General features: G+C 40.9%; 2 protein-coding genes and 2 long non-coding RNA genes across 12 annotated transcripts; 2 read left to right on the plus strand and 2 right to left on the minus strand.

Moving 5' to 3' along the window:
- Nucleotides 1–38,000: 38,000 nt before the first annotated feature.
- Nucleotides 38,001–38,961, minus strand: LOC134207906 (uncharacterized). Its single transcript, XR_009978444.1, has 2 exons — nucleotides 38,824–38,961; nucleotides 38,001–38,754 (listed from the first exon to the last, which is right to left on the minus strand). It is a non-coding gene; the product is annotated as an uncharacterized LOC134207906 (long non-coding RNA).
- LOC134207904 (paternally-expressed gene 3 protein) lies at nucleotides 38,677–203,306 on the plus strand. 5 transcript variants are annotated; one of them, XM_062683948.1, is made up of 6 exons: nucleotides 38,677–38,809; nucleotides 151,576–151,889; nucleotides 177,751–177,935; nucleotides 178,002–178,149; nucleotides 178,397–178,633; nucleotides 201,890–203,306. In XM_062683948.1, the coding sequence occupies exons 2-6, from the start codon at nucleotides 151,583–151,585 to the stop codon at nucleotides 203,002–203,004; spliced, it is 1,992 nt and encodes a 663-aa protein (XP_062539932.1). In that variant the 5' UTR covers nucleotides 38,677–38,809; nucleotides 151,576–151,582; the 3' UTR covers nucleotides 203,005–203,306. The 5 variants fall into 5 exon arrangements, with proteins under 5 accessions (XP_062539932.1, XP_062539933.1, XP_062539934.1 ...); XM_062683949.1 differs by having other exon boundaries at nucleotides 38,799–38,938; XM_062683950.1 differs by lacking the exon at nucleotides 38,677–38,809 and adding an exon at nucleotides 82,479–83,397.
- On the minus strand, nucleotides 185,121–185,851 carry LOC134217708 (uncharacterized). The gene is made up of 3 exons (XR_009981136.1): nucleotides 185,780–185,851; nucleotides 185,410–185,715; nucleotides 185,121–185,351 (listed from the first exon to the last, which is right to left on the minus strand). It is a non-coding gene; the product is annotated as an uncharacterized LOC134217708 (long non-coding RNA).
- Nucleotides 203,307–231,854: 28,548 nt separating the features above from the next.
- On the plus strand, nucleotides 231,855–252,053 carry LOC134207907 (paired box protein Pax-6-like). Of its 5 annotated transcripts, none has more exons than XM_062683952.1 (7): nucleotides 231,887–231,927; nucleotides 249,446–249,465; nucleotides 249,594–249,759; nucleotides 249,807–250,005; nucleotides 250,060–250,219; nucleotides 250,272–250,615; nucleotides 250,673–252,053. In XM_062683952.1, exons 1-7 carry the CDS (start codon nucleotides 231,908–231,910, stop codon nucleotides 251,393–251,395), a joined length of 1,632 nt encoding a protein of 543 aa, XP_062539936.1. In that variant the 5' UTR covers nucleotides 231,887–231,907; the 3' UTR covers nucleotides 251,396–252,053. The 5 variants fall into 5 exon arrangements, with proteins under 5 accessions (XP_062539941.1, XP_062539936.1, XP_062539937.1 ...); XM_062683953.1 differs by having other exon boundaries at nucleotides 250,275–250,615; XM_062683955.1 differs by having other exon boundaries at nucleotides 249,825–250,005.
- The last annotated feature ends 18,213 nt before the right edge of the window (nucleotides 252,054–270,266 follow it).

Here is a 270,266-nt window from a genome sequence, read left to right on the forward strand (position 1 = left end):
TCGATGGTAAAGACCGAAGCATTCCGAGTAGAAACACGTTGAATAGGTAATACAAGTTACCTTGACACTGGGGAAATGCATGACCATGGAATGACCGTTCACCAGCTCGGTTTGGGTTCCCTGGGATATACATGCTACTTGAATCCATTTTGAATAGGGTTGTGCCTTGTGCAGGATTCTGATTTTTCAGAAACCGGATGAGGGCTGCAAGATTGATAGAATTTACGATCGACATGATCCTTCGGGCACTACTGACGCATAAGGTGCTCCACAGAATTAGGGACACAACAAATCTCAAATGTAGGAGGCTCAAGTGCGACCGGTACGCAGTCGGGAGATAACTTGTTGATCCTTACGACCGAGGCAGAGAGGCAGTATTGTTGGCTCTTCAAAGACTATCCAAATCCACGTTGACAACTTTATTTTACTTACTTATGGGTCCCATACACCCCCAGTGGTGCAAAGGGCCGACTTGAAAGATCTCCATCCTGAGGGATGTCCAGCTATTGCTTTAACACTTTAACCTGTTGCCAGGCTAGCTTAAGGTCGACTTATTTTTCTATTCCTTCTATTTCTTTATTGAGGCTGTACCGCCATGAGCCTTTGGGTCTGACTCTGCTGCGATGACCAGCTGGATTCCAGTCTAGGGTTTGTTTACAGGATTTGTTTCCGCCCCTACGATCTCGAATTTCTGTTGCTATCGACCTCTGGTGGCAACGACGATGGAGATCGTTATTTCAGATCCAGTTGTGAGGCTATGCCAGACATGAATTGACGACTTTAATAGTTCATATTTTCATGTCAGTCAAAGGAACGGAAGTGGTGAAACGCCGGCTTTGATAGCCGACTCCAGCTGGTAGATCCACAAAAATATTGCCAGGCACTTCGCATCGCCCTGGAGTCCAGGCAAGAGCTGTCGGCTGGTGTGAGTTCGCAAAAATGCTCAGGACCCAGGAATGCTTGGATTGCAGCGATGGCGCTGGTAGAGTCATTGATGACGAGGACCGGTCGGTGCGACGAACTGCAGAGAAAATACTGCTTTGCTTTGGGAGGTTATGAGAAATGGGTAAATTGGTTCCCAATATCTCGGGACGCAGATTGCTCCGTATACGTGTGTTCGAATGCCACTCCGTGCTAATGGGGCATATGCAGATGTAGATGGGAGGAGGTCCGAAGTAGATTGGACCTAATGATGGGCAAGGTAGGTGAGCTGTAGTTCATACAGCAGGCTAGCGCCACTTTCGCTAGTTCCATATGTGGAGTAGCAAGGCCCTGTTGTTCACCCTGTAGGGACGGAAGAACATCTGTACCAAGTTGACCCTTGCACAGCAGTTGACCCTCACGGACCGAAAATTGAGCAGGAACGTCAGACCCCATTTGATCGATATCTCAAGAACATTGACGGTCTTCCAGTTGGAAATAAGTTGGACACCTAGACGCTGATAGCTGTCAGCTGGTACCTCCTTTGACATATGCGATCGCGAATACATTAGCTCGCTGTTATGGTGAACCCTACAGATGTAGCGCTGCGTTAGCTTTAACGCAGCTTGGGTCCGGTCGTCGGCGTAGATGAAGACGTTGATCTTTAGACCGGGATGACGGAAGAGTCCTTGCATGGTGACAAAAATAGTGTAACCGCCAAGACTGACCCTTGGAGAGCACAAGCGCTTACAAAGTGTTGTTGAACGCCTTCAAGATGTCCAGGGAGACTAGGTCAGCATGCTTACCTTGCTCGAAAGTATCCTGGAGAACGTTCCCTAGCTCAACGAAGTATGAACCTGTCCCACACCCTATAGGATTTCTTTTGAGCCCGGAATCACAAAGTTCGGTTTCGGAGGAAAATCCCAGCAAATTCCAGACTGCTGGTCTAGAGCCAAAAGCAGTCTTTGGGGTGGGTGCTCAAGACCTCTTGTGGGGTCCTGGTCTCAGGGCGTACGAACGTAGGAGAGTTTTCGGATCACGGCAACCTAATTTACGAAAATTACTCAATGTCGCTTTATTGGGCTACTCCACTTCATACCCTGGCTCTTCTTGACTTCCCGCCAATTGTCAACGGGTCGGATCGACGTCGTGGCGATCGTCGAATGAAGCCGCCGGGGAGGTGGAACTTCTGGAACTTGCGATAACTTGGACGGTTCCGGAGGTATTCCACCGGAGCCAGCAGGTGGGTCGATGCGGGAGGCTTGGATGGGGTAGCGTCACGGCGATTCCCGAATGTGGCGGAGGGTGATAGCCACGTGATCTTCACTTTTTCGGCGGTTTTTCTGAGAAACCACAAAGAAGTCGGCTTGGGTGGAGTCACGTTAACTGGACTCCAAATGGGGGGCGGTAAGGCATCCCGTAGAATGTTGATTCCCAATGCAATTAGAGGAGGGCGGGACCAACTGCGACAACGTCTTATTGCAAAAAGAATGGCGGTCGAGTGGTTGGTTAACGGGGTCGAAATCCGCGTGATTCAGCAGGAGGACGCCAGCAACGGACGTGGTGATCTCGAAGGGTGACAAACATCGGGCTACAACCAAGGACTGTCCAAAGCGAGCGGCGTTTTTGGAAATCTGCACCCTTCCGGCCGAGGGCAACCCACCGCTCTAAACTTCGGAGCAACTAGTTCCGATTTTTACCCAACTGGCAACGCTACTATGCGAGTGCAAAACACGCTTCGACCAGATCTTCATTGAAAATGGCTGCTAGGGTGGGTCTGGTCAATTGAAACGCTTGCTCACCTAAGACCCAAGTAGCACACGCAACATCTAACAAAAAGCAGCTTGTTTCTATTCGGTTTCATTAAAGGCATTGGTAAAACATCGAAGCACGAAAAAGTTGCATCAAGATGTCAAAAACATTCGAGTTGTGATCAATGTTTCATTAATATTGCAATGCAGTACGTGTTTGACATTTGGAAACAAACAATCAAAGAATACTGCACTTTATGTTGCAAACACGAAACAAAATCATCAAGTTGCATATTTTTTACCATGTAACTCCAATGCGTCTTTCAAAATTTATTTGTTTGTTTAAATTAAGTTGCAGAAAAGTTGAGTGTGTCTTCATGTTTTATTTATCATCGTTCAACGTTTTGCCAACTCACAATTTTTTTCCGTTGATGGTGCAATCAAGTAACAGAAAACCCTAGTACAAAACTTCATAATCGTATGTTTTTTATGGTGAGTCAATATGCAGTCCCTTCGAAGTGTTGAATGGTCCTGCGGTAGAGTGGAGGACTATCAATCGCAAGATCCATAAATCGAATCCAGTTTTATATTTTTATTTTATTTTTTCCGCTGTAGTATGTTGCAACATTATTGCAATTTTACTGCAATCGAAAGATGTTTCCGTAGGCTCCACCTCTTGCGCTTTTTAGATTGCAAGAGAGTTATATTTGATGGCGAATATGCAAAGATTGTTTCTTTCCGAATAGTTGCAACACAGTGAAATGTTCAGTAGTGAAACAAGTTGTGCTGCTTGGGGAGCAAAATCATTGAGCTGGCTGGTTTCCTCGACGCGAGAGAGATCGACGTGGCCTTCATCACGGAAACGCACCTAAAGCCCGATGTTAGTGTACATATTCCGGAGATAGTATAGTGAGACTGGATCAGTCCAACTCGTTAGGGTAGAAGTCACCACTTCCATCGGAATAATCAAGCCAAGGACATCGATGGTACATCGGTCGCCCTTAGGAGGGACATTGCCAAGCTTACTCGGCGTCAAGATCAGTACATCATTGCCGGTGACCTGTACGCGAACCATCAAGCCTGGGGCAACAGTCACGGCAATCGGAACAGTGCCATCTGAAGCAACGACAACAACGCTTACTTGAATTCACGATCCTGAGCCCGGATCGACTAATCGGCTGAGTCGGTCCGAAGTCGACGCAACGTTAGAACTGTACAATGTACATAACCAACATGGACGATCACATCTCACAATCGATCGTGTACCTGGAGCTCAGCTCGGATCACTACCCGGTGGTGGCCGAAATCGGTTCGTCGATCAACCGTCACCAACTCTCCAGAAGAAACTACCATCGAGTGAACTGGCAGCGGTTCCAGCAGTGCATTGACAACACCACCGACTACGAGGTGCGTCTTGAGACGCCAGAAAGTATCGACCGCCAGCTGTGCGCCATTGAAGAGGAAATCTCGGTGGCCCGATAGCAGCATGTTCCAACGGCTCATCAAGTAAGTAACACTCTAACCATTGACACCCTCATCAAAGATCTCATTCGTCTTAGCATCATGGTTCGCAGACAGTACCAACGTACTGGGCTGCCTGCACTCAAAATCTGTTGCAATCGCTGGACAAAAGTAATACATGCCAGAATGGTGGGCCTCAGAAATAGTGATTTTTCCAATATGAACTGAGCTTTCCCTGTGCTAAGCCGTTCTGGAAGTTGACCAATATTCTAAAATCCAAGCCTCGATCCATTCCACATTTGATACCTACGTGGCCGGCTCAGAGAGTGACAGACGAGAAGAACGGTGCTAGAAGCCGGATGTTGAAGTCGGGAACTCGATCGAATAGAGATCGGTACAAGGAAGCAAGAGCAGCCTTAAAACGAACCCACCACAGGAAGAAGAAAGAGTATGAAGAACAAGTGATTAGCGAGGCGCAGGAAATAATGGAGCAGAATGATATGCGGAAGTTTTATGAGACTGTCAATGCATGCAATGGCGTGCGGAGAAAGACAGCGACATCTTCCGCCATGTGCAACGGCCAAAAAGGGAATTTGCTGACAGATAGAACCGAAGTGGCTGCCAGGTGGAAGCAACACTTCGAGACATTGTTGAATAGTGGAAGTGATGGTGTATCGGCGAACAGATTAAATATTAGCGACGACGGACAAGCTGTGGAGTCGCCTACACTAGATGAGGTTAAAAAAGTTGTTGAAGAGCTAAAAAACAATAAAGCTGCGGGGAAGGACCAGCTTCCGGCTGAACTTCTCAAACATGGCAGTGAGCAACTTTATGAAGTTCTGCACCTTATTATGTTGAAAATATTGGAAGACGAGGAAATGCCTGTTAGCTGGTTGGGCGGCCTCATTCGCCCTCTCTTTAAGAAAGGGCACAGACTGGAGTGCACCAAGTACCGAGGAATAACCCTCCTTAATTCGGCGTATGAAATTATGTCCAGTATTCTGTTCAACAGATTGAGACCGCTTGAAGAGTCCTCCGTCGGCAAATACCAAGTAGGTTTTCGTGAGGGCCGATCAACAACGGATCAAATGTTTACCCTGAGACAAATCCTTGATAAATTCCGGGAGTACAACTTGCAGACACATCATCTGTTTATTGATTTCAAGGCGGCGTACGATTTAGTGAAACGGAATGATTTTTTTTTATTCTTTTTTTTTTAACTAATTTTATTTGCTAATTATCTAATACATGCATTTATCTCTTAGACTAGGTGTTCCGTGTTTTCTTAACACTATCATCCTTATTTGCTATGTTATATTTTTAGTTATTATTAATACATTTCAATTGCCTCTGGCAGTTAGAAATTTCCTCTGGTTGAATTGAACCATGTAGGAATTACAATGTTTTTAACTTAAACTATACTAATGGTACAAGGAGTTAATCGTTGCAATAGAAGATTGCAACGATTTTTGTCTAAAATTGGAAATTATTTTGTTGGACATTTGTTGCAATGTCTCAATATTAGAAATTCTATGAAGTTCATTGGTACTATACCACGGAGGCAACTTCAGAATCATTTTCAGAATTTTATTTTGAATCCTCTGAAGTGCTTTCTTTCTGGTATTGCAGCAACTAGTCCATATTGGTACAGCATACAACATGGCAGGTCTAAAAATTTGTTTGTAAATCAAAAGTTTGTTCTTAAGACAAAGTTTTGATTTTCTGTTTATAAGTGGATATAGACACTTAATATATTTGTTACATTTGGCTTGAAGGCCTTCAATGTGATTTTTAAAAGTTAATTTTTGATCTAGCAGAAGTCCTAAATATTAGACCAATTAATTGGAACCCCATTCATAGTGACAATATGTCTGCTAGAAGGTTTCAAATAAGAAGCTCTCGGCTTATGTGGGAAAATTATAAGCTGAGTTTTGGAAGCATTCGGGGAAATTTTCCATTTTTGCAAGTAAGTGGAGAAAATATCCAAACTTTTTTGCAATCTACTACAAATGACACGAAGGCTTCGCCCTTTGGCTGAAAGGCCCGTGTCATCTGCAAACAAAGATTTTTGACATTTTTGGTAAATCAGGTAAGTCAGAAGTAAAAATGTTATACAATATGGGCCCCAGTATGCTGCCTTGGGGAACACCAGCTCTTACAGGTAATCTATCAGATTTAGAATTCTGACAGTTTACCTGCAGTGAGCGATCTGATAAATAATTTTGGATCAGTTTAATAATGTACAGAGGAAAATTAAAATTCATCAATTTTACAATCAAACCTTCATGCCAAACACTGTCAAATGCTTTCTCTATATCAAGAAGAGCAACTCCAGTCGAATATCCTTCAGATTTGTTGAGTTGAATTAAATTCGTAACTCTCAATAACTGATGGGTGGTTGAATGCCCATGGCGAAAACCAAATTGCTCATCAGCAAAAAAAGAATTGTCATTAATATGAACCATCATTCTATTTAAAACAATCTTTTCAAACAGTTTGCTTATTGAAGAAAGCAAAATGATTAGGCGATAACTAGAAGCCTCAGCTGGATTTTGTCCGGCTTCAAAATTGGAACAACTTTGGCGTTTTTCCATTTATCTGGAAAGTATGCCAATTGGAAACATTTGTTAAATAAATTAACCAAAAAGGATAAAGAGCTCTCAGGAAGTTTTTTGATAAGTATGTAGAAAATACCATCATCACCCGGGGCTTTCATATTTTTAAATTTTCTAGTAATAGATCTCACTTCATTCAAATTAGTTCCCAACGAAAGGTCAAAAACATTATCTTGGTTGAGAATGTCTTCGAAGCTTCGTGTAACCTGATCCTCAATTGGACTAGTGAGACCTAGACTAAAATTATGGGCACTCTCGAACTGCTGAGCAAGTTTTTGAGCCTTTTCGCCATTTGTTAATAAAATTTTATTTCCCTCTTTAAGCGCTGGAATTGGCTTTTGAGGTTTTTTAAGAATTTTTGTTAATTTCCAAAAGGGTTTCGAACTGGGATTCAACTTCGAGACATTATTCTCAAAGTTGGTATTTCTCAGAATAGCGAAACGTTTTTTAATTTCATTTTGCAAATCTCGCCAAATAACTTTCAACGCGGGATCGCGAGTTCTTTGGTATTGCCTTCTTCTCACATTTTTAAGACGGATCAATAGCTGAAGATCGTCGTCAATAATAATGGAGTTGAATTTAACTTCACATTTCGGAATTGCAATGCCTCTGGCTTCGACAATTAAATTTGTCAAAGATACGAGAGCATTATCAATATCACTTTTGGTATCGAGAGGAATATCAACATCAAAATTCCTATCGATATACGTTTTATATAAATCCCAATCAGCTCTATGATAATTAAAAGTAGAGCTGATTGGATTATGAATTGCTTCTTGTGAGATTTCAAACGTCACAGGAAGGTGATCAGAGTCAAAGTCAGCATGAGTTACCAATTGGCCACACAGCTGACTTGAATCCGTTAAAACCAAATCAATTGTCGAAGGATTTCGAGTGGATGAAAAACAAGTTGGGCCATTGGGATATTGAATAGTATAATATCCCGCAGAACAATCTTCAAATAAAATGTTGCCGTTGGAATTGCTTTGAGCATTATTCCATGAACGGTGTTTGGCATTGAAGTCACCAATTACGAAGAATTTTGATTTGTTGCGAGTCAGAATTTGAAGATCAGCTTTCAACAAATTCTTTTGCTGCCCATTGCATTGAAAAGGCAAATAGGCTGCAATGAAGGAAAATTGACCAAAATTTGTTTCAACAGAAACTCCCAAGGTTTCAAAAACTTTGGTTTCAAACGAAGAGAATAATTTATGTTTGAAACGTCTATTAATGACAATGGCGACCCCACCACAGGCGCTGTCAAGACGATCATTTCTGTAGATAAAATAATTTGGATCTCTTTTAATGGAGAGTCCTGGTTTTAAATAAGTTTCTGTTATAATGGCAATATGCACATTATGAACTGTTAGGAAGTTGAATAATTCATCTTCCTTACCCTTTAGAGAGCGGGCATTCCAATTTAGAACTTTCACACAATTATTTAGATCCATTGAAACGGAGTCCGATAACAATTTTTTGTGTGTACTTTATACCAACCTGAACAGCTTCAGGAATGGTATTTGCTTTGAACATTGCATCAATCATGTGATGCAATTGTTCAGTTAAAAAATCAAAATCGGAAAAAGACATGCTACCTGAATCGGCAACATGACCGTTATTTTCCGTTGGGACATGGGTATAAACCTCATTTTGAGAAGAGAAATTTTGTCTACCAGCAGCGATGTTTGCATACGTAGGTACATTGGAAAAATTGGAATTTACTGAAGTGCTTGCTACCCGTTGACGAGCGGCAAAATTTGTTTGTGAATTGTGGTGGGTATGAATTGCTCGACCGGTAACTGGTATCGAAATTTGAGCGTTTGAAAAATTTCTACCCGTCGAATCTGGGATCCGATTGAAATTTACCGTCATCAATTTTGCACGGGAATTCAAAACTTTTTTGCGTGAAGGGCATTCCCAGAAATTGGATTTATGATTGCCCCCACAATTTGCACATTTAAATTTATTGGAATCTTCTCTCACAGGACATGCGTCCTTGGCGTGAGAGGTTCCACCACAAATCATGCATTTCGCATCCATGTGACAATGTTTGGTTCCATGACCCCACTTTTGGCACTTATGGCACTGGGTGGGGTTTTGGAAATTTCCCCCAGGCCTGCGGAAATGTTCCCGTGTAACACGGACATGGGACATAATACAGGCCTTTTCCTCGCTTTTCATTTGATTTAGTTCACTTTTGTTAAAATGAACTAAATAAAATTCTTGAGAAATGCCCTCTGGGAAGTAACAGAGTGGGATTTCTTTTTCATCTTAATTACTTGGACTGGTGAAAATCCAAGTAATTGAGAAATTTCTATTTTAATCTCATCCAGTGATTTATCATCACTGGGGAGACCTTTCAAGACGACTTTGAACAATCGCTCAGTTTTGTCGTCGTATGTGAAGAATTTATGGCGCTTCTCAGTTAAATACTGAAGAAGACGTTTGCGATCGTCAAAGGATCCCGGCAAAACGCGGCAGTCACCCTTCCTAGCAATCTGAAATGAAATCTTGATCCCCTGAAGGTTACTCAAAATCTCATTCCGGAAGCCAGAAAACTCGGCGACAGATACCACAATTGGCGGAATCCTTTGCTTTTTCGCATGAATCGAATCACCTGGGCTAGAGGTAGATTCGATTTGCTCAATATCATCATTAATCAAATCGAACTGATTGCTCAGTTCGATTGGAGAAGAATTATTTCCGATATTAGAGTTAGAAGGAATATCTGAATTCTCCAGCTTCCTTCTATTTTTCCGCGCTTTGGAAGTACGGTCTTGAAACCTTCTTTCTTAGAAGGAAGTGGAGAATTCAGAGACTCCCCCTTCTTCTTGTTTTCATTAATGCTCATTGCTGAGCGTGGAGACGTGACCTTCTAAGAGGTTTTTTCCCAGAACGGTGTCCCTGCAGGATTACCACCGCTTGCCGGAATTTTACTTCCGCAAACGGGTCCAACGTAAAACGAAGGCACGGGTCCTTGCAAAGATCGTAACGGGATCAGTGGGTACAAATAGCGCTAAGAAGCACCGTTGAAATTAAAATAGCTTCGGGTAGTATTAAAAACTTCCTTCCGCAAAGAGAGAAAGAACCGCACAGCACGAAAGCACTATGTGGTCTGAAACGGAATGAATTATGGCAGATTATGCTTGAACATGGTTTTCCGGCGAAACTGGTACGGCTCGAAGGAGCGATTAGGAGAGCTGGTGTGCAAAGAAGCATATGTTTCTGGGATTAGCGGAAGATGGATTACCCTACCAAACTGAATTGGCAACGTATTTTGAAGCTCTTTATTTTTCGCTTTTTCACGTTTTATTTCAACTCTTAAATACCAACTGTTACCGGAAAACTCGGAAGTGTTACTTACCTAACGGGATACGACAGAAGATCAACCATTTCCTTCATGGATTGGAGTGCAAAAGTGATTTTAATTCGCATTCTTCACACCTCGATTCAACTTGAAATTAAAGGTTAGTACCGCAGCAGATCAGTTTGAGGTGGTGTAGTATTGAGTGATATCAACACAAACTTGGCGGTGGTGTTACATACGATCAGCTGGTACCTTTATTTTTCGGTTTGTTTTGCCTTCTGTCTTTACACGTTCCTCTGGTGCGGTGCTGTTAATTGGATAGAGTAGCGTGTCTTGGTGCGCTCGGTGGTCTCGAAAACCGAGACACTATAATCGACGTGCAGGCTCTGGTTTGATTACAGCTTCAGTAAGGGCAAATTAGTTCATTATCTCACATCTTAGGGTGGTGCTGGTCAGCCGAATAGAGTACTGTGTCTGGGCATGATTCTGGTTCGGCAAAGGCTTTAGTGAAAGTGGACTAAGAAGGCAGTTCGATAAGATTTATTTTGGGAAAATACTGATATCGTTCATACACTGCCTCACGTGTTGCTATTTATTCTTTACAAAACTGCAATAAACGGTTTCTGTAGAAGGGAAATCCACATTTTTAGTGGGTCCTGCGCTGTGTTGGATTCAATTTTGAATCATGGATGCATGTAAGGCTTGTACTAGGAACTTTGGAAGATCTGATAGAAGTGTCCTGTGCAGTGGGTCGTGCGGAAGAGTTTTCCATCCCGGTTGTGTGGGTTTGAACGTAACAAACTTCAAAGCGTGGGCAGCCAATGTTGGTTTGCTCTGGTTTTGCGAGAACTGCAAGGTCAACTTCAACCCAAGTATCATGGACAGAGAAGCAATCATCATCAAAACTATGCGTGATCTACTGTTACGTGTCGATTCAATGGATCTAAGGATTGGCCAATTCGGAGAAAATTTGAAGACGCTGAACAACTTACTATCCATCTCCTCTTCTATTCGACGCGACTCCAGTTTTTCATCGAGGCTGCAACAATTTGCTGCTACCGGGACAACAAATCACGACCCAACAGAATTCTACAATAGTATTGATAGATTCAATCTGGACATTTCACTTCGTTCGAATGCTGCTAACAATACTATGGCTGAAGTTGAAACGGAACTTGATGCTACCTTGAATAGTGATGACCTTAACATTGATCGTGAAGTAAACTCTGCTCAACGCCGTGTTCGATGTCCCACATCTACCTCTGCTATAAACGAATCGTGCCCAAGTAACATCGTCCCAAGGCCCCACTCTTCAGTCGAAATGGCCTCCGTCACCGCTACTCCCGTCATCGCCACCGCCGTTAATTCCGTCATCGCCACCACCGCCACCAACGCCATTACTACTGCCGCCTCCGTCGCTCCCGCCTCCACGGTTTTCACCCATGCTGCTTCCATCTCGGACACCGCCACCACTTCATATGTCTCTACTGCATCGAACTCCTACGCCGCTGTTGCTTCCGGAACTAAGAATCCAACTAGTTCTGCCACAATCAATGGTCCTATGAGCAACTCTATTGACACAATGCAAGGGACGTCTTCAGACAAAAATTGTGCCCCAAGTAACTACATGAGTATGCCTTCAACGTCAACAGCTTGTCCTTCATCCAACAACGTCCACCAGGAAAATTGTCGATTGAAAGTGGTAAGCAGAAGCCGCCCTCGCACACGGGAAACCATGAATCTTGAAACTATGAAATCTTTTTACATCACTCCGTTTCACGTTGAACAATCAGAGGAGGACATTGTCGATTACCTACGTGATACAATTAATATTGATAACTCCTCAGTCAAATGTGTTAAGTTAGTTCCGCGATTCAGGAATTTGAATGAACTTTCTTTTATTTCGTTCAAACTGTCAGTTTCTGAAGAACTAGTACCTGTAGTAAGTGACCCCTTTTACTGGCCTGAAGGCGTTGAAATTCGTGAGTTTCAAGCAAAAAACGAGAATTCCTCCAACCATGTAGTTATGATATGATGATCCCTACTAATGTCAATACCATTGTACCAACCAATCCAAATTCTTTGCCAAAATCAGTTTCCACATCTGTTCTACAATTCCAGGAATCCATCTATGATTCAAATATCAAACTTCATTACTTTGAATATGATAGACTTAAATCCTTCCTACAAAAACACTCCAGGAATTTTATCAAAATTGGGATGCATAATGCCCGTAGTCTAATTGGAAACATCGAAAACTATCGGTCATTGTTAACCATGTCTACATTAGATGTTTTTGCAATTTCTGAAACGTGGCTCAAATCTTCCAACACCAATAAGTTTGTTGAGATTGCGGGATACACTATAGTTAGATCTGATCGACGTAATAAGAAAAAACCCAGATTAATCCACCTAGCGGTGATGGTGCCTTTCTCGACCTTCGTAAAATGTGTGTGCTTGAAAATAGATGAGCTAGTAGCTAGGAGTAAAAAAGACAAATTTCTTTGTCCGTTCAATGAAAATCAGATTATTTATGGCAAAGATATTGTAGATCCAGTTGAAAACCGAAAATCATATTTTGTCCCATTCCCGGATGTCGCGACTGCATCGCGAGTGGTGCCCGACTATGGCACAGTTGCGCACTACTCGCGATGCAGTTGCAACATCCGGAAATGCGAGAAATGCGATTGTCGCGAAACCTCGGTTCGGTTTTCAGCTTGATCTACAATATGCTAATAAGAATTTCGACATTTTGTTTCCTTTTCCAATCTTTTGACGTACATACCCCTGTTTTATTTTACCCAGTCATATATTTTAAGGATATCACTTTTGGATGTAAATTGAACTGAAGCTCCGACTACACAAAAGAAAACGAAAATGTCATTCCCATCAAGCGAGCGGAGGGCAATATTTGTTATGATATAAATCTCATGACCGTCTTTCTACCAAACTCCCGTATGAAGAGGAAGGGAAGTGTATCAGTGTGGAAGCATCCGATAGTTCGTTTTCGGAAAGAAATTATAGCCTTTCGGTACAACTTTGTTGCACAAGAAAGGCAAAAAGTATTTTGGCCATAATTTCAAAGGTAATAGTCCAATCTGGCCAACTTTCTAAATAGAACAGGATTCCGCATCTAATGCAATTTGTTGTGAGTAAATCGGTTGAGGGTAAGTCCATTAAAAGTCAGCTAGACTTTTTTACTCGCTTTTTTATAACACATAGTATATTTTGGCCATAATTTCTGTGTCCATGGTCCAAATTTTCAATAGAAAACAATACGATAGGATTCCGCGTCGAATGAAACTTGTTGGAATTATAGATAGTGGAATATATAGATGAGTGAAGATAAATCCTCTGTCTCCAAACGAACTGTCAAACGTGTCTCCAAACGAGCATGACGTCACGATTTCAATGGAATCGTTAAGGGCTGTGACGTCATATGTGCGTGTGCACGGGCAGAAAAATCGACTCAGCCATGCTTTCGCTCATCTATCTATTCTACTATCTATAGTTGGAATTAAATCGGTTGAGGATAAGTTCCAAAAAAGTGAGCTAAACTAAGTGAGCACTTTTGGTGCGCGCACACACACACACAGAGACATCATCGCAGTTCATCGAGCTTATACGTATATAACACTATGAGTCTCCAGGCCTTCTGTAAAAGTTTGGTTTTGGAGCGAACATACAGCCTTTTCGTAGAAAAAGGCAAAAATGGTGTTTCAGCCATAATTTCCGATCCCATAGTCCGATCTAGCCAACTTTCAATAGAAAACAATGGGACAAGATTCTGCGTCGAATGCAATCTGTTGCGAGCGTCAATAGATGAAGTCTAAGTGCTAAAAAAGTGAGCTAGACTTTTTCGAACTCTTTTCCGCAATAAATAGTAATTTGACCATAACATCTAAGCCCATAGTCCGATCTGGCCAATTTTCAATAAGAAAATATGAGACATTCTGCGTCGAATGCAACTTGTTGCAAGCAAATCGGTTGAGGATAAGTGCCCGAAAAATGAGTGACATTTTTTACGCGATTTTTTCGTATGAATTTGTATTTTGGCCATAACTTTCGATCCCATAGTCCGATCTGGCCAATTTCAAATAGAAAACAATGGGATAGGATTCTGCGTCGAATGCAACTTGTTGCGAGCAAATCGGTTGAGGATAAGTGCCCGAAAAATGAGTGACATTTTTTACGCGATTTTTTCGTATGAATTTGTATTTTGGCCATAACTTTCGATCCCATAGTCCGATCTGGCCAATTTCAAATAGGAAACAATGGGACAGGATTCTGCGTCGAATGCAACTTGTTGCGAGCAAATCGGTTGAGGGTAAGTGCCCGCAAAATGAGTGACATTTTTTTAGTAGTTTTGCGCACACACACACACACACACACACACACACACACACACACACACACACACACACACACACAGACATCACCTCAATTCGTCGAACTGAGTCGATTGGTATATAACACTATGGGTCTCCGGGCCTTCTATAAAAAGTTTGTTTTTGGAGCGATCATATAGCCTTTACCGTATACTTAGTATACGAGAAAGGCAAAAAGAGGTGGTGGTGTGGCCTTCTATTTAAAGAAAAATTTGAAGTATTCGGTCATCTTCAAATCTGAAAATGAAAGTGAGATTGACTATCTTTTCGTTAAATTGAAACACATGAACCTGGTGTGTGGTGTCATATACAAGCCCCCTGATATAAATGTATCAAGTTTAAATCGTATTTTCGCTATTATTTCAGAACTATCATCTACTGAGCCCAATATTCTACTAATGGGTGATTTCAACATTAACTTGATAGCCCAGAATTCGAATAAATGCACGAAATTCATTGAAAACCTGAATTCACTGTCTTTCAAGTTAATTGGTACTTCCCCCACATGCCACAGGTCTGGGTCATCTTCTGTCATCGATTTGTTTACTGGAAATTGCACGAAAAGCATTAATAATGTTTATCAATCTTCTCTTGGTGGGATAAGTGATCACGATTTTCTTTGTGTCGATTATAAGTACAAACATTCGAAGGCACTCCAGAAGTTTACTGGGCTCGTGATTACCATAAAATTGATAAAAACACATTTATATCTGACCTGCATGATTGTACTTTTGATCGTATTTTTTTTACTGTGCAAATGTAAACGATAAGCTTCGCTGTTTTAACGAACTTTTCTTCGAAACTCTCAATCGTCATGCCCCTTTAAAGAAGAAAACGGTGAGAGATGCTAATAATCCATGGATTACTACTCATATTGAACGTATTTTCAAAAACCGATGTGATGCGTATGAATGTTGGAAAAGAGACAGAAATGATTGTAGGAAATGGAACAATTTTACTAAACTCCGTAATCTAGCTAACCGTGAAGTGAAACGAACGAAAAGGGAATATTTTTCTTCACAACTTAACATCGATTTTTCGGCTAAACAATTATGGAAGAATATAAAGCGACTTGGTATTAAACAAACTAGCAGCAATATGGGCGGCGGTGATATAACCGCCGAAACGTTGAATAATTATTTTGGGTCACATTGTACTCCTTCTACTTTTCATGAAAACGAAAATGCCGTTGAGCAACATCAAATTTTCTTTTGAATGTTTGACTAATAACGATGTTTTTGCGGAATTCGTTTCTGCAGATTGCGAAGCAGTCGGCAATGACTCAATTCCACTACACATTTTGAAGTTATCTTTATGTGTAACTCTACCGTACATAACCGATATTTTTAACTGTTGTATTACTACTTCTGTGTTCCCCGTAGATTGGAAAATAGCAAGGATTATACCAATAGGTAAAATTGAAAATCCTGCTACCGATAATGACTATCGTCCGATAAGCATACTATGCGCTCTCTCGAAAGTGTTTGAATCCATTATCTCAAAACAGTTAAATCTTTATCTTACCCGTAATAACTTATTGTGCCCTCTGCAATCAGGCTACCGTAAAACATGTAGTACTATCACTGCATTAACGAAAATTGAAAATGATATTAGAGAAGCTCTAGACAGTAAAATGATTACGGTCATGGTTCTTTTGGATTTCAGTAAAGCTTTCGACTCAATTAATCACCGTCTACTATGCAAAAATTACAAGAAAATTTCAAGTTAGATTCATTCTCCGTGAACCTGATAAGGTCTTACCTATCAAACCGATACCAATATGTTGATTTTAATAACACTCAATCCGACAGAATTCCCGTATCAAGTGGTGTGCCTCAAGGGTCTATTCTCGGCCCACTACTTTTCTCTATGTACATTAATGACCTTCCACTTGCAATATCATTCTGTCAATTTCATTTGTATGCTGATGATTGCCAGTTATACATATCTGGCTCGCCAGAACGTATCACTGAGCTTGTAAATCTGATTAACATTGACATCCGTAGCATATTTGAATGGTGTGGTTCTAACGGTTTGGTTTTAAATTCAAAGAAAACCCAATGTATTATTTTCCGTACAAAGCGCACCTATCTACCTGAGACTCCTTTAGTAACAGTTGGAAATGATTCCATTGATTACGCTAATGTTGTAAAAATTTAGGACTTCTGATGGATTATAATTTGAATTGGAATCGTCAAGTCAATTCTATATGTAGCAAAGTTTATGGAACTCTACATTCACTTGTTATGTTAAGACACTGTACTCCACAACATATTCGTGCAAAATTGGCCAAATCTCTCTTAATACCATTGTTAGACTATGGTGATGTTCTTTTTGGTCTAGTTTATAGAGGAAATGAAAAAAAAAAGCTCAATCTAGTATTCAACGCAGTTACCAGGTATGTGTACAACTTAAGGAAATTTGACCATTTATCGGTTTATAGAAATGCCCTATTGGGATGTAGTTATTCTGATCATCTAATTTCAAGAATTTGCATTCAAACACATAATATACTGAACCGACCGCCAGCTTACCTTAATATTTTTTTCAATTTTACTCGATCATCACGAACCAATTTGCTAATTGTACCAAGATATCGCTCAAATTATTTGAAGGAATCATTTCGTTTCCGTGCAATCAAATATTGGAATTGTTTACCGGCAAATTGTAGGAGTGAAAGGAATTCAAACACTTTTAAGGACAGAATCAAGATTCATTTTAATCGGAGCTGAAGGGTACAATGGTATTGATCAAACGACTATTAAGCGTAGCATAGTTAGTCATAATAACATATGCATTGAAAATCATTAGGTGATTATATATGTAGTTATGAATCATTGTAAAATAAATAATATAATTATTGAAGATATCGATATTATCGGGATTGATCGCTGTTCCGTGGAAGAGGCGTTTGTACCTTTTAAGAGGGAGAAAGCAAAACGAAGTACATGGTCGCTGGCAATCAACGTGGGTTCATTAGTGGTGGTGGTAGCGAAATGGTGCTGGATGGTGAAAAAATGTGAAGTGGTTGAAGAAATTGTGTATCTTGGAACATTATTGACGTGCGATAACTATGTTACCCGAGAGGTAAAAAGGCGGTAAACAGGAGAACGGTATCTGGCGACGTTGCATGAATCACGAGTTGTACCAGGTGAATGAAGGGCTGGATATCATCAAGTTTATACTACACGGCAGACTACGGTGGGCTGGACACGCTGTTCGTATGCCGGAAAAATGTCAAACGAAGATAATATTTAGTAAATAACCCGGTAGAGGCCGCAAGCTTTGTGGTAGGCCGCGTACACGATGGCTTTTTGCAGTTGAAGAGGACCTGAGGGCGATCAATGTTCTGGGCGACTGGAAGCGATTGGCCCAGGATCGAGTCCAGTGGAGAAGGATACTCTAACCGGCGTAGGCTTATCGAAGAGCTGTAGCCCATCAAGTATCAATAGTAGTACAACTTTGTACAACAGTACGACTTTCTAATTTGAAAGTTTAAAAAATTCATTTCACAAAATTTATCACAAAAGGGCTACCCTAATGTCAACTTAAACCAAAAACAGATCTTTTTTTGTAGATCATTTCTTCTGAGGTCATCAAAACTCTAGTGGTGATCGTTTTCGAGTTATAGAATTATGTCGTGAATTCGGCCGTTTTTTTCTCGATTAACTTCAACGATGTCTTAGAATCTGTTATTTTCGTAATGTGTAGCCGAAGTTTTCAAACTTATTTTCAAAAATTTGATGAACTATTAATTTGAAAATATAATGATAGGTATGTAAATGTAAATTCCTACATACAATGTACTGAATTGATTTATTCGAAAATAAAACTTTTAATTTAAATGTAAATCCACTGGAATTCATTCACGAAATTTGTATGTATAATTGAGTACGATGACCTAATATTGCTCCACTGTAATCCACATCAAAATACAAATGCTGGAAACAACGATGCGCGCAAAGATCCAAACCCGATGATCGTTTGATGGGGTGAACGAACGGCTCCACCCGATCAGCACCCACTGAGCTACAAAAGCCTCATCCCAAGGGAGGAGCAGCGGCTCGCTTAGCTCAAGTGTACGTTTTAGTATCGCGTGTGATTAGTGTAACAGTCCATGGACTATATTAATTACTAATTAATAATAAATTCTCGGCTTTCATTTCATTTAAAACGACATATTTCTTCCACGCCCGACGATCCACATTTTAATAGCTTTAATAGCCAGTAGAGACTGAAAGCCGAAAACTTATTAGTAAAATTCAGTCGAGAGCCAATTAAGTGATATTGATTACCAAGGTGATATAACCACATCGGTAAGTGGCACCACCCACGTGGTGCACGCCTCCCAAAAGGTGGAACGGGACTGTGCATCACCAAACAATCCCCAAAAGTCCGTAATTGCCCTTTCGCTCACGGTGAAGCTTGATTTTAATATCCTTTATAGAACCGTTCTAAAATATCCGATCATGCTGAAAGCTAATCAAAATGAAGCAAGGAATCCAATTTGATTCGTTCAACAAAGGGATTCATATTTCCCAGCTAGCAACATGCATAATAACTGTGCAAAAATTTGATTTTTTGGTTATTTAAACAACATCCACCATTACGCATTTCTGTCAAAGTACCCTCTAAGACAAGCGAAGGGCTACATGTACTCTAGGTGGAGAACCGCTGGTCTAACATACTGGGGTCAGGGGTTCACACCTTTCAAAGGTTTTTTCCCCAACGAGTTATATTTTTGTTCAATAAATAACATATTAAGTAATATTTTTGTTAAAACTAGAACAGTTTTTGTTACAATTATTGTTATTTTAACTACTAATGGTACATCCCAAGTAACATTTCAAGTTTTATTTCACTCTTGGAATGGTTTTCAAGATCAAATTATAAGAACTAACAATAAAACTCATAACTACACGACAACTTCCTGATGACCACTATAAGAATAAAATATGGCCAAGTGGCCCTCTCTAGATAACCACTATAAACCTCTTATAAGAGTACTTTAAAAACCCATGTTTGAACCACCCGCAAAAAAGGGAATTTGGCTGCGGCAGCTGTCAAAAATTTTGCTTTAAAAAGGGAAAAAATATGCGGAAAATAATAACAAAATGACTGATGATGAAATTCATGATAAGGATGTCAACAAAATAATATTTATCAGGTTTGTTTTTCAATATATTTTCTATGAAATAAGCTGCGCTTTCGATTTTATGGTGAAAGCTAGGTAAAAAATAAGATTGTATACCACGCGCCGGCAAAATAATGTAGTTTAGTGCTTTAAATTGAAAATACCTAAAACATCAACATCGTAAATATCCTTCTATAATCTGTTAATGTTTCACCCAATTCCAATCATTTAGCAAGAAAAGTATTCTACGCGATGAAAATATCATTTATTTATGGATTTCAGCGATAAATTTCACCGACTTGAAAATACTTCTCCTTTTCCAATATGGCCATCATGCATTCCGAGCAGAAAAATGTTGCTCTTATTTTACACCGTTATAAACTCTTTGCAATGCAAATATTCTTATTGGGGTTATTCATTTGACCACATTATGACTAAAAATTGTGGCTTTGATCGAGCTTTGAAAATATGGCTTATTAAGCTCTTCAGCACAACCGTAGAGTTGCTCATAAGATCAATCGGAATTTGACGTTTGAAGCTTTTCCAGCAGATTTATGAGTGGTTATAGTGATAGTAATAAGAGCGCCAATAAAACTGAGAAACTAGCCATGGCGGTTGCTGTCATAAAACCACTATAAGAGTTAAATAAATCCAACCAGCATGGAAATTGTTACTTGGGATGCTTTATAATAACCGCAGTTATAAAAAAAAACTGCTGTAACTGAATAAGAAGGTCTGATATAAATCTGTTAACAATTAATTGCATATTATTCGGCAACTCGGCCATACGAAAACCTTTTTTTTGTTAAATATCTTGGCTGCGGTTGAGGGTTCGAGTCCCTCCAAGACACGTGGATTCTTTTTCGCGAATTTCATATCAATTTGTCCATTTCGAAACATGTGCTGTGCATATGCACAGCCAAGATATTTAACAAAAAATGGTTCAACTTGAGATCGCCGGGTTTGTGCGGCAATCAGATGTAGATGTATCGTCTATGGAAACAGTTTACAAAACAGCAATGGACAGATCACTGTTTGTAAAGTTTGTCACACTGTAATGTTCACAACATTACCGGATAGTGAATTATTGTTAATTATTATTGTTATCTTGTGGAATACGAAAAGCAGAGCGCGTGATCCGCGAAAGATTTCCGCCCAATTTAGGAATGTTTACTGGTGTGCGAGAGGTATATCTGGATGTTCAGAAGGAAGTTCCATCGTCGCTGAAAATACTTAATTGGACCGGCAGAATCTATCATCAGGAGCTTCGAAATAAATGGAAAGGAAAGAGCAGAGAGGGACAAAACAGAACATATTCCGGAGTAGTGATCGGATTTGAACCTACAGCACCGGAGCAATCGTCAGTGGAACTAGTAGAAAATGAGGTAATCGAAGAGGATGCAGTCGTGTTAGACACTGAGTCGACGGCAACAAAACTAACGGAAACTGTGTCCATCCCCGAATCTTTGATCGAACGAGAGAAGTTGGCGGGAACAATGAGTTTCAAAAATAAAACTGATCGGATCTGGTTTGTAAAGAAAGGAGTAATAGGATACACGGACTGTGTAAGCGCATTGAGGAAGGAGGAAGAGAAAAAAACAATTAAGATTAGCGAGTCAGCGACGAGATCAAACTACGGTAGGATCCACAGACCGTTCGCCACCGAAGAAAACCCCCTCCCCTCACGGCACATCCGAAACAACTTCAGAATAAAATTGAGTTGTTCATTTATATAAAACAATTGTTTTTATATAAAACAACTGAGCCTGTTAAATAAACGCAATGACTAAACAAAATAATGCAAGAAAACCAATAATTTTTTACTGGGCTCTCAGCAATTTGCTGAACCTTTACCGGGATTCGCACAGCCAAGGCCCAGCAAACGTGTTTATTGCCGAGTTTTCTGTCAAAATTGCTGAAAATTAGTAAATAATTTGCCGAAAACCAGCTAACAAACGTTATTTTTCAGTTTTTATTTTGCTGGGCAAACGGCTGTGTGGATTTTGCCGAGCTGCAGAAATAAAAACTGAGTGTGTAGATCTTGTATTTAAATAATAGATTTCAATACGATGCACATAAAAGTACGCAGTGTAAAAGCGTGGCCAAAACAATGTCAATCATTTTGTCGTGTGTAAATGCATTCAATAACCAGCCAAACGTACTGATTTTGTTTTTGGGCTCTTTGTTTTGATCTAGTAGTGAAGTATGACCTCTGGCGGCGTTAGTTATTGTTATTTGATGGAGCACCACTTGGCGTGAGAACGCTGTCTTTGACAACTACAGCGTGCTTGCGACGAGTGGTGCCCACCTGTGACTCCGCCAATGAGTATGATTTTTATGTTTATCTTCATTCTTTAATTATTATTTATTAAATTTTCCGGAAATCGCTACGAAATGGAAATCGTACGTACTTTGGACTCCGCAAGACGCTCCGATCGAATAGAGTTCGCCGCCGTACCAAACTGACAATCTACAAAACGCTCATTAGACCGGTAGTCCTCTACGGACACGAGACCTGGACGATGCTCGTGGAGGACCAAGACCAACGCGCACTTGGAGTTTTCGAAAGGAAAGTGCTGCGTACCATCTATGGTGGGTATAGAATTTATATTTCCCCCTTTCCGATTTATAGAAAATTCTTTATTTAAATAATCTATACGCCGGCCTTCTCTCTTGCGTCCGCATCGCCACACGTCCTCCTTCCAACTCCCCTACCTCTTTCCCTTGTTCTCTCCTCCCCAGCACGCTGCATCGTTTCTTTCACTCTCTCCTTTCTTTCAGTTTCCGAAGGGATAGGACCCTACATCCCACCTATCATTTCTAATTAATGTGGTATATAGTCTTTGAACCTCTTTGGCTCCAACCGTCTTCGTTTAAGTGGCACTTCTTGATTACCGACGTTCGGTGTTGTATCGGTTTTCGAGTCACATCCACGTAGCCTTTCCAAAGGTACGTAGTCTTGTTGCGCGTCCACCGTCATATCTTTTTGCACCTTTTCTGCTTCGCGTGTATTGCTTCCGTATTCAGTTTCAACTTTTTTTAGATGCGACACATTGCGGTTCAACTCTTTTCCAGAGACAGTTGATTTTATGACATATTCCGACCCCGTTTTGCTCAATACTTCATACACTTCTGGAGAAAATGCTGAGCACAGCTTATGTTCTTTCTTCATACGCTTCACATAAACCTGGTCTCCAATAGATATAGAACTGTCATGAGCATTATGCCTGTTGTCCGCGTACTCCTTTCCTTTTGCTTCGTACGTTTTACCACGATCTCTCATTTCTTCATCATCAGCAGTGAACTGATGAATCATTAGTAGCTTGCTTCGAATTCGACGCCCAAACATTAGTTCCGAGGTAGACCTTCCTGTGACAAAGTGGTTTGTCGCATGATAGGCTAATAGAAATTTCCTCAATTCCATGCGCCAATCCTTTCCTAGTTCATTAGCTATACGTAATCGTTTTAGGATAGACCTATTCTGGCGTTCAACCTCACCATTGGCTTGAGGCCAATACGGTGTAGTGTTGACAAGCTCTACACCTAATTCCTGACAAAAACCTTTAAATTCTACACAATCTGCGCTTAACTGTGGTCCGTTGTCCGCCCTAATTGACCTGGGGATTCCAAAACGCCCGAAAATAGTTGCGAGTTCTCCGATTGTATCCTTCGCCGTGATTGTTCCCATTTCAGCAACCTCTATAAAGCGACTATAGTAGTCAACAACTACAAGCAAGTGTTGACCATCTGGCAACGGCCCTAAGAAGTCTATCGCTATTTGCTCCCACGGACCAGCTGGCAACTTCTTTCTCCACATTGGTTCCGGTGTATCCGGAGCGGCTACCAACGTGCAACCTCTACACTTCTTGACTAATAACTCGATATCTCTATCTATTTTAGGCCACCATACTGCTGACCGCAAGGATGATTTCATCATGTGAATACCTAAGTGTCCCTCATGTGCGATTTGCAAAACCTGATTACGAAGCGACTCAGGCATTACAATACGATCCGTTCTCATCAAGACATTACCCACTTCGCACAACTCATTCGCAAAGAGGCGATAATCTATCGGAAGCTCATGATGTTTTACATTCTGAAGGCATAACATAACAGTTTGGATGGTGTGATCAAGCTTCGTTGCTTCCATGAGCTCTTCCCAACTAATGGCTGCCACATTTGCTGAACACATTGCTATTTCTCTGATCATAAGTTCTTCAAGTCGATCGAATGCAAAAGGTTGTAATGTGCCTAATATGGATAGTACATCCGCGACGTTTTGTTCACCAGGAATGTGAGTAATCTTATAATCAAAACCTTGTAAACGGAGCACCCATCTTTCGGTCCGAGCACATGGTCGAGAGCGTTGAGTGAAAAGGTACAATAGAGCCTTACAGTCCGTCAATAACTCGAACTCGATTCCATACAAGTAAATATACAATTTTTCAACGCTCCAAACCAGAGAAAGAGCCTCCTTTTCCATCTGGCAATAACCGTTTTTCCGTGTCCGTCAGTGATTTGGAAGCGTAATTGATTACACGATGTTCACCTTGTTTGTTTACTTGGATCAACATTGCCCCCAGAACTGTAAGGCTTGCGTCAGCCATTACGAGCGTTCTGTCTCCGATTTTGAAAAATCCCGATGATGAGGATTTAGACCTATCTGATTTAATTTGGTCAAATGCCAAGTCATGTTCAGTTGCCCACTTGAAAATAGAACCTTTTTTCGTTAAATCTCGTAGTGGTTTATCGACCGTGGCAAGATTCATCAGAAACCGGTTCAAATAGTTTGCGAGTCCCAGAAAACTTCGAACTTCATTGGAATTCAGTGGTTTACGGAAGGATAATAGTGCTTCGATTTTGCTCGCTGTTAGAGTAATGCCTTGTTTGGTTATATTATGTCCAAGGAACTCCAGCTCGGTAACCCCTATTACACACTTTTTTCGATTAAGCTGAATATTGTGTTTCTCCACTCTGGATACAACCTAGGTGGAAAAGAAAAACATAACAGTGTTTAATTTTCAACGCAAAGCGTATTTATTGCCCTTGGTAATCTAGTTCAACATCTGATGAGCTTATTTAATCAAAGTAATATTATCAAACAAAAACAAAAAAAATCACTTATGCATTTATATAGATATTTCTCATACCTTTGTCAGCCGATCATCGTGTTCTTCCTTATCTCGGCCCTCTATATAAATGTCGTCTATGTACCACCATGCTCCTTCGCAACCCGCCAGAATTGCATCCATTGTCTTCTGGAAAACTTCGGGCGCTGTGACCAGCCCGAATGGCATTCTTTTGAATCTCAAGATTCCGCGATTTGTAATGAACGACATGATATTGCGGGATTCCTCGTCCAGCTCAAGTTGCAGAAATGAATCCTTAATATCTAGCTTGCTTCTAATCATGTTCTGGACGACAGTCCGAGTTCTGCCCCGGTCGAGTATAGACGCTTACTGGCAATTAATTAAACCAACTACCGCGATCGCGAAAGTATCATATTACCCCCGACCGAGACCGTGAAAGTGTTGAATCACCAATTACTAGTGCCGTCGACCGAAGCGTAAACAACATACATAGGGCTCTGAACTTGAATAAACCCTGCGCCACCGGCGACACCAACTTGCCGGAAGAGTGCAGCCACTTTCCCCGACTGGGGAAACCTCTGGGGAAACCCCAGAGAAATGATAATGGTGATGGAAAGGATGGAAGAGGATAAAATTTCCACGGAGTGTCCCCGATACTTGTGGAAAAACAATCCAAAGTTACTGTGGAAGCGGAACCAGCGCAAAGAAAACGAAGGATGGAAAAATTCTAGTGACGGTGAGGAACGAACACCAGGCAAAAACCTGGCTAAAATTGAAAAATTGTGTGACGAAATTACCGTCAAAGTGTACGAGCACAAAACTTTAAATTCGAGCAAAGTAGTGATAGTCTGCCGAGACTTGAAGGAAGTGAGTGACGACGAGCTTCTGGAAAACCTATCCTCCCAAAGAGTTACGGAAGTCAAACAGTTGATGAAAATGCGCGACAATGTTAAAACTCCGATGGGAGTTTTCGTTCTTACGCTTAAAGGAAAAACACCCCCCAAAGAAGTTAAAATTGGATACACTGTGCTGGAAACAAGACCATGGTATCCAAATCCGATGCGTTGCTTTATGTGCCTAAAGTTTGGCCACATTGGAAGAAACTGTTCAAGTGAGAAAAAGTGCGGGAAATGTGGAAATAACTATCATGAAGAATGTGAAAACCGAGAAAAGTGTATAAATTGTGGAAACGAGCACGGAGCGTTCTTTAATAGATGCCCCGTCTTAAAAAGAGAAAAGGAAATAATAAAAATCAAAGTGGATAAAAACTTGTCTTTCTGGGAAGCCAGAAAAATGATAGAAGATCAAAGCTCGAATACTTACGCCGACCAAGTGAAACAACTAAACGAAGAAAAGAAAACCCTTGAAGAAAAGATCAGAGCTGACATCAAAAATCAGTTCGAAGTGAAGCTGAAGGAATACAAAGAAGAAATCAAAAAGTCACAAATGAAAACGAGAAAAAGATGGAATCCATGGAGGAAAAATACAAAGCACTGAACCACAAATTTGAACATCTGGTATCAGTCTACAAAGAGGAGAAAACAAGAAGAAAAGCAGCCGAGAACGAACTTGAAAGTCTGAAAAAAGACAACAGTAAACTACACACAACATTAAATTTGTAAGCAACCTGCCACAGCCGACAGACGCACCCAACTAAGCATACAAGAAGTCAAGAGCAGCAGCCAAGTTCCCATCAAAGGACAAAAGGAAATCAAATGAACGCAGTCACCGAAGAAGTAGGATATATTTCCAAAGACCCAGAAAATAACTCAGATGACGGAAACGAGAAAATGAAATCCTAGAAAATAATAGCAAAACCAAAAAGCATTACAAAATAGCACAAACAACACAAGACCACTCAAGTACAATCAGCAGTGAACACCATATAATTTCATGGAATGTAAGAGGCTTAAGAGGAAGAAGGCCTGACCTCAACATCCTTGCAAGCACTTACAATACATTACCGTGGTGCATCGAAACTCGTACATTTAAGCACTTCAGTATATGTATAAGTCTCTAGAAAATACAAATTGAAGGCAAATCAAACGTTCGTCATTGATCTAACTGCGCGAGGGCCGCTATTTTTTGTGTGCTCCACTGTATTGCGTTGAAAGTAATGAAAAATATGATAAAATTACGAATAAAATCCACACCTCCTGATTCGAAATCCGTCCACCGTGGACGGACTTCGAATCATAGGATCATAATCCGTACAGCTATTTTCTAACAAAATATTTAAATTAAAGCAGACCATTTCATCGACTAACACTGTAAATAGCGCAATACGCACCTTGGGAACCGATCCTTTGTTATTTATGCTGCTGATTTTATTCTATTAATTGCGTTTTGCAATTTAAACACACTCACTTTTGGTACAATTGTGTCCAACACGCGAACAAAATGGCACCTGAAACTTCGCGTTTGCGGGGTGCCGATTTGTTTTTTAATTATGTTATTTTAATTTCAGAGCCTACTTTCCATTTCAATGGCCAGAAAGCTTTCTGTCAAGCATAAGATCAAGATAAAATAAATGATTCATACATTAATTCCCTCAAATCCCCTTTATTTTAATGATATCTCACGAAGTGGACGGATTTTGGTGCTGTACGGATTTCGGTCCCCCACGGTAGCTATTTGCCTTCAAGAAACTATGTGCCAAAATGACAACCAATCAGAAATCAGAGGATATTCAATATACCATCGTCCAAGAACAAATGGAGCAAGAGCAGCAGGCGGTGTAATAATCGCAGTAAAAAACGACATCGATAGTCAAATCATAGATATTGATACAGATCCAGAAGCAATTGCAGTTAACATCGGAGCACCACTGAACGCAAACTTACTAAACGTATACCTCCCTCCGGGGGAACAGATCACAAAAGAGGATATTATGGCTTTAATAGAACAAATTCCTGAACCTTTCATCCTGGTAGGTGACATAAATGCCCATCATCCCTTATGAGGATCGGAAAATATCAGCACTAGAGGTACAACAATAGAATCAATAATAAACGAAAAGAACCTGGTAGTTCTGAACAACGGTGAGAAAACCTACATAAACAGCGGCACAGGAATCGGATCTTGCATCGACATTTGCCTCTGCTCTAATCAACTAGCGGGAATATTGGAACTTACCGTCTGTGAGGATTCACACGGAAGTGATCATATTCCACTAATTATGTCGACACCGTCAAAATCGCCAGCAAGTGATCGTATTCCAAGATGGAAAATATTAGATGCGGATTGGGAAAAATTCCAAAATAACATTAACATTGAGACGAAAAATGATGTCATCCATCAAGTAGAAGAAATAACTAAACAAATAATAATAGCAGCAAAACAATCAATTCCAAAAACTAAACCAACAACTGCTGGAAAACGTGTGCCATGGTGGAGCAAAGAAGTAGCCACAGCTGTAAAAACTAGAAGAAAAGCTCTACGTAAACTTAAAAATAACAAGAACAAACCTCCAAGCCCGCAACTAATATACGAATATCAAGACGCCAATGACAGAGCACAAAAAATCATCACAGAAGCAAAAACTAGCTCTTGGAAAGAATTCGTCAGCAAATTCAACGTTCATACTCCGGCCAAAGAGATGTGGAGCAATTTTAGGAAAATTCAGGGAAAATACCAATCATCAGCTATCAGAGAAATCAACTTTAACGGCCAACGCATGAACACAAACATTGAAATAGCAAACAGCCTAGCTGACCACTTTGGAAAAATATCAAGCGATAAAGAGTACAATCAAAACTTTTTACCATTGAAGAACAGGATCGAGCAAACACCTCTCGAAATAAGAAATGAGGATACAGCAGAGTACAACGCACCATTCTCCGAGCTAGCAGAGGCAATGGAAGGATTAAAAGGGTCATCTCCTGGTCCAGACAACATACACTATGCCATGATCACTCATTTGCCAGTAGAATATAAGAACCTCTTGCTGAAAACATACAACTGGTTGTGGAATGAATCCATGTATCCAGTTAGTTGGACCAAATCATTCGTAGTACCTATTTACAAAGGAAAAGGCGAAAGAAACAACCCTTAGAAGAAAAAAATCTAATCAATCAACACCAGTATGCCTTTAGGAAAGGTAGATCTACTACCGATTATCTGGGCCATTTTGACAACATCGTGAGAGAAGCAATGCATAAAAAACGGCTAACACAAGCAGTTTTTCTGGATATTAAAAAAGCCTACGACACAACCTGGCGCAGATTAGTTCTGAATAGAATAAGCGAATGGAAAATAGGAGGAAACCTCATCAAATATCTTCAACAAATGCTGATGAAAAGGAGCTTCAAAGTTTAGGTAAACGGCACATACTCCCGCGACACGCTAATGGAAAATGGTTTGTGTCAAGGATCAGTTTTAAGCGTGACCCTGTTTTTGATAGCTATAGACACCATATGCTCAGACCTACCAACAAACGTCCAAGTCTTACTTTATGCAGATGACGTAGCTTTGATCTCCAGCGACATTAACCAGAAGAAAATAGCTAAAAACCTGCAACTTGCTTTGAAAAAAATTGAAGCTTGGGAAACCCACACTGGATTCAAGATCTCAGCCGAAAAATGTGCAACCGTAGTATTCAAAAAAGCGAGATCAAAAAAACAAGCCAACGTAAACCTTAAAATTAACAACGACATAATACCGTACAAGCTCAGTTATAAATGTCTTGGAGTAACATTAGACCAACACCTAACATTCAAAATACACATCGAAGAAATAAAGGCAGCATGCCAGCAAAGAATACAGTTTTTACGTTGCTCAACCACCAAACAATGGGGTGCAGACCGGCAAACTTTATCAAAAATATACAAATCAGCTGTACTAGAGAAAATGCTGTACGGCGCGCCAATCATCTCCTCAACCTGTGAATCTACAATGAAGCAGCTAGAAAGCATACACAACCAAGGACTACGAATAATAACAGGAGCTTTTCAAACCAGCCCAATAGAAAGCCTACAAGCCGAATCGGGTATACCAAGCCTTAGAAGTTTATTCAGTCAAAGACTCGCTATCTTCGCAACAAAGCAAACAAACAATGAACAAGCTTCAACAAATAGTGAAACAGACGAAGAGAATAACAACAGCTTAAAAGAATTGTGGGCCCAAGGCCCAGCATCAGAGCCAAACAATATCAGAACAAGAAGCAAGAATATTATCGAAAATATTGGAATTCCTCTACCACCAAGCAAATCTCTAAATATACCAAAAACTCCGCCATGGATAAGAAAAGACATTCTAATAGACAAAACAATGATGTCCGCTAGTAGAAACGGGAAAAACCCAAATGAACTTAAAAAACTGTTTGCTGAAAGAATCCACACCAACTATAAGTTCTGCAAGCTGATATACACGGACGGATCAAAAAACGACTCTAAAACGGGATACAGCATAGTAACCGACGAAGGAATCATACGCAAGCGAACCCATAGTCTACTCAGTATTTATCAGGCGGGTGCTAAGCTGTCAAATTTTTGTTGCCACCAATCGAGCGAATGCCGACGGCACTAACACCAAGCCGTAGTCTATGAAAAATAAACACTGCAGTGAGTGAGAATGTTCTGAAACGCACAAAGTTTGGATAATGCAAGAAACAACTGTTTCTGCTCACCTTAGAGTTCCTTCTACCAACATAATTATTTATCTGCATATTTCGCGAAAAGAATAAAGTGATAACACTACATATTTACGGGTTTGGTGTATTTTTGTTCGTTGCGATCTTTAATTTAATATGTGCTTTCGACACCACTCTCTCTTGTAAAAACGGTAAACAATACAAATTTTTACAAATACCACCACAATTTATAATAGTATATGAGCATTTTGACATTGGAGTATAAATTTATGCGCCAAAAAAGAGGGTACTGTCATACTTGCCAAACTCTATATGAAAAAAAATCCGTTGTCCCCCCTCTGGTATTTATAGTGTGGAGAGCCTTGCAATAATAGAGGCCCTAAACTGGATTTCAAACCAGGAAAGAGTAGGCGCATATATTATTTGCACCGATTCTTTAAGTGTTGTCACATCACTAGAAAAGAAGAAAATCAGAACCAGCTTGAAAGACGAGATAGTTCATCTGTACACCAACATAGAGAAGAAAGGTACATCGGTAACATTCATGTGGGTACCTAGTCACATAGGCATCCCAGGAAATGAGAAAGCGGACAAAGAAGCAAAGAGTGCGCTAGAGATGAGCACAATTACGCGGAAAACAGTTGATAACCGCGAAATAAAAACCATCATTAAAAATAGTATGACTAAAGAATGGGAATCCGAATGGAATTCAACACCCCGCAACAAACTTAGAGAGATAAAAAACACTACCAAACCATTCAAAGAGGAGCTAACAGGAAATCGCAAAGAAGATGTCATACTCAGCAGACTACGAATAGGCCACACCCGGCTAACACATGCATACTTACTGGAAAAGGAAGACCCACCAAAGTGCGTAAAATGTAACCACCCACTCACCATTAAACACATTATCGTTCAGTGCCCTGGATACGACGACGCAAGAAAGAAAATCGGACTCCAACCTAACATGAGGGAAGCATTAGCCGACGACAACAGTCAAGCAAAAAGAGTACTGGAGTTCTTTAAAGAAATATCGCTGATCGACGCGATTTGACCCCAAAGTGAAACCTTAAAGAAGAAGATGGAAACACCTTGATGAAGATGAAATCGCTGCAATAACTCTCAAGGAGAAAACGAAAGATGTCATACAACGTAGTAATTTAAGCAGTGTCAATAAACTCTGTAAACTCTTGACAGACTCGAATAAAATTTTAAAGAGTCTCTAAAAAAAAAAAAAAAAAAAAAAAAATTAATCATGTTCTCACCAACGCGGGCGAGGAAATCGTCAATAAGCGGCATTGGATGTCTTTCTCGCTGAACCGCTTCATTTACTCTGCGCAAGTCCAGGCAAATTCTTGGCTCACCATTGGATTTTCCCACTACCATGAGGGGCAATACCCACGTTGTCGGTCCAGATCGTCAATCTTCTTGTGAACTGCTGCCTCCAGTGCAACCGGCAGGCGTCTAACCGGTTGAAATACGGGTTTTGCTTCGCTGTTCATATGGATGTGTATTTGGACTCCTTTGATTTTCGAAAGTGGCTTTGGATTCGATAATACCTGATCCACGTTCATCCCGATCTTTAGCACGCCTAGCTTCTTAGCTGTATAGTCTCCTAGAAGACAATGCTGACCTCCATCGACCACGAAAAATTCGGCTTCGGTAACCTTTAACCACCTATAGCGATGTCTGCCACGAAGGTTCCCAATATGGTCAAAGGATTATCGTTTGCGTATCCTTTGAGGATTCTCAGGCTTCCTTTTTCTGATCGCTTCACGCCCATCGATTTCAATTTTTCCCAGGTTATTTTTGAAACTAAATTAGCTTCTGCCCCGGAATCAATCAGCATGTTGAGTTCCACACCACCCAGTAAACACTTGATCATGTTAGAGTCACACCCTGCATAGAATGCATAATATGTTTTCTTCTCTTGACTTGGTGTTTCCGCTTGGATATGATCAATGGCTTTATCACATTTTAGCGCCACCACATCTTCAACAAGTCGGATTTTCTTTGTAGACAACTTTCCCGAATTTTCCGGCATGAAAGTTCAGCAGCCAATTTCCGGTGACGCGTCCCTGATTCCAGGGACACTAGCAGTACGCAATTCGCTTCCTTGATTCCATTATCCGGAGGAGGATTAATTTGGTGAGATTGTTCCAATGTGTTTACTGTACTATCAGTTTATAAAACTAAATACACGCCGGATATATCAATCCGGAAGTTTATGTATCCATTCTCCAACTGCAAAGCCGTAGCGTAGAGCCCAGCGCCCTTGGCGAAACCATCGTTGTGCGCCTTTCTCTTACTAAGGGAAAAAAGCGCAAATTTTACATTCAGGGACTGAATGGTCGGAGTTCAGACAAATCACACCAAGTGCCAATGGAAAAATAACCATTTTCTTGTACAAATTTTCGTGTAGCAAATCCAATTGATCACAAATCTTTATTCTTCTACCCTATAGTTGAGGATATCCAACATAATACGTACGAATGAATTGATATCAATTACTTTCAGTTTTCATTCTACGAACAAAATATCGAAAATGTTATCAGAACAAATAATACAGGTATTTTGGAATTGGTGAACTATTTATCGGAAGGATATAGAGACTATAACATAATAATTTAACTTGATTAGGAAATACATAAGGGGAAGGGGAGTGTAATAAACTTTCTTTTCTTTCTCGTTTCAGAGAGCGAGCATTGGCGCTTAAACCTAGGCTAATTAGCCAGGGCAAGTTTAATAGCTTTGCCCCATCCCAGGGAAATCATCAATGGAGTGACATAAATTTCTTAGCATGGTCACTTCCAATTAGAGTTTCCATCCCGGGACATCCCGGGACAAAAAATCCCGGGATTTAGGAAAATTCGGGATTTCCCGATTCCCGGGATATTATTTTTGAAATCCCGAAAATCCCGGGATACCCGGAACAAAAATATTGTTTCATTTCTGGTTCGCAAAAACAGTGTAATTTTTCTTCTTACAAAAGTTATTTATTTTGAACGTGAAGCCCAACTTAGGTGATAAACTTATATCATATTTTTATACCTCCCATCAGACATGATTTTGTTTCCAAGTTCGTTTATTTGGTAGGATCAGGCATGTATACGGAGCCAAGGTTCTTTGTGATGCACAATCGATATCATTTTATTATTAAATTAGAAAGAGAGGAACAGACATGAAAGTATCGGGGATTAAAAGAACACCTTCACAAAAAATATTAGATTCCCCTATACCACTCAATGGAGGGCTTTTGACTGATACTTTTTTCAGCAGCTACAGCTCTCTATTAATTAAACGACAAGTATCTACAGTACAAGATCAGCTACATCTATTTGGCGCCTGCTTCCTACCCATCTCCCGTCTACAGCGAGCTGATATTCGCCTTGCTAATCTCCTCGTGCCGCCCAACATTGAGTCAGTCTTCCTGAGCTTCTTGCTTTCAAAACAATTTTTGATCCAATTCATGTCCTTCCAATCGACGTTCGTACAACAAACTTTCCAGCACATGCGCAAGTACAAGTCTGACCCCGATGCTCTGCCTAATTTTTTGGTTCTTGCTGCTGACCAAAGCTTCGCTTGGACTCCTACTGACCAACCAGCAAGCTACCGAAAGTTCGAACCTCCCACTAAATTCTGTACCCATGACTTTCGCAGCCAATGCATGATGGCCTTCCTTAGCCGTGTGGTAAAACGCGCGGCTGCAAAGCAAGACCATGCTGAGGGTGGCTTGTCTAGGCAATTTTCGGATTGGAAATTGTCTCGACTTCCCTGGGCATAAAAGTATCATCGTGTTAGCCTCATGAATGCAAAAAAAATGGTAACTTGGCTTAGAAACCTCGCAGTTAATAACTGTGGAAGTCCATGAACACTAAGCTGCAAGGCGACTCTATCACAGTGATGGGATGTAATGCCAATAAGAAGAAGAAGCATGATCCCAGTATCCCACGAGACTTATACGGCCGATCCATGGCACCCGGAATGCGATTACGTTTCTGTAGATAATCCATCGACACTATGTCAGGGGCCCTCCTTAGCCGTGCGGTAAGACGCGCGGCTACAAAGCAAGACCATGCTGAGGGTGGGTGGGTTCGATTCCCGGTGCCGGTCTAGGCAATTTTCGGATTGGAAATTGTCTCGACTTCCCTGGGCATAAAAGTATCATCGTGCTAGCCTCATGATATACGAATGCAAAAATGGTAACCTGGCTAAGAAACCTCGCAATTAAAAACTGTGGAAGTGCTAAATGAACACTAAGCTGCAAGTCGTTAATTTAACGCCAACTTCGATAACGATAACGGTTGTACGATGATGTTTCGTTGACGATGAAGTGAGTTGATTTAACGTTATCGTTATCGAGTACTCGTTGATATATCATTTTGTACTCTGTATTATCTGGCCTTTCTAAAATACGAACTTTACCCCTGCACATTGAATAAAATCATTTTCAGATAAAAAATTTAGTTTTCTAAGGGAACATCGAAAAATCCCGGGATCCCGGGATTTCCCGGGATATACGAACAAGTTCATCCCGAATCCCGGGACAACGAAAATGGCCGGGAAATGGAAACTCTACTTCCAATCTTATTATATCATTTGCTTATGATGATATTCCTAAACTATATCCCTACCCACCATCCAACTCCTTGACATCTATGAGGGCGTCGGTGAGTCGCTGGCCTCTCGTTAAGTAGATGTCATATCAACATTTCCTTCCCTTCCCTAGTAACGGAGAAGATGGGCGTGGCCAGCAATGGTAGCTTTCATGCTTTATCATTTTAGACCCCCAATTGGATTGCTATTAATTCCCAAATAGTAATCCATAAGCAGTTGGGGTAAGAAAGTTAAAGAATATACATGACAGCTATCAGTATGCAATCTACGAAATACTCCGTTACAACGCAACGCAACGCAACTTTCCCGAATTTTCCGGCAGTTTTGTTCTTCGAAGCCTGCACTGTGATTCTAAATGGCCGATCTTTTTACATGATTTACAAGTTCGACCTCTTGCTGGACATTTCGCATCAGTAGAGATGTGGCTGGTGAGACCGCATTTGAAGCAAGTCAATGCGTCGTTTTTCCCTGATGAACGAAAATCCCGAGCAAAGTTTCTCTTTGGTACCTGATATCTTGTCGTGCCATATTCGGTACGCCCGTTCACCCATAACGGCCTCATTCGACTTCGCTGAAAAATCCTTAACTTGCTGTTCAACGCTTTCCAATAGTCTGCCAAGCTCTTCGATCTCCTCCACTGATCGATCCTTTTGTAGGATTTGCTTGCGTAGCTCATCCGATCGGCAACCTTCAGCAATGGCATCAATCAACATAATATCCAAAACAACCTTTCTACACTTCGTTGGATGCTTCTCAAGTCCACATTCGTCTATTTGCTGCCGTACTCTCAACACAAACTCCGCAAATCTTTCGGCTTGGCCCTGTTTTATCTGTCTCAGTTTATGACGTTCTAGCACGTCTTGTCGAATTGGTTGAAAGTATCGATCGAAAGCTTGAATTGCCACATCGTAGAATTGTTTCTCTGGAGTAACATAGGGAAACTTCTCGCTGTCCGGTAATGTTTTGAAGAGAGCCTGCAACTGTGGTCCACCGAAATGAAGCAGTTTTGAACGCTTTTTCTTCTGCTCGAATATCTCCTCTGACTCGAAATAGCATTCGCGTGCTCTTTTCCAGATTTCCCATTCTTTATGTAGCCTGCTTCTTTCGACCTCATCTCATCGAAACTGCGGAATCGCTCAAGTGATAAGTGATAAAAACTCGCCAGCGATTAAGAATCGTTTGAAAATTGTATCTTGATTTGAAGCATTTACCGTTACATTTTGAACTCTTTTTCCTTACTACCATGAAACCATAACGCCAAATAGAAGATATAACGGGATAGTTGACAATTTGCTGATATTAGTAAAGATTAATCTTTGAATGAAAATTCTGTGTTTTTTATCGCTTGAGGACAAAATTTGAGAAGTTGTAGCCGGCGACAGCTCGCCTACTGTTTTCATGTGAAAAGTTTTCCCATGAAAATTGCATTCATTATCGTTTGATGATGATTCAGCACAACACTGGGTACCTATATTGATTTTCATCTTAAAAATCATAAAAAAATCCAGAAAAACACGATAAAACGTGAACATTTTTCATGGACAATTGCGATAAAACTAGCATGTAAATTATGGTGAAGTTTTGACAGTCAGCATTGCTTACAAGTAATCAATACTGTATCAAAAATTCCATGACAAATAAGTATTACTATTTCAGAGTACAAAAACGAAAAACAATATGGAAATATATAAAAAATGTTGTTCACTTTTGACTCGGATTTGGGCTGAAATACTTCTCCGTGCGATGGTTACATCACTGTGGTTGTATTAAAATCTTCCGAAATTGTATATGCCATTTTTTTACGTTTTCTGTAAGATTCTTATGCAAAACTGTATTAAAATCTATGACATGAATGCCAGAGGACTGGTGAAGTGTCGGAAATAAATAAATAAATAAATAAATAAATAAATGTATTAAAATCTACCATTCGCTGGTTGAGTGAGCCACTTCAAATGGCCGATAAGAAATCACTGTCATAAGACGAGATTAGCACAATTCCACCACTTCGCATTGCTTTTATAAATACTTATTTCGACCTCAACTGTAAGGTCGTCTTCAGTGTCTCGTACTTGACTCGACTTGGAGTATTTGAAGTCGAGTCAAGTACGAGACACTTATGACAGTGAAAACATTCCACTAAAAAAGAGCTAAATAACTTTCTCGATATTAGTATTGTAGTAACTAAATTATTACATTTGTTTTCTACAGATATGCTGATATTTCAACCTTGGCTGTAATGTAGAGCCATTCGTTAATATGGCCAGTAATAGTAATATCAAGTCTATTTATCGGCTTCGAACTCTACCACATTCAATCCGATAAGGAATCGCGAGCATCGAATCGAATCTCGACGAGGAGCCACCACCACCATCGAGCACGCAGAAGCATTTGCTCGAGTCCAGCCGCTACGGACTACCATCCCTGTTGAAATTTTTCGCTCGCTTCTGCGACGCCATCACCGTCAATGCGTCGCTGAATCTTTCGTTCGTTTTTATTGTCCTATACCATACCTTCCGAGATTCTTTCGCTGCTCCTTTTTCATCGACATCGCACTCTGCGACCCATCCAGCCACCCACCCACCGACCCTCCAACGAGAACGCCTCACCCACCACCCTACCATTCCGACCAATAGCGCATCGCTGCTGCCGGCGTGTTATGGGACAGAATTCAAAAAATATAGGAAAAATATTATTTTGCCTACACATATTTATCTTGCAAAATCTGAAAACAATTAACAGCAGAAGAAAAAATCTTTGAACCCAAGAAATTACATGAGATTTTTATAAAAATATGCCATAGGACAAATTGCAAAAAAAAATTAAACTTAGAGTTAGTTCTGCAACCCTTGGATGATGCAAAACCATCGATGCTGATTTGAAGTAAAAATCGTATTTCTTTCCATAATATAATTTGAACAAAAACACCTGAGCACATGTCGTCATTGACGAAAATGCACATGCCTAATGTGGTAAAGACTTAAGCTTTTGATTGTTTCTTCAAAACTTTGGGCATTGCAAAAAATGCTTCAAGATTGTTCTTCAAAGATCGTAAGACTACTACGCGACTAAATTTTAGAATATATCAAAGTAGATTATTCTCTGGGGTTGGTAGATTTTGATAATTGGAAGATAATTGTAATCAAAGTTGATATTTCATGCAATGTCCAACCACATTGTGGTAATTTTGATATACATTAATTCTGATTAAGATTCGGCATAAATTATTTGATGTTCAAACGACAATTTGATTTTATTGAATTTAGTTTCTTTCGCTCGGAACTTTTTTCATGTCAAATCTTTTGCCAGTTTTCACGGACTCTGAAGATAAGATTAATGAAACTTTTTTGTAAATTAAAATATTCTCCTGCCCCAGCGTGTGCATGCCGCTAGCTGAGAGATTTCCTCCAGTTGTCATTTTCGCGTTTGCGGGGATGTTTTCGCACGGCTTGTTTGCCCGTCCTCGCTTCAAGCCGAAGCAGCTCGCGCTATAGGTAGAAGCGTCGACCGCGAGAGAAAGAGTGCAGTGCAGCAGCAGCAGCAGCAGTTAGTTCTATTAAACAACATACACACGCCGCCGTCGTCGTCGCTGCTACACGCTGCCTTCTCCTGCCGTGGCTGCCTTCTGTTGCTCTTGCCACTGCTGTTGTCTGCCAAGCGAACCGCGAGCGAGCAGCAGCGGTCATAGTGTGTGAGGACAACGACGGACGACGGCTCGCGAAAATCGATCAACTAACTTTAGAAGAAAAATCGGCCGTGCGTTTCGCATTCTCGGGGAGTAGTTTCTGGAGTGGATCCTCCTGTGCTGTCCCGTGGACAGAGGACTTGATATTCGAACCGGAGTGTTCGGTGATTTGTGGTGACCAGTGGCGAGTGTTGTGTGCTGAAAGAGGATACCGAAGGAGCCGGAGCATTACATTTCGGGCGAGAACCTACAAGTATTTAGAATTACAATTTATGTTTTTGTGAAACTAGCTGTAGTTTATGCGCGGTGAGGACCCGCAGCAAGCGCACGACGGTGGAAATACAGGCATTCCGGATTACGGACGTCGGCGATGATTCGCAGAGTGAGTTAATTCTTCGCCGAAAAACAGCAATTGCACGTGTGTGATATTTGGTATCTGAATTTTGGGTTTGACGGAATTGGCTCATCCTTTGCCGAGGGTCATCCGATCCAGTCGGTCAACGGGTGTGTCCATTTCGTCGCCGTCTTTATTCTTGGAAACAGGCAACGGCGATGATGCAAGAAAAAACAATAGCAAAAGTCATAAATCACTACTTGTTCGGGGGGGCCTCTCAAAGAGAGCTAACTTCACTTGTACTAGTTGCTGAACTTTTTTTTTGTGAAAAATCTACTTGACGTGAAGCGGTGGAGGACCTTTCGCTGTGTCCAGTGCGATGGTCAGTTTCCAAATGAAGAAGAAGGTCTTCAAGGCCTATGTCATCTACGGCGACATCTCCTCCCTTCTCGGACTCGGATTCGTTCGTAATCCCTCCGTAATAAGCAAAGAAGGACATGCATGCATATGTACGAAGCTGGACAACCGGGGACCGTCGTCGTCGTCTTGTTGATGTTGATGGGGTTACCCCCGGTCCCTCCCAGCCATCGTCGACGGTTCTCGCCAGCCAGCGCAGTCTTCGTCTTCCAAAATTATTCGCACTATCGTTTCGGACCAGGCCAAAGCGTGCATCTTAATACATATGATGTGTGCTCGAGTGTGTACAGAACGTGTTTTCGTGTAGGTGTGCATGCGTCCAAGAACGGGACCAACAACAGCAGCAACAACTTCAAAGCAAACACAGAGTCATCGGGCCGTGTGTGGAAATGGAGATGATGATGCGATGGTCAGTTCGTATATGCAAGCGCATTTCGTACACAAATAACGGCGCACATGTGTGCATGCAAATAGATCACAGCATGCCGTGGAAGTTGTCTTATTGGACTTGCACCGCAGTAGGCCAGAATGGGAAGGAAGATTCGCACGAAGACGATGAGGACGACGACGACGGTGGAGTTCGTTTTGTGCTGCGTCCCGAGAACGTGAACAAATTATGCGCGTACAATACATTTATTGCTTTTCTATTAACGGATAATGCTTTTATGCATAATAACGAACATCAATAAACATTCTTCTAAAATATTAAGAAAAAAGAGCAGCAAATTTTAGCTTGGATTAACCTAGCTTGACTTCAACTTAGCTATCAAATTTGCTGTGTTTGGCAATTCTGAAGTTAATAGATGGCTGCATTGTAGAAAACGCTGAAATTTAATCGTTAGAATATATGGAAAGCACAGACAAACAGACGTAATACTAGAGAAATCACCATCGATCATGACTTCAACGATCAATTTGAACTTGATTGATTGCGCGTTTCACAACTAGAGGCGCTAACGTCGTAATCCTTCGAGTTTGACATTTCACTCCAGCGCCTTCTGGTGACAATGTCATACGAAACATTGTTTCGTGTAACATGCTCGCTAGATGGTGGTATAGAAGTTGGACGATGGATTTTTGAGATAAATGTTCAAGCTGTTACGTCTGTTTGTCTGTGTGGAAAGTATTGAGGCGATATTTTTATATGTTTTGTCTGTGTTCATGCACTTCTTCTAAATTTCCGGTCCCTAGCTTAGGCTAATTCGCCGATTGGCTGGCTGATCCACTGCTCCACTGCCACGTTGTCTCGATCTCTCGAATCCTGACTCCCCCGGTGAAGGAAACTTCCGCACTGATGGACGCTTTCGCGCATTGTGCCAACTTTGTCTTCGGGTTGCAGAGGTGGTCCGGCAGTTCCGCCGCACTGGCGGTGCCCTACATACTCGAAGCGCTTTATTCTTCATTTTTCAGCAAGTTGGCTGATCGAGTGCCAAAGTCGGTCCGACGATTACGGTTGGATGAAGACTGCGCTGGATTTCCCCACGAACCGACGTTTATTGGCTGATTCCTTTTCCATCTCCGTTGAAGTTCTGACTGCATTTGCGTCACGACTCTGCTTACCGCATTCCACGTATCTTTATCGTGACACATTCGCTCTGCGATGTTGCCGCCCTTATGGGAGCTATTCCTCTACCAGCTTCAGGAAACCTCGGGCAATCAAACACCACGTGCTCCGGCATCTCTTCAACGTTCTTATATTCAGGGAAAACCATAAATTAGTGTTTCCGAACTGATGTAAATACTTCCGGAAGCATCCGTGGTCCTCTAGGAACTGCGTCAGGTAAAAAAATAATTTGCCATGCTTTCTGTTCATCCTCGTCGACATATTCGGAATGAGCCGCTGAGTCCACCTTCCTTTCTCCGTACTGGCCCACTCCTGTTGCCATCTCGCAATCGAACGGATCATCACCTTCTTCCTTACGTTTATGGTGTCTCTTCGCCGATAACTCTCGATATCTTCCTCCAGGGTGATACAGATGGGTAGCATCTCAGCAATAACGCATACTGCCTCTGACGATATCGAACATACTTTTCATCTTTTCTCGGTTCCGCTTGGTTTGCAAAGGGCCTCTCTTAGCCGCTTGGTAAGATGCGCGGTTACAAAGCAAGACCATGCTGAGGGTGGCTAGGTTTGATTCCCGGTGCCGGTCTAGAAATTTTTCGGTTTGGAAATTGTCTCGACTTCTCTGGACATAAAAGTATCATCGTGATAACCTCATGATATACGTAACTTGGCTTAGAAACCTCGCGGTTAATAACTGTGGAAGTGCTTAATGAACAGCTGCTTTGAAAAGCTGCGAGGCGGCAAAGTCCCATACAGCAGTATCGATGACGAGACACTAGCCAGCAGACACCTCGAACTGCTTCTGGGACCGCCAACGTTTGGCATGATCCTCGTTATCGTGTTCATTGCCTTCGCCGACTTTTCGTAGGCGTTGTCGACATGGCTGTTGAAGGTCAACCGGTCATCAATCATCACTCCCAGATGCTTCAGTGATCGCTTTGATACAATCTCGTGCCCTTCTATGACGTTATTTAGTCCGCTGGATCGCTTTGCAGTTGCTGACTAATAGGAAACCGCCTCCACTTCTTCGAGTGTCTTGCCCATCACTGTCAATGACATGTCGTCCGGAAAACCCACGATTTTTACTTTCCTGGGCAGCCGCAGTGTCAGGACTTCATCATACATCCCGTTCCAGAGGGTTGGGTCGAGTATGGAGCCCTGAGGAATATCCGCTGTAACACGCATCGACTTTTGCCCTTCGTTCGTGTCGTACGTACACCAGGACTCTGCTCTTGAAGTAGCTCTTTAGAATGTGGCAAAGATATATAATCGGGAACCGCAACAGCAATGGCTTCAAAGCTGGCATGGCCGAACGCGTTCTTTACGTCTATCGTAACCACTGCGCAGTATCGATCTCCTATTCGCTTCTGTCTGGATGCTTTCTCAGCACTCTCAAACGCTGTTCGGATTGCATCCATTGTCGATACTCTTTAATATGTCGAGTAAAGTACGAGATACTGAAGACGGCATTACTGTTGAGGTTGAAATACGTATCTGCCAAAGGTACAATCAAGTGGTGGAACAAGTAGGCAAAACTGCATGTTTGACAGTTCACGCTCACTCTTCATACACTTCGTCAGCTTTTTGAGGATGATACTCTCTAGAAGTTTCCCAACTGTGTCTATCAGGCATATAGGCCTATATGAAGCCGGATTCTCCGGCGGCTTCCCTGGTTTTGGCAGCAGTGCCAGCCTCTGTGTCTCTGGATAATTGCCGACCCTCAGAAATTGCTTCTTCTTGGCCACCACGTAGTCGGATTCTGTTTCGGGAAAAGACCCTCCACAATTTCCTTCACCATAACGAGGCATATTTCAGCTAGCGTCGACGGGCCTTTGATCTTCGCCATTACAACGCGGTACGCGTCACCCCTTTTAGTAGCAATCTGACTTGCTAATCTTGATTGCCCGTTTCAATGCGGTTTTAGCCTCACCTTGCGCTTCTCTCTCTCTCTCTGGTTCCGTCCTCGCTCTCTGTGCCCGCCTCTTGGATCTGAGACAAGCAGCTCGTATCGCACTGAGCCCTGAGACTCTCGTTCCACCAGTAGGCTGGACGCCGATTGCTCCTTGGCTCCAGTTTTCGCGACATTGCGGCATCACAAGCCGTTACCATCCTTCTTATCAGTTCGGCCGCATCAACGTTCTCGAAACTGTTGTCCGGTCGAAGTACCTCAACAAAGAGGTCCTTGTCGAATGCTCTCGTCTTCCACTTCTGCTCAACGGACTCTCTTCACCGTGTTGTCCCAATACAATAGCGAATCGCTTGGTGATCGCTATGGGTGAACTCTTCGCTAACTGAAGGACTACAGAACGTGATATCGATGATAGACTCCCTCCTGTCTCTCCAAAATGTGCTATCGAAACCTTCATTTCACAATCGTACATCTAGCTTCGCCAGAGCTTCCTGCAAAATGTAACTTCTCGTATTGGTGGGGATTCTCATCGATTAGTTTTCGGCGAAAAATGACAAAAACAAAACTTTGCTGGACTGTCCGGACGTTTCGGTCGATTTATTGGAATTCGACCATTTTCTGAGGACAAATCATATAGTCTGAGTCTGTTAGAAAATAAGTGACTGGAAGATTTGTCCGCAGAAGATGGTCGAAGGCCAGTAAATCGACCGAAACGTCCGGACAGTCTGGCAAAGTTTTGTTTTGTCATTTTTCGCCGAAAACTAATCGATGAGAATCCCCACCAGCAATTTCGCGGCGATTGATCCATTATAAACAACTTCTCGTATTGGTTACTCTGCTGCTCCACTCCACAGCCCAGGCATTGAAATCACCTCCCATTACTACCGGCCTTAGTCCGATCAGGCTGTCGGTTAACCGCTCTTGCATCTGGATGAACTGCTCCACTGTCCACCTTGGAGGCGCATAGCAATTGCACGAATCCTTCACATAAACGCTGAGCGATTTTAATCCATTGAAAAAGGACCAATGAAGGTACCGAAACGTCGGATCAGAATTAATATAGCGTTTTAGCTGGTCATCAGACTGCATAGCCGATAAACACTTCAACTTCTCATAAACTCTCTACCACTTCTTGGATAGGAAATCTTCCCATAACTTGTATCATAGCCATTCCCGTTCTCTCAGCCACCCATTTTCCGTTATCATGGGGATCTCGACACGGCTCTGCAATTATATCTACGTCACACATCGTCTCTGTGATTAACTGTCATAACAGTTGCTGTGCGGTTTGGCAGTGATTCAGATTAATCTGAATTATCTCCATTACTGCTGGCCTGTGAACGCCCTCTTGTATGTAGGATATTTGTAGCCACCCGTTTGATGGTCATTTTCAACCTCTGGTGTCCTGTCCTTCACAAAATGACCTGTTTACTCGCATTTCCAACACATGTTGGATCTGTCCGGACCTTTACAAGCTCCTGCCTGGTGTCCGAAGCCCAAACATTTGAAGCATCCATCCGCAGATTTGCTCACTTTCAATGGGCGGAGGCTTTTCTTTCTTGCACTACTCAATTTGTTTTACCTCTTTTCGCTTCAACTGTCTAATTATTTTTTCATTCTGGCCTACTACGGTGCTTCATCCGTCTGCCGTTTCGAGGGCGACAACGTCATCTGGCGTATGCCTCTTGAGTTCGCCTGGCCTCCCGTCCTCCGATGAGGTTCTGGCTATTTTGAAAGTTACCGAGACTTATGTGTGCTTATGTACTCCCCACCCCAGCCAGTTTCTTTTTCCCTTGCTTATTAGAGTATGACGGAACTATGCCGATATGGCCCTGTTCCGACGGAGCTAAGACAGCAGGAGCCTTAGTCAGCACTAATGTGCGCTCCGCTACATCGAACCTCAGCGCTAAATCCTTCGGATATTCCTCATGAATACCTACAGAAATTGTTTAAGGGATACCTTCGGAAACTTCTTTAGAAATTTGATCAGGACATGTTTCAATTTGTTCAGGACAATTCCTTCGGAAGTTCTTCTTGTAAAACCATATAAAATTTCTCCCGTAATTCCTGCAGGAACTATTCCGGAAATTTCGTTGGAAGAATTGCTCCAAGAATTTATTAAAGAACTAAAGATTAGCTCAATACTAAATGAATTTTCGAAAAAGTTTCTAAAGGTGTGAGATATAGACCACCCTATTGATTTGCACTCTAACTGACTGTCAGTACTTATGTTAAACCCTGCTACAAATAGATAGCATTTGGAGACCAATCATCGGCTTTCTCATGACTACTCTCCACACACTTCGTACGCATAAGCCCTCATTGCGGAGACTCGGTCTCTTTCCACGTTGGACCATCGTCGTGACCAGACGCAGACAAAAGTAAGCAGTGCTACTCGCTGCACCGGCTGATTCTTTATCGAGATTCGGGCGCTAAGACGCCACAAAAGCAAAATTTCAAAGGAATTTCCAGATAGAATTTTTGAAAGAACTCTTAAAATAATTTCCAAATGATTCCTAAAAGAATTTCTGAATTAATTTCAAATGTGTTTCCCGAAAAATTTTTTAAAGAAATATCCGAAGATCTCAAGGAATTTCTAATTAAATTTCCGGAGGAATGTCTGAAGGAATTCCCAAAACAAAAATCGAAAGAATTCCTGAATGAAATTCTGAAGAAATTTCGTAAGAGCTCCAAGAATGTCTTCCTAGAGTTTTCGAAGGGATTTCTTAAGGAATATTGGCTGAGTACATTGAAATAAAACCTGAAGCAATTGAAAAAAAATTAAAAGAATTCTCTTACCAATTTTCGTAGACCGTTTCCAAAAGAAAACATAAATAAATATCCGATGGAATTCTCCTAAGGGAATTTCGGAAAGGTTTTCCTAATGCAATTTCCGTAGGTATTTCCGAAGAATTTTCCGTAGGAATTCCGACAAAATTGCCAAAGCAATTACTGATGGAATCTTTGAAGGAATTCGTTAAGGAATTTTCTAAGAAATCTCGGAAGGAATTTACGAACAAATTCTCAAGACGCAAGTAAGTATTCCTCAAAGATTTCTAAGGTTTTCCCGTAATGTGTATCAGGTATTAGGATATCTAGAACTCGCACATCTTCAATGCATTTTTTTTTTGATATCGAAATTTTATTTTGATATCGACTCGATACTAAAAATATTTTCTCGGTCACTCTGATGGTTCTTTGGAATAATTTTCCAAGGAACTTCTATTCCACATCTCGAATATGCTTCAGTCAATGGTTCTTTCATAAGCGACTCATAGAGGAATGGATGTATTATAGACCAATTATTATTTTGGAGTTCGGATCATTCGATTTATCCAATTAACCAACTTATGAATGATGCATGATATAATATCCCAGTAGGTCCATTGGGTTGATAAGACTTCAATTATTATTTATACAAGCTACTACAGACTTTTTAGGTTATACAAAACGTCCTGGAAGTCGTAATGTTTGAAATTCTTAGAAATTTTCAGCAGTTTTTTTTTTGACGTAAACTACGTCTAAGGGGAAGACTCGGATACAGGGTGACAAATGAAAATTTCAAAATTCGAGACCGTCACGAAATCATGTAAGATTTTGAACTTTAATAGCGCCTTTATCTTCCGATGGATTTCTGAGATTTATATATCAATCGACTCGTAAATTCTTTACCAATTTGTCAATTATATTGAAACTTTGGGTTATGAACGTTAAAATAGGGTATCGGATCATTTTGGCAGCACCCTCTTTTCTTGTCCGCAAGAGTCTCGTTTCGGCCGTCGCCGTTCAGTGCGGTTGGCTTTTGGACTCTGCTTTTTGTGCGGTGTTTCGCACAAAAAGTAGAACAATGGAGCCGGACCAGTGACCGCGGTCGAAACAAATCTCGCTTAACTTTTCAAAAGGACCTAAGTAACATTTTTTTCATGAATTAATTTGAATAGTGCAATCAACAGAACAACATGAAAGCTTTTGATTGCAGTACTCAAATTAATTCATGAAAAAAATGTTACTTAGGTCCTTTTGAAAAGTTAAGCGAGAAATGTAACAAAAATGCGTAATGTAGTAAATGGTGTATAAAAGGTGATACAGATAGGGGCATGTTTGTGCAGGCATGAGACGATCAATTGTTATCAATGCCAATGCCCTTGCTAGTAATGCAATTGACGCTTTGATGTTGCATGAAGAAGAAGAAGCAGAAAGATGAAGTTTTTAAAACTCTTCCCAAAAATTCTAGTAGAAATTTAATTTAAAACGTAAGAGGTACGGGGTTGGACTTTTCTTCTACTGTATGATAAATACAATATTACTATTAAAAATTTTATTTTGTGATACTACACTTAATACACAGTATAAGAAAAGTTCAACCCCGTACAAACATGCTTATGTTAAAAAACGACTTGGGAAAAATGTTGAGCATTTTTTGCAAACTGAAAACTAATAAGGCCGTTACACAGATTTATTAAAAATTATGATCTCCGCAAAGTCGAGGGGGGGGGGTAATCTTTTTCTTCTTCTTCTACTGAATCGAGCGGCGTGAAATTTTGAATGCAGAGGTTTTTGGGGCCGGTGAAGGTTCTTAAGATGGTTCTAGACCCCTCTCCTCTTTGAAACCTGGCTCCTATACAAATGAAACACCAATTTCATCATAACTCGAGATCAAGCAAATGGAACCAAATCTGGCGTGGGGAGGTTTTGGAAGATAAGATATGTTTCTGTGATGGTTTGCAACGCTTCCCCCTTCTGGAAAGAGGGGCTCTCATACAAATGAACTAAAAATTTCTGCATAACTCGAGAACTAATCAGAGAATAAATCAATTTTAGGCGAAACAAAGTTCGTCAGGTCTGCTAGTAAAAAATAAATATTAAAATGGAAAAAAAATTAAAAAAACTCCTCGGATTTGTTAAAGAATGCTTTGAAAGTTTTGTTGCCCCTTAAATTGTTATTATTGAGCAAAACAATCCGAAGGGGGGGACATATTTAAAAAAAAATATTTATATCGGCCTAATAATATTTTGTCCAATTAAATGCACACCTGAATCAGAAGGATTTAACTTTGATTCAGGAAGTGTGAATGCACAGATATTTTTATAATACGTTGGTGCAATCATGCGGTATTTACTGTATACGACAAAAGCTTCGGAACGCATACGTTCTTGAAACAGGCTATATGAGTTACAATAGAGCTATCACCTTCTTGCTCCCTGATTCAAAAGTCTTGCAATAATATTAATAAAATGGTTGTACGAATATTTTATCCATAGTGACACTCAGTGTTGATAGAATCATACTCAAATCTGAATCATCGGGGTTTCATGCACGAGCTAACTCGCCTGCGATTCTGTAGGGGGAGCATCGCGCTTGAGTTTCTCGGCCAGAATCGCATCGCTTCGCTCACTCACCGAAAAATGATTTCGTTCTAAAAAGCGTCAAAACGCAATCGAGGCGTATGTTTTGTTTATATAGGCTAGGTGTACCAGTTGTGGCTATAGCACCAGTTGTCGCACTAGTGCTTTATATGCCAAATGACCAATCAAATCACCGCAAACCAAGTTCATATCGATAAAGCATATTCATATGACACGATAACACCTTTGATTTCCTCCAAAACAAGCAAAGCATAATTGTAAACATTGATTTTGCTTAATTTTTAACGTCCTTTGCACCAGTTGTGGCACTAGTGGTCCCAATTTGGCCAGTACCATAAGAAAACAATGGGATTTGCCAAATAAGGAACCAAAATTAAGAATAGTGCCACAACTGGTGCATGCGTTCCTATTATGGATTAATCAATTTTGAGAATAATAACAGATTTTATTGTGGTTTTCACAGCTGTTGTAAGGAGCAGGATGTAAAACCTTTCGCTTGATATATAAAGTCCACCCACATGCCTTTTACTTATTTTTAAAAAAATAGTTGTTCTTATGTATGGCGACAATTGGTACGCCGACCCTATGCAATTATTAGCCATAGTCTAAGACGAAAAACAGTTAATTCAATTCGTTGAATGAACACCTAAATATCATGGAATATGCAACTTGCGACTCGAATCATGAGCAAATTTACTACTCGCGCGCACAACCAAATTAATTGGGTTTTGGTACATAATTGACATTTTATGGTTTCTAGTGATGCACGAAAAACAAGATATGCCTATGATTGGAATGTTTCTGAATAATAAATGTTGCAAACGGAAAAGAGGATGGCTCCCTAGGGCTTCTTCTATTGAAATATTTCATCAAATGCTTCAAAACCCAAGTGTAGGCAATTCGGATCGAAGAAAGGCATCATTACCACAGGGTGTTCAATAAGTTCGAATACAAATGTTTGATCATTGTGTTTGTAAGCCCAATATACATATTCTGTATTAGTATTGGTGTCAGCGTTAGCGGTATATATACGCTATCGGATGTGTGTGGTGTTGACATTCTGTCACTTGTTGTTTGTTGTTTACGCTCGTTGAAAATGGATTGGGGCATCGTAAATAGCCGTTTTTGAAGGTCAAAATCATTGCGGTGTACTACAAAACTGAGGTTTTGGGGACGATTGATACCCCCAGTGTCCCGGTGATAATACGGAGATCAGCCCTACGTGTTCCAGTAGGACGATAACCCTTTATACACGGAAAATGCAATTTAAGCCTTATATGGGGACAATTTCATCGACTTTGTGGACAAAACTTTGCGACCTCCCAGCTTCCCGGATTTGAACGCTCTTAACTTTCTTGTTTGATCCTTTATTATGTTAATGCTTTACGAATACAAGGCCAGTAACTTGAACCAGTTCAAGACGTAATTCTCAAAATCTGGAACGAAATGCCCATGCAGACCGTGCGTGCCGCTTGCGATGGGTTTTAGAAACGTTTGAAGCTCGTGACACTGAAGACGACCACATAGTTGTGGTCGAAATACGTATCTGCAAAGATATCGAAAATAATTGGTGGAATTAAACGGAGAGTACTTATTTCGTCTTAGACGGTTGAATACATTCCACTAAAAGAACTTTATATTATTATTACATTCCACTAAAAGAACGTAGTTAGAACCCATTAACGGATCAACGGGATATTTTTTTAGGTTTTATATAACTAGAATAAAGACTATTTGAGCAAAAGTAAAATTTTCAGCGACTACAAAAAATTGCTCGATTATCCGGAGGGTTCGATTATCCAGAGTGAAATTTTTTCCAACACTCCGGTTAATCGAGTCCGGCCTGTATTATATGTTACACTGAATTATTTTTTACAAAATCGTGTATTTTCGAGAATTCGTGTAAAAATAAAAAAGCTTTTTTTAAGTTACGAAACAATTATGTACAGGATCTTCTGTCGATTATGATGCTATGTATGATCTACTGCTCCAGTTATCCAATAAATTCACCGAATAAAGTGTTAAGGTCTACTTGCATTACCGAAGAATATGCGGACTGTTTTGAATATGGTACATGCCCTTTGTGGATTATAGAATAGAATGTGTTCACAACCGAAGTTCTTAATCATCCAAGAAATCCCTGAAATAAGGCCTTAGGGTTTACACGCGTATCCAAAGACCATTCGGATCGTTTTGAAAATGGAACATGCCCTTTGTTGGATTATAGAATCCAAGAAATCCTTGGAGTTGGTAGGTAGTCAGACCCCATTCGATTTTGGCAACGAAGCCATTCGATTTTGACAAAAAAACATTCGAATTTATTAAAACATTTTTTTTTTATATTTTTGGTGTTGTTTATAAACCGCGGTATATATGTAAACACAACTGATTATACTCCAAATCCGACGTAAGACAGTTCATAAATAAATCGCGTAAAAAATTACAGAAAAACGTTTAGATTTTAAAATCCGCGAGAAAAAGGGTCACAATGTGTTTAGTATCACAGTACGTGAAGAAATGTGAAGTATCATGAGAAACCAAAAATCATTTGATTTTTGCAACAAAATTGTTCCGATCGTGTTGCCAAAATCGAATGAGCTCTGTATATCCTTCAATGTTTCAAATCTATATTATTATTATTATTATTATTTTTATATAGTTTTCCTGTGTTTAAATTGTAGGGTGTTGTTATGTTCATTGGTTGATTTGATGTTCATTGCTTGAGACTCATTTGCCATTGGGAGATATTGATAGCTAGTTTTCGTTACTCGAGACTGAATCGAGATTAAATATTACAAAAAAACAATAAGAAGAATAAGGTTTTTTGAACTGTTAGTTATAATATAGTGGATGTTGAATATTGCAGTAGATCTGAATCGAAAGATTAACTTTCAAAACCAATAACAGTGAGACAACGAACAGAAGATAACATTCTAAAGCGGAATGTGACAGGTAGGAGATAAAGGAAAATAATTATTTTGGTTGTTCTCCTCGAACCCAGCGAGTTTCTGTTATCTCAGATCTAGCTGATGAAGCTTCAGATTACTTCATAAATTAACAAAATTTCCAAAAGAATAAGTAGTGCGTTTGTAGAAGTTTTAAAAAAATATTCAATTTGATATACGAGAAAAACTCAGGTTAAGATTATGACAAGGAACATAATTAGTGAACAAATTATTTTCTAAAATTGTCGGTCGGATTTGAGACCTTACACCAGGGATTTTTCAGATCACCGTACACTACGGTGGCTCAAAAACACTTTTTCATTTTTTTTTGATGGGCCGCCGTATTATTCGGTTCTATTTGATGCCCTGATGCTCTGGACAAAATTTCAGCCAAATCGGTCAACGTTTGGGCGGTGCCAAACTCGTTGGAAGTTAATGTATGCAGAAAAAAATGTATGCAGAAACATCCAAAAACAGTGATTTGCAGTTGGACGTCACAATTTACGATCAAGAACCGTGATACTCATTCAGTTCTTGCAGAATTAAATACAGAATGTTATGCTGAAAACCGCGAGAAGATAAGAGTTTTTAGGCAAAGGTATTGTCATTGTACTGGAGTGTTGTAGGGGTGAATTTATTTCTTTTCAAAGGTAAAAGAAACGAAATTTGCTCAAACCCCACTTCAGAGGAATGCTAATAAGTTAGCCAGGCAAACTCTAATCTTCTCGCATAACAATCTGTACTGAGTTCTTCAAGATCTGAATGAGTATCATAGTTCTTCATCGAAAGTTGTGCCGTCCAACTGCAAATCACTGTTTTTGGATGTTTCTGCATACAGTTTTTCTGCATACATAAACTTCCAAGGAGTTTAGCACCGCCCAAAAGTTGACCGATTTGGCTGAAATTTTGTCCAGAGCATGAAGGCATCAAATAGAACTGAATAAGAGGGCGGCCCATCAAAAATATTGAAAAAAGTTTTTCCCATACTAATTTGAGCACCAATTTGGATTCCGCAGAGGCAAGGGAACGAACGACTGTCTTGCGTTGCTTACTACAGAAATCCAACTGGCCTATTCTCAAAAAGAACAAATGGGTTCAGTTTTCTTGGACATTAAGGGGGGTTTTTACTCAGTTTGCGTTGACGTCCTTTCAGACAAACTCCACGAGTGTGGGCTTTCACCAATACTAAATAACTATTTGTACAACTTGTTGTCTGAGAAACATATGAGAAACTCAACAACTTCAAGAATTAGTTACATGGGTCTCCCCCAGGGCTCATGTTTAAGTCCCCTGCTTTACAATTTTTATGTTAGAGGCATCGATGGATGTCTTGTGGGAAATTGCTCGTTAAAACAGCTTGCGGATGACGCTGTTGTCTCCTTTACAGGAACAGGGGCGGGCGATCTGCAAGGACCATTGCAAGATACTCTGGACAATTTGTCTACTTGGGCTTTGAAGGTGGGTATCGAATTCTCTCCGGAGAAAACTGAGCTGATTGTCTTTTCTAGGAAGCATACGCCAGCAAAATTAAAGCTTCATCTTAGGGGTAAGAAAATCTCTCAAGGCATTTCACATAAATACTTAGGGGTCTGGCTCTAATCGAAAGGCACCTGGGGAATACACATTAGACATCTGTATCAGAAATGCCAACAAAGAATCAACATGGTGGGGAGCCCACCCGGAAGATCTGATAAAGCTATATCGTACAACGATCTTGTCGGTTATCGAATACGGTAGTTTTTGTTTTCAAGCCGCCGCGAAAATTTATATATTGAAGCTCGAACGCATTCAATATCGTTGCCTCCGCATCGCGCTAGGCTGTATGAACTCGACTCATACAATGAGTTTGGAGGTATTCGCGGGAGTACTTCCTTTATCAGATCGCATCGCGGAAATATCGTTCAGATTGAGGGGTGTGAGGTTTTAAATCCATTGGTAATTGAGAATTTTGAGAAGCTAATCGAACGAAACTTCCAATCAAAATTTATGACACTGTACTACTGGTACATGAGCCTGGAGATTGGCCCTTCTTCGAATGTTTCCAATCGTGGTTGCTTCTTAGACTCCTCCAGTTCTTCTGTAGTTTTTGATCTGGCCATGACCATAGTCTCAGCTCAATAGAGGCTATACGTTCAATGAAGCCGGTACAGCACTCACCGTATTTCCTGAGCGAAATATGATCCATATTGAGTGCTCTATCGAATCGCTATTACACTATCACTTTGGTATGGGTTCCTTCACATTGCTCGATCCCGGTGGTGCCAAGGTGGGCGCTATGGAAGGTGATATATACGAGCGTCAAATCGCCTTTAACGATTTTTTTTTCAATTTCTCGTCAACAGGCCTTGCTCAGTTGGCAACGAAAATGGGATGAAGGAGATTTGGGTAGGGGGTTACATTCCATTCTCCCGCAGGTTTCGAAAAGACCTTGGTTCAAGGGGTTGGACCTTAGCCGAGACTTTATTAAGGTAATGTGTCGGCTAATGTCCAACCACTACTCAATAAACGCGCATTCCTATCGAGTAGGGCTCGCAGACAGCAATCGATGCGGTTGTGGGGCAGGCTATCAGGACATCAATTACATTGTCTGGAACTGTCCCGAATACGATATTGCCAGGTCCGATTTATATGTATCCCTCCGGGCCCGAGGGAAACCAGAAAATGAGGACATTAGAGATGTGTTGGAAAAGCTTGATCTTGACTACATGGCCCTTGTTCACAATTTTTTGAAGCGCATCAACGTCATTGTTTGATTCCCTCTTCACCCATTCGTAGGGCCATGTCCACCTTGTATTCTCCTACTCCGCTCGGTAGAAACGTTTTGCTTGTATCATTGCAGTTTGTCCCTGTTCTACACCACACCAATCATTATTGGAAGACTGCATCAACGCTACCTACGGACACCAATATGATCCCAAGCACCTATCCCATCCAATTTTTGACGTAGGACTTACGTCTCTCTTTACTATACTGGGTGTCATTTAAATTTTTGGAAATCGAAAGCGTTACGCTGGAAGGGAAGATTTCAAACGTTACTAGCGCCTTTATCTTTCAATGGATTTTTAAGATTTATATATCAATCGACTCGGACACTTTCCAGCAATTTGCCAATTTCATTGATACTTAATATTTTTTACGATAAGCTATTGAAAATTTCAATTCTTGTCAAGGCCAATAAAAATTTCATATATCATCAATCTTGTGCATTCCTAACACGGACATCAGAATGCACTGCCATGTGCCTTCGGGTCCACCGCAGGAATTTTATTTGTGTATAAAAGAAACTGTGCCTCCCGTGTGCGAATCATTTCAGTTTGTGACAACAGCGCGTACCGACGTGTTTTTTGCTCGCGCATTTTTTCTCGTTCGTTTGCTGTGCTTACGTACACAGCATGCAGTCGCCGGTGGGTTTGCGAGTATGCATGAAAGAAAAGGACCCATTTTTTGTCGTTCTATGTTTGATGATGGTCGGATGCAGTGGTGTCGGTTGCGATCGATGCAATCGCCCATCGCATCGCTTGGAGCTCACGGTTAAAGGCCGATTATGGCTGAGGCTGCGATGGCAGCGGTGGTGGCTGAAGAAAAATAAAATTAGCCCAGAGTGATTTGGTCTGTTCATCCAGGGAAAAGTCATTAGTTTCATAATCCACTGACTATTGACTGACCATATGTTAAGTTGTGGTTGGTACTAAACCACACGTACATTCAAACGGGGTTATACTATAACACTTCTGATTCCCCAGCAAAAAATTCAACTGCACTGATAACATTGATTAAAAATAATTCATTCCTTCGCAGAAGACATTGGCATTTAAATGATGCATACTCAGCAATGGTGCTGATATCCATTTGAGATTAAAAAATTTCGCCGTATTTACATGTAAATGTTTTAAAAAAGTCCGCAAAAAATAATTTCCAGCAGAATATTTTATTTACCATTATTTTATATTTTGGTTTTATTTTTCTGAAAAAATATATCATTAAACTTGACCCGGAGTTTGAAGCCACAACATCAAATAATTTTTCGTTGACGTATCATATCTTTTTTTAGTAAGAATACACTGGATTCTGTTTTTACACGATTTACATTTTCTCAATTTTCCACTCATCCTAAATGTTTAACGTATATCAATTATCATGTGATTTTTCTTTGATTTATTCAGGATTTTTTGAAACATGTTGCGAAGAGTTTGGTGGCAAATTTAAGTCACACGTAGAGGTGTGCGCCGGTCCGATATTCGTCGGCGGCGGCGTTTGTCAGAATTTTAGTCGGCGGCGGCGGCGTTTTCGGCGTCACGCCGAAAGCCATTTTAGCCGGCGGCGGCGGCGGCGTGAATCGGCGTGGCGATTTTTTCATTACGTTTCCAAATTTTTTTTTTTTTGCTTTTTTTTCGGGATATTATTAAGACATTAAAGGAAGGATCTTTTGAATTTCGCATGAAAAATCTAATGATCTTCTCCAGAAAATTCTTTAAGGTTTTCAAAAATTTGAAAATTATTTTTTATTTATTAAATTGTTCCTAATTTGTACAGGAAAATTTTCTGAAATTCATGGAAAGTTTCTGTTGAGTATTCTTCGAAATTTGCAAAAAATCTTCATAATGGCAGGAGAGTGTGGCTGGTAGAATAATTGTTTTCAGGTTGACTATCTCAGTCTTGAATAATTAGGACGGCTAGTTTGGCATGGCCAACGATAAAACAGTAAATTCTTAAGAATTTTCGCGAGTGGCTCTAAGGAGTTTTCAAAGAAAATTTTCTGGAATTTTCACGAGAAATTCTTCGTAAGTAAACTCTTAAGAATTTCCACGGAGGATTGTTCAAAATGTAAATTTCAATAAAGAAAAATCTTTGGATTTCAACGGAATTTTTTTCGAAATTATTGCATTTCTACTGAACATTCTTTGTACATTAGACGTTCGATAACCAAAAGTCATTTAACTGCAATTCAATAGTTACATCAGTTTGCAGTTATCGGACAGCTGAATTTCAAAACGATGTCAAAGATCTGCATTGCGCTGCACAATCAGGAGCACTTTTATTGCGTCGGACATCGCCTGACAATTGTTTGACGACAAGAATGCGTCGCGGTTATCGAACGGCATTCGCTAACTGAAAAGAAGACATGTAGCAGTTATTGAACTACTAGTGTATTGTCCCAAAGAAATTCTTGGGAAATTCCATTGGCCGAAAGCGACATACGGCCGAACTGGTAAATTGGCCGAAAAAGTTGTTTGCCGTAACCAGGTCGTTTGGCCGAATATGTCATCAGCCCGAAAATGCCGTTTGGCCGAAATGGACGTTTGACAGAATGGGTCATTTGGCCAAAAATATCGTTTGGGCCTACAGGTTATACGGCCAAATGTCAATAAGCGTCTGTTCAAATATAACGTAACGCAATAGGGGGTGGGGGGTTGTTTAATTTTTGTTACAATTTATTATGCAAATTATGGGGGGTGTCCTTCGGAATATAGTTACGCGTAACAAATCAATTGCATAGAGAAAAAAATAAGAATATTAAAAAATGTTTGTTTTCTTTAAAATAGCATAAAATATACTAATGCATAATAATTTATTGTAACGTATTTTAAATCCTACCAAAAATCTTTTTTTTTTCAATAAACTGCTTGTTACCGCGTTACGCATAGGGGTGGGGGTAGTTCTGGAAATTGTTAGAGATTGTTACGAGGGGGTGGCGTTACGTAATATTTGAACAGACCCACTGAACGGGTAATTTGCAGTTGTTGAACACCCATCATACTTAACAGAGAGCAATGAAACGTTGGACAAAATTTAAAAATTAATTTAGTAATTTAGTCAAAAATATCTATAGAATTGGCCTAATGACATTTACGTTGAAAAGGTCTTTTTATCAAACGACCTTTGAACGAAATTGCGTAACCTTTACTTTTCAAGTCGATACTGGCCTTTAAGTAAAAAGTCAGCTACCCAAATCCCATAAAACCGAATTGAACGTTTATCCAAAACTGTTATCTAGTCGAAAATGGTTTGACCAAAAATGTAGTATGATCGATAGCGACATACAGCCGAAATGTTAATTTGGTCGAAAAAATCGTTTAACCGAATTAATCATTTAACCGAAAATGCTGTTTGGTAGGAATGGTCATTTGGACCGAAAATGTCTTTTCTGCAAAACAACCCTTCCGGCCAAATGGAATTTTCTGTCAAATGACCTCTTCGGCAGATCATCTTTTTGGGAAAATGATCAATTGAGCCAAACGACACTTTTCAAAGAAGTAAGTAGGTAAGTTAGTAAGTAAGATTGTAGAAAGGGCATTCTTGGGCCAAACGGCACTGGCCGTTCTGGCACTTTTGGTCAAATGATCCATATTTGGTCAAACGACTTTTTCAGTCGAACGTCATTTTCAGCTAAATGACCTGTTAGAGCAAATAACTTTTTACAAGTCCGGCCACATTTTCTTTTTGCTTTCAGCCAAACTACATTTTCGGTCAAACCAGTTTTGACCTGATAACAGTTTCCGTTAAACGTTTAGTTTTGCTAAATGTTACTTGGCTAGATGTCTTTTGGCCTGAGGGCCAGTATCGACTCAAAAATAGAGAGGCTACGGAATTTTGTTAAATGGTCAATTGACAAAAAGTCTATTTAACCAAACGAGTGACCATTTTTGATCATATTACCCGTTCAGTCCGAGGTCCAGTGTCATTGATATTTGGCCGTATGACCCGTTGGACCGATTTACATTTTCGGCGAAATGGACCATTCTGACAAAAAACTACTTCAGCTAAACGGCATTTTTGATCAACGATCGTTTCAGCCAGATGACCTACTAGCAAACGGCTTTTTCGGCCAAGTTACCAGTTCAGCCGTCTGTCGCTTTCGGTCAATGGAATATCCCAAGAATTTCTTATCGAAAATAGAAAGAATTTTCTGAAGAAATAAAAAAAATCTTCAAAAATTTCGAGGATTTTTCCATTTTTTTAATTTGCTTATGCCAAACTAGCCGTCTAGTGATGAACTTCAAAAAATCACTCTTATTAAGGATTAAAAAACTAGCTGTCTTAAATAATCTAGATTGACAAAGTCAACGTTAAAGCGTACCTTTCACAAGTCACATTTTTCTGCGTAAATTTCGAAGAATACTCAACAGAAATTCAAAGGAACTTTCAGCGGTTATTCCGAATATTTTCCTGTAGAAATTTGGAACAATGTCTCGTGAAAATTCTGAAGAGATTCTCATGTAAATTCCAATCAGTTTTCCTTGGTAATTCCTATAAGGGCTTCTTTTGGTAATTCTAAAGAGTTCTCGAAACTTGATAGTAGTTCTTGTTAAAAATCTGAAAAAAAAATCCAAATGAATATTCTGGAAAAGTTTAAAAAAATTCTAAGAAAGTTCATTAATTTTTTTAAGCGAAGCACAAAAGATTCTCCCGGTAATGTTTTAAAAATATCCAAAATGACCAATTCAGCCGAACGACACTTTCCACCGAATGTCCATTTCGACCAAAGAGCATATTCGGCAATTACGCTATTCGGCCAACCGATTTTTCAGCCAAAAGAACTATTCGACCAAATGACATTCTCGGCCAAATAACATATTTTGATTTTGACATCAAATTGATTCAAGATTTGTTTACAAATATTCCTGGAGATTACTAAATTGAATGATATGACATCAAACTGTGTACTTATTTTGTTATCGGAAATCAATATCAAAATTAGTGTTTGATTTGTTCTCATCGACAGCAGGAATAGTATTTTACTTGATTTACAGTACAATTTTTCTGCTATAAGTTTGTTATTTTAACCGTTAAAACGATCAAAAAGATATCAAATTAAGTACACATAATCGATGATTTCACAACATTTAAACAAGTTATTGATTTGCTCTCAAGCTTTGCTCGGGTAGACTTCTACCAAATAGTCTTTTCGTTTGAACAACATATTCGGCCAGACAATTTTCAGCCTTGTGGCTTTCAGCCAAATGGATTTCTGCCGAACGACTCTTTCAAAAATTTAATTTCTATGAGATTTTTTAAAAATTTCGACGGGAAATCCTTCGCAATTTTTCACACGAAGTTTTGCTTAGTTTTTACGGAGAGCTTTTCGAAATTTGAACAAGAAATTGTATGGAATTTTCATGGAAGTCATTGGTATCTTCACGAAACATGCTTAGTTTCAACGTGATGTTGTAAAGATCTATCAGGAAATTATACGGAATTTCCACTGAAAATTTTGTGGACTTCTTGAAATTTGAATCGGCGTGAAAATTATAGATCAGCGGCGTGACAAATTTTAATCGGCGGCGCGCCGATGCAAAAATGCCGGCGGCGGCGGCGTGCCAAAAACTGTCGGCGGCGGCGGCGTGGCGCGGCGGCGCACACCTCTAGTCACACGATCAAAAATACGAGCGAAAAAAAATCGTGTAAAAACAAAATCCTGTGTACTTTTTTTTAATCTTTAATTTCGAGATTTTTTACTATTTTACAAGTTCATCAAGTAGTAGCAGTCCTTGACTTGATTCTTATTTTGATTCTTTCAGTAGTAAGCGCGCATGTTAGCAATGAAAAGCAACGGAATTGGTGCTGTATTTCTTTGTAGCACATTTTGCCCAAGTCTGAAAATTTTAAAAATATAATTTTTAAACATTAAATACTATCATCAATAAGAAATCTATAAATGCCCTTCATTGGCTAGAGTAAATATGAGCTGAATAGACGGAAACAAAGCAATTCTAATTATGTATGGGAAGATCCATTAATTACGTAACGCAAAAAATGGTCATTTTCAAAATCTCCCTCCCCCTATGTCACACTTTTTGTATGAATCATCCGAAATCATCCGATTATCACACTTCGGACAGCCTCCTCCCCCTATAAGAGTTACGTAATTTATGGATGCTCCATATTTAATAATTAGTTTTATTTCCAGAAGTTTTGAAAATAAACAAATTGCTAATAATTCTACACAGCATGGAAGTTGTCATTTCCAATATTAATACCTATAATCAAGTTCCATAGATTCAAAAGATAAATATAAATACGTTACGTTTATACAAGTCCTACGTCTTTTCGCGGTTATGTTTAAAACATTACCCAATGCTCGTTATTTTTTATATGTACTCCTTAACCTCGACCAAGCCGCGAGTTTTTCGGCTCCCCAACACTAACATACGAATATAAGAAGCAAGCGATGAAATTGTAATAAAATTTCAATTGACTTTCGGCTCCGTTATGCCTTCGAGCGCTTGAGCCTTCAAATAAACGCTAATTAAATAAAAAAAAATTGAGCTCCCTACACACTTAAAATAAATCACCGAATTCGGTAAAATTTTACCGAAATCTCAACAGCTGAACTGTTCTGAATTACGAATACTGTGAAATGAGTTAAGTGTGTACCGTACACATATCATACTATGAATGGATTATATTCTATGTAACACAAGTGGCATGTTTTACATCTGAACCAAACCGATAGTTTTATGGTTACGCTATAGATCTTCGAGCCTGACTCCAGGGATTCCATGCATGAGCTCCTTAGCCGTGCGGTAAGACGCGTGGCTACAAAGCAAGCCCATGCTGAGGGTGGCTGGGTTCGATTCCCGGTGCCGGTCTAGGCAATTTTCGGATTGGAAATTGTCTCGACTTCCCTGGGCATAAAAGTATCATCGTGTTAGCCTCATGATATACAAATGCAAAAATGGTAACCTGGCTTAGAAACCTCGCAGTTAATAACTGTGGAAGTGCTTAATGAACACTAAGCTCCGAGGCGGCTCTGTTCCAGTGTGGGGATGTAATGCCAATAAGAAGATGCATGACCATGTCTATATGTCATGAACGCATTTTAATCTAGGTACCACAAACGGCATGTCCCACAATAAAAACTGGTCAATAGATCTCTAGTTACGCCTGTAGACCTTCAAGAGTACCTTCAGAGGTTTCTGGGATAATCATGCCCATATATCGTGAATGCATTTTTTTATGGGCTACAAAGGGTCTGTTCCATATTTGTAACAGGTTACTAGGTCTCCGTTTTCACGTGTAGACTTCAAGGCCTGACTTCAGGGATGACCATATCCATATATAATTAACGAATTTTATTCTGTGCACGGAGGACATGTTCCACATTTGAACCTGACCGATAGATCTATATTTATTTCTGTTTATTCTGTTTACCACAAACGACATGTACCATATTAAAAACAAGTCAGTTGATCTTTGGTTACGCATATGGATCTTAAGGTCGGACGTCAAGGATTTCTTGGATGACTATATCCATAAGTCATGAATGCATTCTATTCTGTGTACCATGAAGGGCATGTTCCACATTTGAAAATGATCAATAGATATCTTGTTGTACATGTAGACTAGACTGGCCCAGGAAACAAAAAGTTGTCTAATTCCACGGGGCACCCCCCAGGATTGTGTCTTTGGGTGAGAAAATCAATCTCTGAAAATTTCAGCTCAATCGCTTGTTGCATAAGCTGGCGCATTTGATTTGAAGTTTGTATGGGGAGTTCAGCCAAAATGTATAGGAAAATACACCTCCGTCACTCATTCGATCTGGAAATTGGTTCTGATTGCTCGATTGACCTCAGAATTGCAAAAACGGCAGTTGGTATGCTACAGACCAATTTCACAGAACATTGTATGATGATTAAATAAACTTTTATATGGGTTTCGGCTGATGCGATTCGATCAAAAAACCCAAAAATACACAAATCAGCTCCTAATAATTCAGCCGAAAATTATATAAAAGTTCATTTAATCATCATGCAATGTTCTGTGAAATTGTTCTGTAGCATACCAACTGCCGTTTTTGAAATTTTGAGGTCAATCGAGCAATCAGAACCAATTTCCAGATCGAATGAGTGACGGAGGTGTATTTTCCTATACATTTTGGCTGTAATCCCCATACAAACTTCAAATCAAATGCGCCAGCTTATGCAACAAGCGATTGAGCTGAAATTTTCAGAGATTGATTTTCTCACCCAAAGACACAATTCTGGGGGGTGCCCCGTGGAATTCGACAACATTTTTTTCTCCCCATAGTAATCTGGGCCAGTCTAATGTAGACCCACGGCATACAAAAAACAAGGCAGGCTCATTACCTATGAAAACATTCATTTTCGAAGTAAACATGTGACGTCATCGCTATCCTTGGCAAACGCGTTTCCGCAGTGAAAGTTTAAATTACAAATCCGGTAAAAATGGTAAAGTGTGCAGTACCTGAGTGCCGTAATTACGAAGGCAATAAACGGTGTTCAAAGCCGTTGAAATTCTTCTGGTTTCCCAGTGATGAGAATCAGAAATCTGCTTGGCTTATAGCGTGTGGAAGAACGTCGAACGAAGCACGACATATGAAAATCTGCTCCGAACATTTCAGTAATCAGGCCTACAGATTACAGCATGAAGTCGAAGGAGATGTCGAGAACTTCGACATTGAAACATACGATCAATCAATGCATGAGGCATATTTAACGGACTGCGCCGAACTGGAAGAGGATGCCCTAGAGTACATAGCGGGATACATAATCAAAAAGCTCAAACTGCAAATTCCACCGCCCGACAGTTCTATGTTTACTTGGGTAGACCAGCTTTCGGAGGGAGGTTTGACTAAACCTAATTGGGATTTCACAAAGAAAATTATGTTACTCGAAAACATATTTAAAAAGACACATGGCGAAAAGTTCAATGTTGATATTAAGGCCATTGAATCTTGCATTAATGCATCTAAAACCGTTGATTTGACTCTCGAAGCCAAAAAATTGTTTTTCAGAACACGGGTGTACATCCGGATTAAAAATTTGAAAACAAACCACCTGAACGATCTTAAAGCCAAACGAAGAAAAATCAAGAAGATCATAAATTAATCCAGATTTGAATTATTCTTCTATGTTATCACTGAAATTTTCATCAATTGAAATAATTTTTCCTTAAAATACATTGTGTCAAATATATTATTAATACAGGATTAATCATTTCTTGTTCTTATTTCCCAAAAAACTCGTTGTTTCGCGGTTCATCATAAAAATTCTCTACGTGGATATGACCAAAAGCAAACTTGAGTTTGAACCACAAGTGGCCATGGAACGAGTGTCTTATTGATATGGCCTACAAGTTTATTGGTCAAGTTTCAGGCTTTCTTTCGAATTTAATCAACCAACTCCAATTTACAATTAACTGTTTAAAAAAAATGTGGAATTGATTTACATGAAGCTATGCGAATGAGACGTCGTTGTCTCAAAAGGCCAAATTACGCGCTATAGAATCATACGATTATTAAAACTTGCCGGTATCGTTACATAATTTTCACTCTATTAATTCACTTCTGCTCGCTCTCTGAGGAAATAAACCTTTCAAAATGCTTGTATGAAGTGTAGGTAAGTTATTTATTATAACTCAAAAACTACACTTGCATTTGAAATACACTCTTGAACGTCTGAATAAATCGAAGATAGCGATGACGTCACCAATCAACTGTCATTTTCCTAACGATATCACCTTCTAAATATTGTACACCGTGATGTAGACCTTAAAGCCATGAAATCAGGCTTTCTTGGATGTTCATGTTCATATGTCATGAACATCTTTTATTCTGTGTATCATGAAAGGAATGATCTCAATAGATCTCTCGTTACGCGTGTACAGTACACCTTAATACCTGACTTCAGGGAATTCTTGGATGACCCATATGTCATGAACGCATTCTATTATGTGTATCACAAAGAGCATGTCCCATATTTGAAACTGGTCAATAGATCTCTGCTTACGCAAGTAGTCCTCGAGGCCTGACTTCAGAGAATTCTTGGGTAACCTCATTCACACATCATGAACGCAATCTATTCTATGTACCAAAAAGGGCATGTTCCATATTTGAAACTGGTCAATAGATCTCTGAATACGTGTGCAGACCTTAAGGCCTGACTTAAGGGATTTCTTGGATGACCATGAATATATGGCATGAACGATTTCTATTCTTTGCACCTCTCTTTTTTACAGTCTGATAAGGCGCCAAAAAGTTTATAATATACTTTTTGAAAATCGCGTAACTTTGTGGAAATCGTGCAAATTAAAATCGTGTAAATTATAATTGTGTAAAAACAGAATTCAGTATTATCATTTTCTCAATTTTCATTTCATTTTGACCTAAAAATGATCGTAAATCAACTTATTTTACATGAAGCATTTGATTCATCTAAGACGCTTAATTGTTGAGAGATAGTAATATCTATGAACCAGCAAAACAAAAAAGTGTTTTGTCGTGGCATTACGTCTAGGTGTCCTACTGTCTTGTATGTATCGAATCCTATGTATTTATGGCGGCTCGATTTTGCCGACCCCATCCGAAAACAGTATAGTTGAAAATTGTTCAATTTGTCATAACTCTTATCGGTCGGGTCATATGTCTCTACATACAGCGCAAAGTGCATCGACGCATTGTCTTCATTTGTGTATGCACTCGGACGAGGCCAAAAGTTCTCCAAACGAGAGGGAAAGGCGGCAGCTGCAAATGGTAAGAGAGACCCCCCTCTCCTCAATTTTAAGACGTTCCTTTTCCTCATATTCTTGGCCGGTGTGGGGTGGCTCCCGTTATGGTGTCCTTGCGCGCGTGCCACTGTTAGTCCTTATTCCCGCGTCCGCCCATTACCAGTGCCTTCTTGGTTTGCCACCCGGTCTGTTGCGATTCCTGCAATGACCACCACCAGCACCGAAAGCGGCAGTGTTGGCAGCCGCGGGAAGAATCCAGGAAGAGGCGTTTGTTGTTTTTTATTACCTCATCTCTGCACCGACTCAATTATATGAAAACCACACTCACTCGCATGGGCTGCTGGATAGGGACGGGCAGAATTGGCGAATCGAGCGTGCCAAAGTCTAGGAGAAGGTAAAAATGTGTGCGCAAGTAAAAAGTAGTTAATGTTTATTTAATTTATTTGAATCTCGCGGCGTGGCGGCTCGCAGTGAGCGCGCTGCATTTACTGCGACTTAAAAATGGCACGACGACGACGACGACGGCATTGAAAATAATAAAATCCGATAGAATAATGCGGCGTCGTGGTGCGTTGCTGTGTGGTAAGATTTCGCTAAATTACAAAGTATGGCTTAAATTTCATTTTGGATCGAATCGAATACGATTTCTAATATGTCTGGTACTCGGAATTGAAAAATAATGATATTATTTATGACGTGCATGATTTAACACCGAAATATATATTCTCCATGGTATTCAACTCCATGTTTTATAAATTTGCTATTTACTTTCTTGTTTATTGAAAAGGCTAAATCCCTTTTTTGTGTCTATTTAAAAATCATTGTAATATTAATGGAATTCTAAAACAAGATAAAATTTGTTGAATTGAGGCTTGTCACTGTTACTGAAGTATGACATAAGCGAAATTAAACTTTGCATTTCTGTTCTTCTGTAGATCTTACGATAATAAACTAACACCATTCTACTTCCTTAATTCTTCGGTATCGTATCTCATAAATTCGAATTTTAATCTGGCAACATTTTTCCAAACCCGATATGCCACAGAGTTCCGGATAGCAACACGCGATGCAATTACCCATCCTGCCGTGTCCAATTTGGAAACTTTCTTGCATCGTTTCGTTCCGTTCGACTTTCCCTCCGTTATCCGTTTTCCGTCTTGGCCGTATTCCCATTCTCTTTTGTTTCACTCCGGGAAATTCCTTTCCATCCCACCGTCATCATCATCATCGTTGTTCGTTTCGTCCGGAACAGAACCGCGCCATCGCATCGGTCGTGAATGTGCGTCGTGAATGCGTCCGCTCGTTTACCTGTGTTGGTGCACTGCCCACTGCACTGACTTGGGCGAACCTGTCCTCCACCGTTGCAACGTCCGATTTTCTTTTCCCCAACCAAACCAAACGACCGCCGGACAGAGGTAATGCACTATGGACGGGTTCCGTACAAGTGGGTGTCCAAAAATATGCTGAACTCTCTCGTTCATATAGTTCTTGATTGATATTTGAAGAGTCAAGCTTTTTTGACGTATGACTACGTCTGTTTTTGCTAAATTGGGGTACAATATGCGACTGCAAAATCGGAGACCGTCCGGAAAATATGATAGACTTTGAATGTTAATATTTCAGCCGTTTCTCGACGGGTTTCCAATATTTTTGGACCATTCGATCAAGGATTAGTCAACGCTTCATTGTATTGTTCTAAAAATACAGATTTTCAACTATTTATTTCCAAGAATCGGCAAACAGTTTAGATATAATAAAACAATCAATCACGGCATGGATCGCAAGCACAGACATCAAAGTCAAGCAACTTGCGGGTTTGGATCTAATCCTCAGTTCTAACAAGATTTCACGCAGAGCGGTCGCAGTGGAGCGGAAATAGCAGCACGATGGCACTGCACGATGGGCCACTCCGGGAAATTAGGAGGAAAAATATTTTCACATTGAAGATGATATTTTAGGAACAAAGCGTCTTCAGCAAAGTCAAAGCTTATTATTTGAGCTTTATTTTGAAGTTTGTTGCAATAGAGGGGTCCCACTACATTTTGAGATAATTTTTTTTTAATTTGATTGTAGCTTTTTAGTTTTAATTATTATCGAAATGACGTCTTCTACAAAGTGTTAGAGCATAGAAAAATGAACGTTTTGGTTACATAACCGAGTGAATACATTGATGAAACGTCTCTCTTCACTATACCGGGTGTCATTTCAATATTTCTAAATCGACCGCGTTACGCTGTGTTGAAAGATTTTGAATGATAATAGCGTTTGTCCCAGTGAACGGATCTCTTCGGAAAACCCCTTAATCGACAGATCTTAAGTATGCCTTTCATATTCATACTTGATATGACCCGAAAAACTTGTTTCAATAGGCCTAAAACTGTTTTCGAAGCAAAACATTGACTGCACTGAAACCTATAAATATGGGTGCCGCTTGTTCCTCGCGTCATTTGTTCGCTTGATTCTGATGGGTGCAGACGCTAGCGGATAAGCTGCAACTGCACACCAAAATAAGCCATAAAAGAGGATGACGCAATTTCTCCTTCTCATCCTGTTCAGAACTTCCAACGGGATGTTTTCTTTCATTCTAACCGGGACAAGCAAAGCCACAGCAGCATCGATTCGACAGCACTCGCAACTTTTCGCAAAACAGCATCGTCCGCATCATCCGCTTTTCGGCCCGGCAGCACCGAGGCCACCATCAGCCAAAGCATGCCAGTACAGCCGCAGAAAATGTTCCAGAAGCAGCCCATTCTACAGACCCGACACCGCAGCAATGCCGAGGAGATACCGGCAGCAGCAGCAGAGTCGAGCCGAAACAAGCCGGCATCAATGAAGAGCTGAGGCCGACCGGCACTGGTATCGAGCCGAAACAAGTTGAAGAAAATCAAGAACTGCAATGTTCTTGAAGAAATCGCGTGTGTGTGTGTTTTGATTTCGAGTAAAGATACCCCCTCGGTCAACCAGTTCCCCGAAAGGAGTTAATTTTCGGCCCTTATCAGGGCCAAGAGATTTAATAATAATTTTCGCAATTGGGTGGCATTCGTCACTGGTTCGTCGCATGCTGCATTAAGGCAATTTGCATCCCGCTGGTTCCATTGAAGAAACAGCACACGTCAAGCGGTGCATGAAGACAGCTTTGGTTTTGCGCTCCACCCAGCATCAGCCTTATAGTCCGCTGCAACATGACGCAACAGATGGAGATAGAAAATGTATTTATTTGAAGCAAACGGTTCTTCTGAGAGCCACTGATATATATATAATATCAAAGTTTTAAATACCCTCCGCGTTAGAAAATGTACTTGGGTGTAAAATCCAATATTCTAGAGATAAAATGTTATACGCGAATAGCAAATTTTCAAGATTTTTATAACCGTGACATAACAAGAACTGTGACCGCGAAGTGGACGAAAAACTAGACTTGACCATGCCTTTAAAGACACTTAATATGTCCAAATTTCTCACATAATCTAATTTAGATAAATAAATCGGTGATAACAGCCCAAACATTATTATAACAGTTTTCGTGAGCAATTTAAAAAAGATATCTCAAAATGAAAAGCTATCAATCGATTTATATAGAAAAACATTGTTTGATACTGTTCGCGCACAAAGCGAACGTGACTGAATGTTCTCCCAAGCTACCAATCCTAAATTTTCCGCACTTGCCACCTGAACAGCAATTCTTAGCTCGATTGCCTGGCTTGTGGCCTGTACCGTGCGAAAAGTCCCGTTAGGAAATAGACGCCAGCAGCGAGCAACAAAAGAAAGAAGAAGAAGCCCATCACGAAGGCGTCGATGATGATAAGCGCTTTTGCTGACAAAGGAACGGGATACAAGACGCTCACTGATTGGCCGACCAATCGGGAAGCAGAGACGATTCAAAATTAAGTATAAAAGAAAAGTGCATTCGCTTACAGAGCATTCAGTCCTTCTTATTAGTTGGACCAAGCCGAAACAAACAGCCTTTTTCAAGGCTATAAGAGTTAAATAATTTCCTTATTCAGTCGATATCGCATGGACTCGGAGGCCCTTCAGTCGAAGCTGCGAATGAGCTGCTGCTGGGTCTGACGAGAAGGCATAAAATAGCGCAACGTGATTTTTTTCCTTTCATTCTGACCGGGACAAGCCAAGTAACAGTAATATCGATTCGACAGCATTCACACCTTTTAGCAAGGCAGCATCGTCCATACTATCCACTTTTTCGGCCCGGCAGAGTCGAGGCCAACATCAGCCGAAGCATAGCCATCAGTACAGCAGTAGAAGAAGTTCCAGAAGCAGTCCACCCCACAGACCCGACACGGCAGCAATGCCGAGCAGATATCGGCAACAGCAGCAGAGTCGAGCCGAGGCCGGCCGGCATCAGTATCGATCCGAGACAGGCTGAAGAAAAGCAAGAGAAAGAATTGCGATGCTTTTGAAGAAACCGTGTGTGTTTTGGTTTCGAACAAGAAACTCTTTCGGTCAACCAGTTGTCCATGAAAAAGTTAATTTCCGGCCCTTATCAGGGCCAAGAAAGATAATGATAATGCTCGCAATTGGTCACCGGTTCATCGGTCGGCAGTTCGTATCCCGCTGGTTCCATCTGGAGAAACAACACACGTCGGCACATACCTACACTGCATGAAGACAGCTTTGGTTTCGCGCTCCACCCGGAGCACCCAACATTAGTTTTACAATCCACTGCAACATGACGCAACAGATGGACAAAAAAAATGTTTATTTTCAAAGCATACGGTTCTCCTGAGAGCCATTGATAGACTTACTAAAGAGTTCTTAAAAATTCTAAAATACTCTAGAGATAAAATGTTATACGCGAATAGCAGATTTTCAAGATTTTTTCATAACCGTTACATAACAAGAACTGTGACATATAATGAAATAAATCACAAAAAAATCCACTATTAGATGAAAAATCGATTGAGAGCTTTTCTTTTTGAGATATTTTTTCCTATATTGCTCATGAAAATTGTTATAATAATGTTTGCCGATTTTTTATACAAATTAGGTGACGTGAGAGATTTGGATATATTATACACTAGCAGACCCGACGAACTTCGTTTCGCCTAAAATTGATTTATTATCTGATTAGATCTCGAGTTATGAAATAATTGGTGTTTCATTTGTACGGGAGCCCCCTTTCCAAAGTGGGGAGGGGTTTCAAACCATCTTAAGAACCATCCCCGGCCCCAAAAGCCTCTGCATACAAATTTTCTCGCCGATCGGTTCAGTAGTTTCCGAGTCTATAAGGTTCAGACAGACAGAAATTCATTTTTATGTATATAGAAGAAAGAAGATCTTCAAAGGCATGGTCAAGTCAAGTCCTACGTCTATTTCCCGGTTATGTCACAGACATTACCCACTGTTCGTTTTTTTTTTTAAATCCGTCATTTTCAAATGCCTGTATTTTTGAATGGGGATCCATTTCTCCCTGGGTTAAGGTAGCCTCCAGGGTTCGAATTCAAAGGAGAATGAGAAAATCTCTCACTTATCATGTCTTTTTACACTCTCGATATGTAGAATACCGTGAGAGACGTTTTTCGGTAGCTGTTACGATAATGAACTGATTCGGGGGGCTACAACCCATGATAAATTTCTTTTAATAAGTTCCAATTGCGGGGGCACGAGTTCTGGTGATGCATTCTAACTTGTTTAATACAGCTGTGCGAAAAAATATGGTCCCCATCATAAAATGAGCGAGAACAAAGCGTTTTATCGAACCCCATCGGTGGGGGCCGCCTATCCGAATCAGTTTTTTTCCAACTTGTATATGGTATTTAAGTGTACCTATATGGCTTGTTATGGTTCGAAGAGGTTTTTGCCTCTCTTTTATCGTTGTTCGTTATCTATTAAGAGCAATTTCTGCAAACCCTGGTAGCCTCACACCTCGGGAATTTGGTCGGCGGATTTTTTCTCCATGTGTTTTTACATATGCGATGTTTTCGGAATTTGGGCAAGGAAAATCAAAATCCCGGCCCCATTTAAAATGCACGGGGACCAAAATCCTGCGGAAAATTTTCCCGAGGTGTAAGGTTGCCTTTAGACAGAGGATGACTAAGGACTACTCTGCATATTTTGGAATATGGAAATTTGAGGGAATTTGAGGTTTTTTCATCATTTTAAAATATGGCTTTTTATATGAGGAAATCAAAATCATCAGTTCTAGAAGTGTTGTAGAATCAAAAATTGCGCCCAATTCGTATTTTTTTTTATAGTAATCAGGAGGCGTACACTTTACTTTACTACAAGAATAAAGACGTGCACCGCCACAGGGTTGATTGCAAAAATGTCATTTGTTGCTATTCCGCGTGATGCAGTGGCGATGCTGAAAATATATTCCAAATGGTGGCGTCTCACCGAAAAATCATCGAGCTTGGTTGCAGTTAGTTATTGGAAAAGCACATTGAGGAAAGAAAATTGGAACTTCTCAGGACCAGCTTTTTCTAAACAGAAAGGGTTGATTGCAAAAATGTCCTGTTTCTGTGGCATCGCCGTGGTAGCTTGGTTGCTGTTAGTGATTTCATCCATCCGAACAAATTTATTGCCCCATCTCCTTCCGACGCGCGCTTGTGATTTTGCTACCGAAGGACAACTTTCTGTCGTCGCCAAACGATTGAGTTTTGCACTTTGAAGAAAATTATTCTCGGATCAACCTTCTTTTGTATAAAATGGCGGTCCGGAAAAAATCGATTTCATTTCCAATGACTAACAGAAACAAAATCAAATTCTTGCAGAAACTTTCTGCCAAAAATCAACTTCTACCGACGACAGCCAAATTGATAAAGACGCTACTTCAGAACTCAAACTTTAGCTCAGACCGACAGACGCCAAGTGATTATGTTTTGTACTATGTAGAAAATTTCGTCTTGGGTCAAATTTATTTTGTTACTCTTTTCAACAAAACGTATTTTGAATTATTGACAGGTCGAGGTCATGTTCATATTCAGCATCTTGCGTGAAAATTTCAGAGAATGCTTTGAATATATAGTCTTCCATGCATCGGGACCGCTCATTGTAAAATTCTGCGCGCGCCGGAAAGCAGCTTTCTTGTATCTAATTAATTAATCCCATTGGCTCCGCCCCTGCGTTAATTGTTATGAGTGCAACTTTCGAGCGATCACCATCATTAAGGTCTGAGGGAAGGGTTTTCCGTTAAAAAAGCACGTGGTAGCACTCTCTGAGAGATAAAATTGCCCAATTCAGAGCGCCACAATGACGCTGTCAGTGTCGCCAAAATTATTTCATTATTATGCAGTTTACAATTGCTTGAGAATTTGCCGTAAACGGAGAACAAAAGGAATTGGCAACAATGGGGAAGAAATTTATCACTCATGCAGTGGTTCGGCGAGAGAACAGCAGCAGCGCCGACCAATCACGCAATGAGGAAATCAAAATAAACAAACTCCAGCTGGTTTTGGAAAATGAAAACATAAGCCGTTTCTAGAATAACATTAGAAAATATCGTGAGAGGATTTCTGTACAAGGTTTCCACACAAGCTTTGAAAAGTATTTGGGTGATAACAGTGGTGCTGGTGTAAGTAAGACAAATAAGACAAATAAGACAAGTAAGACAAATAAGAAAGATAAGACTAAGAAGAAAAATAAAGTAAGTTCCTCCAGGAATTCCTTCGGAAGTTCCTCCAGCAATTCCTTCAAAAGTTCCTCCAGGAATTGTCTTCAGAAATTCTTTCGGAAGTTCCTCCAGGAATTCCTTCGGAAGTTCCTCCAGGAATTCCTTCGGAAGTTCCTCCAGGAATTCCTTCAGAAGTTCCTCCAGGAATTCCTTCAGAAGTTCCTTCAGAAGTTCCTTCAGAAATTCCTTCAGAAGCTCCCCCGGGAATTCCTTCGGAAGTTCCTCCAGGAATTCCTTCGGAAGTTCCTCCAGGAATTCCTTTCGCAGGAATTCCCGGGGGAACTTCCGCAGGAATTCCTGGGGGAACTTCCGCAGGAATTCCCGGGGGAACTTCGGCAGGAATTTCCGGGGAACTTCCGCAGGAATTCCCGGGGGAACTTTCGAAAGAATTCCCGAGGGAATTTCCGGAAGAATTCCCGGGGGAACTTTTGGAGGAATTCCCGGGGGAACTTCCGAAGGATTTTTCCCGGGGAACTTCCAGAGGAATTCTCAAAGGAACTTCCAGAGGAATTCCCGAAGAAACTTCCAGAGGAATTCCCGAAGGAACTTCCAGAGGAATTCCCGAAGGAACTTCCAGAGGAATTCCCGAAGGAACTTCAGGAGGAATTCCCGAAGGAAGTTTCGGAGAAATTCCCGAAGGAACTTCCGGAGGAATTCCCGAAGGAACATCCGGAGGAATTCCCGAAGGAACTTCAGGAGGAATTCCTGAAGGAACTTCCGGAGAAATTCCCGGAGGAGCTTCCGGAGGAATTCTTGGAGGAACTTCCGGAGGAATTCACGAAGGAACTTCCGGAGGAATTTCCGAAGGAACTTCTGGAGGAACTTCCGAAGGAACCTCCGGAGGAATTCCCGAAGGAACTTCCGGAGCAATTTTCGAAGGAATTTCCGGAGAAATTCCCGCAGAAACTTCCGGAGTAATTCCTGGAGGAACTTCCGAAGAAATTCCTGGAAGAACTTCCTAAGGAATTCCTGGAGGAACTTCCGGAGGAATTCCTGGAGGAACTTTCGGAGGAATTCCTGAAGGAACTTTCGGAGGAATTCCTGGAGGAACTTCCGGTGGAATTTCTGGAGGATGTTCCTAAGGAATTCTTGGAGGAAGTTCCTAAGGAATTCCTGGAGGAACTTCCGAATTAATTCCTGGAGGAACTTCCGGAGGAATTCCTGGAGGACCTTCCGTAGGAATTCCTGGAGGAACTTCCGGTGGAATTCCTGGAGGAAGTTCCTAAGGAATTCTTGGAGGAAGTTCCTAAGGAATTCCTGGAGGAACTTCCGAATGAATTCCTGGAGGAACTTCCGGAGGAATTCCTGGAGGAATTTCCGGAGGAATACCTGGAGGAACTTCCGGAGGAACTTCCAGAGGAATTTCCAAAGGAACTTCCAGAGGAATTCCCGAAGGAACATCCGGAGAAATTCCCGAAAGAACTTCAGGAGGAATTCCCGAAGGAACTTCCGGAGAAATTCCCGGAGGAACTTCCGGTGGAATTCCTGGAGGAAGTTCCTAAGGAATTCTTGGAGGAAGTTCCTAAAGAATTCCTGGAGGAACTTCCGAATGAATTCCTGGAGGAACTTCCGGAGGAATTCCTGAAGGAACTTTCGGAGGAATTCCTGGAGGAACTTCCGGTGGAATTCCTGGAGGATGTTCCTAAGGAATTCTTGGAGGAAGTTCCTAAGGAATTCCTGGAGGAACTTCCGAATGAATTCCTGGAGGAACTTCCGGAGGAATTCCTGGAGGACCTTCCGTAGGAATTCCTGGAGGAATTTCCGGAGGAATTCTTGGAGGAACTTCCGGAGGAACTTCCGGAGGAATTCCCGGAGGAACTTCCGGAGGAATTCACGAAGGAACTTCCGGAGGAATTCACGAAGGAACTTCCGGAGGAATTCACGAAGGAACTTCCGGAGGAATTTCCGAAGGAACTTCTGGAGGAACTTCCGAAGGAACCTCCGGAGGAATTCCCGAAGGAACTTCCGGAGCAATTTTCGGAGGAACTTCCGGTGGAATTCCTGGAGGAAGTTCCTAGGAATTCCTAGAGGATGTTCCTGGGAATTCCTGGAGGAAGTTCCTAGGAATTCCTGGAGGAACTTCCGATTGAATTCTGGAGGAACTTCCGGAGGAATTCCTGGAGGAACTTCCGGAAGAATTCCTGGAGGAACTTCCGGAGGAATTCCTGGAGGAACTTCCGGAGGAATTCCTGGAGGAACTTCCGGAGGAATTCCTGGAGGAACTTCCGGAGGAATTCCTGGAGGTACTTCCGGAGGAATTCCTGGAGGAACTTCCGGAGGAATTCCTGGAGGAACTTCCGGAGGAATTCCTGGAGGAACTTCCGGAGGAATTCCTGGAGGAACTTCCGGAGGAATTCCTGGAGGAACTTCCGGAGGAATTCCTGGAGGAACTTCCGGAGGAATTCCTGGAGGAACTTCCGGAGGAATTCCTGGAGGAACTTCCGGAGGAATTCCTGGAGGAACTTCCGGAGGAATTCCAGGTACGAGATAGCGTGGAGCGCAGCGAGCGAGGTGGGCAGACCAGGTGCAAAACGACTTGGCGAGCGCGGGGCGCATTCGAGGATGGAGAGATGCGGCCTCGAACCGTGTATTGTGGCGTCGAATTGTTGATTCAGTGTTATCTGTTTAGATGTAAACTAAATAAATGAAAATGAAATGAAAGAGTGCACATCATATTTGCACTCATATCAGATCACAAAGGGGTGGGGCTAACGAGCTTGTCAGTTCAGTTCGTGAAAGCAGCACGTACGGACGTCGGATTTAATCAGTATCATTACGAAGTGCAAAGAACGGTGACGAGTGCACACTCCGAACCCGTTATGGGTGATGAAACAGTCGGTTCGGCTTTTTTAACAACATTAACTCTGCTCTGGAGAATGACGATGCCGGTGATTCACTGACCAAAGGTAATCAAAAACAACAGCCTTTGCAGAAGGAACCAGAACGACAAGAAAAGCTCCCGCCTATTTTCGTCAAAGGTGACCCATCGGGTCTGTACCCGACTGTTCGGAAGTGGGCAGCAAGGGGCCTCAAGTGTACTTTTCGACTATGCGTCGAGGGAATCAAGCTCATCACCGAGGGGAGGACGCTCTATGATTTAGTGATAAACTTTGTCCTGCTTAAAAATCACTTAAAAATACGAGTATTTTACTCATGACATACGCGGGACCAAACCATTAAAAGCGATCTTGCGCGGCATTGACAACGTGGACGTCAATGAACTGAAGAAGGAATTGGTGGAATGGGGTTTGAAACCATTGATCGTGTTCAAAATCGCACGGCGCGATGAAACCAAGATATTTCGGAACAAGCTCTACCTGGTTCATCTCCAGCATCGATCGACCACCCTTAAGGAACTACGCTCAATTACGGCCATAAATAGCACCTTCATAGAGTGGCAGAGATACTAACCGGTGCATCGCGACATTACGCAGTGCAAGAACTGCTGCGATTTCGGCCATGGTACCAGGAACTGTTACATGACACCTCGCTACAGCTTCTTTGGCGGAAATCATCACTCCGACAAATGCAACGCAATGGAGACAGCGACCCCCAAATGTGTGAATTGTGGGGAAAACCATCGGGCCACAGCTAGGAATTGTCCCAAGCGATCGGAAACCATCCAAATCCGTAGACAATTATCAGCAAAGCATCCTTCAAAACGGGATAAACCTACAGTGCTGACAGCAGATAATTTTCCGGATCTATTCCCACCGAGAAGCAACAAACCAGCTGCATCACCCACTACTAGCTCTCAATGGCCTCCTCTCCAACCTCCTGGTTTTCGGAAGCAGCGTGATGGTGAGCCCACCTTAGCAGAAGATACTGCTCCGCTATACACACCGGAACAACTGGTCCCAATATTCGCCTGTGAAGGGCGATTTGACCAGATCCTCACTCTGGGTATGTTCGTGATAGAAAACGGCTGCTAGGGTGAGTCTGGTCAATGGAACACAAACTCGACGCGGTTGATTATTTAAGGTTAAGTAGGTAGGTTATCAAATTTAAACAAACCCCACCGTCGCAAAGGTTGAAGTGTGTACTGACTTAAAGTCCACCTTCAATATAATGTATTGAATTACAACGCATTGTACTAGAGCTGAAGAGTCCCAAGGACTAAACAATCAAACAAAAAACAGAGAAATAAACAAATATTAAAAAAACGAGCGCCGTCCATTTTGATCGGGATTCCGCAGAGAGCGGTTGAAGTAGATTTCACGCAGAGCGGACGCAGCAGAACGGCACAGCAGCACGAAGGTTCTGGTAAAGGTTTCAACGGAAAACAATCGCATTGGGTGGTGGCGTTCGTAGCGATCCCGCGATGCTGAAAATGTATTCCCAATGGTGGCATCTTAGCGAAAAGCCATCGAGTGACCGTTGGACAATAACAACACGAAGTAAAATTCCAACGCAAGGTTCCGACAAGCGTTTGGTTGCTGTTAGTTTTTGTAAAGTGCATTGGGGAAAAAAATTGGTCCTCCTCAGGACCAGCATTTTCTGAACAGAAAGATTTGATTGTAAAAATGGACGGTTTCGGAAGCATCGGCCTTTGGCGTGATGTAGCTTGGTTGCTGTGAGTGATTCCATCCATTCAAACAAATTTATTATGTACATCATCCCCTCCGCCGAGCATTTGTGATGCTGCTACCGATGGGTAATATTCTGTCGTTGCAAACGATTAAATTTTCCACTTTGAAGAAAATATATCTCGGATTGACCTTTTGTATTAAATGGAGGCCCGGGAAAACACGATTTCATTTCAATGACTAATACAAACAAAACCAAATAATCTTGCCAGAAAATTTACTTTCCGCCGACGACAACCAAGTCGATGATGACCAAGACGCCATCTGAGTAGAAAATTTCCTTTAGCAGCTTTATTGTTCGAAATGGCGCATTATTAAAAATGAACGTTCTTTTCAGAATCGTCATTGCCGTTTAAACGGATAAATTCGAAAACTTAAGCCGAGTAGTCTGTTTGTCTGGGTGAAGACTTTTCCTAACAGTCAATACCTTTTCTTGGATAAATAGTTTAGGTCCTGAAAAGGACTGTGTGTAATTAATTCTTGGAATTTCTCTCACTTTGCCACCGGCGCCATAGAAAACGATACACGTACGCTTTCATCGCGGGCGGAAACCGAACATTGCAAATAAATATATTTCTCGGGTACTTATTCAAAAGGACGTATGTGATTTTGTAAAAAAAATATTCAAACGTTTATTTGTCCAATCTGATGGCACTCCCACGCAAACCAACACCACCAACAGGTAGCCGAAGCCTCTCTCTATCTGTCTATGATGATGGTTTGAGTGGGAGGGCTATTAGATCGGACGAATCGACGTTTGAATCTTTGTTTACAAAATCACATACGTCCTTTTGAATAAGTACCCGAGATTTGCGTTTGGTTTCGCGCCACTTCCGATTCTGCTTATTTCCTTTTTATTTCGGGCATTCTTGAGGATGGTGTCTTATACGAATGTGATGCCCTCCACCAAAAGCCAGTCGAGTGGCTCCAGCGGCGATACGGCCGATGAGACATGTTAATTCTTTTTCCACACTTAGATACTCAAAGTCCATCATACTGCGAGCTGCTATTCAGCTTCTTGATTTGGTATAACTACGTAGTCATACGTCACATTTGCGTACAACCCGATAGGGCTGCACCTTTGAGTTTTTCTTAAAATTATTTCTTCGCTTTGAAGGCGACTGTACCTCTCCACATCTCGATATTGAAGGGACCATCGAGATAGGGAGAGATCGAGATGGATGGAGGGAAAATTGAAATGGGTACTAGATTCGAAAAGGCTCGTTGCTATGAAAAACGACAACAAAGCAAATGTCGTCCTGTTGTTGATGTGTTGTCCAAAGATGGTGTAGTAGCCTAAAAATTTGAACACATCGACATGAGGAGCGTGAATCCTGAACAAAATATGATCAGAACCCATCGAGATAGAGAGATATCGAGAAAGGGAGCATATTGAAATATAGAAAGCCCAAATGAATGTAGATTGAAGGGACTGAGGAAACCATCGACATAGGGAGAGATATCGAGATATCGAACATCGAGATGTAGAGAGTCGACTGTAATATGGCTAACTAAAATGGATGTATACTAAAATAAATTGTTTATATAACATTGCCGGCGAGTACAAACATTTTAAGTGCAGTAGTTCCGAAGAAATGTACCAACAAACTAAATTTTCAACCGTTAACAGTTAAAGTTAGACCAATCAATAGACAAAAAACGACAGTATTTTCCCCCTGAGGAAGACACAATCCCCGTGTCGAAACTTTGGGTAATTAACATACTCGTTTTACTAAATTTAGACTGCGTATCCATTTTTACTAAAATACTAAAATAAACTAGAATCATTTGCCGCTTCAATCAAGTTCCATTTTTTGAGCTCTTTTGAGTCACGTGAAGTCAACTTTTTCGAAAAATAGAAAACCTATCGTCTATCGCCTATCGTCATGACTGACAACTTGTTCTTCTCGGAGGCATTCCTCCAACGTACTCGGATAAAAACGGCAACCGAACAATAATGCAACGATTATTGGATGCACGACATGGACAAACGGACACAATGGACTCACGATTAGATGGACTGGCAACGACAGCAATAATGATAACAATGATAATGGAAATCTAAAAATAGATTCTGTATGGGTTCTGCACAGCAGAATACCACAGTAGATCTCGGTACAGTAGCGGTTAAGTAACAGAGAGTGCCTGAACAAGTAAATAAAAGAATAAAAATAAACAAATTTTTTTTAATTTTTTGCCTTTCTCGTACAACAGGACTACTCTAAAAAACAACTTTTGATAGAAGGCCCGGAGACCCATAGTGTTATATACCGATCGATTCAGTTCGACGAATCGAGGTGATGTCTGTATGTGCGTGTGTGTATGTGTGTATGTGTACAAATTTTGTAGACACACTTTTTGGAACTTAGCCTTACCCGACTTACTCGCAACACGGGGGATCGACGGGGAATGCGGTCCCATTGTTTGCTATTGAAAATTGGCCCGATCGGACATTGCATTTCGGAATTATTGAAAAATCATCATCTTTTCCCAAGGATCCCCCCTTGGAAAAAAATTTCAAAATCAATTTTTTTTCAAAGATGTTGGCAATGCATAGTAATTAATGCAAAAACATGCAAAATGATAGAAAATATGCGATCTATTCCCCTAAAGTGCTTTTTTGACCTTTCTTATGTGATTTTTTCAGTACATTTTACGATGCACGAGAAAGGCATCATCGCCGTTAGGTGGATTAATCTGGGTTTTTATATAATGGGCCACCCTATTTTTTTATAGCACCATAATGATAACCTTACTATTCCGAGAAATTTTGTAGAAAAACATTTTTTTCTAAAAAGTGTAATTTTGGCGTAAAATTAATGTTTCCTCGTCTATATCCTGGACCATTGTGCAATGGTCTTTTGAATTTTTGTTTAACCTTTCCGTTACCAACCCCACTTTTGAAAACGAAAATAAAAATCTTTTTCTCTTTTTTCGCAACTTTTACCAAAAGAGCGGATTTATTCAAGTTTCAGGAGCTCGATGGATTTTTAGGACTGACCACTTGATACCGGAGTTATTCCGAATTTAAAATGGGTGTTAGCTTTTGGCCGTATACCAAACGCATACTTCGGAAATGATTATTTTAGATATTTTAAAGCGAAACGACTCATAAACTACACAGATAAAAATATGTTGTGATTTTAAATCTATTTTCATGCACATATTTGGAGCATGCAAATAAACGTAACATTCAATCGATCTCACTATTCTTTTAAAGCGAAATAAATTGAAACGGTGCTTGCTTGTAAAATTCAATCAAATTTAATTGAATATCGAATGTTAATTCGTTTGATGGGATAAACTGCAATTTTACACGTCGTTGAATTTTCAAAATTATTTGCTGTGTATGCCAAATTTGATAAGGAATTTGATCGGTCCGAAATGTGGCCTGTATTCCGGAATCCGGACGTTCCACCGGAACCTGTTAAGGGTCACTTTACGAAAATAGGCGAATACCATCATGTAACCCATCAAACTTCATAATTTAAAAAGTAATAACATTCTATAGTAGTTTTGTACTTCTTTGACCATATTTGAACCGATCGGAACCGGTAAACTGATTCACCATGAACCGGTTCAATGGACAATTTTGAAAAATAGGCGCACCCCATCATGCGGCATTTCAAACTTCATGATTTCAAAAGTCATGACATTCAAAAGTCATGATATTCTACCATATAATGCCATAACTTTTGAAATCATGAAGTTTGATATGCCGCATGATGGGGTTTGCTTATTTTCCAAAATAGTATCTTGAACCGGTTCATGGTGAATCAGTTTATCGGTTCCGATCGGTTCAAATACGGTCAAAGAAGTACAAAACTACTATAGAATGCAATTACTTTTTAAATTATGAAGTTTGATGGGTTACATGATGGTATTCGCCTATTTCCGTAAAGTGACCTCTTAACAGGTTCCGGTGGAACGTCCGGATTCCGGAATACAGGCCATATTTCGGACCGATCAAATTCCTGATCAAATTTGGTATAGTTTATGCGTCGTTTCTCTTCAAAATATCTAAAATAATCATTTCCGAAGTATGCGTTCTGGCATACGGCCAAAAGCTAACACCCATTTTTAATCCGGAATAACTCCGGTATCAAGTGGCCAGTCCTAAAAATCCATAGAGCCCCTGAAACTGTTGGTAAAAGTTGCAAAAAAATGTCGATAGACAAAAAAAGTTACAGCCAAAAAGATTTTTATTTTCGTTTTCAAAAGGGGGGTTGGTAACGGAAGGGTTAAAGCAAAACTGATAGCCAGAAGGGCACTATTATCCATAGGAACAATTGATCGGCTGGGTTGTAGCACCGTTGATGCTGGCTTGTCGCATTGATGACGGTGGTGATGTTGCTACATGTCCTATTCGGCCCAATGTCTTATTCGGCCAAATGTCCTATTCGGCCAAATGACCTATTCGGCTATATGACCCTTTCAGCCTAATGGTCTATTCGGCCAAACAGCTTTCGGCCTAGTGGGTTTCGGGCAAATGGCATTCGGCCTAGTGGCTTTCGGCCAAATGGCATTCGGCCAAACGGCTCTTCCCCGTTTGAAAAGATCATCACTCAGATAACATAGAAAATATTTTCAATATGGCATAATTTGCTTCCATTAGCCGATATCGAGTCATAGAACATCGACTCATGGAGGTTGGATGAGTAGCAAAGACCGATTTTCATCGAAAATAGCCAACTTTAACATACTGTATCTTTTCCCCCGATGACTGATCGAGCTGAAATTTAAGCATTTTCAAATTGATTGTGTAAAGCTTGTTGAAAAGTGACATACTTGGAAAATAACAGGGCTTATTTTTTATACATTGGCCAATTGAAATGTCATATTCCACAATTCATATTATTTATATAATTTACTTTCTGAATAACTATTCTATTGTTTTCCAGATTTTATAAAACAAAAACTATTGCTTTGCTACCATCATTTCGAGCATCACTGTATACCAAGATGAGGTCAAGCAGCTGGTTAATTCTGCAATAATTGCCTTCGTCACGGTAGATAATCGGCTGATCTTGATTCTATGGAGTTCGTAGGCAACCTAGAACTCTTGACAACAACTTGAACTATTTGGAATACTATTTGGTTTCTCAAAAACTTTCTTCATTACGTGGGTTCATCGGCATATATTGACTAGTATTTGATATAGGTATAGACGGCGTGGTCAATTTTCGTACGGCGGTTCATTTTGGACAGTTTAGTGTCTTATTTTATCCAAAGTAATAATCGTGACCAAAACAGGCAGAGTGTTCAATGTTGTAAAATATTCAATTGACAATCCGCGTTTTAACAGCCTTATACATGCTTGTGTGGATTGATTTGATCTGGCCGCGAAACATTGAGGGTTTTATTTCTATCTAAATACAATCAGCGGAAAGAAGTCAATTTCAGTTTAGCGGCCACCCTCCTTCCCATAGTGCCACCGGTGCCATGCCGTGCGGCATCGAAGGCGCGCGTGTGTGTGAGTGTACTTTTCCAATTTTCCACTTTCTTCTTTCCCTTCCGTCTTGACGGCAGGCGGCAGGTTAACTTGTTGTAAAATTGTGATGCAGTTATTAAACAACTTTCGTCACATGTATGAATTTCTTTTCACGCACTCCCGACGATCGAACGCCCGACCCGACGACGACGACGACGGACGAGCTGAGCAGTCGGGACTCGAAGGTTGCTTCCTTACGCGCGGCGCCGTCATTTCTTCGTCGACTTTTGAGGAAGAAAAGTGCGTGCCCATCGGACGGAGAGTTCCAAGTAGCAAAAGCAGTGACTTTAGGAGTTGGTCCTCCTCTGGTCAAGAAACCAGAGGACCCTCCTCGCCGAGAAGAAAAATCGTGAAGTTAGATAAAAAAAAAAGTTCGGCACCCCCTCTCCGTTTCGGATTTGATTGTTGACCCCCCTTTTTGGCTAACCAAGAGGGATGAACGTAAAATATCCCTCGCTTTTCGGCTTTGTAACGAGAACGGCAATAAATTACAGCAAATAAAAAAAAATCAAGTGCAAGAAAGAGTGCTTTGAAAAAAATTCAAAATTGTTCCCTTTTTCCAAAACCAACAAAACTACTGCGCGTCTCCATCGGCGAGGATAAAAAGCGAAAACAAAAATCGTCAGTGCGCCATCCAATCCAGTTACCGATGTGAATTGTGATACAAGAAAAAGAAGGCAAAATGTTTTCGATTGAATCAATTTTAAAATCTCAAATCTCCCAGAGGTAGTGTACAAAAGATTCCAGGGTTAGCACTGGTTTGTAAGACAAAACCCAAACGAAACAAAATGCAAAACAAACCAAAAAACCAAACCAACCAAAAAAACAAACACCTCCTCCTAATTGTTAAAGGAACTAATCTTACAACAAACTTAAAATAAGCAGAAACCAACCAACAAACAAAAAAAAAACTCGAGTGCCAAACAAATATAGGATAATACCAAAAAGCAAAGCATAACAAAAAAAAACATCCGAGAGCGGGATATGATTTTTGTGTTTTACCAACGGCATTTGATGAAGACTCGGACCCTTGCGAGGGCCCACCCAATGTTGTATGCTAGTATTTCAGCAGCTTTCGGTACTCTACTACTACCACTAGCGCGGCCAAACAAGCAATTGAACGCTGTCGAGGTGAGGAAAATGATCATCAACAACAACAACAACAAAAGTACCACAACTGATCTCAAGTTGTCCCCTTAAATTGAAAGTAATCGGGAAATCAAAGTAAATTAAAATGATTTCATTGGGAAAAAATACGTTCCACTGACTGGTTTAAAAAGTGGCTAATGGTTACTAAATACTGGGTATGTGAAATCGCTTATGGTCGAGTCTCTAATTTACGAGATTTTATTTGTGGAGTTGCGCCGTTGTCTATGCCAGAGTTGTGTGTGTGTGATCGATCGTTTAGGACCAGGAAACAAGACTTCCTGGGTTTTCAGTAATTGTTGTGATTTATTCGTTTTTGGGTAATTCAAAATTTTGTGAGCATTTCGTCAAGTATAGTGATGATCCATTCCAAGTTGTTTCACTTTGATGAAATTTGTATAATCTATAGGACTTAAGGTAAAAAACTTTCAGGCACTTCAAATCAATCTTATAGATCACCTGTGAAAGAGTGTCAAAGATCATGCAGTTTTTCAAAGTGTGGTTTTCCTAATTTTTGCTCGTTTTTGATATGCAAGAAGACCGAACTGGTACTTTAAAAAAATAGTTTGTCATCCATAGCTTTTAAAAACAAAACAAGTCTTTAAACTAGCTGGCATGGTCATGCAAGGAATAGATTGTCGTTAGTGAAAGGAAATAACAGTTACTCATGTTTTATTTAATTTTGTCCCTTAACTTGTTTTTAGACAACTTTCAATCAAATTAAAAGCGATTTGATGTGTGATCATGGAAAATACTAGTACTGGAGGATGGCAGGATGAACATGTCACAATGACCCTCCCTTTTTTTAGTGGGGCGTTTTCTTGTGTGTTAGTCATTATTGAAGTGATCGTTCAATATTTCACCTAATTTTCTTTCAAATAAATAAATTGTATGCAAATCGTTGAAACAAAATTAAACAGGACAGATTCCAGTACACCTTGGAACTTGTGGACTATTAGGTCAGAACATACAACAATAAAACGATCTTTTGACGTATTGTTTAGAATACTTATAAAAAAACAGATAGTGTAAAAATTCTTTCCCAATTGAAACTGAACATTCTGTGGCCATGGAACAGGATCAGAAATTCCTGACAGAAGACACCAAAAAATGCTAAAAACTTGTAATCTTTGGTTAAAATTGAACAAAAGATCAAATTATTTCTTCGATAACTCAAACAAACGCGGCTGCAAAGCAAGACCATCCTGAAGGTGGCAGGGTTCGATTCCCGGTCCGGTCTTGGAAATTTTCTTGATTTACCTGGCCATAAAAGTATCATCATGATATACGAATGCCAAAATGATAACTTCGGCATCGAAATACGTACACTTGAACACCTCAGTATGTGAAAAAGCGTCTGGAGAATTGAAAACGAATACAAATGAAATGTTTATCGTTGATACAGAAGCACGAATGCCTCTATTTCCGAAGTGTTGCGCATTTACACATTTGAAACTTCAAAAAATATGATAAAATAGTTAATTAAAGCAATACCTCTTGAACCGAAATCTGTCCACCGTGGACGGATTTCGAATCAAAAGATCCAAATCCGTACAACTATTCTTTAACTAAATATATAAATTGTAGCAGACTATTGACTAAACTACCGCTGTAAATAGTGAAATACGAACCTTGAGAAGTGATGCCTTTGATGCTCATCTTACTTTACCATTCGCATTTTGTAATAAAACCGCACTTAATTTTGATGCAATAATGTTCTACACGCACCTAATGGCGCCAGAAACTATGCGTTTGCTCGTTGGCGATTTGTTTTTGATTTATGTTGTTTTAATTTCAAAGCCTACTTTCCATATCAATGGCCTTAAAGCTTACTGTCAAGTATATGACCAGCAGCCGAATTCCGAAGGTTCAAGAAAAAAATTGAAAAATTTCTTTATAAAAAGAGATTTATAAATTCTCTTTCTCTTTCCAAAAATGTCTTCTCTGCATACCGCATTCCGGTAGACTGAAGAGAAAGAAAAAACTAAAATTTCGTGCGAAGAAAAATATGTATAAGTTCTCATATTTTCCACAAGATGTCTTTTGACAACTATTTGCAAACTGCTTGTTCAAAAGATCCTCATGTCGAAAATAATACTTGCTTTCGCTTATTGTTACCGAAATTATGAAGGGGTAGATGATGCTAAGTATTCAATATAGTTATGGAAATATCCAGTAACAGCAACATTTTTGTGATTTCTAACAAAAGATATTTGAGTTACTAGATAAAGATTGTCGCTCTCGTCGCTGTCCGGAACATCTTTTGCTGACAAGGATAGGGGATCTAAATGTCAATAAAGGAAAAATACATACGATTTGACAGTTTAGTACCACACATGTTTCGGACAGCAGAACAAAGGGAACCGAAGCGACAATCTTTATCTAGCAACTAAATTTTTTTTTCTAACTGTCCGAAAATACACGGAAGAAATAAACTACCCAATAGTGAGTTTAATTCACCCAACCTCGAGCATCCGTACGGGAAGCCAAAATTGAGTAAGTAGGGTCGAAGTAGTTTGCCTTTACTCCCATGTTAAAAAAGTACCCAACGGAAAATTTATTGACCCAAATTTAAGTTTAATTCACTCAATTTCGACCTCAGGTAATAAAACTCAAAATTGGCTTCCCGTATTGAACTGGCGTCGTTGGATTGTTTGACTCTTTTGTTTTTGACAACAAAAGAAAGAGTGGATGAAAGCGAAGAGAAAAATAACTCAAAAGTAAGTTTAAAAGTACTCAATTTTGGGTACTTTTTTTCTTCCGTGTAACGAATGCTCTAATTTCACTATCTCGAATATACCTAAGGGAACATCCATAAATAACGTAACGCTCGAAGTGGGGGGGGGGAGGTGGATTTTCCCGAAGTGTGACAATCCATACAAAAATTCTCAATGATTAGCTTTAGCTTAACTTTAGCTTAGCTTTAGTTTAGCTTTAGCTTTAGCTTAGCTTTAGCTTAGCTTTAGCTTAGCTTTAGCTTAGCTTTAGCTTAGCTTTAGCTTAGCTTTAGCTTAGCTTTAGCTTAGCTTTAGCTTAGCTTTAGCTTAGCTTTAGCTTAGCTTTAGCTTAGCTTTAGCTTAGTTTTAGCTTAGCTTTAGCTAACTTTTTAGCTTAGCTTTTAGCTTAGCTTTTTAGCTTAGCTTTAGCTTAGCTTTAGCTTAGCTTTAGCTAGCTTTAGCTTAGCTTTTAGCTAGCTTAGCTTAGCTTAGCTTGTTTTAGCTTAGCTTCCTTGTTTAGCTTAGCTTTAGCAGCCTGTTCTGTTAGCCCCACCACCCCAGCTGTTCCACCTGTTCCACCCACCCTGTTCACCACCCACCTGTTCCAGCCCCACCACCTGTTCCAGCTCCCCACCCACCCCACTCCAGCCCTGTTCCCAGCCCCACTCCACCCCACCCTGTTCCTGTTCCACCTGTTCCTGCACCCCTGTTCCACCCTGTTCTGTTCCACCCCACCCACCTGTTCCCCCTGTTCCTGTTCCAGCCCCACCCTGTTCAGCCCCACCCACCCCTGCACCCACCTGTTCCTGTTCAGCTCCCACCACCACTCTGTTCCAGTTCCACCCAGCCCCTGTTCCACCCCACCCTGTTCCCAGCCCCAGCCCAGCCAGTTCCCCACCCCAGCTCCACCCTGTTCCCACCCCAGCCCAGCCTCACCACCAGCCCTGTTCAGCTCCCACTCCCAGCTCCCACCTGTTCTCAGCCCCAGCCCCTGTTCCCAGCCCCAGCCTCACTCCCTGTTCTGAGCCCCCACTCCCTGTTCCACCCCAGCACCCCAGCCCAGCCTCACTGTTCTCACTCACCACCCACCACCTGTCTGTTCCCCACCTGTTCACCCCAGCCTGCACCCCACTCCACTCCAGTCTGTTCCTGTTCCAGCCCCAGCTCCCTGTTCCCACCCCACCCAGCCCTGTTCCCACCCACTCCACCCACCCTGTTCCTGTTCCAGTTCCTGTTCCCACTCCAGCCCCACCTGTTCCGTTCCTGTTCCCAGCCCACTCCACTCCACCCTGTTCCCACCCCACCCTGTTCCACCACCTGTTCCACCTGTTCACCCCTGTTCCTGTTCCCACCCTGTTCCCACCTGTCCCCAGCCCCACCCCAGCCCCTGTTCCTGTTCCAGCCTCACCACTCCACCCTGTTCCAGCCCCAGCCCCTGTTCCCAGCCCTGTTCCTGTTCCCCCACCACTGTTCCACCTGTTCACCCCAGCCCACCCCAGCCCAGCCCCCCAGCCCCAGCCCACCCCACCTGTTCCCTGTTCCCACCCTGTTCCACCCCACCCCAGCCCACCTGTTCCCACCCACCCCAGCTCCCACCCCACTCCACCTGTTCACCACCCCACCAGCCCTGTTCCTGTTCCACCCACCACCCCACCCAGCCCCTGTTCCCAGCCCACCTGTTCCCAGCCCCACCACCTGTTCCACCCACCCTGTTCCACCACCCCACCCTGTTCCTGTTCACCCCACCCCCACCCCACCTGTTCCCAGCCCCACCCACCCCACCACCTGTTCCCACCTGTTCCCACCCCACCCCCTGTTCACCCTGTTCCCCACCACCTGTTCCAGCTCCAGTTCCCACCCCACCCCTGTTCCCACCCTGTTCCACCCCACCCCAGCCTGTTCCCCACCCCACCCTGTTCCACCCTGTTCCCAGTTCCTGTTCCAGCCCCACCCTGTTCCCAGTTCCAGCCCCACCTGCACTCCCACCTGTTCCCCAGCCCCACTCAGCCCCAGCCCCACTGTTCCTGTTCCTGTTCCTCACCCCCACCACCTGTTCCTGTTCCAGCTCCCAGCCCACTCCAGCCCCCACCTCACCCAGCCCACCCACCCCACTCCCACCCAGCTCCCAGCTCCCAGCACTCAGCCCCAGCCCCACCTCAGCTCCCAGCCTCAGCCCCCAGCCCCAGCCTAGCTCCCAGCCTCCCAGCTCCCCTTTAGCTTAGCTAGCTAGCTTTCAGCCTTTAGCTTAGCCTCAGCTTAGCTTTAGCTTAGCTTTAGCTTAGCTTTAGCTTAGCTTTAGCTTAGCTTTAGCTTAGCTTTAGCTTAGCTTTAGCTTAGCTTTAGCTTAGCTTTAGCTTAGCTTTAGCTTAGCTTTAGCTTAGCTTTAGCTTAGCTTAGGCAGTAGGGTCTCTGTGAGGTATGTGATGCCGATAAGAATAAGAAGAAATATTCAGATACGATATTTTTTTTATGGAACTGTGAATGTTTCCCGGGGGGAAATGCTTATCTAATCTTCCGGTCAATGTCATCATATAGTGCATATACTCCTGTATATATACGATTGTGATGCATCACCAGTGCTACGATGTGCACGTATTACCTGGCAATCTAACTGCATTGATTGCCTGCCTTTTCAGAATTCCCAATAAAATTCCGTTGAAATATCACAAATGATGGTAATTGTTTGTGGAAAGGGAAAGAAAAGTGCAGTGGGTACTGGCCAAGTTCCCCCTGGCGGTGCTAAAATGATAAGCGGGAACAATGCCTAATTTCATTTAAATCTTTTAGTATCATTAGTGATTAGCACACGTTATTATTTTATGTGGGGGGCAAGCATGGAACATATTTTTCAACGCGGGTGTCAGGCGGCTGACCCATGCTCGACCAAAATAGTAAAATTTAGCTAGAATATTTTAATTTTGTTTGATTGTTTGCTATTGAATTTATCAGAAATCGCGAAAATACTTGAAATAAAACTTTGTAAAATGTTTAGTATAATTATCTTTAAAAGGCATGGTTTGATTTTTGTATTCGATGAACCTAGAAGAATCGTTTTGCTCACTGAGCAGAAAGTACAAATTTGGTAAATTTAGATTTGTTCAACGGATATTTGTTGATAGATTGAGGTTAAGAAATCGTCTGTAAATTATTTAAAGAATAAACTGTAAATAAAATTGATATTAGCATACTCTTTCGACAGCCGGCTGGCAAGAGTTTAAATAAAAACAGGTAAACAACATAGTCTGTGGGTCGAATTGCCAGCTTGAGGCAAACCTCCATGACCTACCTTACCCTACCAAACCACCAACTCCGTAGAACTTATGAGGGCGTCGCCAAGTCGGGGGCCTCTCGTTAAGTAAGTTCTACATCAACATTTCCTTTCCTATCCCTAGTTACGGTAAAGATGGGCGTGGCCGGGAGTAGTAATCCTCATGCTTATGCCATTTTTATCTTAGATTGGAATCAAGGGTAACTCCCCACCTTGATTTCCGACAGCAATCTGGATAGGGATTCCATAAGAAACATGAGTATCACTAGTGTCCAATCTACGAAGTATACCGTAACAACGCTAACGCTAACGCTAACGCTATGGAACTGTGAATGTTTCCCCACAAAAAGGTCGAATCGTAAAATTTATCAAAATTTCATCAGAAATTTGTTAAATATCTTGGCTGTGCATATGCACAGCATATGTTTCGAAATGGACAAATTGATATGAAATTTGCGAAAAAGAATCCACGTGTCTTGGAGGGACTCGAACCCTCAACCTCCTACTCTCTAGATAGGCGTGATAACCCCTACACAACAAGACCACTTAAAGGTCACGTTTGCGGAAAAGCCATCAGAATCCGAGTACCAACCTCCACCGCGGTTAGCTCTGTGGGTTAGGCTGTGGGTATACAATAATAAAGCACATGTGGAGATTGGACAAATCAAGCATCCGAAAGATATTCAATTTGCAAAAAAGAGAGCTAACCGCGGTGGAGGTTGGTACTCGGATTCTGATGGCTTTTCCGCAAACGTGACCTTTAAGTGGTCTTGTTGTGTAGGGGTTATCACGCCTATCTAGAGAGTAGGAGGTTGAGGGTTCGAGTCCCTCCAAGACACGTGGATTCTTTTTCGCAAATTTCATATCAATTTGTCCATTTCGAAACATATGCTGTGCATATGCACAGCCAAGATATTTAACAAAAAAATAGTTTTCGTACGGCCGAGTTGCCGAATAATATGCAATTAATCAGAAATTTGTTATTCCAACTTCCTTCTGGAATTAGAAATTTTTCATGTGGATTTAACCAGAGCTTATTTCGTTTTTTTTTTCTTTCTGATATTTATCAAAATAATTTTGGTTTATGAAAAAATGTTTTTTTCTGCTGCCCGAAAAGTTCTTCTACATATCGATTTTATAATTTCACGCAAATTCAGTGTTATGTTTTATCTACATGGGTTTCTTTTTTGTATAACAAAATAATTTTTGAGAATCGTTTGAAGTCTATGCTGGCACAATTTTTAGATATTTTCATGCCCGTATCGAATGGCATGCATTACACTCTTGAACACTCATTAAACAAGTGTTATAAGGGGAGGGGTGGCACTGGTGATCCTTTTCAAACATTCCTAGAAAATGACATACACATGGTCGGGCTTCTGCCAAATCACACCAAGCGCCAACAATGAATTAACCATTTTCCTGCTCAAGCTTTCGTCTATCAGATTTAATTGATCACCAGTCGTATCGGATACCAACCCCTGAAGATATGCTACAAATGTAAGGCTTGTTCGCGACAAAATCTGGACACCTTAAAACGAGTATAACTTTTGAAATACCTCATAAACCTGTGAAATATTTCGTAGAGTGATGAACGTATGTCTGTACTATCAGAAATTATTTTATTCATTAGTATTACAAGTACTTAATGGAAAATGGTGTCGAAGGAAGGGCAGGTTTGAAAATCAATTGTATGCAGCGCTATTGAAATTTTGGTCTTTCGATTCGAAATCTTGCTAAAAATCTCTTGTTTTCATGTAAGCGCTGGTCATAGAGTCTTTAAATAGTTTGATGCTCTCTGTTCTTCCTTCCTTCTTCCTGCTTCCTTTTTCCTTCTACATTTTTGTTTTGTTTGTCCATCTTTCTTTTTCCTCATTTTTTTCCTTTTTTTTACTTTTTTTTTGCCCTTCCTTCTTTCTATTCCTTCCTTCTTTCTTCTATCTTCCTTCTTCCTTTTATCTTCTTCCTGCTTCCTTTTTTAACCTTTATCCCTTTACCTTCTTTAGTCTTTCTTCTGCTTGCTTCTCTCTTCTTTCTTTCTTCTTTCTTATTTCATCCTTCTTACTTCTTCCACCTTTCTTCTTCACTCTTTCTTGTTCCTTCTTCCTTCTTTCTTGTTTGTTCTTCTTTCTTTCTTTTATCTTCTTTTCCCTCCTTCTCTACTATTTCTACCTTATTCTTTATTCCTTCTTCTTTTTTCCCTTATCTTTCTTTTTTCTTCCTTTTTCCATCTTCCTTCCTCCTCTCTCCTTCTTCCTTCTTCATCATCCATCATCCATCCACTTACCATCTTCCAATTCAGGCATTTTCTTGCGGAAAGGTATGATTCCTTGTGTCAATAAATGCATTTGCCCGGCAGAAAGCAAAAGAAAATTTAGTTTCTTCATTCAATTCAGGAATTTGCTCAGTTTTTGGCAACTGGAAATATGATCCTTATTTTAAGGGGTACATTTGCCCGGCAGAAGGTTCTCTTTATGATGGATGCATTTGCTCTACAGGAGGCAAGAAAGGATATGATTCCTTCTTTTAATTCAGGCACTTGCACGATTTAAGGCAAAGGAAGATGTGATCCCTTCTTTGGAAGAGTGCATTTGCCCGGCTGATGGTGAGGTAGAATATGAAGCATGTGATGCCTATGGCAAATTAGATCGTCAAATTAAAGTAATGTCTTCATGTGTGAGCGAATGAGATTCTTTTATAAAAAATATTTTTCAGAACGCATAAGCGAATAAGATTCTTTTAACTAATAAGAAGGAGAAATGAGCAATAGGCAGGTTTTACTGCACACCCTTACATGGAAAATAAAACTAGCCACCAATGTGAATTTAATTCAAAGCTTGCTTGCAACATTTAAAATATTTCTGTTTTTACAGGAACCTTCTTTAATCTTGTTTTGCCGCGTCAAGTTCTACAATCATGTGTCCAATGTGTCGTGATAGAAACAACGAAGCTGAATGGCTTAATTATATTCATCCATCACACAGCTTTGATAACGATAATGTCAAACGACCCTTATGCCAAACGGGCTACAATCGTCTCAAAACACTATGGAAACATTTCTTGTCTTCGAAAACCTCCACCTGCAAATTTGGATCCGTTTGCTTGATTACTTTTAGAGTAATGTAGAAATTTTTGTATCAGCCCCCGCTTTCAGAGTTACAGAGTTGGAGGAGTCTGAAACTTCCACAGAAACGTTTCTTACCTTCCAAAACCTCCTCATGCCAAATTTGATTCTATTTGCTAGATAAATTCTCCAGCTGTGTGGAAATTTTGTGTTTCATTTGTATGGGAGTCTCCCTATCAAGAGAGGGGAGGGGTCTCAAACCACCTTAAGAGCCTTTCCCGGTCCCAAAAACCTCAGCATACAAATATCTATAACTATAATATAACTCACGAACGGTTGGACTGATTTGGAAGATTTTCCATTAATGGATTCGTCTTGAGGTCAGCTGTGTTTATATACATGAAAAAATAGAACATTTCACTGGAAAAGTTGAACAAATGTAAAAAATACTACGCTTTCATGAGTTCTGAATAAAACCATCAAGCTTGACGCTGCGACGCTGCAATCAACTGAACGATTGACAGGTCGAAAAAGAACAACCCGAACATGATCGGGCAGGTTCATCTAGTATAAAATAAAAGAAGAAGATTCAGCTAAAGGCTGGAGTGGCTCTTGCATTATATAACAGTCCTCTCTATCCCACGCGGTTGTCTGCCACATAATCTACGCAAGGTAGATTTTTTTAAATTATTTATTAAGGTGTTGAAACACCTAAATAAAGAATTTAAAAAAAATCTACAGCGGTGCGAAAAAAATATGACCCCCAACATAAAATGAGCGAGTACAAAGCGTTTTATCAATCCTCTACAGTAGTGGGGGCCGCCTATCCGATTATGTTTTTTCCAACTTGTATACAAGTGCGATAGAATTGTTTTCATGGCTTGTTATGATTTGAAGAGGTTTTTGCGTCTTTTTTCATCGTTGTATTACGGAGAAAAAGAAAAATTTGGATAGCTTCGCGGAAATAACGCGCAGATAGAAATCCCCGCATAGAACAAATCACACACAGTGTACGTTGAATGGAGTTTCAACATCAAAACAAATCAGCTGTCATGAAGTCCAACGATTGGAGAGGCGTATACCTACAAAGGCATGAAAATCTATTTAATAAAAATGAAATGGTCTGTGTTCGTATCCGCATAAATTGAAAACTGATGGATGGATTTTCTTCATTCCTTCAGCTGATATGTTCATTTTGGTTTCCGACGGGTTTATATAATATTTTCTCATGAGAAAATTACGGGTAAAGTTGATTAAATCTTCAAAAACTTAAATTAGGATTCCTATGGGCATTTTGCATGGGTAGTTCAGAACGCGCATTTTCGCCTACTATGCAGGACAACGTCTGCCCGGGTCGGCTAGTATTTAAGGTCACTCCTGACGGAGTCCAAGTTCCAAAGTGCTCGCGTTTTCGGGGGCACATCACTCGATTCAGAGGCGGCGCACAACTGTCATTTTTGTTGATTTAGCTTTGCTGCGTCGCAGCATGCGTGAAATAATAAAAATGACAGTTGGGCGTTGCTCCGTATCGAGTCGTGTGCTCCTGAAAACGCGAGCACTTTTAAACTTGGATTCCGTCAGGAGTGACCTTAATAATTATCAGTTTCAGACCGAGATGTCAATTAACTCTTGAGGTAGCGATGTACGCTGAAGTCTTTTTTTATGCGAGGGATATCCCAGTTTATTACAAAAATCTTATCATTGAAATTGATTTTATCACAATTATGATCCTTATGATCGACTTTAGTAACTGCATAAAAAATAATCTTATCTCTTTTGTGTTCGTTACGGTTGGTTTTACATGCGGCTTATTGGTCCTGCTTCCTACCGCGCCGGGTGGCCATCGAGTCAGGTCCAACACATCACCAAGACTAATGTATTTTAAGCGGCACTCGGGCGCTTTTATAGAAGTTGAATATAGCTCATGTTCAAACCCCACAACTTGCAGTGACCAGAGTCTGGTTTGTCGAGCCACTGCTGCCCCAAAACTCACAAACTTTAAATATAACTGAATTTGTTATTTATATTCGGCAAGCCATCTTTTTGTGCGGTGAAACATTCTTATTTTGGAATTGTTCATTCCTCGCCAAATCATTCAGGACGATCTAAATATACAAATGTCATACATATAAACAAAACATCGCAAATTTCTCAATAGCTGCCTTTGAGGCGCTTTGAATTATCCTGGATTCCATTGTTGGAGTTATGACAGTTTTGGTGAGTCTAGAATTGACAGAAATCGAGGGGTCCATTAAAATGATTTCGTGTATAACTAACGAGGGGTTCATCTTGCTGAAGAATTTAACTCGGATCCTTAATATACTCGCCGAAAGCTTTCGAAAGAATATAAATTTAGGCATTTTTAAGAACCTCGTGCAAATAGTGGCCTGTTTAGCTTCCCACCTAACATCAGGACTTGGGCTTGTGCGCTTTGAGCGGCACGGGGTCGCTTTGGCGGAGCCTACTTGCGGATACATGCAGCTTTTTATAGAGGTTTAACAGAGCCCACTGTCAAACCCCACCACATCCTAGGCAGGCACCACAACTCGCAGATGGCTTAGGGAGGAATCGTCGATCGCTTGGACATAGTCCCTGCTGCCCGGAGCCGGGCACTTTTTCCAGAAGACCAACACTTATTATGCTAAGCGTCATAAAGTTGGTCACGTCTTTAACAGAAAAAGATCCTAGAAGCGTAACGATTCATACATAAATGTATAGGTTTAACACAAAAAGCGTTACGAAGGATGAAGAGTGGTTGAAAATCGCAAACTTTGAATGTGTTTGTTTTTTTCAGAACGAGGCACATTTGGTTATTATCTTTGTTTCCAGTACATATTATGCGACTTGACACACTTACACTTTTTTTAAGCAAATTTTATTTGCAAATTATCTAATACCTCATCTCTTAGACTAGGTGTTCCGTGTTTTCTCAACCCTATCATCTTTATTCGCTATGATACTCTTTAGTTTTTATTAATACAATTCAATTGCCTCTGACAATTAGGATTTTACATAACCTAATTTAAGCCAAGGGTACGTGGTGCTAATCGTTGCAATAGAGGATTGCATCGATTTTTGTCTAAAATTGGAAATTATATATATTGTTGCAATGTCTCAATATTAGAAATTCTATGAGATTCATTGGTAGGGAAGAGGTTCGGTTATGGGCACCCTTTTATCTTTGGTCCATGACTTTGGCCCTAGTTGATCTTATGCCGACATTGGTATACCTATTAAAGCTAGATGAATAACCTTACTACTAGCGAAGATTTTTTTAAATATATTTTATTAAAGAGAGCCAAGGCTGGCTCGTCTCGTCGAAGAAATTAGTTTGACTTCATTGATTTGAAAAAAAAATATATATTGACGATTTTGCAAATTTGACATTTTTACACATTTCAATTTTGTGGTTCGGTTGTGGACACTCTTGAAAACTCAGCTAAAAATAAAGAAGCATGAATAAAAACCAACCAGATTCAGGACAAGGAATAATTTATTTATTCTAATACCCAGAAAGCACTAAAAACTCAGATCAGTCCACCTAGCAGTGATGATGCCTCCCTCGGTGCATTAGGGAGAATATTGAAAATAATGTGTTTGTGTATAATGACAAGACATACCCAAGGAACAAAAATATGAAAGAACTCAATATTTCAATCAATTATGCTTGAATAAAAACGTCATTGAAAATAAATTTGGGGACAAGGAAAACAATATTGAATATTTTGTCGATAAACTAAGAGTGCCCATAGTCGAATTTTGCAGCCTTTTTGGAAAGACTGATGAAGTTTTGATGGCAATCGTCATCGAGCCTCAAAATAGAATTAATTCACTATATGAATACGCATTGGGGCCCTGGGGCCCTCCTTAGCCGTGCGGTAAGATGCGCGGCTACAAAGCAAGACCATGCTGAGGGTGGCTGGGTTCGATTCCCGGTGCCGGTCTAGACAATTTTCGGATTGGAAATTGTCTCGACTTCCCTGGGCATAAAAGTATCATCGTGTTAGCCTCATGATATACGAATGCAGAAATGGTAACTTGGCTTAGAAACCTCGCAGTTAATAACTGTGGAAGAGCTTAATGAACACTAAGCTGCGAGGCGGCAATGTCCCAGTGGGGGATGTAATGCCAATGAAGAAGAAGAATACGCATTGAAACTAACTTTTTTGATTAAATCATTTCAAATTATGACACTTCGAAAAAGGCCAAAAGAAACTTTCATGTTGTTTTTATGGAAAAAAATGAGTTGTTCCTAGTTCAAAGTTGAAATGCCTATCCGGTTTAGTATTGAGTACAAAACATCATGTTGCAAACAAATGACGATTGTCAAAATGACAGCATCTGTTATCTGTCAAAAGATACGTACCATAATCGAACGGTGCCCACAACCGAACCTTCTCCCCTACTATACCACGGAGGCAACTTCAGAATCATTTTCTACATTTTATTTAGAATCCTCCAAAGTGCCTTCTTCCTTGTATTGCAGCAACTAGTGCATATTGGCACAGCATACAACATGGCTAAGCGGGGAAGGGTCGTTTAGCCGAAATCCATTCGCGACTTCGAAGGTAAATGGATTTTACTGTGGAGGAACAAGTTTCACGCACAGTCTGACAGATAGCAATGAGTTTTTGCCATAAGAGTGAGTAGAAGCAAGGCATTTGGCCGAATGCCACTAGGCCGAAAGTTGTTCGGCCGAATGTACCATTTGGCCGAACAGATCATTAGGCTGGAAATCATTTGGCCGAAAGGGTCATTTGACTGAAAGGGTCATTTGGCTGAAAGGGTCATTAGGCCGAAAAGGTCATTAGGCCGAAGGGTCATTAGGCCGAAAGGTTCATTTGGCCGAAAGGGTCATTTGGCGGAAAGGGTAATTTGGCCGAAGGGTCGTTTGGTCGAAAGGGTCTTTTGGCCAAAAGGGTCGTTTGGCCGAAAGGGTCGTTTGGCCGAAAGGGTCGTTTGGCCGAAAGGGTCATTTGGCCGAAAGGGTCATTAGGCCGAAAGGTTCATTTGGCCGAAAGGGTCATTTGGCCGAAAGGGTCGTTCGACCGAAAGGGTCATTAGGACGAACGGTCATTAGGCCGAAAGGTTCACTTGGCCGAAAGGGTAATTTGGCGGAAAGGGTCATTTGGCCGAAATGGTCATTAGATCGAAAGGGTCATTTGGCCGAAAGGGTCGTTTGGCCTAAGGGTCATTAGGCCGAAAGGTTCATTTGGCCGAAAGGGTCATTTGGCTGAAAGGGTCATTTGGCGGAAAGGGTCGTTTGGCCGAAAGGGTCATTTGGCCGAAAGGGTCATTAGGCCGAAAAGATCATTAGGCCGAAGGGTCATTAGGCCGAAAGGTTCATTTGGCCGAAAGGGTCATTTGGCGGAAAGGGTCGTTCGACCGAAAGGGTCATTAGGCCGAAAAGGTCATTAGGCCGAAGGGTCATTAGGCCGAAAGGTTCATTTGGCCGAAAGGGTAATTTGGCGGAAAGGGTCATTTGGCGGAAAGGGTCATTTGGCCGAAATGGTCATTAGACCGAAGGGTCATTTGGCCGAAAGAGTCGTTTGGCCGAAGAATCATCAGGCCGAAAGGTTCATTTGGCCGAAAGGGTCATTTGGCCGAAAGGGTCATTTGGCGGAAAGGGTCGTTTGGCCGAAAGGGTCATTTGGCCGAAAGGGTCATTAGGCCGAAAAGGTCATTAGGCTGAAGGGTCATTAGGCTGAAAGGTTCATTTGGCCGAATTGGTCATTTGAAAAGTTAGAAATCATTAGTAAGGAGAGGGACGTCTCACTACTCACACTTAATTTTTAATTTCTATCTGTAAAAAAATTAGCAGCGCGAAGTGAGTAGTGAGACGTCTCACTACTCACTTCGCACCCTAATTTTTTTTACAGTGAGAAATGAGAAATGAGGAGTGATAAGTGAGGCGTTTCACTTCTCATTCCTCATTTCTCACTTCTCACTGTAAAACAAGAGGAGCGTGAAATGAGTAGTGAGACGTCTCACTACTCACTTCGCGCTCCTAGTTGTTTACAGTGAGAAATGAGAAATGAAAAGTGAGAAGTGTTGTTTGTAATTTTTGTTTTGATTTTCTGTTTATAAGTGGATATAGACTCATAATATATTTGTTACATTTGGCTCAAATGCCTTCAATGTGATGTTTAAAGTTAATTTTAAAGATTTGCGTGAAAGGCATTCCCGAAAATTGGATTTGTGATTGTTCCTACAATTGGCACATTTAAATTTATTGGAGTCTTCTCTCACATGACAAGTGTTCTTGGCGTGAGAAGTTTCACCACAAATCATGCATTCAGCATCCATGTGGCAATGTTCAGTTCCGTGACCCCACTTTTGGCACTTACGGCACTGTGTAGAGTTTTGATCATTTTCCCCAAGCCTGCGGAAATGTTCTCATGTAACACGGACATGGGACATAATGCAGGCTTTTTCCAATCTTTTCATATTATTTAGTTCACTTTTGTTGAAGTGAACTAAATAAAATTCTCGAGAAATACCCCTCTGGGAAGTATCAGAGTGAGATTCAAGTAATGCCGAAATGTCTCAGTTAATTACTTGAGAAGACGTTTGCGATCATCAAAGGATCCTGACAAAACGCGGCAGTCACCCTTCCTGGCAATTTAAAATAAAACTAAATTAGGTTACTCAAAATCTTATTCCGAAAGGCAGAATACTCGGCAACAGATACCACATTCGACGGAATCTTTTGCTTCTTCGCATGAATCTAATCACCTGGGCTAGAGGTAGATTCGATTTGCTCAATTTCGTCATGAATCAATTTGAACTGATCGCTCATTTCGATACGACAATAATTATTTTCTTCATCTCCAGCTTCCTTCTATTATTTCCGCGCTTTGGCAGGACGGTCTTGAAATCTTGTTTCTTAGAAGGAAGTGGAAAACTCAGAGACTCGCCATTCCTTTTGTTTTTGTTAATGCTCATTGTTGAGCGGGATCAGTAGGTACAAATAGCGCTGAGAAGCACTGTTGAAATTAAAATAGCTACGGGTAGTACTTCATTCAGCTAAGAGAGAAGACAACCACACAGTACAAGAGCACAATGCGGTCTAACTATACATAAGATTGATTTTTGAGTTCATCAGACGTCGGGTCATTTCGGAACAGCTTCCCAGAGGGGCCATTAGCGGTCACAAATATTTTCCAATGGAATTCCAAAAATAAAGGTATAAAACTTCTTGAAATTGCCTCAGTATATTGCTTTTGATTATTTTAAGGCCACCAGACGTCTTACCAGTCATTGACCATGGTACCACCAGTTCCGGAACACCCGCAGTAGTGGTCGATTCTTGTAATTTGTCCTAGAAAGAAGCGATTCTTTCTAAACCGATTGTTGTTGCACTATGAGAACTTGCATTGATTTTGCTGTCAAATTGCGATTTCGATGAATAAAAAAGAATCGTGTCACTCTGGTATGAATGGAAATGGTAACTTTGACAAATGTTTCAGAATTCGGCATCTTCGTATCCACCAAGTTGCCTACCCAGTAAAGGAAACTACATATTGCTACTTCCAATGCACTTGCCATCGTGAAAACACAAAAAATCATGACGAATATGAGAGCTCTGGAGTGATGCTAACCTTTTCAGGCATGTTGCAATATTGAAAGTAAGTCTTGCAGTACTTGTGGCAGATCCCAATAACAGCATGATAGAAGAAGTTTTGATCCGAATGAGCCCAAAATTGATGAACTCGGTTTAAAACTGCCTGAGATTTCCCCATTTCAGTGTCATGGGTACCTTTGCGGGCCATACAACGGTTAGTATTAAATAGCAGCAAGTGCTATGTCTGGCAGCAGCCCATATCCTGAACAACACTCACAGGTTCAAAACATGTTTTGTAGCACTAGTCTAGAATTGACTATACTTTGTATAAGCAATACGTTTTACTGAACATCTCTTTGATGACGAACATTTTGACGAAGAAAAGAAAGGAAACCTTTGCCAATGGAAACCCGTCATGTCCATACAAGTCCGTAGAGTGCATGCGTATGATATTATACTCGGTTTTGCCCAAACTATCAACATTTGCATATTATCTCTCATCGGTATAGAAGCCACTTAGGAGTCGCTACGGATATCCAGAGGAAACCTATTGTTCACACAAAGAATAGTCAATGCTAGACTATTTTTATAAAGATTTTTTTGGACCTGTAAGTGTTGTTCACACTAAAATGTGTCATGTAAAAAAAATCTATAGTTTAGAAAAAAAAGCATCCTTACTCACGCCTCTCTAGAGAAAAAAAGAACATCTCCAGAAACATAACTCATCAGGACAGACATGTGACAGTCTGTGTCATCAGTATGGTAAAACTAGTTTAGATGGCTACTACATTCTCGAGAGAATTGTGAAAATGGGTCAAAGAACGCCTGAGAACTAGCTGTCTGAAAAATTATTTCCCATGTTTTACTGATTACAGTAGTCCGCGTTAGTAATTTTATCACGCTATTCTTACTGGTAATAGTTTTGTACTTCCATTTCTAGTTGGCAAATGGAACAAATTCATTGCTTATAATAGAAATTGTCATGCTAATAAAGGAATTGTGAACTTTTTATTTTAATATTAGAATTACTGAGTTTATGATGTGAAAAACAATCATTAAGGAAGCAAAACAAGGAAAGTGTATACAAATTAAGCTATAAATGTGTTTTGGGGTTAAGTTTTATTATTTTTTTTTTTTTTCAATTTTGTGGAGGGCTTAGGTTTCCAACAATTGGTATTTTCCCCACAATTTAACACAATTGGTATTTTTGGTATTTATTCTTGAACACAAAACAATATTTATTTCTTATGCGCTTATCTTAAGGTCACTCCTGACGGAATCCAAGTTTCAAAATGCTCGCGTTTTCGGGGGCACATCACTCGATACGGAGGTGGCGCACACCTGTTTGTTGACTTAGCTTTGCTACGTCGCAGCTTGCGTGAAATAATAAAAATGACAGTTGTGCGTTGCTTCCGTATCGAGTGGTGTGCCCCCAAAAACGCGAGCACTTTGAAACTTGGATTCTGTCAGGAGGGACCTTAATAAGAACTAGGCGAACCTGCCCGACCTCACTCGAGTTTTATTTTCGATCTGTCAAGCGTTTAGTTTATTGCAGCGTCGCACTCTAGATCGATTTCAGTTCGAAATTGTTGGCTTTTTTAGAACTCATGAAACCGTTGCTTTTTGACATTTTTCAACTTCCACCGTCAAATTGATCAACTCAGTATGTACAAACACAGCTGATCCCAAGACGAATCGAATCTGTAAAGTTAAAATTACGTGGTGGAGTTTAATGGCATACAATTTTGACCCGATTTTGCCACACCCATTAAATTTTGAAAAATATTAACGTGGTTTTTACTTTCGTAAATAAGACAGCAATGACTAATGGTTTTCATTAAATAACTCACCGTCTATGATTTATTATGAATCATTTGAGTGCCTGTAAATGCTTTTGTAAGCCCTTACGACATAAACTAACGGGTGCTACTTTCGCGTTTTGTCTAACCAAAGCATAAACTACTTCATATTTGTGAAATACATTTAAAAATTGAAAATAATGTGTTATAATAATGTGTTGTCACATTCCCTATTTTATTGCCCCAATGTTATCACTAAGAAGGTGATAAAAATGGGATATTACTATGGTACTAACTCGTACCAACAATTAAACGCAGAAATAACAATTTGGAATTACAAAGTATTTAAAACAAATAAAATGCATTCCAAAAATGTCCAAGAATTCAACAAATGAATACCGCACAATCATATCAATATCCATTCAACAAATTCTAAAATTACTGCCACCACAATCGTTCCAAAAATCTCAGCAATCTTAACCACCTTAACAGCAATCGTAGCTAAACGACGATTCCAAATCTGCCCGGCCTAAGATTCTGGCATTTACAACCATCTCTGTATGTCCTGCTACTGCCTCCCATGCCGTCCCATCGCCCCCCCCCCTCCCACACATGCACCCACCCGAGTTCCCAATTCCAGGACCGACGCCTCATTAAAACAACTTTCTTCAAGCTATCCGGCACGGGACAACACACAAAGTGTGTGCTTCGTCTTCGCCGCTCGGTCTCTGTCTATCGGCCTCCGATACTCACCACCCACAGCCCGTTCGAGTGAGAGGGACACCAGTTTCCACTTCCTCCCAATAAGCTTCTCAGGATGGGGGTGGGAGTAATCTTACCACCACCCCACATTTTCTGCTGGGTAGTTTGCTTTCGCCTTCACCACCCTCCCACCCATCCGCTCACCGATTCGCTTTCTCCTCGAGTGCACGTTTCTTGAGTCGGCCACCTTCGTTCGCCACCAGCAGCAGCAGCACATTGGCCGTCTCCTCCTTGGCCTGCTCAAGTCGGTGAGGTGTTAGTTGTTTAATAAAAATTTCGAAACCCCCTTCAGAAAAGCGATGCGATGTGGCTGGCTGCGGTGTGTTGTAGGTTGTGTGTGACTTGGCGCGATTCCGTTTCCTGTGTGCGCCTGCTACGATCTATTTCCTAGGAGGGCAGTTGTTTTAAACATTCCACCGCCGCCGCCGAAGTCGGAGCTTACTTTGTTTTTTGCAGTTTTCCGCCACCGAACCGAACCGACCGATGATGATGATCGGGATGGGGGCTACAAAACTGCAAGGAAATAAAAAAGAGATGAATGAAAGGTTTTTGTTTGGATAAACTGTGAGATTTATGCCGTTTCTTTGGGATATATTTTTCGCCATTCATTCCGCTGTGGGAAGGGTGGAAATATTAAGAAACGGTCCCGCGAAAGGGGATGCGATATTTGGGATGATTGAATTTTTCGATTCAGAATTTTTGCTGGCCTTCTAGCAGCTTTATGTTCAGTTTACACTTGCACAGATTCGTACTTTCTAGACAGACGGGATATGTTCTCACACCTATTAACTAGGGTTTTTTTTTCTTATTATGTTTTTTAGTCTTTATTAGAGAGACTTTCAACCCGAGATTTGCTCGTCTTTCTGTTTTTGCAGGGGCAATAATAAAATTATAGAACAGAAAAATTATAGGAATTATTAAAAATATTTTTTGTCAAATAATTTCCTCACTTTTTTTTTGTTTTTTCTCTGAATTGTTTTATTCCATCGTTTTATTCCATAAATAATAATCCACATCACGTCTTGTCATAAATGGTATACAGATAATGACCATTTAGACAGCAGAAGTATGTTTGTCTCAGTCTCAACATATCGATCTAGCATGGAAAAACTCATTTCAACTTTTTGATGGGCCGCCCTCTTATTCCATTGTATTTGATGCCCTTATGGGCGGTGCTAAAACTGGCATTAATGACGGTGTTGTACTTTTTACAACGGTGCGAGTTTCGTTTTGTAACCTAAAGCTTAGGCTTAAACATATTTATTTATAAAAGTAATCCATAGTAAGAAAAAAAAAGGATCGTTGCGGCCGTGCACGTGCATATTGAGAGAGAAGGAGAGGAATAAATTGGTTACTTGCCCAACGGTCTGCTTCACACATCTGATCCACAATCGCAACTTGAAGCACTCCGTCGTGGGCAGTCGGACTTCGGGTAGTCCCTCTGGATCATGGATGACGATCGGCTGTTCCGAGTTCCTTGGTTGTTCGTAACAGGGTGTTCTGCTGTCGATTTGCGGAGGGATGTTGGTTTTCGGAGCTTGTTGAACCTTGGTGGACGTCTCAACGCCCGCAGATGGGGTGGTGACTCATAGGATGTTGAGCAGCGGCAAGCGGGGCAAGCCCTCGGACCTCACCGTCGCCCTCACCGCCAAAACGTTTGTCACCGTACCCTCGTGGCGTGTGATTCAGCGATAGCGTTACTTACTGACCACCGGTACTGAACTCGCCGACCTTCCCAGTGACGGCTTTTAGAGAATGGTGGCTGATGACATCCGCTCCACAACGGTTCCTGGCCGGCATTTGGAAATTCCGTCTTCTTCGCCAACTGGCAATCTCCACCGAAGGGACACTACCACGCTTTTCTTCCCGGCTTTGTCGAGTTCCGCCTTCTTTGCCAACTGGCCAATCCCGCCGAATGGAAACTCTCACGCGGTAGTGCCCGGCTTTCAACAACTGGTTTTCTCTTCACCGGAACACTCTCCCGGTTCGCCGAGGATTCTGGCAATCACACTCCTTCGCTGCCCGTTTGCCTCGAAGCGAGTCTTCTTTTAGGCTTCCAAACTTGCGAACCACTTTCTTTTCTTTTCTAATATCATTCGGATCGAACACCGTAACCGTCGATGATCAGACACTTTCTGCCCTCTTTTCGTTTTCCTCCAGTCAGCTCTCCCGTTTTCTTCCTTCCTCACTCTCTCCTTCTTCTCTTCTCTCTCTCTCTCTTCTCTCCTCCTTCTCTTTCTTATTATTCTTTATACAGTCAGCTCTCCCGTTTTCTTCCTTCCTCACTCTCTCCTTCTTCTCTTCTCTCTCTCTCTCTTCTCTCCTCCTTCTCTTTCTTATTACCGGAACTGTCATTAAAGGCAAGGATGCCACTCTCGTAGATATATATATATATATATATATATATATATATATATATATATATATATATATATATATATATATATATATATATATATATATATATATATATATATATATAGGTTACAATTTGTTTTTAAGATGTGAGACGTACTCATTCCTATCGCGGACGTAGCAAGGGATATTCTTTAAGTCGAAACCGTTGAGAAAACAACACATTTTTCAATCCAGAGTGCCTTCGACATCACAAACCACAACCGACGAGCAAATCATTCAATCCGACGCACTTCCAGAGCGTCTTTGACATCCCAAGTCAGAACCGATGGACAAATCATTCAATCCGACGCTCTTCCAGAGCGTCTTCGACACTACAAGTCGAAACCGATGAGACAATCATTCAATCCGACGCTCTTCCAGAGCGTCTTCGACATGACAAGTCGAAACCGATGAGTAAGTCATTTAATCCGGCGCTCTTCCAGAGCGTCTTCGACATCACGAGTCGAAACCGATAAGAAAATCATTCAAGCCGACGCTCTTCCAGTCCAGTGCGCCTTCGACACTACAAGTCGAAACCGATGAACAAATCATTTAAGCTAACGCCGTTCCAGAGCGTCTTTGACATCACAAGTCGAAACCGATGAGACAATCATTCAATTCGACTCTCTTCCAGAGCTTCTACGATATCACAAGTTGAAACCGGTGAACAAATCATTCAATCCGACGCTCTTCCAGAGCGCCTTCGACACTACAAGTCGAAACCGATGAGCAAATCATTCAATCCGACGCTCTTCCAGAGCGTCTTCGACATTACAAGCCGAAACCGATGGGCAAATCATTCAATTCGACGCTCTTCCAGAGCTTCTTCGACATCACAAGTCGAAACCGATGAACAAATCATTCAATCCGACGCTCTTCCAGAGCGCCTTCGACATTACAAGCCGAAACCGATGGGCAAATCAAATAATTTATTCCGGCGATCTTCCCTTCGACATCACAAGACGAAACCGAAGAAAAATATGTCCCAATCACGCCCACAGGATACTTACAGAATAATAAGTTCCAACCAGGAACAACCTGGCAGGATCGCCAAATGTGTGGCCTAATTCCGCCGAACGAGCAATCCGTTGATTTGATTGCTTGTGTGCTGTCTTCTCGAGCGTGCAACTCCGGTTGTGCCCGACGAGGAAAGAGGCAAAGTCATGGCCTGCTATTCACTGGTCAATGTTGGCAACCGAACCGTTATACGGATGATATTTACATGTCTGTCATCAATGCACGCTCAGAGTGGATTGCCCAATTTCTATTAAATCTCACCCTCACAGATATGACTCATTCTTTCAATACAGGCATTTCCCCGGTTTAAGGCAAGGTGATATATGATTCCTTCCATCAATAAATGCATTTTCCTGGCAGATGGCAACAAAAGGATATTATTCCTTCTTTTAATTCAGGAATTTACTTAGCATAAGGAAAGGGAAGATACATATATCCCGTCTTTCGAAAAGTGCATTTGCCCAACTGATGGTAAGGTAGGTATGATGCATATGATGCCGGTGATAAATAATATCGACAAATAGAAGTAATGTCTTCATGTATGAGCGAATGAGATTCCTTTTCAAAAAATATTTTTCAGAACGCATGAGCGAATAGGATTTCTTTGACTGATAAAATCGGGGTCTCCAGTAGCCTTGTGAGCAAAGGCGTAGGATTGCCATTCCGGAGATGGCAAGCTCGATTCTCGGTCCTGTCTGGGAAGTAGAAATAGAAACAATAGGCATAGAAACACTTTTAATTAATATCTGAAGAAATGTTTATAGAAAACTAAGTGGAAAAGTAGGTGATGTTCCAGTTGGAATAAAGAGCCATTGAAGAAGAAGAAGAACTAGTAATAAAAAGAAATGCTCCATTGGGAGGTTTCCTTTCATGGAAAATAAGACTAGCTACCAATGTCAAAATAATTCAAAGAAGATTTATATTGCTAAGGTGTGTCAACATTTCAAATATTCCTGTTTTTCCAGGAACCTTCTTTATTGATCTTTTATCGCGTTGACCATTTTGCCAAACGGAGTAGAATCGCTTATGCTATGGGTTCGAGCGAATCACAATTAGAAAAAAAAATCTGTTTTGGCCCCGATACTTAGATTTCAAGTTGCTTAATGGAACGTACACATGGTCAAGCAGTTTGGCCAACATTGACTCCACATCTCGTTTATTCAAACATCCATCAAGTTTTACCAACAGTGACACGAAAAATCAATTTATTCGACCAACAATATCACACACGAACGACCGACGCGCCAACTTCAGCACCAACCATCAAAAAATATATGGGGGTTTGTGCAACTTCACTACCAATGCTCAAACATGTTCGGCGAACTTTGTCTCCGCCCCCGACTACTCAAACCAAAATCAAATTTCAATTTTTTTCCAACCGAGCCGCCAACTGTCAAATGGTTGTTCGAACAACTTCACTCACGGTCAGACAAAGCAACAACTGAAGCGTTTTCTTGGAGGCGGAGTCATTGTTCGTCAAACTGCTTGACTGGTGTGTACGCTGCATAATGTGGTTACTTAGCGACGTTTCGATACTTCAGATATATTGGGATATCGATATTTTGCATTCAACATATCGGACATATCGATATTTTTGTTTTCGATATCGATATATTGAATCAAAACAACGTAGCACAAAAATAACAATTGCATTGTATTTTGTGAAAGAAAATATTTCAAAATGGTTCTAAAATGCCGTATTTTTTATGGTTTAGATGATTTTTCTCGGTAGCGCGGATATTGTGTTGTGGCAACTCGACACTTTGCATTGACATGCCGTTGTGCATCATCTCTCATGCCTTATGCGAATTAAATTATATATTTGACGTGTTCTTATAATAGATTAGATAAATCAACTTTAGAAATTAGGATGAGATTTGTGGAAAAATGTTATTTAGAAGAATTGGAAAACATATGAAAATTTACTTCAGAAAAGTGCGCCATAGGAATTAAAGAGAATTTCCTTAAAATATTGCTACGGGTTTTTTGATGAAAATTTTGAATTTTATTTCTGAAAGAACTTTTTCTGTAAATTTTGAAAAACGCCCGTGAAAATTCGATATTTTCTCGTGAAAGTTTGAGAGAATTTCCGTTTTTAGTTAAGAATATTTCAATGGATTCTTCGTGAAAATTCTGGATTTTCTTCGAAAATTTAATTAAACCTTAAAAAGCCTCCGTGGAAATTCCGAAGAGAGAATTTTCTGTTGTCAGGAATGAAAATAACCCGAGGAAAAATACAAAAAAGATGTCAGTGTTACTTATTTCAGCAAATTTCTAGAACCTTAAGTCGATTTCATGCCGAAAACGCCGCCGCTACCAGTTAAAACTACAACGAACGCCGCCGCCGATAATTTTGGTACTGGCACACTCTAGAAGAAGATTTGATTAAGTCAGTAGCGTTTGCGTAACCTTTGCCTAACCAAAATTTTGATTTATTGACAGCCTAAATATAGAATAAAATTATCAGAGTCGTTTAAGTTCACCAAAATTTAGTTATTCTATGTATTTGTAAACAAAAAATCTTTGAATTTAAAGCCAGTGCACAGGTAGATTGAAGTTAGGGAAACGCCACTGAATTAAGTAATCGAAATAAAGTTTTTTCCTGATAATTATTGTGAAGGAGTAATATAGTAATACGATAGTAACTTGAATAACTACAACAACTATATAAATATGTTCATTTTTTGAAATATCTGTAGGGTACAGCATAATAAAGCCTGTCCACGTGAAATCTAGGGCACCCATCTTCTAATGCGATTTTTAAAAAAAATTACAAATCACTGAGATGATCAATTTAAATAGCAGCTGAATCTCTTCGCTTTATGTGACATTTCCAGCATATTTTAGTTGTCGTCTAAATTGATTAAATGGCAATAAAACATTTGGACATTATCTAAGTGTCCGAAATATAACGTGGACAGGTATAGAGATAATTCTCTCTGTGATTTTCCGATACATCGATATTTTGATTTCAATATACCGGTGATATCCATACTATGATTCGATTATCGTATCGAATTAAATATCGATATTTTGCAGTATGTTACCCACCAATCGGAACCAATTTAATTAAACCCACGTTATGGAAGTCAAGTGGCAATAGCCAAGCAATAGCGGCAGAAATGCCGCGAATACAACGTGCCCACACATCATCTATTCATCGACTTCAAAGCCGCATATGATACAATCGATCGGGACCAGCTATGGCAGCTAATGCACGAACACGGTTTTCCGGATAAACTGACACGGTTGATCAAAGCGACGATGGATCGAGTGATGTGCGTAGTTCGAGTTTCAGGGGCATTCTCGAGTCCCTTCGAAACCCGCAGAGGGTTACGGCAAGGTGATGGTCTTTCGTGTTTGCTATTCAACATCGCTTTGGAAGGGTAATACGAAGAGCAGGTATTAACACGAGTGGTACAATTTTCAATAAGTCCGTCCAGCTATTTGGTTTCGCCGACGACATAGATATTATGGCACGTAACTTTGAGGAGATGGAGGAAGCCTACATCAGACTGAAGAGGGAAGCTGAGCGGAACGGACTAGTCATCAACACGTCGAAGACGAAGTACATGATAGGAAGAGGTTCAAGAGAAGACAATGTGAGCCACCCACCGCGAGTTTGCATCGGTGGTGACGAAATCGAGGTGGTAGAAGAATTTGTGTACTTGGGATCACTGGTGACTGCCGAAAATGACACCAGCAGAGAAATTCGGAGACGCATAGTGGCTGGAAATCGTACGTACTTTGGACTCCGCAAGACGCTCCGATCGAATAGAGTTCGCCGCCGTACCAAACTGACAATCTACAAAACGCTAATTAGACCGGTAGTCCTCTACGGACACGAGACCTGGACGATGCTCGTGGAGGACCAACGCGCACTTGGAGTTTTCGAAAGGAAAGTGCTGCGTACCATCTATGGTGGAGTGCAGATGGCGGACGGTACGTGGAGGAGGCGAATGAACCACGAATTGCATCAGCTGTTGGGAGAACCATCCATCGTTCACACCGCGAAAATCGGACGACTGCGATGGGCCGGGCACGTAGCCAGAATGTCGGACAGTAACCCGGTGAAAATGGTTCTCGACAACGATCCGACGGGCACAAGAAGGCGAGGTGCGCAGCGGGCAAGGTGGATCGATCAGGTGGAAGATGACTTGCGGACCCTCCGTAGACTGCGTGGTTGGCGACGTGTAGCCATGGACCGAGCCGAATGGAGAAGACTCTTATATACCGCACAGGCCACTTCGGCCTTAGTCTGATTAAATAAATAATAATAATTGTTCTGATTCAATATATCGATATCGAAAACAAAAATATCGATATGTCCGATATATTGAAAGCAAAATATCGATATTCCAATATATCGGAAGTATCGAAACGTCCCTAAGTAAAGTAACCACATTAAGCAACTTGTAATCTAAATATCGGGGTCAAAGCAGATTTTTTTTAATTGTGATCCGTGGGTTCGTGCATAGAATAAAAAATATTTGCTCTTCATAATCGATCCCATGTGTTTGAAAACAAGATTATTTAAGCGATTCTAGTCCGTTTGACAAAATGATCATTTGGCATAAATTTTAATAGCTTGGTGATTGATGAATAACATTCAGCCATTCAGCTTCGTTTATTCTACTATGAAACATTAGACGCAGTAACATTTACACATACAGTAAAAAATAAAATAGACGCATGATTGTACGACGCGGTAAAACAACAATAAATAAGGTTCCTGGAAAACAGAAATATTTTAAATGTTGACACACCTTAGCAAGATAAATCTTCTTTGAATTATTTTGACATTGGTAGCTAGTCTTATTTTCCATGTAAAGCCCTCTGTACACCTCCCGTGAACATGAACATGAACAAGAGGTGAGAAAGAGCGATAATTTCACAGTGAACATCGTCGTGGACAATCGAGTCTAGTTGGAAGTGTTGAATTATTGCCCACGAATGTAGGCAGCAAGTAAGTGTGCAGTAGTAAACGAAGAAAATAAAAATGAAACATATTGTCGCATATATGTATATGAATTATTTGAGTGGGTAATCTACGGAACGATGTTGATCAAGTTGTTTAATTTTAATCATCTTTTCGTTTAAATGTTCGGGAATTTTGTTATGAAAAGCCAGTAGGTACATATACTTAAAGATTTCTGAATGGCAAATTTTCAACTGTGCTACCAAATGTATACATTTTGCACCGTTCAAAGCTAAATTAAAGGCTCCGTCAGACGTTGCAAGCAAATCACTCCTGCGAGCGAATGATTTCTGAGAGCACTCGCAGTTGCAGTCACACGTAGCAGTTTTTTACTTTAAGCAAATGACAGATTTACTCTCATGCAAATATAAACAAAAACGAAAAACTTGTTTTTCGGCCACAAAATCTAATTTCATTCCTATTTTTGCAGTGCAACACTGCCACCCGAAAACGTTTTCACTTTTGCGAGCGAAAAATTTGCTAGTGCTGCACTAGCAAGCGCAATTTCGTTTCTGCGAGTTGAAAATTTTTAACGCTTAGCAGTCACACATTGCAAGCGAGCGTTTGCTTACGAGTTGTCATTTGTTTGCATGCAATCACTTTCAGTGTAGTCAGACAGGCAAATTATTGACAGTTGTCACTTTCTGCGAGCAAAATGCTCGTTGCGAGTGATTTGCTTGCAACGTCTGAGGGCACCTTAACAATGTGATCAATTGACCTGAATCCAAATATTATCTTTCGACTGGTTCGCTTCAAAGGAGTTCTGGCAAAACTACCCACGAAGCATGTAATTCACATGATTCATTCTGTTCCACACATTAATACAATAATGTTCAATTATGCAATTATAGTTAAGAAAATACGAATTTACGAAAAGGGATGTAATTTCTTCTAATTTTCTATCTAGTGACTTCTATCCCATTTGAACGATTGATTTTGACATGTAGTAACAAGTTTAATTTGATGAGGAGTTATTTAATTATTTTTTTTTTTCCAAATGTATAGGTTTAATTTTCATTTTCCATGTAAGAAATTGGAAATATTTTATTTATTTATTTATTTCGTCAACCGACGTTGACTAGTACATATACAATATACATGTTTTTCTTTATTTTCTTAATGCTATAAATACGGTATTATAGTGTATAAAAATAAAAATAGTTTGGTTAAGTAGTGTTTAATTTTGCGATTTAATGTAAATTTAGATGTGTAGGTTTCGAATTGTGACAAAATATTTTTTTTAGGTTCTGCCGAGACATTGTAAAGTCAATAGTTTCGCAGTGTTGATTATAGATAGCCATCATCTGATTGAGAGGTCCGAATTTTGCATAATTTGTACGGCAGTGATTAATTAAAAATGTATGTCGATGACGCAGTTGTCGAGATGGTATGTTGAAATTTAATTTCGATAAAATGTTTGTTGAATCAATACGCTGCGAAACTATATCGTTAATAAATGAAACCATTGCAGTTTCACGACGCTCTTTCAAAGATTGAATGTTTATAAGCTTGCAGCGTGCCTCATATGATGGAAGTGGGAATGTTGTCCAACCTAATTTACGAAGAGCAAATAATAGGAATTGTTTTTGTACTGATTCTAATCTTTCTTCGTGTGCTATTGAAAATGGAGACCATACAATGCTGCAATATTCCAGTATCGACCTTACATAAGCAATATATAATGTTTTAATTGTGTATGGGTCATGAAAGTTATAGCAGAAACGTTTTATAAAACCCATCATATTATTTGCTTTATGAATAATGGTGTTGTAATGGTCGATGAATGTTAGTTTGGAGTCTAAGATAATTCCTAAATCCCTAACTCTATCGCATTTCTCTACAACCTGGTTTCCTGGTTTACTTTTGCTGGATATAATTTTTGACTTTCTCTTTTGGCTTACATTTGTTTAATACTTTTCTTCATCTCATTTTTTTAAATTTATTATTCATTTGTTCGAATAGTGTTAATTAATGTTTGAATGTTTGAATATTCGACCAATCCCAAGTTTTGCTCAAGTTTTAGTGTATAAAATTCAATTGATTACGTATCGTATATCCGTACCGTATTTAATTGTTGTGTTTACTATTGAAAGTCTTAATATGTATTCAATAATTTTTGCTGTGCTAAGATTTTGTTGATAGTCATTATCCAAATTATGTAAATTACTCACATAAACTGTTTCAAATAAACAACTTTATTGAATAAACTCATATAGGTATACCTAATCACAAACATTCTGAATGATAATTATTATTAATATCTGTACCTCGTGGATGGTCATAACGCAAAGAGCATACGAGCATGTGTGTACCAAAAAAAACAAGGGCAGACAGACAGGCAGGATGAAAACGACAGAGAGGCAATCTACACATCTTGTTAGATTCTTCATTCTCCCTGTATTGCTGTGGTGGATATATGGCGTATATGGTGTATATATCAGAGAGGAGAGAAGCTTTCTCTGGTAAATCAGGTAAAAAAAATCCACGGAGCTCGTTCACGTTCGAATGGCAAAAGCATTCTGAAAATCTGTTCACCGTGAACGACAGAGACGATGCACAAGCATATCGGAAGCATATCAAATGATTCAGTAGTAGCAAAGCAGAAAAAGTATGCCAAGCATTTATAACTAATATAGCCAGGACTTTGAATAAACAAAAGAATTAATAAATAAATAAATGAATGACTTAAAATTAATGGGTTGATAAATTAAAAAAATGAACAATCGATTAAATTACAAAATTATTGATTTGAAAAACTAATAAATGGATAATATTTTAGATTAATAAATTCAGAAATGAATGAATTTATAAATTATTGAATAAAAAAAATAAATATAATAAAATAATCAAACATAAAATAGTAAAATAATAAAAAATATTTCATAATAAGTTTATAAAGGTATGTTAATAAATTATTAAATTACCAAATTGATAAATAAACAATTTTATAAATTTATAAATCAATAAAATAATAAATTAATAAATTGATGAATAAAAAAAATGATAAATTAATCAATTTATAATTAATAAATTACTAAACTGCCGCTGCAAGCATAACTGTCTAATATTTTCATGATTTGCTATCTATATGGAAAAATTATGCTTTTATTAACAGTAAACTAATAAATTAAAAAGAAATTAATAAACTAATCACTCAAAAATCTAATATATCAACAACAAAAAATGATAAATCAATAAATTTATTTTGAAACCTAGTAAATTAGTGACTCAATAAATAAGCGAATGAACAAATTATAATTAATGAACAATAATGATGGTGTTGTAAAAATACACAAAAAAAATTATATTTTTTCCTTCATTGCACACTAGGTAATCCGCTTTCAAAAGAGGAAAAAATAATTACTTTCTTTACGGACAACTTACAGAAGAGATTAAGGGCTTATTCAAAAAGGACGTGGAACACTTCTGTATGTAGTTATGAGGCTCGTTTTGCCCCAATGTCCCATGCATCACGAGTTTACATATTTTTTGTCATTTTATCTTTAGGACATTGCTCTAAAATTGTGTTTATCTCTTCACTGAGGATCGACAGAAGGGCACTACATATATTTTGCTGGAAAAAGTTGAAAATTTCAGGGATTTTGGTGTTTAATGAGCATGAGCATGAGCATGAGCATGATGACCGTGCATTTCGTAGTTGCTACTCCGTGATCGACCAGAACAATCGCAATTGCACAGGGAACCAATGGATGGAAGCATGGGATTTGCACTCCAACCTCAATGTACACAGTCCGAGAGCTCTAGTATTTTGGAAGGTCGATAATGGCGCTGGCCACGTCCTCACGGTCATCGGGGATGGGAAGGAATTGATGATGCAGTCACTCGCCCACTGCAAGCCGAGAACACCTCTGCACTCGCCACGAGTTCCTGCGGAATTTTATTGGAATCTGGGGGTTAGGGTTTTTATGGCAGAGGTTCGTCTTGGTTAACGGGTTGCCAATGTGATAGTAATGAAAGGGTGGTGGTGTAGTATTCTAATTCGATGCCGAAACGAACTTTTCGCTCATTTCGAATTCTAACAGTTACCTGCTAGAACTAATCAAGTTGTAGTTATAGGGGGATAGAAGATAGAAATGGTATGAAAGCCCATTTCCAGTTCTAGCGATTGCTAGAACATGAGAAATATATGAAAAGATACAAAGTAGGAGAATGGAACGGGCCTGGGATTGAACCCACGACCTCCTGCGTATGAGGCAGAAGCGGTAGCCATATGACCACCAAGCCCGTTAGATTTCAGGGATTTTGGTGTTTAATAAGCGTCAAAATGCATTTTATTTGAATTTTCCGGCCATTTGAAATCGTCGCAAAGCAAATTGTCGCCAGCAAACATGGCCATAAGATCTGTCAGATAAACTACGAACAAAATTGTTTGATTTCAATAATCAATGGTTTGGCTTTGCATTAACACAGATTTAAATTAAAGATATTGGCGACGATTTTAAAGGATAATAAAAAGTGATCGACGCGATTTGTTAACAGCGAAACTGAAAATACTATTAATTTAAATGATATTTGCCAATAATATAATGAAAATAACAAATAATCATATATTTCATTGAATGTATTGAATTATAGGGGACTTTGGGGTCATACAAGTCTAAAAGCTCATTAAATATATATATATTTTTTTACAAAATAGGATAACTTTTTTCACGGACGACAGAGGAGAATGAGAGCTTATTCAAAAGAAAATTTTCAAAGAAATTCAGTGAGTGATTTTTTATAGACGCGGGATACTACTGTATGTAGTTATTGAGCTCGTTTTACTCCAATGTCCCATAAATCAATTTTTTTCATATTTTTCGTCCTTTTATCTTTAAAATATTGTACTAAAATTGTGTTTTCCTTTTCATTGTGGATCCTCAAAAAGCATATTTTGTTGGCAAAAGTTGAAAATTAAAGTGTTTTTGGGGTAAAATAATCATCAAAGCGCATTTTTGTGAATTTATTTTTAATATAAAATAATCTTCTAAGCTTGTTGACCTCAAAAACCGCTCGAATCAATTTTTGCAATATACGAGTATTTGTTATTTTCATAGTATAATTGACAAATTATCATTAAATTAATATTACTCCATCATCTGTTAACTCACAATTATTGAGCTATATAATTGCATAGTGGAATTTGGGCGAAAAGTCATGAGAAAAGAATATTTCCGATCTCATCCTATCTATTGTCACATCGACTCTCAAATAATATGATAACTCTTGTCTAGTTGTGCGATCGGGTATGGTTTGGAAATGTTCGGCATCGGCTCTATCGAGAAGTATTTTAAAATCGTGTTTTATCCAATAAATCACAAAACATTTGCGAAATGATTTACTTCATTAGTTATTGTTTCACAAACATTTATCAATGTCTGTACAACATTTTTGGACAATAATATCAACAATTATCTGTAAATATTTTTTATTTTTACAGAATACATGAAAAATTCACATAAAATGCACTTTGATGCCTATTTGACCCCTAAATCCCTTAAATTTCTAACTATTACCATATTTAGTGCACCTCTATGGATCCACAGTGAAGAGATGAACACAATTTTAGAGAAATTTCCTAAAGATAAAATATAGAAAAAATATGAAAACTCGTGATATATGAAACATTGGGGCAAAACATGCTCAATATCTACATACAGAAGTGTTCCACGTCCAATGAAACAGCACTCACTGAATTTTCTTGGAAAATTCTCTTTCGAATAAGCCCTTGATTTCTTCTGTAAATCGCTCGTAAAGAAACTTAAAAAAAAATTCCTCCTTCGAAATCGGATTTTCCCATTATGCATTGGCTCTACATTCCACTGAAACTTGGGTTACCTTCTAGAGTAATAATTTGAAAGCTATGTATGTGGCAAGTAAAATTGATACACTATACACTGGAAAGGAGCCGATAATGTTTCCAATCCGCAAACATTCTAGGCCGGACCGAGAATCGAACTCACCATTTGGGTTGGGAATCCTACGCCTTTGTTCGCAAGGCTAACTGGAGACCCGTATAAATTATTATAATTTAATAAAAATAGAACACCAATAAAAAACCAAATCTTACAGTCGTATTTCTTTTGTATATAAATTAACTATTACATCAACTATAAATCATAAAATAAAAAAAATATTGTAGCAGTTCCGTAGATTCGACCCTGGCAAAATTTTGACAGTTCTAGTTTATGTATTTTGCGTTCAGTGTGCGTTCTCTAACATCCGCCATTGACTTCCGGAAAACACTCTCGATTGTACTTCCACAGAGTAAAGAAGTAAAGTGATTTTTGTCATCCTCACCACGCGTTTATTTCAATAACGCCGTCCGAACGTCCTCGAAAATACTTCAGAAAATTCAGAAGTGGGATTCAGCCACGATCTTCCGGCAATCCCGTGCGCGACGCGAGTGGAAGAAATCGAGAACTTCGGTAGGAAAAACCATCGGATTCTGCACGTTTTCTTATGAATCCGCCATTGCAAAGCACATTGAGCGTTTGCAACGTGCACTGGGCGACAGCGAGGGCGTAATCCCAAACTAAACGTCCGCGACTGAAGATAGCGACAAGTCTTCAAGTGGATGGTGACACGTTCTTCTAAAGTTCCTGCAAAGTTCACTCAAGCGTTTCCGACGTGAACTCTAGTAGGAAAACGATATACGGGATCGCGACGTCAAGTGAAGCATCCGGATCTGGAGAAAGCGACGAATTTTATTCTCCAAGCGAATTCGAAGTAAGCGAAACGATGCCGAAACGAAAATCCCGAGTACCCGACGATCAAGCGAATGATGAAGACGAAGATGGACGGCAATCTGCCGTCGAACGTTTATTCCATCCGGAAGAGTTGAAGCAGCTTATTCCTCTGTTTAGAGAAGGAGGAGGTGTGACGGATTGGATTGCGACTATCGATCATTACCAGGAAATCTACGGTTGGACCGAAAAGACGACCTTGCTCTACGCGACGTGTCGATTGGCTGGAGCGGCACACCAGTGGTTTTTGGGTGTACGGCAAACGATCGTGTCATGGGACGAATTCAAGCAGACGATACTTTTGGCGTTTCCCGACGAAGAAGACGAAGCTGACATTCATCGGAAACTTGCCAAATGCGTGAAGGACTCGAGAGAATCGTACGAGAATTATGTTTTTCGAGTGAATGCCCTAGGTCAGCGAGGCAAGCTGAGTTCGGCCGCGGTGATCAAGTACGTTATAAGTGGCCTTTCGTTCGATTCGCTATATTCCAGCATCGTATCGCGTCAATATACAAACATTTACGAGCTGCTGACTCAAATTCGGTACTGCGAGTCAAATCAAGAACTCAACAAGCGACGTACTTCCAACCCGAAAAGCTTTAACCCGCGACCGAACAACAACACCGCACCGAGGAAACAGGAGGAAAGCAATATGCAAGGCAGCCAAACTGTGAGCAAGCGAAGCGACGAATGTTACAACTGCCATGGTTCTGGGCATATTTCTATAAACTGTCCCAAGCCACAACGTCGATCAAGATGCTCTGTCTGTAATCGAGTAGGACACGACGAGCAGCACTGCTTTAAACGTAATCAGTCAAGGAAGCACGAGGAAAATTCTGTACCATCGAGTGAAGGAACGAAACTGGATTCTATGGCGAGCGCTAGCGGTCATGGTGGTAGCAGTAACAACACGGCGTACCCAATCATGCAGACGAAGGCAGATGTGAATGGCGAAGGAAAATTCCTCGATGTCGACGCCAGTTCGATGGTGTCCGGCGACGTTATCATTGGAGGACGACTCAAAGCGGTACAGGCACTTGCCGACTCAGGATGCCCGGTGAGTTTAATTAAGAAATCGCTTTTTCAAGAATCTTTCCAAATAAGTAGTGCTAGCGAAAGAGATTTGGTAGGAGTGAATGACTCAAAGATTGAAATCGTAGGAGCGTATTCGACTAGTATTATTATCGATTCAAACGTTTATTCGGCAAATTTTACAGTGGTCACGGATAATACAATGAAGGTAGACATGATCTTAGGGCGAAGATTTCTTCAGGAGAACGATTTCTGCGGTTTGATGTTTACGCGTAAAGACAATTTTGATGTCAATTCGATGAAGAACGTTTTTGACGGAGATATAGCGGATACTAGCATTTTGTTCGTGGACAAGATTGAACTCGATATTGGAGATACTAACGAAACCAGAGCACTAAGTGATCAGGTGTACGAACTTTACGCTAACGATTACTTGAATCGCGTGAAACCCCGTGAACCGTTGGTCAAGCAAGTGGTTGAGATCAAGTTAAAGGAAGACCGATATTATACCGCGACACCTCTGCGACTTAGTGATTTTGAAAGGAAGGAGCAAAATAAAATCGTGAGCGATATGTTGTCGAAGGGGATTATTCGTGAATGCGAATCTCCGTATTCGAGCCGAGTGGTTATGACGCGTAAGAAGAACGGTGAATACCGCTTTTGTGTTAACTTCCGACCGTTAAATAAACTAGTTGAGCGTAATCATTTCCCTTTGCCGATCATTGAGGACCAAATCGCGAAACTACAGAATCGGAAATATTTTTCTTTACTTGATATGAAGAATGGGTTTTACCACGTAGATATAGCGGAAAATTCGAAGAAATACCTTTCGTTCGTTACCGAAGAGGGACAATACGAGTATAACAAGTTACCATTTGGATATACGAACTCCCCATCCATTTTTGCGCGCTACGTGATGAAAGTTTTAAAAGGGCTCATTGATCGTGAAGAAATAGTAGTGTTCATAGACGACATATTAGCAAGCTCGGTCAGCATTGGTGAACATCTTGATTTGTTGTCTAGATTGTTTCGCATACTTTCAGATAACCACATCGAATTAAACGTCAAGAAGTGCTCTTTTGTGAAAACAAATATCGAATTTGTTGGATATTTCGTCACTTTCAATCAAATTAGACCAAGCGATCGTCACATTGAGAATGTGGCTAAATACCCGGTTCCAACTAACGAAAAATCGGTGCAACGTTTTCTGGGCCTTATGAGCTATTTCAGAAAATTCATTTTCCGTTTCAATAATATCGCGAGTCCGTTGTACGAATTACAGAATAAGCGAGGTTCCCAATTCAAATTCGAATTGAAGCATCTGGAAGCTTTCGAAAAGCTCAAGAACGCATTAATTTCTAAACCCGTTCTGAGTATTTACAGTCCGCGACTAGAAACACAGTTGCACACTGATGCGTCTTCGACCGGATTCGGAGCCATACTTCTGCAGCGTCAAACACACGACAATAAGTTTCATCCGGTAATGTTTTTCTCGCGCAAAACGTCCGCCGCGGAAGCGATTCTGCATTCGTTTGAACTCGAAACTTTGGCAGTAGTGTATAGTCTGGAAAGATTTCGCGTGTACATATTCGGTATTCACATTACTATCGTTACAGATTGTAATGCTTTAAAAGCGACTTTAGCTAGAAAGGATGTAAGTCGCAAGATCGCGCGTTGGGCTCTTTACATAGACGAATTTGATTATGAAATCGAACATCGGTCCGGGGAGAGAATGCAGCACGTTGATGCTCTGTCGCGTATGTATTGCCATTTGATCGAACACTCCGATGAATCGAATAGCGTATTTGAAACTGCGCTATACGTGAACCAGATTAAAGATCCAAACATAGCCCAAATCAAATCAGGCCTCGAGAACAGTGAAAGTAAAGAATTTGAATTACGTGAAAACTTAGTATTCCGCAAGTACAAGAACAGGCTTTTGTTGTATGTTCCCGCGAATATGGAAGACTCGGTGATCTTTAAATACCACGACGGATTAGGCCATTTCGGGGTGGACAAAGTTTGTGAGCTCGTTAAACGTTCGTACTGGTTTCCAAAGATGCGGACAAAGTTGAACGACCACATCTCAAGATGTGTCACGTGCATTTCGTTCAATCCAAAAATGAAGAAGCTAGATGGAACCCTACAGCTAGTTGACAAGTCGAATGTACCATTTCTAACCATTCACGTTGACCATCTAGGGCCGTTAGAGAAGACGAAGAGCAAGAATGAGTATATACTAGCTGTTATTGACGCATTCACTAAGTTTCTAAAGCTTTACCCAACTAAAAGCACCAACTCGCGCGAAGTCATGAAGAACTTGAAATCATATTTCATAACGTATTCGACACCCGAGGTTTTGGTTTCCGACCGTGGAACTGCCTTCACTTCCGATCAGTTTAAATCGTTTGCAACCGAACATGGGTTCCGTCATCAACTCGTCGCGACAGCGTGTCCCCAAGCAAACGGGCAAATTGAAAGATATAACCGCACTGTCATACCATTACTAAGTAAGCTCGTGGAAACTCGAAAGTTAGCATGGGACACAGTTCTGATTGAAGCCGAATTCCTAATAAATAACACGATTAATCGAACGGTAGGCGACATACCGTCGCGATTATTGTTCGGAGTACTTCAAAAGCGCTACGTTGCAGATAATCTTACCAGTTTTGTTGAGAAGTTAAACGTAAAAGTCGATAGAGATTTAACCGAAATCAGGGAAAATGCAATGCTAAAGACCAAAACGTTACAGGAATATAATAAACAACAGTATGATAAGCGATCCAAAGTTCGAACTCATTATTATGAAGGTGACCTGGTTTCGATTCGTAACGTTAAACAGGTAGGCGAGAGGGGCAAACTTAAGCCCAAGTTCAAAGGTCCCTATATCGTCAGAAAAGTTCTTGATCGCAACCGTTACGTAATTTCTGATTTAGATGGCTATCAAGTTTCAAACAGACGATTTGAAGGAATTTTCGACCCGATGAACATGAGATTATATCAAAAAGGAAACAATGATGAGATAGGAGAGTTTTCCGATTCAGGGAATGAGTATGAACATGTTGAGTACCTTGAGGAAGAATTCCAATAGAAACTAAATTTTGTCAAATTATAAAACCACTGTCATATTCATGTAAATTACAACAATGTTATATTATAGAGAATCATTTCGAACGACTTGTTGAGGTCAACAAAGAGTGTCAGGATGGACGTGCTGTAGCAATTCCGTAGATTCGACCCTGGCAAAATTTTGACAGTTCTAGTTTATGTATTTTGCGTTCAGTGTGCGTTCCCTAACATCCGCCATTGACTTCCGGAAAACATTCTCGATTGTACTTCCACAGAGTAAAGAAGTAAAGTGATTTTTGTCATCCTAACCACGCGTTTATTTCAATAACGCCGTCCGAACGTCCTCGAAAATACTTCAAAATGAATAAATACAATGGTTTCTAGTTAGCCTTGTCGGCAAAGGCGGAGTATTCTCGATTTTCGTTGCGGTCTAAAAGATTTTTTTCGGGTTTTCAGCAATCTCGACTCACTGGCCATAGGGTATCTTTGTACTTGCAACATAAGACACATATCCATGCAATGGACGGGTACAGAATAGAAACATCAAATAATAACTGTGGAAATGTTAATGAAATATTGAGTAAAGAAGCAGGCCAAGATTCAGTGGTAATATAGAGCCATTGAAGAGGTAGAAGAAGAAGAAAAGAATGAATTATTTTTTATGAATGAAGTAATCTATATATGAAAATATAAATGTGACGATTGAATATACAAATGGTTGAAGTATTAAAATAAAAATATTTAAAAAGAAAAATAATATTACCAAATAATAAAAAGAAACACAATTCATTTATGAGAAACTACTGAGTTAGTTTTCTTCCGACCAAACCGATACGAGTGTTAAAATGAGCGACAGCACACAAAGCAGGAACCCACCGAAACCGATTCAACGAGAACAGTAAACACTCTCGGTCGGTGTGAACTCCCAATCCAAATCAATCTATTCTCCTTGTATTTTTGAATTCACCACAGCTCCACGTTCATGTTCACCGTCGCGTTTACACTTGCGATGAGTTCACCGCAGATACGATTTCACGATGATTTCACAGGCATGACCGTGGAATGCTCATAAATCTGATATTATTGATGTTTTTCATGTTTTTATGCATCTCACTACTAAATGCAGCATCTGCCTTTCATTTGAACATGATTCCCTCACGATTTGAGTATGTATCAAGAAGTTATTATCAAAAAACAGTTTGTTCACGTTCACGTTCACGGGAGGTGTAAAATGCGCTTAAGGAAAACCGGCCAATTTTTTTAATTTTTTTTCATGAGGGTTTACTGGCGGGACTCTGAATAGAGTAGAAACCTCTGGACCAGGCCTTTGGTGATACCGAAGCAGTTTGCCAGCCGTACACGGAACATGTCGTCCAAGAATACGCTGTCAGAGGGATTTACGTTTATAAATAGTCGGATAGGATGCTAACTAACATCGTAATAGTTTAAAGTCATTTTTGTCATTTTTGTCAGAGTCAAATTATAAAGCCAGTTTTTATGCTATTTATACGTCTATTGTCATTGTACGCGCTCAAAATCGACCGAAGCAGTTTATCCGACTCACGTGGAACATGTTGCCCAATGCTTCATCGTAGAAACTGATCCGAAGTTTTTTTTTGTCAAGTATAAGAAAGTGTTCAATACCCGATTTATAAAAAAAATGACAAGTTAATAACTTTTGAAGCAGTTTTCCAGCCGTACAAGGATCATGTCGTCCATTAAGACACTGTTGAACTGGCTCAAAAGACATTACATTTACAACTCTAATAGATAATCTCTCCCATTATCTCATATCTCCCTAATCATATAGATTTTTTTTAATCTTTCTTTTATTTTAAAGGCTCAATTGCCGAATCATATAGATTGATCTGTACGATGTCATTCTTTCCTTAATGTCAGAACGTATGAAGTATGCGTTCCTTGAGTTACTTTGTTTGCCTAAGTTATTGGTTTTTTTTTTTTTTTTTTTTTTCCCTTTTATTTCAAACAAATATTTACAAACTTAACCTAGAGTTGCATACAAAACATTGTATTTTACATACAATCATGTTGTCAGGTTAATTAAAAAATCTTAGGGTTCATTTAACAAATGTTGAGAAAGTTTCAAATTGTATCTCGAAAACTTTTTTGTTATTCCATCGAAAATCTCTCACGTGTTTTTTAAAACTAAATGGGTTGCTATTCTTATAGTTTTTCATATTACACAATATTGCTTCTGAAACTAACCGCAACGCACTTTTCCTCCTCCGATCTTTATCTCTAACATTCTGGTACAAAATTTCTTCTGCTGATTTCAAATTTACTTTTATCTTGTTTTTGATTATATCGGCAACCCAGTCCCATACTATCTTAGATTTTACGCATTTTTTAATCCTATGAATATTTGTATCTGGTTGATCACAAACATCGCATAGATAGTTTTCAACATTTGCAAAATTATGATTGAACATTTTGACTTTATTCGGGTAGACATCATTGAATACTTCAAACAATATTGATCTGGCCTGCGATGAGATGCAATTTTTGGAAATATTTTCCCAAATTGTTTCCCCCGAGGGAAAGGGTTGGGTTTTTTCAATTATCTTCACTTGGATTGTTTTATTTGCTAATAGGTAATTATAAATCTGCTTATTGTTCCCTATGTGGTCCATCGGAGTTATTACTTTGGCTAAATTCAATAATTTATTGCTATTTATCGTCATTTTTTGCAATTTATCTTTTTTTAACAAAGGGTGGATTATCTTTTTTCCATTTTTGAAAAGCAAATTCCTGATAAAAAGAGAGTTACACTGCATTTCAGGATCTATTAAAGCCAATCCACCTTGAATGTTTTCTAGATATAATTGATCTCTTTGAACTCTGAACATTTTATGATGATTCCATAGAAATTGACCTGTAATCATTTTAATCTCAGCCATATGCTTATTATTTGGCGGAATAATTTGAGCACAATACCATAATTTCGCTGATATGAAGCTACTTAAAATTGTGACTTTTTCAATTAGATTGATTCTTCGTGATGAAAACGTGTGTACGGCCTGTTTAAAATTACATATAATTTTACTATAATTCATATCTACCATTTCTTTCCAACTAGCAGCAAAGAGTACTCCTAAAACATTTAATTCGCTTTTCTCGGTAATTTTTTGTGGACCAATTTTACAGTTATTGAACCTGATGTAACCTGATTTTCTGAAATTCAAAAGTATTCCTGCTGCAAGGGAATAGTTTTCAATTATCTTCAGCACCAGATCAAATTCCTCATAATTTCTTATAATAATACTGATGTCATCCGCAAATGCTCTAATTTAAAAAAAAAAACTTATCTTCTTTCAAATGCCATTGAGTATGGCGTAAATTTGCCTTAACAATGGTTCAGCAAACAGCGTCATGGACAATTCCTTGTCTAACCGATCTTCCAATTTTTATGCTATTTGTGAGACTACCTTTTACTAATACCTTTGAAGTTGCATTTTCATATAATTTTTAATTATTGCTATAATTGGTCTTGGTAATTCAAACTTCTCAATAATCTCCCACAAACGATTGTGATTAACAGTATCGAAAGCTTTTCAAGATCTACACTTAGTAATGCAAATTTCATTGCCTTCAACTGCTGACTTTTTATGACCAGTGTACGAATTAGATCTAAATTATTTACCCATGATTTCCCTGAACTGCTGCTGACTGCCCTTCGTCTATGACTTCGCCCATCCTCTCCGAAATTCGGTTAGCCAGCATCTTAGCAAACAATTTATAATCAGTATTAAGCAAACTGATAGGCCTAAAATTTGCTAATTCCTTCGATTTCCCATTCTTAGGTATTAATGTGATCACACCTTCCGAAAAATTCTCCAAGGGGATAATTGAGTTTTCTAGAAATCCGTTAAACAGCTTCAACAGATCGTCTTTCACTAGCTCGAAATTAACTGAATAAAACTCGTACGTAACTCCGTCAGGACCTGGCGATTTCTTTTGTTTTGAGTTTCTAACTGTTGTACGTAGCTCATCTTCGTCAAAGTGGCGTATCAGGTTCTCTTTTGTCACAGAGCTGAACGATTTATTAACATACTCTAATGCCACGCATTGGGGTTCGTTTAATGTAGTTTCCTCAAATACCTTACGGTAGTGATCACCTACTTTACTTTAATTCCCTTACATCTGATACTAAGCCATCTGTTCTCTTAAGAGACCATGTAGCCGGATATGCTTTTCTTTTGATCATTTTGGGAACATGAAAAAGACCTACCTTTTCACTTTCGAGCAAGGATACCGGCTGTAGCCGATTTGCATAACTTTTCATTCTATCTACCTCTAGCTCAACAATTTTCGATTTCGCTACACTGATATCAATTTCCACGTTTTCTCCATTCTTCTGCTTTTCACACAAATCACTGAGCTTCTTAAACCATACTGCTTTCTTCTTCCTATTCGTTAAATTGAAGTCTACAGCTTTCTTTTTATAAAACTGCTTGATCTTCCTCTTTACATCATATGACCACCACTCGCTGAAACTATTCGAATACTTCTTCCTATTTTTTAATTCTTCGTACTCTCTTTTAAAATCTTCCTGCACTAAGGGATCTTTGAGTAAGTAGTCGTTTATTTTCCAGTAGCCACTGCCATTAAACTCCGCTTTCTGAATCGATTCTATTTTATAATCCATCACTACGGCACGGTGATCCGAGAACGCGACCGGCAAGGTAACACAACGACTAACACTGTTGATGAAACTTTTCGATACGTATATCCGATCCAATCTTGATGCTGAGTCTCCCCGGTAGAACGTAAACTCTCTTTCAGCCTCTTTTCCTGTGATTGCTATGTCATGTAGTTGTAGTAAATCAACTGCTGACTTTAAACCACTAGAGAAGTTGTACATCTTTCCTTTACTGTCTTTAGTGTCCAACACACAATTGAAGTCTCCCGCCAATATATTACTAGTTGTGCCATGCTTATTGAAATGCACTGCTATCGTGTCAGTAAACAGTTCTTCTCGATCCACTCTATATTGTGATCCCGAGTGCCCATACACATTGATGAAATTTAAACCATCAACCATGAGTGACATCACCCTTCCTCCGGGATCCATCAATACATCACTAACTTCCAACGTTCTACGTACTAATATAGCTGTTCCTTTGTTTGTCACACTGATGTTAACGAATGCTTGATGACTTCGAATAAATGAAAAATCTTCGAATTGCACCTCCTGCAGAAAAGCTATATCAACGTCATTCTGCACTAGAAAGTCTTTCAGCATCATTTTCTTCACTTCCACCGCAATTGCGTTGATGTTCACAGTCGCTAATTTCCGAACGTAGTTCATCTCGCTCACTGCACTACAACCACTACGATACAATCACGTGTTGGGAATCTAACCTCAAACAGCACGCGTCACTTACTAGAACTGCGCTTGCCTTTTGCTACCTGTGACGATACACTCGCAATCGTTTCGAGCGGCGTCATTACTTTCTTAGCCGTTCGTGTGGATTTCCGATTTCCTACCACCTTGGTGAATTCCGAAAACGCTTCTTCGTCAGTGTCGCCATTTGATCCTCCAGATGAATGCAATCGTTTAACGCCAGATTTGACCCCACCACCCGGCATTGACTCCGATTCTGTTTCCATAACCTCTGCATCAACCGCCGTTGTTTCCGGTGGCGGAATTCTGATACGCTCCGAAACTAACGTAACCATGTTTGCAATCACGTTTTCGGTAACGGGTTGTGCTTGACGCCGCTCAATATTCCTGAATATGTTGGTGCGGCATTATCCTGTTTTTCGCTATTTATTTCATTATCCTCGGGTTTCTTGTCATCATTCATTTTGTGCCTTTCTGATTTATTCCTACTTTCTACCTTTTGTGGGCACTCAGCCTTTAAATGGCCTTCTTCCTTACAAAGGAAGCACTTCTGCTTCAAGCCATCATAGAATATGCGACCTTTCCGGTTGAGAAAGTACAACGATGGTGGAACAACTTTCTTAACATCTAGATACACGCCACGCACTCCTGTAAACAGGTTCAGTCCGAGCTCCGCAGGGAATCTTTCTCTAACCATTCTCTTCACCATTCCGTAACGTCCTAATACTGCCGAGATTTCCGAGTCCGGCACTTCCGGAGGTAAATCAAAAATACGCACGTACTTTGTACAGCATCCCGCCACAGACGTTTTAACCTCGACTTTTTCACCATTAGAGTAACGAAAGAAAACTATTTCTGGAATCTGAGCCTGTGCTTCTTTCATGGTGTCAAGTGATTTGAACTTCACACATACACACCGTTCTTCTGCCAATTTGTAACTAGTTTCCATGGAATCCAGGTCTGCATCAAGATTCTTAACAAACCGCGCAATGTCCACCAGTGACGGTGCTGCTGCACCCGGGGGAAAACGGAACGCTAAAGTATTCTTCACAAGTCCGTCTTCCATTGTCCAACTTTCGGCTGATACAATGCACAAACCGGCAGCCACGTGGCTGAGGAACCGTTGAAATTTTTAGGTTAAATTCGATGCGTTCGCGAGAGAGAGTATTTACACATCTGCGCACCACGAAGTCTGATAGTCAACTGGTTCATCCTGTGTCAATACTATCAAACACAATGTAAGTTATGTCTTGTAAAAAGTGGAAACTGTTCGTGTATTTAGTCTATTTTATTGTTATTCCTTTGTCAAGGTATTACTATTATTATGTTCTAATAAGTAGCTTGATCGTTTCCAAACTAACTGTCATTATCTATCATGTACTAATGATCAGTTATGAGTCAGGTATAGGATTCACTTTTCGGTGGCAAAGTAAAGCTTCATCACGCCCTGGGACGGGACTTGCAAAGAGGAAAAAATGTAACTTCAGCTGCTGCCAGTCAACTGCTGTCACGAACTGTCAGGTGCAGCCAATAGCAGGTATCCCAAATAAAATATTCCGCATGAATTTTGTTTTACGAAGACTTTTTCACTTAAACGAGTATTCCAAATCATCCGTTTAGCTTATTAATAATCAGTTAGAAACTTGTGTTTTGTTACCGGTATAAAAATCCTTATGAAAATGAATTTACTAATTCGTGAATTGGATACACTTTTATTGTGCTCAGAAGAGTCCACCCGGGGCTTAGGTGAAACAGTCAAGGAAACAGTTGAAACTCGATAATCAACTGTGATAAAAAGAAGAACAAGTGTCAAAACAAGGAAAAAGAAGCTGTCTTTGCCGGTCTCGTCTCAGATCACGCCTATTCCCTACTATTAGTAAAAATTATCGTGAATGAAGCCGTCATAAAATTGTTCATATACCATCATTATAATGTGTGGTATTCCAGCAGTCGATTCCCTACGAATGTCTTGAATATTTACTTTGTTTTTCAATAAATGCCTAGCTAACTAAATGTAAGCGTGGCTACGACTCATCCTCACAGGGAACGCATTAGAGAAGTATTGCCGAAAAGAAGAGAGCTCACATCATTATCACTGATGAAAAAGGCCTCTGCCTGACTGCACTACCATTCAAGGCTCCAAGACACGAGATCCGTTGGATCACATGCAAATGCCGTAAATTAGTGCGTCAATGCCAGATATGTAACGCAGCACCAAACAAAAATAGTCAACATGTGATACCACCACGACAGGATATGTCTTTGGTTGCCATATCAGTGCTAACTAATGGCGTAAGCCGACCCACCGCGGCAAGGTAACATATCCGAGGGGAAGGTCCATGTAAGGAAAACCTGCCAATTGAGCTTTCCTTCTTACTATTAGTTCTTCTTCTTCTTCTTCAATGGCTCTTCATTCCAACTGGAACTTCACCTGCTTTTCAACTTAGTTTTCTAGAGGCATTTCTTCAGATATTAATTGAAAGCGTTTCTATGCCTATTGTTTCTATTTCTACTTCCTAGACAGGACCGAGAATCGAGCTCGCCATCTCCGGATTGGCAACCCTACGCCTTTGCTTGCAAGGCTACTGGAGGCCCCGATTTTATCAGTCAAAGAAATCCTATTCGCTCATGCGTTCTGAAAAATATTTTTTGAAAACGAATCTCATTCGCTCATACATGAAGACATTACTTCTATTTGTCGATATTATTTACCACCGGCACCATATGCATCATACCTACCTTACCATCAGATGGGCAAATGCTTTTTTCGAAAGACGGGAACATATCTTCCCTTTCCTTATACTAAGTAAATGCCTGAATTAAAAGAAGGAATCATATCCTTTTGTTGCCATCTGCCAGGAAAATGCATTACTTGACGGAAGGGATCGTTTATCACCTTGCCTGAAACCGAGAAAATGCCTGAATTGAAAGAATGAGTCATATCCTCTCTAGCCTTTTGTCGGGAAAAGGCATCCTACAAAAAAAAGGATCGCATTTTTCCATGCCTTCAATCGAGTAAATGCCTGGATTAAAAGAAGGAGTCATAACCTCTATTGCCATCTACTAGAATAATGGACCCGTTGATAATCTCCTCTATGTCTTTAGTTGCCTAAAATTGAGCAAATGCCTGAATGAAATTATGAAACCTCTTTAAATGGATACATTTCCGTACTTTATACCAGAATTGAAAGATATCCTCCCTTGTCTTCTGCCGACCAGAAAAGATGATAGGGTAAGACGGTATAATATGAATAAGCCCCCACCCCCCTAAGACAATACCTTTGGAAACTTTTTTTTGGAAATGAAGAACTGGATTTTATCTATATGCCTTATGGCATAGAAAAGGTTACAAATTGTTATGTTTTTAACACCAAAAAACCAACATAAGTCCATTTAAGCAGGTGTGAATTATATTTCAATATTTTCCATACAATTTGGAAGCGACTGCTGCATTTTACGCCAAAACAATATTTTTTAGAAAAAAAAACTGTTGTTCTACAAAATTGCTCAAAACAGTATGGCCATCATTATGGTGCTACCAAACAATAAGATGGCCTATCCTATAAAACGAATAATATTATTTTTCATTTCTCGGAATACTGACAGGTTATGTTCTACAAAGTTGTAGCGCAGCTTATTCCAATAAATTTCGCTTAAAAAGCTTTTTCTGTAGCTCTTAAGTTGGCTGATTTAGAGCAATTTCACCTAATTGGATTAGGTAAAACGTCAATTTTAGATCTACTTTTTTTGTTTTAGATATCTCGAAAAAGTCGTCTTAGGGTGACTTTTGGAGCTAAAAAATGCAATTTTTGATGGGTAAATATGCTCAGCATATTTTTCCAATCAAAAGTTATAATCGTTTTCCTGACAAAATTAATTTTTTTTTCAAAAGTTGTTATCTTCGGTTAGGGCAGTCCAAAAAAAAATATGTTCATAAATTGGAGATATGTTATTTTTTATCTCCAGTTTTACCAAATTTACTAAAATCATGTTTTTTCAAGTAAATTTAGATAACTCGACAATGGAACAGACAATATTTTTATAGCAAAACGCGCGTAGCCCCTGTCTTCAGAAGGTGACATTTGTGAAAAATGAAAAATAAAAAATCTGCAGCTTTAAAACTTTTTATAAGTTTTATCATTATCACCGTATTGCAAGATTAATGAGAAAAGATTCATTTTCGGCCTAAAGTATACTTTTAAGAAAATAAAAATTGTTCCCCAAAGTTGTTCTGGATACTTGGGCTCTTATTATAGAGTTCTCGAAAAATAGGGTAGGCCATTTTATAAAAAAAGTGAAATTTGATTTTTTTTTTATTTTGCGGAATACGTCAATATGTCAAAGTGTATTACAAAATTATAGCGCATCTTTTTCCTATCAACTTTGCTATACACTCAAATATATGCATAATGTCCGACAGCCAAGCAGCTTTGTATGCTCTAAAGTCGGCAACATGCACTTCAAAACAAGTTTGGGAATGCATTCAGTCCCTCCAAAAATTGTCTTGTCGGAACCAAGTCAATCTATATTGGGTTTCAGGACACTGTGGAATAGATGGTAACGAAAAAGCCGATATGCTGGCGAGACTCAGATCATCAAGTCGGTTTACAATGGAGCTGAAGGTATGGGAATTTATAAAAATAGAAACCAATTCTAGGAACGCAACTATTTATTATTATTATTTATTCAGACTAAGGCCGAAGTGGCCTGTGCGGTATATAAGAGTCTTCTCCATTCGGCTCGGTCCATGGCTACACGTCGCCAAACACGCAGTTTACGGAGGGTCCGCAAGTCATCTTCCACCTGATCGATCCACCTTGCCCGCTGCGCACCTCGCCTTCTTGTGCCCGTCGGATCGTTGTCGAGAACCATTTTCACCGGGTTACTGTCCGACATTCTGGCTACGTGCCCGGCCCATCGTAGTCGTCCGATTTTCGCGGTGTGAACGATGGATGGTTCTCCCAACAGCGTGGTTCATTCGCCTCCTCCACGTACCGTCCGCCATCTGCACCCCACCATAGATGGTACGCAGCACTTTCCTTTCGAAAACTCCGAGTGCGCGTTGGTCCTCCACGAGCATCGTCCAGGTCTCGTGTCCGTAGAGGACTACCGGTCTAATTAGCGTTTTGTAGATTGTCAGTTTGGTACGGCGGCGAACTCTATTCGATCGGAGCGTCTTGCGGAGTCCAAAGTACGTACGATTTCCAGCCACTATGCGTCTCCGAATTTCTCTGCTGGTGTCATTTTCGGCAGTCACCAGTGAGCCCAAGTACACAAATTCTTCTACCACCTCGATTTCGTCACCACCGATGCAAACTCGCGGTGGGTGGCTCACATTGTCTTCTCTTGAACCTCTGCCTATCATGTACTTCGTCTTCGACGTATTGATGACTAGTCCGATCCGCTTAGCTTCCCTCTTCAGTCTGATGTAGGCTTCCTCCATCTTCTCAAAGTTACGTGCCATAATATCTATGTCGTCGGCGAAACCAAATAGCTGGACGGACTTATTGAAAATTGTACCACTCTTGTTAATCCCTGCTCTTCGTATTACCCCTTCCAAAGCGATGTTGAATAGCAAACACGAAAGACCATCACCTTGCCGTAACCCTCTGCGGGTTTCGAAGGGACTCGAGAATGCCCCTGAAACTCGAACTACGCACATCACCCGATCCATCGTCGCTTTGATCAATCGTGTCAGTTTATCCGGAAAACCGTGTTCGTGCATTAGCTGCCATAGCTGGTCCCGATCGATTGTATCATATGCGGCTTTGAAGTCGATGAATAGATGATGTGTGGGCACGTTGTATTCGCGGCATTTCTGCAGTACTTGGCGAATGGCGAACACCTGGTCCGTGGTGGAGAGTTCGCCCATAAAACCCGCCTGGTACTGCCCCACGAACTCCCTTGCAGTTGGTGCTAGTCGACGGCATAAAATTTGGGAGAGTACCTTGTAGGCGGCGTTCAGCAATGTAATTGCGCGGTAGTTGCTACAATCCAGCTTATCGCCCTTTTTGTAGATGGGACACACGACACCTTCCATCCACTCCTGCGGCAAAACTTCCTCCTCCCAAATCTTGGTAATGACCCAGTGCAGCGCTCTAGCCAGTGCCTCACCACCGTGTTTAAATAGTTCTCCTGGTAGTTGGTCAACCCCAGGGGCTTTGTTGTTCTTCAGCCGGCCAATCTCCTCCTGGATTTCCTGGAGATCCGGAGCCGGTAGAATTATGTCCTGCGCGCGTTCTCCCAGGTCCATCACCATACCGCCATCTTCGTCTGCCACATCGCCATTCAGGTGCTCTTCGTAGTGCTGCCGCCACCTTTGGATCACCTCACGCTCGTTCGTAAGAAGGTTCCCGTTTATGTCCTTACACATATCAGGCTGTGGCACGTGGCCCTTACGTGAACGGTTTAACTTCTCATAGAACTTTCGTGTGTTATTAGCGCGGTACAGTTGCTTCGTCTCTTCACGGTCTCGATCTTCTTGCTGGCGCTTTTCCTCCGGAAAATCGAGTTTTGTCTGCTCCGCGCCTGTTTATATCGTGCCTCGTTCGCCCTCGTTCGGTGTTGCAGGAATCTCGCCCATGCTGCATTCTTCTCTTCCACTAACTGCTCACATTCGCCGTCATACCAGTCGTTTCTCTGATCCGGGGGCACCGTGCCTAGTGCAGCGGTTGCGGTGCTACCAATGGCGGATCGAATATCTCCCCAGCCATCTTCAAGAGACGCTGCAACTAGGCGCTCTTCCGTTGGGAGTGCCACTTCCAGCTGCTGCGCGTATTCTTGGGCTAGTCTACCGTCTTGTAGCCGCCCAATGTTAAGCCGCGGCGTCCGACTTCGACGCGTGTTGTACACCGTCGAGAGTTTTGAGCGCAGGCATACTGCAACGAGGTAGTGGTCGGATTCAATATTCGCACTGCGGTAAGTGCGGACATTCGTGATGTCGGAGAAGCATTTACCGTCGATTAGAACGTGATCGATTTGGTTTTCCGTTTCTTGGTTAGGTGATCTCCATGTGGCCTTGTGGATATTTTTGCGGGGAAAGAAGGTGCTTCGGACTACCATTCCGCGGGAGGCTGCGAAGTTTATGCATCGTTGGCCGTTGTCATTCGATACGGTGTGCAGACTATCCGGCCCGATGACCGGTCTATACATTTCCTCCTTCCTACCTGTGCGTTCATGTCACCGATGACGATTTTAACGTCCCGCAGTGGGCATCCATCGTATGTCTGCTCCAGCTGTGCGTAGAACGCTTCTTTCTCGTCGTCGGGTCTCCCTTCGTGTGGGCAGTGCACGTTGATGATGCTATAGTTGAAGAAACGGCCTTTAATCCTCAGCTTGCACATCCTTGCGTTGATTGGCTGCCACCCAATCACGCGTTGGCGAATCTTACCCAGCACTATGAAGCCGGTTCCCAGCTCGTTGGTGGTGCCACAGCTTTGGTAGAAGGTAGCCGCTCGATGCCCGCTTTTCCACACTTTCTGTCCTGTCCAGCAAATCTCCTGCAGCGCCACGACGTCGAAGTTGCGGGGATGTAATTCATCGTAGATCATCCTGTCGCAACCTGCGAAACCTAGCGACTTGCAATTCCATGTTCCAAGCTTCCAATCGTGATCCTGTATTCGTCGCCGTCGTCTTTGCCGATTATATCGAGTCGCATTATCTCTTATATTGTTCGTAATGATTGGTTTTCTATGCGGCTTATTGGGCCTGCGCAAACCTCCTGTCTCGTCGGAGGGCCGTCGTGTCAGGGCTGTTTAGCGTCCCACCTAACACCAGGACTTGGGCTTGTGCGCTTTGAGCGGCACACGGTCGCTTTGGTGGGGCCTACTTGCGGATACATGCAGCTTTTTATAGAGGTTTAACAGGGCCCACTGTCAAACCCCACCACATCCTAGGCAAGCCCTACAACTCGCAGATGGCCTGGGGAGGGATCGTCAAGCCCTTGGACAAAGGAACGCAACTAATGCCAGGCAATCGAAACGCTTTATCACTCCAAATGTTTCCATGACTCGCAACATCTTAGAATTATCCAAAAGAGACCTAAGCACTTAAACGGGTTTCATTACAGGTCATTGTCCGAGTCGATATCATTTGAAGCTTATAGGGAAACTTCAAAATGATCTATGTCGCTTCTGTGACTTAGAAAAGGAAGACTCGGAGCATCTGTTATGCCGTTGTCCGGCAGTTTTTCGCCAAAAAGTTCTTCACCAAGGGGCTTATAGAACCACTTGAGCTTGGTAGAACAAATCCCAATTCGGTGGTGCATTTCATTCGAAAATCTGATCCGTGCTGGGGAGAAGCTATTAGTCAAACAATGGCGATCACTCCCAATAGCGATACGCCATAATGACATAGCTAGAAAAAAAGGGGAATATATTACAATAGATCAAAAAAAATGGTCGCAGTGATAAAAATACCCGACAAGGAAAAAAAAAAGCTCGCTTGTTTAGAGCAATCTTGCTTACCAGGATTAGGGTGTCCCTTAATAAAACAATATTTATTATTTGCTCATTTCATTTATTATTTTTCGCAAATGTCACCTTCTGAAGACTTTTGGGGCTTTTCGAAACACGTGTTTTGCTATAATAACATCGTCTGTATCTTCTTCCGTTGTCGAGTTATATCAATTTACTTGAAAAAACATAACTTCAGCAAAATTGATAAAACTTGAGAAAAAAAAATAACATATCCCCAATTTTTCGACATAATAAAGAATATGAATTGCTCTTTCAAATGCCGTGTAAACATATGTTTTTGGTCTACCCTAACCGGAGATATCAACTGAGCATGAGCATGAGCATTATGACCGCACAATTCGTAGTTGCTACTCCGTGATTGACTGAACTTGCGAAATTGTACAGAGAACACAATGAATGGGGCTTGGGATTAGCTACCCATTCTCAATGTACACGTTTCGGGAGCTCAAATATTTAATGTCAATAACGGCGCCGGCCACGTCCTTACGGTCATATAGGAATGGAAGGATTGTTAGTCCGACTCTCGTTGCTACTAGAGACCGAGTACACCTCTGCATCTCCACGATTGTCTTGGGAAAGGATATCGTTTTAGTTACAAAGGATAATTTATCTGGATTCACTTCGGTAAGTGATGCGATCTATGGGATGGGAAATAACACTAATGACGAATTTCGCGCCAACCCTTCTATGGGGCTGGCAGCACCATCTCAGAATCGAATGAAACTTGGTGGGCATAAAGATATGGTATTGCTAAGCCACTCTGCATACTTAGTTTTTCAAAAATTGTCAAGAGTAACATTTGATGAGGGCCTAATTTTTTTTCATGGATTTTTTATAAATCGATGTAACTCTAAAATGACAGGACCTACAAAAAAGTGTTGTATGGCGGACTGTCGTGAAATTCCCAGAAGTTTTTTGGAAAAATATCCAAAAAATAAAATACCGATTTCTACACTGAATAAAATTTGTTTTAAAAATTAAAATCGATATTACAAAAAAACCTCATCTCAGAAATCGATGAAATTTTTTCTGCAGATAGGTATTTTAATTATCTAACTTTTCTGGGAATAATGTTCCTGTGACATATTTAAGGAAAAAAAGTTTTTCTAACAAAAACTTTTTTCTTGTCCATATTGAGTGAAAATTTATCAGCGTGTTTTATGCCTACAGCGCCAATTATAGGTTCAGCAGCCTATCATCAACCAACGACACATTTTGGAAGTATAAAATTTTGTTTGGGAAGCAATTTAGCATAATCTAACATAATTGTGGACCAACATTTGAAAAGGGTTTATGTTTTATTTGACTTTTTGTATCGAAGTAACTTAAAAACAATTACAAAAAAATAAAACGGGCAATGTTGCCGAAACGAAACTGAAGTGATATTTAATTGTAATAGTGGAAAAGAAGATGTTGTTTTTCAGCAAAGGCTAACCACTGAACGGTGTAATTTAGAAACCGTTATAAAGCCTGTAGAGTAGATGATTTTGTATCGTATTTTATTGAAAAATTTGATAAACTTATAACTTATGACATTATTTGCAAACAGCAATACACTTGTACTGTTAGATTTCTCTGAAAATTATTCATTCATTATCCAAAATTCTGCTCAAAGTTGGAATAATTCCCAGGAAACAATACATCCATTCGAAGTTTACTTTTAAAGATACGGTTAATTAGAAAACGTTAGCTTTATTAATCAGAAGTAATGACCCATGACACAAAAGCTGTTCACTTATTCATTTCAAAATTAATTGACTTTTTGAAACAGTCGATTGGTTTTACAAAAATTACTTTTGTGTCTGGGTGAGCTGCAGCACATTATAAAAATAAAAGGAATTTTGCAAGTCTGTGTAATTTAAATTCAAAACATCGCTTTGAAGCAGAATGGCACTTTTTTACAACATCGCACGGAAAAGGCTCTTGCGAAGCTATTGGTGGCACTCTCAAACGAATGGCAAAATGAGCAACTCTTGCCAAAGATTATGGAAATACTATCAAGACTCCTCGGGAATGGGCACGTTTTCAATCAAACAAAAATATCACTATATTACATTTCTGTTATACCACGAATGAGCAATACCGCCATCGGGGGTGGCAATGGGTCTGGGGGTGAGAATGGCTCATCGGCTCATCTCACCGCGAGCATGGAGGACGTAGAGCAAAATCGTTCAAAAAGGTCTCTTATATTTTTGTCTTCTTGTCCTCAGATACATCCATTCTACAAGAATTCTAAGTAGTTGAAACAGTGACCCATTCTCACCCCCATTTGACACATTGTCACCCCCGACGACGGTACTCAACAAGAGTTTGATAAACTTTTCAAAAAAGCAAAAACTATAGTTGGCACATAAAAGCTTCATTCTTTTATACCAATCGCTCATAATAAAATCCTGGCTAAAAATATTCCAACTCAGATGAAGACCCAAAAGTCTTTGAATTGTTCGACTAAGTTTACAAATTAATGAGTATTCAAGTAGAAATAAGAATTAAATGTAGTAACAAATAAAATTGAAGAAAAAATTTAAAAAATGCGGAAAATTTAATGAAATTACCTACCGAGCTTCATCGTTTGGAATCAAAATGTTTATCTGATAAAAAATATAAGCAATCTAGGAAAATATACGTCCTTTTCAAATGTTGGTCCACATTAATGTTAGATTATGCTAAATTGCTTCCTAAACAAATTTTTATACTTCCAAAATGTGTCGTTGGTTGATGATAGGCTGCTGAACCTTTAATTGGCGCTGTAGGCATAAAACACGCTGATAAATTTTCACTCAATATGGACATGAAAAAAGTTTTTGTTAGAAAAACTTTTTTTCCTTAAATATGTCACAGGAACATTATTCCCAGAAAAGTTAGATAATTAAAATACCTATCTGCAGAAAAAATTTCATCGATTTCTGAGATGAGGTTTTTTTGTAATATCGATTTTAATTTTTAAAACAAATTTTATTCAGTGTAGAAATCGGTATTTTATTTTTTGGATATTTTTCCAAAAAACTTCTGGGAATTTCACGACAGTCCGCCATACAACACTTTTTTGTAGGTCTTGTCATTTTAGAGTTACATCGATTTATAAAAAATCCATGAAAAAATCAGAAGGGTTATATACAAGATACGACCGCCTGACGTAAACTACGTAAAACAGATAATAAGATAATTATTCTGGTTAGAGCCTAGAGTGATTGAAATTTTGACTTTTGCGCACCCTTATGCTTGAACGATAACATTTGCTGTTTTGGTGAACCTCCTAAATTTTCAACTGAATTGGTTATAATTTAACTGAGTACGAGCAGTTGGAAGTTTGTATGGAAATTACTATAGAAATCGCCCCGTATGTGAGAGATCGTTTCGTTAGGCGGATCATTGACTATTTAGGGAGAAATCTCTCACCGCCGGACGCTTCCCAATACCGGACACTTCTTAAAACGACACTACTTGCAAAGGTCCGTCCAAGGTCCTCCGAGGTCCCGGCAAGGAAAATCAGATCTTCATGTGATAAACTTTGTACAAAATTTGAAGTTGAATAAAAATTCTTCACACCTGTTTTGTTACATTTATTTCAATTCAATTATTTCTTCTTGCTGAGAAAGCCACAGAAATTAGCAGAAACAAAATTGAAGAGGAATTTGAAAAAGGTGGGAATTTGGATTAGGATTTAAAAATTTAGCTGAAGAGTCAATTAAGCTCCACTAACAATTTTTAATATTTGCAACTTAAAGCACGTGAATAATATTACTATTCTGAATGATGTCTTTATTCATGTAACAGGAACTTAGTCACATTTGAACATGATGCAATAGCGTCCGGTACTAGAAGATATTTTTCTAAATCGTAAAATTTTTCACCAAAATTCATCGTCGAAAAACGTGTTCAAATGATCAAATTCAAAGTTTGTATGAATCATCAATGGTCAATGGTCATATTTTGTGTTTCTTTCGTTAGTAAATTTTAAAGGAAAAGTTGGGAAAATTGTCAAAATACAATAGCAAGTTTGGAGAAAACCTAATGCGATCGCTCGAAAAATGATCTAGAGTGCGGCGTCGCAATCAACGCAGAAAATGACATTTCGAACGTTAAACGTAAAACCCAAGGGTACGTTCTGCTAGTATGGTATAAAAGGAAACATAATCCGGATAGTTAAAGTTTTTTTTGTTAAATGGCTTATGTGTCCGGCACTGGAGGATTTCCCCCTAAATATAATCAATTTTACCTTTTTTTTTTTCTTTATTAAAGAGGCTTGCAGCCCAAGGCTGGCTCACCTCTGAATATAATCAACCCGAAGATTTCGTAGAATATTTCTAAATCTGTAAGACGATTGTTGTTGCAAACCGATCGGATTTTGGTAAGCAAAGTTATAAAGAAAATAAAAATGCTCATTATTGATATGTTATTCTTTTACGTGCTCAATTGAATTTCCCACGATTTAGTATTTCCTGAATAATTTTTCTTGCAAGCAGCGAATTGTTTTGCAATAAAGACGATTTATTCACTTGCTAAGTTTCCTGTGTTGCCGACGTACTCATATATTTTTAGATATTAATGACCAACGTTGCAAAACGGTTTTCCGAAAAATTTACTGTTTTTATAGTAATTCTCATACAAACTTCGAACCGCGCGTGCGTGCTTAGTCAAATTACAACCATTGGGATGTTCGATATATGGGGTCGGGAGGTAGCGAGGTTTGTTTTGTTAAACGTTTTGCCGCGTGTGATTTGTAGTTATTCCGCAAATCATGTTCGATCGCACACCAATTCCTTTATGTTTCGAACAAAATTGGCGTAACTCACTATATATGAAAATGGTTGGATATGACAATTTAAAATTTTCATTTAAAAACCCCAAATTTATTATTCCGCAGTGGTGATGATGCCTTTCTCCGATTGTTATTCGACTTAGAGTGATCAATGCATCTCATAGTTAATTGCCTATTAAATGGCGATAAAATGTTTTTGAAGTGCTAACTTTCACCTACTCAGTAACTGAGTAAAATTGCATTGCTCTCTCTTTCTATCCCACAGAAATTTTACTCAATATCCGTCAAAAAAGTTAGAGTGTAACCTTGTTTAAAGTTGATAATCAATTAAAATTAAAATATTCACCTCTTGCTTACATGAACATGTCCAGCATCTGTAGCACTTTTTCATAAACACTACTTTTTTGCCGCGGTCACTGCTCTGGTTCTATTGTTGTACTTTTTGTGCGAATCACCGCACAAAAGTAGAGCGCAAGAACCAACTGCAGACGGCGGTCGTAACGAAACTGTGAAATTTTACTGGGTTTTTAAAAATTTGGAATTTTTAATGTTTTTACGTTGATAACCAATAGTTCCAATGGGCCTAAAAAATTGCTGGAGAGTTACCGATTCGATTGATAATAAAATCTCGAAAATCCATTGAAAGATAAAGGAGCTATTAGCGTTTGAAATCTATCCTAATTTCGTGACGGTCTCGAATTTGGAAATTTCGGTTTTACACCCTGTATCTGAGTCTTCCCCTTAGACGTAGTTTACGTCAAAAATTAGGCCCTCATCAAATGTTACTCTTGACAATTTTTGAAAAACTAAGTATGCAGAGTGGCTTAGAAATACCATATCTTTATGCCCACCAAGTTTCATTCGATTCTGAGATGGTGCTGCCAACCGCTGGTCGAGTTGGCGCGAAATTCGTCTAATACGAGTTAAAAATTAAAACATGCACGCCCGGTTGCATATGAAAACTAAGGAGATTCGCGTTTTGGACGACCACACGGAAGCGCAGCACTCTGTACCCACTTACTCGATGGCTACAGCAAATTATTAAATAAGGCGCTTTTTTCGACAGCGTGCGACATGCGCATGAGCCACCGAACCCCGAACACAATATAGATATTTTATATCTTTCCCGACGACTAAAACACGCACTGCACTTAATTGTTCGAGTATTTTGAGTATTTTTACTAAGGTGACTCAAAAAACACTTTTTCAAATTGTTTGATGTGCCGCCCTCTTTTTCGGTTCTGTTTGATGCTCTGATGCTCTGGACAAAATTTCAGCCAAATCAGTCAATGTTTGGGCGGGGCTAAACTCGTTGGAAGTTTAAATGGAAAAATGTATGCAGAAACATCGAAAAATAGTGATTTGTAGTTAGACGACACAATTTACAATAAAGAACTATGACACAGTTTTTGTAGAATTAATTACCGAATGTTCTGCTGAAACCGCGTGAAGATTAGAGTTTAGTAGGCAAAGATATTACCATTTTACTTGTGAGTTGTATGAGTGAATTTATTTCGTTTCAAAGGTAAATGAAACGAAATTTCCTCGAGCCCCGCATCAGAGAAATGCTAATAACTTTGCCGGGCAAACACTAATCGTTTCGCGGTTTTCAGCATAACATTCAGTATTAAATTCTTCAAGATCTGTTTTTGTCTGTCAAATAACTGTTTTTGGATGTTTCTGCATACATTTTTGCATATAAACTTCCAACGAGTTTAGCAGCGCCCGAACGTTGACCGATTTGGCTGAAATTTTGTCCTGAGCATCAGGATAGAACCGAATAAGAAGGCGGCCCATTAAAAAAAATTGAAAAAAGTTTTCCATACTAATTTGAGCCACCCTTATGTTTACCCATCAAAAGTTGCATTTTTTTTAGCTCTAAAAGTCACCCAAGACGACTTTTTCAAGAAATATAAAACAAAAAAAAAAAGCAGATCAAAAATACTGTTTTTTTTTGGGGACACCCTATTCCAATTAAGTAAAATTGCTCTAAATCAGCCAACTTAAGATCTACAGAAAAAGCTTATTTAAAAAAATATATTGGAATAAGCTGCGCTACAACTCTGTAGAACATTACATGTCAGTATTCCGAGAAATAAAAAAAATCTATTTTTTTATAATAGGCTACCCTATTTTTTAATAGCACCATAATGATGGCCTTACTATTCCGAACAATTTCGAAGAACAATTTTTTTTTCTTAAAAATATAGTTTTGGCGAAAAATACATCTTTCCGCGTAAATTTGTAACCTGGACCATAGTGCATTGCCGGCCACGCAAATCTGCTCCGTTACTAGGGAAAGAGAAGGAAATGATTATATGACATCTACTTATCGAGAGGCCAGCGATTCATCGACGCCCTCATAGATGTCAAGGAGTTAAGAAAGGTTGGTAGGGTATATAATTTTGGAGTATCATTATGAGCAAATGATATAAAAATTGGTGGAAGACGTTCTGAGTGACACTGGCGAAAATACGTGTAAAGGAAGGGCCGTATTTACACATATTAATCATGTCCATAGACCAATATATTGTCCCACAGCGTTCATCAAAGCTGCTAGCTTACTAACACGTTTATCATAATTTTAATTTCTAATCAATAATAGTTATGCTGTTTGTTTATTTGTGTTTGTATAGGAAACAATAATAGCAAAAAAAACTCTAATAAGAAGCTTTATAAAAATGAGGTGTTTATAACTATTTACAGATCCAGTTGAAGTTTAACTTAATCATACAAACCGAAGACGATGACGACAGCAGCTTCCTGATTTTCCTTAAACATCATCGGCTGGCATGTAAAAAAAATTCACGGATATAAAAAAAAAAATTACAATAAATATAAGGTTATTGCTCATGGAATTCATCTCATAGCTCCTATATTCACGCATATGTCAGCAAAAAGAAGCGACAATATTGGTGCATAATTTCTTTGTTTTGCGATGAGATTATAATGAGACGAAAAACGGAACAGTTTTTCTATATACAGATTCTGTGCTCAATTTACCAGACACTCAATGCCTCAAATTTAAGCCTCAGGCTATGATCTCGAAATAAAACACAGACCGATTTCAATTTAAGAAGTTTAGAATGAACTTAGCGGACGAATCCTTGATATCTACCCTTACCTCCCAGAACTCCTTACGAACATCGTGCCTGTGATGTCTAAATTAGTACCAGAACTAATTGAAACAAACAGATGAACATAGCTTCGACAAGCTTTTCGTTTAACATGGGTTGTCCGATAATCCGCTGGTAAACGGTGTTGAATCAACTGGGCTGGGTTGAATCAGATCTAGGTGCTTTCCTACTAGGATAGACTGCTATCTTGGGGTAGGGCACTAGCAATCCAGCACATACGAATAAAGTGTAGGTCGTCTTCTTCCCAGTCGTCTATTTCAAAAGCTTGATCAAAATGGCGCAATTTTCTTTATCACGTCAACATCCATCATTCATTTCACTGGGCACTAAGGAACTGTGCAAACACCGGATTAACAAATCTTTGCAAATTACAATGCAACAATCACATTATTTTTTCTCCACGAAAAATCCACCAGCGGAATTGAGCTTGATAGTTGGCTGGCGTTCTGCCAAATCGCACCAATCACCAATCAAACATGTCCCATTTTTCTGCCCAAACTTTCGTTTAGCAGATTCAATTGATCACAAATTGCATCGAATATCTCTCAATCTTATAACTTAGGATATCCTACAATAAATGTAGGTATGAATTGACATGAAATGATTTCCGTTTTCCTTTTACAAACAAAATATCGCAAGTCAGTCAAAAAGCCGCTTGGTGCGGTTTGGCTGAACCCCGGCCAGTTGATGAACGCGGAAAAACTCCAGAAGATTTTTTAAAACGTCCGCGCACTATCACAGACTACTACGATCACTCAATGGAGCCTTCTTCCCTATTTGTAAATATTTAGGCTTTGGTCCGATTCGCGCATTAAAATCAAATTAAACTTAAAAGTGACAGTTCGGAAATTATTAAAACCCCCGCTCATAAGAATGGCTGGTGGCAATATGTATAACGCTCAAGCTGTTTTTCTTTTTTTTTAACGAAGGTAATGGAAATCTGCAACCAGACACCTGGGGAGGCGAACCCAGGTAGTGTGGGGATGGGATCACCACTCCCGACCCACTAAAACCAACTCCTTCCTCTCCAGTCATTTCCCCGGCCCGCAATTAAGCAATACTTCGGGGGATGACTATTGGGCATTGCGCCCCCTCCATGACGTATACAAGTGCACGTATGCGCCTCAACTCTTCGACCCTCCCCATGCAACACATTTGCACAAGACACACTGGCACCACATGTGCCCCAACACTCACCTGCCTATGCCGCTTGAATGACTGCAAGAGGACCAATAGGTACCCTGCAGGGGGTACCCCATGCCGCCATCTCACAACATTGACAGTCCCGTTCTGCAACAGGGTGGCACCACTTGTCTACCAAGCCGGAGGCGACCCTAGATTGGTGGCTCCTATGCCGCTCCTACCTCAGCTACGAGGCAGACCCTTTCATGTCTCCTATTTCTGAGGTGTCGCAGAAGCATCAACCCCCCGACACTCCTGCCAGTCATAGCGAGACTTTCGTGTCCCCTACTTCTGAGGTGCCGCAGAGGTATCTGCCCCCCCCCACACTCCTGCCAGGCCTAGCGAGACTTCACTCAATCCGTCCCTGGCAGCCTGATCACACTACTGCCTAAGCAGCCACTCTGGCCATACGTACCGTGCGAGTCTGACTTGTGTGCTCGCTCATACATTCGGTCCCAATCGCTTGCACCACTTGTGCACCACTCTCCTGACATTCAGTCACGCACTCAGTGGGGGTTGTGATACCCCCATCTCCCATTTTTATCCACTCTGTGCACCTCCTGTGCATCGTTTGGGCGTGGAACACCCGGCACGTCAGGCGTGCCTAACACTCACCTACCCAGGCTTTGATACTGCCAATAGGTCCCGATTAGGTACTTTGCAGGCAGCACCCACCTACCTCCCCATCTTGCAACGGGGTGGCACCACTTACCTTACATGTCTCCGATTTCTGAGGTGCCGCAGAAGCATCACCCCCCCGACACTCCTGCCAGATGCAGCGAGACTTTCGTGTCCCCTACTTCTGAGGTGCCGCAGAGGTATCTGCCCCCCGACACTCCTGCCAGGCCTCACCAGACTTCAGTCATTCTAACACTACCGACCATGCGTACCATGCGAGTCTTACTTGTGCGCTCACCCATACACTCGGTCCCTCACTCTGTGGGGGTATTACGAGTAATACCCCCAACTCCCATTCGCTTGCACCACATGTGCACCACTTGGGGGTGTGTGGGTACCACCCACTGCCACCCGCTTGCCGCCGAAGCAGCCCTCTTTCTGTGGAACCTCCACAGGCTCCGTTAACGACCTGGCTAATTGTTTCACCCCCCAGGTCATTCATCCCTTCGGCACGGGTCGCCTGACACCTTGGGATTCGGGGTTAGGGGCTTGTATGCTTTAAGCGGCACACGGTCGCTTGATAGGGTTTGCTTGCGGATATGTGGTTTTTGGGAGGGAATTAACAGAGCCCCCTGTTAACCCCACCACCTTCTAGGCAGAACCCCCTGACTCGCAGACAGCTGGGGAGGGGTCGTCAAGCCCTTGGATATGGTCCCTGCTGCCCCCAGCGCTCAAGCTGTGCCATCCACAAAAGTGAGAAGAAGAATGACTGGTGCTACCCAACCCCGTGAAACAAACACTAGTTCTTGAAGCCACCGTTTGTTGGCGTGGCGCTAGTGCTGTTCATAAAGTTTAAAGCTCCGTTCATATTGCACCGATTACATTTCGCGTGGGTATTCAATTACCGAAAAACGATTTTCGATCGGGAAAATTTGAATTTAAATTTCAATAACTTAAGTTATGTTGTTGTTTATCCAGCACTTTACGTGCGGTAATGGCCGTCACAATTTAACTCATGTTCTGGTAAGGTGCAATCTATTTGACGTTTGTCTTACCAGGAGATACCAGCGTTTTTGTTATATCTTACGCCAACTAGAAAAATGTTCTAAAATTTGCAGAAAGAAAATGAATCACTACCAAGGAATGTAAAACAATAACATTGCTAATGACAACAACATTGTCCTCTCTTTTTTTTTCATACAGTGAACGGGTACTCAGTCTTGCACTTATCACAACGAGTTTTTTTTTATTTACCCGCCAAAATAACATTTAAAGTTTTATAACGCACTTGAAGACCATAATTTACTCTTCAAGAGTGTTATAAAACCAGCATAAAACCAAAATGTTACTAGGGCGACGTTTCGACACGGGGATTGTGTCTTTTTCAAGGGGAAAATATTTTTGTTGTTTGTCGTCGTATGTTTAGTCTAACTTGCACCGTCTGTTTGTCTAATTGTCCGTACAAGACTTCGGAAGCACTGTTATCAATTTTCATTTCTTTTGAAAAAAAAAATAAATTTGATAACAGTGCTTTCGAAGTCATGTACGGACAATTAGTCAAAAAGATGGTGCAAGTTAGACTACACACTTAGATTCATTTTCTGAGTTCGGTAAACAAAATTACCGAAAAAATCCTGTAAATATTATTTTTACAGACTTTTCGGTAATTTAGCATTATTTTACCGAAGATCAGTAAATATTACCGAAGTTGCGGTTCTGACAGTGTCAATATCGAAATTGCTGTCAGAAAATCACCGAAACATCAGCAATTGGGCAAATACCCCGAATTCTGTAATGACTCAAGTAGCACACGCAACATCTTCCAAAAAGCACCTTGTTTCTATTCAGTTTCATTAAAGGCATTGAAAAAACATCAAAGCACGAAAAAGTTGCATCAAGATGTCAAAAACGTTCGAGTTGTGATCAATGTTTCATTAACATTGCAATGCAGTACGTATTTGACATTTGGAAACAAACAATAAAGGCATACTGCACTTTATGTTGCAAACACGAAACAAAATCATCAAGTTGCATATTTTTTACCATGTAACTTCAATGCGTCTTTAGAAATTTATTTGTTTGTTTAAATTAAGTTGCAAATAAGTTGAGTGTATCTTCATGTTTAATTTAGCATCGTTCAACGTTTTGACAACTCATATTTTTTTCCGGTGGTGGTGCAATCAAGTAACAGAAAACCCGAGTACAAAACTTCATAATCGTATGGTTTTTATGGTGAGTCAACATGTAGTCCCTTCGAAGTGTTGAATGGTGCTGTGGTAGAGTGAAGGGCTATCAATCACAAGATCCATAAATCGAATCCAGTTTTATATTTTGATTTTATTTTTTTCCGCTGTAGTATTTTGCAACATTATTGCAATTTTACTGCAATCGAAGGATGTTTCCGTAGGCTCCACCTCTTGCGCTTTTTAGATTGCAAGAGAGTTATATTTGATGACACATACGCAAAGATTGTTTCTTTCCGAATAGTTGCAACACAGTGAAATGTTCAGTAGTGAAACAAGTTGTGCTGCTTGGGGACGGATACCGGATGGAGTGAACAAGGCATTAATTACCGAGAACTTTTGTACTTTTGTTCTGTGCTGTATGCTGAAACAATTCCACATTGCACGCATTGATTCAATTCAGGTAATTAAAAATCTTCCCTGTATATGGTGCGAGTATGAATTGTTTATTATTTTGCAGGCATAAGGACTCGTCATCAGTATAACAGCACGATTGACACATGTAATAGAACATTGCTGGAAAATGTCTCTTACGGAAGTTTTTCTTGACATTGTGGTCTCGATGCATCTTCCCGGACGGCATCGAGAATACCAACCGAAACTTCTTCGACTTCGACTTCGACTTCGACTTCCCGATTTGTATATTCCTGGCTTTTGCATGTTTTCTGCGCTGGAATACGTTTTGTGAAAATAAATGAATTTATCTCTTATGTTTTTGTTTTCATTACCAAAAAAAAATATCTAACCAAAACAGAAATGAACAAAATATTCATCATAACCGACCATTTCGGTAACGATGAAAAATTTACCGAACTGCTCGGTAATTTTGACATATCATGGGATGAACCAGGTTACCGATCGTTCTGTAGTTTCGTTATTTACCGAACAAGTTACCGAACGTTCAGCTGTTGAGAATTCGGTAAACGAATTACCGAAGTCGGTAATTTATTCTAAGTGTGAAGCATACGACGACAAAAAACAAAAATATTTCCCCCTTGAAAAAGACACAATCCCCGTGTCGAAACGTTGGGTAAATAAAAAACTCGTTGTAATAAGTGCAAGACTGAGTAGCCGTTCAATAAATGAAATTAAAACGTACAGTCGATCCATAATCAGTAAATTGTCCTCTCTTGTAAATGCTGGGACAAACTCAAGTCAACTCTGCAGATGAGGACAAAGACTTTATCGCTATTCTCTTTTCTTGGTTTTTTCATTTTTCAGCAACAATTACATTTCTTGATCACCAATAAGTTAATTGGTTTGCAGTCTTATTTTTTCTATTTGTAAAAATTTGGTTTTCAAACAGAAAGATGCATTAGGAATTAAAGGCCCACCTGTGTCACAATAACAAATATTTGTCAAGTTTCTTCAGACATCTATCAAACTGTTTAAATATCGACAAGGGTATCAGGCAGACTTGACATATATTTGATATTATGACATAGACTTTGCTTTGCGCTAGCGAAACATGTGTATCTGAAATGAACGAATCAGCTATAGAGATAATTGCAATAAAGTTTTGAAACATAATTTAGATGGTGCGCTTTTTTTTTAACAATAGCCTAAAATCCAGCCTAAAAAATACTGTTTATTTATTTTTTATTCGAATTCAATCTGCTCCAGCGATATTGTCGCACGACTCACTGTGTTCCGTGCTTAAAGCCACAGTTTGACAGCTAGCACCAAGTTTTCGGCTTCAATCGCATTGTATGCAGATGACAGCCGTTTCAGGGGGCTGGTGCTACCCAGCAATACCAACGAAACATCTGCTCTACGGGCAGGGTTATTTGGAAATAATTGAACTGGCATTTTTTAAGTTTAATTTGATTTTAATTCGCGAATCGAACCAAAGCCTCAATAGAGTAGGGCACAGTTGTATGGGAAAACCGCAAACTTCATCTAATGAGGCGAAATCAAGTTGGTTATAATTGTTTGGGACCCCAACCAACTGTGAAGAAGATGATCTTGATATATTGCGTTCAAAATTTGTATGGGAAACTCATCTTTTTGCATTTTTGCTCCCAATGGTTTCAAATGATCATCAATCACTTGATTCAATATATGATATATAGTCAGAGATACCGAATGGTTTTGCCCTTTTTTACCGATAAAAGTACGTTGCATGAACGTCTACAAATGAAATGTTAAAACGCTTCAAAAACTGATTGTTCAACCATATGCAAGAAACAAATTTGTCTGCTAACACTTCGGATTACTTATGGTTGTAAGAGCCCTTCTCTCTTCTTATAAGGATTTTTACTTTGAGAAATGCTTCCGAATAATTAATTTTGAAATAATATTCAGTTAAATTATTAGTCCAGGTAGTTGCCAATACTGGTTTTCTGGAGAAGTTTTCAGAGGAATTCTTTATTTCCGCGACCACCTGTTTGTAAAGATAGTAGCGTTATGCATTCTGACCCGAGCAGGGGAAATTAACTCATTAATAACTAATTCTGTTATTGGTACCATACTTTGATATGAACTTAATTAATAAGCACAAGTACAATACTTAAGTATTTAAGCTGAATTGGCTGTCATCGCTCCTGCTCGGAAAGGGAATGAAACGGTAGAACAAAATCAGCTCTATATATGATATTGAACTTGGTCGATTGTTGTATTCGTCGTCTAAGCCATTTATTTCATACATTATATTGTTACATGTAACCAGCTTATTTGTGACATAAACTCATGCGCTGTATGATTGTTTAATACAGTTAGGTAAAATATTGCACTAGAGCGTTAAAAAAAAACTACTTGTTTTACCAAGGTGGCGAAATATAGTACATCTACCCTATCGTGGTTTTTTATGGCCCGGGATTAAACTGTGCTTTTGAATATGTGCAGATAACTGTTTTCTTGTGATTGATGTTCACAAATTTCTGACACAAATCTTGATAGGGGTAATGACGGCTTTGGCAGGTTTTGTTCTATTATTGGCAGGGGAGTTTTTTATGACTGATTATGCTCAAATTTGGCGCAAACATTCTTTGCATACCAAAGAATATTGTGGCCAAATTTCATAAAATTCGGTCGACAAAAACCCCCCTGCCAGTAATAGAACAAAACCTGCCAAAGCCGTCTGTTCCCCTATTTAAATGAGGTCGTTTTAAATATATTGAAACTATTTGTCGAAATTCAAACGGCAAAATGCTTTAAATTAATTGCCAAATATGTAAATAATTTGCAATGAAAGAGTTTTATGAAGAAATTGTTAAAATTTCGATCCATTCCGCAGTTAACCTTTTCCACTTATTTCAAAACCAATCATTAAAAAAAATCTTCCTCGCATACCCCTGGATTCCCAGGATGGAATTCTTTTCGGTCTCCCCGTGCCAGGCAGGAGGCAGCTACTGTGTGTGCATGCGTTTCGCGACTCTCGGCGCCGGGGCAAAAGTTTTCATTAAACAACGAACGCGCTTCTAATTATCTAATTACGGGTGGTTTTTAAACAAATCACGGTCGCGCGAAGTTGAAAAGTTTTCGCGCAGCACATTATACCACTACCAACCGGCTAAGACAACAAAACGGCAAACTACTACTAATTGCAGGGGGGGTACTAATACTAGTTGGAGCGCCATTCCGGGCTGGTGCCATTATTTTAACTATTACTATTGGGGTATTGTTATCGGAACTATTTCCCACCCTCCGCCTCCGCCGGCGACCTCTTTCGGTGTAACTCGGCTCAACTCAAGCAGCGAAAAGGGCGGTCGGAAGTTTTAAACAACACCTGGTTCCCGGCTTCGGCTCGAAACGGAAATTGCAAAAATCGTCTTTAAAAAATCTATACATCACCTATTTATATTAAGATCGAAAAAGTACTACCCCCTATCGAATAAGTTTAATTATATTGACTAGAATTAATTCGGCGGGCAGGTTCGCACCTGCCCGCACCCTCCTCCCGACAGTATTAATCATCGTCCTTTCGGGGATCGTACTCTCTGTTTCCTGTCCCACGTCTTCCAGAGTCAGAATGCAGATCCAGCACGTGAGGGACCTGTGCGCCGTGCCGGGCGGTGCAGCAGCGGCAGCCGTGGCGGCCGCCGAACTGAACTGCACCGGTGATATCCTGTCGGTGCAGAACCTGCTGCCCCAGTTGGCCCCACCGCCGGAGAACAAACCGCACCAGTGCCAGCAGTGTCTGAAGAGCTTCTCCTCCAACCACCAGCTGGTGCAGCACATCCGTGTCCACACCGGCGAGAAACCCTACAAATGTTCCTACTGTGATCGCAAGTTCAAGCAGCTGTCGCACGTCCAGCAGCACACCCGGTTGCATACTGGTAGGAGATTTTTGATTATTTTATTGATGAGTGATCATTTTTATTGTTTCTGTTTATGAATTCAACTAACGATACTTGATTTTTCCAAAACAAGCAAACAGGCAAAACAGATGAAGGTTTCCGAAACAGAATTGCACAAATCATTTTTCTTATTAGTATGAAGGTTAGTATAACTCGAAAATCTATATTTTTCATGAGAATTGCACTAATCTGCGCTGATGGTATTCAGCGTAGCGAACTTTGGTATCATTTTGAATATACTTAAACCAGCGGATGTATGAATTTCTTACAATTCTGGATAAGAACCTACCATAATCTGTATGAGATTTGAGGATATGCGAAATGGACAGATTTTTATACAAAAAAAATATTCAAGGATTTATACAGGTATCATAAGAAAAGCATGAAACATTGAATTAAAGTCATTCGCAATATTTGTATGAGAGTCTAGCAATTTCGCATATGCGCAAACAGATTTTGGTAAGTTCTTATAAAGAACCATAACAAGATTTATCATACACTTGGTGGGTATAAATTTCTGGAGATCATATAGTATATTTTAACCCTTTTGAATATATCAAAAGTTACAAATGATCTGACGATCGTTTTACAAATATTTAATCTCTGAATGCGAACAGCAAATAGTAGTTTGTGCAGCTAGTTGCAAAACTGATGATTTTTTTGCACGAGTTATACGTTTATCCACCGATGCTTGCCAAGTTGGATAAATACTACGAGCGCTGAAAAAATCGGGTTTTGCAACGAGTTGTACACAATGATGAAAAATGGGCCTCAAATGATAAATCTGTACCAAAATGGTACAATTTCATTCACCTCACATGATCAATCATGCCAAAATATCATCCTACTGCATAAAACAAACATATTCCATGTTATTGTGCCACATTGTATGCACGACAGACCATAAAGCGATAGATAAACCTGCCTTTTGAGAATTTGATGTCATGCTCATCAAATTATCTCATTTATTACGTGACACAGAAAATACACTATTTTAACACTCACCCAAGCTAATTGAGCTAAATGTGGTCATGTAACTATTGTTCTTATGCTGGTTTTTCATTGAAGCACCCATTTCATTTTTAACCTTCTGTCTGTGCTCAAAAAAACTTACGTTGTCTGTGCTCTGGGGTCAAATTGACCCCAAATTGAAATTGCTATAACTTTTTTAATGTTTGGTCAATTTTTGATTTATGGGGCTGTTTCGAAAGATAATTTAATCATCTTTCAGGTCGTTACCAAAGATTGACTATTGGTGGGCGGGTACATCGCGGGGAGGGGTTTTAGTGAACAAGGGTATAAAACGAGTGATTTTTCATGATTATTTTACTTATATCCGAAAATCCTTTCCATTTTGAACTGCACCTTTTTTAAAAAGGTTATGCAGGAAGGCATGTGCTCTGGCATAAGGCGTTGATAAGTTTAGAACTCGGCTGCCAGGTGGTGGTATATTTGAATTCATTATTTTGGACTACTTAAGATATTCCGATATATAGAATTCTCCTCAGTGTAAATATTCTTATCGCACAAATTCAAAAATTGGAAGACGTACTCATTATATTGAGCACCGCTTTGTAGTGCTACACATCCTGAATAGAGGTGTGCGCCGGTCCGATATTCGTCGGCGGCGGCGTTTGTCAGAATTTTAGTCGGCGGCGGCGGCGTTTTCGGCGTCACGCCGAAAGCCATTTTAGCCGGCGGCGGCGGCGGCGTGAATCGGCGTGGCGATTTTTTCTATTACGTTTCTTTTTTTTTTTGCATTTTTTTCGGATATTTTCAAGACATTAAAGGAAAAATCTTTTGAATTTCGCATGAAAAATCTAATGAACTTCTCCAGAAAATTCTATAAGTTTTTCAAAAATTTGAAAATTATTTTTTTATTTATTAAATTGTTCCTAACTTCTATAGGAAAATCTTCGGAAATTCACGGAAAGTTTCTGTTGAGTATTCTTCGAAATTTGCACAAAAATCTTCATAATTGCAGGAGAGTGTGGCTGGTAGAATAGTTGTTTTCAGGTTGACTTTCTCAGTCTAGAATAATTGGGACGGCTAGTTTGGCATGGCCAACGATAAAACAGTAAATTCTTAAGAAATTTCGCGAGTGGCTCTAAGGAGTTTTCAAAGAAAATTTTCTGGAATTTTCACGAGAAATTCTTCGTAAGTAAACTCTTAAGAATTTCCACGGAGGATTGTTCAAAATGTAAATTTCAATAAAGAAAAATCTTTGGATTTCAACGGAATTTTTTTTCGAAATTATTGCATTTCTACTGAACATTCTTTGTACATTAGACGTTCGATAACCAAAGTCATTTAACTGCAATTCAATAGTTACATCAGTTTGCAGTTATCGGACAGCTGAATTTCAAAACGATGTCAAAGATCTGCATTGCGCTGCACAATCAGGAGCACTTTTATTGCGTCGGACATCGCCTGACAATTGTTTGACGACAAGAATGCGTCGCGGTTATCGAACGGCATTCGCTAACTGAAAAGAAGACATGTTGCAGTTATTGAACTACTAGTGTATTGTCCCAAAGAAATTCTTGGGAAATTCCATTGGCCGAAAGCGACATACGGCCGAACTGGTAAATTGGCCGAAAAAGTTGTTTGCCCTAACCAGGTCGTTTGGCCGAATATGTCATCAGCCCGAAAATGCCGTTTGGCCGAAATGGACGTTTGACAGAATGGGTCATTTGGCCAAAAATATCGTTTGGGCCTACAGGTTATACGGCCAAATGTCAATAAGCGTCTGTTCAAATATAACGTAACGCAATAGGGGTGGAGGGGTTGTTTAATTTTTGTTACAATTTATTATGCAAATTATGGGGGGTGTCCTTCGGAATATAGTTACGCGTAACAAATCAATTGCATAGAGAAAAAAAATAAGAATATTAAAATATGTTTGTTTTCTTTAAAATAGCATAAAATATACTAATGCACAATAATTTATTGTAACGTATTTTAAATCCTACCAAAAATCTTTTTTTTCTCAATAAACTGCTTGTTACCGCGTTACGCATAGGGGTGGGGGTAGTTCTGGAAATTGTTAGAGATTGTTACGAGGGGGTGGCGTTACGTAATATTTGAACAGACCCACTGAACGGGTAATTTGCAGTTGTTGAACACCCATCATACTTAACAGAGAGCAATGAAACGTTGGACAAAATTTAAAAATTAATTTAGTAATTTAGTCAAAAATATCTATAGAATTGGCCTAATGACATTTACGTTGAAAAGGTCTTTTTATCAAACGACCTTTGAACGAAATTGCGTAACCTTTACTTTTCAAGTCGATACTGGCCTTTAAGTAAAAAGTCAGCTACCCAAATCCCATAAAACCGAATTGAACGTTTATCCAAAACTGTTATCTAGTCGAAAATGGTTTGACCAAAAATGTAGTATGATCGATAGCGACATACAGCCGAAATGTTAATTTGGTCGAAAATCGTTTAACCGAATTAATCATTTAACCGAAAATGCTGTTTGGTAGGAATGGTCATTTGGACCGAAAATGTCTTTTCTGCAAAACAACCCTTCCGGCCAAATGGAATTTTCTGTCAAATGACCTCTTCGGCAGATCATCTTTTGGGAAAATGATCAATTGAGCCAAACGACACTTTTCAAAGAAGTAAGTAGGTAAGTTAGTAAGTAAGATTGTAGAAAGGGCATTCTTGGGCCAAACGGCACTGGCCGTTCTGGCACTTTTGGTCAAATGATTCATATTTGGTCAAACGACTTTTCAGTCGAACGTCATTTTCAGCTAAATGACCTGTTAGAGCAAATAACTTTTTACAAGTCCGGCCAAATTTTTTTTTGCTTTCAGCCAAACTGCATTTTCGGTCAAACCAGTTTTGACCTGATAACAGTTCCCGTTAAACGTTTAGTTTTGCTAAATGTTACTAGGCTAGATGTCTTTTGGCCTGAGGGCCAGTATCGACTCAAAATAGAGAGGCTACGGAATTTTGTTAAATGGTCAATTGACAAAAGTCTATTTAACCAAACGAGTGACCATTTTGATCATATTACCCGTTCAGTCCGAGGTCCAGTGTCATTGATATTTGGCCGTATGACCCGTTGGACCGATTTACATTTTCGGCGAAATGGACCATTCTGACAAAAACTACTTCAGCTAAACGGCATTTTGATCAACGATCGTTTCAGCCAGATGACCTACTAGCAAACGGCTTTTTCGGCCAAGTTACCAGTTCAGCCGTCTGTCGCTTTCGGTCAATGGAATATCCCAAATTTCTTATCGAAAATAGAAAGAATTTTCTGAAGAAATAAAAAAATCTTCAAAAATTTCGAGGATTTTCCATTTTTAATTTGCTTGTGCTAAACTAGCCGTCTAGTGATGAACTTCTCCCTGCGAAAAAAATCACCCTTATTAAGGATGAAAAACTGGCTGTCTTAAATAATCTAGATTGGTAAAGTCAACGTTAAAGCGTCCCGTTCACCAGTCACAATTTTCTGTGTAAATTTCAAAGAATACTCAAAAGAAACTCAATAAGAACTTTCCGTGGATATTCCGAATATTTTCCTGTAGAAATTTGGAACAACTTTCCGTGAAAACTCTGAAGAGTTTCTCATGTAAATTCCAAACAGTTTTCATGGTAATTCCTATAAGGGCTTCTTTTGGTAATTCTAAAGAGTTCTCGAAACTTGATAGTAGTTCTTGTTAAAAATCTGAAAAAAATCCAAATGAATATTCTGGAAAAGTTGAAAAAATTCTAAGAAAGTTCATTAATTTTTTAAGCGAAGCACAAAAGATTCTCCGGTAATGTTTTAAAATATCCAAATGACCAATTCAGCCGAATGTCACTTTCCACCGAATGTCCATTTCGACCAAAGAGCATATTCGGCAATTACGCTATTCGGCCAACCGATTTTTCAGCCAAAAGAACTATTCGACCAAATGACATTCTCGGCCAAATAACATATTTTGATTTTGACATCAAATTGATTCAAGATTTGTTTACAAATATTCCTGGAGATTACTAAATTGAATGATATGACATCAAACTGTGTACTTATTTTGTTATCGGAAATCAATATCAAAATTAGTTTTTGATTTGTTCTCATCCACAGCAGGAATAGTATTTTACTTGATTTACAGTACAATTTTTCTGCTATAAGTTTGTTATTTTAACCGTTAAAACGATTAAAAGATATCAAATTAAGTAAACATTATTGATGATTTCACAACATTTAAACAAGGTATTGATTTGCTCTCAAGTTTTGCTCAGGTACACTTCTACAAAATAGTCTTTTCATTTGAACAACTTATTCGGCCAGACAATTTTCAGCCTTGTGGCTTTCAGCCAAATGGATTTCTGCCGAACGACTCTTTCAAAAATTTAATTTCTATGAGATTTTTTAAAATTTCAACGGGAAATCCTTCACAATTTTGACACGAAGTTTTGCTTAGCTTTTTCGTAGAGCTTTCCGAAATTTGAACAAGAAATTGTATGGAATTTTCATGGAAGTCATTGGTATCTTCACGAAACATGCTTAGTTTCAACGTGATGTTGTAAAGATCTATCAGGAAATTATACGGAATTTCCACTGAAAATTTTGTGGACTTCTTGAAATTTGAATCGGCGTGAAAATTATAGATCAGCGGCGTGACAAATTTTAATCGGCGGCGCGCCGATGCAAAAATGCCGGCGGCGGCGGCGTGCCAAAAACTGTCGGCGGCGGCGGCGTGGCGCGGCGGCGCACACCTCTAATCCTGAACAATGTTGCCGAATACAACTTGGGTGTAGGTACGAGGGATCTCAAGCTAAAGCAATATTTCATATATGCAAGAATATTGCAAGTACGCTAGCGCCGCCTATTTGTAAATTTCCTAATTATTTATTCCGTCACATGACAGTCCATTCCCACCAGACGAACTTTATTAAAGACGTCATCGTTAAAAATTGCAAATTTGTGCGATAAGAATATTTACAATGAGGAAAATTCCATATATCGGAATTACTTGAGTAGTCTAAATTAATGAATTCAAATATACCGCCACCTAGCGAACAAGCTCTAAACTAATCAATACCTCATATCAAAGCACACGCATAACCTTTTTGAAAAGGTGCAGTTCAAAATGGGTAGGATTTTCAGATATTAGTAAAATAAGCATGAAAAATCACTGTTTTTGTACCCTTTTTAGGAAAAACCCTCCCCGCGATGTACCCGCCCACCTATAGTCAGTCTTTGGTAACGACCTGAAAGATGATTAAATTATCTTTCAAAACAGCCCCAAAAATCCAAAATTGGCCAAGCATTAAAAAAGTTATAGCAATTTCAATTTGGGGTCAATTTGACCCCAGAGCACAGACAACGTAAGTTTTTTGAAAAAAGTACACTGTAGCGCATATTTTAAAGATTTTTGAAGTGAATTTGCACCTAGGAGATAGATCTCGGCGAGTTTTACCAAACTACCAAAAATTAGGAGAATCGGTTGAAAATTAAAAAAATGGCAGCCACTCAAAGTGGCCTGGGGTCATATTGACCCCAGAGCACAGACAAAAGGTTAAGGAAAAGTAGGCCTTTCAATCACTCAAACTGTAAACCAGGTATTATGATCAGGAATTGCAAAAAAGATATTTTAGTTACAAGATTAAGATTGTCGCTGTCCGGAACATCTTTTGCTGGCGAGGAATGTGCGTTAAATGAAGGAAAAATCCATACGATTCGACATGTTTCGGACAGCAGAACAAAGGGAATCCAGGCGACAATCTTTATCTTGTAACTAAAATATATTTTGAACTGCGCATTTCTAATGGACAATTTTTTGAGTCTCAAGTATCAATAAATGCAATTACACATGCACTCGGATCGTTATGAATTCACGGTGCGCCGATAGACCGTTATTATAAAATAAAAATGTCCATCAAAATCTAGTACAGGGCCCAATTTGTGTGATAATTCTACACCTCTGGACTAATTTAAAAAAAAAACCCTAGGAGGAATCTCGAGAAATATTGAGTTTTTTTAGAAATTTTAAGAGAATCCATATTTTTTAGCATTATACAACAGCAGGCCTGGTAGCGGGTCACTTTTTAGTGACTTGGTCACTTTTTTCGGGCAATTCACTAAAAAGTTTTTCGACCTCAAGTCACTAAAGTCACTTTTTGTCGCAAAAAGTAACTATTTTCAACTATTTTGAAACTATTGAATAAGATTTTTTTATTAAAGCCGCATGTATCCGCCGGATGATGCTTTGTTCTTGGCGGAAATGAAAATACGGATCTTGGAAAAATTATCGCTCTGAAACTTTGCCAGCCTGTTAACTCGCTGCTCTTATTGGCATTTCACCAGTAGCTAATCGAAGGTGTTTTACGTGACAATTTATAAATTGGTATACAATCATGCAAGAGATCTGCCGATTCAGATTATTTTCAAAGGTCAAACATTATACAGTAGGGGAAGGTGGGGAGACTTGATTCCTTGAGAGACTGATTGATTTAGTTCTCGAGAATTAAAATAATGTTGTTAAAGCGTATTTTTATTATAGATCCTCTATACAAATGATCGTCTTGTGGCGAGTTGCTTTTTGATTAACAACCTTATTTACTCTATTATTTACTGTGTTTTGTCGCTCCTAAAGATGTTTTAAGTGGCTACGCGAAATCTGGACAACTTCTCCTAATAATGACAAAATGCTATCATTTTTTCACAGCACAAAGCCGTAAATATGCCAAGGGGATGTCCATATACCACGTAGACAGTTTAGGGGGAGGGGGTGAATGTCCACGGTTTATACAAGTTTATGAAAACATGTATGATTCTTTGTCCACGCTGGGGGAATATTAAATTCACCACACGATGCAATCACACCATTGTTCTCGAAGGATATTGTTCTTTCGCTTAGTAGTGCCCCACCAAATAACAATAGCTGGCTTCGCCAGTGCTTAAATTGGCCAAAAGCTGTCCACGTGGTATACGGACAGCCCCTAATTAATCAGGATAATTCAATTTCAGGATAATTGAATTTTGAGTTGTTGCCATAATATGAGGAGACTTGATGCTAGAGTCTTGACAAATTTGGCGATAAAAATCAAGAAAATATAAATTGTTCTCAGGCGGATTTGCAAGATTTGACAGATGTAACGAAGGGCTTGCTCTAAAAAAATATTTATTGAGTAGATATTATAGAGAGGGAATCAAGTCTCCACAATTTTGCATTCCATAGCAAAAATTGTTTAAGAATACGCACAGCAACTTGGAAAATCTGCGTATTTTGGGAAAAATCTACTTGGAAAATCTGCGTATTTTGGGGAAAAAATATTTAAAAGTCCAGAAATTATCCTGCATTATAAGCAGGAGGTCTAGCGTTCAATCCCAGGGTCGCTGTACAACTTTCTTGAAAAACGATCCGTACTGTTGTTCCTTTTGCACTTAAAATTCCAAAAATTTTCGTGGCACCTATGAAAAATCGTAGAGTTCTCTGCATATTAGTAGGTGTTCAGCTAAACCAGTGATCGCAATTTTTACTCATTCTCACGAGAAGAGAATGCTCATTTACGCAGATTTTCACCGAGAAATCATTTTCGGTAAAGAAGAACAGGTCTTATGAGTGATAACCATGTTTTGCTCACTTCCAGTGGCGTAAGAATTTGATTTACTCGCAATACTACTCATAGTTTTGTGTAGTCCTGCTTTTGACTGATATTAAGTTAAATTCCCGTTAGATCAAAAGAGAGGGGAAGACAATTTTAATTTTACTTAGTCACTGAGTAGATAAAAGATAGCGTGTACGGTTTTCGTTCGTGAGTTCGTTCTAAGAGAGTTCTAAGAGAAAGAATGGTGATTGAAAGATGTTTTCTGTTTTCTTTATTGATATACAGTAATACCTCGATGTAACGTAACTCGATACAACGTAATTTTTACCTCGATATAACGTAACTTTTTTTTTGCTTGTATAAAAATATTTTTTCAATTCTAGGCCACTATAGGACCCTCCTCAACAGACATAGGGTGGAGGGAAGAATTTTTAGACGTCACATTCCAAATGTTCACGTCCCGACATATCCTTTCTATGTGGCTGTCTGGGTTCATTCATTTTCATTTATTTAGCTTACATCTTAACAGAAAACACAATTTGATGCTGCAATACACGGTTTGAGGCCGTATTTCTCCAAGCTCGAATGCACCCCACGCTCGCCAAGTCGTTCTGTACCTGGTCAGCCCACATCGCTTGCTACGCTCCACGACTTCTTGTACAAAGTTGGATCTGGGGCGATCCCCATCTTTGCAGGGTTGCTATCCGGCATTCTTGCAACATGTCCTGCCCATCGCACTCTTCCGGCTTTAGCTACTGGGTTCGTCGTAGTGCTGGGCATGCTCGTGGTTCCTCCTTGGCCGCCACACACCTTCTTGCACAACGCCAGATATGGTCCTAAGCAGCCGTCTCTTAAATACTCCGAGTGCTTGCAATTCCTTCTCGAGCATGGTCTAAGTTTCATGTCCGTAGAGAACTACCGGTCTTATGAGCAATTTGAACGTGATACATTTGGTGCGGGTGTGAATCTTTTTTGACCGCAGTTTCTTCTGAAGCCCGTAGTAGGCCCGACTTCCACAGATGATGCGCCTTTGTATATCATTACCAACATTATTTTCAGCCATTAGCAAGGTTTCAAGGTAGACGAATACTTCGACTACCTCGAAAGCATCCCCGTCTATCGTAACATTGCTTCCCAAGCGGAACCAGTCGCGCTCGTTTTCTCCCACTGGCATGTATATAGTCTTCGATACATTTATCCCGAGACCAACTTTTGTTACTTCACGTTTCAGGCGTGTACACCTGCCTTTGTCACCTTTGCAATTTTTCGGCCGATAGTGTCCATGTCATCCGCGAAACAAATAAATTGACTGGATCTGTTGAAAATCGTACCCCGGCTGTTACATCCGGCTCTCCGCATGTCACCTTCTAATGTAATGTTGAACCACAGGCACGAAAGTCCATCACTTTGTCTTAGTTCCCGGTACGATTCGAAAGCTGTTCTCGTCCATAATATTCCATAGCTCTACACGGGCTATACTGTCGTATGTCGCCTTGAAAACGATAAACAGATGATGCGTTGGGACCTTGTATTCACGGCGTTTCTGGAGGATTTGCCGTACAGTAAAGATCTGATCCGTTGTCGTTAGGCCGTCAACGAAGCTGGCGTGATAACTTCCCACCCATCCGGGCCCATCTTGATGGGCTCAGCTCCGATACCATCCGTCCCAGCTGCTTTATTGGCCTTTAGGTGTTGGATGGTATCCCTAACTTCCCTCAAGGCTGGCTGGCTTCCATCGTCCGTGGAACTGACGTAAGCATCTCCTCTCCTCCTGAAGATCTCGGCTCGCGGCACGAAACCATTGTGGAATGCGTTGAGTTTCTGATAGAACTTGAGTATTTTTTTAGAACGGCATAGCTGTTCCATCTCGTCGCACTCGGCGGCGTTTCTTCTCCTGAAAAAGGCGGGTCTGCTGTCTCCGCTTCCGTCTATAGCGTCTCACGTTCTGCCGGGTCCCTGCTGCAGTGCGAACGCCCGCGCTACGTCCTTCTCCTCCAGAATCTGTCAGCACCCTTCGTCGAATCAATCGTTCCAGCGACTACGTTTCACATACCCGACGATGTTCTCCCTCCGCTGCGTCTTTAATGGCTGCTTTAACTGTATTCCAGCAGTCCTCAAGAGGAGAACTACCCTTTTCTAGCAACGCTGCCTCGAGATACTGCGCGTATGCAGTGGCGACATCAGGTTGCTTCAGTCGCTTTAGGTCGTACCGCGGCGGACGTCGGTACCGAACATTGTTGATGACGGATAGTTTTGGGCGCAGTTTAACCATCACCAGATAGTGATCAGAGTCGAAGTTAGCACCACGATATATCCTGACGTCGATAATGTCGGAGAAGTGCCGTCCATCAATCAGAACGATCGATTTGTGATTCTGTCTGCAGTGGTGATCTCCAGGTGTACCGGACATGAAAGGCTGTGTTGGCCGTTTTTGTTCGTCAGCTGGTGGGTACTGAACTTTCCAAAAGTCGGTCTAAACTTATACTCTTGGTCAACCTGAGCGTTCAAATCTCCTATGATGATTTTGACGTCGTGGCTTGGGTAGATGTCGTACTCTCGTTCCAGCTGGCGTAGAATGCGTCCTAATCATCGTCAGTTCTTCCGGAGTATGGGCTGCTGCTGTACTGTAAATATTTTGCTGAGAATCAGTACTAAACGAAATTCCCTGCCGAAGTTCAGGTCTGAAATGACTTATGAGCGTACCCGAAGCACTTGTAGCAGACCACAAGTGGTTGGTGTATGATCACATACTACATAACATACCATCAATCCTACCTTCAACTTGGTCTTATTAAGCAACTTCTTGGCTGCTGCCAGACGTACCTGGCGGGCACACATACAGGCTCATCACCTGCGTTCCCGCATAGCTCTTTCGCAAACGAATAGCTGTGATCTGGATCTCAACTCTCCACTGATCTTTCAGTGTATCGACCAGCTCACTGGCTTCAGTCATTTTATCCAAACCGTTACATTGAATGACTTCAACTGGGCATAGGGCTCCGACATAAATCCCATCAACCAGCCCCTCTACAGTCAAGTTTTTGTACGCAGAGCTCTTCTGGGCATCCTATGGACGGCAATTTTACTCCAGGGACGATTGTCCTACCGATAAAATTCAATCAGTTTTGGGGCGGTATCCTGCTCAACCTTACTCACTTTAAGAGTCGCACCACCAACTCCTTCTAATCAATAAGGAGGCATATCTTACGTTCTGCCTCCTTACTAGACATTAGCAGAGACTTCCATTGCTGCCTAGCCATTGTAACTAGGTCGCAGAGAATCAGCACAACGAGTTTGAGATTCTTGCTGAAGGTCTGGAGGCCTTCCATAAACGACATGATTATGTCCGTAATTTACTTACCACGTCAATTTTTGGGTGCTCCCCCCCTCTACATGGTTGGTCAGCACGTTTATAGAGATTAATCAGAGTGGCTTCGTCTATTTTCGAGTCCGCGGGCACCTCCTCTGACCAACTTACCATGGCCCATCAACATAGAAGATCTTTTGTTCGTCAAAGCGTGAAGTCGAGAATGAGAATGACGTATCAATGTCAGTCTTAAGAGACACGCTGAGAAGCATTTATGAGAAGGTAGCAGTTCTTTTTTCATGAATAAAGAATGGTAATCTAGAATAATATTAAATTTAGGTTTATTTTTATTTATAAATTGTTAAACGAATACTGATTAAAGTAATATTCTAAGATAAAAAGTAAATATGAAAACAGAAATGAAAAAAAGAACATGAAAAAATAAAAATATAGATAATCAAATAAAAAACAGAAAATAAAAATTATCAAAAATTAAAAAAAAGTTAAGTAAGAAAGGTTGGAACACCCTGGTGGATGAATAACATTGATTTTAGGTTAAGATTCTTTTATAAAAAAAAAGATTTTAAAAAAATTTTGGGGAAAAAAATTTGCTTCGATATAACGTAACCTCGATATAACGTAACGAAATTAAAAATTGAGTTACGTTATATCGAGGTATGACTGTACTATTGTTTAGCCCAATTCCAGATCGTAGCCAGAATGTCCCGGGCACTATTTTTTCATATTGCTTTTAAATGATGACAGAGGATTCGGTTTCCGCCACAAATAACGAAAAAAAATCTCATTCGACCCAAAAACGCTTGATTTCGTCTCATAAAACTTGGAACTGAAACTGAAAGTCACTATTTGGTCACTTTTTCTGCAACTGAAAGTCCCTATTTGGTCCCTTGTTTCGTCAGCTTTGGTCCCTGAAGCCACTATTTTGAGCGGCATCAGTCGCTACCAGCCCTGCAACAGGTTAGATCTTCGTCGGATGCCGTAGCAATGAATTGCCTGCTTTAAACGTGCTTACAGCGGAACACTAGGAGTTAACTTTCGGAAATCAGTATGGCGAAAAGCATCTAAGGTTTAATATCTCGAAAATAATCACCTTAATCTAAAAAAATATTTGGTAGGCGTAGTAGCGGACACCTTCCTACATAACTGGTACCAAATAGATTTTCGTGAAAAGTTCCTGCTGTTGAGAAAACCTGCGTTAGATGTCTTTCGCCATACAAACTTCAGGTGGTTAAACAAAGCTCTTAAATGAGACAAAACAAAATTTGCTCTTACCGAGACAAAAACCCCCCAAACTCTTAATTGAGACAAATGAAACGACCCCTCATTCAGGTGGTTAACTCATGCTGGCTAATTTTACATATACGTTAGTGCCTGGATACAGCAGCGGCAGGTAGGAAACTATCCACTGTATCTGATTGAATTGACGGAGCGTTTTCAAAATCACTATCACAGATTTCCTCGCACTCGAATCATCGGGCTGGTAAAGAAAAGCTTTTTATCATTGCACTTTAAAAAAAAATCGCAAATTAGTACGACTGTCAAGAGTAAGCTCGGCATATCCAATGATATCTCGATAACCAAAAAAACATCAAGGACAATTGCACAAAAGAAAGAAAGAATTTTGTAAGCTGTGCGAATATATATATTTTTTTAACGACGGAGATGAAATATTGAACTTTTGCTCATCTCCGCCACTACACATATCAAGTTCGGAGTTGTTAGTAGGGGAAACTGGGGTAATATGCACCCCCTGGGCAAAACGACCCTTTGGCATTTTTGAGTACATTTTCGGGAGTTTTTCGATAGTATTTACTACATCGCATGTAGTTCGGATCTCGAACTACCAATTCAGTAGTAAACATTCTTGAAAATATTCCTGGAACACCGCTAAAAAAAGCCAAAAGGTCATTTTGCCCCGGGGGTGCATATTACCCCAGTTTACCCTACGGTTTTTAAGTTGCTCGAGAAGCGCCAGATTGAGTAGGGTCGTGGGTTAATCAAGTACAGATGATGCATCAACAAATTGCATAGGGTTTACAGGAATCCCGATCCTTTGGATTACGTCACAGTAAATTAGTCTACTTAAACATTAATAAATTTCTAAATAATATTTCAATAATCAGGTTCGCAATGATTTCAAAAACGTGTACGCAGGATACAGCTCTTTGCAACTCGAGCATAGCTTTGTAGAAGCAACTGATGGCTTTGCTAGCAGCTGGAAAAAAGCCGCAGCTTCCATTCAGGTCAAAGTACCATATCTTGAATTATCATGTTTTAGAGTTCTGTAGAGGCACCAGCAGATGTATTGGCTTACATATCAAACATGTTTTTTCGAGTCCGTTCATTAGAATTTTGACGAGATTTGGTAGCGACGATTTAAAAAGTGATCACATGGTTAAGCTTCTAACTGCTATTATTCTACACGAACTCACGTCTTACTTCTCTACATTATGAATATACAAACTAAATAATTATTTTTACATAGAAGCAACATAGTAAGCAACACTCAAATTAAATTCGAATAAGTTAGCCATACAAAAACATGCTTAAGTCAGTTTGGTTTGGTTTGATTCAATGTTATCTGTTTAGATGTTAACTAAATAAATGAATAAAAACGGCAACAAATGCAAACTGATTGATAATCACTTTTCAGGGTACCTTTTTAGACGTTTTTGTGGGTTTTGTGGTGAATGTCTTGGATTTTTATATATTTTTTTTTTAAATTTCTTAGCGCAAAACTTCAAATCAAGATTTCTCGAGATTCCTTCTAGGGATTTTTTTTAATTGATCCAGAGGTGCAGAATTCCCACAGGAATAGAGCCCTGTACTTGGTTTTGATGGACATCTTTATTGTATATCAACGGTCTACCGGCGCACCGTGAATTATGTTACTTGTAGATAAGCAGAGTGAACAACATTACACATTGCGGAAAACCGATTTTAAAGGCGGAAAAGATTGATAACTTTCTCCGCGAACAACTCACAAAGGAGATCAAGGGCTTATTCAAAAGATAATTTTCCAGAGAATTCAGTGAGTGCTGTTTTATGGACGCGAGACACCTTTTTATGTATATGTTTGCCCTAAAATATTCATATTTTCCATTTTATGATACTGTACTAAACATGTATTTTCCTCGGTAACTAAATAAAATTTCCATTTAAAATTAGAAATTTTCCATAAACAATTAGGAAATTGCCAATAAAAAAATCAGGGTATGAGCAATAAATAATTATAAAATTTCCACAAATAAAACAAAATTTCCATAAACAATTAGGAATTTTCCACAAAACAAAAATAAATAAGTACTTTTAAAAGCAAAAATAGCAATTATAAAAGTAGAATTTTACATAAAGAAATGAAAATGTTCCACGAAAAAAATACAAGATTTCCATAAATCAATCAATATTAGCAATAAACAATTACAAAATTTTCCACAAAATAAATATTTTTTTCCATAAAAAATCCAAAATTGTCCACAAAATAATCAATAAAGAGCAATAAAAAATCAGAAAATTTCCATAGAAAAATACAAAAAAGCAATAAAGCTGATGAATATTTACATGAACTTTAAACGCTTTTAAAGAAGGGGTCGTCTATGGAAAAAAGGCAAAGTTTGATTGCTTTTTTATATTTCTTAATGGAAATTTTCTTTTTTTTATTGCTTTTTATTGATCATTTCGTGGAAAAATTTTATTTCGTTATGGAAAAAATATATTTATTTTGTGGAAAATTTTGTAATTGTTTATTGCTAATATTGATTTATTTATGGAAATTTTTAATTTTTTTTCGTGGAACATTTTCATTTCTTTATGGAAAATTCTTCTTTTATAATTGCTATTTTTGCTTTTAAAAGTGCTTATTTATTTTTGTTTTGTGGAAAATTTTTAATTGTTTATGGAAATTTTGTTTTATTTGTGGAAATTTTATATTTATTTATTGCTCATACCCTGATTTCTTTATTGGCAATTTTCTATTTTCTTATGGGAATTTTCTAATTGTTTAGGGGGAGTATTTATTTTAGTCATTTTCCTCTTCATTAGGGATCCATAGAAGGCTCAATTGAGTTTGGTGACTTATGAAAACCAGGTTAAAGTTGCCGTTACTTTATATGAAATTGCTTATGCCGTTTCGATGTTGATGACGAGCATGCAGCCAAGCGTTGTTCTCTCTTAAGCAAAGTTCACACCAGTCAAACAGTTTGACGAACATTGACTCCACCCCCAAGAAAACGCTTCGGTTGCTGCTTTGTTTGAACGTGTCTGAAGTTGTTCGAAGAACCATTTGACAGTAGGCGGCTCGGTTGGAAAAAATTAAAACGGTTTGATTTTGGTTTGAGTTGTCGGGGGTGGAGTCAAGGTTCGCCGAACATGTTTGAGCATTTGTAGTGAAGTTGCACAAACCCCCATATATTTTTTGATGGTTGGTGTTCAAGTTGGCGCTTCGGTCGTTCGTATGTGATATTGTTGGTCGAATAAATTGATTGTTCATGCCGCTGTTGGTAAAACTTGATGGATGTTTGAATAAACGAGAGGTGGAGTCAATGTTGGTCAAACTGTTTGACCGTGTGTACGTTCCATTAGTCAGAGTCCAACAGTGATCAAAGTAACGTTGACTCCGCCCCTCAGAAAATGCTTCGGTGCTGCTCTGTTTGATCGTCTGTGAAGTTATTCGAACCAGAGCGTAAAATATTCAACTTCATGAACCTATTTCAGTCCGATTTTTGGCAAACATCACATGCCTATTCAAAACATCATTCATCTGTGCAGACAAAAAAAACATAAGCCTTATCTTGTTTAAATTGACGTTTTTGGTAGCCTCCCACCTCGGGAATTTAGTCCGCGGATGTTTACCCCATATATTTTTACATATGCGATGCTTTTGGGATTTGGGCACAGGAAATCAAAATTCCGGCCGTATTTAAAATGCACAGGGATCAAAATCAGACGGAGAATTTTCCCGGGGTGTAAGGAAGCCTTTACCGCTAAAAGTGCCTCACGGTTGAAAATCGGACTTTACTCTATATGTGATACATTATTTAACTCATTTAAAACGTGTTAAGATTTGAAATAATTTATTAATTTATAGAATGAACGAAAATTTGCAATGACCAATATTCGTCCGAATATTGAGAGTGCAGAGCCGTCTATGATTGTGTCTGGAAGTGAACTTACAAGTGAAGATAGGCGAACTTCACCAAAAAATCTCTTTTACACTCTGGTTCGAACAATCATTTGATAGTTGGCGGCTAGGTTGAAAAAAAAAACCAAACCGCTTTGATTTCGGTTTGAGCTCTCGGGGGCGGAGTCAAGGTTCGACGAACAAGTTTGAGCGTTTGTTGTGAAGTCGCACAAACCCGTAAAAAAATGTGTTATGGTTGGTGTTCAAGCTGACGCTCCGGTTGTTCGTGTGTGATATTATTGGACGAATAAATTGAGCGTTCGTACCGCTCCTCATGGAACATAGTGGATGCTTGATTAAACTAGGGCGGAGTTATTGTTGGTCAAACTGCTTGACCGTGTGTGAACTGCATAAGGCGATACCTCCGCCGATTGCAATGATATGCGTAATGGGTAATTTCTTGGCGCAGTTGCAAGTTACACATTTGGCGAACGTGACAGGACACGAACTTGCAATTTTCGGATCCAAAGTTCGAAGGGAGGCAAATAAAGATGAAATGATTTGCGAGTTCTGAGGACCGCATTGGCGTGTTTTGAGGACCACCAAATAAAAGTGAAATGGTTTGCGAGCTTTGAGGACCGCAACGGCGTGTTTGGAGGAATTATTTGCGAGTTTCGAGGACCGAAATGACGTGTTTTGAGGACCGCCAAATAAAGATTTATTCCTTTCAAGAGGTTTGGCCTTCTTTCAAGAGGTTTTGGAGGCTTCTTTCAAAAGGCTTGGAAGCCTTCTTTCAAAGGGCTTGGAAGTCTTCTTTGAAGAGGCTTGTAAGTTGGACTGGTGGTGAATGCATCGAAGACAAAGTACATGCTTGTGGGCGGAATCGAGCGCGACAGGGCCCGCATGGGAAGCAGTGTTACGATAGACGGGGATACCGTCGAGGTGGTCGATGAATTCGTCTACCTCGAGGAGGACTTGCAAGCACTCGCCCAAGCAGCACAACGCAGACTGATTTGGTTGCAGCAACATAAATATAACCAAATTTTGTTGAATATGGGCTTCTGTTGCTTGGGGTAGTATTCGAGAGACGGGTGCTTAGGATGGAGAGATATGGCCTCGAGCTATGTATTGTGGCGTCAAATTGTTGATACAGTGCCATCTGTTTAGATGTAAGCTAAATAAATCAAAATGAAAAGATCAGAGAGTAAAAGAGACAACTAGTGGCACGCAGCGTCTATCTGCGCCACATTAGTAAAGTCTAGCTCATTGGGGCCATCCCGTTCGGTAAGTGTAACGTTGTTCTAATTGAAATCCGGTAGGATATTTGTTAATTTACACCACTGTTGACTAACAAAAATGTGTGGGAGTAATTCTCGCTGAAACCGGGCCACAATTTGCACGAGGTTCTTAAAAATGCCTAAATTTATATTCTTTCGAAAGCTTTCGGCGAGTATCCGAGTTAATTTCTTCAGAAAGATGAACCTCTCGTTAGTTATACACGAAATCATTTTAATGAACCCCTTGATTTTTGTCAATTCTTGACTCATCAAAACTATCATAACTCCAACATTTCTCCACCGATCGTAGAGATCAGCATATCGTTGGAAAGAGGAAGAGTGTAACCTTTTAAATAGATTAATTTTAAATAAATAGTAAAAATAGAAGCAGTCATATTGAATTTGGCCGCCATCTTGGATTTCTTTTTGAAAACTATTTTTCCGCCAGGTTCGCAACCACCGATTTTGAATATTAATTCATCAATGGAAAAATTACCTTATATTGTGCATTGTGTCCAAAAATCTCAAGTTAATGTTTTTTCTATCAAAAGTTATGTACGATTTACCAAATTATTTTGTGAAGGGCCATCTGACCAACGAACATTATTTTTATGGTTAATATATGGTACTACGACGTCAGTTCCTTGATTTCATACACTATTCTAAGCCAAATATGTTTCAAAAATGAAAAGCATATCTACAACAGTATTTTATTTGAAGGGCTCAAAAGTTTTGAGCATAACAGAGCCGTTTTCAAGTCATTGTATGAAATAATTCAAGAATTTTTGTATTGGTAAATAGTACATAACTTTTGATAGAAAAACCCAACTTAATTCGCCGAGTAGTGATACTGCCTTTCTCGCATTTAGCCAAGACACCAACCTTATATGGTTCGACGTACCATTTTCTTAATAACTTTTAAACGCAATGGTCGATCGTTATCAAATTCAATAGTGATCAACAAGGCTTTGTTACCTGTCGAATGCAACTTTTTGCGAGAAAATCGGCTAAGGATTACTATATGAAAAGTTGTCTAATGTTTTTCTTATCTTTTGTGCACACACATACGCATGGACAGACAGACATTTGCTCTGGGGCAGCAGGGACTTTGTCCAAGGGCTTGACGACCCCTCCCCATGGCCGCTGCGAGTTAGACCGGGGCCATCGTCCCTAATCCCCCTAATCCCAAGGCGTCAAGCGACCCGTGCCGAGGGGATGCATGGCCAGGGGGGTGAAATAATAAACTAGGCCTTTAACGGAGCCTGTGGGGTACCTGGGCACCCTCCACAGTAATTGTCCCTTACCGCGTCATGCTGGGCTCTGGCGTGATGGACCTCTTTTCCCGAGCAACTCGTGGGACCAAAATGGAAAACCAAGTCAATTCTTCAATTAGTGGTGGTAGTGTAGGCAACAGCCCCTTCGCAAGAGGTGGGTTGTTCAGGTCTCCGCCTAGGAGGCCAGAGGCAATAGTCGGCAGCTTCGTGCGCTGCCCCAGCGTGGGTCCCTCAACCTTCCTCTCGGCAAAAAAAGCGCCTGTAGGGGTTATTGACGGCCCATGGCTTGTGGAGGCGATGAAACGCAAACGCGATGGGCTTTCGGCCTTCGAGGTGGCGACGGAACAGCTGGACGCCATCATCGACTTTGCGTCATCGAAGCATAATATCAGCAAGGACCTCAAGAGGAGCTTGCAGAAACTTCGAAAGTCGATGCTGGACGCCAAGCTGGAGAGGGCGGTCGGGACGGCTAAGTGTAAACCCGTGAAATCGGTGGAGTCGAGGTCTACCCAGACTGAGGCCCAAGGATTCGCGGACTCGGGCAAGGTCGAATCGACCGAAGGCGTGCCAGCGAAGACGGTGGTACCAAAGTCTACCCAGACTGAGGCTCAAGTATTTGCGGGTACGTCGGGGGTGACTGCTCCAACGGAGTAGACACAAAAACGGGGGAGACAGTCTCCAGGGGATGAGCTCCCTGGGGGCCGCTCCAAAACGCGGAGGGTTACTACCCCGAACAAGGGTAGTGGGGCTGGGAAGCTGAACCCCGGCCGGGTACCTCCAAAACCGGGGAAGGTAGGACCTGGAAAGGTCCGTCCACTCAGGAAAGACGGTGGCAAGGGGTTACGGCAGGCTGAAAGTTCTCAGCCGCACCAGACCAGGGAAATAGAGGGGGATGACGCCTCCTGGACCCTGGTCAAGAACAAGAGGAAACCGAAGACGTCAAGGGCCGAAAAGAAGGCCCAGGTGAATGAGGGTAGCAAGAAGTCTAGGGTAGGCGCCAATCGCTCCAGGGGCGATGCCCTAGTCATCATGGCGGACGAGACTAAGTAGTCGGACGTTTAGAAGGCGATGAGGAGTGACGTCAAGCTCGGTGAACTCGGCGCCGACGTACGTCGAATAAGACGTACCCGGATGGGCGAGATGATCCTCGAGCTGAAGCGGGGCGTCTCGCAAAATGGCGCCGCCTACAAGAAGTTGGCGGAGGAAGTTCTAGGCGAGACGGTCAAGGTGAGGGCACTCACTACGGAGGTGAATCTAAGGGTTAAAGACCTGGACGAGATCACCGAAGTCGAAGAGCTCGTCACGGCACTGCGGCGACAGTGTGAAGTAGAGACGCCCACCGCAGCCGTTCGGCTACGGAAAGGTCCGGCAGGGACACAGGTAGCATTGGTTCGGCTATCTGCAGCGGACGCCTCCAAGGTAGTCAAATTAGGGAGCGTCAAGGTGGGATGGTCGGTATGCCCTGTGGGCATATACGAGCAACCCGAAGTTTGCTTCAAGTGCCTGGAACCGGGGCACAAGCAATGGGACTGCAAAGGCCCTGACAGAAGCAATCTCTGCCGACGCTGCGGATTGGAGGGACACAAGGCACAATGTTGCACGAACCCTCCCAATTGTTTGATTTGTTCCAGCAAAGCTGTGAACAGCAAGCACCCCATGGGGGGCTCGATGTGCCCGGCGTTTAAGCGTGCTGCAGAATCACAGTGCAGGTAACGCAGCTGGCTTGCTCGGCCTCGCCCGAGTGCTTGGTGTGCGCAAGTTTAGAGGAAACGGCGGAACACGTGTTGTTCGTGTGCTCACGTTTTCGCGCAATGCGTGACCACATGCTAGCCACATGTGGTCTGGACACTACCCCGGACAACCTAGTTCGGAGGATGTGTTGGCTGGAACGCCGTTTTATCGGCTATCGCCCATATCGTCTCGGAGCTACACAGAAGGTGGCGCGTGGACTCAAGGATGGCTAGTTCAGGCGCAAATAAGAGGCGGTCCAAGGGATCGGAGTCGGCTTCATGGGTCATACCGGTGGTCATGCTCTGTGGTCGAACTCGATCCTTTTATCGAACAAGTGGCCGCGCGAAGAACAACATGGTATCGTCGTTTTCGCGGCGTTGGTCAACCGGGCGGGTTCCGAGCCCGAGGACAGAAAGGGGTCCTCGTCAAGGCTGGGGCAGGCATAGGCACCGCGTCGGCAAGTCCCTCTGTATGCTGGCGAATAGGCCCTATCGCAGAAATGTCAATTTGGGGTGCACACGGCATCATCATTCTTGATACCAGTCGTGCAGAGGGAAGCAGGCGCGAAGTCGACCCTTCCCACCTTCCGAGGACATAGGGCGTGGTAAGGCCACCTGGAAAGCCGGCAACGCGCTGGCACGATACCATGGTGTTCTTCTAAAAAAGCGAGTTACGATGTTCGGTGCTGCAAGGACACGCAGCTAACCTCGAGGGTGCGTTGTGCACTGGCCCCCCTTTAAAGCATTACTTTCTGGTTGTACCGAAGGGACTTTGGGCTTGGCGGCAATGGAAACGGTTTAGCAGGTCGGGGATGTAGTCCTGCCTCCCTAGGTGATCCCTAACCCCGCACTTCCTGGTCAACCCAGGATGTCTGGAAGAAAAAAAAAAGACAGACATTTGCTCAGCTCGTCGAGCTGAGTCGATTGGTATATAACACTATGGGTGTCAGAGGCCTCTATAAAATGTACGTTTTCGGAGTGAAATGATAGCCTTTCGGTACAACTTTGTTGTACGAGAAATGCAAAAACATACACTTGAGATTTTTGGACACAATGCACAATATAAGCTAAGCTTTCCATCGATGTATTAATATTCAAAATCGGTGGTTGCGAACCTGGCGGAAAAATAATTTTCAAAAAGAAATCCAAGATGGCGGCCAAATTCAATATGGCTGCTTCTATTTTTACTATTGCAAATTGAGGATACACTTTTCCTTTTTCCACCGATATGCTGATTTCTACGATCGGTTGAGAAATGTTGGAGTTATGATAGTTTTGGTGAGTCAAGAATTGACAAAAATCGAGGGGTCCACTAAAATGATTTCGTGTATAACTAAATAGGGGTTCATCTTTCTGAAGAATTTAACTCGGATCCTTAATATACTCGCCGAAAGCTTCCGAAAGAATATAAATGTAGGCATTTTTAAAAACCTCGTGTAAATAGTGGCCCGATTTCAGCGAGAATTACTCTGGTATAATTTATTTACATTTGCTTCATGGAACATTCTAAGTAGGCGTGATGTAGCGCATACCATCCTCCTGGAACTATCATCCTTGACCATTCTAATAATCAGCCTTCGGATGGTGACTCGGTCCCACTTCCTAAGTAGCGTAGACTTGGAAAACTTGTTGTTTGACAGTTAAAAAGATAAAATACAAAACATGTTCAAAGAAAGTAAAAAAAAAGTTTTTGCCAAACATACCGCACTTGATCATAGAAGATGCTTTGTATTTTTTACTCTCATTCAACAAACTGTGTTACTTGGGTTTAGTGTTGGATTTTATTGAAGCAACTAGGTCCAAATCACCGACAGATCCACACCATAGATAGAATATCCTCATTCCAAATAGGTCTAAAGTTGAATTCGGTCACTAACCAACCTATTCCAGAGATCATCCGACTCGATCTGATGAAGATAGCTTTTGCTTGAACTTGATTGACATTGACTGCCATTATTATGACCAGATTCCAGACCAGATTATTCTGACCAGCACAACTCGACCGAATCACTTATACCTTCTATTGATTCAGACCAAGGACCACACTTGCTCCCTTCTCGACCCCCCTCTTCCGCTGGAAGTCAATTTACTGGGAGATGTGCTACAGAACGCTTATAACGACGGCAGGCACGTGGATCTAGTTTCCTTAGATATCTCCAAGGCCTCCATCAGAACATGGACCCCCATCGTCCTCCAACAGTTGAGAGAGATTTTTCGGCAACCTCCTTGTTTTTCCCCGAATTCCTTCACAGGGCGCTCTTTTCAAGTTATGATCGATAATCAATGTTCGATTATCGGCCTCGAACTGACCTGTATCGCCCACCGTAGCCTCGTCGAAACTCTGTGACCGACGTGTTGAGGCAGGCATCTTGCCTTTTCGCCACCGTGCGTAAGTGGCCATCTGCCGCAAAGCCGCCACGTTCGCCGCAGCCACCTTTGGAGAATACAGAATCTCTCTTCTCACTGAAGGGGACCGGACTCTGCGCACGATGGCCGGCGTCGGAGCGAGTCCACTGGCATGGAGCGAGGAGCTGGCAACTTCCGCAGGGATGACAATTCCATGGCTCTTGGAAGTTCGGTGACCGAGCTCCTCAACAGAGATTTTGATAACCACGAACACAGGTTTACGGATGGGTCGGTTTCAGGCCGTGGAGTCGGCATTGGGGTCACTGGGACCGGTTTCACTGTCTCTGACAGCCTCCCGCATATGTGCAGCATCTTCGTCGCCACCTACCCGTCCAAGAAACCCATCTTCGTCCTGTCCGACTCTGCCAGCGTCATTTCCGCACTCCAGAGGGACGACCATAAACACCCCTGAATCCAAAACATCTTAGCGAGCACGACCTTCGCTTGAATTCTGGGGCACTGCAGAGTGGCTGGAAACATCACGGGAGATCTCCTTGCCGAAGTAGGATATCAGGGTCAGCGTTTCACGTCAAAACCTGGGTAAGGAAAGCCGTACAAGGGAACTGGGATATAATTAACAATTAGCCACCACTCAACAGTTTGAACCTTGCGAGACCACTCGGTTTAGCAGACGCCACCGGACGAAAAATTTCACTCAAAAGCTGCTGCAGGTTCGGCGTTGCTCCACCATCGATGACCGCCATCGCTGCGGTAGCTTCTTCTTCTTCTTCTTCTTATTGGCATTACATCCCCACACTGGGACAGAGCCGCCTCGCAGCTTAGTGTTCATTAAGCACTTCCACAGTTATTAACTGCGAGGTTTCTAAGCCAAGTTACCATTTTTGCATTCGTATATCATGAAGCTAGCATGATGATACTTTTATGCCCAGGGAAGTCGAGACAATTTCCAATCCGAAAATTGCCTAGACCGGCACCGGGAATCGAACTCAGCTACCCTCAGCATGGTCTAGCTTTGTAGCCGCGCGTTTTACCGCTGCGGTAGCTGTTGTCGTTTAAACCGCTACCAGACAACATCGTCCGCTCTCCGTGAAATCCTGATCGAAAATTACGGGTCTTACATCAAACTGCTGATCCAAATTAAACATCTTTCGGAAGCTTGATTTGCCCAATCGTCATATGTGCTGTGATGTTGTATATCCACATTTGCGTGCTCACTTTACTGTCGATATACAACAGTAGAGCATATGTGACAATTGGGCAAATCAAGTATCCGAAAAATCTACACCCAGGATTTTTTTTACACGGTTGGAATTTGTTAATTTCTCGGTTAACCCGAACTTTCACAGCTTTTTAAATACCACCTGAATTTTCTTTGATTTTTTGTGAATTTTTTCTTGGGGTTAACTCATTGTTTCATTGACGCTGAAGGTCTTAAACGACTAAAACCAAACCGCGTAAAAAAAAACCTGGGTGTATTCAATTTGCCGAAAAAAGAGCTAATCGCGGTGGAAGATGGTACTCGGAATAGGATGGCTTTTCCGTAAACGTGACCATAAGCAATCTTGTTGTGTCTCCTTTATCATGTCTATCTAGAGAGTATGAAGTTGAAACTACGATTCCCTCTAAGACACGTAGATCCTTTTTCGCAAAGGTGATATAAATTTGCTAAACATTAGGATTTTCGGCTTTTAGTCACATGAAAATGTTGACAATTTCTAATCCTTGCCAACGTTTCGATCCGGAGGTTTGGAATTATCAACATGTTCATGTGACTGAAAGCCGAAAATCCTAATTATTAGCAACTAATCCAGTCAAAATACCTAGATATTCGGAAATATGTGCTGTGCACATGCACAGACAAGATATTAAACATTCAGTCCGCAATACCATCGTTTCCCAAATGATTTGTTCTGACTCATGTCATCAATATGTTGTGATAAAAATCGACATTCAAGTCTTTGAATTTATTGTAACATATTGCAGACAACAGTCCAAACATATAAAAATATGACACATTCACATTAAAACTTAAACTGATCTACAAATATGAATGCAAAAAAAGCACGAAATACAGGCATACGAAGGAAATACAAGCATTTTTATCTTATTCAGAGTAAATTCAATTTAACTGCACCAGTTACATAACACCACTTCCATAACACAAATTTTGCCCCACTAACCGAACTTTAGGCGAGCGCCCGTACAAATGCCACCTGCCGGAGTGCGGCCGAGCGTTCATCCAGCTGTCGAACCTGCAGCAGCACCTTCGCAACCACGACGCCCAGGTCGAGCGGGCCAAGAGCCGCCCCTTCCACTGCAATCTCTGCGGCAAGGGCTTTGCCACCGAGTCTAGTCTCCGAACGCACACTTCCAAGGTAGGTCTCGAACTTTGGCCATAACTATCCGTTAGATAAATGACTTGATTTTGAACTTCGTTTTAGGAACTTCAACTCCACCTGGGAGTGCTGCAGCAACATGCCGCCCTGATCAGTAACTCCAACAGCGTCACGTGCAATGTGTGCAGTAAGATATTCCTCGGCGTCGATGCCCTCAATGAACACATCAAATACTCGCACAAAGAAGTGGCTGGTAGGTATCACCCCTGTAGCACATTTAGGTTTCAGATTCTGATTCAATGGGCGAACTGGTACTAATAGATTCGTTCCCTTCCCGGACCTTCTGCAACTACTTTAATCTACTACTACTTCTACTACTACAACCGCTTTACTACCACCTACCACACCCAACTACAAACAAACTATTTGTCCAAAATTCCAATCGAATCGAACGAACCGCACCGCCAATCCGACCCCCACCAATATTGAACTCTACCCAGACTACAGCACTAAATGTCTTGAGGAACTGAAACATAGAATTTCTTACACCACAGTGAAGCGAAGAGTAGCGAACCATCCGTGCCCGATGTGCGGCAAGCACTACGTCAACGAGGGCTGCCTGCGGAAGCACCTGCTGACGCACCCGAGGACGCCGGCCTCCGCCGGGGCTCCCTTCCGGTCGAACCTGCAGATGTGGCCCTGCTCGGTATGTCAGGCCGTGTTCACCCACGAGACAGGTAAGTGAAGATGGTTACCACCGCGGGCGGGTGCGTGCTGGATTCTTGTGGGGGTATGTATTGGGCATACATAAAACGCGACACGATACTGGACAAAACACTTATGGTTCTTACAAACGACACCAGATACCAATTTGCCATGTGGGCTGGTGCACTATCCTGCTGGAACACGAAGTGCTCTTTTCTGTGGTAGCTTTGGAGACTAGGGGCAACAAAATCATAGGTTTGAAGTATACAGCATTGATTTTAACATTATTAACGTAATGGATTTAACGTTTTTCGTAACACTTATAACCAAAGGCCCTGTTTTTTTTCGGATTGAGCGGTTCTTTTTGCGCTTGATGGACCGTGGAGTTCTCGCCGAACGTGGTCAGCTGGATCTCGCAAGGTTCTCGGTCGAGAACGGTTTCTGGTATCGCCTGGTGGTCGTTTAGACAAAACTCTGCTTCGCCCGGTATCAGCAGTCGGAATATATCGCCGGGTCGTTTAACGTTAAAAACGCTTGTTTACGATGCCCCGATAGTCTTTCATCGTGCATAACAAACGAAAAACAACAAGTAGCATGTCAACACCAATGCTCATAAGGCAGTATGGATATTCGTTGGTTTTGGGGCTAATATGGACAGGACACCTTAAGGAGTGGAAGGGTCAATTGGTCAAAACCCATTCGGCCGAAAGCCGAAAGAATGCCACTAGACCTAACAAACATTAGGCCAAAACCCACCTGGTCAAAAGTCATTTGGCCGCAAGGGTCATTTGGCCGAAATGGTCATTTAGCCGAATAGGATATTTGGCAGGATCGATCATTTGAAAAGTGGGAAATGAGGAGTGAGAAGTGAGAAGTAAAAAAAGCAATGGGTAATGTTTTTAACATAACCGCGAGTAGACGTAAATTAATAATTAAATACATAATAAGAATTGCTTTGTTTCTAATTATTAAGCCCCTATTTACTCAAGCAAATGTAGGGCATTTATAAATTTCTTATTGATGATAGTATTTAAAGTTTAAAAACTATTATTAAAATTTTCAGACTTGGGGAAAATGTGCTATTTTAGGGGAACTGTCGCGTCTTCCAAACAAAGAAATACAGCACCAACTTCGTTGCTTTTGTTTTCAAAATTAAAAATCATTTATTTTCCATATTTTGTCGTACACATTATTTTTATAGCATTGCAAGTGGTCAGCCTTTTGGCCTTTCAACTTTAGTTTAGTTTCTAATTTTATTTGTTTTAATTTAAATTTAAAAAAAGTTTATCTAATTTTTCAAGGTAGCCTTAAAGCGGCATCGGTTAATTTTTAAAATTTAACAACCTAACTACTATTTACACAAATATTTACGATTATAATTTGATAACCTAGATTGGAACGCCCGTAAGACGTAAGACGCCCGGCTACAAAGCAAGACCATGCTGAGGGTGGCTGGGTTCGATTCCCGGTGCCGGTCTAGGCAGTTTTCGGTCTGGAAATTGTATCGACTTCCCTGGGCATAAAAGTATCATCGTGTTAGCCTCATTATATACGAATGCAAAAATGGTAACTTGGCTTAGAAACCTCGCAGTTAATAACTGTGGATTTGCTTAATGAATACTAAGCTGCGAGGCGGCTCTGTCCCAGTGTGGAATGTAATGCCAATAAGAAGAAGAAGATTGGAACAAGCGCCCTAATCACCACTTGGTACGAAGATAAGCAACAAACCCTAAACCGATCTTTACACTCACCAAAGCGTTCTTGTAGTGTTTTAATACTGGCCAGACGGTGGACCTCAGAGGTCCTGTCCTGGAAGGTGTGTTGAGGATCATCCTCTGGAATTTGTTCTGCACTCTTTGGAGTTTGAGGTGATGGGTTTTAGCGCAACTCTCCCAGACAGGCATGCCGTATTCGATCACGGGAAGTATGATTTGCTTGTAGACAGCAAGCTTATTTTTCAGGGACAAAGACGATCGACGGTTGGTCAAAGGGTAACAGCAGTTTCAACAAAACGTTACACTTCGTCACCGTCTTGTCAACCTGTTGCCGAAAAATAAGCTTGCTATCGAGGGTCAAGCCAAGGTAGTCAGCCTCGTTGGTCCATTCCACTGTCGTGCCATTGAGGATGATTTTGCAGTCCTCTGGGAGAAGATGTTGGTCTGGGTCTTCGTTGCTTTTATACAGATCTTCCAGCTGGTGAAATAATCTGTCAGGACATCCAGGCCTCGTTGGAGTTTTGCCACGAGGGCTCGTATGAATCGTCCCCTGTAGACGATAGAGGTGTTATCTGCGAACAGTGACAAATTGCCGCATTCTTGAGGTTCTGGCAAGTCGGAGGTGAACAGGTTGAAAAGCAGGAGCCCGAGGGTACTACCTTGCGTGACGCATGCGACGATGTCGTGCGCATTGTAACTCGCTCCGCTGATTGAGACCCGGAATGTCCTTGCCTACAGATAGTTGCGGATGATTTTCACTAGGTAGCTGGGAAGATTGTGGCGATGTAGTTTGTACACCTGATCATCATGCCATATATTGTCGAATGCCTTCTCAACATCGAGTAAGGCCATAGCGGATGTGTGAGAGACATGCTTGTTCCGTCTGAGGACGTTGGTAACTCACTAAACCATTTGGTGTACGCGGTTAATCGACCACGTCGGAAACCAAACTGCACATCGCGCAAGATGCTATGTTGCTCGGTAGACTCGAGAAGAGGGTGGTAAATTGCTTTTTCAAACAGCTTGGATAATCCTGAGAGAAGACTGATGGGACGATAGCTTTTTGGAGAGGAAGGATCCTTCCCAGGCTTCCTGAGGGAAATGACAGTTTTAGGCACGCCGCCGCCGCCGACAATTTTGTATCGGCGCGCCGCCGTTTAAAATTCTTCACACCGCAGATCTATAATTAACCACACCGATCTAAACTTAAAGAAGTCTTCAAAATTTTCAGTGAAAATTTCGAATATTCAGTGGAACCGTAGAATTTCCTTATTGAACTGTACAACATCACGTTGAAACTCCAGATAGATTTATGTAAATATACCAATGGTTTCCTTGAAACTTTCATACAATTTTTCGTTGTTATTTCGAAAAGCTATCCGTAAAAACTAAGAAAACTTCGAGTGGAAATTGCGAAGAGTTTCCCATTGAAATCTAAAGAATTTCTCGTTGAAATAGAATTTTTGAACCGAAGGCCACAAGGCTGGAAGTTGTTTGGCCGAATATGTCTTTTGACCGAAAAAAACATTTGCCAGAAGCCCATCTAGCTTAATTATGTCATTTGGTCGAACAGTTCCTTTGGCTGCAAAAAAGGGGCCATTTGGCCTCAAAGGACATTCGGCCGAAAATGTCGTTCATCTGAATTGGTCATTTTGACCATTTTCAAGACATTAAAGGAAGATTCTTTTGAATTTCGCCGAAAAAAAATTGATAAACTTCCCCAGAAAGTTCTTCAAGTTTTTTAAGAATTTTCATATTTTCGAATTTTTCACGGGAACTATTTTGAAATTTAAACTCTTTAGAATTATCAAAGAAAACTGTTAGGAGATTTAGCGGAAAATACTTCGGATTTTACATGCGAATCTCTTTAGAATGTTAACGGAAACATGTTTCAAATTTCTACAGGAAAACATTCGGAATATCCACGGAAAGTTCCAATTAAGTTTTTGTTGAGTATTCTTCGAAATTTACGCGAAAAGTTCTTCATTATTTTAGGAGATTGCGACTGGTAGAAGGGATGTTTTATTGTTGGTTTTCTTAGTATACACACTTAAAAGCCAAATTTTATATCAGTAAAATTATTTGACGAACATGGTCTGTAAAATTTCTTTTAGCCGGAATGTCGTCAAAAAATATTGTTTCGCCGAAATATTTTAAATTGCATTGCCGGACTTCGGCCATATAAATGTACTACTGAAATTCGGCAATATGTGTTGCGATCGCCATCGGTAAACTATCAACTTTACCGAGTTTCGGAGAAGTTCATTTACTAAACGTCAGAATGTCACAAAAACACGTGCTTGAAAATAGGAAAAAAATTGATTGTAGGAGGCGGCTACAAAAACTATATTCATGTAAGTTTTTAATTCCGAATTTACTTTATTTTGATCTTAAGGCTCTATAAACCGTAATCAATCCGATAATGACGATGATTTATTCAAATCCGCACTAATACTAATGCACTTTTGAATGAAATTTAATATTTTGGGGCTATTTATCGACTTACCCTCCATCATAATATATTCATGGCATTTCCATATCAATTTTTCACTTATTGATACTAGTAATTACCACTAATTACTAAGGAATTGCTGGAAAAACGCTGAAAACTGCCTTTTTCCAAGGCCGACATTCGTATGTTCATGGAACGCATACTTACGTTCGAACGTCCGGATCAAACACATACACACCCACTTGATTTTTCACTTGATTTTTCCCCACTGCTTTCGTGATTTTATCACTCCTAAAAACTATTCACTAACTTCCCAAGTAACACCGAAAACATCATTATTAACGAAGGTCTAATAATAATGCTGAATAAAGGTCGGTAAACTGAAATACAAAACATTAATTTACAACTAACAACAAACTAAGTGCAGGAGATAATCTTTTCACCTCATACTTCATTCCTTATCACTACTTTCTTCTAAAACACCACCATTTTCCATAAATTTGCAAAATACTTGATTTTCCCATACACGGTAAAAAATATACACGTCCATGTGAACTGTTCTGCATTTGAATATGCACTACGGAATCAAATCAATATCAATAGCTGAGCTCATCGCATTCAAAGACCACCACTTCCATTTGACGTGCTCAATATTTTGAATATAAAGCAACAAAATAAAAAAATAGAATTGCCTAAACTCAGATTTGAATAACATACCTTTGATTGAAAGTCCTTCGTCCTACCATGACTCCATCTCACACTTCGAAATACCTCTTGAAATAAGCAGAACAGATGAAAGAACTGTCATCTATTTTTAGAACAACACCAATATCGCTCCACTCTTAAATCAATAGCCTTGAACCTGTGAATTCAATAGCATAGCACTATCAATACTAGTGGAGACATCATTGGTGATGATCGAAGTGCTAATCATTTCAACATCCAGAGAGTAGCACTTTGATCAATCGTGTTGATGTTATGAAATTGTCTGCATTCAACACACTTGTGAAAGGTGTGACACCACTTCAAAATCAAAGGAATATCATTTTCAATAATAGTGATTGTAAAGTTGATCATTCAATAGATGGAACAGTTAAATTGAGCGTGTTGATTTTTTACCGTGTACATTTTATCGATTTCCAACTACCATTCTTCCATGAGCTCATGGTGAAAATTGCGAAAATCTCAGAACATAGAGTAGCAGGCTTAACAACACAGATAGAAACGCCGGTAGCGCCACTCAGTGACGAGTACCGTAAACATGGTGTACGGAAGGTTGTTGTCTACACTTTTTACGGCTGCTGCACTCTGGAAGTAAATGTCATCGAAGTAAACAGTCGGTCCCTCATTGCATCACTATTACAAACAAGCGATACAGTCATTAATTTTCAAAACATTGTGATGGAGTCTTGAGTCAATGTTTATATTTTTAGTACATTTCATCGAATTATCAAAGAATCCGAGAAAGGCGTTCATTGTTGATTACGACCCTCGTTACGACCCACGCCGCGGCATCGAGATTGCTGATATGGATTTATGGACGTGATAGAGTCTTTCAGCTCGCCATCTTTGTGCACAAAACACGATGCCGAGCTTGATTATAGAACATGAATTGTTTTTGTGATATTCTTACTTGTACATTTTATTGAAAATATTCCAATAAGGTTAATAAGGTTGGTTCCGAGTTGTGTTTTATGATTATTTTATTTTTTTATTTTATTTACATATTATGTTCCATTGAAAATAAAAAAAAAAAAACAAATAATTACATTATTTCGGCAAAGCACTTTGCCGAGCAATTCGATAACACATTACCGAAAGTAAATTTTAACAGCTAGATGATTTCGCATATTTTACGACCAATCGGCAATTTGAACTTTTGCCGTGATTTTTACCGACATCTCAGCTGTTGGATTCTCGGTAATTAATTTTGCCGGCCTCGGCGAAAAAAAATAAGTGTGTAGATTGATAAAGATGGCTATCTTGGCATAGCCAACGTTAAAACAGAAAATTCTTTGGAATACCCGCAGGAGCCAAAGAGTTTTCACGCACACAAATAAAAATCGTTGGTAAAACTAAGAAAACGTTGGTAAAATTAATAAAATTAGTTAGTGATTTTCAGTAGAAAGTATAGAACTGTTGAATTTACAATTGAAAACATGTCACCTCAGCAAGAATTTTTACAAGAGATAACTTTTCAAAATAACATTTCACTCTCAAATCGACATGAAATTTTACAATAGAATCAACTAATAATACTTTCAAAATAACAAGTTGTTTTTACTCTTAATTCCACATGTGCATTTTAAATTCAAATTTGTCAAAAATAAAAATAAACAGATTTATGATTCATAATTTTGCTTCTAATTTATTCTCCATTTTCATTTATTTTTAATTGGTTCGATCGGTTCGATGAATCTGAACAAGCCGACAGGCATCGCTTCCATATCGGCCCGCTGTGTTGTTAATCTGGAGCAGCTTTTCCGAATCTCGCAGCAATATAACAGTGGTGTGCCTTCGCTTTGGAAGGCATTCTCCCGACTCCAGAAGGTACCATTGTCGCACAGTTCAGCGATGTTGCTTCTGTATAGGAAAGATAGTACTAAAGCTCGCTGTGCATTAATAATCGGAATTTTATTACCTTCGGTATCGACTCAACATATGAAGGACGTTCAAGGCACTTAATTCGACCCAACGAGCGGACAGATTAGAACTTTCTAGAGAACTTTAAGCGAGTTTTGCCGTCGACGCTAGCACCAAGATCGCCAATCGGCGCATCTTTTTCGACCAAGCAAAGGCAGCTTCTTCGGTGTTTTGACCTGCGTGCTTCTGCTATTAAAACTTCCATACCTATGCCAGTCCATCTCAGAAAAAACTTCCTCCAGACATATGTTTACGAGTTTTCGGATGGTATACGGTCAGCAGACTGGCACCTTTATCCTGTCTTCTGAAAAAAGTATAGGTCCCCATTAAAATTCACTGAAAAATCTAAACAGCAAATAAAAACTTACTTGTCCTCTAGCACAAACTATTGAAACAGGAACATTTTTAGCGGTTTTTATTTTCTGTTTTGACAGATCATTGCGAGCTGCCAGTTTAATTTTATTTTGTCAGTGTTGCCAGAAAAACGAAATATAAAAGTTATTTCGACTATTTTAAAAGTTTTGTTCTGAGTGCTCTTACTGTTAAAATAACAATTTTAACCTGAGAAAAAAACTGTCAAATCAAACATTTTGCATTTGATTTAAATATTTTAGCACTCAAAAATACCAAATATTCCCAACTTTCAAAATAAGATATAGAAAATGTTAAAATCACAACTTTTTTTCGTTCTGTGCGGGAGACTTCCTAAAAATTTCCCAACACATTTTCCTGAATTTCAACGGAAAACTTCTCAGAGTTTCAGCGGAAAATTGTTCGAAGTTTTTAAGGATTTTCTTTGGATTTCTACAGAAAATTCTTCATCTCGTTCATAAGAAATTCCTGGGAAATTCCATTGGCCGAAAGTGAAATAAATCCGTACTGGTAATTTGGCATAACAGGTAGTCTGGTAGAAATGTCATTACTGAATGGTCGAAAATGTCCACTTGTTTGACCGTTGAACAAAATTACGTGGAGTCATTCAATAATGACGTCACAGGTTTAGTTAGATTCTAATATTTTATGACATTACTAGGTATAAAAAAGCGTAACAGAGGGGGAGGGGGAATCTAGAAAGTCTAGTCTCAAAAGGTAATGGACGTTATATTTGAATCGTTCTTAACCTCTTTACTTTTTAAGTTGATACTGGCCTTTAAGTCAAAAGCCATTTAGCCAAGTTCTATCAAGACGATTTCACCGAAACTGTTATAAGGTCAAAAATGGTTTACCCGAAAATGTAGTTTGGCCGACAGCGACATCCAGTCGAAAGGGACATTCCGCCGAACTGGTAATTTGACCGAAAAAGGTAGCAAGGCCTCACAGGTCATTTGGTTGAAAATGCCATTTGGCCAAAAATGTCGTATAAACGAATAGATCATTTGATCGAAAATACCGTTTGGTAGGCATGGTCTTTTGTCAGAGAGAACCATTAGACCCGAGAATATGCTTTCTGCAAATTAGCCAAACATGAGTCTCTGCGAAATTACCTGTTTGGCCGAATGTTACTTTCGACTGTTATTGCTATCAGTCAAACTACATTTTTGGACAAACCATTTTCGACCTGATAACAGTTTCAGATGGACGTTTAAATCGGCCTAATGGAATTTGTCTAGATGATTTTTGGGTTAAAGGCCAGTATCATCTTAAAAAGTAGAGAGAAAATGTCATTTGGCCAAACGGTTCGATGTTTTTGACCATAGTTTGAGTCGAGGTTTGAGTCATTGACATTTGCCGTATGACCCGTCGGGCTAAATTACATTTTGGGCCAAATGGCCCCTTCTGTCAAACGATCATTTTAGCCAAACGGCATTTTCGGATTGATTACCTATTCGGCAAAACGACCTGTTATTAAAAAAGGCTTTTTCGGACAAATTGTCAGTGAGACTGTATGTCGCTTTCGGCCAATGGAATTTCCCAATGACTTCTTATGGACAATACGAAGAATTTCTTGTAGAAATCAATAGAAATTTTATAAAATTCCCAGCAATTTTCCGTTGAGATCCAAATTTTGTTTTGCTAAAATATACATTCTGAACAATCTTCCATGTAGATTCTGCAAAAAATTCCTTGGGAATTTCTCGTGAAAACTCCTTTGAGTCTCCCGCGGACATTTTTTGTTTTATCTTTTATCCTTTTCTACTAAGGAAAAAAATGTACAATATTTTACATTTGGATAACAATTTGAATTTCAGGAATTGTAGATTGCAGGAAATCCTCCTAAGAATGTTGGAAATTTCGTGGAACGTTTAGACTATTCACAAAATATTCTGCGGCCTTAGCAGAGCAAAGCTGAGATATTTGAGAAGAGTGACGGGGGTCAAAATGAAAAATAATATCGCAATGCACTTTATAAATAATTCTTCAATTATTTCTGAAATCCCTCTGCACTCTATGTACGCATATGGTCAAAGCAGTATAGATTGCCAAATATCCATAAGATTCCTAAAAAACTAAATTTTAAATAATTCCCGTTTACGTACGTTTACGCAAATCAAAAGGATAATGTATTTTCGTGAACCCACACATTTGACCTAGTTGGATCAATAAAATCCAACTCTAAATTGAGATGGTCAATGGTAAGAGTCGTTGTCGGAGCTAGTTGGATCACGAAAATTCCTTTGGCCGTATTCGCCATCGGCCCTATTCGGATTAAGAAGAATTCAAAGCTGGTCGATGATTTGAAGGAATATTACTGGAGAAAGTTACGTCAAAAAAATCAAACTTTGCCGTAAGTAGACCGATGATAGGTTTAATAAAGACTAAAAAAACGATGATAGGAATCACCACAACGCTGTTTGTTACTCGTCTCTAGAATGGATGTTAGTGGCCCAAATCGCCTTCGAACCTACCCCAACAAACATTGGAAGCTGGTAAAGCATTAAACTATTTAGTGAAAATAGGTTTCTTCAGCCAAAAAACTAGCAAATTCAGCTTAATTTGTTAGTTGAGACTAAGATCAAAAAAATTCTACTCTGAAGTATGTCAATGGTTTGAAGACACATGTTAGTTCAATAACTTTCAGCTAAGAAGTGGGTTGATCGATGTTGGATTAAGTCGTATCTAGAAAACTCCAACTATTTAGTGGGTTGGTTGATGACCAAAATCGCCATCGGACCTATTCGAATTAAGAAACATCCAATAATGGAGTGAGTTTGTCGGTAAATTGTATGCACTACTGGGCTCTGTAAATTGTTGAGTCAATGAAATATAATTGTAAATTGAGTGGGTTGGTGGTCGTAGTCGCTTTCAGAAACAGCAGGAGAAAAATACAATTTTGGACCAATATCTGATAGCCTTAAGGAAAAAAAAACCCTACTTAACAATCACGACATTTTGCGATGAAATTTAAAAAAAAATCTCAAGACAAGGTAGTTTCCGAAAATAATTTTCAAATAAATATATATGTATACGGAAGTTCATCAGATTTGTCCGGCGAAATTCAAAAAATTCTTGAAAATATCATGGAAAATGCAAAAAAAAATCTTGGAGAAACGTAATAAAAAAAATCGACACGCCGCCGCCGCCGGCTAAAATTACCTTCGGCGTGACGCTGGAAACGCCGCCGCCGCCGGCCAAAATTCTGACAAACGCCGCCGCCGGCGTCGGATCAAATCTTTGGTGAGTGTATCAATGGCCAGACGTGTTGCTTACCTGCTGGCCTCTGGGAGCGCCTCCTGGATGACGTACAGCTGCTCGTCGACGTTATCGGATGACACCGAATGCCGCTGGTAATCGATGTTATCGTCCACGCACCGTTAAAACCGACCCCAGTCGACTTGGTGGTAGTTTCGTCGGGTTAGCTCGTGTCGATTCACCGAAGTTCCAACTTATGCCGCATGGCCACACTGGTGCAAATATTGGCGGAAACAACCGTGTCGGACAGGAACTGTTTAAGGTAAAAGTTCACCTCACCATGCTCCCTGTTCACCCACGTCGACAAATTGGGGATGGATCGCCTTCTGTTATCCGCATTGTTCCACTCCTGCTGCCACTTCGCCATAGAGTCCAGTCTCACCGCCTTTCTCACATTTCTGGTATTTCTCCGTTGGTAGCACCCGATATCCTCTGCTAGGGTTATGCAGATTGGAATTATCCCTGTGATAACGCAAACTGCCTCCGACGAAATGGTTCGGTACGCACTCGCAACTCGGATGGCCATTAGACGAAATACGCTATTCGGCTTCCGATGGACTGCAGAACGTGACATCGATGATGGACTCCCTGCCATCTCTGCGAAATGTACTAACGGTCCGTTAGTACATTTCGCAGAGATGGCAGGGAGTAACGGTACCTTCGTTGCCCAATCTTACTTCCAGCGTTGTCAGCGCCTCCAGAAAACTGTAACTAAGTTTGCTTCCTCAATCCTCTGCCCAAGCATTGAAATCGCCTCCAATGATCACCGGTTTCTAGCCGATCAGCTTTTCCGTGAGTGAGTCCAGCATCCGGCTATACTGCTACAAAGTCTACATTGGGGGTGCGTAACAACTACACACAAAAATCCAGGCCCGCCATCGTCTTCTTGTAGGCTGGGCATTGGAAGCCATCCGTCATATGGTCGTTTCCGTCCTCCGGTTTGCAGATGCGCAATGCCACCCCAGGCATGTTGGTTGCTTCGTGCAGTCCCTACCAATAGTCCCTACATAGGCCGGATCTGTTCGGGCCATTGCAGATTTGCGCCTTGTGTCCAAACGCTATACATTTGAAGCATCGCTCCATCTTTTTGGTGGTTCGAAGGTTGAGTCTCAACGGACACACCTTGCCCACCTTCACCATTTTGTTGGCAGCGTATACCGGTAGTCGTATGGCTGATTTTTCAGTGCATGCGCATGCCTCAGTTCGTCTATCGTAGTGATCTCGTCCAGGTCTCTGCACTCGACCACTGCCTCCTGCGTTAAAGCTCTTACGTTTTCTTCACTACCTGAGGAATTGACATTGAGCACCCCGAAGACCAAGCTCCTGATCGTGAGATCCTTCTTCAGCTCGAACAGCAACTCCCCATTCTGGGTACGCCTAGTCCATTTCCATGTTTGTTGCAAGGGTTAAAGGCCATCGAAAATCTGCGCGACAGACACCACGAAGGCGAACAGGGCTGGGATCCTTCCCGATCTGCTAGAAATGTGCCTCCCGAATAAATCCAGGTCCCTTATCCTCCTTGCCTCGATCCCCCCGGGACCACGGGATGCTGCGACTATCTTAGAAGGGGGGGGGGATTGTTGGGGTTTGCTCATGCACTTCTTCTAACATTCCGGCCCCTAGCTTACGCGAGTTCGCCGACTGGCTGGCGGATCCTCTGCTCCACTGCAACGTAGTCTCAATCCCTCGACGGTCATACTCCAAACTTCCTGACTCGAATCCTCCTAACTCCCCCGGCGTCGAGGGTGGTCCACCAGTTCCGGTGAAGGAAACTTCCGCACTGGTGGTGCCCCGACTACCAGCGGCTATCGCAGGGGACGCTTTAACGCATTGCGCCGACTTCGTCTTCGTGTGCTCTTCGTACCCGAAGCGCTTTCTTCTTCTTTCTTCAGCTGGTTGGCTGTTCGAGTGCCGAGGTCGGTCCGACGATTCCGGTTGGCAGAAGCCTTCTGGTTCACCGACGACCCGAAGCCAAACACTGCTCACTGCGCTGAATACTCCCCAGAACTTTTTCGCTGATCTCGCTTCCATCAACGATGCAGCTCTGACAGTATTTGCGTTCATCTTTTTTCTATTATCAACTTTATGTGTTACTAGCAGACCCGACGAACTTCGTTTCGCCTAAAATTTATTTATTCTCTGATTAGATCTCGAGTTATGGAGAAATTGGTGTTTCATTTGTATGGGAGCCCCCCTTTAAAAAGCGGGAGGGTCTAGAACCATCTTAAGAACCTTCCCCGGCCTCAAAAACCTCTGCATACAAATTTTCACGCCGATCGGTTCAGCAGTTTCCGAGTCTATAAGGTTTAGACAGGCAGAAATTCATTTTATGTATATAGATATGTAAGATAAGATATCGCAAACGTTGTAGCAAAATCGAAAGCGGGTATAAACAATAAACACAAGTAAGCTCTCACATGAGCATGAGGATTATGACCGCACATTTCGTAGTTGTTACTCCGTGATTGACTAGAGCTTGCGAAACTGTACAGTGAACACAATAAATGGGACTTGGGATTAGCTATCCATTCTCATTGTACACGTTTCGAGAGCTCAAATATTTAAAGTCAATAACGGCGCCGGCCACGTCCTTACAGTCATATAGGTAGGAAAGGATTGTTAGTCCGACTCTCGTTGCTACTAGAGACCAAGTATACCTGCATCTCCACGATTGTCTTTGGATAGGATGTCGTTTTAGTTAAAAAGGATAATTTATCTGGATTCACTTCGGTAAGCAATGCGATCTTTGAGAGGGGAAATACAGTCCCATCCCGATTTTGGCAACACCCGTTTTTGTCTACCCCCGATTTTGGCAACAGCCTCGAAAATATTTTTTTATTGCTTTTTAGAGCTAAAACCTTTGTATAAATATGTAATAGGATAAACAATACCAAAAGTGAATGTCATTAAGGTTTATATGCGTATTATGGACTCTGTACGAATAGTGGACAATTTCACTGAAATAATGAACCACCACTCATATTACCGCTCATAGCCAAAAATTTCTATTGTAACTTATCTGCTCTTTTTATTCACGTTTTCCATGTCCCTATTCACACTACCCTAATCTAACCAGCCCACCGTAGAATGTCGTATTTTTTGGTATTCTCACTGATTTCGTCGTCGATAAGCTGACTCACACCGTTGTACATAGTTATTAATTTATTACATACACAGAAAAAAATGTTTAAATTTAAACGACATGTAAACAGACTCAGTCGTAATAATACAGTAATTGAATATGTCATTTGATTGAAAATTCCATCGAAATCGATGCACATATTTAGAGCATTGAAAAAGATATAAAATTACACGAGTCATTACTCATTTTTCAATTGATGTAGAAAAACATCAAAATGTATTTAATTTCCCATCAATAAAACTTTAATTTTACACGATCGTGTAAATTTCAACCCGCAAACTTTTAATGTGAAAACAACATGGAGACATACGTAACTCGTTATAGTAAATATTGTAAGATCAGATTGGAATTGTGTTGTTAAAACCGGGCATTAGTGAAGAAGTTTAACCTAACGGAGCAACTACGTTAACGGTAAGAATATATATTGATGAATTTTATTTAATTGCTTGAAAATCATCAGTTGAATTGTTTGACCTGGAGCCAGCTCTCAATGTCCGCGGATGTTATGGCCAATTATAAATTCATGCGGATACCTGAGTTCAACGGATCACTATTGATATTTTTATTGTGATTGTGAATATTTATATTTTAAAATAAAAAGCACAACATTGAAAAAAAAATGTTTTGAAGTTTGATATAGGAATTGGATGATGCAACGTTGTCGTCCGTTGGATTTTACATTCGTTTAATTTTACATGCATCCGTTATATCAAACGTGTAAAATTCAACGATCTTAATTGAATTTTAAAGGGATGTAAATTTGACATCTAACTTAATTTTAGATTTATTTTGATGCTCCAAATATACTGTGTAGTTATTAAGCGAAGCCCGCTGTTTACATCACAATGCAACCGATTTTACCATTTTTCCGTCTTTCTGCTGCATTCCTGTATAGATAATAAGCAACAATATTATTTCAAAGAGTCTTATTGTTTCAAATTGACGCGAATTTGTCTAGCGGTTAATATCAGAACTCTGCGCGGGGCTAGTTATGAAGTTCCTACGATCTTTGAAATTTGACTTTCGATGATTCACCTTTTAATGATCTTCAACGCTCACCAATGGAAGCCTATTGAGTAAAGCGAATCACTTGGTAAGACAACAATGAGCGTCGTTACGGTGCGCTGATAGAAGAAGCCATTCAAGCATTCTAAAAATGAAGACTTCTATGAGTCTGGAACTCTAGCACACTGAATTGGAGGCGTTGATACTTTCTCTCGACTATCTTATCACTTTGAAAGAAGAGCGAATAAAGCAGAACGCATGATGTGGTTTGATTGTTTGGTTTCATTGTACTAGAGAGCAAGTGGGGTACGAATGCAAAAATCGTGGCTTACATGGATACCTCACCACGGCTTGGCTTGTTAGACGGTGTTGCTCATTGTTTATCACAGCAACGATCGCTCCTACTCGTTGTTTGGCATCCATCTGAGCGAGGCAGTTCACTTGTTGGCTATAGATGCTACGATTTGAATAGATCAATGTTCACAATGCTTACTCACACTTCCAATGCCTGCTCTCGAGTGTTCTGTTTGTGATGGCGAAGTTTCAGAAGTGGAGTAATTCTAGCTGCTTCGATAGGCGAGTGATGCGTCACATGTGGTTTTATTATTATTTATTCAGCCTAAGGCCGGAGTGGCCTCTGCAGTACATAACAGTCGTCTCCGTCCACTGCTGTACGTTACCAGTCACGCAGTCTACGGAGGGTCCGTAAATAGTCTTCCACCTGATCAATCCACCTTGATCGCTGTACATCTCGCCTTCTTGTGCCCGTCGGATCGTTGTAGAGAACCATTTTTACTCCAAGTGCGCGTTGTTCCTCCACAAGCATTGTCCACATCTCGAGTCCAAGGAGGACTACCGCCACGTGGTGAATGGCCGTTGTCTCTCTTGAGCCTACTTCGTCTTCAACGTGTTAATGACTAGACCGATCTGATTTGCTTCCCTCTTCAGTCTGATGTAGGATTCTTCCATCTTTTCAAAGTTAAAATAATGGAAGTAGTGCATGGAGAACTGGAGTGCGATGACCTGCAGTGAGCACCAGTTTGTCTTATGCCTTGCGATATTTTTTTTCCATAATGTCAGCGAAAATTGTGCACACACGGAAGTCTGAGAATACCCATTAATGGGTATTCTGATACCCATTTCGAAGAAAAGCGGCATAACTCATTTAATGAGTATATCGCGTTTACTCATTAATGGGTACTCTCAACAAACTTCATAAAATGGGTATTTTTACACCATGGTTTTTCTGCGGAAAATGGGTAAAAATCCCACATTATTATAAACAAAAAATTGAGGTTAGGGCGTGGAAATTAAAAATAATTTGAAACAAATCCAAAATAAGTGTTTTCTAATAACGAAGAATTATATTTATTTCTATTCAATCATAATATTAACATATCAAACAAACATTTTACCATTTTGCAACCAATTTTCTTCGCACAGTTTGGAAGTGACGGATCGCATCGAAACGAGCAACTTCGCGGGAAATCCTGTCCAAACTGTTGAAGCTGCCATTACCAGATTTATCCGCCTTTTCCGAATCACAAGGAGTGGGTGTCACACCGAGTTCCCATTATTTTGTGTAATCCTGATCTAGCGGATCTTGTGATGGAGGAACCTCGGGAGGAACAGTAGCAGCGGGAGGCACTGTTGTGGAATCTGAGAAGCAAAATTCACGGTCACAATCAACAAAAAAAAAATGCTTTTTGACTTACCTTGTCTTCTGTGACTATAAAAAACTTTTTCCATGCTCCGAATAAACTTTAAAATTCACAATGCCAGGCAGACTACTTTTATTTTCAATTCAATTACTTGTAGAAATGAAAAGTAAAAATGGCGATGTCAGATTGCAAATATTTCTGTGTGTACTATTTACTCATTTTTAATTCTTGAAACCGATCTCGTTATTGGGAAAAAAATACCCATTTTGTGTTTTTGAAAAAATACCCATTTTTTGACATTTCAGATCAATTTAAAAAAATGGGTGAATCAACCCCATAAAATGGGTATTTTCAAGCTTCCGTGCAGAACTATATTCTTAATCACACCGACCACAAGAAAGTTTGCCTCCATCAAAATCCATTATATAAGAATTCGAAATTTGTAGCACATTTAGTCATCTTGTATCCGTTGGATCGCTATTTGATTTACATAGTGAATTATGATAAAAAAAAGCTTTTTTGGTGGACTAAAATTTATATGAGATGTCGGATTGAAGTCAGCACTTCAATGGACTACAATAGAAACGTTATTTTCATCACCACATTTTTTGTAAGGACGTGGCCGACGCTATAGTTAATTTTAAATATTATTTATTATCAAATTTGTATTATGAAATTGGCTAATTAGTTACATCGTTTGATTACCATTCTTGGGTTTGTTTCCATTTTGTTTGAACTACAATCTCCGAGTTATGAATAATATCGCAAAAATGTCAATTATGATGCACGTGCATCACTCAAATACACTCCACATACTTTGTAGTACATATTCTAAGTATTTAGCTTCAATCGTGCAAACAAAAAAAAAATTTTTTGTATGAAATTTTTTTCCCGTTTTTGGCAACATTAAAATCCGGTCGTGTTGCCAAAATCGGGAAGGGACTGTAACACTATTTCGCTGTCCCGCGACGAGAAAAAAGTTAAAACGTGCACGCCCAGTGACATGAAAATTGAGGAGAATCGCGTTTTTGACGATCGAACAGACGCACAGCACTCTGTACTTACTTGACTGATAGCTACTGCAAACTATGAAAGATCGCACTTGTTGCTACCGGAGCAAAGCGCAATACATGCGCATGGGCCACTGAACACCAAATAGATAATTGACCATTATCTTGACGACCATAACACGTACTGTACTCACGTGCTCGATGGCTACTGCCAATAAACACATGTAAGTTTTCACACATATAAACTTGGTCAAAGTAATAACAATTTTAAAAGTAAAATGATTTTTTGGCTCTTTTTGATGCAACTTCGGTGTTCCTTTCGTCAACGCTTTTTAATTAGACAACAAAATATGTCTTTCTTATTCACATCAGTTTGATAAATTGACTAACGTAAAAAATAGTCCTATTAATCTTGTGCAGAAAAGTATAACAATTTTAGTGGAAAACATTGGCAAATTTTGCATTTACTTTCTAGGTGGCGCACATTTTGGAATAAAATCTTTATTTTGAAATATTGTTGGTCTTGCGTAAACTTTTTTGGATTATTTTATAATTGATATGTTAGACTGAAGGTAAACAATTCAAAAATACAATTATCTGTTCAAGATCACGGTTAAATTCAAAGGTTTACTTAGGTCATATTCTTTATTTATATTACCTCTAACAGCCGTCACTATAGGTATGTATTTGGATTAAGATTAAATTTTGTGAGAAACCAACTCTTGATTTGTCATAACAGCACTGAAGTGGACACCGCAAAACGACTGGCCACAGTATGTGAATCTCGAAGCAACTGATAGACGATGCAAATATTTCTATAAAAAACTGTATCTAAGACCTCGAGTAAAATCGCCTCAAGTAGGGTAACGGTACCAATAGTGGAGGTATTAGTAGATCCACAAAAGAAAATATTTTTTAAAAATTGATAATTATGGGAAATTTACAGCTTTAATATCTTAGTCAACAGATAAACTAATAAGTTTGCTAACAAAAATGAGATAGATGTCATTTAACATCAACAATTATCAAATATTGCTTGCACCACTATGGGCACACTGTTCCTTTAATGACGGTAAAAATTAATTTTGGTTCCCATAATGGTGCTATCCATTGGTTTTTTATGAGACTCGCCACTATTGGTACAGTTGCATCACTATAGGTGCAAGGGAGTCAATTTTGCTAAGAAAAATCATTATTTTAAATGGTTTTTCAAGCGAAATCTTAAGATAAGTTGCATTTAACAGGATATTTAAAGCACGACACATCAACTGAAACCATCGTAAAGTGTATAAATATGATAAATCTCATTACCAATCATCACCAGACTGGCAACACTGCCCGATAAGCTCACTGTGTTTACATTCTGTGCTGTTTTAAATCATTGATTCATCGCCTTCGATCGCTTCCAAAATTCTCTGCTCACCGATACACCTGCACATAAACCGCCCTCCAATCGCCGCTTCATTAAGTACGACAATTGTGATCAGGTAGGATTGTGAAATTAATATATTTCCGAGTCGGCTCGAGTGTGGAAGAATCTGCCCAAACCCGCGCCATTGCCAATATTCCCACCTCGCCGCTCTCCCCCTGCATCACCTGTCGATCAAGCTAAAACCCACCACCGCCTATCGTTTACTGCACCAAACAAAACATCAAGCTGTGCACCGAACCAAAAGTATTTGCATCTACCAACCTGTACCCACCATCCAAACATCAATAAATGCTCCTTTCGCTGCTGCTGTTCTCATTCATCCAAGCCGAAACACCCCATATCCTGGTCATCATACAACCACCGATCGTGAATTGCCATCTCCGATCAAGATCCGTACATTAGCAGCTTGTTTATATTTTGATTGTCGTCGCCGTGTTCGTGCTAGCCATTCAATACATGCGTTTTGTTGGCTGAAGAATATCAACATAGGTGAGATATAGTAGTGTGTGAACCTTGTTAGTAGCCACTGTCATCCACAACCTGTCATCGGTGCTGTCTTGTCATCGCCCTGAACTAGTGGCGCCATCTGTTAGCCAGCATATGCATTAACTTTTAAGAGCATCTCCATCGTTCACTCTGTTTGGTCAAGTTGCATAAAGTGTAAGATGTCTCCGCTGGAAGTTTGTCATAGTTGCGCTTGCAGTTTGTCAACTGTAGAAGTTTCTTGCGGTGGTTTCTGCAAAGCAACTTTTCATTACAACTGCGCGGGCATTTCGGAAGATCTGTACAAGGAAATATGCGGCACATCTTCTATTTTCTGGATGTGTACAGGATGTCGCGACATAATGAGCAATGCTCGATTTAAAAACGCATTGGCATCTATGAATGCTGCCACGGTTGAACTGAAGGATACGTATCAAAAAATCGTCGAAGAAATAAAGAGTGAGATTAAGGACAGCCTCATCGCTGAGATCAGGCAAGAGATCAAAGGAGGTTTCAACAAGCTTTCGCCTGCGGTACTATCTCCCGTTCCACGGTTCAGGTTCGGTAAAAATATTACGCCGAAAAGAAGCCGTGATGACGAAGCTGCACCATTTGATCAACCGGCCAAAATTCTTCGCGGTGCCGGACCGTCAAACGCCAACGTATCATCAGCTTCTGTAGCACGATCAACTGACAAGTTCTGGATCTATCTTTCGAAAATTTCACCTGATGTATCGGAAGCCGATGTCGAGAAACTTGCCAAGGATTGCTTGAATGTGGACGAAGCTACTGTGAAATCTCTGATACCGAGAGGCAAACAAGTGTCGACGATGTCATTCATCTCTTTCAAGGTAGGAGTCAGTCTAGCATCGAAATCGAAAGCTATGGATCCTCTGTCATGGCCACAGGGATCGAATTCCGCGAGTTCATTGACGATAATACCCGCACTCAGACTTTTTGGAAACCAGCCCAGAACGTGGATACTGGCCCTGTTATCAGCATTTAGAAGCTACCTCCGTTCGTGAAGTCTCTCCAACTGTCGTATCTATCCTTCCTCATTCCGCTACCACTTGTTCTCCGCTCACCGTCTACTACCAAAACGTCCGTGGATTGAGGACAAAAACAAGCACTCTACTCAATTCACTGCTGTCCTGTGATTTTGATGTCATCGTATTCACAGAAACATGGCTCTATTCCGACATCTCGAACTCCGAACTGTCAAGCAACTACACCATCTACCGATGCGATAGAAACACTCGCACCAGTGTATTTCAGCGTGGAGGAGGTGTCCTAATCGCAGTGAGAGCCCAGCTGAATTCGAAAGCCGTATTTCTTGAAGGCAGCGATGATCTTGAGCAAGTTATTGTGAAAGTTATGCTACCACATGAATCCATCTGTCTGTGTTGCATCTATATTCGACCGCGCAGTCCCGCCGATATTTACGCTAAGGACGGTGAATCCTTCATGCGTCTCCTCGAGTTAGCTGACCCTCGTGATACCATGATAGTCATGGGCGATTACAACCTTCCTAATTTGGCCTGGGAATTCGATGATGAAGTACATGGGTTTCTGCCTCTCAACGCCTCGTCGGAACAAGAACTTGCAGTAGTTGAGTCTTTACTACCCACAGGATTGCAGCAAATCAATGATTTGGTTAATGCGAACGGTAGGCTTCTCGATTTAGTTTTCGTCAGTGATTCTGATCGAATTGAACTGTTTGAATCACCTGCTGCCATTTTGAAAGTCGATCCTTACCACAAGCCATTTGTTTTGACGCTCGAATGCTCCTCTGAAGACTTGCAACTCCCGCAGTCGAATTCAGCTCCACGGAATGAATATAACTTCGCACGATGTGACTTTGATGTAATCAACGCTAGATTAACTGCATTGGACTGGACGTGTTTATCAAACCTCGAAACGGTGGATGATGCTGTGACTGTTTTTATGACAATGTTTACCAAGTAATTCGTGACAATGTCCCGCTGAAAACCCGAAGAATGTCTACAAAATGCCAACAACCATGGTGGAACCCGCAGCTGCGCAGACTACGGAACCGTCTACGCAAGGCCCGTAAACGTTATTTTCGTTCCAGGACAACTGAGAATAAGTATGCTGTTCAACTTGCGGAAGCTGAGTATAACAGCGTGCATGAAGTTCGTTTCCGTGAGTATATTGAACAAATGCAACGGAACCTCAAAAGAACCCTTCATCGTTCTGGTCTTTTGTGAATACTCGCAAAAGGTCAGCTGGTATTCCGAATAACGTCTTCTATGGTAATCATAATTCTTCCGCCGACAACACTTCTGCAAATCTGTTTGCTGAGTTCTTTCACAGTGTGTTTGAGTCAGACTACCATTCACCGCCACAACAATATTTAGATGAGTTACAAAGCTTCAACATCCATCTACCGCAGCTAAACCTCAGTATTGACACGGTTTTTGACGCTCTCAATGCAGTTGACGTTTCGAAGGGACCTGGTCCAGATCAGATTCCACCGTCGTTCATAAAAAACTGTGCAGCCTCGCTGGCTGTCCCAGCCCTGACAATTTTCAACCGATCACTCGCGGATGGCGTGTTCCCTGATGCCTGGAAGCACGCATCAATTACACCGATCTTCAAATCCGGCAACATACATAGCGTGGAAAATTATCGACCCATTTCGATCCTGAACTGTTTGGCCAAAGTACTAGAAAGACTGTTGCATGACAAGCTTTATCCAGCCGTTAAATCCGTTATATCTGAATTCCAGCATGGATTCATGCAAAAACGTTCGACGATCTCTAATTTGATGAGCTTCACCAATAGTGTTATTGGATGCATCGAGAAGCGGCAACAAGTAGATGCTGTGTATATTGACTTTTCGAAAGCATTTGATAAAGTTCCGCATGATCTTGCTATTTTGAAACTGAACCGTCTTGGTCTACCGTCGTGGATCGTCAACTGGATTCATTCGTACTTGACTTCAAGAAAAGCCTTCGTCAAGGTTCGTGACGCCACTTCCGATGAATTCGAGATTCCGTCTGGCGTTCCACAAGGAGTCGCCTAGGACCTTTATTTTTGCGCTATTTATCAACGACGTTTGCGATCAGCTACACTCGTGCAAGCTGCTTTTTGCGGATGACCTGAAAATTTACCGAGTCGTGAAGTCAGCTTTAGATTGCTGTGCACTTCAAGCCGACATTGTGCGCTTATCATCGTGGTGTCAGATAAACGGAATGCAAGCCAACGCCACCAAATGCAGAATCATTACTTTTCCCGTGTTCACTCACCAATCAGATTTGACTATTCGATGGACCAGTCACCGCTTATGAGAGTTAACTCCATAAAGGATCTTGGCCTTACCTTGGACAGTAAGCTTCGGTTCAACGAGCACATCTCAAAGACAATCTCCAAAGCCAACACTATGCTTGGCTTCCTGCGCCGCAACTCTGCACAATTCGATGATGTTTATGCTCTGAAAACATTATACTGCTCATTGGTCCGAAGTATTCTTGAGTACGGAGTTCAAATATGGGCTCCTTACCATGCGATTCATGCATCACGCATAGAAAGCATCCAGAAACGTTTCGTCAGATTCGCATTACGACAGCTGCCATGGACCAATCCCGATAACCTGCCACCGTATGAGCACAGATGTACGCTCATTGGCTTGCAAACACTCTCCAAACGCCGAACGTATTTACAACGACTTTACATTTTTGACATGATCCGTGATAACATTGACTGCAGTAGCGTGCTCCGGGAAATCAATTTCCACGCACCTAGCCGCCGATTACGCAATCCCCAATTGCTTTGGACCCCGGCGCACCGCACTGCTTACGGTTACAATAAACCACTTGACAGATGTTGTAGATTGTTTAACGATGTATGTGATATGTTTGATTATAATGTTAGTAAGCTTGTCTTCAAAAATAGGATTAAGATACTGTAGTCTGTGTGGTTTTGAACCAAAGATGAAATAAATAAATAAATTAAAACCCCACTAGCCCCACTATTGGTGCTACCTCCACTAAGGGTACGGTTACCCTAGTTTCCATTTAGCAAAGACAAGAATCCAGCGAATTTCCAATAGCTCGAGAGCGGAAATGATATGCTTCTCTCTCTCTATTTTGTAGGTCTCATCACCCACATCGAGCACATGAAGATGGATCCGAAGCACCAGTTCGCGGCACAGTACATGTTCAGCAAGGCAGTGGCAGAGCAGCGGGAGAAAGAATCAAACAGCCTCGGTGGAATGGGCAGCAGCGGTGTTTCCGGGCCATCGAACTCCATGATCTCGGTCAAGGAACTGACTCACCAGAATAGCATTTCGCCGCTGAACTACTCGGAGAACTCGTCCACCATGGGATCGGAGAAGAACGGCGAGGGAGGCGGCGGCAGTGGTGGCGGAGGTGGAGGTGTTGGTCCTTTCGACAATCATCGATTGGCAGCGGCGGCTGTCGCTGCATCGGGAGGTCACGGAAATCCGTTCGGGGTCGTTCCCGGTGACAACAACAACAGCCAGTTCTCGAGGATGATGATGCTGCAGGAGCCAAAGTTCGATCCGGATTTGATGTTACCAACGGATGGAACGTCGTCGGCGGTGCAAGCCGCCGTTGTTAATTTGGCAACCGCAATGCGGATAGGGCAGACATTCAAAAACAATTCGATGCACGGAGACCATTTAGGTCAATCGAATCTTGGTCCGCTGAAGAAGAAGAGTAATTTTATCAATTTTAATGAAATGAAATACCCATTGTCCAATCGGCAAAACTACCCTCCAACGGCGGATTCGCCGCTCGGTGGGGCAGGTTTGGGAGGCGGCCAAGGTGCGTGTGGTCCTTCGTCGGAAACGGCAATCCGGATTCAGCAAGCGGAAGCCATTTTGCGATCTCAAGCCGAGGCAGCCCTCAGGTTGGCAGTTTCCCAGGCGCAGGCCGTAGTGTCGTCTAATGCCGGTGCCGGCGGTCACGGAATAGGGGGTGGAGGAGGAGGCGGTCATCTGGGTCCACTGGGGAACCCTCTGATGGGCAGGTGCAATGACGAGAGTAGATCCAATGAAAACTGTCCCCCGTTCGGGGACCCCAACGGGGAACATCTGAGGGCGGTCATGAGGGAGCACCACGCCCACCAACATCAGCAGCAACAGAATAACGACGAGTGCCATCAATTCTCGCAGAGTCCGGTGCCGAGGAACGGCCTAGACCTTACCGACGAGTTCCTAAAAAGTGAAAACGTACTGAAAGGATGAGAGTAAATAGATGTAAATTTTGATGCCATATTATATTTAATTTAAATCAATGCAAAAACAAAACAAAAAAAAATCACCAGACGAGAGACGGTTCTGAATAGCGAATATAAATGGGATGGTTAGAAGTAAAACTCGAAGGGACGGAGGAAGATAATGCAATTGGGGCAAACGGCAAACAAAGATAAATCAAACCACAGCACATTGATTATTTGATTACGATAATCTGGGACTTGAATGTGTGAATCAATAACTAAATGATAAATAAAAACCAGAACAACTGATGCATTATGCCATATTACGAAGATTGTTGGGGATTTGTCATTTCAATATCACATTTCTTATCGCATTACTGTTCCTCATTATGATCATTATTAATATGTCAAGATTTACTACAACAGTATGGGATAAGCTATTTTGATTCCATTTTTTCCATAATTCGATTAAGGATAAGTCAACTCATTCCGTGTCGATAGCTTGAATGAACCAGACGTGTGTTCTGTGTCTCATTACGTAATCATCGGATAGACAAAAAGGTTGCCATAGTCAAAATTTAGTCAAAATTCAAATTAGCATAACTTTGCATAGAATAATTACATTCTAATAAAACCAGAAACGTCGAATCGGAAATATAAATATAATATAAATTTTAAAGCGGTCCACGCGCAAGGGGCGTGTCTGTGTTAAGTCCAAAATTAATCCATTCTGAAGCCCAAAATGATCTCGTTCAAAAGCACAAAAGTATTCCATTAGGGTGGCTAAAAGATATCCGTTCGTACGGATTTCCGTACAGAATTATGTTAACTTCCGAGCGTAATCCTTCTGGGTTTACTAACGGAATCCCTTCGAGTTTCTGAACGAAATTCTTTTGGGCTTTCAAAAGGAATCACTCTGGGCTTCGCAAAGAAATCCTTTTGGACTTCCAAACGGAATTCTGAACAAAATTACGAACGGAATCCTTTTGGAAAAACGAGCAGTGGGTAATGTCTGTGACATAACCGCTAAGTGGACGTAGGACTTGACTTGACCATGCCTTTAAGATAAATAATATGTCCAAATTTCTCACATCAACTATTTTGGATAAATAAATTCAGGAAGTCCGGTCACGAAATATTAGCCTCGACAGTGGCAACCTTCCCATTGAAGGACTGCCTGAAATAAACCACAAGTTGGTTCAGCAGGGGATGTAGACTGTATCTCAGCCCTTCCACTGAAGGGCCTTCTAATCCGTGCGATAGCTACTGAAGGAGAACATTATTTTTAACTCTTAGAGCCTTGAAAAAGGCTGTTTTCTTCGGCTAAGTGCAAAAAGTAAGAAAACGATCTTTTCAAATAACCGCGAATTTCTAGTGATGGTATAAAAAAGACAGAATGCTTTGGCGCAGAATGGATTTTCATGTTGCGCGGAAATGGCGTGGATTTGATTTTAGTCGGCGCGGATTTGGCGCGGAAAATATTTCAGGATCTCCGTAACAACCCTGCAATTTCTATCCCGAAGGGAATTGAAAGCTTTGATATTGATCTCTATCATTGGCTCTCTGAAGAACCGTTTGTTTTTTTTGCCGGCTGGTCTCGGCTCGACTCTGCTGCTGCTGCCGGTATCTGCTCAGCATTGCTGCTTTGTCGGATCTGTAGGGTGGACTGCTGCTGTACTGGCTAGGTTTCGGCTGATGATGGTGGCTTCGATGACTTCATTCCCTGCTAAAAGGTGTGAGTGCTGTTCAATCGATGATGCGGTTGCTTCGCTTGTCCCGGTCAGAATGAAAGGAAAAAAATTGCGTTGCGCTATTTTATGGCTTCTCGGCAGACCCAGCGGCTGCTCATTCGCTGGTGTCTGCACCAATAAGAACGTGGTAATGGAATGATGCAAGAATTATGCGGTACCAATATTTATAGGTTCCCTTGAGCTCAATGTATTTCATTGAAAACAATTTCATGCCTATTGAAACAAGTTTTTCGGGTCTTATCAAGCATGGACATGAAAGGCATACTTGAAATCTGTCGATTGAGGGGCTTACCGTAGAAATTTGTCCACTGAGACGAACGCTATTAACGTTGAAAATCTTTCAACACAGCGTAACGCGGTCGATTTGAATATTTTGAAATGACACCTGGTATAGTAAAGAGAGACGTAAGTCCTACGTCAAAACTTTTGGACTATCGATTGGAGCGCTCTGGGCTTCTGAACGGAATCTTTTTCTGCTTCTGAACAAGATATTCTGATTAGAATACTTATGGGATTTCCTACCGAAGCTTTAACAGGATTTTGTTAGGAAGCGCAAAAGGAATCGATTCTAAAGCCCAGAAGAGTTCTTTTCGAAAGCCTAAAAGAGCTCCTTTCAGAAATCCAAAAAATCTCGGTTAGTAAACCCTAAACAAGGCTTTTCTGGGGGTTTCCGAACGAAATTATTTGGGATTCTGGAAGGAATTCTATTATATTTCTGAACGATTTTTTTTGGCCTTCCAAAACAGATTTCTTTTGAATTTCCGAACGGAACTTTGTTGGGCTTCTGAACGAAATTATTTTGGACTTAACTTTCAAACGAATTCCTTTTAGACTTTCGAAAGGAATACTTTTGAAATTCCGAGTGGAGCCATCTGGGCTTCTAAATGTTTTTGTTTTCTGTTTCTGTACAAGGGATATCCCTTTGGGATTCCGAAGCCTAAAAAGATTCCGTTCGGAAGCCAAGCCAAAGGATTTTGTTCAAAAGCGCAAAAAGAGTTCCGTTCGGAAGCCCAAAATGGTTTGAAAGACCAAAGGTTCTCCGTTTGTAATCCCAATAGATGTCCTTTCCGTTCTTTGGGTTTCCAAACGGATTTATTCCTTCTGTCCCTTTCTTCCGAACCGAACTCTTTTGGACTTCCTAACGGATTTTCAGTTAGAAAATTGCGTAAATATTATCAATTTATGCTAATGTAACAACATACATATTGATAAGAACATTATTCAGAGCTTTGTAGTGGAATATCTTTACTTGGCATAAGACGAGATAGTATTATCCCACCACTTGATTATGATTTTACAGTAATTTCCAAAATACGTATTTCGACCTCAACAGCAACCTTATTTGTCTTCAGTATCTCGTACTTGACTCGACTAAGTCTTACACCGATTTTTTGATTATTGAAACCTCGGTTTCAATAATCTACGCTTTCAAAAGTGCATGATTTTTTAATAATTATCTAATTCATGTACCTTCTAAACTCCATACAGACATTTTGCTGAGATTGATACAGACTTATAAAAATTGTATCTGGCATGATGATACTGGCAGGCAGTTTAGAAGAAAGCTGTATAATGTATATATTTTTACAATCAGATTTAGCTCGGGAGTTAGAAAGTGCTAGCTTTAGGGCAGCTGCAGTGAACTATTCCGACTGCCTAATATTAGCCCGGTCATGCGCGAGGGTACTTTAGATATGCATATTGACGTAGCATTACGTTCTTCAGGATGTTGGGGGGTTATTCGGCAGATTCAAATTTGAGACCGCCGCGAAGAGTGGTCAGGAAGTATATAGTTATACGATAGAACGCCACACTTATGCTGAGTACGAAGGTCCAAAGTACGCACAGTAACCACGCCACCATCAGCGACATCGATCACGCCACCACCCAGCATTTCCCGAGGAACCAGGCCACGCCGGCCGAATAATGCAGAGTGGACAAGTTTAGGTATTAAATAGGGTTCGATCTTCAATCGAACAGCCAGTCTTTGTTTCAAGTAGTTAGAGTTCATTCTAGATAGTAACAGTGAGTGCATAGCCTTAAGAGTTATCGGTAAATAAATTAGTTTTTTTTAACAACCTGAGTCGGTAGACTTATAATTGGCGCAGCCGTCCGGAGTCGGTTGAGTGAGAAAATTCGCGAAAACAGTGGAAAATTACGAACAACCAACGTAATTAAAGTGATCCCGCGAAGATTAAGTTATCAACGCATCTGAGACAAGCAGACACCTCCGTCGTCAAGGAGTCGAGGATCCCCGTGAATTCCACCTGGAGCACCAGCAGCGTCAACCGACCTACGTGACACCACGACAGCAAAACCGTAAGTAATTTTCTTTTACTTTTCTGCATTTGTGAATTAACGTGAATCGTCCGCACACTACCAGATAGACGCGACGAAGTGCGGGTAATTGTAGTGAAGTGATCGAAACCACTTACGTCCCTTATAATCTCACCAAAATTCTTTTGCGAATCAACGCGAACCGTAGTGCACTACCAGATAGACGCGGCGAAGAGCGTGTGATCGAATTTAATTAGTGAAATCTAAGGTAGGGAAGTGAATCAACACAATTTTGTGTGCTTCCAGAAGCGATTCAACACTCTTAGTGTAGCTTCAAACAGAAAATCGCACTACCAGATAGACGATTTTCATTTCCCGTTTTTTAACTTAAATGATCGACATTTAGGCTATTTTTAGATGCCAAAATTAAAAGGTCATTAAACGCCATTAAACGAACAAGACGCCTGCTAAACTCAGTGCAAATTAATATCACTAATAGCAGCTCCGAATCGGAAGCGTCGAGTGAAAGTAGTGCAGAATTTTCGCACGTTCCTGTAGATAACGCCCCAAATCTACAGAATTTATTCCTGAGTGACAGCGAAAAACCGATATGGACACAGATCAGCTGATTGCTCAGATTAACAACCTCTCGCAAGTGCTGGAAGCTATGCGAAACCAACAACAACAACAACAACAGCTCATTGACGCTCTGTCGCAAGGGCAAGCGAACGCCGCCGCGGCAGCACAAAATAATGTGCAAGTGCAACGAAATGCTAACTCAGCATTTAACGTTGAGTCTCTTTTCAAAATACCGGACCCGATAAAGTCGATCCCCAAGTTTGACGGTAACAGAAAACAGCTTTCCGCATGGTTAACCACAGCTGAGAATACACTGGCTAGGTTTAGAAACCTGGTCAGCCAGGATCAATACGAAATTTTCGTAACCGCGGTTACTAACAAAATAGAAGGCAAGGCAAAAGATATCATTTGTCTTGCTGGGAACCCTCAAAGTTTCGAAGAGGTGAGGGACATACTAACAAATGCTCTAGGTGACAGGCAAGAATTAACATATTACAAAAAGCCAGTTATGGCAAACAAAATGGGAGAAAACACATCAGTGCACAAGCACTATAACCGATGCAAAGAGATAGTACAAAGCATAAAAACGCTAGCAAAACAAAACGACAAATACAAACGGAATTGGGACGCGATTAACGCCTTCATCGACGAGGATGCATTGGCAGCATTCTTAGCAGGTCTCAAGGAACCTTATTTCGGATATGCCCAAGCAGCCAAACCCGAGGATATGGAAGCAGCATACGCTTTTGTATGCAAATTCAAAAGCAGGGAGAGCACATCCTCTCATATGGCAGCAGAGCAAAAATCGTACGTAAAAAACCATAAATTCAGGACCTACACAAAACAAGGCGAAACAGGAGAACATCAAGATCATAAAAAGAGCTATTACACCAAACCGGAAAACAGAGATGACGAAAAGGCGGCCACACCAATGGAAGTAGGTTCGGTGAGAAGCCGATTAACACTAAATAAACGCCAGATTCATAACAGAGAGATAGCGGATGATGAGGAATCGTCAGAATCTGAAAAGGAAGAAGAGAACATCGATCTAAATTTTTGTTGGGGGCAAACAAACAAAAAGGGAACTTAAACTACCTTCCATTTATTTCTAGCACTAACAGTATAACAAAACAAACCATACGAATTTTAATAGACACCGGCGCCAACAAAAACATCGTTAGACCCGGCATTTTAACAAACCCTGATACGAGCAAAAATACATCAGTAAACAACATATCTGGCAATCACACTATTAACAAAAAAGGAAAGGCGAACCTAATTGGCTATGACATTCCTACGCAAACATTCTATGAACTTCATTTTCATGATTTTTTTGACGGCATTTTAGGTTCGGAATACCTCGCGAAGCATAAAGGAAAAGTTGACTATGAGAGTGAATCAGTTGAAATAGCGGGTATTAGATTCATTTCATTTATTTAGTTAACATCTAAACAGATAACACTGAATCAACAATTTGACGCCACAATGCACGGTTCGAGGCCGCATCTCTCCATCCTCGGATACGCCCCACGCTCGCCAAGTCGTTCTGCACCTGGTCTGCCCATCTCGCTCGCTGCGCTCCACGCCGTCTCGTACCTGCCGGATCGGAAGCGAACACCATCTTTGCAGGGTTGCTGTCCGGCATTCTTGCAACATGTCCTGCCCATCGTACCCTTCCGGCTTTAGCCACCTTCTGGATACTGGGTTCGCCGTAGAGTTGGGCGAGCTCATGGTTCATTCTTCGCCGCCACACACCGTCTTCTTGCACACCGCCAAAGATGGTCCTAAGCACCCGTCTCTCGAATACTCCGAGTGCTTGCAAGTCCTCCTCGAGCATTGTCCATGTTTCATGTCCGTAGAGGACTACCGGTCTTATTAACGTCTTGTACATGACACATTTGGTGCGGTGGCGAATCTTTTTCGACCGCAGTTTCTTCTGGAGCCCGTAGTAGGCCCGACTTCCACAGATGATGCGCCTTCGTATTTCACGACTAACGTTGTTGTCAGCCGTTAGCAAGGATCCGAGGTAGACGAATTCCTCGACCACCTCGAAGGTATCCCCGTCTATCGTAACACTGCTTCCCAGGCGGGCCCTGTCGCGCTCGGTTCCGCCCACAAGCATGTACTTTGTCTTTGACGCATTCACCACCAGTCCAACTTTTGTTGCTTCACGTTTCAGGCGGGTGTACAGTTCTGCCACCTTTGCAAATGTTCGGCCGACAATGTCCATGTCATCCGCGAAGCAAATAAATTGACTGGATCTGTTGAAAATCGTACCCCGGCTGTTACACCCGGCTCTCCGCATGACACCTTCTAGCGCAATGTTGAACAACAGACACGAAAGTCCATCACCTTGTCTTAGTCCCCGGCGCGATTCGAACGAACTGGAGTGTTCGCCCGAAATCTTCACACAGTTTTGCACACCATCCACCGTTGCTTTGATCAGTCTGGTAAGCTTCCCAGGGAAGCTGTTCTCGTCCATAATTTTCCATAGCTCTACGCGGTCTATACTGTCGTATGCCGCCTTGAAATCAACGAACAGATGGTGCGTTGGGACCTGGTATTCACGGCATTTTTGAAGGATTTGCCGTACAGTAAAGATCTGGTCCGTTGTCGAGCGGCCGTCAACGAAGCCGGCTTGATAACTTCCCACGAACTCGTTCACTAATGGTGACAGACGACGGAAGATGATCTGGGATATCACTTTGTAGGCGGCATTAAGGATGGTGATCGCTCGAAAGTTCTCACACTCCAGTTTGTCGCCTTTCTTGTAGATGGGGCATATAACCCTTCCTTCCACGCCTCCGGGAGCCGTTCGGTTTCCCAGATTCTGACTATCAGTTTGTGCAGGCAAGTGGCCAGCTTTTCCGGGCCCATCTTGATGAGCTCAGCTCCGATACCATCCTTACCAGCTGATTTATTGGTCTTTAGCTGTTGAATGGCATCCTTAACTTCCCTCAAGGTGGGGGCTGGTTGGCTTCCATCGTCCGCTGAACTGACGTAGTCATCTCCTCCGCTGCCTTGACTTTCACTGCCTGTACTCTCAGCGCCATTCAGATGTTCCTCGTAGTGCTGCTTCCACCTTTCGATCACCACACGTTCGTCCGTCAAGATGCTCCCATCCTTATCCCGGCACATTTCGGCTCGCGGCACGAAGCCTTTGCGGGATGCGTTGAGCTTCTGATAGAACTTGCGTGTTTCTTGAGAACGGCACAGCTGTTCCATCTCCTCGCACTCCGCTTCTTCCAGGCGGCGTTTCTTCTCCTGAAAAGGCGGGTCTGCTGTCTCCGCTTCCGTCAATAACGTTCCACGTTCTGCCGGGTACCTTGCTGCAGCGCGACCGCCCGCGCTACGTCCTTCTCCTCCAGAATCTGTCTGCACTCTTCGTCGAACCAATCGTTCCGTCGACTTCGACCCATATACCCGACGTTGTTCTCCGCTGCGTCGTTAATGGCTGCTTTGACTGTATTCCAGCAGTCCTCAAGAGGGGCCCCATCGAGCTCACCCTCTTCCGGCAACGCTGCCTCGAGATGCTGCGCGTATGCAGTGGCGACATCAGGTTGCTTCAGTCGCTCTAGGTCGTACCGCGGCGGTCGTCGGTACCGAACATTGTTGATGACGGATAGTTTTGGGCGCAGTTTAACCATCACCAGATAGTGGTCAGAGTCGATGTTAGCGCCACGATATGTCCTGACGTCGATAATGTCGGAGAAGTGCCGTCCATCAATCAGAACGTGGTCGATTTGTGATTCTGTCTGCAGTGGTGATCTCCAGGTGTACCGATACGGGAGGCTGTGTTGGAAGTAGGTGCTACGAATGGCCATATTCTTGGAGGCGGCGAAATCAATTAGTCGTAGGCCGTTTTCGTTCGTCAGCCGGTGAGCGCTGAACTTTCCAATAGTCGGTCTAAACTCCTCCTCTTGGCCAACCTGAGCGTTCAAATCTCCTATGATGATTTTGACGTCGTGTCTTGGGCAGCTGTCGTACTCACGTTCCAGCTGCGCGTAGAATGCGTCCTTATCATCATCAGTGCTTCCGGAGTGTGGGCTATGGACGTTGATTATGCTGAAGTTGAAGAACCGGCCTTTGATCCTCAACCTGCACATTCTTTCATTGATCGGCCACCACCCGATCACGCGCCTTTGCATATCGCCCATCACTATGAAAGCTGTTCCCAGCTCGTGTGTGTTGCCGCAGCTCTGGTAGATGGTATGATTACCTCTAAACGTTCGCACCATTGATCCCTTCCAACAAACCTCCTGCAGCGCTACGATGCCGAATCCACGGTCCTTGAGCACATCGGCGAGTATGCGTGTGCTCCCGATGAAGTTGAGAGATTTGCAGTTCCACGAACCGAGTTTCCAATCGCTAGTCCCTTTTCGTCGCAGTGGTCTTCGCCGATGGTTCCGGTCCGTACTCTCTTGTTGATTGTTCGTTGCGTATGTTTTTTAAAGGCTGGCTTCCAGGGCCTGACACCAAACCCCTCAAATTTCCGGAGGACCATTCCTCCTTATTTCCGGTGGACCATGGTGCACAGTTTCACTTAGAGTCCCTCGCTGGCACTCGGACGATGATCAGCCGCCCCTAACATGGAGAACAGACGCTGTTGTGAGCCGATCCTGACATGGAGAATAGACGCTCAATAAGATTTGCACCTCCGGAGAGGAGCAAACACCCCCTTCCCTGTCAGCATACGACCGAGGTTGGTTACCCGATCTTCCCTAAGGTTGCTCGTATCCCGGCCAGCACCGCGGGGAGGTAGGGATAGGAGTTGCTGGGTAAGAGGCTAAGGACCGCGAGATGGGGTCTATTTTATTCCTTCAGGTACGCGAAGTACCAATGGTACGCTTTACCCAGCATTTGCCGTGCCCGGGTGTTAGAATACCCTACGAAAAAAAATACTTTCCGGCAAAGAAGCTGTATTCTCACAACATTCAAATTGACACTGACAAAGACGGGGATTGGTTAGTACCGACCTTTCAAAAACTTTGCTCCTCAGCAATAGTAGAACCAGGTCTCTACAGATCTTGCAATAACAAATCAACCATCAAAATTCTTACAAATCTGAAAGACGCTCCAAAAATAAGTAAAAAACTCAAGCTCAAAGTTAATAACTTTGAAACTATCACGCCTATTCCGATAGAACCTAAAGGCAAAATTACCTCTGAAACACTTAACAAAATTTTACGCGTAGGCCATTTATCGAAATTAGAAAAAGAAATTCTTTACGAAACCATTTTAGAAAATCAATCAGTGTTGCTTAAACCTAATGAAAAGTTGACAGCAACATCTGCCATCAAACACCAGATTATTACAACAGACGATCAACCAGTATACACAAAATCATACCGCTACCCCACGCATTTAAAAATGATGTCGAACAACAAATTCGAGAACTCTTGGACCAAGGTATCATTCGGCACTCAACCAGCCCATACTCATCCCCCATCTGGGTAGTACCAAAGAAGCTCGATGCTTCGGGTAAACGTAAGGTGAGAGTTGTGATAGATTACAGAAAGGTTAACGATAAAACAGTAAGTGACAAATTTCCCATACCACAAATAGAAGAAATTTTAGATAGTTTAGGCAAATCGACCTACTTCACCACCCTCGACCTCAAATCCGGGTTCCATCAAATCGAGATGGATCCAGACCATCAATTTAAAACAGCTTTCTCTACGGCCATGGGTCACTTTCAGTTTACCAGGATGCCGTTCGGTTTAAAAATGCACCTGCTACCTTCCAGCGTGCAATGAACAACATTCTTGGCGAATTCATTGGAAAGATCTGTTTTGTATATCTCGATGACATAATCATTATCGGGAAAGATTTACGAACTCATATTTCAAATTTAGGTACAATCCTCAAAAAGACTTGCAGAGTTTAATTTAAAATACAATTGGATAAATGCGAGTTCATGCGCCGTGAAACAGAGTTTCTTGGCCATGTCATTACACAAGACGGAATCAAACCTGACCCCGAAAAAATTAAAAAAATTCTTGATTGGAAACTCCCGGAAAATCAGACACAAATCAAACAGTTTCTTGGACTTTCTGGATATTATAGGAGGTTTATCAAGGATTATTCAAAAATTGTTAAACCAATGACAAAATTTCTAAAGAAAGATCAATCCGTGGATGTAACCGATGAAAGTTACAAAGCTGCGTTTTCCAAATTAAAACTAATTATATCCTCTGATCAAGTCCTCACATATCCCGACTTTGACCTACCCTTTATACTCACAACTGATGCCAGCAATTACGCGATTGGCGCCGTCCTTTCCCAAATTCAAGAGAAAGTTGAACGACCCATAGCTTTTGCTAGCAGGACGTTGACTAAATGCGAAACAAATTACAGCACAATAGAAAAGAAGCACTTGCTATAATGTGGGGTGTGAATAAATTCAAGGCTTACGTACATGGAAACAAATTTACCCTATTCACCGACCACAAACCTTTACAATACATCAAAAATTGCAATAAGAATCAAAAACTGTTGAATTGGAGAACGGAACTTGAGAACTACGATTACGAAATTGTGTACAAAGAAGGTAAAACCAACGTCGTTGCAGACGCGTTGAGCAGGAAAACTGAAGATATTGTTGAAGTGCACATTAATGACATAGTTTCTCCAATTTTAGGAAATAACCCGGCGGACCCTTCAGATGATGAACCATCAAACGAGGCCAGTGAACCTGACGAAGTGGAGATTCCGGAAGATGAACCAAGAGACGAGCCAACAGGAGATGAATCGGATGACGACACGATACACTCAGCAGAGTCTTCTGCTGACTACTACATCCACTGTGTGGAGAGACCAATTAATTACTACAGGAATCAAATTATTTTCAGGATATCTCGCATAAACACGGACATAACAGAGACACCTTTTCCAAAATTCCATAGGACAATCATTTGCAGGAACACATATGACCAAGACATTATTAAAGACATACTTATAAAATACCACAACAATAAACAAACTGCAATCATGGCACCGGAAGAAGTAATTCCTATAATACAAGAAGTTTACAAGTTACATTTCAGTGAGAAAGGACATTTCGTCATAACTCAGCTTCAAGTCGAAGATGTGACTAGCGAGGAACGACAAGATGTCATTATCTCCAAAGAGCATAACCGGGCACACCGTGGTGTGACTGAGGTTGAAAATCAAATCAAGCGGTGTTACTTCTTTCCCAAAATGATTTCCAAAATCAAAATTGTTAACCAGACTTGTAAAATGTGCAATCTGCACAAATACGAGAGAAAACCCTACAATATAAAACTTTCGCCACGACCAACGACGGACAAACCATTTGACAGAGTTCACATGGACATCTTTCAAATTGACAGACATAACTTTCTATCCTTGGTAGACTCTTTTTCGATTGACGACCCCTCCCCAGCTGTCTGCGAGTCAGGGAGAACTGCCTAGGGCGTGGTGGGATTTAGCAGTGGGCTCTGCTAAAATCCCTCCCAAAACCACAAGTGCCCGTAAGCGGACTCTATCAAAGCGACTGTGTGCCGCTTCAAAGCACAAGCCCCGGGAGGGAGTGCCAACTGGCATGTGGAGTGTCCCTACTTCGGTAGGGTAGTGCGTGAGCTGCTTCGGCAGGGAGTGAGTGATCTGTTTGTGCTGAGGCAGGAGTGTCATAGCGAGTCGCCGCCGCTATGGCCACCTTGAAGCGCAGCAGAAGTCTGAGTATGGACTGCACATGCTAAGGTAAGAGTGTCGTAGCGTAGTATCGTTGATTAGTCCCCACATACCGCTATCGACACCTCGAGGCATGGCAGTGGAGTGTTAGAATAAGTTGTGGAGTGTACCTACTTCGGTAGGGTAGCGCGTGAGCTGCTTCGGCAGGGAGTGAGTGATCTGGTTGTGCTGAGGCAGGAGTGTCATAGCGTGTCTCCGCCGCTATTGTCACCTCAAAGCGCAGCAGAAGTCTGAGTATGGACTGCACATGCTGAGGCAGGAGTCGAGGTATCCCATCGACACCTCGAGGCATTGCAGTGGAGTGTTAGAGTGAGCACCCGAAAAAGGGTCACATGGAGCGAATGGTCTTTGGAGAAGCTGCTTCGGCGGCAGGGTAGCAGTGGGTTGTACCCACACACCTACAGTTGTGCACTTGTGGTGCATGGGGAGTGTCCCCGCTTCGGCAGGGTAGCGTATGGTCTGCTTCGGCAGTGGTGTGATTGATCTGCTCGTGCTGAGACAGAGTGTCGTAGCGCAATATCTGTAGGCCCAGGCAGTTACCGCTATTGACACCTCGAGGCATGGCAGCGGAGCGTCCGGGAGAGCATCCAAGTAAGACTCAAATGGAGTGAATGGGGTGCGAGCACCCAAGTCAGTCTCGCGTGGGACGAGTGCCTGTGTGAGCGATAATGAGTGAGTACGCTTAGTACTGCCGTCCCCCCAGAAGTAGTACTGCGAGGTAGTTCCTGGGGAAACGATGGTGGAGCCCAAGGGAGTTTAGTCGGTATTACCGGTATGGTCGAGTCCGACACTCCAGTACACTTCCGTGTGGTAGTTTGGCAACTACAATGCACGTGTACTGGGTTAGTGTGTAAATGCATTCTCCCTTGTAAAAAAAAAAAAAAAGACTCTTTTTCGAAGCACTCCCAAATGATTTCCATGGAGACCAAAAATTTAACGGATGTGAAAACAGCATTGTCATCCTATTTCGGCATGTATGGTACTCCACGAAAAATCATCACGGACCATGAGACAACGTTTACGTCTGTTCAACTTAAAAATTTCCTGGACGCTTTAAATGTAGAACTAGACTACGCATCTTGTTCTGAATCGAACGGTCAAGTAGAAAAACCCATTCAACAATAATTGAAATTTTAAATTCCAACAAGCATAAATTCGCCAACCTCGATACAAAAACTTTAGTCAGTTTAGCGGTAGCTCTTTATAATACTTCGGTACATTCAGCCACTAAATTTACACGAAACGAAATTATTTTTAACAACAACAATTTGGTTGACCCTGATCTTATAGAGGAAACTTCTCAAAATTTATACAAGAAAGTCAAAATTAATATCGAAAAGCAAAACTCAATCAAGAGAAGAGAAACAAAACCGAGAAAATCCACCTAACTTAAATGAAGATCAAGAGGTATTTGTGATACCCAATATTCGAAAAAAACTTGACCCTAGGGCTAGGCCTACTAAAGCAAATCAAATAACGGACAAAACATTCAACAACAATAGAAGAATCAAACGCCATAAGAGCAAAATCAAGAGATTACGAAAACAATAATATCAAACTAATAATATTTTTCTATTTTTCTGCTTTATTTCTATTTCAGATGCACTCACTAACGTTAGCATTTATTCTTTCAATAACAATAGCGCTCACAAGACTTGAATTTTTAGAAATCAGAAACCTTTCAAACGATCCTATTCTTTTATTTAAATTGAATGACTGTAAATTACAAACTGGAGTAATAAAAATTATTCACCCGATCAATTTAACCAACTTAGAAAATAATGTATACCTTTTTACCAAGCTAGCTAGGCAGATAGACAGGGACATTCCAATCTCAAATCTTATTTTACAGAAAAGTATGAAGCTTGTCAACAACTTGCATCAACTCAAACCGATGAAACCCAGGAGGACCAAACGGTGGGATACGCTTGGAGCCGCATGGAAATGGATGGCCGGATCCCCTGACGCCGAGGATCTGCGGATAATAAACACGACTCTCGAGGACCTTGTATTCCAAAATAACCAACAAACAAGGATCAACAACGTACTTAACACCAGGATCGACGGGATGATGACAACCGTCAACAAAATTATCGAACAACAATCAACCGAAAACAAAATTCTACTCGAGGAAATAGACGCTATAACTCTCCTCCTCTTTATGGATACAACATTTTAGAAGAACTGGAGGATACCATCTTGAGAACCCGAATAGAACTGGCCAACAGTAAGTTGCTCACACTTAAGGAAATACTCACCATAGAAACATTACTGAATGAACAAGGCATTCAGACAGAATTTCCAGATGAAGCCTTAAATTATGCTAAGCCAAAATAGCAACTCGAGGCGACCTTTTGCTATACATCTTACAAATTCCAAAAGTCAAAGGTAATTGTGAGATCATTCGAACCATACCCCTAACGGTTCAACAATCCATAATATCAGATCTTCCCCCGTACGTCATTCGGAGTGGAAACGATCTCTTCAGTACTACAAACCCAAATAGTATCATCCAAAACGATTCGTTTCTGGAACCATTGAAAATAACTGCTCCCTCCATGTAATTCTGGGAAGAGAGAGCCACTGCAATGCAACTTTTGACGACACTACTAGGATTATGCTTATTGCAAACAACAAGATTTTGATTAACAACGCAAAGGAGGCACAAATGAAATCAAACTGTGGGCCTCATAATCGCACCCTTCAAGGTAACTTCATCATTACTTTCTAAAACTGCAGCGTACAGGTCGACGATAAAATTTTCACAACGGAAGAATTAGTAAGCAATGCGACGGAGATTCAAGGAGCATTCCCAAACCTTGCGATAAACTGGAACATCGCACAACATCATGATATTCCTCGTATCCACGATCAAACCATGAATAATAGGATGCAGTTGGAGCACGTCAAGCTGAAACAGTTCGAGCATAAGAACCTGCTACTAGCCACCTTTGGAGGATTGTCAACGACACTGGTAATTATAATCATCCTAACAATCACCTGTATTTTTAGAAAGAGAGTAGTCATCAGGATTGGAATTCGAGAGAACAAGTCATCCCAAGACGCTTAATCGAAAGTTCGAGGACGAACTTCATTCTACCCCGGAGGAGTTATACGATAGAACGCCACACTTATGCTGAGTACGAAGGTCCAAAGTACGCACAGTAACCACGCCACCATCAGCGACATCGATCACGCCACCGTTGCCACCCAGCCACCGTCAGCATTTCCCGAGGAACCAGGCCACGCCGGCCGAATAATGCAGAGTGGACAAGTTTAGGTATTAAATAGGGTTCGATCTTCAATCGAACAGCCAGTCTTTGTTTCAAGTAGTTAGAGTTCATTCTAGATAGTAACAGTGAGTGCATAGCCTTAAGAGTTATCGGTAAATAAATTAGTTTTTTTTAACAACCTGAGTCGGTAGACTTATAATTATATGTCAGGAAGTATGGTATACTCAGCCATCTTACAACCGATTTTGGAGATTTTGGTATCAATCGATCGACGAACTTTTGAGGATTTTGCCCAACTAGGATAAAATAATCAATAGAGGACCCCCTAGTAGCGGAATTTAGCAAATCCTGCTTTAAAATATCCAACATAGAGCTTACTGACGTTTAATCAGCTTTCTTTTTCAGGCACATGGGGGGATAAGGTTTAATTTCCTCGGGAAATGCGCTTCCAAGAGAAATAGATTAAGCATTAGCAAGCCAAGCTTTGTATTAATTACCTGTGATATCTAATACTAAGCTCTGTGGATCGAAGTAAGCTTTGCCCGTGGTCGGCTACAATTTATGTGGGGTAAGCAGGCTTCGGAATCCTCACTCATATGAATAAAAACCTGCGATAAATTCATTAAGCGAAGTGTGATTTTTCATGTTCCCCTGTGAGGAAGTATTCTCACACAATGTTTTTATCCGGATATAATGGCGGGTGATAAATTCTTGAGCGCCGGCTCGCCGGATAATTTTATTTTAATCAACAAATTTTCCTTCTCGTCGCCTCACCAGATAAATTTTACAAGCATATTTGCAAAAATTTAGGACCGCTATTGGATTCGAACCCAACACAGTTTTAGAGCGCCCACTATAACCACCACATGAATTGATTGAAAGCGAAGCGAACAACTACTGTATTGAACCTTCTGCTTATCGTGGCGCATCGTTAGATTCAATCAGTTTGGAGAGGCAAAGTAAGCAGCATTTGATTTTCGCGAAACATTGGAAGAAGGATAACAATTTTTCGCACCATCGCTTGTGCCGGAGTTTATCGCACTGTAATTTATCCGGATAAAATGCATGGTGGAGTGATCTGTTGTCGCGTGAGTGAGTGAGAAATCCAAACCCTGGGGGTAAGTTGAAACGGTAGCTGTAAATAGTTTGGATCGGAAAAGACCGAATGCCCTAATTATTTTTGACTTAGAACTTACGTCTTTCTATAGAGCCTAGTACGCTGCTGAAAAGTATTGTGCAAATAGATAGGACAGGAAACGGCTAACTACGATGAAAGCGCAGGCCTGAAAATGAATATGATTACCGACGTTTCGCACGTAATCTTGTCCTTTCTGGCTATAGCCACGTAAACTACAGTAGGGATCTGAAACAGGTCGTACTGATCCTCTGAGCTTTAGTCGTGGAGGCGAAGCCGCTAGAGGCCATTAAGAAGGCGGAACGTTAGACCCTCATCCTTACTGAGGAAAAGCGACTGGTGGAGATCAAGACTGCAGAACTTCAAAACCGTATGATCGTTAGGTGCAATTCCGAAGCTTAGTAAGGTCACTTCTTCTTCTTCTTCTTCGTTGGCATTTCATCCCTCACTGGGACAGAGCCGCCTCGCAGCTTATTGTTCATTAAGCACTTCCACAGTTATTAACTGCGAGGTTTCTGAACCAAGTTACCATTTCTGCATTCGTATATCATGAGGCTAACACGATGATACTTTTATGCCCAGGGAAGTCGAGACAATCTCCAATCCGGAAATTGTCTAGACCGGCACCAGGAATAGAACCCAGCCACCCTCAGCATGGTCTTGCTTTGTAGCCACGCATCTTACCGCACGGCTGAGGTCACGCAGTTGGCGGATCTGAATGTAGCTAAGAAGAAGTCATTAGCTCCGAAAAAAGAACGCTATAACTCGCTGGGAGTGGGTCGAGCAGACTGCTGGCCCTAAGGGAACACGAAAATCAGTGCTTCCACTAAGGAGGGCAACTGAAGATCACCGGGAGAAAGGACCTCTCGTGTACGGAGTTCATGATTCCAAAAAAGGCGAAACGGAGAGGTCAGCAAGCCGCAATGAGAGAGCATGCCACGGCTAAGAAGAGTAAAGCCCGTGAGTAAAAGGATGCGCCTTCCAATGGCAGCGGCAAGCAAAAAGACAAGTGAGACGATTATTGTTGAGTCTGACGGTGAAGCCTACGCCGACGTCTTGAAGGCTATGAGATACGGCGAAAAGCTCTCTGGATGACAACTGCTTATACGTCGAACGCAAAAAGGCGAGATGGTTCTTGCCTTACATCGGGATGCCGCCCAGAAGAGCTCTGAGTATAAAAAGTTGACAAAAGAGGTTCTGAGAGATGGGGTTCAAGTAACAGCCCTATGCCCATTCTCATCCGGTGCAAAGGTCTGGATGAGATAACCAAGGTCGGAAACCTGGTAGGAGCACTTAGAGATCAGTATAATAACGAGATCCAGGAATCCGCGATTTGGTTACGTAAAAGCTATGCGGGAATGCAGGTTGCCTTATTCAATGTACCTCTGACTGAGGCAAAGAGGATACTGAATAAGGCTAACCTGTAAGTGGGTAAGTCGGTGCGTTCGTTGAACATGAGCCAACCACATCAGGCCTGCTATAGGTGTCTTGGCCACGGTGATAAATCCAATGGGGCCTGATCGCAGTAAGCTATGCTGTAGGTGTGGAACTTAAGGCCACCAAGGTGTCTGATCAGTTCCCCGGGCACAGACAACAGACACCTCACCGGTGGTCAAGCCTTCCCAACTTTTGGAAGGGCCCGAGTAGCACACATGTTTCATATCAGTTTCCGTAACTCATATGCGACCGAATTTGGTCGCAATCAAGCTGTTGTAACCAGATTTGACTGAAATGTGCTGCAGCCGGCGAAACTAATGGGCCAAACACCCCCCGCAAACGTATTCATTGTGTTTGCCCCATAACTGGTTTAAAACTGTTAGTTGAGCAGATGATTTCAATGCGTGGAACTGGGGATCCCGGATCACCGACGCTAGAGGTCATATCCTGCTAGGGTCTCTAGAGGTATTCACCGTAGTCCTGCTGAACGAAGGCCAAGTGCAAACGTTCAGAGGACCGAACGGTGATTCATGTGTCGGAACTCCATACCTCAATATCGAGGATACTACTGTTGCCAGAATACGCCTTATACTGACTTTCGGATTACCGAGTTGCGGCATGATTCTTGCAGCGCACTGATCATTTGAAACACCTTTCCACAGGAGTAGTCGACATGAGTATTGAAATTCAACCGGCCATCGATCATTACTCCTAGATGTCTCAGAGTTCGCATCGACGATAGTTCGCATCCACTGAATCCGTTTGCAGGTGCTAACCAGCCAGCTCCTTTTTTTGCGATCCCACTTTATTCATCCAAGTTTCTACTGCGTCGGTCGTCTCCGCCACCAGCATTTCCACCACATCTAGCGACAAAGATCTTTACGCCTTTAGGCAACTTCAGCATAAGTACCCCGTGTTCCATCACGTGTCATAGGCTCCGACCATGTCCCTACAGTTAGTTGGGAAAGGAATGTAATAGTGTGTGGTTATTGTTACTACCAGAGACCGAGCATATCTCTGAGCCTCCACAACTACACCGGAAGGAAGTTATGTTAATTGTGTAGGGTAATTAAAACATGAAGCGGAATTCACCATGGAAAGTGATATCACCTATACTTCTTTTTTTTTATCAAATATTGCGGATATTTTTCATATACAAAGTATAAGCGTTTCCTTATGTGATTTTTTTAGAATAGGTTTAGGATTATAAATATTATAGATCAACTGAACTTTTATTGACTTGTTATTACATGGAGATTTGCTGCATATGTTAGATTTTAACGATATTGATTCCCCAAATGAAACGTTCATAGGGTATTTAAGAAATTTGTCTTATTTGACCATTTCATGCTCATTGAGCGAGATTGATCCCTCCGGGGTCATCGAGATCAAACCGCGTTCAGAACAAAGAAAACTCACTTGGCGAGTATAAGTAAGAGTATTAGGATAGTTGAATTAGTCGTTTACCAGTCGCAGAATAAAGCACATCACACGGAATATCGTTGTTCTTATATTCGATGGAGTAATAAATGTTGTAAAGTTTCAAACTCCAATCAAGAACATTGATTCCCTATTTCGAAAACCCTTATCGCGGTAACATAAAGAATCTGGTCCTTCGAACCGGATAAGGGAGCTGTCGGGACAGTGTTTGCGATTCGCGGTCGGTTCGGTGTGAATTTCGTGAAAAAGAAACAAGTGGACATAAGTGAAAGTGACTGAAACATATGAAAGTTCAAAGGCGCGTGGATAAACTGACGAATTGAACGCAAGGGCATTTGTACATGTACAGGTGGATCGAAAAAAGAACCTATATTGGAACACGAACGATAAACTGTGAAATCAACGGAAAAGTGTTGTATGGTGCGAAAATTAAAATTAATTCGCCTCGGATAAAGTGATAGTGAAACCACGTTGCCTCCACGCTGAATCCAGGCACAGCATAGCAGCACCGGCATATCTATTGTGCTATTCATCGTTCCATCCTATTGTCGTCGTCGTCGTTGGCGTGGCTTGGGCTTGGAAGCGTGGCTTGGCTTGGGTTCTCTCTATGCCCCAACGGAGACTGTAAGTACACTTGCATGTGTGCTGAGTAGTAAAACATACTAAAAATAAGTTCAGTTCACTGGGTTGTTGAATTTTTCACGAAGCTGAAGCTGAAACGAACAAAAGAATTTCCATTGATCTACCAAATTTGGTAGAATTTCCTCTTCATCTTCCAAATATTCAGTCGTCGCCCGCATCCAGTCTTATCACGCTGATTTTGACACCAGTTAGCGATTCCATGATCTTCCAAAAATCACGATGATGTTACCAAATCAAGCAGTGGATGTGCTTAGTCTTTAATTTCCATCAGACATTGTATTAGCGGATCCATCATTCGGAGAGCCAGGTCCAGTCGACTTATTATTCGGCGCTGAAAACTTCTTCGATTTATTACGAGAAGGACAAAAAAAATAGGACCGAATCAGCCCAGCTTGCACAACACAGCATTAGAATGGGTGGTGTCAGGGAAAGTTAAGTCAGGGATTCCACAATCTTCTCTTGTTAACATCGCTTACTCCACTTCTACAATCGAAGAACAATTGGCACGATTCTGGAAGATTGAGTCGTGTCGTTCGAGCAGTACATTATCGTTTGAAGAAGCAGCATGTTAGCAGCATTTTGCTCGAAACACAGTTCAGGATTCTACCGGGCAGTTCATAGTTACTGTACGAACATGGCTGTTCTATTCCTCAGCTCCGATAGCGAGACACAGTGAATTCATCAGGCTTAACATCGACCGTTTAATTGTTGGAGGATATCCAAGGGGACCGCTCATATTTCATCCAGAGACCAACGGAATCAGTCAGTAGGTCAGTCAGTAGGTCAGTGTGTAGATGAAATTATTATGCAGCCTGATACTCTGCCAAAAAGAGAATCAGAACTCGCAAGACTTGGTAGTTCGAAGGTCATAGCCACTCGTAGGTTCCTTTCCTTGCAACGCCGACTCAATGCCCCCATGGTTGGTCCGCTAGTGCAAAATTACCTAGTTTCGGTGGTGTCAGGCCATTTGGCCGAATGCCGTTTGGCCGAATAGTTCAAAAAATTTGACCTCAGTTTACGAGTGGTCCTTCTTCCTTATCCTTTCTTCTTCCTTCTTCCTTCTTCCTTCTTACTTCTTCCGTCTTCGTTCTTCCTTCTTCCATCTTCCATCTTTCTTCTTCCTTCTTCCTTCCTTCCTTTTTCCTTCCTCCTTCTTCCTTCTTTCTTCTTCCTTCTTCCTTCTTCGTTTTTCCTTCTTCCTTCTTTCATCTTACATTTTCCTTCTTCCTTCTTCTTTCTTTCTTCTTTCTTCTTTCTTCTCCCTTCTTCCTTCTGTCTTCTTCATTTTTCCTTCTTCCTTCTCCCTTCTTCTAACTTCTTCTTTCTTCCTTTTTCCGAATCCCTTCTTCTTACTTCTTCTTTCTTCCTTCTTCCTTTTCCTTCTTTATTCTTCTTTCTTCCTTCTTCCTTTTCTTTCTTCCTTCTTCTTTCTTCCTTCTTCTTTCTTCCTTCTTCCTTTTCCTTCTCAATTCTTCCTTCTTCCTTATTCCTTCTTCCTTCTTCTTCTTGCTTCTCACTTCTCACTTCGTAAGAAAACGTATTTAAACTATTCGGCCAAACGGCATTCGGCCAAATGGCGTTCGGCCAAATGACCCTAAACCATTTCGATAATACTGCGGATTCGCATCCCTAAATTCGCTATCATTTATGACATCAAAAAACTGTATAGGCAAATTGGAATGAAATTGTCGATCAGCAACTCCAGCTTATTCTTTGGAGAGATTCGTCCTCCGAAACAATGCGAACCTATCAACTCACAACCACGACATATGGAACGTCATCGGCTCCATATCTCGTCACGAAATGTCTCTAAACTCTCGCCGAAATCGGATCAGAAGGCCAGCCTGCAGCCGTAGTTGTCATAGGGAAGGACTTCTACATGGACGATCTGCTCACTGGTGCCAGCAGTGTAGAAAAAGGCCAGGAACTGGTCCAACAATTAAATCAGCTGACAAATTCTGCTGAACTACAACTTCGGAAGTGGGCGTCTAACAATCCTCAGATCTTTCAAGTCGTTCCTGATCGTATGAAGGATGAACGTACTCTTTTCGAACTCGAGACTGCCTCTTCAGTAAAGACACTGGGTCTGCATAGAATGACATTTAGTCGAATGACATTTGGTCGAAAAGACATTACGTCGAATGGACATTTGGTCGAAAGGACATTTAGTCGAAAATGTTTTTTTAATCCACTAGATACGCAGGACATTTGGTCGAAAGGACACTACGTCGAAAGGACATTTGGTCGAATTGACATTTAGTCGAAATTTGATTTAAGTATGAAAAATCTTCGTACATTTGGTCGAATGACGTTTGGTCGAAAGCAAGTTTTCGAATTAAAAATCTTGGTAAATTTAGTCTAACAATGTTCCGTCGAATGGCTATTTGAAAGAAAAGAACTTTAGTCAATAACAATAAAAAAATAAATGATTTATTCGGGTTTTCTAAAAGTCACATAATTATTGCTCCAATATTGTTCAAAGAATGATGGGTCCATAAAAACAATAAATAATACGAAAACGGTGAATATCCCGAAAATATTTCCGACTGGATATTGACTTTGGCGAACCCCTCTAACCGACTACGATGAATCTATACCACCTGGTCAAAAGAAATTCAGTCACCATTTCACCAGAAATTCATATGACCATTTGGTCGGAATTAAATTTTCGGCCAATAATAGACAATTTCATTCTGAACTAATTATTGTATAAATATAGAGTGAAAGAAAGAGTTTCAATGAAAAAAATAAGAAAACCATTTTCATTCGACCAAATGTCCTTTCGACGAAATGTCATTTGACCAAATGTCATTAGACTAGCTGTCAATCAACGAAATGTTCCAAAGCCGACTACGATGAAGAAGTAACATTGATATCATTGGTTTTTGATAATGTGCCGAAAAAAAATGAGGGTATTTCACCATCAGTACCTAATATTTTGCTCTTTCTGTAGGTTTTCTATTTTTCTATAATACACCAGAGTCTCCAGAAGTTTCTTTAGCTCAGGTGAAAAATCCTCATCCGCTAAACTTCCTCACGTCGACTGAATTCCTCTTATCAGTTTATCCATGAATCTTGTGGATTATTTATTCAAATTCAACCAAAAATCTATTGACGAATTATCCATTTAACTAATTACCTATTACTGACTAAACACTTTCAACATTCGACTAAATGTCCTTTCGACTAAATGTCCGTTCGACTAAATGTCATTTTGACTAAATGTCCATTGGAAATATGGGTAATGGAAATTAGTACTCTTCCATCGATCGCAGTATTTACAACTGCGCAACACTGGGGAGTCGCATGACCTCCAATCCATGTAGGTCTTTGTTTATCAACGTTATATAAAAAAAACTAATGTTTCATCCCCCATATTCGCCTGCGATGACGACGTCTGCAGCGATCCACTGTTGCATCCATTATATGTCGGAGAGACTTGTGGTTCTGGAACAGGAAAGGCTAAGATCAAGAGAAGGTAGCTTAGCTTGTACTCGAATACACCACTTCTCGGGAAGATGTCATGTCGTTGCCAAAACCGCTGATTTATCCCTTGACGCACAACGACGCTCAATAGCTTGGTGCCAACGATCATCGTCCGTAAAAGGACCCGTGGAGGCCGGTAGCCTCCAATCCAGTTATGTTTTGTTTTCATTATCAAATATTGTTTAAAAAAAGCCGCTTATGTTTTGTTCCAGAGAACGACCGGCGGACGATGATGGCCGCATGATCGTTACATGTTACATGATCGAAGTTACGAAAAAAGCAGTTTCATCAACACTCATTAAGCCGAAAACGGTACAGGTCGTTCCGAAAACGCATTTGGCTACCGTCGACGATTGATCAGTGGTAAACAACACGATAGAAGCCCCGACAGCAAATGAAGTTAGACGCAGCAGTTCACTAGGCCACTCATCGACACGTGAACCATCGTACATCAGTGACAACTGCGAAACGAACATATCTGAAGTGAATTCCAAAGATAATTCTCTATCTTCTCATCTCCCTGCTGTATGTGTTAAAGCTGTAGGTAGGGATGTCGTTAAATCTCGATTAATCGATTAGTAACTAATCGATTATGCTCGATTCTTGACGATTATTGAATCGATTCATCGTTGAGTATAGTAATCGATTCAAAATTAATCGATTATCACAACGATGAATCGATTAACCGAAGTAATCGACATCTAAGCGTTGTCGTAAAATCCTGATTAATCGATTAGTAACAAATCGATTACTCTCGATTCTTGTCGATTATTGAATCGGTCCATCGTTGGGAAGTAATCGATTTAAAATTAATCGATTATCACAACGATTAATCGATTATTCGAAGTAATCGATTAATTTACGACATCTCTAGCCGTAGGATAGTTGAGTCAGTCGTAGCATAAAGCACATCACATAAAATATCGTTGTTCTTATATTCGATGGAGTAATAAATGTTGTAACGTTTCAAACTCCAATCAGGAACATTGATTCCCTATTTCGAAAAACCCTCATCGCGGTAACAGCGAGTTTCAAGAATTAAAACTCAAAATGTCCCCACAAAAGATACTAATTTTCAATCAGAAAAGTTAGTGATTTGAGGTGTTATAACTTTTTTATAGGCTTGTTATCACGAGAAACTATTAAATCGTAAAAGCATAAAAGTGCCCAAAAACTATATAATGCCTGAACTATTTTGCATATTAATGTTTGGTATTATTTTTTGTTATTTTAACTCTTATGCAAGGCTAGTTCATACCAATTTCTGTTATCGAGGTCGTCGCTCCTGCTCTGGCAGCACTTACGCAACGGTCCTTATGGCACTTGACTGCAAACTAGTAGACTAGGTTTACAAGAAAAGAGCAAAGAAATGCCTTCTTTCCGATAGCCCCAAGCTGGCGAATATGCTTTCTGCATACCATGTCACTCGGCATGAGTACTGCCAGATCATACGCGAGACTAAGGAAAGATCATGGGTGGGTTTCCTAGACGGCATTAGCAGCAAGCCGTCGACGACCGAGCTGTGGAGACAAATTGGCTTCATCCAGGGTATAAAAGGCCATCCAAAGGCATTTCACTGTCAATAAACGATGTAGTTCAGCCTGACCCCGCATTGGTAGCGGAGGCCTTGGCCGACCATTTTCAACTCCAACCTGCCTACCGACAGTATCCTGATTTTTTCCGCTACGGCAAAGAATTTGATCAACCTTTTAAAATCTGCTAAGCGGCGGAAAACTGGTCCCCCTTAAAGGCATCAACAAAGAGTGGTTCTCTTAGACCCTTCTAGGACACCAGAAGAGGTCTAGCATCGTGGTTCCAATTCCGAAAAAACGTGACTTGCCCAGTAATGCCGAGAGCTACCGCCCAGTTTCCCTTTCAAATTTTGCAGCTAAGGTAATGAAACGAGTGTCCAACGGACGGTTGACGGAGTTCACCATGGGCGAGGTACGATTACGTGTTTTGCTTCCCTTGACCAAATCCTGGACGTCGAGTTGGTCTCCTTGAGCATATTAAGAAGGGATTGCAATAGGACATGGATCAGTGGTATCCTTGAGAGGCTGAAGTTATGGAGAATTTTTGGTAACCTTTTTAACTTCATGAAAAAAATCTTATCAGAATGCAGTGAGCTCACTCATCAAAAACCGTGATGAAGAAGACCGGGGTCTCCCAGAATTCGCTCATCACGGTTATTCTTTTCTTGTTGGTGATGAAGAAGGTGTTTGCTAATCTTCCCAAAGAATTATATATCTAAGTATACGCAGATGGTATTCTTTTGATCACGGATGGGAAACATGTGATATTGACCCCGAAAAGTGTGCCCACGTCCATGTCTGTGATTCCAGACACCAGTTTCCCTGCCAAACTATCTCACTAGACGGGAACACAATCCCAACGAAGAAAACCAGGTCCGGAATGATTGTCTTTCCTGGAATGGATGATGGGTCATTTGACCGAATGGTCAGTAGCGTTTGCGCAAACGTTTCCATTGGATACGTTTGCGCAAACGTATCCATTGTGTTTGGCCCATAAGATAGAAAGAAGACGAGCGGAGGAAGCTGGATGAAGAAAGAAGAAAGTAGGAAGAAGGGAGAATGAAGAAGGAAGAAGAAACCAGAAATAAGATGGAAGAAAGAAGAAGGGAGAAGGAGAAAGAAAGAGAGAAGAAGGAAAAAGGAAGAAGAAGAAGAAAGAAAGAAGAAGGAAGAGAGAAGAAGAGAGAAAGAAAAATGGAAAAAAGGAGACAGATAAAGGAAGAAGGAAAAAGGAAGGACGAAAAAGGAAGTAAGAAGAATGAAGAAAGAAAAAGGAAGAAGGAAGAATGATGTATTAAGAAGGAAGAAGGAAGAAGGAAGAAGGAAGTAGAAGTAGGAAAATGAAGAAGGAAGAAGGAAGAAGGAAGAAGAAAGAAGGAAGAAGCAAGAAGGAGGAATGAAGAAGGAAAAAGGAAGAAGGAAGAAAGAAGAAAGAAGAAGGAAGAAGATAGAAGGGAGAATGAAGATGGAAGAAGAAAGAAGGAAGAAAAAAGAAAAAAAAAGCAAAAGGGAAGAAGGAAGAATGAAGAAGGAAGAAGAAAGGAGGAAGAAAGAAGAAGGAAGAATGAAGAAATAAAAAGAAATGAGGCAGAAGGAAAAAGGAAGAAGGCAGAACGGAGAAGGAAGAATGAAGATGTAAAACGAAAGAAGTGAGAAAGAAGAATAAAGAAAGAAAAATAAATGAGGAGCAAGGAAAAAGGAAGAAGGCAACAGGGAGAAGGAAGAAAGAAGGAAGAAGAAATAAAGAAAAGAAAAATAAGAAATAAAGAGCAAAGAAAAAATAAAGAAGAGGGAAGAATAAAGAAAGAAGAGAAATAAGGAAGAAGAAAGAAAAAAAAAGAAGAGAAAAAAAGAATGAAAGAAGATGGACGAAGGAGGAAAAAAGGAAAGAAGAAAGAATGAATAAAGAAGTAGAAAGAAGAAAGAAGTATAAAATAAGATGGGAAAGAGAAGAACAAAAAAGGAAGAAGAAAGATGGAAGATGGAACAAAAGGGTAATGAAGAAAAGAAAAAGAAGGAGAAAGCAGAAAGAAAGAAGAAGTAAGAGTGATGAAAGAAGTAGGAAGCAGAAATAGGGAAGAAAGAAGAAGGAAGAAAAATACAGGAAGAAAGAAGAAGGAAGAAGAGTAAAGGAAGATAAGTTGAAAGTAAGAAAAAGTAAATAAGGAAAAATAAAGGGTGAAAAAGTAAATAAGGAAAAAGAAGGGTGACGTAGGGTGACCATATGGTATCCTAACAGAGGACATGTACTCCTTTTTCAATAAAAATTGTTTTTCCTGCTTTTTAACTACAATGTCCTCCTTGTTCAATATTTTGAGAACAGTGAGTAATTGAATCTTCTATAGTAATTTCCTCTATTTTCAAAAAAGAAAAATACTCCATTTTATATACGCTTCAATATCTAAAAAGCAAAAGAGATGTTTCGACCTCTGTTTTGTAGGTAACTTGAGTCGACCTATTTATTTCTGAAAATTTAGTTTGTATTTTATGACCTAAATGACATTTTTTTCCATATTTAATTGTTATGAAAACTGTGTCATAAATAAAAGTAAGGGATTTTTAATTTAGTAATTTGTCATCCTTTTTCAACAGAATGTCCTCCTTTTTGTCATGATATTGGTAAAATGTCCTCCTTTTAAAAAAATTCCATATGGTCACCCTACCTTTTCGCCACACTGCTACCATCGTTTACATTTGATAGTCATGTTAAATTTGATCAATGCAGATGAGTTCCAATGATTTCTACCTCTTGAATGTCAAACTGAACGGAACAGACGCCGCCATTATCGAGTGCAAAATACTTTCAATCCATTCTACAAGCACAGACAAACAGACGTAACACGTGAAATTCCCATCGTCCATGCTTTGAATGGTCTTTTTAAATTACACTGATTACATGTTTCACACATAGAGGCGCACGCATCATTTACCTTTAAATTTGACATCTCACATTAGCGCCGTCTGTCGAATTGTCGTACTAAACAGCATTTAGTGCAACATGCTCACGAGATGGTAATAAAGTAACTGGGCAATGATTTTTTCAGGAAACTCTTCTAGCTGTTACGTCTGTTTGTCTGTGCTACAAGTATTCTAAGTTGTTGAAACAGTGACCCAATCTCACCCCCATTTGACCCATTGTCACCCCCGACGACGGTATCTCTAAAATATTTTAGCCTGTCTGCCCAGTGCCCACATGATTTAAAGTTGATATCAAAGCCACAAGCAAGTTTTAATTATTTCGATAACCCAAATATGGTGTATTGGTGTAGTTACTTTTTCAATTAAACTTTAACAAACAGCATATTCATTGACAGTTTTCTATGTCTCATAGCGAAATAATGTAATTTCATTTCCAATTTGGGGTAATACTTCTCATGTTTGGTGAACACCAATCATCAAGAAAGAACATACAAATGTATTCCAGTTAAGCCGTATCCGTATTTACGTTTCATATTTATTATTTTTTATGTTTCATGTTGGCAAAAGGTTTAGTTACCAACAGTTGGTATTTTTCCTAATCTGAATATTAGAGATAAAAGCTTATCGGAAGCATATTGAACCATCACCCCCTTACACCGTGCAGTCAGTTTCGCCCGTTCCTTCGCGGATGGTTGCCATCCACATCTCCGTTCGGGCCCATCCAGCCCTGCGCATTTCAGCCGAACCGCGCTCGCTAGTAGTGAAATTGTGGTGCAACCTACTGCTAATGGCCCTGATACACGCAAGGTAAACAACAGTGCGTAGAACCGTAAACAGCGATCTTTTTGGCGGTTAACCGGGATCGTTCGGAACGGGAACCGGGCCGGGAACTGCGTTTCGATGCAGTTTTCCCGGTCCCATTCGTCCCCGGGGTCGAAAACGCTCCGAAAGATTCCTTTTCCGCATGACTGATTTTCACGTCCGATTTGCACTCGATAATTTGGTCTGGCAGGCAAACAGGCAAAAAGCAGCAGAGGGCAGACATGAGCCACACACAATGTTCGTCCCCGTCGTCCTGTTTGGGATGCTGTGCTGTGGGACTTGTTCGATACTCGCGTTCGGCGATGGGGTTTATGCATTTATTGCAAGAAAATTAGTGTTTTCTCGGAGTGCATTAGAAGAATTCGAACTGAGTGGAATAAAAATGGAGGTGAGCGATGGCCGTTTCCTCGACATCATCGCGCTGGATAGCCTCACATTAGCATAAGAAGGTTCGCCTCAAGAAAGGATATCGAATTACACCCGCTCTCTGTCGCTTGTCGCTGTCTTGTCTTATCCAGGGGGGTAAATTCCTTCGGTTTCTGCGGTTTGCCTGTTCGCCACAGCCCATTATGTTCGAGCGATTAGACACGAGATCGCAAAAATAGTCGCCAGTTTATGAGGATCGTTTTTAAATTTCCGAAATGCTTCATCGGATGTATCGAATAGTGAAACGAACAGAAACTCCAATGCTAATGGAATTCAAATGGTGCACATGCGTAGTTGCGGGCCGGAGTGCGAGTGAGCGCGTGCATGCCTTTCCGGACTCATTGTGTTCCGTTTCCACCGAGGAAAGCGGCACTTACCCTAATTGATACGAGATGTGGATGCTGTCGCCGTCGCCGTAGTGAACATTGTTAAACGGTTGTTCTTTTGACTTTGCTAAAAGGAGGTGATTCATTAGGGATGATAATGAGAAGGGGACGTTTAATGCTTTCTTTTGATACCGATTCGGCGTGTGGGTAGTGTTGATGTGTATGGGAAAGATGCATTTAGATTCAGTGTGTTCAAACGGTGAAGGATATTGTGGAAGAAATGTGACCATTTGAATTCTGTTCGGCATAGATGTTCTGTTCGGTTTACGTTTTTTCGCAAAATACAGCATGAATGACCACAGAAAGACTTAAAATAGTAGACAGTTGAGTTGTAAATAATTCAAGCTGACATTCAATTATTTATTCCATAACGAGGAAAATACGTATGATTCGAACCTATTTGTGTCTCGACTCGACTGAAAGCGACAGTTGAGATCGGAATCCCGTGCAGAAGCCATGAACTGAATAGGAAAACGACTTGATTAGCCAAAGAGATAAAAGAACAAACTACAATATCGAAACTTTGTTCCGAAATATCATTCGAGCATTGCTATGTGGATAAGAACAAACCAATAGCTCGAGATATTGATCACTTCTTACGCATATGATAACTTGATATCTTCATGATATTTCAGTGCAAAATATCGCTATATTGTCTATTATCCCTTATATAGATCATGCATATATCACATTTTGTTATGACATCACGATTTGTTATTATTGAGCTATTTTCGTCTGGCCGGGATACGCGTTTTAATCAAAATAAACCATACAGCCCTCTTGTTACAACTAAATAGGATTTCCGCGCATTTCGCTTAAAATATTACAATCCATTTTGAAACTCTCCTAACAACTACGCCGAAACGGATTAAAACTTATAAGAGGCGAAGAGACCTTATTTAGTTAGCAGCACATTAAGATGAGGTAGACCTGTGCGCCGCACAACTTTGAACCGGCGGCGACATGGTGGATTGATTAAGAGATTCATTAAGGTTCCCCCAAACACACGCGACGCGACAGTCGTGACGCGATTCTATCGCTTGGCGACCGCGATTCTGTCGCCATTGGTATGGAAGCGTAGATAGAAAATTGCCTGCAGCGACCCAACGATAGAATCGCGGCGACTAGTTGACGCCGTCGCGGCGATGAAATCGCTTAGGTCTGGGGGAGCCTTTATTCATACTCTGCGACAGCCGTTGTCGCTGGCTGGGACCACTTCTGGACGCCCTGGCCCGCCCTCCGTAAATTCCTGAATGAAAATTATGCGCGCACGCGAATCACGGGTCTATTGTACTTCCAGTTGAAAACCGAAGTGAGCTCTCGCTACGATTGAGTTTTCCCTTATTTCCTGATGTCGCAACTGCATCGCGACTAGTGCGCATCTATGCCATCGTCGTGCGCCATCATGCGCACTAGTCACGACGCAGTTGCGACAAAAGCAAATGGGAAAAAAACTCGATTGTCGCGAGAGCTCACTTCGGTTCTCAACTGGAACTACAATATACACAGGGACTACCGAAGCAGCGGGCCAAAAAGGCCGATACACAACATCAGCAGTTCTCAATCTGGGGTACATGTACCCCTGGAGGTGGTACCTTCGCTGTCCTCAAGGGGTATCTTGCCCAAAATACGTAATGGCGGATGTATTGCAATTCCAATAAAAACTTTTTGATAAAGTTTTGAAAAATGTGAAAATTTTTATTTCAAAACTTTGTCTTGTACTCAATATGCATGACGATAAATAAATCAAAACCAATTGAATCCTGCCATCTATAACCAGCACAGTGTACTGCGAGACAAAAGATCAAACGGACAAAAGGTCGAATGGACAAATTAAGGAAATCCACCTGATCGAAACAAAATATCGAATCGAATCGAATACATATTTTGTTAATAATATGCTTCTGAACTAAAATCTAGAATCTAAAGATTTCATTTGAGAGGCATGAAAACTTTTTTTTTTCCTGAAAAGCTCAGTTGCTTCGTTGCTAAAGGATTAGGAGCCTCCTTACAAGAGGCTCGGAAGCCTCCTTACAAGAGGCTCGGAAGCCTCCTTACAAGAGGCTCGGAAGCCTCCTTACAAGAGGCTCGGAAGCCTCCTTACAAGAGGCTCGGAAGCCTCCTTACAAGAGGCTCGGAAGCCTCCTACCAAGAGGCTCGCAGGCCTCCTTACAAGAGGCTCGGAAGCCTCCTTACAAGAGGCTCAGAAGCCTCCTTACAAGAGGCTCAGAAGCCTCCTTACAAGAGGCTCAGAAGCCTCCTTACCAGAGGCTCGGAAGCCTCCTTTCAAGAGGCTCGGAAGCCTCCTTTCAAGAAGCGCAGAAGCCTCCTTACAAGAGGCACAGAAGCCTCCGTACAAGAAGCTCAGAAGCCTCCTTACAAGAGGCTCAGAAGCCTCCTTACAAGAGGCTCAAGCCTCCTTACAAGAGGCTCGGAAGCCTCCTTACAAGAGGCTCAGAAGCCTCCTTACAAGAGGCTCAGAGCCTCCCACAAGAGGCTCAGAAGCCTCCTTTCAAGAGGCTCAGGCCTCCTTTCAAGAGGCTCAGAAGCCTCCTTTCAAGAGGCTCAGAAGCCTCCTTTCAAGAGGCTCAGAAGCCTCCTTTCAAGAGGCTCAGAGCCTCCTTTCAAGAGGCTCAGGCCTCCTTTCAAGAGGCTCAGGCCTCCTTTCAAGAGGCTCAGAAGCCTCCTTTCAAGAGGCTCAGAAGCCTCCTTTCAAGAGGCTCAGAAGCCTCCTTTCAAGAGGCTCAGGAAGCATCCTTTCAAGAGGCTCAGAAGCCTCCTTTCAAGAGGCTCAGGAAGCCTCCTTTCAAGAGGCTCAGAAGCCTCCTTTCAAGAGGCTCAGAGCCTCCTTTCAAGAGGGCTCAGAAGCCTCCTTTCAAGAGGCTCAGAAGCCTCCTTTCAAGAGGCTCAGAAGCCTCCTTTCAAGAGGCTCAGAAGCCTCCTTTCAAGAGGCTCAGAAGCCTCCTTTCAAGAGGCTCAGAAGCCTCCTTTCAAGAGGCTCAGAAGCCTCCTTTCAAGAGGCTCAAGCCTCCTTTCAAGAGGCTCAGAAGCCTCCTTTCAAGAGGCTCAGAAGCCTCCTTTCAAGAGGCTCAGGCCTCCTTTCAAGAGGCTCAGAAGCCTCCTTTCAAGAGGCTCAGAAGCCTCCTTTCAAGAGGCTCAGAAGCCTCCTTTCAAGAGGCTCAAGCCTCCTTTCAAGAGGCTCAGAAGCCTCCTTTCAAGAGGCCTCAGAAGCCTCCTTTCAAGAGGCTCAGAAGCCTCCTTTCAAGAGGCTCCAGCCTCCTTTCAAGAGGCTCAGCCCTCCTTTCAAGAGCTCAGAAGCCTCCTTTCAAGAGGCTCAGAAGCCTCCTTTCAAGAGGCTCAGAAGCCTCCTTTCAAGAGGCTCAGAAGCCTCCTTTCAAGAGGCTCAGAAGCCTCCTTTCAAGAGGCCTCAGAAGCCTCCTTTCAAGAGGCTCAGAAGCCTCCTTTCAAGAGGCTCAGAAGCCTCCTTTCAAGAGGCTCCAAGCCTCCTTTCAAGAGGCTCAGAAGCCTCCTTTCAAGAGGCCTCAAGCCTCCTTTCAAGAGGCTCAGAAGCCTCCTTTCAAGAGGCTCAGAAGCCTCCTTTCAAGAGGCTCAGGCCTCCTTTCAAGAGGCTCAGAAGCCTCCTTTCAAGAGGCTCAGAGCCTCCTTTCAAGAGGCTCAGAAGCCTCCTTTCAAGAGGCCTCAAGCCTCCTTTCAAGAGGCTCAGGAAGCCTCCTTTCAAGAGGCTCAGAAGCCTCCTTTCAAGAGGCTCAGGAAGCCTCCTTTCAAGAGGCTCAAGCCTCCTTTCAAGAGGCTCAGAAGCCTCCTTTCAAGAGGCTCAGGAAGCCTCCTTTCAAGAGGCTCAGAAGCCTCCTTTCAAGAGGCTCAGAAGCCTCCTTTCAAGAGGATCAGAAGCCTCCTTTCAAGCGGCTCAAAAGCCTCCTTTCAACAGGCTCAGAAGCCTCCTTTCAAGAGGCTCGGAAGCGTCCTTTCAAGAGACCCGGAAGCATCCTTTCAAGAGGCTCGAAAGCATCCTTTCAAGAGGCTCGGAAGTTTCCATTCAAGCGCCTCGGAAACCTCCTTTCAAGACGCTCAGAAACCCCACTTCAGCTCGGAAGCATCCTTCCAAAAGGCCCGGAAGCCTCCTATCAAGAGGCCCGGAAGCCTCCTTTCAAGAGGCTCAAAACCCTTCTTTTAAAAGGCTCAGAAGTTTCCTTTCAAGAGGCTCAGAAGACTCCTTTTAATAGCCCGGCAACCTCCTTTCGAGAGGCTCGGAAGCATCCTTTCAAGAGGCTCGGAAGCCTCCATTCAAGAGGCTCGGAAGTTTCCTTTCAAGCGTCTCGAAAGCCTCCTTTCAAGAGGCTCGGAATCCTCTTTTCAACAGGCTCAGAAGCCTCCTTTCAAGAGGCTCAGAAGCCTCCTTTCAAGAGGCTCAGAAGCCTCCTTTCAAGAGGCTCAGAAGCCTCCTTTCAAGAGGCTCAGATCCCTCCTTTCAAGAGGCTCAGAAACCTCCTTTCAAGAGGCTCAGAAACCTCATTTCAAGAGACTCAGAAGCCTCCTTTCAAGAGGCTCAGAAGCCTCCTTTCAAGAGGCTCAGAAGCCTCCTTTCAAGAGGCTCAGGCCTCCTTTCAAGAGGCCTCAGGCCTCCTTTCAAGAGGCTCAGAAGCCTCCTTTCAAGAGGCTCAGGCCTCCTTTCAAGAGGCTCAGAAGCCTCCTTTCAAGAGGCTCAGAAGCCTCCTTTCAAGAGGCTCAGAGCCTCCTTTCAAGAGGCTCAGAAGCCTCCTTTCAAGAGGCTCAGAAGCCTCCTTTCAAGAGGCTCAGCCTCCTTTCAAGAGGCTCAGGCCTCCTTTCAAGAGGCTCAGGCCTCCTTTCAAGAGGCTCAGAAGCCTCCTTTCAAGAGGCTCAGAAGCCTCCTTTCAAGAGGCTCAGAAGCCTCCTTCAAGAGGCTCAGGCCTCCTTTCAAGAGGCTCAGAAGCCTCCTTTCAAGAGGCTCAGAAGCCTCCTTTCAAGAGGCTCAGAAGCCTCCTTTCAAGAGGCTCAGAAGCCTCCTTTCAAGAGGCTCAGAGCCTCCTTTCAAGAGGCCTCAGAAGCCTCCTTTCAAGAGGCTCAGAAGCCTCCTTTCAAGAGGCCTCAGAAGCCTCCTTTCAAGAGGCTCAGGCCTCCTTTCAAGAGGCCTCAGGCCTCCTTTCAAGAGGCTCAGAAGCCTCCTTTCAAGAGGCCTCCAGCCTCCTTTCAAGAGGCTCAGCCCTCCTTTCAAGAGGCTCAGCCTCCTTTCAAGAGGCTCAAGCCTCCTTTCAAGAGGCTCAGAAGCCTCCTTTCAAGAGGCCTCAGAAGCCTCCTTTCAAGAGGCTCAGAAGCCTCCTTTCAAGAGGGCCTCAGAAGCCTCCTTTCAAGAGGCTCGGAAGCCTCCTTTCAAGAGGCCTCAGAAGCCTCCTTTCAAGAGGCTCAAGCCTCCTTTCAAGAGGCTCAAGCCTCCTTTCAAGAGGCTCGAAGCCTCCTTTCAAGAGGCTCAGCCTCCTTTCAAGAGGCTCAAGCCTCCTTTCAAGAGGCTCGGAAGCCTCCTTTCAAGAGGCTCGGAAGCCTCCTTTCAAGAGGCTCGGAAGCCTCCTTTCAAGAGGCTCGGAAGCCTCCTTTCAAGAGGCTCGGAAGCCGCTTTTCAAGGAGCTCGGAAGCCTCCTATAAGGGTCTCGGAAGCCTCCTTCAAGAGGCGTCTCTTTTCTAGAGGCGCGACATTTTTCTCACAACAGACTCGGAAGCCTCTAATATTCATAAAAAATCTGTACGAAGCTCGATGAATAAACATATTCTGAATTGGAAAGTTTCACAGAATAATGAAATTTTCAGCCAACATTTTGGAAATCCCATTGGTTTTCAGATCCGTTTTCCATATATTTTATAAGCTACGCTTATTTTTATTCACAGAAAAATAGGGAGTGTTGATTATATTCTCGTTCATATTTGTTTTAACCATGCTTTCCAGCTATCGCTTCCAAATAATCATTGATCGTAATGTTCAGAGGATGCTCACTCACGCAGATTTTCACCGAGAAACCATTTTGTGGGAAAGAAAAGAGACCTGATGAGAGATAGCTATTTATCCCTCACTGTAAGAGCCGCGAAAAGTTGATTTGCTTGTTTCCTCACTTTTGTGCTTTCACCAATGCAAACAAGAGAAACCTTTATGGAACAAATGGAACAAACCCTGCAAATAGTACATCAAAACAACAATATTCATGGTTGTTTTTACTAACGAAATTGCTGCGAAACTACTTTATCGACAATATGACATCAAAAATAAAATTAATTAATTTTTTTACGAAAACCTGTTTTGTTTTTCGCAATTTTTGTACATTTTTTTTTATTTGTACGAGACATTCTTTGTTTTGCTCAAAGGAAATCCTTCGAAAATTCTTCAGAAAATTACTAAAAATGGGAATGGGTCGTTTGGCCGAAAATCATTCGACGGAACGGTTATAAATGAAGAATGGCTGGACCAAAAATTGCCGGAAAAATCGTTGTCTCTAACAGGTTGTTTGGCCGAAATGGTCGTTTGACAGAAAAGGCCATTTGGCCGAATGGATCATGCGACTAAATGGCCTTTCAGCCAGATGGCCATTTCGATCAACGCACTTTTTCGGCCAAATGACCAAACGATAATTTCGGTCGTATATCCATTTCGGCTAAATGACATTTTTGGCCAAATGTGTCTAAAGATCTTTTTAGCCAAATGGCTGTCGTTTGGTCGAAAGTTATTCGGCGAAAATAGTTTTGCCGAATAGATCATTTAGCTGAAATTGCCGTGGACCATTTCGAAAAATTGAGCTATTCGGCCAACGAATTTTTTCAGCCGAACGACGTTTTCGACAGCATGTACCTTTCGACCAAATGACATTTTTGGCGAAAAATTGGCTACATGGGCTTCGGCCAAGTGGTTTGTTCCGTCAAATATCATATTTGACCAAACAACGTTTGGCTTCCGCCCAAATGGCTATTTATCAAACGACCCTTCTTCGTTCAAAAATTCTATTTTCAATGAAAAATTCTTTGGATTTCAACGGAAATTCTAAAACACGGTGTCGTGCTATAAGTTATAAAAAAGCGGAAAATCCTTCAGAATTTGCACTCGAAGTTCTTATTAGTTTTTTAAAGAAAATCATTGGTATTTTCCCAAAAAAATCAGTTTCAACGTGATGAGTTGGGGATATCTATCGGGAAATTCTGCGGACTTCTTCGAATTTGAATCAGCGTGACAAGTTTTGGCGGCGCACAACTCTAATTCAGTGGACGTGACGAAGTTCAATCAGCAGAGGACGAAACCCTGGTGGGTTATAGATAAATTAAATATCTACGGAAATAGCAAAATAATAGACACTGATGGTGAAATACCATCGATAGCATGGAACAAGCTCAAAACCCATGATATCAATGCTATTTTGCCAATACTTCATCGTAGTCGGCTTTGGGTCATTTCGTTGATTGATATTTAGTCGAATGGCATTTGGTCAAATGACATTTCGTCGAAAGGAAGTCGAAGGGAAATTCAGTCAAAGGTAAAGTGCAGCATAGATTCTCTCATTCCTTTCATAAATACTTTTTCTTTTACTCAATATTTATACAATAAGATACAACGGATGTACAAGACACTACCGCCCGACGGAAACTACGTAAGGGGCCGCACACTTATTACGTAAGCATTTTTCTGGGTTTTTCAACCTCCGCCTCCCCCCATGCAAGATTTTCCCCATACAAACCATTTTTTATTTATATGGAACGTACGAGAATGGCAGACCCCCCCTCCCCTCATAAGTTCTTACGTAATTAGTGTACGACCCCTAAAACAGTTTGGTGCCATTGAGGAATGTAGTGCATGAATATTATAAGAAAATTTGTTACCTTGTTACTGATGGATTCGAGTCGCCTTAGAGTGGTTAATTCTTCTCAAATTTAATCGCCTACATTTTGGCGATTGAATGATTTGAAGCGTTTCATGCAAATTTAACGGGCCCTGCCCAAATGGTCCGATACATTTACTGTTGATAATCAAAAGTTTTAATAAAACTGGCAAATTGGTGGCGAATTTCCGAATCGATTGATGTATGAATCTTAAAAATTCATCGAATTGACGTTCAAAATCTCACATGATTTCGTGACGGTCCTCAATTTTGAAATTTTCATTTTACACCCTGTATCCGAGGTCTCCGTGACTTCTATAAAAAGTTCGATTTTGGAGTGAAATTATAGCCTCTTGGTACAACTTTGCTATACGAGAAAGGCAACAATCAGGCACTGGAATCTATCAAAAGCCATCCGGCGGCTTCCGAGACCCGACCAGCATGGCAAAAAGGTTTCACCACTATACAGAACCATGATAACTGCCAGGCGATAAACGTGTTCAATCCTCTATCGATTTGTTCCGAGACAGACCACCATGGTATCGCAGAAAAGAAGACGACCACTTACAACGATTTCAGAGAAACCGCGATGAATTGGAACCTGCGGTAAATTTAGGAACAATGAAGATTAAATAATCCTCATGTTGTACAATCTTTCACTGCCGCCGAAAGATCGTCCAGACCGGCAAGCCAAGAGCTCTCAAAGCGCGATGAAATGATTCAAAAGTCAATTCGAAACCCAACACAGATGAAAATATGTTGTGCTTGTTAAAAGTTATTTTCATGTACATATTTGGACCTTACAAGTAAACGCAGCATTCAATCGATCTTACTCTTCTTTAAATAGAAATAAATTAAAACTATTCTTACTTGTTGTTGATTCAGTGCTATCTGTTTAGATGTAAACTAAATAAATGAATTCTTGCTTGTCAAATTCAGTCAATTTTAATTGAATATCGAATGCTAATTCATTGACTATTTACTGTGAAGCCTGGAAAATCCAAAATTGTTTACTTCGATAAACCAGAAGAGAGTGAGTGGTCCTACTGTAGCAATCCACAGTCCTCTGATGTGTCACACTGATACAACAAGTGTTGATAATGCCATTCCCTCTATATGCATCAAGAAAGTCATGGAAACACACCAAGAACATTCGAACGATGCTAAACAGCAAGTATCCCACTCCGTATCACATGTCGAAGAACCGGGTTGTTCATTATATACTGTTGCAGAAAAAACGGAGACATTTGGACGACAGTATGCTCGCTTCCGATGAATGACGTTGAAGGATTTGTGAACACCTACGAATATGGATACAGAATGAATGCAGAAAATAAATTGGTGGTGTTTATTACCAACTCTAATGAAGACGCAACAATAAGCATACATGCACAACGTGCTAACTCCATTTCACGATTGCGTTTATCCGTAAAAAATAAACAATTAGTGATAACCAAGCCTAAAGCTGGCATCCCTACAAAAGATGTTCAGATCGTCAGAGTGTCGTATACTTCAGTAACAAGAAACAAGTTGCCGTCAAAAACAACTAACCGTCAACTGTATGGGAATGGAGAGCTATCGCTTGGAAAGAAAAGCTCCAAGAGGCATTCTGGGATTTGACTTTCATATGAAACTTTGGTCCATCAGTTATATCCCGTCGATGTATTTTTTGGCATATGGCATTTAAACTACGGCAATCAGTCTGCTATATTCATAGCTAAATTTTGCTCAGAATTTCGAACCTAACCCAACCTGTGCCATTTAGCATCAATAGTGCGATGTCTGTGTCTGAAACCTACACATTTAATTGCCTACCCTAAGGCTTTTCAACCAGTCACAGAACCTCTATAAATATATAATAAACTCTCAAAACCACTTAGGCGATTTTGTTAACATTTTGTTGACTTCACGCAGAAGTAAAACACTAATATCATTAATTATAGTAAAGATACTAATGTCAATTTGTTGCATCTGAGAGTTCACCCGCGCAATCTCATGTCGAATTCGTTTTTAAAATTGAAACAATGAAACAGTGTAAACCAATTTATGAATGTATGCATGTATGTTCGCAAAGTACTTCTGAACCACTTGACCGATTGCAAACAAATTTGGAACACACATTCACTATCTTCAGAGGATGCTCAGAGGATGGTAGGGCAATTGGAAAAGGGGGAGGATAAGGGGGGAGGGGAACAATAAAATCATAGTAATTTTTTACCCCAGGTCCGAAAAAAACCAGATTTGGAACACACATTATCTTTCCCCAGGGATGTGTGGGGTTGAAAAAGTCATTACACCCAACAGGCGGATGTTAAATTTTCTAACAATTCTGTATAAACAAATATCAAAACCTGTATAAGAACTGGGCATATGCGAAAATGTACAATACTTGTATAAGAATCTAACAATTTCGCATATGCCCAGTTCTTATACAGGTTTTGGTAGATTCTTATATAGAATTGTTAGAAAATCTAACAATCGCCGGTTCGGTGTAGAAAAGGGGGCAGGGGGGGATTGTTTAGTAAACGATCTTTTGTCCCTCAATCGATTTCCACCCAATTTGGACCCCTTTTTTTTCTGTCGTAAGACGATTTTATAATGGATGGGAGGGTCAATAGAGTCATAAATTACAACATATATCCTTTATCCTTAGCAGTCGATTATAGATGGAGTTGAACGGAAAAGGGGGAGGTGTAAAGGAGGAGTGAGGTGCAGGTGCAAGTACGATAGGCATGTCGGACGTTGGACATACTTAAAATTTCGCATTCTTTAGTTAGGTTATTTGAGGTTTTGAAATTCCCCGGGAACCAATTTTTCCAATTGAAAAACTACAAACAAACAGATTCCTGGAAATAACGTTTTCCGCAAGTATCGTATCCTTAAAAACATTTCTCCGGAAATTACATTTCGCATAAAAATGAAAACTCCTCGAATATTCCTCAAAAAAATCCGCGGGTATGAAGTTTCCTTGAAAATGACTTTTCCTCGAACGTGACATTTCCCCTAGAGATGGTCGGGTTTCACATTTTGTAAACCCGAACCCAACCCGAACCCGATTTAGAAATTCCTTTCAAACCCGGACCCGACCCGAACCCGGAATGAAAAATCTTATCAAACCCGAACCCGACCCGTACCCGACAGTTTTTGCAGTCTTAAACCCGAGCTGAACCCGAATTATTTTTTTGGCGAAAAACACAAACTTAAGATATTATATTTCTCTTTTCACTCAAAAGGGTATAGGCCCAAACAACGAACAAGCCTTAAAATTACGAGAAACGAATAAAAATTAATCAATACTTTATTTCACAAACCCGTACCCGACCCGAACCCGACATTGTTTTAATTTTCCAAACCCGACCATCTCTAATATCCCCTACAAATAACGTACGTTTCCCCGAATATAACAATACCCCGAATATGACATTAACTCGAAAATAATAATTCCTCCAAAATTTACTTAATTACTAATAATTATTTAATAAATAGTTTATTTGTGGAATCAGCAGCGCCCGCGGCAAGTGTTTTTTTTTTTTTCAATGTGAACGGTTCATGTTTTATTCAACGTCTGTTGTCTGTGATTTTTTCATAAAATTATGTGTCTGGTTGCCGAAGGTTGTCACTGGATTTTATCCAAAGAAATTCCTCCGGACGTTCCTTCCGGAATTCATCCGGAAGTAACTCCTGGAATTCCTCCGGAGGTTCCTCCCGGAATTCCTCCGTAAGTTCCCGGAATTCTCCAGAAGTTCGCACCAGAATTCCTCCGGAAGTTCCTCACGGAATTTCTCCAGAAGTTCCTCCGGAAGTTTCTTCCGCATTTCCTCCGGAATTTTTCCAGAATTCCTTCGAAAGTTTCTCTCGGAAATTCTCCGGAAGTTCCTCTCGGATTTCCTCCTGACATTCCTCTCGAAATTCTTTTGGAGGTTCTCCAGAAATTCTTCGAGAAGTTCCTCCTGGAATTCCCCAGGAAGTTCCTCCCGGAAACCCTTCGGAAGTTCCTCCCGGAATTCCTCTGGAAGTTCCTTCCATAATTCCTCCGGAAGTTCCTCCCGGAATTCCTCCGGAAGTTCCTCCCGGAATTCCTCCGGAAGTTCCTCCCGTTCCTCCCGGAATTCCTCCGAAAGCTCCTCCTGGAATTCCTCCGGAAGTTCCTCCCGCAATTCCTCCGGAGATTCCTCCCGGAATTCCTCTGAAGGTTCCTCCCGGAATTCCTCCGGAGGTTCCTCCCGGAGGAACTTCCGGAGGAATTCCGGGAGGAACTTCCGGAGGAATTCCGGGAGGAACTTCCGGAGGAATTCCGGAAGGAACTTCCGGAGGAATTCCTCCGGAAGTTCCTCCTGGAATTCCTCTGGAAGTTCCTCCAGGAATTCCTCCGGAAGTTTCTGCCTTAATTCCTCCGGAAGTTCCTCCTGGAATTCCTCCGGAAGTTCCTCCTGGAATTCCTTCGGAAGTTCCTCCTGAAATTCCTCCGGAAGTTCCTCCTGGAATTTCTCCGGAAGTTCCTCCTGGAATTCCTCTGGAAGTTCCTCCTGGAATTCCTCTGGAAGTTCCTCCTGGAATTCCTCTGGAAGTTCCTCCTGGAATTCCTCCGGAAGTTCCTCCTGGAATTCCTCCGGAAGTTCCTCCCGCAATTCCTCCGGAAGTTCCTCCGGAAGTTCCTCCCGCAATTCCTCCGGAAGTTCCTCCCGGAATTCCTCCAGGAATTCCTCCGGAAGTTCCTCCAGGAATTCCTCCGGAAGTTCCTCCAGGAATTCCTCCGGAAGTTCCTCCAGGAATTCCTCCGGAAGTTCCTCCAGGAATTCCTCCGGAAGTTCCTCCAGGAATTCCTCCGGAAGTTCCTCCAGGAATTCCTCCGGAAGTTCCTCCAGGAATTCCTCCGGAAGTTCCTCCAGGAATTCCTCCGGAAGCTCCTCCAGGAATTCCTCCGGAAGTTCCTCCAGGAATTCCTCCAGAAGTTCCTCCAGGAATTCCTCCGGAAGTTCCTCCAGGAATTCCTCCGGAAGTTCCTCCAGGAATTCTTCCGGAAGTTCCTCCAGGAATTCCTCCGGAAGTTCCTCCAGGAATTCCTCCGGAAGTTCCTCCAGGAATTCCTCCTCCCGGAATTCCTCCGGAAGCTCCTCCCGGAATTCCTCCGGAAGCTCCTCCCGGAATTTCTCCGGAAGTTCCTCCTGGAATTCCTCCGGAAGTTCCTCCTAAAATTCCTCCGGAAGTTCCTCCTGGAATTCCTCCGGAAGTTCCTCCTGGAATTCCTCCGGAAGTTCCTCCTGGAATTCCTCCGGAAGTTCCTCCTGGAATTCCTCCGGAAGTTCCTCCTGGAATTCCTCCGGAAGTTCCTCCCGGAATTCCTCCGGAAGTTCTTCCCGGAATTCCTCCGGAAGTTCTTCCCGGAATTCCTCCGGAAGTTCCTCCCGGAATTCCTCCGGAAGTTCCTCCCGGAATTCCTCCGGAAGTTCCTCCCGGAATTCCTCCGGAAGTTCCTCCGGAATTCCTCCGGAAGTTCCTCCCGGAATTCCTCCGGAAGTTCCTCCGGAATTCCTCCGGAAGTTCCTCCTGAATTCCTCCGGAAGTTCCTCCCGGAATTCCTCCGGAAGTTCCTCCCGGAATTCCTCCGGAAGTTCCTCCGGAATTCCTCCGGAAGTTCCTCCGGAATTCCTCCGAAGTTCCTCCGGAATTCCTCCGGAAGTTCCTCCTGAATTCCTCCGGAAGTTCCTCCCGGAATTCCTTCGGAAGTTCCTCACGGAATTCCTCCGGAAGTTTCTCCTGGAATTCCTCCGGAAGTTCCTCCCGGAATTCCTCCGGAAGTTCCTCCCGGAATTCCTCCGGAAGTTCCTCCCGGAATTCCTCCGGAAGTTCCTCCCGGAATTCCTCCATAAGTTCCTCCCGGAATTCCTCCGGAAGTTCCTCCCGGAATTCCTCCGGAAGTTCCTCCCGGAAATCCTCCGGAAGTTCCTCCCGAAAGTTCCTCCCGGAATTCCTCCGGAAGTTCCTCTCGGAATTCTCCAGAAATATCACCTGGAATTCCTCATAAATGTCTGCCGGAATTCCTCTGGAAATTCCTGCTGGAATTCCTCCGAAAGTTCCTCCCGGAATTCCTTCGGAAGTTCCTCCCGGAATTCCTCCGGAAGTTGCTCCCGGAATTTCTCCGGATGTTCCTCCCAGATTTTTTTCAGAAATTCCTCCCGGAATCCCTCCTGAAGTTTCTTCCGCAATTCCTAAGGAAATCCCTCCCGGAAATCCTTTCGGAATACCTTCGGAAGTTAATTCAAGAATACATCCGCAATTACGTCCCGGAAGTTCGTCCCGTATTTTCTCCGGAAACTCGTATCAAAATTCCTCTGGAAGTTCGTACCTGAATTCTTCCGGAAGTTTGTCCTGGAATTCTTCCGGAAGTTCCTTCTGCAATTCCGTCGGGAATTTCTCCTGGAATTCCTTGAGAAGTCCTTTTCTTTGGAATTACCTGAATTCCTTCGTATGTTCCTCCCAGAATTCTTCCGGAAGTTCCTCATGGAATTCCTCATGGTAGTTTCTCTCGGAATTCATGCGGCAATTCCTCCCGGAGTTAGTGCGGAAGTTCCTCTCGAATTCTTCCGGAAGTTCCTCTCGGAATTCTTCCGAAAATTCCTCCAGGAACCCCTCCGGAAGCTCCTCCTCCAATTTCTCCGGATGTTCTTTTGGAAGTTCCTCCTGGTATCCCTCCGGAAGTTCCTCATGGAATCCCTCTGGTAGTTCCTTCCAGAAGTCGTATGGAAATTTCTCCCGGAATTCGTGCGGAAGTTCCCTCCGGGATTCTTCCTGAAGATCCTCGCGGCATTCCTCCGGAAGTTCCTCCTCTAATTTCTCCGGAAGTTCCTTACAGAATTCCTCCGGATGTTTCTCCCAGAGTTCCTACGGTTGTTCGTCTGGATTTTTCTCCTGGAATTGTTCTGAAATTCCTCCCAGAATCCCTCCGGAAGTTCTTCCCGGATTTCCTCCGGAAGTTCCTTCCGATATTTCCTCAGAACTTCTCTGGAAGTTCCTTCCGGAATTTCTCTCTTCGGAAGTTACTCCAGGAACTCCTCCGGAATTTACTCCAGGTGTTTTCAGTGACTTGCGTCTTGGATTTTTTTCAATAATTACTTCTGAAGTTCAGAAATTGCTTTAAATTACTTTGAAAGCTCTTCGAAAATTTCTATGGGAAATCTATTGCAAATTCCTTCGAACATTATTTTGCGTATGCCTAAGAAAATTGTACCAGGTTTTTAGCCTCAAATTCCTTTAAAAAATACACCAGAAAAATAGATTTTTTATGGGAAATTCCTATATTCATCCGGTTACTCTTCCACAAATCTTTCCGAAATCCAGAAATCCTCCGGATTTTTTTACGTAACTATCCCGTCTTTCCTATGAAATTTTTTCTCCAAGATATTCCTTGATAAAGTCTCATTGAAATGTATCCAGGGTATCCCTCTAAAATTTCTCCATGAGTTCATACAGAAAACATTTCAGATTTTTTTCTGGGCAATGAATTTCCCCAGAATATCGTTAAAGAATTACTAATTCGTCCTGAAATTTTCCTGCATTTGTATCCATGAGCTCATTATTGTTTTACTATGTTCATGTTACAAAAATCCAGGATACAAGTTTTCAAAAGTTGTTGAAACTGCTGTTGGAAGCTATAGTCCAAGAACATTTTTCCACCTACAGCGTAATAAAACTTTAAGATTTCGATTTCTTAAACATAAATAGAAAACTTAGTCTATAGATTAAAAAAACACCTCAATAAAGACTAAAAAAAAAAAGAAAACTAAAAATGAATTAGATTATTCTACTGAATTTTCACTAAGCTCCGATGGATTTGTTTATGATGAATCAAACATTGAAAGCATTTGCAGTGAAACCGGAATGTTAATATGTATTAAAATACTGAGTACTATCACCAATCACTGTACTTCATCAAAAATCAATGTGTCATCTGACTCAATTGTGTATATGTTTTGGGCGAGAACCATATCCACTGAGGTAACTTAAATTCGTTGCTTGTACAAATAATCTCGATTCTCTATTATCCTCTAATGTTATTACTGCTATCAAGAATGTACATATTTATGAGCATAATACGAATTGCTGATGAAGGACACCCCCGCAATATTCGAACAGATGAATTCCCCCGAGAAGCGCACACACTGCCGAAAAAAAAGTGTGAAAATGAAAGATGTTTGCCGATTACGTTAGGCACCCTTCCACGCTCCCTCCGCAACCTGTTGACCAACAACAAGAGCATGCCATGCTACGCCAGGATGGGGCGCCGCCACGCGTTGCTACGATCGGGGCCAGTGCGAAGCGCATTGGCACCACACCGCACCGGTCGTAGTAACCCGCGTCGTGCTCGAGCATCCGAATCAAAGGGAGAAATCATCTGTCCACCGCAGACATGGCATGCTTTGATGGTTGAGTCCTTACTTTTCTTTCTTTTCCTCTCTCGTTACAAAATTTACAACATTTACAACACAGCAGCGTCGGGAAGTTGGGTGTGTAGAATTCAGCAAAATGCTGCTCAAACGCAGACACGTGGCACCCGTTCCGCTAATGGCCGGAACCATTTCCAGCGTAAGTATTTTCCAGCAACGGGGACTGATTTTCCATTCCTTGAGGTATGGGATGGGATGGTTTTGTTCTGGCGCATTCACCGGAATGCTCGCAAGTGCCTTCATTCCTTAGTTGGTTTGGTTTGAGACGGAACGATTTTCCGCCGAATTTGTGATTCTGATGGAGTTTGCATTTTCTTTCTATTCCTTTTTGAAAATCTGATCGATCGTGGATAATTAGCATGGACTACAAAAACGAAGGTAACCTATTCTAAATTGGAGTAACCTATTCTACTTTGAGTTCACGTTTTGGGTTATACATTTTTGCATCAATTTTAAAATAATCTGACTGAAATAGAGAATCTAATCGATGTTTGATGATTTCGTAGGCCACAGCGGCATCAACCAGCTGGGTGGCGTCTTCGTCGGCGGAAGACCTCTGCCGGACTCGACGAGGCAGCGAATCGTCGAGCTCGCCCATGCCGGAGCGCGACCATGCGACATCTCGCGGATTCTTCAGGTATCGAACGGATGCGTGAGTAAAATACTGGGAAGGTGAGTTGAACACGATGAGTATAGAAATCCCGAAGAACTAGGAGCAGTTCCGTGGATATTTGTAGATATTATGAAACTGGAAGTATCCGACCGCGAGCGATTGGTGGATCGAAGCCTCGCGTGGCTACGCCCGAGGTGGTCAACAGGATTTCGATGTTCAAGCAGAACTGTCCGAACATTTTTGCGTGGGAGATTCGGGATAAATTGTTGAACGAACGCATCTGCACTCCGGAAAATATTCCAAGCGTGAGATCGAATACTTTTAGGGATATGACGTTATGACAATTCAAATATTTTTAGGTTTCATCCATAAATCGTGTTTTAAGAAATTTGGCCGCGCAGAAGGAATTTAGTAAGAAGCCACATGCGCAAGAATCCTCATCCGATGATTCAAATTATTTATCAACTAAGCCGTTGAACGACGGTTCGCCTTTTGTTCACTACAAATACGCAGATAATGGTAAGTTCAAAACCCAATTAAAACATATTCATCAGCATTCTCCTCATTCCAGCAGATATGAAACCACAAGCTGAAGATAATAAGAGTCCCTTTGCGAAGCATTGTTTTACGAATTTGGATTCTCCGGTGGGTGGTGGCGGAGGTGGAGGAAGCGGAGGTGGGGGAGGTCTTGGTTTGGGGAACAAACCGCCTTCCGCACAACCACCGTCCTCTGTTGGCTTTGATTCGGACTCGGAGAGGCTCAGCCTCAAGCGCAAACTTCAACGCAATCGGACCTCGTTTACCGTAGATCAAATCGAGTACCTGGAGAAGGAATTCGAACGAACGCATTATCCGGACGTATTCTCCCGTGAACGGTTGTCTTCCAAAACTAATCTACCTGAGGCGAGAATTCAAGTAATCCGCTATTCAACTTATCTTCTATGCGTGTTTCCTAACGTCATCCCGTTTCAGGTTTGGTTCTCGAACCGTCGCGCCAAATGGCGTCGCGAGGAGAAACAACGATCACAAGCTGCCTCCGAGGGATCTTCCGTCGCTGTTTCCGTGTCGGCAGCGACTGCCCAGCCTCCATCCGCTGTTTCATCGTGCATGAATCTGACATCTCCTCTGGTTTCTCATGTCTACGACTCCAACATGTGCGTTGAAGATTCGAACAGCAACTATCTCAGCAAGACGTACCCATTGGAACCGACCGGCTTCCAGAACCTCGATCCACTGAAGTCACCGCAGTCCCATCAGCCGCAAACGCATTCACCCATGTCGTTCAAACTGTTCCCCAGCAGTAGCTCCGGAGGATCGGTAACTCCGGGCTCGTCCGGTGGAGGCGGTGGCGGCGGAAGTGGCCCTGGATTAGCATCTTCCGGATCTCTGCACGAGCCGAGCCTGATGGACGCGGTGGCTCTCTCCAACAATGGCGGTTTCTCTCACGTACCTACCTCGGACGATAAGTCCCTGTACAATCACTTTGCCTATTCGGCGTCGTCGGCAGCCGTCGCAGCCGCAGCCAACATGCACCACTCGGCTGCGTACTCGGTGGCTGCGGCAGCGGCAGCCGATCATCATCACCATCACCATCATCAGTCGTACAACGGGATGTACCTGAAGAATCAGCTGTACAACCTGCCGACAAATGGCGTCCTTAGCTTCCAGTCGACCTTGGACTGGAACAAGAGTTAATGGTAGGCGTCGCGGGGCTTTGACGCAGCCGAAGGCTTCCCCGATTCGTTTGAATAACTGATGCAAGACGATGACGATGATGGTGATGATAATGATAACAAACAAGCCATAACAGTATTTGTGGTGCGATCTACTGAGAATCTTGATATCGAATCATGATAACTAAATGTTGACAGAAAATATTTCTATTATTGAAACTATTACTAAATGAAACACAAACGTGATCAGTTTTTAATGCTAAAAGTGATGGTTGTCCGTATTAGCTATTATACCTTATGATAAACAGAAACAAACACACACGCATACACACAAACATATATCTTTGCAAATGTGGTATTGAAAGTATTATTTTTGCGTCTAACCAATTAGTACGATTTTTAGAGTATGATGCTGTGAAACAACATTACAAACATTACTGGAACCGAGAGGGTGGGCGAACGTGTTAGGAAAATTTGAAAATATTTTAATTATATGAGATGTGCTGGATTGTGAACCACGAGAGGCGAACACAAATGATGATTCGGACCATCTCTTTCTAGAACAATATAATGACGTACTATTGCAATCGCAGGTCAACTGGAGAAACTGAAATGTACAATAAATTGTAGCACATTATTATTGAAGTGAAATGAAATCAATTTTAAAAACTTGAGAAGTAGATCGCATTTGTAGTCTGTTGAAAATAATGAGAATTGACTTGGGGTAAAGCTTTGGCAAAGGTTGTTATGCTGGCCCATCATAAATATAATTCACTCAAAATTTAAGAAAAAGATTTTGAGGCAAAGTGAATTAGCTGATCCATCGCAAGTCACATAATAATCATATAAGTTTTGTCCATAAACCGCATTTGTAGTTCGTGACCCAAGAAATTTACAGGTGGCTAGCTCTAGCTGATTAATTGTAGAAATCAGAAATAATTTGGTCACAAAATAGAGGTGTCCGCGCCTCGGAATCCTCTCCGACGGCTTTATGCCTACAACGACTGAACGGACTGATCCGAAATTAGGTCACTGGTCACTAGCTCACTGGATTTCGGTCGGGTAGAGATAGAACACTTTTTATACAATCGCGTGTATTCAGTGCAGAGGGACGGTAACAAACTGACTGGCCATTTAAAATGTGGGCTGTGTAGAAGTGGCTTTTTCGAGGTTTATCTGTTGGGCTATTGCTATTTTGTGTCTTTTGCAGGGTACATGTGCAGCGTGGGAATGGTAAAAGTGCGCTATGAAATGGCAATTTAGTATCGTTTCAATATTTTTCTAATTTTATTGCGGTGAACGCAACATACCGGCCACCAATGAAAGGATTTCATTCAAATTCAATAGTGTGCTTAAATCTACTTCTTCTTCTTCTTATTGGCATTACATCCCCACGCTGGTACAGAGCCGCCTCGCAGCTTAGTGTTCATTAAGCACTTCCACAGTTATTAACTGCGAGGTTTCTAAGCCAAGTTACCATTTTTGCATTCGTATATCATGGGCTAACACGATGATACTTTTATGCCCAGGGAAGTCGACACAATTTCCAAACCGAAAATTGCCTAGACCGGCACCGGAAATCGAACCCAGCCACCCTCAGCATGGTCTTGCTTTGTAGGTCAAATACTTAAGATCTAAGGTTGATAGCAGGATCGGTATCACTGGCCTGGACGCCAGATTCTTCGCCGATAGTGGAGGCGAAACAAGGGTCATCATCGATGGGGAAAAGACGTACCTTCACAATCGGTCGGTCGAATACAGCGTCGGTTGCAAGTCTGACCTTCAATACACGGACTAGTCCATCCGCGCCGGGATGTACTGCTGCAATGCGGCCCACGCTCCACCTGAGCGGGGAAAGATTGTCTTCTTTTAGGAGTACCAACTTGCCGACTAGAACGTTCGGCTGTTCGGCTTGGATCGTTGCTGAAGCTGGTGAAGATAGTCCGTTGACCAGGAATTCCCGAATGCTTGGGTTCTACGTTGAATATCGTCCATGTCGCTAGAATCCTCCGAGACTGCAGTCAACGGCCGCGGATTGAGGCAGCTTTCGATTTGGCAGAGAATAGTATGCATGGCCACGCTTGGCAGTGCACCGAGACCAACAACTCTTCGGAAGTGGTGCTTCATGGATTTGACCGCGGTCTCCCAAAGGCCGCCGAAGGTAGGTGCGTTTGCGGGAATGAAGCTGAATTGAATAGCGGATTCAGAACAGAACGATGTCACTTTTTGATGATGTTGTTGATGGTTTAGCTGTGAACAGAGTTCTCGTAGCTGCCTGTCCGCACCTTTGAAGTTGGTGACGTCGTCACAGAACAAGGCGACTGGTTTGTCACGGTGCGCAACGAAACCGTTTCTATGCGGTGCTGAGGTCGCTAACAAGCTCAAGATTCACGGCCCCGGTGATCATGCAGACGAAAACAGAGACGTATGCTCGAACCGGTGCAGCTCTTCGTACTGGGGACTTTAGCCAAACAGGGCCGCAGAAATCGACACCGGTGTTGAGGAAGGCCCTAGTTGGAGTAATTCAAACCTTCGGAAGGTGGTCCATCAACTGATTTTCCGACTGGGCCGGACTCGATAGCAGCGCAAACAAGAATTACTATGCCTCCGTGCCAGGTTACGAAGGTGTCAAGGCCAGAATTGCTCACGAATGTGTGCTATCATCGCACGAGGTATAGCATAAAGGAGTTGTTTGTACACCGAGTCGATTAGTAGTGACGTCAGCGGATGTACTTCAGGTAGCAGTATCGGATGTTTGCGGGTGAACGAGTACGAGGAGTGGTTCAGCCGGCCACCGACATGGAGTAGTCCATCGTGCATGAACGGATACAGAGTTTTCAGGGGTGATTTTCTTAGATCTGCTTCAGCTCCAACCTGGACTATAGCGATTTCGTGGCTGAAGCATTCTTCTTGTACGACCTTCGCGAGGCCTGTTGCGAGGAAATATTCCGGAGGTCTTCTTGCAGAAAATTCGCGTGATGCTGTAGTGATCATTATTTTATTCTCATTGCAATTCAAGCTGTTTTAGCTGGTATTATCTACTTACAATTTTAGGTCTCCGTTATTAAAATTCAATACTTAGCCAACCGCAAGATACCCTCATCTGTTGGATACTTCTCTGGTTCTCGAACCCCGTCCGAGCTCATCAATAAAAAATGATTTGGAGTCAATGATTCTTGGTCAGCGGTCTCCAGAGGGATAAATGTTAATTGTCTGGAATTGACCATGCATTCCATGGAATTCCTGGAAGGAAGAACTTCCGAATTTGTGGAGGAACTACCGATGGAATTCCTGGAGCTTCCTCAAAAAACCTGGGAAACTTCCGGAGTAATTCCTGGAGGAGCTTCTGGAGCAATTCCTGGTAGAACTTTCGGAGGAAATTCTTGAGAAACTGCAAGAGCAATTCCTGGAGAAATTTAAATTTTTTTTCAAGTTTTTAAATTTAAAATTTTTTAAATTTTAAAAAAATTTAAATTTAAAATTTAAAATTTAAAATTTAAAATTTTTAAATTTTTAAATTTTTAAATTTTTAAATTTTTAAATAGGGTAGTGAGCTAATTCCCGTCGTAGTAGGTAGTGCTTGGTTTTCAAATCTAATTTATACGCCAGCCCAACTACTTACTCTAACTAAGTTGTATGCAACACGTATTTTAGAGTTCCTAGTTTTCATTGTGTACTATTAGCGCATTGAACAAATCATAGTTTATTGAGAATCGGCAATCAAAAATACCCTTCAAATTTTTCAAATTTGTCTTATGAAAATCTGTTTAAGTCCATGAGAATTTTCATTCGTCCAGTCTAAAACTCGATGGATTGCTGTCAAATAAATCTGTTGGTATTGGTGTGCGATTTCTACAAGTACACCAAATTTGTTTTTTATGCGGTATCATACCGTGTTAAATAAAAATAACATAAATTTAATTAATATTGGCCTGTTCTGAATATGATATGTGTACATTGTGAAACATTGGATAGAATATGTGTACGGAGGATGTTCGCGGTTATCCAAGAAATACCTGAAGTGGAGGTCTTAAGATCTACACGCGTAACCAATGATCTACAGGCCTGTTTTGTAAATGTAATGTACCCATAGTAGTACATATAACAGCATCTGCGTATGGAAGACGTTCGCGGTTATCCAAGAAATACCTGAAGTGGAGATCTTCAGATCTACACGCGTATCCAATGATCTACAGGCCTGTTTTGTAAATGTAATATACCCATTGTGGTATATATAACAGAATCTGCGTATGGAAGATCTTCACGGTTATCCAAGAAATTCCTGAAGTGAAGGCCTTCAGGTCTACACGCGTAACCGATGATCTACATGCCTGTTTTGTAAATGTAGTTTACCCATTGTAGTACATATAACAGAATCTGCGTATGGAAGACGTTCGCGGTTATCCAAGAAATACCGGAAGTGCAGGCCTTCAGATCTACACGCGTAACCAATGATCTACAGCCCTATTTTGTTAATGTAATGTACCCATTGTGGTACATATAACAGAATCTGCGTATCGAAGATGTTCGCGGTTATCCAAGAAATACCTGAAGTGGAGGTCTTCAGATCCACACGCGTATCCAATGATCTACAGGCCTGTTTTGTAAATGCTATATACCCATTGTTGTACATATAACAGAATGTGCGTATGGAAGATCTTCATGGTTATCCAAGAAATCCCTGAAGTGAAGGCCTTCAGGTTTACACGCGTAACCGATGATCTACAGGCCTGTTTTGTAAATGAAGTTTACCCATTGTAGTACATATCACAGAATCTGCGCATGGAAGACGTTCGCGGTTATCCAAGAAATACCGGAAGTGAAAGCCTTCAGATCTACACGCGTAACCAATGATCTACAGCCCTATTTTGTTAATGTAATGTACCCATTGTGGTACATATAACAGAATCTGCGTATCGAAGATGTTCGCGGTTATCCAAGAAATACCTGAAGTGGAGGTCTTCAGATCCACACGCGTATCCAATGATCTACAGGCCTGTTTTGTAAATGCTATATACCCATTGTTGTACATATAACAGAATCTGCGTATGGAAGATCTTCACGGTTATCCAAGAAATCCCTGAAGTGAAGGCCTTCAGGTCTACACGCGTAACCGATGATCTACAGGCCTGTTTTGTAAATGTAGTTTACCCATTGTAGTACATATAACAGAATCTGCGTATGGAAGACGTTCGCGGTTATCCAAGAAATACCGGAAGTGAAAGCCTTCAGATCTACACGCGTAACCAATGATCTACAGCCCTATTTTGTTAATGTAATGTACCCATTGTGGTACATATAACAGAATCTGCGTATCGAAGATGTTCGCGGTTATCCAAGAAATACCTGAAGTGGAGGTCTTCAGATCCACACGCGTATCCAATGATCTACAGGCCTGTTTTGTAAATGCTATATACCCATTGTTGTACATATAACAGAATCTGCGTATGGAAGATCTTCACAGTTATCCAAGAAATCCCTGAAGTGAAGGCCTTCATGTCTACACGCGTAACCGATGATCTACAGCCCTATTTTGTTAATGTAATGTACCCATTGTGGTACATATAACAGAATCTGCGTATCGAAGACGTTCGCGGTCATCCAAAAAATACCTGAAGTGGAGGTCTTCAGATCTACACGCGTAACCAATGATCTACAGGCCTCTTTTGTAAATGTAATGTACCTATTGTGGTACATATAATAAAATCTGCGTATGGAAGACGTTCGCGGTTATCCAAGAAATACCGAAAGTGCAGGCCTTCAGATCTACACGCGTAACCAATGATCTACAGGCCTGTTTTGTAAATGCAATATACCCATAGTGGTACCTATGATAGAATCTGCGTATGGAAGATCTTCACGGTTATCAAGAAAAACCTGAAGTAAAGGCCTTCAGATCCACACGCGTAACCAATGATCTACAGGCCTGTTTTGTAAATGCAATATACCCATTGTGGTACATATAATAAAATCTGCGTATGGAAGATCTTCACGGTTATCCACAAAATACCTGAAGTGAAGGCCTTCAGGTCTACACGCGTAACCAATGATCTACAGGCTTGTTTTTTAAATGTTATGTACCCATTGTAGTACATATAACAGAATCTGCGTATGGAAGACGTTCGCGGTTATCCAAGAAACACCTGAAGTGGAGGCCTTCAGATCTACATGCATAACCAATGATCTACAAGATGGTTTTGTAAATGTAAGGTCCCTTTAATATCGACTCATGGAGGTTTCACAGTAACAGAATCTGCGTATGAAAGCCGTTCGCGGATATCCAAGAAATACCTGAAGTTGCTCATTTCAGATCGACACGCGTAAATAACGATCTAAAGGCCTGTTTTGAATATATAATGTACCCATTATTTTTGCCTTTCTCGTTCAACAAAGTTGTACCGAAAGGCTATCATTTCACTCCAAGAACGAACTTTTTATAGAAGGCCCGGAGACCCATAGTGTTATATACCAATCTGCTCGACTCAACGAATTGTATGCATGTGTGTATGTGTGTGTATGTGTGTGTATTAGGGCAGTTCAAATCTCAAAAATGTTTAAAAATTCCAACTCCCATATGTCTATTAGCATCATTTTGATAATATAGGAGTCCTGGCAAAATTTCAGCCAATTCGGTGGCCATTTAGGGGTGGCGCGAAGTCAATTTATGTTTATATGGAAATTTGTATGGAAAAAACTTAAAAATTATTCAAATCCTCCTACAACCCTTAAATCGTGATGAATTCAAATAAACATCCCCAACCTCCATTTTTGGAGTTTATTTGAGCTCAACCAGTGAATAACTCATTAATTTTGATTTATATTTCCACTGATACGTTGAGGCTAATTACACCATTTTAGCCATTTATCTCATATTCACACTGTTAATAGAACCGTTCAATCCACTCATAACTAATGTGTTATCCGGAGGTCCCTTTTATATAGATTCCAAAAAGAGAGGTTGGGGATGTTTATTTGAATTCATTAAAATTTGACAATTGTAGGGAGACTTGAATAAATTTTAAGTTTTTCCCATACAAATTTCCATATAAACATAAATTGACTTCGCGCCACCCCTAAATGGCCACCGAATTGCCTGAAATTTTGCCAGGACTCCTATATTATCAAAATGATGCTAATAGACATATGGGAGTTGGAATTTTCGAACCTTTTTGAAATTTGAATAGCAATCCTTAGCCGATTTTCTCGCAACAAGTTTTATTCGATAGAAGGCAAAGCCTAGTGGATCGCGTTTGAAAGTTATTACGAAAATGGTACATTAAACCGAGCCATATAAGCGACATATAAGGTTGGTGTCTTGACTAAATGCGAGAAAGGCAGTATCACTATTCGGTGAACTAAGTTGGGTTTTTTTTTCTTTGAGGTCGTTCAACAATGATGTCACAGGTTTTAGGAGGGGAGGGGTTTGTAAGATTTTGTGACACTGCATATACAAGGTATACAAAAAAGCGTGACAGACGAGGGAGGGGGTCTAGAAATCTCGAAAAATAGTGGACGTCATATTTGAATCATCCCTTTATTTGTGTGTTTTTGCCTTTCTCGTACAACTAAGTTGTACCGAAAGTCTATCATTTCACTCCGAAAACGAACTTTTGATAGAAGCCTCTGAGACCCATAGTATTCTATACCAATCGACTCAGCTCGACGAGCTGAGCACATGTCTGTCTGTCCGTGTGTATGTGTGTGTGTATGTGTGTGCGTATGTGTGTGCACAAAAGCTATAAAAACATTAGTCAACTTTTCGTATAGTAATCCTTAACCGATTTTCTCGCAACAAGTTTCATTCGACAGGGGACAAAGCCTTGTTGATCACTATTGAATTTTATAACGATCGGTCATTGCGTTTGAAAGTTATGAAGAAAATGGTACATCGGACCATATATACTCCATATAAGGTTGGTGTCTCAACTAAATGCGAGGAAGGCACCACCTACGCTAGGTGGATTAATCTGGGTTTTTAAGTTTAAAATCAAGTTCAACACAAATGTATTCAATATGAAGAGAGCATGTAACATATTTAAAATCGGAACATTGATCTTCATCTACGCGTGAAGATCAAATTGCTTTACTCCAGGGATTTCTTGAATGACCAAGAACATATGCTGTGAGGGCATTCTGTTATTCGTACTACAGAGAGCATGTACCATATTTGAAACCGGAAAATTGATCTTCAGTTACGCGTGTAGATCGAAAGGCCTTACTCCAGGGATTTCTTGGATGACCAAGAACATATGCAGTGAACGCATTCTGTTCTTTGTACTACAGAGAGCATGTACCATATTTGAAACCGGAAAATTGATCTTCAGTTACACGTGTAGATCGAAAGGCCTTACTCCAGGGATTTCTTGGATGACCAAGAACATATGCAGTGAACGCATTCTGTTCTTTGTACTACAGAGAGCATGTACCATATTTGAAACCGGAAAACTGATCTTCGGTTACGCGTGTAGATCGGAAGGCCTTACTCCAGGGATTTCTTGGATGACCAAGAACATATGCAGTGAACGCATTCTGTTCTTTGTACTACAGAGAGCATGTACCATATTTGAAAACAGAAAATTGATCTTCAGTTACGCGTGTAGATCGAAAGGCCTTACTCCAGGGATTTCTTGGATGACCAAGAACATATGCAGTGAACGCATTCTGTTCTTTGTACTACAGAGAGCATGTACCATATTTGAAACCGGAAAACTGATCTTCGGTTACGCGTGTAGATCGGAAGGCCTTACTCCAGGGATTTCTTGGATGACCAAGAACATATGCAGTGAACGCATTCTGTTCTTTGTACTACAGAGAGCATGTACCATATTTGAAAACAGAAAATTGATCTTCAGTTACGCGTGTAGATCGAAAGGCCTTACTCCAGGGATTTCTTGAATGACCAAGAACATATGCTGTGAGGGCATTCTGTTATTCGTACTACAGAGAGCATGTACCATATTTGAAACCGGAAAATTGATCTTCAGTTACGCGTGTAGATCGAAAGGCCTTACTCCAGGGATTTCTTGGATGACCAAGAACATATGCAGTGAACGCATTCTGTTCTTTGTACTACAGAGAGCATGTACCATATTTGAAACCGGAAAATTGATCTTCAGTTACGCGTGTAGATCGAAAGGCCTTACTCCAGGGATTTCTTGGATGACCAAGAACATATGCAGTGAACGCATTCTGTTCTTTGTACTACAGAGAGCATGTACCATATTTGAAACCGGAAAATTGATCTTCAGTTACACGTGTAGATCGAAAGGCCTTACTCCAGGGATTTCTTGGATGACCAAGAACATATGCAGTGAACGCATTCTGTTCTTTGTACTACAGAGAGCATGTACCATATTTGAAACCGGAAAATTGATCTTCAGTTACATGTGTAGATCGAAAGGCCTTACTCCAGGGATTTCTTGGATGACCAAGAACATATGCAGTGAACGCTTTCTGTTCCTTGTACTACAGAGAGCATGTACCATATTTGAAACCGGAAAATTGATCTTCAGTTACGCGTGTAGATCGAAAGGCCTTACTCCAGGGATTTCTTGGATGACCAAGAACATATGCAGTGAACGCATTCTGTTCTTTGTACTACAGAGAGCATGTACCATATTTGAAACCGGAACATTGATCTTCAGTTACACGTGTAGATCGAAAGGCCTTACTCCATGGATTTCTTGGATGACCAAGAACATATGCAGTGAACGCATTCTGTTCTTTGTACTACAGAGAGCATGTACCATATTTGAAACCGGAAAATTGATCTTCAGCTACGCGTGTAGATCGAAAGTCCTTACTCCAGGGATTTCTTGGATGACCAAGAACATATGCAGTGAACGCATTCTGTTCTTTGTACTACAGAGAGCATGTACCATATTTGAAACCGGAAAATTGATCTTCAGCTACGCGTGTAGATCGAAAGTCCTTACTCCAGGGATTTCTTGGATGACCAAGAACATATGCAGTGAACGCATTCTGTTCTTTGTACTACAGAGAGCATGTACCATATTTGAAACCGGAAAATTGATCTTCAGTTACGCGTGTAGATCGAAAGGCCTTACTCCAGGGATTTCTTGGATGACCAAGAACATATGCAGTGAACGCATTCTGTTCTTTGTACTACAGAGAGCATGTAGCATATTTGAAACCGGAAAATTGATATTCAGTTACACGTGTAGATCGAAAGGCCTTACTCCAGGGATTTCTTGGATGACCAAGAACATATGCAGTGAACGCATTCTGTTCTTTGTACTACAGAGAGCATGTACCATATTTGAAACCGGAAAATTGATATTCAGTTACACGTGTAGATAGAAAGGCCTTACTCCAGGGATTTCTTGGATGACCAAGAACATATGCAGTGAACGCATTCTGTTCTTTGTACTACAGAGAGCATGTACCATATTTGAAACCGGAAAATTGATCTTCAGTTACGCGTGTAGATCGAAAGGCCTTACTCCAGGGATTTCTTGGATGACCAAGAACATATGCAGTGAACGCATTCTGTTCTTTGTACTACAGAGAGCATGTACCATATTTGAAACCGGAAAATTGATCTTCAGTTACATGTGTAGATCGAAAGGCCTTACTCCAGGGATTTCTTGGATGACCAAGAACATATGCAGTGAACGCTTTCTGTTCCTTGTACTACAGAGAGCATGTACCATATTTGAAACCGGAAAATTGATCTTCAGTTACGCGTGTAGATCGAAAGGCCTTACTCCAGGGATTTCATGGATGACCAAGAACATATGCAGTGAACGCATTCTGTTCTTTGTACTACAGAGAGCATGTACCATATTTGAAACCGGAACATTGATCTTTAGTTACACGTGTAGATCGAAAGGCCTTACTCCATGGATTTCTTGGATGACCAAGAACATATGCAGTGAACGCATTCTGTTCTTTGTACTACAGAGAGCATGTACCATATTTGAAACCGGAAAATTGATCTTCAGCTACGCGTGTAGATCGAAAGTCCTTACTCCAGGGATTTCTTGGATGACCAAGAACATATGCAGTGAACGCATTCTGTTCTTTGTACTACAGAGAGCATGTACCATATTTGAAACCGGAAAATTGATCTTCAGCTACGCGTGTAGATCGAAAGTCCTTACTCCAGGGATTTCTTGGATGACCAAGAACATATGCAGTGAACGCATTCTGTTCTTTGTACTACAGAGAGCATGTACCATATTTGAAACCGGAAAATTGATCTTCAGTTACGCGTGTAGATCGAAAGGCCTTACTCCAGGGATTTCTTGGATGACCAAGAACATATGCAGTGAACGCATTCTGTTCTTTGTACTACAGAGAGCATGTACCATATTTGAAACCGGAAAATTGATCTTCAGTTACGCGTGTAGATCGAAAGGCCTTACTCCAGGGATTTCTTGGATGACCAAGAACATATGCAGTGAACGCATTCTGTTCTTTGTACTACAGAGAGCATGTACCATATTTGAAACCGGAAAATTGATATTCAGTTACACGTGTAGATCGAAAGGCCTTACTCCAGGGATTTCTTGGATGACCAAGAACATATGCAGTGAACGCATTCTGTTCTTTGTACTACAGAGAGCATGTACCATATTTGAAACCGGAACATTGATCTTTAGTTACACGTGTAGATCGAAAGGCCTTACTCCATGGATTTCTTGGATGACCAAGAACATATGCAGTGAACGCATTCTGTTCTTTGTACTACAGAGAGCATGTACCATATTTGAAACCGGAAAATTGATCTTCAGCTACGCGTGTAGATCGAAAGTCCTTACTCCAGGGATTTCTTGGATGACCAAGAACATATGCAGTGAACGCATTCTGTTCTTTGTACTACAGAGAGCATGTACCATATTTGAAACCGGAAAATTGATCTTCAGCTACGCGTGTAGATCGAAAGTCCTTACTCCAGGGATTTCTTGGATGACCAAGAACATATGCAGTGAACGCATTCTGTTCTTTGTACTACAGAGAGCATGTACCATATTTGAGACCGGAAAATTGATCTTCAGTTACGCGTGTAGATCGAAAGGCCTTACTCCAGGGATTTCTTGGATGACTAAGAACATATGCAGTGAACGCATTCTGTTCTTTGTACTACAGAGAGCATGTACCATATTTGAAACCGGAAAATTGATCTTCAGTTACGCGTGTAGATCGAAAGGCCTTACTCCAGGGATTTCTTGGATGACTAAGAACATATGCAGTGAACGCATTCTGTTCTTTGTACTACAGAGAGCATGTACCATATTTGAAACCGGAAAATTGATCATCTACGTATTCTTTCTCTGCACCACGAGGAGCATGTACCATACTTAAAACAGGACTGCAAATCTTTGTTCCTGAGCTCAAGCCATTTCTTGGATAACTGGACGACTTATCTGTGACTTTATGCAGAATAACTATCATTTCGGTCAATTTTGAAAGTCAAACTTAAAAGTTTATTTCGGTTCCAGTTAACAAAAATTTCCTATTGCAATCCCATTTCGACCGCATAAAAATGGTTTCGATTGTGCTGCCATTTAGTTAAATGCCTCAGTCTGTCAAACAACTAACACACATGCTTAACATGTACGTGGGTAGTGCTGCCAACTGATTTCTGTTATGAAATTATTTCTCCTGTTTCAAACTTTTGGAATAGTGGAAAATTTTAGTGTGAATGACGAGTTTGTATGAAAAATATTTATTTGGAAGACTTTTCTTTTATTACACTAGCGGAAAATAATTGAAAACCCCACTTTTATTGACTGCATGATGTATTATCAGATGTGTAACATAAGATTATTTCAGTTCAAACCGCCAGTTTGGCAACGCGTTTTTCGACTATAAACAAGGCGACGAAGAAAATAAATTTCAAACGCTCTAAAGTTTGAAAAAACAGATCATTTGAACGCCTTCCGGTAGTTATTTTTCAATTATTTTTCACTTGAGCAATAAACATTGCTTTTATTTAGTGCGCAGTGAGAAATTTTTGTGAAAAAGTGCGGTGAAAAGCAGTGAATTAAGTTGATTTTGGTGACGGTGTTGCGCGTCTTCTACAGCAGTGAACGAACTGGATTTTCCTTCGTCGCACGGATAACGTAGGAAATTGTGAAAAAGTCACTGCCGCAAAGTTAAATTTATCTGTATTTCAAGTAAGTAACACCGGAATGTAATTTAAATGAATGCAGATCGTAGTGAACACTTTTTTCTATCTCGCCAGATGGTTGGTTCATTATTTTAGTTTACGATTCGCGAGTATTTAGTGATTTAGAATTTGATATGACGAATGCTAGCGCCATGGACGAATTAGCGCATAACCCTATTCAAATTTTTAAATTTTTAAATTTTTAAATTTTTAAATTTTAAAATTTTTAAATTTTTAAATTTTAAAATTTTAAAATCTTAAAATTTTAAAAATTTTCAATTTTTAAATTTTGAAATTTGAAATTTTTAAATTTTTAAATTTTTAAATTTTTAAATTTTTAAATTTTTAAATTTTTAAATTTTTAAATTTTTAAATTTTTAAATTTTTAAATTTTCAAATTTTTAAATTTTCAAATTTTTAAATTTTAAAATTTTTAAATTTTTAAATTTTTAAGTTTTTAAATTTTTAAATTTTTAAATTTTTAAATTTTTTAATTTTGAAATTTTAAATTTTAACATCTCTAAATTTCTAAATTTTTCAATTTTTAAATTTTTAAATTTTTAAATTTTTAAATTTTTAAATTTTTAAATTTTTAAATTTTTAAATTTTTCAATTTTTAAATTTTTAAATTTTTAATTTTAAATTTTTTAAATTTTAAAATTTTTCAATTTTCAGATTTTTAAATTTTTAAATTTTTAAATTTTTAAATTTTTAAATTTTTAAATTTATAATTTTTGATTTTTTAAATTTTTAAATATTTCAAATTTTAAAATTTTTAATTTTTTTAATTATTTAATTTTTAAACTTTTAAATTTTTTAATTTTTTAATTTTTATACTTTTAAATTTTTAAACTATAAAATTTTTAAATTTTTAATTCCTTAAATTTTTAATTTTTGGTTTTTTAAACTCAAATTTTTTTTAAATTTTCAAATCATTAAATTTTCAAACTTTTAAATTCTTAAATATCACATTTTAATTAATTATTATTAAATTTTCTCAAAACCTCAATTTTTAGTTTGTAATTATCAATTTAAATTGAATAAAACAAATTCAATCAATTATTTGTTTTAAATAATTTCATGTATTAAGTAAAATAAGACGGCGAACGATATTTTTTTTTTTGTATACGCGAATTTGGCTGGGTATACAGATAAAATGTAAGATTTTGGCTTTTTCTAACCGGCAAATCGTTTACAATCAAGTACAAACAATTTTTCAACAGAGCAACAAAAAACATTGGGAAAATTACAATATATCTTGCGAATATTTTCCAGGTCAATTTCAATGTTTGTGCCTTGAGGGTGTTACCTGTTTTCTAGGATTGAAGCTGGTCGACATTGACTAACCGCTTTGACTCGCTGTGCTTCACTGGGTCCGTTTACCGGTTCGGTTTATTAATATTTCACACTAGCTGTCCCGTCGAACTTCGTCTCGCCAAAAATTGATTATTAAACAAAATTTGTCTTATTTGTATTGGACCCCCTCCTTTAAAGCGGGGAGAGGTCGTAAACCGTCTTAAACACATGTCTTGCCTTCAAAAACCTCTATGCGCCAAATTTGGTTCCATTTACTTGATTAGTTCTCGAGAAAAGCAGGAATTTGTGTTTCATTTGTACGGGAGCCCCCCCTTTTCCATTCCACAGGAAGGAAGGGTCTCGAACCATCTTAAGAACCTTCCCCGGCCCCAAAAACCCTTGCATACAAATTTTCACGCTGATCGGTTCAGTAGTTTCTGAGTCTATAAGGGTCAGACAGACAGAAATTCATTTTTATGTATATAGAAGAAAGATTTTCCAGGCGCCCAGGCTCGTCAATGCGTCTTCTGCGCCATTATTATTCTTGTTGATCCCGTTAATAAGATAAATCACGAATGATTCTGCCGTATTCGTTCTGAAACAAAAAGGAACAAAAGTTGAAAATCTGCTGGAGCTTTCGTGCATCGGAAATAATCTTACCTGTTGCTCTGGATTCATTTGTTCTGGAAGTATTCCGATTTCTCACAAAACAGACTCCAGTCAATCGAGTGTCCGTGAGATGGCTACAAGACGAATAGTCATCCTCAAGCTTTTTCACTGTCCCAAATTACTTTTTTTTTTGAAGAACATAACTAGGAACGAAATTCAATTCAAAATGGAAGTAAACTTATCGCCTGACTGAGATGACAGTTCTGATTCCGTTTCGTAATATTACATAGATTTAGCGCAATAATAACACATTTCAATGTAATATTTTGTTTGTTCTGAACAATAATGATGTGCAGCATTTTTAATGTAGCAAAATACATAAGTAAAGAGGTAATTTAATGTTAGTTTAACGCAGACATAAAATCATTTTCGCCAATTAGATTTTACGTTGAGCGTTGTACAATCCCATCGATATGACATAAAAATACGTCAAATCTGTGTTTACATCGAATTATTGGGTACGTCTTGCAAAGTTCCGTCACGGCATATTAATATTTTTTTTGCTGTGCATGCTTTCCGCTTCAGCCAATACCGTTGTGAATGATTCGTCATCAAGCTTCCGCATTATCGGGACGGACTCCAATGCAGCTTTCACGGCGCGAGCCATCCTCTCCCAGCACCCTCCCATGTGTGGAGCGGAAGGGGGATTGAAACGCCAATGGGGGTTGACGTTTGTTAATACGCTCCCCAATTCGGTGTGAATCCGTTTGATTTCATCATGTAGCTCCCGACTTGCTCCGATAAAATTGGTGCCATTGTCGTGCCAAACGGGCGAACACACGGTTCCATTCTTATCGCTAGAAGAGGTCCCATTTTCGGAGTAACTGGGGAGGCCTTATAGACACGCGGCACCACATGCAGCGTTTCCGGATCAAACGAACCACGACACGCAGCCGCAGCACTGAAATTTCTGCCGTACCTCGTTGACTACGGTTTCGTTATTGGCATGACCGTACTTCCGACGATAAGCAGTCCATAAGCAGTCCAACAGCAGTTCCTTCACTCTATGTTTTCTGGGCATAATTATGGGGAATTTCGTGTCGTAGGCTAGATTCCGTGCTTCTGCAGCTCTACTACCTACCCGCAACACCCCGAATTCGTCCGCGAATGGGGACTGCTTGTAAATGTTACTACATGTTCCGACTTGCTTCTGGTGTGTACTACTCCGTTTCACATTCTGCTTCAGGATCGCGACTTCATCTGGAAACGCTTCAGACTGTGCAATCGACCACAACGTTCTCTCCGCTTTCTTGATTTCCTCACTGGTTACTCCAATAGTTTCCATAGACTCACAATTCCTCGAAGTGCGCAAGTTATCCACGAAATGATTAACGTATGCCACAGAGCGTAGTAATCTTTCGAATCGTGAAAATCTGTCGGTATCTACGAATGGTTGTTTGACTAGATGGCTGCACACATACCTCTCCCTCAGCTTCTCATTACTTCTGTCTGTATATTCTTTTTGGCTCATTGCACAGTTTATTATCTTGTCATAGAGAAATTCTGGCCCCTGAAACCAACGACTATTGACGTTGCACAAAGGACCATTCCCCCATTTGGTGGCTCCATCTGCTACGTTGATCTTTGTTGAAATCCAATGCCATTCATCAATAATTGAGAGGTTTAGTATTTCGTCAACTCTAAAGGCGACGAACTGATGGTACTGACGTGTGTCCGATTTTATCCACGGACAAACTGTAGATGAGTCGCTCCAAAAATAAGTCCTCTGTATCTTTAGTGTATGGTTTTCCACAATAGTTTACCGCAGGCGAGCTCCCAACAACGCTGCTATTAACTCTAACCTCGGTACAGAGAGTCCTCGAAATGGTGGGACCTTCGTTTTCGACGAAACTAAACTGAATCTTATCTGCGCACGGTCTTTAATGCGGAAATATGATACTGCTGCGAAGGCCTGAGTCTCTTTCCAGTCCAATTTCCTTCTCCGGAAACATTGCTTTCAACTGATTTGTCTGTGTCTCGCCCAACTTCGCTAGAAAGCTTCTGTCACTTGACATCCAGATGCGTATAAAGAAGTCTGCTCTCCTGTACACTTCGATCACTTCCCTCGCCACTTTAAATGCTTCTTCCGCCGTATTGAAACTATCAACATAATCATCCACTTAATGACGCTTCTTCACTGCCGCTGCTCCACGTGAAAGCTCCGCGTCTTGCTCTGTCGCGTTCATGTTCTTTATATACTGAGAGTGCGCTGGGGAACATGCTGCTCCGAAGATCGCCACGTCGAATACCATGATGCTCATCGGTAGATCTGGGGAATCTCGGTACGGAAACAGTAGAGCACTGCGGTCTTTTTCGCGGATTTAAATTTGAAGAAACATTTCTTTAATATCCGCAGAAACTGCCACTTGGCGTTCTCGGTAAGGGAACATTACCGACAATAATGGCATTAGGAGATCCGGACCTTTGAGCAGCATAGAATTCAACGACACGCCGTCCACTTTCTCCGCTGTGTCCCAGATAATTCTAACTTTTCCTGGCTTCTTATCATTAATAATGACGCCAATTGGCAAGAACCACATACGCCTCAGATCAAATGATTTGGTTTCTTCTTCAGATGCTACGTGTATGTAACCTTTGGACTTAAATTCGGAAATTTGCCGGCGAACGCTGTCATAAAATTCTGGATTTCGTGCTAAACGCTTTTCAAGGCTTTTGAAGCGTCGTTCGGCCATCAGTCGACTGTTCGGGAATTCAACGTAGTCATGTTTCCAGAGCAATCCTGTTTCGTACTTTTCTCTGTTCGTCCGGCGCGTTGTTGCCTTCAAAATATTATAAGCACGCTGCTCGTCTACGCCTTTCACATTTGGCACGATGGCCACACCCAAATTCTCGACGTCGAAAAAGTGGCGGACGTACTCATGAAGGTCCACGATAGCTGGTTCCGCAAGCATGTGAAACAATTTGTGCAACGTGCCCGTTGGTTGTTTCCGGAAGCTGTCGCACACTTCCCATTCGATTCTTGTCTTCGTTGCAATCGGCTCGTTTCATTTTCCCTCTCGCAGCTTCAAGTATCGAGTTATTCCTTTGGTTCGAATAGTGTGACAGGAAGAATTCTAAATAGTGTGAATGATTATAACTGACGATGTACAGCAACCACCGCATTCGTTGTTTTAAACGTTTCAGGTGGCTCAAAATGCAGCAAACGGTGATGACGTTTCAGACAATCATTTATCCCGCATACCTCTCCCTCGCATGACCACCTCACTTTCCATCGGCCATCCAACTCTAGCCTAGAGCTGTGCGCCGCCGCGCCGCGCCGCGGCCGCCGACGATTTTCAAGCGCCGCCGCCGCCACCATTTTTGACCGGCGCGCCGCTGGATTTTTTTTACCGCGCCGCCGGTGAATTTTAGGCGAGCCGTTGAAATATTTTTATTATAAAATATTATTGACGTAGTTACGTTTTTGGGGTTAATTCCTCACCCCCAAATTGTTCAAAGAAAAACTCCGTTCAAACCCAAATAAATTTGAAAAATTTCGGCTGCGCCGCTGATATCAATATGAAGTAAATTTCATACACAAAAGAGCTAGACATAACAGCGAACAAATTTTACATAGCTGGTGCCAACCCTGGAAATTTTTCTGGTAACATTTTTGGGAAGCCCTTCCTACGAAATACTTTCTTCTAAAATTCTGGAAAATTCATTCAATTTTGCAGAATTGCCCTCCTTAGAATTGTAGATAAATGCCTGGAGTTGCATTGTGTAAATTTGCTTCATCAAGAATCCTATAGACTTCATTCTTCTTTAATTCTGGGAAGTCTGCAAATTTTTT

Source organism: Armigeres subalbatus, chromosome 1 (assembly GCF_024139115.2).
Source record: "Armigeres subalbatus isolate Guangzhou_Male chromosome 1, GZ_Asu_2, whole genome shotgun sequence".
NCBI classification, from domain to species: domain Eukaryota; kingdom Metazoa; phylum Arthropoda; class Insecta; order Diptera; family Culicidae; genus Armigeres; species Armigeres subalbatus.

Coding starts and splice junctions, on each gene's coding strand:
- LOC134207904 (XM_062683947.1), top strand. CDS start 82,949: ATGTTTTCGATTGAATCAATTTTAAAATCTCAAATCTCCCAGAG. Junction 82,993..151,575: donor AAATCTCAAATCTCCCAGAG/GTAGTGTACAAA, acceptor CACGTCTTCCAG/AGTCAGAATGCAGATCCAGC. Junction 151,890..177,750: donor GCACACCCGGTTGCATACTG/GTAGGAGATTTT, acceptor ACCGAACTTTAG/GCGAGCGCCCGTACAAATGC.
- LOC134207907 (XM_062683952.1), top strand. CDS start 231,908: ATGGCCCTGATACACGCAAG. Junction 231,928..249,445: donor ATGGCCCTGATACACGCAAG/GTAAACAACAGT, acceptor GTGGATAATTAG/CATGGACTACAAAAACGAAG. Junction 249,466..249,593: donor CATGGACTACAAAAACGAAG/GTAACCTATTCT, acceptor ATGATTTCGTAG/GCCACAGCGGCATCAACCAG.